This window comes from Rattus norvegicus, chromosome 2 (assembly GCF_021556685.1).
Source record: "Rattus norvegicus strain SHRSP/BbbUtx chromosome 2, alternate assembly SHRSP_T2T, whole genome shotgun sequence".
Classification (NCBI taxonomy): domain Eukaryota; kingdom Metazoa; phylum Chordata; class Mammalia; order Rodentia; family Muridae; genus Rattus; species Rattus norvegicus.
The window spans coordinates 139,547,734-139,772,267 of record NC_141535.1 but is presented as its reverse complement, the minus strand read 5'-3'; the positions used below and the strand labels follow the sequence as shown (position 1 = coordinate 139,772,267).

General features: G+C 40.8%; 1 protein-coding gene across 3 annotated transcripts; it reads right to left on the bottom strand.

Annotated features, from left to right (window-relative positions):
* Positions 1–46,006: 46,006 nt before the first annotated feature.
* Trpc4 (transient receptor potential cation channel, subfamily C, member 4) lies at positions 46,007–214,833 on the bottom strand. Of its 3 annotated transcripts, none has more exons than XM_087635812.1 (12): positions 214,640–214,833; positions 171,465–171,869; positions 140,140–140,658; positions 96,237–96,573; positions 82,803–82,942; positions 71,632–71,945; positions 64,509–64,704; positions 61,299–61,493; positions 48,973–49,014; positions 48,776–48,865; positions 46,906–47,044; positions 46,007–46,650 (listed from the first exon to the last, which is right to left on the bottom strand). In XM_087635812.1, the coding sequence occupies exons 2-12, from the start codon at positions 171,840–171,842 to the stop codon at positions 46,322–46,324; spliced, it is 2,679 nt and encodes an 892-aa protein (XP_087491938.1). In that variant the 5' UTR covers positions 171,843–171,869; positions 214,640–214,833; the 3' UTR covers positions 46,007–46,321.
* Positions 214,834–224,534: the final 9,701 nt, after the last annotated feature.

Genomic DNA, 224,534 nt, shown 5'->3' with positions numbered 1-224,534 from the left:
TGCTTAGCTATTCTGGACACCAGCAGGTTCTGTGAACGCTGTGCTAGCATTATAGATGTGTGCTACCATGCCAAGCTATTTACATTGTACTGGAGCTCAAAGTCAGGTTCTCACACTTAGAAGACAACTTACACTTTACCAACTGAACTTCTTTCCAGGCCCCACCTAGTGTTTTATTAAACAGACAATTCCGACATTGCTTGTTTCCCACTTTCACATTCCTTGCCCTCTTTGGCACTCTTGATATTGTCTACATCAAGCCTTCTGTATTCAAAGACAAGAGACTGATCATCTGCTCCCTTCCAGAGGCTTCTGGTATTTCTCCAGCCAGGTACTAAGATAGAGAAAGAAGGGTTGCTATAATAAAATGAAATTACTAGAACAGTGCTCTCTGGCACCCTTAGCCTGCTCAAATCTAGATCAGAATTAAGACAAACCCACAGTGGTTATCATTCCTCTTCCCTTGGGAGCTTTTTCTCTCACAAAGTTATGTTCTAGGGTCCCATCTCACACTTCTGTACACATGCTTTTTCTCTGTTTATCTGTTCAAAATTAATGCCAATCATATATTTGTGACACCTACCACACGTGTATATGTAACACATAGTTCCAAGATAGAAAAATGTGTGATTTTAAGCTGCCCGAATCTGGATTTTTGTGTTTAACACCACAATCTCCACTCCCATTCATTTTCCTATGAATTACATAATTTTGGTTTTCTTCATGCTTAAACTTTCACTTTTTATATTCCCAAGTCCCATGATTTATTTATCCGTCTTTATACTTATTTAAATACGATATCTCCTAGTACTAGGGACAATTTAACTTCTTTCTCTACCTCTTTTATTTCTTCCTCACAGACTATTGATCTAAGACAGAGCATTATATTGAGGCATGCTGTGATGAATGTAGATCTTGTTATAGATCTGTCAGAGGTCTCAGATCCATAGTTCATATTCTAAGCCTCTCCCCCTCCATATCCCCTCCATCTCCATCTCCATCTATCTCTATCTTTCTGATTAGTTCAGCTAGGGATTTGCTCACCCTGTTCTGTCTTTCACACACTCACCTTTGCCTCATTCCTCCTTCTGTTCCTCATTAGTTAGGCTGTAGTTCACTCATTTCTATCTTTTCTCTTGGAATCTTACCCTGTTGGCTGTTTCTGAGGTTGGTTTGCTCTGTTCTTCCTATGAATTTCAAGAGATATGTGAATTTAAATCATTTCACACCTTTTTGATTTTTTTTTTAACAAGCATTCAACACATATAGCTCGCAAGCTCAACACTGCCTTTGTTGGGTCCCAAGGGTTCGGGGAGGTTCCATTTATAGTCTCATTTGACTCCAAAACCATTTTTTCTCCTCCTTTGTTCCTTCAGTGACCCGCAGGTCAGTCAAGGGCACATTGTTCAGATCCATGGACTTATAGAGCATCTCATATTTCTTCAGTTATTTCTTTATGTTCATTCCACTTTCATCCGACAAACCGTAAGGTTTTTGTTTTGTTTTGCTTGTTACTAATGGCACAAAGTATTTTAGAGATGGCTCCATAGGTTTCCAAGAAGCCCATCTGTTTTTGGTGTTTGATGGGATACACTCTGGTCCAGTTTAACTCTGAAATTTCACTGTTGGTTTCTGTTGGGGGGATTTATATGCAGATGAGAGTGGATACTAAAGTCACACAAAACTATTATCGTCGACCTTTTTGCCCTTTTATGTCCTGTAGTAATTCTTTCGTGAAGCTGGGTGACCAATTTCAGAATGGGGAGGGATGTTCAGTGGGATCCTGTATCTTTTCTTTCTTGTCTTTTCAACTACTGTTGAAATAGAGCAGTGTACCATCAGGTCAAACGCAACCATCATTTCTGGGTCTTTCTTTCCTTTCATGCCAGCACCCTCTGCTGGCCACAATCGGCTCTGCAGTCTATGGGCTAGAATGGTTTCCTCCAGCTTCCCGAGACTTCCCATGTTTGAGAACCTTTTTTTCCCTTAAAAAAATTTATTTATTTATTTATTTATTTATTTATTTATTTATTTATTTATTTATTTAAGAAGCTTTACTAAAGCTCAAAATACACATTGAACCCCACACAAGTATAGTGGGAGACTTCAACACCCCACTCTCACCAATTGACAGGTCATTGAAACAGAAACTAAACAGACACAGTGGAACTAATAGAGGTTTATTTGAATTTAACAGATATCTACAGAACATTTTATCCTAAAACAAAAGAATACTTTTTTAGCATCTCATGGTACCTTCTCCAAAATCGACCATATAATTGATCACAAAACAACCCTCAACCAATACAAGAAGATTGAGATAATCCATGCATCCTATCAGACCGCCATGGCCTAAAGCTGGTGTTTGATAACAGCAAAAGCAACAGAAAACCCACTTAGACGTGGAAACTGAACAACTCTCTACCCAATGATAATCTGGTCAGGGATGAAATAAAGAAAGAAATTAAGGAGTTCCTGGAATTTAATGAAAATGTTGACACATCATACCCAGACTTAGGGGACACAATGAAAGCAGTGCTAAGAGGAAAGTACATGGCACTAAGTGCCCTGGTTAAAAAAAAACTTCTGGAGAGATCATACACTAGTAACTTAACACCACACCCGAGAGCTCTAGAAAAGAGGAAGCAAACTCACCCAAGAAGAGTAGGAGGCAGGAAACAGTCAGGGCTGAAATCAACCAAATAGAAACAAAGAGAACAACACAGAGAAGCAGCAAAACCAAAGGCTGGTTGTTTGAGAGAATCAACAAGATAGATAAACCCCTAGCCAAACTAATTGAAAGTCCCAGAGGAAGTATCCATATTAACAAAATCAGAAATGAAAAGGGAGACATAACAGAAATGGAGGAAATTTTAAAAAATCATCACCTCCTACTACAAAAGCCTATACTCAACACAACTGGAAAATCTTGATGAAATGGATGGTTTTCTCGACAGATGCCACATACCAAAGTTAAATCAAGAGCAGGTAAACTTTCTAAACAGGCCATAAGGAAAATAAGGAAATAGAAGAAGCCATTAAAAACCTCCCAACCGAAAACTGTCAAGGGCCAAATGGACTTAGTCAAGAATTCTACCAGACCTTCAAAGAAGACCTGATACCCCTATTCCTCAAACTATTCCATAAAATAGAAACAGAAGGAACACTACCTAATTCATTCTATGAAACCACAATTACTCTGATACCTAAACCACACAAAGACCCTACCAATAAAAGAGTATGTCAGACCGTTCTTGCTTATGAATATCGAAGGAAAAATACTCAACAAAATTCTTATAAACTGAATCCAAGAACACAGCAAACTACCATTCACCACAATCAGGGAGGCTTCATGTAAGGTTGGTTCAATATACAAAAAATCCTTTAAGGTAATCCACCATATAAACAAACTCAAAGAAAAAAAATGACATGATCATCTCCTTAGATGCAGAAAAAGCATTTGATAAAATACAACACCACTTCATGTTAAAAGTGTTGGAGAGATCATGAATTCAAGATCCATACCTAAACATAATAAAAGCAATTTACTGCAAACCAACAGCCAATATCAAGTTAAATGGAGAGATACTTGAAGCAATCCCACTAAAATTGGGGACAAGACAAGGATGCCCAGTCTCTCCATATCTATTCAATATAGTACTCAAAGTGCCAACTAGAACAACAATAAGACAACAAAAAGAGATCAAGGGGATACAAATTGGCAAAGAAGAATTAAAGTTATCACTATTTGCAGATGATATGATAGTCAACAGAAGCGACCCCAAAAATTCTACCAAAGAACTTCTCCAGCAGATAAACAACTTCAGCAAAGTGGCCAGATATAAAATTAACTCAAATAAATCAGTAGCCTTCCTTTATACAAATGATAAACAGGCAGAGAAAGAAATTAGGGAAGCAACTGCCTTCACAATATCCACAGATAATATAAAATATCTTGGGGTAACTATCCAAACATGTGAATGATCTTTATGATAAGAACTTCAAGTCTCTTAAGAAAGAAATCGAAGATCTCAGAAAATGGAGAGATCTCTCATGCTCATGGATTGGCAGAATTAACATAGCAAAAATGGCCATCCTACCAAAGGCAATCTACAGATTCAATGTTATCCCCATCAAAATCCCAACACAATTCTTCAAAGACATGTAAAAACAACTCTCAAAATCATCTGGAAAGTCAAAAAACCCAGAATAGCAAAAACAATTCTTAACAATAAAAGAACGGCTGGGGGAATCACCATCCCCGACCTCAAGCTCTACTACAGAGCAATAATGATAAAAACTGCTGGTATTGGTACAGAGACAGACAGGTTGGTCAATGGAATGGAAGTGAAGACCCAGAAATAAAACCAAACACTTAAGTATATTTGATCTTTGACAAAGAAGCCAAAAATATACAATGGAAAAAAGAAAGCATCTTTAATAAATGGTGCTGGTCTAACTGGCTGTCTGTATGTAGAAAAATGAAAATAGACCCATCTTTGTCACCATGTACAAAGCTCAAGTTCAAGTGGATCAAGAATCTAATTGTAAAACCAGATACACTGAATCTAAGAGAAGAGAAAGTGGGAAAGAACCTTATAATCATTGGCACAGGGGAAAATTTCCTAAACAGAATTCCAATGGCTCAGGATCTGAGGCCAAGGATTGATTAATGGGACCTCATGAAACTAGAAAACCTCTGTAAGGCAAAGGACATAGTCAATAAGACAAATCAGCATCCTTCAGATTGGGAAAATATCTTCACTAACCCCACATCCAATAGAGGGCTAATATCCAAAATATATAAAGAACTCAAGAAGCTAACCACCAAAAACAAAACAAAACAAAACAAAACAAAGTGGTATCCAGCTTAAGGGGAGACCCCAAGACATGACACCATTACTGAAGCTATGGGTCATACACAAAAAGGGACCTATCATGAGTGCCCTCCAAAAGACCCAACAAGCAGCTGAAAGTGTCAGATGCAGATATGTGCACCCAACCATGAATAGAAGCTGCTGACCCCTCTGGTTGAATTAGGGAAAAACTGGAGGAAGCTGAGGAGGAGGGTGACCCTGTAGGAGGACCAGCAGTCTCAATTAACCTGGACCCCTGAGATCTCTCAGACACTGGATCACCAACCAGGCAGCATCCACCAGCTGAGATGAGGCCTCCAACACATATACAGTGGAGGACTCCTGGGTCTGGGTTCAGTCAGAGAAGATGCACCTAACCCTCAAGAGACTGGGGGCCCCACAAAGTTTAGAGGTCAGGTGGGGTGGGTGGGGTAGTATTACCCTTGTGGACATGCGGTTAGGGGAGGAGGTATGGGATGTGGAACAGTCAGGTGGTGGACTGAGAGGGGAATAAAATCTGGAACATAAAAATAAATAAAAATTTAAAAAATATTTATTCACCTTACATCACAATATCAGCTTCCCCTCTTCTCCTAGTGCCCCTCCCCAGCCACACACACATATACAGGTTCTCCCTCCATTCTCCCTCCCCTTGCTGAGTATCACCCTACTCTAGCAATTCAAGTCACTCAAGGATTAGGCGCATCCTCTATCATTGAGGCCAGACAAGGTGACCCAGTTAGGGAAAAGAGATCCACAGGCAGGCAACAGACTCAGGGATAGCCCCTGCTCTCTGCTACATATGTGTGTGTAGGGGGTGCATCTTGTTCCAGCCCATGGTTGCTCTTTGGTTAGTGGTTCAATCTCTGTGAGTCCCCAAGGGTCCAGATTGGTTGGCTAAGTTGGTCTTCCTATGCATTTCCTATCCTCTTTGGGTCCCTCAATTTTGGAGAACATAATAAGGCAAACATTCTAGACAAAAGGTGTCTTAGGTAAGGTAAGCAAACAGAGAGTGCTGTGAAGTTAAGCTGTTTAGGATCACGTTACAAAGGCTGAGTTGATGAAAGGAACAAGGTAAAGGAGTAGAAAAGGAGGCAGAGTTAAAGACAAGGTCTGAACAGGAGGGACAGTCTCCCTGCTTTCAAATCATATGCAGCATTAAACTCCACTCTGTAGAGACAAGGCTGCAGGAGTCGCTTACTCCGCCAGGGTCCCAGGGTTCCTAGTCCCTGTGGCAATGATTCCTGTGTCTCCAGAGGTTGGGCTTCCTACTGATCTCAGGCTCGGGTTAGCAGACACCAGTTTTTCTTGGAGATAAACTCATTTTCCAGTCATAGAAGATAAGGAAATCAACTACCCACTGGCAATTGACCCAGTCATCCTGCCATCGGAACATCAGTGCCCATGCCTGTACCGATTCTTCTACATGGCTGCCTTTTTTACGTCCTCATTCTGGAGCAATGACAAATTACCCACACTCTCTGGCTTACGATTATTCTGCATTTCGGGTTTCCAGAATGGCTCAGTCTTCAATAATAGGCTTCTTATCAGGAAGGTATCTAACCATAGACATCCCTCCTCCAAACAGGGAGAATAGCAAATTGTAGCTTAAGTGATAATTGCTCATGACCTAAAATCAGCTAGAAGAAAGGTCTTAATAGAGGAATTGTCTAGATCAGCCTGGCCTGTATGTCTGTGGGAGATGGTCTTGATTGTTGGTGATGAGGGAATAGCAAACCCACCGTGGGAGGCACCATTCCCTGGGCAGGTAGCCCTGGAATGAATAAGGAAAGCTAGCTGAGTATATGCAGCCTTGAAACTTGAGTACATGTGTTTCTCTTGGGTCCTGTCTGTAGGCCTTATGTGAATAAGCTGTCTGAGTCCCGCCTTGACGTTGATGCACTGTAACCTGGGATTGTAAGCCAAGGAAGCCCTGCCCTCCTCCAAGTTGCTTTTGATTACAACAGCCCCTTCTGCACAGTTGACACACCACCTAGGAAAAGTAACCATCTTACTCACAACACCTCAGTATTTGAGCCTTCTGAAAATGTGGAATTATTCTATTTTGTGGAAATGGACTGTCAGTCTCTATTTATCAGGGTTATCTGTCAAACCTTTGGTTACCAACTTTTTGATGACTGGACTTCTATTATGTAGAGCAATGGACATTTCACAGAGTATAGATTGTTCCCCACTGGCTGTTGTAGCACTAATGAGACACCTGTGAGAATGGATCTGATGGGATGTCTTTGGCCTCTCTTGTCTTTGGTTCCTGGCCATCAGATGAGTTGTCTGCGAGCTCATGTTTCCCAATGGTGCCCTCCGGCATACCTACTGGAGGGTTCTTAGGTTCAAGCTTGCCTCACCATGGGATGACATCTCTTAATCACTGAGCCAAAAGCAAACTGTTATTTATCTCCTGGCTTTGTTATAGTTATGGGAAGCTGGTTTAACACACGTGACCTTCTGGACTATCATGGGTAACACTTGAAACTTTTCCCATAGATTTTTTTTCTGTTTTCTTCCATGCTGATGAAGATTAAATCCAGGGCTTTGTAGAATTTCAAGGTGATCTTTTTTTTTATCCAGATCAGAGTCTGCTAGCACAGCTAAGGGTAAATCCTAAGAAAATCTTATCACAAAAAGATTAGCACTCCCTCTTTCCCCAAACAAGGATCAATTCTTTCTATCTCCCTTCTTTCCTACATAAGCATCACTTTAAGACTGAAGGAACTTTCTGAATACTAAATGGAAACTAAATGCTTTAGAACAAACAAATTGAAACTAAGAGCTTAGGGCCAAGAAAGACAGCACTGTTTACTTGAAAGAATCTGTGATTCTGGACATTGGTGACCTGGATTGACCCCTCAATTTTCCAGCCATTAGCTGCAAGCTCATTAGGACAATAACTTGTCTCTCTGGCTCAACTTCCTAAGCTAAATAATCAGCTAATAATATCTGCTCTTTCAACGCTTTAAAGACGCTTTGAGTTGTTTCTGAAGTCGGAGGCAGGGTTTGAGTAAATTTACGAATAATTCTTGTGTGTTGTTGAATCTGACAGAAGAAGTCATCGTTCTCAAACTGTCAACCATGAATCCCAGCAGGTGAACACTCAGGGGCAGCTGGACAGTGTCTGCTTTTCAGCTTTCTCAGGCATCATGGTTGGCCTGAAGCAGCCATCGCTCAAAAGCACCAAAATAAAATAAAATAAAATAAAAAATAATAGTCAAAATGTCTCTCGTTCTTTCTTGTTAAAGATGGAGTGAACCGTGAATAAAATGTTGGTCTTAAAATGGGAAGCAGGTAGGTAAAAGCAGATGGACAACGATTTAGCTGTTGGGGTAGAACAGCTATGTGGAGAGGAAAGCAGAGAGGTGCTGCTAAAGCTCTCCAAGAGTGCAGTTCTAGAGCAGTTCTGAAAACCCAGAGCTGTGGGGGAGAAAAGGCAGGTTGAATGGGAGAGGAGACAAAATGCACACTGAGTAATTTTGCTCAAAAAAAGATTGACACTATTTTAATGTATCTGATTTAAGAGAAAAAGACCTTGATGCTGATATGATTATTATGAAAGTGCGTCAAGATGCTGAGCAGGGATTTTTCCCAGTTGGTTTATAAATACATGGAAATTAAAATTTAGGGGCTAGAGAGATAGCTCAGTGGTTAAGAGCACTGGTTATTTCTTGCAGAGAATCTGAATCTGGATCCCAGTACACATATGAGGTATCTCACAACTGCAGATGGGGAATCTAATCCCCTTTATAGCTTCTGTGGGCATTCACACACACACACACACACACACACACACACACACACACACACACACTGTACAATATTTAAAGTTCCTTTTTAGTATTTTCTCCATAAGGTATTAGAAATAGATGTTTTATTGCTTGTGTGTCTTTATTTAGCTAGTTAGTTTTGATATTTTTGTTTGACTGCCAAGGGAGTTAGATATATGCCTCTCACCTGAAAAGAAAAAGGACCCAACAGTCTGCTCTTCAGGGTGTCCCTAAAGCTAGCTGTTCCTTATCAGTGAATTGAACAGAGTCAAAGAGTAGAGTCATCTCTTTGCTTGGTGACTGTCCAGGTCAAGCTTCACGCAGCCTCATGATGCATTTGTGCTAAATTATAGTGAGGGTTTTTTTTTCTCTTAAAGTTTTTGCAGGTCTTGTCATATGCCATGTTGGCTTATCAAGAAAAAATCCTGGGTCAAAATCAGTGTTGCTATTTTGGCTGAGCATGTTGCCATAGTAATACATCCCTTGTGGTTTAGAAAAGCCTTCTTTTGCTCAAGTGCTATTTTTATTTATTTCAAAATGAAGCTGAGATTAAAAGTACAGTGTTTACAGATTCAATGACCGTGTCAGGCAGAAAGACTGAGGTAAGCAATGCATGTTGGCTTTTAGCCTTCCTTCTGTGCTCGGGCTCGTAGGGATCACAGTGTTGTTGGAATGGCCAAGGGAGCAAATGAGTATTTGTGTCTGTTTTTATTTCCCATCTGTGGTTATATGGGTGTGGGGGAGCAGAATAAACTCCACCCATCAATATTTGGTTTGATGTCAAATCATATGAAGCCACACATACACCTCAGGAAGGATAGACCTCTATGACAGACACACCATGGCTTCTTTGCGAAGCCAAGGAGGCTTCCAGGGAGCGTCAATAGAAGCTCAGGAGAGTGGGAAAATAAGGACTAACTAGGCTTTTATTGGAGAGTTCTGGGTCACAGCATATGCTCTCACAGGAGGTGTGAGTAGGCTTGGTTTGATGCCTATGAGCTTTCTGATTGGCAGGTCCAGATGTGAAGCAATAGGAGTCATGTAATGAGGCTTGCATCTGTTAGTGATATGTCAATGACAGGTCAAACTGTGTTAGTTGTGTTTTCTAATCATACTTTTCTCATGTAAGCAGAGACTATAAATATGTGAAATAAAATTATATCTAATTATTATTATTTGTGATAAATATGCTATATATGTATACCTCCATCAATCAAATATGACATTATTTTTGGCTGCTGATGACTGAATTACTGGGATGGTTACCATGCAGTGGCAGAACAATACTCTTCAGCCCACTGAAGAATAGAAAACCTGATTGAGAAGCATTTCCTCATTTTCTACCTTTTTTGTTTCCCTGTTCTGCTTTCCATTTTATATTTTCCCCCATGGGACTTGTGGACTAGAGGTAATGACACTCCTTAGCCTACAGGACAAGCAACAAAGGGAAGGTTAAAGTTCCTTCCTTGTCCTGTGCTGTTGTTAATTTCTATTACTAACACTCACCTAACATAACCATCCTCTTCTTCCCATGAAAACTCATTTGACTGTAAGTGGAATGTACGTAGCTGAAAGCATAGCATGCTTTCATGAGATTACACATGTAGCATTTTAGTATCAGTACACACACATGGTCAATATCAGTATTATCCAAGTAGCTATCAATCACTATCAATCACTTCTAAGCACTCATTATCAGTCAATTACAAGTGTACAGAATGTAAGAGGCTAGAGATTTCTTTTGGATCTACTTTCTTATCAGACATATTAGTCAGTGTTTTATAGAAGAGAATATCTATGATGAATATATCTTACTGGGGAGGTTAGATTGGCTTACAGCATAATATCTGGATAGTTCAACAATGACTGCCATCATAATGGAGAAGTTGAGAACCCAGTAACTGTTCAGTCCACAAGCCTGATTACTTGAGCAGAAGACCTGGAGGATTCCTGGTGAGACACTGGTCTTCAGTTCACAGTGGGAGGCTGAGGAAGCTGCAGTCTCACATCAATGGAGAATCTCTGGGATCAGCAGGATACCTAGGATGGAGAAGGCTCCCAGAAGTTTATGGGAGTGACCCTAGCTGAGACTCCTAGCAGCTGGAAATATGGAGACTAAAGTGGCCACTTCCTATAACCAGGAGGGACTTCCAGTGGAGGGAGGGGGACAATGTACTCACAAAACTTTCAACCCAAAAGTTATCCTGCATAAAAATTGATCAAGGATAAAGATGGGGTAATAGTTGAGGGAATGACCAACCAATGACTGTTCCAACTTGAGACCTATCCCATGGGAGAAAGCCAACCTTGGGGACTATTAATGATAGATACTCTGCTATACATGTCGACAAAAGCCTAGCATAACTGTCTCCTGAGAGCTTTCATCCAGCAGCTGATGAAAACAGATTTGGAGACCCACATCCAAACATTCAGTGTAGCTTGCAGAGTCTTATGGAAGGGTCAGGGGAAGGATTGAGGGAGCTGGAGCGGTCAAGGACACCACAAGAAGATCCACAGAGTTAACTAACTTGGACCCATAGTGGCTCACAGAGACTAAACCATGAACTGAAAAGCATGCAGGGGCTGGACCGAGGCCCCCTACACATTTGTAGCAAAGGTGCAGTTTGATCTTCATGTGAGTCCCTTAACAATTGGAGTGAGGGATTTCTCTGACTCTGTTGCCTCCCTTTGGATCCCCTTCCCCTAGGTGGACTGATGGCCTTGTCGGGTCTCAGTGGGAGAGGATGTACTACTGGGACTTGATGTGACAAGATGGTTTGGCACCCATGGGGGACTTCCCCTTCTCTGAGAAGAGGAGCGGTAATGGGGGAACGAGTTTGTGAGGGTGTTAGTGGAAAGAGAGGATGGAGGGTCTACAATCCAGATATAAAGTTTAATTAATTAATGGAGAAAAGGGAGATTGACAGTGATCATGGCAGCAGAAAGTAGGCAACTGCCTGGATGAGCTAGGCAGTGTTAGAGGAGGACAACACAAAGGCAATGAAGCAAACAGTGAAGTTCTCTCACTTGAGCCTGTGATTTGGTTGCCTCTAGAAGATTCAGTCCATAGCAAGGGCAGGATATCCCTCTATAAATAACTAGATTAAAAAAAAACACTTACTGGTACACCAGGGACTTATATGTTTGTTGATTTCAGATTCAAGTTGGCAATCAAGTTTGACCATCATAGATGTTCTGGGCTACCATTGTATTCCCAAATCCTTGAGTTAAGGTAAGGTGTTTCCTTTTCTGTATGTCTATGCCTACAACTATAAGTTAAAGACAGCTTATGGCATGTCTAGTCAACATATTATTTGCTTTTCAAAGTCCTTCTGAATACTAATTGCAGTCTAATCTCCCAATTCAGTGAGCCCAGATATGATTGCCTTCCTTATCTGACTTAGTGATTAAAATCTTGATAAAAGTACATTAGAATAAATCTCAACTAGTAGATTCTAGAATACTGGTTTTATGAATGTTTACACTAACCTGGATTAAAGTAAAGTTCTATCAAAAGTTGTGATAAATTAGCAAAGAACTGTGGCAGATTTAAGTGTAATTAGTGAAGCTTAGTACCCAGTGGCAGTTGGAGACAGAATCATCCATTGTTGCAGCGTAGACCTGAATTTGACTTGGTGCAAATACTGGCGCTGTCTGTCCACAAGTCTCCACATTTCAGTACAGCATGGATCAGGTCTGAGCAATCACAAGTAGATCACCTGTAAAATGATAGCAAATCTCAGAAATACAGCATTCATTATGATAGTTGCTTAAAACTGATCTAAGATGGGACTTGTGATGCCATGTAGAAATCAAGAAACTTCTATTCCTGTGTTCCTTCTGTTTTTAATTTGATGGATAACTTTACATATGTAACTTTATCTTACTAACTCAGAGTTGAATTTAAAGCATTGGAATAGATGATTTTGAGATTCCTTCCAATCTGAAATTCTCTAACTATAGCATGCTGGTAATTTGTATGGGATAATAACTTTCAAATAATTAAGATTTAAAATAGTCTGTATCTTCATTTGCATTGGTACAAGTCAGAAGTAGCAATGATTATTATCTATTTGGTACCTAATGCTTTGGTAAATAATGTTTATAAATATGCCTTTGTATTGATTTATAGCAATTAAGGTATCATTGTACAATCCGTATTAGCAATATGTATAGTACTAGGTAAGACTTCAGAGGTGATAGATTCCCTTCACCAGTTGAAACATTTTCCAGTGGTCGCTGAATGGCAAACACTGGTTAAGATGAGGAGAGTATGTGACATCAAATGTTCAACTTTTCGTGTGACTTCTTCATCATATCTGTTCCTCCCAAGGTTTGGGGATCATTGTGGAGGCGGGGTTGGAAAGACTAAGATCCAGGAGGGGTAGATGGAACTGTCCTTCAGACACAGCAGATCGCACATACTCATTTCGTACAGCATGAAAAGGCCGGTCAAATGCTCAGGCCACTTTCGATCCCAGCATGAAGACGCTCCCCAGCACAAAGGACCACCCCTAGGTGCTGGGAGAGGGAGAGTCAATTTCCTCTAACAGTATATACCCTGGTAAGCCAACCATACTCCAGTAGGAGACCGCACCTCTAAGAATATATGGGCAGCACAAGTAAACTTTGTGGTTTTTGTTTTAAGGACACAAAGTTGGGTGAAGAGGGAAGAGGGTTGGCTATGGAAGGAGCTGCGGGAAAGATGGACATGATCAAAACACAACATACAAAATTCTCAAAGAACTGATAAAAATTGCATGGGCAGTGACTATTTTGCATTATAAAAGACAGAATATAAGTAACTCTACTCCCTTATAAAAAAGTCTCCAGGGTAGAGAGGGTCGGGGATGATTAATACTGACTTTGCTGACAAATGTTGAGTGATATTCTTGAGTAAGTTTGAGGACCCAGGAAGGTCTCTTCTTACCGGCAAAGGAAGGGGAATCATGTACAAAGTCCTTTATGGATTGCAATTCATTGTGCTGGGATTATTGTCCTGTTTAAACTCAAGGTTCCTATGTGCAAACATGGAGAGCAGAGGGCAAGAATAAACATGAGAAAGCATGCAGTCTGGTAAGGAAGTGGCAGTGTTTATTATTCATGTATGAGGATGTGATGTTCCAGGTATTCAATAATCTATTTATTTTCTATGCTGTCCATTTTCTCATTATAACCAGCATGAGTTCCCTAAGGAAATCTCTGGTTGGGATAAACAGGAATCAGAGAAAATTCTTAATTCCACTATAATATCTTCACGTAATCAACTAAGTTTATCACCGTTAATGAGTTTTCTGCAGTGGGAAGAGCTACCTGGGAAGAATTAACGTGGACGTGACAGGTGTCTGTTTGAAGCAGACTGTGTTTTCTCCCAGCTCTGACATGCACATGCATGAACCTGTGCACAGACTCTGCGGAGAGACGTTTTCAAAGGTCAAAGTCAGTGTGAAGATGTCCCCAGGGCTCTCTGTTTCTGACTGAAGCTCATAACTGTCCCTCCCTTCCTCATAAGCAAAGGGCTTGAGAGGTTACTCTTGTCATATTTTCTTAAGGCTCCTGGTCTCATCTTAGGACAATTTCCACACAGATGCCAGTCGCCACTTCACAGAAAGTGAGAGATTGGAAGGCATGGCCAGGCACATAGTTTTTGCTGGAATTGTGAGTGTTGATGCAAGTTGCCATTATATTTCTGTTGGAGTTAAGTAATCAAACAGCCTTCTGGCAAGAAGAAAATGCTGCCATCACTTCATAGAACTGCTGACCTAAATGGGAAGGTAGGAAGAGGACATTAACAAAAGGGAAATTGTCAAAGAATTTGTGTGTCCTTCTTTTGTTTCTGCTCTGATTAACCAATTCTGTTCAATAACTGATATGACAAGAGCAAAACCATCAGTGTATATCAGACAGGGAAAAATTGTAGAGAAAAAAATTCACAACAGAAATTCTCTAAAATGTGATACTCTAAAAGGATTTATTCTCAGATTAAATATATTCAATTAACCTTTGTAAAATCTCAGGCTATAACAACAGAGAATGCCTTGGCTTTCTTCATTGCTGCAATCTTGCTCCCAACCCCCATGTTGTGTCCCTCTTTCTCACCTTCTCTCTCCAACTCTCTGTTTTCTCTCCTGCTCTCTCTGTCATTCTGCACAGAAAACTAACTTGGGCTGCTGTAGCTTTTGGCTTTTCATTTGCTCCAATTACATGCACCACTAACCCAATAATCAGATGATTGAAATCTTTATCCTTGTCTATAGTGATTACTGATGGTAGTGACAGGAATCAAGGGGGTCGCAGAACAGTTTCCATAGGCCCAGCCTGCTAAAATCATTTCTCTATAATTAAGTTAAAATACAAGAATTCAAATGAATCGCTAATGAAAACTGCATGCACTGTCATGCTGTACTTGTTTTCATGGCACACATTACTCTTGGGTTGTGCAGGGCGATTTTCTGTAGGGCTTAATGGTGATTCTACATTGAAGTGTTCCATGGAGATCAAAAAACAGAGGTCCAGAGAGTTCCTTTTAATTTGTGTTTATAGTGTGAACTTTTGACAGGCTCCCAGATGTGAGGGGAAATAGTTAACCGAAGTCGTATATTGTATGATGATAGCTTCATGCTCACAACTTCCTTACAATTGTATCTTATTGTGATAGCAGTATATAAATGAAAACAGCAACTCCTGCTTTCTTTTTCCTGCTGTTACCTTCCTCCCTTACCCCTTTGTCCCATTCTGCCCTTCCTTATGGTTCTTTGAAGTATGGTGCATGTTTTTTTTTTAATTTAGAGAATACTTTATTAGTTTTTTAATCAAACCCACGTATATAAGACCTTACATATTTAATACAGTGTGTTACCCCTGTACAAATGGAAAAAACTTAAGTTCAACATTTCTAGACCAATATGGCTGTTAATTTCTGTACAGTGCCAACTCAACACAGTAAACGGGGATACTTTTTTCGAAAGTTGACAGCACAGGTAAAGTTTCAAAAAATTCAAATTATATATCTGTATATATATATATTTATATTTATATAAAAAGACCAATAATAGCAGTGTGTTATGCATCAACAGCAGCAACAGCTTTTCCAGGTTCTGCAGTCATCTGATCAAAACTGTAGAGACATCCAGCACACTCCATTAAAAAAAAAAAGTAAAAAAACAAAACCCGAGAAAACAGCACAGTTCTGTTACTCTTGTGGTACCTGGCACCATTTTTTTTTAAATTAGCTTCTCAATCATCATCTGGAAAGAAAACATTCTGAGCAACATCATTAAAAACAGCTCTGATAAAGCACGGTCACTACTACGTATCATAAAGCAGGTACAAGCTATTTTACATCCACAGAGGTATGATACAGTACTGTCCTACATCTATAATACTAGAGGATACAATTTAAAAGGCATTATTTGAGACTTGATTCTACTTTTCCAGCAGAGGGCCCAAAGGATGGTGTGACACAGCTTTGTAAAGAAACATACTCTAGACAGGATTTCCTTTCACTAGTGGCACACTTCTAAGGATTCATTCTCTCCATGAATGTCAGCTAAAACCGTTATTAAAAAAATGAAATATCCCTAGAACAAAACCATATAACCACCGGATTCACATGAAGATGACCTAGTGGAGACAAGCTGGACCTCACCTTACCAACAAGGTATCAAATCTGTTATGTTTAAACAGTGAGACCTCCAAGGAAGGAGATGCCAAGTAGTGCTTCAAAGCTTCGGACCACAATCAAACACAGCATCCTTTTCAACAGAAGCAGAAGCTCATCTGAATATGCTCATGGGTGCTGACATCAACATTTAATCATCTCCTCACTCATCCAGGAAGAGGGGGAGATCAGTTACTACTGTACTTTATTGTGTTCAACCAAATCACCATGTTACAAAAATAGCAAGCTGCCATAATAAAAAATAAGGCTCCTCTATCCAGCACCAGATAGCATCATTTTACTTTCAAGCCTAGAAATTGCACACTTGTATATAAACCAATCGAAGATGAGGATTGAGAGTTCATCTTGGTGGATTTTTCCTTTGATGAATATGAAGTGTCCTTCCTTATCTTTTTTGATGACTTTTAATTGAAAATTGATTTTATTTGATATTAGAATGGCTACTCCAGCTTGCTTCTTCTGACCATTTGCTTGGAAAGTTGTTTTCCAGCCTTTCACTCTGAGGTAGTGTCTGTCTTTGTCTCTGAGGTGTGTTTCCTGTAGGCAGCAGAATGCAGGGTCCTCATTGTGTATCCAGTTTGTTAATCTATGTCTTTTTATTGGGGAGTTGAGGCCATTGATGTTGAGAGATATTAAGGAATAGTGATTATTGCTTCCTGTTATATTCATATTTGGATGTGAGGTTATGTTTGTGTGCTTTCATTCTCTTTGTTTTGTTGCCAAGACGATTAGTTTCTTGCTTCTTCTAGGGTATAGCTTGCCTCCTTATGTTGGGCTTTACCCTTTATTATCCTTTGTAGTGCTGGATTGGTAGAAAGATATTGTGTAAATTTGGTTTTGTCATGCAATATCTTGGTTTCTCCATCTATGTTAATTGAGAGTTTTGCAGGATACAGTAACCTGGGCTGGCATTTGTGTTCTCTTAGGGTCTGTATGACATCTGTCCAGGATCTTCTGGCCTTCATAGTTTCTGGCGAAAAGTCTGGTGTGATTCTGATAGGTCTGCCTTTATATGTTACTTGACCTTTTTCCCTTACTGCTTTTAATATTCTTTCTTTATTTTGTGCGTTTGGTGTTTTGACAATTATGTGACGGGAGGTGTTTCTTTTCTGGTCCAATCTATTTGGAGTTCTGTAGGCTTCTTGTATGCCTATGGGTATCTCTTTTTTTAGGTTAGGGAAGTTTTCTTCTATGATTTTGTTGAAGATATTTACTGGTCCTTTGAGCTGGGAGTCTTCACTCTCTTCTATACCTATTATCCTTAGGTTTGATCTTCTCATTGAGTCCTGGATTTCCTGTATGTTTTGGACCAGTAGCTTTTTCCGCTTTACATTATCTTTGACAGCTGAGTCAATGATTTCTATGGAATCTTCTGCTCCCGAGATTCTCTCTTCCATCTCTTGTATTCTGTTGGTGAAGCTTGTATCTACAGCTCCTTGTCTTTTCTTTTGATTTTCTATGTCCAGGGTTGTTTCCATGTGTTCTTTCTTGATTGCTTCTATTTCCATTTTTTAATTCCTTCAACTGTTTGATTGTGTTTTCCTGGAATTCTTTCAGGCATTTTTGCGATTCCTCTCTGTAGGCTTCTACTTGTTCTCTAAGGGAGTTCTTTATGTCTTTCTTGAAGTCCTCCAGCATCATGATCAAATATGATTTTGAAACTAGATCTTGCTTTTCTGGTTTGTTTGGATATTCCGTGTTTGCTTTGGTGGGAGAATTGGGCTCCGATGATGCCATGTAGTCTTGGTTTCTGTTGCTTGGGTTCCTGCGCTTGCCTCTCGCCATCAGATTATCTCTAGTGTTACTTTGTTCTGCTATTTCTGACCGTGGCTAGACTGTCCTATAAGCCTGTGTGTCAGGAGTGCTGTAGACCTGTTTTCCTGTTTTCTTTCAGCCAGTTATGGGGACAGAGTGTTCTGCTTTCGGGCGTGTAGTTTTTCCTCTCTACAGGTCTTCAGCTGTTCCTGTGGGCCTGTGTCTTGAGTTCACCAGGCAGGTTTCTTGCAGGGGAAAAGTTGGTCCTACCTGTGGTTCCAAGGCTCAAGTTTGCTCGTGGGGTACTGCCTAAGTCCTCTCCGCGGCGGCAGCAACTGGGAAGATCTGCGCCGCTCTTTCCGGGAGCCTCCGTGCACTAGAGTTCCAGATGACGTTTGGTGTTTTCCTCTGGCGTCTGGATGTGCGCAGAGTGCAGTCTCCTCTGGTTTCCCAGGCGTGTCCGCCTCTCTGAAGGTTTAGCTCTCCCTCCCACGGGATTTGGGTGCAGAGAACTGTTTATCCGGTCTGTTTCCTTCAGGTTCCGGCGGTGTCTCAGGCGCAGGGATCCTGCCGCTCCTGGGCCCTCCCCTACGGGAACCCAGAGGCCTTATACAGTTGCCTCTTGGGCCAGGGATGTGGGCAGGGGTGGGCAGTGTTGGTGGTCTCCTCCGCTCTGCAGCCTCAGGAGTGCCCACCTGATCAGGCGGTGAGGTCTCTCTCCCACGGGGTTTGGGAGCAGAGAGCTGCTGCGGGCCGGGATCCGAGGGTGTGGGACTTCCCTGGTGCATGTTTTAAAACATGCTTTATTCCATAAACACGCCAATGGACATTGAGTACACTGACACTTTCCTCAGCTCTGTCCCTCCCCACTGACCATGGATTACACTGAGTGAAATGCACGCGCTCTAGAAGCTGAGTCGTACTCATCCCACTGGTCCTGTTGTTTTGGTTTGTTTGAGGAGCTCTAATGAAGGCATGTGAGAGGTAGGATGAACATGCGTCTCCGGACAGTTATGATCTGTGGAAGCCATTCTAAAAATTGTGAGCTAATGAAATGAAATTAACTCATCCAAATGGCTATAAAAATTCAGCCTGGTCAGTTTTTCACTGCACATCATGAATTGTTGTGATGGCAGTGTTTATTCCTTTTGTTTTTAATTAAAAGTATTGTGTAATGGTGTCAGAGCCCAGTGCTTTGGCTGTGGCAGGCAAGGGGTCTGTTGCTATGTGATAACCCGAGCCTCTCTATCCCCTGATTAAACAAAATTGTAAGTATTTTAGTAATAAATGTTATTTATTCTCTCTTTCCTTATCCTCAGCAATAGTTCTCTAGAAACCATTGATTTCAGATTTCACTTCCATTTTAAAAGAAAAACTCCAATCTGCTGCAGTCTAGGGTGTCTCAGACTTAGAATGACACTCTGTAATTAACCTACACCATGCCTGCCCACCTGGGCAAGGATTCCCTCAGATACATGGTTAATTAAGAATGAGGCTGATTCTTTTTGTCAGACAGGAAAGTAAAACAAATGCTTCAGTGCCCAGAAAGGTCCACACGGAATTTGGGAAAGTAATTATCTTAGGAAGTCTTGTGCCATACCAGATCTAATCTGTTTTGTATCTTTGCTATATAACTACATCCAATGTTATTTTTGTAGTCATCTAGTGTGTGTGTGTGTGTGTGTGTGTGTGTGTGTGTGTGTGTATGTATGCATGTGGTGTGTGTGTGTATGTATGCATGTGGTGTGTGTGTGTATGTATGCATGTGGTGTGTGTGTGTATGTGTGTGTATGTATGCATGTGGTGTGTGTGTATGTATGCATGTGGTGTGTGTGTATGTATGCATGTGGTGTGTGTGTGTGTATGTGCGTGTGTATGTGTGTGTATATATGCATGTGGTGTGTGTGTATATGTGTATGTATGTGTGTACACATGCATGTGTGCTTACTCATAGGAATGCATGCCTGAGCAAGTACATGGAGAAGTCAAAGGATGGCCTAACGATGTCTTCCTTGATGACATCATCATCTTATTTTTTTGACCCAGGTTTGCAGTGAACCTGGAGGTTTTCAGATTTGGCTAAAGCAGCTGACTAGTGAGACCCTGACATCTGCCTGTCTCCATTTCCTACTCAGGTGGCCATGCTGGCATAGCAAGCACAGCCCTCAGCACCATCTCCCTACACCACAGTCCTGAGATTTTTTTCCCTGAGATTTCTTCCATAAATGCACTCATTTTGAAATCTCAGACAATTACTTTCTTGCTTTTTTTGGTAAACAATTCTTTTTTTGTTTAAAAAAACTAACCTTGGGTTCAGTCCTTAAGAGCATTGGCTGCTCTTTCAGAGGACCTGGGTTCAAGTCCCAGAGCTTGTATGATGGCTCCCAACCATCTGTAACTCCAGGGAATCTGGTGGCTTGGCTTCTCTAGGTACTGCATACATGTGCTATACATACATGTGGATAAAATGCTCATTCAGATAAGGTTAAAAAGGAAAACACTCTCCACTTCCAGAATAACACCAACAATTCTCCATTTTCATTTCTCTGTCCCTTGTTGTCTATTCTCCATGGGCACAGAACTCAAAAGCAGGGATTTCTAAAATTATTATTATTAAACATGGAACAGATGGTATTTTTATATCTCACTGTATTTTGTACTTTTCCCCCATTTTGTTGAAAATAGCCGTTTTTTACTCATATAACTTATCCTTATTACAGTTTCCTCTCTCTATACCTCCCAGTTCCTTCCCAGCTCTCAAGCCACCTAGATCCACACTCTTTCTGCCCCTCACTAGAAAACAAACAGGCTTCCAAGGGGTAGGAATCAAATAGGATAGAACAGAACAGAAAATAAGAGAATAAGATAAAAAAGAAACCTAGCACATTGGAATTGCCGAACAGAACGAAACATGCCCAGGAAAATGCACAAGTAACAAATGCAGATGCAGACACCCATCATTTGCACACTTGGGAGTCCTATAGAAAGCCTACGCTGGAAGCCATAATACCTATGCGGAGGGCCTGCTGTAGGCCTGTGCAGGCCCTGTGCATGCTGCCCAGTCTCTGAGAGTTTATATGAGCTTTGATCATGTTGGGCCTTGCTTGCTTGGTGTCCTCTATCCTCTCTGGCTCTTACACTTTTTCTCTGCCTCCTCTTCTTCAGAGTTCCCTGAACCTTGAGGGGAATGGTTTGAAGAAGACATCCTCTTTAGGGCAGAATGTTCCAAGGTCTCTCTCACTTTTTACATAATGTCTGCCTGTAGATCTCTGTGTTCATCCCCATCTGCTTCAGAAGGAAGCTTCTCTGATGATGGCTGAGCAGACCCCTGGTTTATGAGTATAGAAGAGAATCATTGGGAATTATTTTATTGCTACAGCATTTTTGTTTGTGTATTTTAGAACAGTAGATACCTGGTCACTCAAGGAGTGTCAGATATGGGTTTCCTCTCATGGAGACGGTGACAGTCAAATCAGAAGCTGATTGGTCACTCCCACAAGCTTTGTGCCCCCAATGCCCTAGCATAGTTTGCAGGGGGGACAACATTGTAGATCAAAGGATTTGTCCCTGGGTTGTCGTTTATGTTTCTCCTTTGGTGGTGTGCAGAGTACCTCCCTGTACCAAAAACACTAGTGAGGAAGGGTGAGGGTACTAGGTAGGCTCCAGCTCAACTTCTCTATATTCAATTAGTTCTGTATGTGTTGTTTTCATCCGTGGGGCCTTGCCATCAGTTTTCAGAGAGCTACCTATAATCTTGGTGAAAGCATGGGTTGGTTAGGGGTTTCTATGAGACCCTTGGCCAACAACTGGATTGGATGTAGCCCAATACTGATACAGGAAGCTTCATTTGGTGATAAGAGTTGTCCAGCTGGGGCTACGCCCCTCTGATTATTTGGTGATTTCATTTAGATGAACTTGGTGTGTGTGTATATATGTATGTATGTGTGCATGTGCATGTGTATGTGTGTGTAAGGAAATGTCTAATGTATTATGTTTTTATATTACCCTTCAAATGGACTGTAATTTTAGCTGTCCCTCCCTACATTCCTCTCTTCCCCTTGTCTTCCCTCTCCCTCTCTACTTAACCCTTCCATTCCAGTTGCCCTCCTATCCATTTATACTTATCTATATTCTATTTTCCTTTCCTAGGGAGATCTAGATGTCTCCACCTAATCCCTTACTCCATACCTATCTTCTGTGGTTCTTTGGATTGTAGTATGGGCATTGACTTAACAGTTAACATCCATAAATAAACAAATGCATATAATATTTGTCTTTCTGGGCCTGGATTACCTCACTTGAGATGATTTTTTTCAGTTCCATCTATTTACCTACAACTATCACAATTTTATTTTTTAAATGGCGGAGTAATCTTCCATTGTGTAGATGCATCACAATTTCTTTATTCATTCATCTTTTGGAGGAAATCTATGCTGTTTCCAGTTCCTGGCTATTATGAATAGAGCACCAATGAACAGGGTTCAAATGAGGCATCTTTGTGATGCACTCCCAAGAATAATCAAGTCAGATCTTGAGGTAGTTTGATTCCCTTCTTCCTGAGTAACCACCACTCTGATTTCCATAGAGGCTGTATGATTTACACCCCCACCAGCAATGGAGGAATTCTCCCCTTACTCCACATCCTTGCCTCTGGGAGCTACCACTTATTTTATTGATCTTAGCCATTCTGATTGGTATAAGACAAAATCTTAAAGTAGGTTTGACTTGCATTTCCTTAATGACCAAGGATGAAGGATGATGAACATTTTTAAGTGCTTTTCAGCCATTTGAGTTTCTTTTCTTTCTTTCTTTCTCTCTTTCTTTCTTTCTTTCTTTCTTTCTTTCTTTCTTTCTTTCTTTCTTTCTTTCTTTCTGTTTTTGAATTCTCTGTTTAGATCTGTAACTGATCTTGAAATTGAGTTATTTGTCTTTTTCTTGATATTCAGGTTTATTTTTTAGTTCTTTATATATTTTTGGATATTAGCCCTGGATCAGATCTGTATTTGATTTAAAAAAAATTCTCTTTTCCTATTTTTTAGGCTACCAAAGAGCAGGGATTTCTGAGGCGAATGTGTTCAATTTTCCTTGTAATTTTTGAAATACAGCTTTTCTACCCCACCTCCAGTGCACATATCCAGTCAGGATAGAGATCTAGGAATCCTTGAAGTCTCTTGTTATTCCCATCCACCTTCTTGAGTTGGTCTTTAACATTAACTTAAGTTTCACTAACATATATGCTGTTCTAATTCTCTAGATTTCAGGACTTAGCCTGAGACAAAGCAAATGGTATTTTGTGGCTTTTTTTGTGAGTTTAAGCAGGTGTGAGATTTGGTAGGGGCTGGAATTAACAGCCTTACTATTCTAGCAGAGGACACAAATGTGGCGTTCTGCACCCACACTGTGGCTCGAACTCCTGTACCAGGGTGTTCATTGTTCTCTTCTGACCACCAGGGGCGCTCCATTCATGTGGTGCACATAAACTTCACTCAGGCAAACACTGATTCACATGATCAAGAAAGAAATTATCTTTGAAAAATGTGGTTTGGCTACGACAACTGGCCTTTGGAAAGTAAAGATACTTGATGATGTGTGAGACCTTACGGGCTCCTTCTGCTGCCCTAAGGTGAATTACAGTTTCATTCTATTCAAGCTGTACACGAGAGGGCGCTCACATACCCCTTAGTCTTAATTCTTGGCTTTCTCTCATTCGTATCTTCAGTCTGGCCTTGCTTGGATAAATAAGTCTTAATGCAATGAAGATTCTGCGATGCAACCTTGTCTCCATGATCCTATCCTTGCACAGATCTCTTAGCCCAGTTTAAAAGTTTTGAATCCTCCATCAAGCTGCTTCCTTCCTCTTTTCACGCTCATGGCTGTCACACAAGCACCAGCCAGACTCAACACCCTGAGGACACCCCGGGCTTGATGAGTAAAATTGTGAGAGAAGTAACTAGACTTAGATAATGTTTAACACAGATGCACTTAGTTAATCTCCCTCCATTAGTTTATCCTCACAGGTAGGTCAGCTCCATCCATAGAAGCAAATGATCAAAAAGTCCAGGCAATAACAATTCTTCTTCCTCCAGGGAGAAAGAGAATGGTCTGTGTCAAAACCAGCCCTTTAAAGCCTTCCCTTTGTTCACTGACCTTTCTCCAGACTCTGGCTGTCACTTCACTCTGACAGACACCTTTTTTTCTCTCTAGATTAATACAGTATATCAGTTTGAGCCTGAGGCTCATTCTGTTTTCTTACGGTGAATTACAGTTTTTATTTGATTCAAGTTGTATGAGAGAGAACTTATTTAACACTTAATCCTTATTTCTGTCGGCTTTCTCATTTTTATCCTCAAATGACGGGAAAAAAGTGTCATGATACATGGTTCCTTACACTTGGGGAAAAAAATGCTCTGAATTGACTTTTCCACCTTTTTAGTCATGCTGACACTGAGTAACTTGGCCCAGAGTAGTGTAATAAATGAATCAGTAATGTACTAGTATATAACTATAAATTGAATTTTTTACTTCCAAGTCTGATAAAGAAGAAAGTTCTGACATAAATTTAAGTATGTAACCTTAGCTATTATCATCCATTAAACATGATTATCTCTGACTTTGTCTCTGTTTAGGAATCTCAAATTAGTAACATGAAATCAGGAATTCTGGTTTAGAGTGTGGCCATCACCACGGAAACAGGAAGTAAATATCTAGGCTAAGTACCAAGCTTCTGAACCTAGCTGGCTTGAGTCTTTGGTTGCAGAGGGACATGCTACAGAGACTGACAGAGTTAGGTTCCAGAATGTGTGTGCATCATTCATAATCAATTGGCCTGATGTCTCCAGTGACAATCGAAAACTGTTTTGTGTTGCAATAATTGTTATTTTGGGTGTTTTCACCCCACTATGACCATATAGTTTCCAGATAAAAGACACAAAGCTTGTAGATTTATAATTAGCCTTATAGCACTAGAGCTGGGCAGATATAACCCTCTGAACTATTCTGTTTGCTTCCCTGCCTTCATCCCAGCGGTCTTAACTACTCATCATATATTTTGCCTTGGTTGTTCCTGCCCCACCAGGCCAGTCCTCATGGCTATGTGTTCACGATCTACACGGTCCCATGGCAACCTCCACCTCCTTCCCCCTCCTGTCTGAAACCCCATCCCTGGAATCTCACTCTGCCCCTTCTCTTCTGCCCAGCCAGGCATCCTTATTAACAAGGGACAATTTGGGGAGGGGAGGAGAGGTTTTCACAACAAAGCCTGGTATATGTGAGGATCTCCTTGTCTCAAGCAGCACTGGACCAACCCTCTTCGATTTTTTTTCTTTGTTTGGATATAGCTCAGAAAAAGCAAATTAGTGAGACACTGTCAGTGGGCCTAATCCTTCTCCCTCTGAGAGATGTGTACAACTGCCTTGTTACTATTGCCCCCTTTAATGGTTTCTCTAATTTGTAGCATCTTTTTCATCTTCAGATGGCATGGACCTTGTGCTCTCATATGTTCCATGCCACCTTTCCATTTTAGTTTCACTTTTCAGCTCAAATAACCAATTAGTCTGATGATAACTTTTTCTAAAGAAGTAATTTGAACACTAATCCTCCAAAATGACAAGATTTATCCTCTTCTTGTCCAATATAATGAGCTGAAGTAATTTAATTCTAAAAGCTGGTAAATTCACAAATTACCCACAGGCATACTTTCCATATCAGTGAAAATCCCATTACTAAATAGAGTAGAATTTAAACTGTGAAAATCGCAATCACCATTTGAATCCACTTGTCTGTCCCTTGCTCCTCGCTAAGACTATAATTTGATGTGCATGTGAAGTACCATATGGAGGTTACATAATATATAATGACATTAAAAGGCTGTAGAGTATCCATAAAAAAGCACTAATTGAAAGTTTCTTCTTCAAAAGGAATCATGAGAGTTTCATGTTCAGAGATGGTGTGAGGTTGGTGGTGTTGGTTTTTCTTGTTAATGTCACTTTACAAACCACAGACTCAGAATCACAATTACAGATTGACAACATGCATAAAATACTATATATGTAAATTAACTTGAACCTATTAATTGGAAATCTAAAAGCGGGATGACTAGATGACTCAGGACATAAATCTGCTGTGGCCAACCCAGAGGTCTTCTCCAGAATTACACAGTGGAAGGAAACAACCAGCTCCTGATAATTGTTCTGCAGTGTTCACAAGTGCACATGACACATATGTGCCCACACATGCACACAATACACAATGGACTAATGTAAGATATCTAATCTTAACTGATACAATAATTCCATTGGTAAGTTGATCTATATGTATATATTTATATAATTTAGAATTTTGAGTGCTTTAAAAATATAATCAGTACTCTACTCACAATAGAATGTTAATACTAAAATTTACAAAGATCTATAAAACAGAAAATATCATGTTTGTAGATCAGAAGTTAGTGTACACTTTTTTAAAAAGGTTACTTTTTGTTTCATATGCATAAGTGTCTGCATGTATGCATGTGTACCGCATGGCAGTGCTCCTAGAGGCAGGAAGAGGGCATCATACCTCTTTGGAACTTCAGTTACAAATGATGGTGAGCTGTCATGTGGGTGCTGGGAAGAAAATTCCAGTCCTCTACAAGAGCATCCACATACATCCACCTATAATACATTTCCTTCTGGTCTGATGCTGTCTTCTGACCTCCATGGATACCTGCATATACATGTTACACATGATGTACTTGGGCATAAATACACAGAGACACCCAGAGACACAGACACATGCATACATGCACACAAACAAACACACACACACACACACAGATACACACACACACAGATACACACACACACACACACACACACTTAAAAACAAAGCCTTGTTCTTTTAAACGAATATATTCCCATTAAAATCATCATTCTGTTAGATTTCTTGAATTTATTCTTCCTGACTGATGCTTTGCACCATTTGACAGGATCCACTGAGTTTTGGGAAGCATGCCAAGACCATTCAATAGGTAAATAATAGTCTTTTATACAAATGGTTCTGAGTCAACTATAAAGCACACATAAAAGACTGAGCCTTATCCTTCCCATGCAGTGTACTGAAGGATTAACTGGCTACAGATGTAAATGTAAGAGCAAACAGTATAAAACCATAAAATGTTGAGAGGAAAATATTCAGTTAGATATGTTCATGACTTTTGTAGCACATGAGCAGCACTATTAAAATGGGAAAACTGGACACTGTTTTTAATGTTTCTGAGCTTCGCAGGTGTGGTGGCTTGAATGATGGGCCCTATAGGCTCCTTGGGAGTGGTACCATTAGCAGGTGTGACATTGTTAGAGGAAGTCTGTCACAGGAGATGGACTTCACAGAGTCAAATGCTCAAGTCATGCCAACTTCTCTCTTCCTGCTGCCTTCAGATCCAGATGTAGAATCTCATCTTCCTACCTAGCACCATGTCTGTCTGTGCGCTGCCATGCTTCCTATGATGACAACAATGGACTAAACTTCTGAACTGTAAGCCAAACCCAGTTAAATGTTTTGCTTTATAAGAGTTTTGCTGTGGTCATGATGTCTCTTCACAGCAATAACACATTGACTAAAACAACAGGACCTTTAAGAAACATCAAAGTCAGTATGTGTTCTACAGAATTCACCAATGATCTCTCAGAAGGTACTTGGCTCTGTAATATATAGGAAACTCTTAAAATTCAGTAATAAAAACAAAATAACTCATGATTAAGGTTATTTAACATAAGATCTGAAAATTTATTTTTATAGGAAAATTGTACAAGTGGCCACTGAAAAGATGATAGATTTTATTGACTATTACTAAAATGTCAATCAAAAGCAAATTAGCTGTCATTTCACACCCATTAGAACGGCTAGAGTCAAGTCTATGGGCAACCAGGAGCAATAGCAATAGCCTATATTGCTTTAGGAGGGAATCTGGGACATGCCTGATCAATATACTAATGGCAAGTTTGAAGGTTTAAGTAAGAATGACCCCCATAGGCTCATACATTTGAATGCATAGTAGCTAGGAAGTGGCACTATTTGAAAGGATTAGAAGGATTAAGAGGTATGACCTTGTTGGAAAAAGTATGTCATTGGAGGTGGGCTTTGAAGTTTCAAAAGCTCATGACAAGCTGGTGACATAGTCTCTCTTACCTATGGATGCAGCTCACAGCTGCTTCTTTAGCTACTATTCCAGTGTCACAACCACCACCACATTACTATTCATGATGAAAATAGACAAAACTTCTGAAACTGTAAGCTGCCAATTCAATGCTTTATTTTTATTTTATTTTTCATTTTTAATTGGATATTTTTCTTACCTACATTTCAAATAATATCCTTCTTCCCAGTTTCTCCTATGGAAAACAACTATCCCATCCCCCCGCCCCCCGACCCCCTGTCTCCATGAGGATGTTCCTCCAACCACCTACCCACTCCCTCTCACCTTCCTACCCTGTCATTACCCTACACTAGAGCATCAAGCCTTCTTTCATAGGACCAAGGGCCTCTCCTCCCATTGTTGCCCAACAAGGCCATCCTCTGATACATATGCAGCTGGAGACATCGGTCAATCCATGTGTACTCTTTGGTTGGTGGTTTAATCTCTGGGAGTTCTGGAGTGTCTGGTTGGTTGACATTGTTGTTCTTCCTTTGTGGTTGAAAACCTACTCAGCTACCTCAGTCCTTTCTTTAACTCCTCAATTGGAGACCCTGTTCTCAATTCAATGATTGGCTGTGAGCATCTGCCTCTGTATTTGTCATGCTCTGGCAGAGTCTCTCAGGAGACAGCTATATTAGGTTCCTGTCAGCATGCAATTTTTGGCATCAGCAATAGAGACTGGGTTTGGTGATTGCATGTGGGATGGATCCCCAAGTGGGGCAGTCTTTTAATGGCCTTTTCTTCAGCCTCTGCCCCACAATTTGTCTCTGTATTTCCTCCTGTGAGTATTTTATTTCCCCCTTCTAAGAAGTATTGAAGCATCGACACCTTGGTCTTTCTTCTTCTTGAGCTTCACGTGCTCTGTAAATTGTATTTTGGGTATTCTGATCTTTTGGACTAATATTGACTAATCAGTGCATGCATATCATGTGTGTTCTTTTGTGATGGGCTTACCTCACTCAGGATGGTATTTTCTAGTTCCATCCATTTGCCTATGAATTCCATGAAGTCATTGTTTTTAATAGCTGAGTAGTGTTCTGTTGTGTAACTGTATCACATTTTCTGTATCCATTCCTCTGTTGAAGGACATCTGGCTCCTTTACAGCATTTGGCTATTCTAGATAAGGCTGCTATGAACATAGTGGAGTATGTGTCCTTGTTATATATTGGAGCGTCGTTTGAGTATATGCCCAGGAGAGGTATAGCTGGGTCCTCAGGTAGTACAATGTCCAATTTTCTGAGGAACCTGAGACTGACTTTCAGAGTCGTTGTACGAGCTTGCAATCTCACCAACAATGGAGGAGTGTTCCTCTTTCTCCACATCCTCACCAGCATCTGCTGCCACCTGAGTTTTGATCTTAGCCATTCTGACTGGTGTGAGGTGGAATCTCAGAGTTGTTTTGATTTGCATTTCCCTGATGACTAAGGATGTTGAACATTTCTTTAGGTACTTCTTGGCCATTCAATATTTCTTAGTTGAGAATTCTTTGTTTAGCTCTGTACTCCACATTTGATAGGATTATTTGGTTCTATAGAGTCTTAACTTCTTGAGTTCTTTGTATATTTTGGATATTAGCCCTCTATCAGATGTAGTATTGGTAAAGATCTTTTCCCAAACTGTTGGTTGCTGTTTTGTCCTAATGACAGTGTCCTTTGCCATACAGAAGCTTTGTAATTTTCTGAGGTTCCATTTGTTGATTCTTGATCTTAGAGCATAAACCATTGGTTCTCTGTTCAGGAAACTTTTCCTTGTGCCCCTGTGTTCGAGGTTCTTACCCACTTTCTCTTCTATTAGTTTTAGTGTATCTGGTTTTGGACTTGAGCTTTGTATAAGGAGATAAGAATTGATCAATTTGCATTCTTCTCCATGCTGACCTCTAGTTGAACCAGCAGCATTTGTTGAAAATGCTGTTCTTTTACCACTGGAAGGTTTTAGCTCTTTTGTCAAAGATCAAGTAACCATAGCTGTGTGGGTTCATTTCTGGGTCTTCAATTCTATTCCATTGATCTACCTGCCTGTCTCTATACCAATACCATGCAGTTTTCATCACTATTTCTCTGTAATACAGCTTGAGGTTAGGGATGGTGATTCTCCCAGAATTTCTTTTATTGTTGAGAATAGTTTTCGATATCCTCGAATTTTTGTTACTACAAATGAATTTGCAAATTGCTCTTTCTAACTCTATGAAGAACTGAGTTGTAATTTTGATGGAGATTGCATTGAATCTGTAGATTGCTTCCAGCAATAATGCCATTTTTACAATATTAATCCTACCAATTCATGAGCATGGGAGATCTTTCCATCTTCTGAGATCTTCCTCAATTTCTTTCTTCAGAGACTTGAAGTTCTTGTGGTACAGATCTTTCACTTGCTTGGTTAGATTCACACCGAGGTATTTTATATTATTTGTGACTATTGTTAAGGGTGTCATTTCCCTAATTTCTTTCTCAGCCTGTTTATCCTTTGAGTAGAGGAAGGCCACTGATTTGATTGAGTTAATTTTATACCCAGCCACTTTGCTGAGTTATGTATCAGGTTTAGGAGTTCTCTGGTGAAAATTTTGAGGTCACTTAATTATGCTATCATATCATCTGCAAATAGTGATATTTTGACTTCTTCCTTTCCAATTTGTATCCCTTTCACCTCCTTTTGTTGTCTAATTGCTCTGGCGAGGAATTTGAGTACTATATTGAGTTGGTAGGGAGAGAGTGGATATACTTGTCTAGTCCCTGATTTTAGTGGGTTTGCTTCAAGCTTCTCTCCATTTAGTTTGATGTTGGCTATTGGTTTGCTGTGTATTGCTTTTACTATGATTAGGTATGGACCTTGAATTCTTTATTTTTCCAAGACTTTTATTGTGAAGGGGTGTTGAATTTTGTAAATGCGTTCTCAGCATCTAATGAGATGATCATGTGGTTCTTTTCTTCGAGTTTGTTTATATAATGATTACATTGATGGGTTTTTAATATCAAATAAAATTGACCTTCAACCAAAAGTTATAAAAAATATAAGGAAGATCACTTTATATTCATAAAAGGAAAAATCTACCAAGATGAACTCTCAATTTGGAACATCTATGCTCCAAAAGCAAGGGTGCCCACAGTCATAAAAGAAACTTTACTAATGCTCATAGCACACATTAAACCTTACACAATAATAGTGGGAGACTTCATATATCCCATTCTCATCAATGGACAGATCATGGAAGCAGAAACTAAAAAGAGACAGAGAAACCAACAGAAGTCATGAACCAAATGGTTTTAACAGATATCTCATTTCATCCTAAAACAAAAGAATATACCTTCTTTTCAGTACCTCATGGTACCTTCTCCAAAACTAACCATATAATTTTTCACAAAACAGGACCCAACATATACAAGAAGATTAAGATAATCCCATGCATCCTATCGGGTCACCACAGACTAAGGCTGGTCTTCAGTAACAAGAGAAAACAGAAAGCCCACATATACATGGAAGCTGAACCAATGCTCTACTTAATGATAACTTAGCCAAGGAAGAAATAAAGAAAATAGTTAAAGACATTTTAGAATTTAATGAAAATGAAGGCACAACATAGCAAAACTTATGGGACACAATGAAAGCAGCGCTAAGAGGAAAACTCATAGCTCTGAGTGCCTGCAGAAAGAAGCTGGAGAGAGTTTACACTAGCAGCTTGACAGCACACCTGAAAACTCTAGAACAAAAAGAAGCAAATACACCCCAGAGGAGTAGATGCAGGAAATAATCAAACTCAGGGCTGAAATCAACCAAATAGAAACAAAAAGAACTAGACAAAGAATCAACAAAACCAGGATCTGGTACTTTGAGAAAAACCAACAAAATAGATAAACCTTTAGCCAGACTAACCAGAGGGCACAGAGGCAGTATCTAAATTAACAAAAATCAGAAATGAAAAGGGAGACATAACAACAGAATCTGAGGAAATTAAAAAAATCATCAGATCCCATTACAAAAGGCTATTATAATCAACAGAACTTGGAAAATATGAATGAAATGGAATATTTTCTAGACAGATATCAGGTACAAAAGTTAAATTAGGATCAGATAAACCATCTAAACAACCCCATAATTCCTAAAGAAATGGAAGCAGTCATTAAAAGTCTCCTAATTAAAATTAAGCCCAGGACCAGATGTTTTTAGTGCAGAATTCTATCAGACCTTCAATGAAGACCTAATACCAACACTGTCCAAACTATTCCACAAAATAGAAACAGAAGAAACACTACACAATTCCTTCAATGAAGCCACAATTACTCTTATACCTAAACCACACAAAGACCCAACAAAGAAAGAGAACTTCAGACCATTTTCCCGTATGAATATCAATACAAAAATACTCAATAAAATTCTTCCAAACTGAATCCAAGAACACATCAAAATGGTCGTCCATCATGATCAAGTAGACTTCATCCTAGGGATGCAGGGATGATTGCATATATGGAAGTGCTTTCTTTTTAAAGAGTTGGCTTGGTCGTGGTGTCTCTTCATAGCAATAGAATAATGACTAAGACAGAGAGTGTCTTACAACTGACACTGGGCTTTTATTTGGCAACTTATTGGTTTAAGGTAGAGCATTATCTCCTGGATAGGATTACTATGATCCAGTGATACCAGTTGTTAATATATTCCCCGATGACTCTATTATACTGTAGATACACTTGCACATTTGTCTTCACTGCTGCTCTATAGGTGCCAAGTATCTCTCAACCAATAGATGGATAATAAAAACATGGTACTTACATACAATGGAATTTTATTGAACTCTTAAATAATAAAGTCATAAAAGTTGTAGGTAAATTGATGGAACTGGCAATATTATACCAGATGACATAGTGCAAATGCAGAAACAAAAGTGTCCATGTTTTCACGCATAAGGATGCTATACCTTTAGATTTGTGTGTTTAACTTGGAGCCTCTGTAGAAGCCAGGAAGTAGAAAGGGGCTATGGAAGTGAGAGAAAGAGAGAGGAGGGATATAGTGCAAAATGCTATGAAGGGGGATGAGGCAGTAATGATGATTGTGATATAGATTGAGAGGGGCAGATATAAATGGGAGGGCAGGAGAGGATAGGATTGCAGAGGGATAACTAACATCAAGGGTATTTGAAAAATAGAAGCTTACTTTATAAGCATCCTAAGCATTCATGCATCTGTGTATATGTTCATGTTAAATAATTATAGAATTGAAAGAATTTCTTTTTAATTTTATATACAAATGTGTTGACTGTTTCTCTGTCTCCTTTCTTCTGACCTTTAAGTGGGTTTCTCATGACAAACTCCTACATAAAATTCTTTAATGACATAGTTTATATGGGGGAATAGAGATCAACTACTGATTAACTGTTATGCATCATTAAAACTCACTAGGCAGGTCTTTAGCATCTCTTACCTAATCCTAGGCTATGTTGCCCTCATAATGTCTCCTCCCAGTGGACAACTTGCTCATGATGCATAAGTACAATTATTATGTCCAGCAGTCAGTAACCTCATCTTAGATCAATGACATTTTATTATTTAATTCTCAACTTTTATTACAATGCCTGTCAAAAATGCATGCAGGGGGTTGGTGAGGTGGCTAGGTGGTTAAGGCACTTGCCTGGAGGCTAGATCATCTGAGTCCCATCCATGGTGTTTATCTGGTGGGAAGAGAGAACTGACTCCACATAGCCTCTGAATTCTATACTTGTCCCTCCACAAACACAAAGTAAACAAATGTAATAAAAAATTGTAAGTACTTGCTTAATCAATGTTTGTGAATAAAACGTTGAGATAATGAAAAGGCAATACCCCATTTAACAAAATACCTTGTTTTTACAAAATTTAATACATAATGAAGAAAACAAAGGCATTCTTCATACTCTATTAAGCCCCGCCTGTATGAAGAATAATAGCACATCTATAATCTGCTACAGTACGCATGAGATTCTTTTCCCAGAGTTGACCTTGTGACCCCTCTTTAACTTTCTGTCTCTCCTGTCTACCTCACAGGTAATAGTTGAAGAGATGTTGCAGAACTTTCATTGGTGGCATGTGAAAAATGCCTGTTTGCCCCAGATAGTGGGACAAACGACCAAATCCGTTCTACACAAGTGGATTGGTGAGCCAATGAGTTTAGTGGACTGACGTACAGGGGCCTGTATCGCTGACTTACAGAATGGCTGTATCACTGGGAATCTTACTTCCGTGATGGATCATGATAATACAAAAGCTGCTCCGTGGGGTCCCACCTTCAGCCAACCTTCTGTCTGTTATCTACCATCTCACAAGAGCATGTGCGGCTCAGGGGAGGGTGACAGAAGAGTAGAAAAGCCTGGGATTTCAGGTGCCAGTCTTGTGACCCTTCCCTCCTTTCCTTCACATTGGATTTTTTTTAATAATCCCATAGCTCAAGCCATCACTATGGTGTTTCACTGTTTTGTTGCCATGACTACAGACCATAGTTATCTCCGCTCCAGGATGGCAAAGGGATTACATGGTCATGCTGTGCCCTGCAGAAAAGGTTATACTGCTACAGAGAAAGTACGGGGTGATACAAAGGGAAAGAAAAACTAAAGACGGAAAACAGTTTTACAGATTGACTTCTTACTTACAACTTTGAACTTTGTAACACTTAACACGTTTATTTTTAGAGAACGCATCCACATTCCTGGGGGTGATAAACTTTTGTAATACAATGCTTCTTAATGAACTGTCCCAAATTCTAGTCTATATTTTACAGATGTGAGATACAGTTCTCTAGTGACAGCTCAGAAATGGTCCAGACCAACACAAGAACTTTATACACTTTCATGGTGTGCTTATATTTTTACTCTGCATTGATGATTCTTGCATATTATGATTCTAATTTTATTATTCTCTTTTGAGCAAGGTTATACCAATGAACTATATTGTTTTTAATATTTTTTGTTATGTTTGTATACTGTCAAAGCCAAAGAGAAGTATTTTTTTCGATATTTTTTTTTATTAACTTGAGTATTTCTTATATACATTTCAAGTGTTATTCCCTTTCCTGGTATCCGGGCAAACATCCCCCTCCCCCCTCCCCTTCCTTATGGGTGTTCCCCTCCCAACCCTCCCCCCATTGCCGCCCTCCCCCCAACAATCTAGTTCACTGGGGGTTCAGTCTTAGCAGGACCCAGGGCTTCCCCTTCCACTGGTGCTCTTACTAGGATATTCATTGCTACCTATGGGGTCAGAGTCCAGGGTCAGTCCATGTATAGTCTTTGGGTAGGGGCTTAGTCCCTGGAAGCTCTGGTTGCTTGGCATTGTTGTACATATGGGGTCTCGAGCCCCTTCAAGCTCTTCCAGTTCTTTCTCTGATTCCTTCAACGGGGGTCCTATTCTCAGTTCAGTGGTTTGCTGCTGGCATTCGTCTCTGTATTGGTCACACACAAGCACCGGCTTCAAAGCCAGAATTTTTTTTGTGCTTAAAAATAGGCAGGGGCCTTGTAGTATTTCAGGAATTCTGGAACTTCTAAAATGCCAACTGTATTTTGTGGAGAGGGTTGCTGTCTTAGCTAGCTTCCCCTGGCTGTAACAAAATGCCTGAGACTGGCTTAGGAAAATGCCTTTCTGCGGTTGCTTTCAATCCATGTTGGTAGGGTTTGCTCTCTGTGGACCTTGGGGGAGCTAGAGTATAATGCAGTGGAATAGAGTTGAGGAGGCTGCTCACCTCACATGGCACAGAAAACAGAGACTTGGGTCCCACCCTCTCCTTCAGGAGCACGAACCAATTCTCCTCTAGCCCCTACTTTCTCAAGGTTCCAATCGCTACAAGTCAGCAAGCTATTCTGTAAGACCAGAGGCCTTTGGGTGACATGCAAAATTTATATTTTAAGAGTTGCATTTGGGGCCATAAATTTGTTTTAATCATTGGTTTTAAATCTCACAGAAGTGTTTTTTTTCCTCATCTTTATTTAGTTTCTGCTTTAGGAAGAAACAGAATGAAACCGACAAGCTCTTGAGGTTTTGCATTTCAAATTTTCAGGAAAATCTGACTCTGCTTGCTAATTGGTTTGGTTTTAGCTCATTAGAATGATTTCCCTTTTCTTCCCACTCAACATCACTACTGTCGTGTTTACCTGACAATACTCTTATTTCTCAGATGCCTGTGGTCCTTTCCCCGAAGCCAAGTTTTTGTCCATTAATCTGTTTATCTGCTACTTAAAGCAGTCAGAAGAAAAAAAAAAACCATAAAGCCCCAAAGTGAACCCTTACAGAAAATAACAACCACAGTGGAAACGCTTAAACTCGAGGCCCAGACAAAGAATTCTCAGGGTTTCCACACAAAGCATGATGGGAACCAGTGAGACAACCCAGCCGGTATAAGTGTTCGCTGCACAAGCCCCATGTCCTGAGTTTGACCTCCAGAAGTCACACAAAGGTGGAAGGAAAGAACCAGCTCCACAAAGTGTCCTTTGACGTCCACGAGCACACTGTGGTATGCACACACCATACCATACGAGCACACACAGAAGATAATGTTGCCCTGAAGAAATTGCTTAAAGACTTTTTTTGTGTGTGCTTGTGAGTGCAGGTGCTCTCAGGGGCCAGAGGAGGAAGTCAGATCCTCTGGAGCTGGACTCACACATGTTGTGAGTGGCCTGATGTGGCGACTGGGACCTTAACACTGGTTCTCGGACAGAGTAGCAAATGCTCTTAAGATAGTCATCTCTCCAGATCCAATAATAAATATTTGAAAGCAAGAGTAAAAAAAAACAAAACAAAACTAGACGTAAATAAAAATCAGCACTCTTATTTTGTGAAAGAGGGTGAAACGCCAAGTTATGAATTAGATGATGTCTGGAATCCACACACATAGCATGCTTGAATGATAACTCCCAAAAGTAGGTGTTATAAAGGAAATGCACCAGGATAGCTAAAGCTATCCTCAACAATAAAAGGACTTCAGGGGGAATCACTATCCCTGAACTCAAGCAGTATTACAGAGCAATAGTGATAAAAACTGCATGGTATTGGTACAGAGACAGACAGATAGACCAATGGAATAGAATTGAAGACCCAGAAATGAACCCACACACCTATGGTCACTTGATTTTTGACAAAGGAGCCAAAACCATCCAATGGAAAAAAGATAGCATTTTCAGCAAATGGTGCTGGTTCAACTGGAGGTCAACATGTAGAAGAATGCAGATCGATCCATGCTTATCACCCTGTACAAAGCTTAAGTCCAAGTGGATCAAGGACCTCCACATCAAAGCAGACACACTCAAACTAATAGAAGAAAAACTAGGGAAGCATCTGGAACACATGGGCACTGGAAAAAATTTCCTGAACAAAACACCAATGGCTTACGCCCTAAGATCAAGAATCGACAAATGGGATCTCATAAAACTGCAAAGCTTCTGTAAGGCAAAGGACACTGTGGTTAGGACAAAACGGCAACCAACAGATTGGGAAAAGATCTTTACCAATCCTACAACAGATAGAGGCCTTATTTCCAAAATATACAAAGAACTCAAGAAGTTAGACCACAGGGAAACAAATAACCCTATTAAAAAATGGGGTTCAGAGCTAAACAAAGAATTCACAGCTGAGGAATGCTGAATGGATGAGAAACACCTAAAGAAATGTTCAACATCTTTAGTCATAAGGGAAATGCAAATCAAAACAACCCTGAGATTTCACCTCACACCAGTGAGAATGGCTAAGATCAAAAACTCAGGTGACAGCAGATGCTGGCGAGGATGTGGAGAAAGAGGAACAGTCCTCCATTGTTGGTGGGATTGCAGACTGGTAAAACCATTCTGGAAATCAGTCTGGAGGTTCCTCAGAAAATTGGACATTGAACTGCCTGAGGATCCAGCTATACCTCTCTTGGGCATATACCCAAAAGATGCCTCAACATATAAAAGAGACACGTGCTCCACTATGTTCATCGCAGCCTTATTTATAATAGCCAGAAAATGGAAAGAACCCAGATGCCCTTCAACAGAGGAATGGATACAGAAAATGTGGTACATCTACACAATGGAATATTACTCAGCTATCAAAAACAACGAGTTTATGAAATTCGTAGGCAAATGGTTGGAACTGGAAAATATCATCCTGAGTGAGCTAATCCAATCACAGAAAAACACACATGGTATGCACTCATTGATAAGTGGCTATTAGCCCAAATGCTTGAATTACCCTAGATCCCTAGAACAAACGAAACTCAAGACGGATGATCAAAATGTGAATGCTTCACTCCTTCTTTAAATGAGGAAAAAGAATATCCTTGGCAGGGAAGGGAGAGGCAAAGATTAAAACAGAGACTGAAGGAACACCCATTCAGAGCCTGCCCCACATGTGGCCCATACATATACAGCCACCCAATTAGACAAGATGGATGAAGCAAAGAAGTGCAGACCGACAGGAGCCGGATGAGATCGCTCCTGAGAGACACAGCCAGAATACAGCAAATACAGAGGCGAATGCCAGCAGCAAACCACTGAACTGAGAATAGGTCCCCTGTTGAAGGAATCAGAGAAAGAACTGGAAGAGCTTGAAGGGGCTCGAGACCCCAAAAGTACAACAATGCCAAGCAACCAGAGCTTCCAGGGACTAAGCCACTACCTAAAGACTATACATGGACTGACCCTGGACTCTGACCCCATAGGTAGCAATGAATATCCTAGTAAGAGCACCAGTGGAAGGGGAAGCCCTGGGTCCTGCTAAGACTGAACCCCCAGTGAACTAGACTGGTGGGGGGAGGGCGGCAATGGGGGGAGGGTTGGGAGGGGAACACCCATAAGGAAGGGGAGGGGGGAGGGGGATGTTTGCCCGGAAACTGGGAAAGGGAATAACACTCGAAATGTATATAAGAAATACTCAAGTTAATAAAAAAAAAAAAAGGAAAAAAAAAATAAAGGAAATGCACAAGAAGCCTAAGGAAAATAACAGAAATACATTTCCTAGCACATAGATCACAGGCAACCTCAGTACTGGTGTTTAAGTCATTATCCACCAGAAACACACAAATTAGACCCACAGTAGGGTGTCATTGTGTAACTGTCATAGTGGCTAAAATAACACCACAGATGGACAAACGGCGGGGAAACTGAGTCACTCATGTGTCCTGTGTAAAGTGGTAGAGCAAACCAGGATACGTATTTTCCCATCCCCCACAAAATTAAAAACATGTGGGTGTTCAACTAACATGCTAGCTGTTCTAGTTCTTGGCGTTTACCTCAGAAAAACGAATTGGACACTCACAGAGGAATCTGCTCAGTGTGGCTCTGTTAGCCATTGGTGTAGCCTGAGAAAGAAACAGTCGTTGATTGAGCTGGGCGTGCGATGACTTGGCTGATTCTCCAGAGAGTTTCCTGAAGTGAAAAACACTTATCTATAAAGGCTGTACATCAGAATTCCACTGACTCAATGTTGTGAATTATTTTGTTTCAAAATGACCAAATTATACAAACATAGAACAGGTTAGTGGTTAAGTGGGGGAGGGTTTGGGGATTAATTTTTTTTAAAAGATGTGACTATTACCAGGAAATCTTTTTTTTAAAGATTTATTTATTTATTTTACGAATATGAGTACCCTGTAGCTGTCCTCAGACACACCAGAAGAGGGCATCAGATCCCATTTCTGATGGTTATGAGCCACCATGTAGTTGCCGGGAATTGAACTCAGGACCTCTAGAAGAGCAGCCAGTGCTCTTAACTGCTGAGTCATCCCTCCAGCCCAAAATGTGTAGCCCACGCTGGCTTCGAACTCATGATCCTCCTGCCTCTGCCTCCTTCAGCAAATCCTACTGACGTGCGCCACCACAACCAGCAGGAAATCTTGATGAGAGAAATTTTCTGCCGCTCGCCTGTAGTTCTGGATTCACATGCATACATTTTTACCTGATGTGCGGAACCAAGTACCTTCCACTCTACACCCCAGCCTGAACAAAGATGTGGGAACCAAATAAGGCAGGGTCACTGCGAGCCTCTATTAACAAGCTATATCCATAAGGAGAAGTCGGAAAGTGCTACATAAACACTTCCCATTTCTTTTTGTTGCACGCATAGTGACGTCAAGGTTTAAAATGTTTAATTAAAGGAGGAAACAGCAGAAATCCCTTATGTTGTTTTTACCTCACTTACCTAGCCAGCGGGTCTGCCAACTTCAGGCTGTGGATTTGCTCTGGCTCCATGTTGAGGAGGTGGGTGGGACAGTTTCAGCCAGAAAAGGTAAATATCAGCAATTTAGGTCTAAAGACTCCTAGGGCCACACTCGCAGCTGTGCAGAGCTTCCCAGCTCCCCTAGGTCCTTAGGGCAGACTCGGGCAGAGTGCATTCCCAATGCTAAGTCAGCCCAGCACGTTACTTCCTGGGAGGAAATGAAATCTCCCAGAGTATACTGGTGCCCTCGAAGCACCTCCGTGTAGCATGACCCTGATTCCCAGGAAGTAGAGGAACTTTCATTATTGACGGGGAAAAAAAAGAATGTTCAAAACAATTGGGCCTAAAGGAGAATAAGGTAAGTCCATTGCTTAAATTACTACATTAAAGAAAATTTAAGCGTAACATTGGGAAAGTGCTTTTACTCAAGACTAGAGGAGCAGTTTGAAGAAGATGGGGGAGGGAGCAATATACAACTTAAAATAGCAAAAAAGAACTTGAGAATTGCCAGAGCGAGAGTGTGGGAGAAGGATGTCCCTACCATAATCAGGCCATGGGGACCCCAGGCTAGAGACTGAATCACCAACCAAACACCTAGGCTTCCCTGCACACCTGTAGCAGATGTGCAGCTTGGTCTTCATGTGGGTCCTGAACAACTCAAGTAAAGGCTGTCCCAAAAACTGTTGTCTGTGTGTGGGATATGTTCTTCTAGCTGGGCTGCCTTGTCTGGCCTCAGTGGGAGAGGGTGAGCCTCGCCTCCCAGAGTGCCAGGGTCCGGGGATTCCTAGGGGAGCCTACCCACTGAGAGGTGAAGGAGAGGGGTGGGGGAAGAATTGTGGGAGGCGGTGACGTCTCCAGGTCTTCACAATGGGTACATCTCATTGACACCAGAGTACATATAGGTGTATTATGGAAATCTACATCAGAAGTGAAACAAACTAGGGGGCAATGTGTGGGATAAAGTGAATAAGTTAAAAAAAAGTCACTGAGAAGGTGGTGGCCCCAGTGGGCTGGAAACAGGTCAGAAATGAATACATTTGACTTTCAGAAGTGTCTGGCATCTGTCCTCTCCTCACCATGAGAAGCTCCCCCATGGTGGTGTTAAAAACTGCATGGGGATTATGTTGCAGAAGGAAAACAATGAAGAAATGTGTGTGGATTGCATTCAATTCTCTGCAGGGGCAGAGCACTACAGAAGGCGGCTCTGGCGATACTGTGAGATGAAGGAAAGCGACAGGGTTGTGAGCGTAGACGAAACCCATTCTTAAAGCAACAGACACCCCAGCTTACGTGCAACACTAGAGACGTGTGTGTACGTCCCTGTACTCCTGAAAGCCAGAACGGAGACTTGGGAAACTAGGAAAATCTCTAATCGGTCTTCCCATGAGATTAGAAGTGTATGAGATGCCACAGATTTCAATTGACCACATTGTGTTTTGTTTTGTCTTATCTCGCTTAGTTGGTTTTTTCTGAGTTGTTCAAATATATAAATTTTACCCATGTAATGCAGATGATGGACCTGAGGTGAGTCCAATAAACAAATACAAGCATGTCAGTACGAATGCTTGCCATATATGTTCTTTCGGCTTTGTAGCAGCCACACTGAAAAGTAAAAATGACATAAAACTTATTAAGCTAATACTACCTTAAGTCACTTCAAGCAAAGTATTTTTTAACACGTCGCCAATGGTAATTTAAATCATTATCTCATTGAGAGTCTCTAACCTGGGCGCGTTTTAACACTTACTGCCTACCTTGATTCACAGCAACTTCAGCTCCTCCTAAGTCCTTGAAGTCCCACGCAGACTGCTTTTTTCAAAAGTGCACCCTGCGAGATTAAAGGTTTGAGCTGGTTCCACTGTGACACCCTCAGTTCCAGTCTAGCAGAGCTGCATGGTTGCATCCTACCCTGGTATCACAGCCTCATTTTGGCTCGGCTTCTCATACCCAGCCTTATCTTTTCCAGCAGAGAGGTCTTCATACTGGGTACAGCTTACTGACACCAAAATGCATATAGATGTATCACAGAGATCTACATTAGAAGTGAAACAAACTAGGTGCTTTTAGACACATTCAGAAAGGGGCATTTGAAACATTTTTGTGCGTAGGTGAACTATAAGCTGATTTAGCTTTGCTTTTGGTTGTAAAAAGCTAGGACACCAGCAGGTGTCTTCCTTCTACTGAAGGAACCATAAAGAAGTAACAGAATTCTACCCGCCAGAGGCACAAAGCATCCCAAGTCTCCATCCAAACATTCGGGAGAGTTGAAGGCTGAGCTGCTGCTTAGATCTTGGTTTAAACTTCAACTCAACTTGGCCACTGAACATCAAGACAAATACAGAGAGGCTCCATAAATCTCACCAGCCTTTTCTTGTTCAGTTGTCTGTGGAAAATGTACCTGAGACCCTTTAAATATTTAAGGGTAGAATTCGAATAAATAGCAGGCGTCAAACTGCCTGAACTAAGTGCAGCACAAGACACCAAGAAAAAAAATTACTAGAATTTGTAGAATTGTAAGGGAAATGTCAGAGAAGTGCATCGCAATCTTAAACTTACTAGTGTCTCTCTACTTAAAACATAAGGAAAGAATAGAAGAAGAACTTATTTTTAGAATGATGACCTATATTCGGTGATGTGATCTTTTGAAATTTGGGCCGCTGTAAATGCATTTATGGAGATTTCTCAAGTGGTTTTTGTCAGGCTGGTTTGGAGGGTAGAGGGCAGCCGTCCACCTCACTGATTACACAAAGCGCGGTGCCTAGGAATGACGTGGATCATGGGAATGGACAGCTACTGACTGGCTGAATTCCATGTCTATCAGGGACGAGTCCATGTAGGAGAATGCATTCCATGCCATCATTGCCAGACTACCTCTACACATGCCAGAGAACCGACTCTGCTTTTTGCTACCCTTGAATTTTCATTTATATATTTTATTACTCCCCTAATATTACTCATAGAATGTGGTGGCTTGCCTTCAAGTACTTGAACACTGAAGTGTGTCAGGTTGCTATTCATGTCTTGGCAAGAAATGACCTTTTTTTTTTGTTTTTTTCGTTTGCACTGTTTTAATCACCAGCCAGTAAATAAAATATAATTTAAGAAAATTTGATATACACATAGGCAGCTCATGAAACATACATTTTTTTTCAGGATGATAAGCACTTTGAAAAATAATTCATCACCTTACAAAAAAAATCCACTACCATTTTTTAAATAGCCAGTTTTCTTATGAAAACTAATACAGGTGTATTTCTACAGAAAATGTCAGGACGTCACTGCTGTCACACAAGGAGGTGACTTTATACCCTTTATACCACGCTTAGTTATAAATGAGATTAGAATAAATAAATGTTATTCAGCCTCAAAACTGTTAATCTTCATTTGGATTTTCCATAAAATTCTTCCCCAAAGTGTATATTGTATATTTTCTTTTAATACCATGAGGGACTAAAACAAAGGAAAGGCTATTACCACAGATGGAAGGCAATTTTAAACTTCTCTTGAGTATCGGGGATTTCTAGGCATAGGAACAAGCATAATAACAAAAAACCCAAGTTGCTCCCTTAAAGTACTTAGGGCAGGTTCCTTTGTCTGAAAACCCCATGTTGTTTCCAGTTTCTCTTTCTGTACTGGCCGTTCCTCCTAGTTAATGCTGCCTTGTAATCAGCGTATAAGATATGTTAAGGAGATTTGACACTAATGATGTTACTCCATTCCTAGTCACAAAGGCACCTATCGGTGGCATCAGAGCCGTGAGGAAATCACTTCCAGAACACTGAGAGCAGGTGCTCTCCAATCCACATAAACGCCTGTCAGTCACCAGCAGTCCAGTAAAATGCCAGCACTCTCCCAGGCCAGAACAACAATGAGAGGAGAAGAAAGGAAAAGGGAAAGGTGTTGGTTTTATTAACTTTGGTGTTGTTTGAAGGGCAGAGAGGATTTGAAATCAATTCTGAAAAGACATGTAGAATGAGGATATAAAGGGTCATTATTAAAAAAAAAAAACCACCTAAGAGGCAGGATCTATTGATTTAAAAAATAACCCCCAACATTAAAAGTAAGCCTGCAGGGTTTCCATTACTGAGTAATTGGAATGTTTTTGGCAGAATTCTGTGTGCTAAGACACTGGAAGTGAAGGTGTACTTGAAGAATTCCCCATGCCCACTAGGCTAGTGTTTCTCTAGACGCCTCCAGCCTGCTCTTAAATTCTCAGATTTAGGGGTAGATGTTCAAAGTCTTGGCTGCTCTAATACTTCAAGTCCATAGCTGAAATCCCACGCTGCATACTGCTTTCTCTGCTAATGCCTGCGATGCGATTGGCTTTAAAGACTTTACTTTTGTGTGTGGTTCTCTCTTTACAAGAATGGGCACGCATTTATGGAACTTTACCTAACTCACTGTCAAAATAAGTAGCACTTTGTTTTTCTGGTGTTTGTTTGGGGAGCGGTGGTGAAGGGAATGGTCTCCAAGGATATGTCAAAGCTCCATCACAAACCTCCAGTTATAGATTGACTCGGTTTCCTCGTCTGTACCTGAGTTGAACTAGCAGCAGCTTTTTAAATCCTTCTATTTGTACTGCACACATAGATGGTCCACACCTTTCCTGCCGCCATCTCTTACTTCTGGTCATATTAGACAGTTCTGATCCATGCTAAATTACCTTGCTTCTGTAGTCCACAGAGACAAAGTCTAAGGGAAAATAGACTCAACAGCCTTCATTGATTTGACGTAATGCCATAGCCCATAGTGAGGAATCTTTCTAGGATGGCTCGAAAGAGTTGCACTTAGTTCATCTGAACTGCAAGAGACCTCCAGCGTCATTTTTAGAACACATGCAAATATTTTCCTTTCAAAAGTCTGGGAAGTGAATGAAATCAAAGGGAAAGTGTCGCTTAGATGACAAAACAAACGGGAATTGAAAACTTTCTCTAAGGAAATATATGCACTGTATCAATATCACTGGTGAAGTTTCTGATGTATCAGTTTTAAGAACTATATTTCCATCATTTAGGGAAGCGGGGGCTCCTTGTTCCTTTGCTAAGCGACAATGAGTGGTCAGAGCATCAGAAAAATCACTTCCTTGTATGTAGATTCTGGGTGTGCATGCTACCTAAGTACTTGGGCAATCGGAACTTGTTATCATTTTATTCCTGAGAGCTTTGCAACAAGACAGATTGCCAGAATGTGGACGAAGGGCCACATTTACCTTGGTAAGTAGTTGAATCTGAGGCTCGCAAAGGGTGTGAATTTGATGACAAAATGCCAACACGAATCATCAGTCATGGAGACAAAACTTTCACTACCGGGAGTATAGCCTAAAAGATCTCCAAACTGTTTCAGACTTTCTCTGTAGTAGAGGGTTGGAACGGAGTCCTATGGGTAGGTGTTTTCTTGCTTTAATAACTGTGTCTGATAGTTATTTACATGTTCAGAAGAAGTAACTTGGTAACAGTTGCTTATTAAATTATTACGTCAAGATGGATGGAAGTCTTCAGTGAGCAGTCAGCTCTAACAATCCCCCCCTGCCCCAAAGTTACGAAAATGTCTAATGTTTATTATTTCAACATACACTGTTTTGCATATAAAAATATCTATTGTAGGAGCCACTTACCACATGAAATCAATTGCATTGGTTTTAATTGAAAAAGATAGCTAAAAATTTTCTGTGGGTTATTGTAACAGTACAAGGGTAGAAGGTGCGTTTATTCAACAGAAACACTTGTAAAATAAACCATGATAGCAAAAGCAGGCTACAAAAGAGGAGGGTTCACGTTGCCTCTGCTTTGTTCAAACATAAATACAGGCTAATACGCCACGACAGATAAACGTTAGAAAGTGTAAATTAGCATTTGATAATGTAATTTCATACATTTTGCCTGCCCAGAGCACTATGGAAAATATGTATAGGTATGGTAAACACTCCTTCTCCAAGTTGTCACAATCTCGTGGTCACATAATCTTCATGGGCAACTGTGTCCGTGGGGCTTAAATCATAATCTATGCTTGAGTCCTCCTCCTGGGCGTGTTTCTCCTTTGGTATAATAGGGACGGTGTCTTCCACCACCACCTTCTCCGACTTGAAGGAGGAGCACACTCTCTTGCCTACCTGTAAACCCAAAGTGTCCGTATTCCTTTCTCTATGGTCTACTAGCACACACTGTTCATTGAGACCAGGAATGCTGCGGTCACCCCGTGAAGCTAATCCTTGGGATTCCAGTTGGATATTTCTCTCAAGTGCTCCTGCCGCCTGTTGACGAGTAATTTCTTCTGAAACAGAGAAGATTTGGTTTGCGTTTTGCTCAGCAGCATTTTGCTTTGACCGTCTATGAAATAACCCGAAGTTTTTGATATCAGCCACAAAATTCACTTTCCTCTGCTTCTCCCTGGGCGGCTCCTGCACCACCAGGGCAGAACCATTGCTTAGGTTATGTCTCTCGGAGGCAATGACTGCCGACCGCGGGTGGATCAGAGTGGTTAAATCAAAGAGGCTGAGATTCTTTCTCTTGTCCTTGCCATTACCTTCGCTGTGGCTCTTCTCATCGGAGTCCGCGGAGCTGGCTGAACTCGCTGCGTTGGCTGACTGTATTGTTGAGAGCTTGCTTCCCCGGAGCAATCCCAGAACTTCGAAGCGGAAGCTAGAAATGTCTTGCTTTAGTTCCTGAATGAAATCCAAATGACATGTTAGGTGCTGACTTACGGAAATGTCATTTTCTAACTTCGCAGATCAGCCTGAAATGGTCCTGCACCCTTTGAAGACCCGGGGCTCTGACTCCTGGGATTCTCCTTAGAATTTCAGGCTCTTTCTCTGATACCCGGTGTCACTCATTTCCCCATGGCATTTTATATCCTAGAATGATGGTTATTCCTCACAGCTAGCATGATGGAGCCGAGAGATCCCTAAAATATGCTTCTGGGTGCATCCATGATGCTAGATAAAGACCCAAGGCCCACTCAATGGGCTAATTTTATTATAGATTCATAATATCATGGCATTCACAGGAAGGTAGGATCTACGGGAGAATGGAAACAATAGTGAACCTGTCCATGGGCCCTTTCTATTCCTGGCAGCCATGACAGGAACTGTTCTACCTTGCACTCTCTGACATGATGGACAAATGCTTCTCAAACCGTGAGGCAAAAGAAATAGTCTCTCTTTTGAGTTGCTTCTCTTTAGTGTTTCGTGACAATGATGAGAAAAGCAGCTGGGACACATAAGGAAATCCTCTAAGGGTGACATAGAAACAAAAGGGACTGTACTTTCTGTCACTGTTCAGTGGGCTATCTACTTTCTTGGAGACAGTGGATTCAAATATTTCCTCTCTGGAGTCTACTTCTAACTGTCAAGCCTCTTCGTGGTCCTGGGGTCACACATTTTAATGCAGTAATGTTTTCTATGAAAGGGCATGTGCAAAGTAAAATAACACAAAACTTAGCCTTCTGAGAAACTCCCTCTGTTCTCAGTACCTTCGGGCTTGGACCAACCATTGGGTCCCAAAGTTCTGATTCTGATTCAGTGAGGCTCCTAGATCCACCCATCCTTCCTTCCTTCCTTCCTTCCTTCCTTCCTTCCTTCCTTTATTTATCTTGTTGGGAAACCTCTTTCTCAGCCTTCCTCCTACCCCTAACCAAACTGTCTTCCAGGAAAAAGGAAGCATTTAGTTTCATAATTGAGATTTATAGTTGCAGAAAAGTACTTTGGAGTTTATTTAACTGACAATCTGTGCTGTTTGTTTGGCAGTTACTCTCCTTGCTTACCTCACTGACTGTTTAGCTGTTGTTTCTATAAAGATCTTTTGCGCTTTTATTGTTTTGAGTTTATCTATAAATATCACATTAACCTTAAAGCATTCCTCCAAAATTTATAAACAGTCATGTAAAATAAAAGAATTGATTTACATTTAATTTAAAACATACCATTTCTTCTCACAAAACTTTAAAAATAGGAAATCAAGTTCAAAGACTAAACATATAAGTTGCAATTGATGAAAACCTTACATCCCTGCCCCCAGGAGCTACAGAGACCCAGGAAGCTTGTGCCATTGGTAGCAGGTTGGTCGGTAAATGCTTCAGAAATCAGGCTGACATACAAATGAGACTTCACTTGGCACAGCAGGGATTTTGGGCAGGGATCAGAATGCTACCATGAGATCTTCCTTGCCACTAAGTTAAGCCCTCATGACAGTGTGGGTTAAGTATGTTTCAAAGCAACTTGGGAAATTTCTCTACTTTGCTGTTGTTTTTCTGTTTGTCCGTCTGCCCTCTCACTTACTTCCATGGAAGTTTAATTTAAAACACAGGCGGCATGGCATGGATGTGTGCTAGAACACATAAGGCCAGGTTTGTAAATCTGGCCTTAAAGGCTGCCTCGGTGATGAAGGTGAAGCATTACCTTAACATTCTCCTCTGTCAAGCCTTCTTCAGTTTTTGCCTCTCTGATCATGGCTGCCACGTACCGCTTCACCAGATTCCTCATCACCTCCTGAAGGACAGGATTGACATTCAGTGCATGGGTTCAGTTTCTGTCCCGAGTCAGATCTGCATTTTGTTTGAACAGTCATTTCAGGAACAAACACAAGCACTACTTACTTGGTATTGGTGATGCCTTCTCAAGTTATCAGCAGCACGCCGCTGAAAGGGAAAGGACATTCCTGCGTGGTTACATAGATACATTATGATCCTCAAAGTCACTGCTTTTGCAGAGAAAGCTGCTCTTGTCTTCTATCACCAAAGTGGGGGCAATGAGCCATAGTCACAGAGAGGCTTCCCACACATCCAAAGAATCAATAGATAAAATGTAAAAGCACAGGGCTATAACATATGGGACTCTCAAAGCAGAGTAAATTAACCATGCTCGAGGCGGGGATCTGAGATAGGCTGCAGGGCTGTGGGAGAATGGGCTAATCATAACTTGATACACATCTGGCATCCCTGGAAATACTGCAAGGCAGAGACAGGAAATAACTGGGGAAGGGAATAGCAAGTGGAATTAATGTCTTCTCATGAATATCAACGCAGAAAAATATAGAAATCAGTCATCATAAGTAACAATGCATAATCTGATATCTTGGAGGAGAGGAACTTGCAACAGGTACAATGATATAGCCACTGAAGGGGCTTTCTTTTTTAGAGAAGATTTAATAAAATCAGTGAATAAAGAGCTAATCAGCTACAATACTAGCTAAACTAATTGTTTTTAAGTTAGCGAATGTGACTTTCAGCTACCTTTCACCTTGTGGTTCGAAGATGGAACCCAGAGAAGCCAGGGTGTAACTGAGTCTTCACATTGATTCCACCCACCAAGCTCCCCACCGTATTACTTCCTGGAAGAGACTGAGACATTTCAGGAGCAAAGGCGGGTCTGCACACTATATCAGCTTTTTACAACAGAATGGAGAGAAGATGGTTGATGGCAGAAAAAGTCCATTAAGAATTGAGTTAAAACAACAGATGAGATTAAATTTTTATATTTTCGCCTTTCACGAGAAGTTTAAAAGCATTAGTAAGAACCTGTCTATGTGACCCCCACATAATGCATTTTAATAAGCAGCAGCATCTATTCTTAAGAAAGAACACTCAAAGAAGTCAATCTAAGCAAAAACATTTCTGTAATAAAGGAATTAATTTGGTATATTTTGAGAAGCAAAGGGAAGAATAGTTCTTGGTTTCTAATAAGGCTTTTGATCTTGTTACCTAGTAAATATTTAACCATAGGATGATAAAATAGAATTTTAGAAAGAGCAGTGCATGAATATAAAATGATATTTTGAAAATATATTTTAAAAGTCAAAATTCTATTCTATTGGACCTAAGCAGTGTCTGTGTATCAAGACAAGAGGTGCTTTACAAAGAAAGGAAGGTGGAGCTTTGATTCCTGAAGCCACTAATTACCAAAAACAGCGTTCACTACATGAGAACTGAATTCTCTCTATGATTAAGGCATTTGCCAAAAAAAAAAAACAAAACAAAAAAACAAAAACAGGAAATTAGACTATCTTGAAGAGTGGAGCATGGGTGTTTTATGGTCAGGCCACCAGATGGGGGTAGTGTCTGCCTCCTCATGAAATAAAACCCAAGATAAACTCCAAGAACAAAAGCATTTCCAGGAAAAAACAGTGGCCTTATCAGATCCTGTGGTGGCATTGCTTAAAATAAAAAGAAGTACTAAATGAATTGTATGTATGTATGTATGTATGTATGTATGTATGTATGTATGCATGCATGTATCTTTAACACTCACTCAATATCAACAAATGACTTCCAAGATACTTTAAGTATACAGACCCTTAACTTAACATAGAACCAATTCAGTTGGTCCACCTTTCCTGGCTTTAGGATCTTCTTAAATTCAGAAAGATAATGTCAGAAGAAGTCTGAGGTCATGGCTGAGCTTTATTGAGCATTAAACTAAGATTAGGGTTGATGGACTCACAGCTATGAATGATGAACAAGGATATCATGGTGCATTTAAACATTAAAATGGGCACAGGTTTTTTCAAGTTCTAGAACCTTCCTTAACACCCATAGTCAACATTTTTTTAATTCAAATATGAAAGAGAATAAACAGCATGGTTTAAAGTAACCCATAATATATTTGGCTTGGGGAAAAAATTAACAAATATAAAAAACTTGTCAGAGAAAAGGCATAGGAAATGCTTACTTAGCTAACTGGGGGGTTACATTCCTCGGGTTAGGTTTAAGGCTTACTGAAGGCAGTTCACTTTGTGTCAACTGATTATGTTCTCCATCTCTTTGGTAATTACATAATACCTTTTAGTCTTGGGATGTTATATCAGCTGTTCAATGTTAATATCCCTGCTAGAAATGAGATAACCACTTCCCTATAAGAAGGGATGAATCTGGACCAACTTGCCTAGTGATAGGCATGAAGGCTGCACTACTCATCCCATCTATGCCCTTCCCTAGTGACTCGGCATAGATCCCTGTTTTAGTGTCTGCTTTTGCCAACCTGTCCCTATTGTCTGCATTTGAAGTGTGCAGTGCCGATGCAATAGTAAGAACAAGGAGATAAGGTTAAATGTGGATAAAGCTGATTATATCCCAGAGGGACATTAAAGTTGTGCAGTGAAAATAAACTCATTGGGTAGTTTGGGATATTAAGATATGATTCATAGCATCTGTCACTGGCATTAGCTTTCTTTATCTTTCCACTTCTTCACTTATTAATTAGTGATTGACACAAATTAAAAATATTCCTGAATCCTCAAACCTCATCAATTGACCGATCTCTGGATTACTTCCAAGGAAACATAATTTGAGTGCATTTGCCTCTCTTTGTGTGACTTTTATGTGATTCTTTGTGTGTGTGTGTGTGTGTGTGTGTGTGTGTGTGTGTGTGTGTGTACATGTGTGTATGTGCACTGGAGTACTTTGTTAAGCTAGATCATGAGATGCTGATACCCTGGAAGGGGAGAGAGGCTAGAATGGGAAATTGGCATTTAAGTGGTGCAGCTAGGGTCTGGCATCAGGCTGCATAGAGCTTTGCAGCTTCTGGTCATAGCCACAGATCCTTGGTCTGGAAGCTGAATTACTCTGTGTGCAGTTTTACATAGTGTGTCTACACATGGCTGGAATCTTAGAAAGCCCTTATGACCTCAGCCTACATACTATAGTAAGCTGCAGTTTTTTTGTTTCCTTAAAAATTCACGTATGTTATATGAATATGGTTTTTGTTTTAATCCCAGGTATGGAATAAGAGGTGGTTTCACAGCAGGTGATTATGATTTGCATCATGTACTAGGAAGGATGTGATTTTGCTAGCTGCAGATGGTTTAATTCTGAGGTCTCTGAAAAGGGAGAGCCCCTAGAGCCTGGGGGGGGCTGCTGCTCCTCCTGCTGCTCCTGATTGTTGTTGAGGTTTGACAATGCTCTTGAGCAAAACAAGAAGAGGAGGAGGAGGAGGAGGAGGAGGAGGAGGAGGAGGAGGAGGAGGAGGAGGTAGAAGAAGAGGAAGAGGAGGAAGAGGAGGAAGAGGAGGAAGAGGAGGAAGAGGAGGAGGAAGAGGAGGAGGAAGAGGAGGAGGAAGAGGAGGAGGAGGGGGGAGGAGGAAGAGGAGGAGGTAGAAGAAGAGGAAGAGGAGGAAGAGGAGGAAGAGGAGGAAGAGGAGGAAGAGGAGGAGGAAGAGGAGGAAGAGGAGGAGGAAGAGGAGGAGGAAGAGGAGGAGGAAGAGGAGGAGGAAGAGGAGGAGGAGGAGGAGGAGGAGGAGGTAGAAGAAGAGGAAGAGGAGGAAGAGGAGGAAGAGGAGGAAGAGGAGGAAGAGGAGGAAGAGGAGGAAGAGGAGGAGGAAGAGGAGGAGGAAGAGGAGGTAGAGGAGGAGGAAGAGGAGGAGGAGGAAGAGGAGGAGAAGGAGGGGGAGGAGGAGAAAGAGGAGGAAGAAGAGGAGGAGAAGGAGGAGGAGAAAAGGAGGAGGAGGAAGAGGAGGAGAGGGAGGAGGAGGAGGAAGAGGAGGAAGAGGAAGCAGCAGGAGATATTCTTAGAACAAATATTGGTCTGGCCCCAAGAAACACAACATCCTTAATCAGCAGGACGTAGTCCATTTTGTTGCAGAAAGAGGTACACCTCCTTTCCCCCTCTAACCTTCCTCTCGTGTTTAGTGTTGTGGGGTTGGAAGGGCTTTGGGTAGAATAGTTAGAAGGGAAGGAGAGGTATAAGAGCCCAATAAAATAGCTTTAAAAAGTAACACCACCAACAAGCTCACATTTCAAGGTACTAGGGGCTTGGGATTTCTAACTTAACCATTGGAAGTAAGGAGAGGAAGACAGGTAAACTCACGTATATCCTTTACAACACACATAATAAGTTGTTGCCAATTAGTGATATCTTTAAATGTCATCTATCAGACCTACCTCCATGATACTTAGGATATTTGTCACCTTGCTATAGGGTTAAGATCTGCTGACTTTCAGGAGTTTTCTACTATTGTTGGCGTAGAGACTGCATCATTATTGCCACTGGAACAACCCAAAACTTGTACTGACTGAGGTGTGTTTATAAGAATAATGTAATCGGGGTATTAAATTTAAAAGCACTAAGTGAATGGGGATAATCAGATATCTGTGAAGCTTTTGCAGTGTTGAGAGTTGCATTCTGCAGCTTTTATTTTTAATTAGATTGGTCATCAACTCTGCCTGACATTAAAATGGACTTAGATCAAAGACTTAATTTAGTGTGAGTCTAGGGAGAGTATTTGGTTAGTCTAGGGAGAGAACATGGTGGCATTGTTCTCTTTGTTATACACATGTCAACCATTCACATGCAGCTGGACTGCATATGGAATGTTCCCTGGTAGGATGGTGTTGGAGAAGGGGAGTAGGGAGGATTTCAAGGTATAGTCATATGTCACATAATCATAAGCAGGTTCCACCTGATGTATTAGGCTTAACCATGGCATTTGAATTGTAGAACTAATGGGAAGAAAATGAAGTAGTGAGAAGGCTCAACTTTGCAAGGGAAGCTGAGGTTTGACCAGCTGCACCAGCTCTCTCAAGCAGAGAGCCAGGTCTGCAACAGGACAGGGGCTCCAGGGAAGGCACTGTGACATTTTCTGGCTTTGTAGCTTCTATTCTTTCCATATCTACCATGTGGAATGTCAGGCTTTCTGCAAAAGCAGATTCCCTGCAGTCAATGTTCAGGGTCATTTTCTTTCATTTCCACTCTGGTTTCTGTCTGTCACTAAGTTCCTGGCCCATGAATTATGCCTTTTAGTCTTTCCTCTGCTCAGTGAATCCTATTAAGGATACAACCTGCTGTGTTCTCCTTCAGAGCTGTAAAAAACCGGCAAGGGGCCAATGCTGGATGGAATCTTTACTCCAGAAATTGCAGTTTGACTCTGTTTGAGATGAATTTACTTAGTGTCCTTTAGAAGACACTTTCCCATCACTGCAGCACGCAGTTGTAAATTCCTCTTCACAAGCCCATGTTCTAAATGTATAAAATAAAGGTGTGGAACTCCCAGTACCATCTCGTCAGACCAAGAGTGGTCAGGGCCTCATTCCTGAAGTTCCAAGAGTACCAAGCACACCCTATGCTACCTCCCATTTGAGCAAGCAAATTGAAATGTATAAAAATAAAATCTGTCAAAAATGATAACCAACTGCACTCTTTTACAGAGTCCTCTTGGTTAGAAGAAGGAAAGAAGGGATGTTTCAGTTTCCAAGCTGCCTCTAGAAAGTCACAATACTTCAAGGAAGCCATAGAATCTCTATCACAAGTGCTAAAATACAGAGGATGAATTCAGATTACTCAAAACTCCCACACTTCCTTACAGAAATTCCCACCACTACGTGTCATAATTTTAGACTCCTTTTGCAATATAAGTATATTCAGCTGACATATACATATACACATCTATATCACACTCATATTAATATATGTATATATTAAGTTGTATATATATATTCATAAACTACCCTCTTCTAAACATCAGAGTCAATGTTTTTATAGCATGTGCCCTTGATAGTGTATGACAAGAATGACATGTGCCATGTATTTCTATGATGGTCTTACCTTGATTCTGTCAGATAAAAAAAATATTCTTAGTGTGAGGTCTCAACTCACTACATGTACATAGCCATTTAAAAAAAGAAGCAAGTTGAATAAAACTGTTTCCAGAAAATCTTACAGCAGGAACTCAGGGGAAGCAGGGTTTTCATGGACGGCTGCTGTCCTTTCTGGAAGATCATAGTCAAGCCCACTGAGAGTGGTGAAGCTTGAGTTGTACATTTTTGACAAATTACCACTAAGGATGAAGAGCAGGCGGGGACTGCATCTTCTTTTACAACTGCTGGGGAGTTGAGGGGCAGCGAATTCACAGGTTCTAATTCTCTTGTCACTGACTTAATTAATTGTATTTCTGCGGCAACTGCTAAGCCTTTAATTGCTCGTCTGCATCCGGAGGCTGGCTGACACTGAACGACCCTGAGACCATGCTTCATGTTCTACTATGCACAAAAGAGAAGATCACACAGTGGTAAATATAAAACTCAAGAAATGCTATGGTTTTATCAAAGATCTGGTAGTTTGGGGAGTTAGTATGTTGCCCTATTAACTTAAGCATCCCAGTTACAAACCCACCGTGTCTGCAACATGAAGAATCTTTCACTTTAATGACATGCTTTGGGAGAGGCATGACCTCGGCATTCTCGGACTCTAATTGAATGTATTCCAACAATAAGCACAGAGGATGAGGTTTAGCTTGTAAAGCTGAGATAGATCATTATGCGTTCTTTGGATAGGGATTTCTCATTAAGCTTTCAATCTGAAAAAGAATTCTAGATGATTCTGGTATAAACTGGAGCCTCGGGACTCAAGCTTCAGTACCATGGAAAGCATTGACAAACATTTGGTAAGGGACTATAGAGATGGCTCAGTGGTTAAGGGCACTGGCTGCTCTCTCAGAGGACCCAGGTTTGGTTCCTAGCACTCACATGGTAACTCAAAACCATCTGCACCTCTATTTCAGGCAATTCAACACATTCTTCTGAACTCTGAAAGGTCATAGACATACAATAAAAATAAAAAATTTCTCAGACTTGTGATTTTTGATGCTATTATTTGATTAGTATACTCTCAGTAATTGGCCTTTCAGTGGGATTTTCAAGATTGCCTAGGGAAAGAACATCTGTCAATAATGGGTGTACTTCCTTCATAAATGTTTTCCTCAACAATAAAACATATCTTCATCATTTGTTTTCCTGCATAAAGTAATCACGTGAACGGCTGATTTACCTGAAAATATCTATTATCCATCAGAGGAAGTCTGAGGTTAAGACAAACATGAGTTAATGAGTTTCCAGGACTACTGAATGACTGTTGCCAGGAAGCTTGAACAACAAGATGAGAACAGGAATAATGGCTCCTGGAGAGTGACCAGGGCAGTCACCCCCAAGAAGAGCTGTGGTTCTAGGCTCTTTCTGAGAATGTGCATTGAATGACCAGCAATGTGAATTCACACAACTTATGGGTGACAAGACTCTTTAAGTGAACCGCAGCAGGAAGGTTAGAGAAAATGCATCGAAGACCATAATCATCTCTGGCTGAATTTTGAATTCTTAAAAAGCATGGCATAAATTTACACATGTTATGGGTCAAAGCAGAATTCAAATCCGGTCTTTGAGATATATTCTTCCGAGATCTCCAAAGGCCTTGTAGAAAAATCAAAAGCTGAGTGTGAAACACAGAGACCTGCTGTGCACTCCTCAGACTTTTCAAGGAATAAGAGAGGGTGATGGGAAGCCAAGAGCACTGAGAAACAAAAGGATCTATTTATCTCCCACCCCCACCCCCCATTGCTTCTGTCCTCAAGAAGCTTTGTCCCTAAGGGATCATGAGAAACTGGATAAAGTAAAGAAGTTGTTTTCTAAAGAAAATGGTAGAGCTGGCTGATCTCTAAGTTCCCTTTGGGGAATGATAACATATTTTAAGACTTGATTTGATTTTGCAAAGTGCATGTCACTGGTCTTCTGCTAAGGACCCTGACACACTCTCTCTCTCTCTCTCTCTCTCTCTCTCTCTCTCTCTCTCTCTCTCTCTCTCTCTCTGTGTGTGTGTGTGTGTGTGTGTGGGTGTGCATGTGTGTAAACCTTTATCATCAAGTGCCCATGCAGCAAACTGTCACAGAGATTAGCCAAATGTGAGTGATATCACAGCTGAGTGACCTCACAGCAGTAGCAATAACTTTGCACGCTTTTACGTCAATAACTCTTCCACAGTCTCAGAACCATCTTTTTTTTAAAGAATGAAACTACATACATTTATTTTGTGTGTGTGGATGTATATATGTGTGTGGACACACATGCCATAGCATGTGTACAGAGGTCAGATGCTAACTTTGAGGAGTTGGTCCCTCCTTCTACCATGAGAGTGCAGCTCTTCAGGCTTATCAGAGAGTCCCTTCAGTTCATGTTCTTTTTGTTTTGTAGATAAAAGCAAACTATACAAATAATATCACACACACACACACACACACACACACACAGAGAGAGAGAGAGAGAGAGAGAGAGAGAGAGAGAGAGAGAGAGAGGGAGAGAGAGAGAGAGAGACTCATACCATAACTAAGAGTTCACAAGCCAAACTATTACATCTTTAGAGTAGAAAAAGACCAAATTCTGAGTTTGGTTGGGGCAAAGCTTACCCAAGACCCTTAAGGGGAGAAAGAGTTGTTTGATGCTGCAAAGAAGGTGGGGGAGACAGGCATGACTCAGACTATTTGGTTTGACATAAATTCTCAAATCACTAAAGCATGTACAATAAATGGTTAGAAAAATGTATATTGCCAAGGAAAAATGAATAGTTTGTGGTCAATTAGCTTAAATTAGCCTGCTGTGCATCAGATTAGAGCCAACGATGTAATTTAAAAATAGAGACTCAGAAGGATTTTGTGTGTTTTGAGAACAGTAATCTATAGTCAAGAAAACTCTAGAACTCACATCTTTTAGATCTCATTCTGAAAAATGGGAATTGTTCCTTTAATAGAAAACTGAATGTCATCTATGGTCATGCATCTGTGACCATGCACCCTGAAAGAACAAAACATTTCTGACTTCAGAAGCAAATCAGGGTCTGTGCTCCTTGGTGCTTAGAAGGGAAGAAGTCCAAATGAATTTTAAGACCTTCCTTACATCTAAGAACAGGAGATTACATAGACTAAAGACTGACCACAAGGGACTTTGGAGACAGTTGAGAGGCAGTTATGAGAGTAGTTCTTCAGCCTTTGAGTGGGCAGAACAGGAGGATGTTGTATTAAGAGGAGAGTGTAGTAAATTGAAATAAGTTTCATGTGTTCATTAAAACCACAGGTTCTCCATGATTTGCCTAAAATTGAAATGTGAAAGACTCATTTCCATCAGTTGGCTTTCCTCTTTCAAAATCAAAAACTTGTATGTCAGGTAATGTATTGACTAAAGTGACATAATCATTGCTGTCTTTTTCCATTGAAGATCCATTTATAACAAGAAATGTAGTTAGGTGTGGTAGTACAACCTTTTAATCCCAGCACTGGGAATGCAAACTCAGGTGTATCTCTGAGAGTTCCAGGCTAACCTGGGCTACATAATTTGACCCTGCCTCAGAAAAAATTCTTACATTGAAATACAGTAAATAAAGTTTAATTCAGAAAGGAGTAAGTTGAATGTCCACACCCCAGAAACCATTTTGCCCATGTTTGATATACAATGCCAGTTAGTGCATGCATTTTGTATAGCATTTTGTATATTACCACATTAACACATTGATTAGTTTGTTAGCAACTATTGGTATAATGACTTGACTGCTGTGCTTTCCCCACAGATGCCTTCAGGAATGGGGTCCCACTTTTATACCTCATCTACTAGCTGAGTTACTGACCTGTGGAACACATGCTTTTTTTGCTTACTGATTCCTGAAAGACTTTTTATGTTCAATTCATTATTCTATAACATTTTAAAAATTACTTGAATTTGACACGGCTTAGTGGACAAATCAAACATTTAGAGTAAAAGAATTATATTCTTTCTTAAAATCACTGATAAAGACAGCAAATTAGAAACTAAGAGGTTTTCTCTGTTATTTTCCTAATCCAGCTGTGATTTGTAAGGCTGCATATATTATCCAGCCGTGATACCTCAAGTTCAGAGGTCATAGTATATAGAAGCAAAACCACCTCTCCTGAGCAGTGACTTTTCCATGTCAGTCAATTTCTCCTTGGTATTAGAACTGATACTGGGGGGCTGGAGAGATGGTTCAGCAGTTAAGAGCACTAACTGCTCTTCCAAAGGTACTGAGTTCAATTCCCACATAGTGGCTCACAACCATCTGTAATGGGATCTGATGCCCTCTTCTGGTGTGTCTGAAGACAGCGACAGTGTTCTCACATACGTAAAATAAATAGTAAAAAAAAAAAAAAAAAAAAAAAAAAAAAAGAACTGATACTGGGTTGAAGGAACAATCCACGGCACTCTTTGTAAAAGAAATCCTGTGAAAGCTAATCACTTGCCACACATGCAGTGTGGGTGGGTTTGTCAAGGACAAGAGGGAAGACCCTTACCTGCCAGTGCTGGTACCACAATCCATTCCCTACATCTAGTTTAACTACTTCTACACACTTTTCCGGGTGAGTTCCCTTTAGATTAATCCTACCCATGCCATCTCCACACTCCCAAGGCCACCTCAAGATAAGCAGTTGCCACACTGGGCCAACGTGACACAGGCAAGACTCTCAGACTAGCACATGCCTGCTCTCATAGCCAAACAAAAACAATAGGAAAGGTCAAGACATTATGTTCCAGCCACAAACCAAGCTTCTATAGAAATGGTCTCCAATGAGAATTACCTAGATGAACACCAGTACACAGATTTAAAATAGCACTCATAAACTTCAAAGAAATAAAGAAGTTTAAGATGACAAGAAGAAACACTCCAATGAACTTAAAGAGAATAGCAATAAATGCCTAAGTGATGTTCAAGAAAACATAGACTTACAGTTGAATGAAATGACAAAGTCAATTTAGTATTTGAAAACTGAATTCTGTAAATAGACAGAAATAGTAATAAGAACTCAAGCTGAAAGGAAGCTGGGACTGAAAAACCCAGCCCTAAGTCTTTACTAGTACAAGGGGCCAAATAGAAGCCACCAGGACCTATGGTGGTTTAAGTAATAATGGCCCCATACAGTCACATATTTGCATGTGTCGTCTTTAGGTATTAAGACAGAAATTAGTACCAGGAACTGGAGTACTGTTGTCACCATGCTTGCTGTTGGTGAAATGTGAACTTTGGGACTTTAGATTAGGAAAGCAGTTGAATGCTCTAAACAAGATTAATGTGCCATAGTAGTAGAAGCAGGGAAGACATTGGTGCTAAGAGCAGTGTAGACAATGATGGCCCTGTTCATGAGGTTTTTGAGAATATTAATAAATAGCCTAGAGATTGTTCTTGTGATATTTTGACAAAGAATGTAGCTCTATTTTGCCCCGTTTCAAATGTCTGCCTGAGGCTAAATTGAAGAGTTTTGGATTAATGGCCCTGCCAGAGGAAATTTCAAGACAGCCTAGTATGGACTGTGTCCCATGGTTATTAATGGGCAGTCTTATGGAAATCTATAATCTAACACCAGATAAGTAAGGCAGGTAGATAAAGACATAAGAAAGAAAATACAGACCAATGTCCTCAGTGAACACAGATGTAAAACATTTTCAAAAAAAACTTGTATACTAAATTTTGGCATCTATCTAAAAGATCACCCACCATGATAAAGTTGAATTTATCCTGGATAAATAGGGATAGCTGAGCATATGTAAGTCAATTAAAGAAAAAAATCAAGTAAATGTCTTAAAATTTTTCACATGATCATTCTAACAGATGCCAGATTGCCTTTGACAAAAGTCCTGGAGCCATAGGACTGAAGGGAGCAGACCTTTATAAAGACTTAATAAATGCTAGAGCTGATAAACCAACAGTCAACATCATCCTAAATAACAGATTCAGTGATAAGCACTAGGACTTGAAGACATTATAGCCTGTACCTTTCCTCATAGACTCTACAGTTCAGAGGGAGAAAGAGACAGGTGTTAGCTATGCCACAGAAAAATCACTGTTGTAATTGCAGAAAAGCTAGAAATCAGGGTGCAAAGAGAGAGGTTTGTGGCCCCAAGCCTAGGCTAACAGAATGGGGAGGCCTCTCTTTGAAGAGCGTGGATCCCACTGAGATGTGAGTGGTGTCTTTCATTCAGAAAGTGGGCTGGGGAAGAGTCCTAGCTCCTCTGTCAGGGAGTTGAACATGAGCTATGTACAGTTAAACATCACTGGGTAAAATAAATTAGGACAGAAAGTCATAAGATCTGCCTATATTCAGTCAAGAATCAACTCTATGTAAACACATGTTCGACGGTCTGTGTAACACTAATAGAACGTGTCCTTACCCCAATTGTCCCAAAGCTTTCTGGCTTTCTTCTCATCTTTTTCTTACATAAGTGCGTCCATATCCACTTGACCAGGTACCACAGGGACTTGGGGCTTGGGATGACATTGAAAGGTGTAGGCAGGGTACCCCCTTCTTCAAAGTAGCTCATCCAAAGCTTTGTTCGAGCAAATTTCCACTCTATATCTGCGTGGTCCTGAAGGAGAGAAAATGACAATGTCAGACAGACTTCATAATTCACAAGGTAATATAAACCTCACAGACAGAGCCTGAACCCGACACACAGTGGTTCTTGGAACATTAATTAGATGGCTTATAAAATCACTGCTAACACTCAGAGACAATGGTTTACCCAGTAGGGACATAAGTCACTGTCAGTCTATTCAACCTTCTTCAGGGAAACAGAGATCTACAGCTGTGTGTTAAAGAGACTGTGGTGATTAGTTATAACTGGGAGGCATTGCTCCAGTTCTAGCCCTGGAAATTGCTCGGTTCAGTCTCATTAGATACCAGCCAGAGGAGTGGCTTCATGTCTCAGCCCAGGCCTCGTACATGCTTATTCGAATGCCATGTGTGCAGATGCTCTCCGATGAGCATTTGGTGCTTCGGGGAATGTCTTAGCAGATATGTTTCCACATGGGTAACTCTCTCACCTTCTGACTACTGGTGCAAGTTTACAGAGAAATCCCACCCACACACAATGCAGCTTACTGTCTCCACCACAGCACTGAGTCTGGGTGCGATTATCAAGCTAGAGCTATTAATCAGGATATTTGTGTCCCAGGATGGTGGCCAATTATCATCTGCTAGTCCAGCACAATCACAAGACTATGTGCCTTCTACACCATTGCTCAGGTCAAGGTATGCACCCCAGGGAGACCTAGAACAGTGGAGCTGCATTCACAACAGGTTCTACTCTCTCCTCTCAACACTGAACTTATTTGCTAATTTCTTTTGTTCTGATTGTATGTTTTGAGACAAAGAACTTTTAAGAAACCAAGTATATGGGCTGGAGAGATGGCTCAGTGGTTAAGAGCACTGGCTGCTCTGAGTTCAATTCCCAGCAACCACATGGTGGCTCATGACCATCTCTTCTCATATACATAAAATAAATAATAATTAGTATTTAAAAAAGAAACCTAGTATATAACTGATATACAGTAGATGCATAAGAAATATATGATCAATGTAAAAGTAGAAGGCTTTTGTTATAGCTTGTCCTAGCCTCCCTACATTCTTCCATTTACCTTACGGCTCTGAAGTGTGGGTATCAGGAATGAAAAAGAGATCTCACAGAGTCTCTTGCTGTAATTCTGGGAGACCCAGACTTCAGTGCTTGACATGCAAACATCTCAAGGAGTTTCCCTCACATGACACTGAGGGCTCACTAACTCCATCCTGATGCTTGCCTGCCTGTCTTACAATAGTTTCAGAATTTGGGCTAAATAAAATGGAAGATTGAAGGATTGGTTTCCATCCATTGCCTAGAAAAACAAGATGCATTGAAAAAAAAAGGAGGCGGCAGTGTCACACTACTCTTCTGGACAAAGATGGAGCTTGTAATGTTCCATGGAACCCAAAATGTTGTCAGTGTCTATACCTAGTTTGGTAGTTGACGGGTTTCTGTTCTTTTCTGATGCTCTGGATATATGTGGTACCTATCTAAACAAAACAAAACAAATAAAAGAAACAAAAAAAAAAAAAACAAACCAACAACAAAACAAAACAAAACAAAACAAAAAACCAAAAACCCAAAAACAAAAACAAAAACAAAACTCCAGGCTCTGGGATGTTCCATGAGTTCTGTGTAGCCACAAATTCTGGTGTTCATCCCCAGGTTAGTAGAGCCAGAAGAATTTTGACATATAGCTTGTGAATCAAACACACAAATGTCTTCTCATGTTCTGCACATTTTTTCATCAGTGGGAGGTAGGAGAAAAATTTACTTCTGTGAAGAAAATTGAACTAAAATTCATAGTGCTGCTTAACAAAGATCATAGCAGCAGTTCAGACATTCTGCTCTAGATCCAAAGGCATACCATGACTGCTACTACTTGCTAAAAAAAAAAAAAAAAAGATAGCGTCTCGTTATGCTGTGCACGAAGGTGTGACTATGAAAGACTTCCGATGCATGTTTTGTGCCGTGGTGAGTTTTGGTTTGTAAATATAGCTGTTCTCTGTAGACTTAGACCCTGAGTTCGTAAGTTCAAAGTTTTACGTGGACAAAGTCTGCACCTCTGTCACTGTAGCATTTCCATAACAGTCTTTGGTAAAGAGCGTTTACACAGTCATGATCAGTCAGTTGGTAAGACATTTTTCTTATCGATTGTGTGCTTTGTGACATAGTAGCTCGTGTTTTAGCCTAAGCTGGTCTGGAACATACTATAGCTCAGGCTATCTTTGAATTCAAAATGGTCTATCCACCTCAGCCTTCCAACTTCTGGGAGTACAGACTTAAGCAACCTCGCCTAGGCAGAATTTGTAAGATTAAGAATAAATTACGCTATGTTTTTTGCAAGCCAGGGTTTTAAATAATACATTATCGTGTCACAAATTGGTCCAGAGAATTCGAGGTCATTTCTGTATCTGTTGTATGTACTAAGCTTTTAGAAATTTACTTTCATGGGTCCATGCACCACGTGTGTGCCTGGTGCCAGCTGAAGCCAGAAGAGGACACTGGATGCCCTGGTAGTGGAGTTACAAACTGTTGTACTGGGAATCGAACCTGGGACCTTTAAAGGGGCAGCTAGTGCTCTGAAATGCTAAGCCATCTCTCCAGCCTCTGCTTTTCCTAAGCTTTAAGGAAAAAGAATGTTCTATCTTTACCAGATTTATCTCCAGGATTTATTTTCATCTTTCCAACCTGGCATGGGTTTGTTTATGCTGAGTTAGCAGATCTCAGGAACAGAGATGATGTTGAACCTGGCGGGCTGCTGAGAGATGACTCACCTCATTCTAAATTGTTGGATGGTGGTGGCTCCCTGGCAATATAGGCTGATTTAATTTTCCCTGTTACTCTGTGTATAAAATAGATTAATACACAGCCATTTACACTGTACTATTACTGCTTATATACATCACCAATTAACCATTTACAATTCTGATCTCTCTCTCATCAATAGTAAATTAAGAGACTTTATTCTCCTGGTCATAAGGTGAGAATAACATTATGCAGAAAGGATATTGAGTTAAAAGCAAATTGTCAACTTACGGCAATTAGTTGGTAAGAATTATTCATCATAGCGATCAGCATGTTCAGGAGGACAACCAGAGAGATGACGTTATATGTGCCAAACATGGTGGCCCCAACAAATTCAGTGAACTCATGCTGGGCTTTGACATTGGTAACATAGAGATTGATGAGTCCAAATATTGACCAAAACAGGGACTGTAGAGTCTCAAATAACCTGGAATAAAATATGAAAGTAGTAATGCAATTTTATAATATCTATTATATGTGTAGGGGTGTGTGTGTGTGTGTGTGTGTGTGTGTGTGTGTGTGTGTATGCTATGAATTTAAAGCAAAAAGTACAAAACTAAGCTTAATAAAATAATTTAAAGTATTTTTATTAAACTGATACAAAAATTATTGTCTTTGTTCTATTCACTCTACTTTCCAAAAGGGCATTGGAACCTACATTTTGTTTGCTGAAGCAAATGGATAGAAGAGAATTCAGACCCTGGAATTATATGATTGCTGTGTTAATTTCTCGCATGATTGGAAGGAAAATACAGAGGTAATAGTATAATATTCATGACACGTGGATAAAGCTGTATCTTAACTTCTTTATGAACAGTCACCCTTGCTTATTTCTGTATTGCCTATGGTTTGCTTTGTGCTGGCCATGCTGGCAGAAATACACAACTGCATCCAAGAATAATTGACTCACGGTGTCCAAGATACTTTCTATTTGCTCCAATTTGTAGACAACTTGTTGAGTCTCATTCTCTGAAGGACAGTTAATGCTAACATCTACTATCTGATGAGAGCCAGTCATGCTTTTTCTGGATCATTCTTGGTTATGAAAAGATTAAAACAAATTACATTTGTTTTTCAGATATTTTTTACATTTATAATTGGACCTGCATGTAGTATCCTGCAGTGGACAACAGATAGTGTCAGAGTGCTTACACGTTATAATTTTTTTCTTTTAAATTTCAAGACATATTTTACTCACTCAGGTTAACAAGTGAATTCTGGTTGTTTTGTTAAAAGGGAAGTTTCCTTTATTTTAACATGAGAAAACATAATAATCTCAAAACCACTTGAACCCAGATTAAGAATTATTTGTCTTAATGTTTTGTATAACATATTAATACAGTGTAGTAAGACGATGGTAGAAAATTTAGACTCTTAGAAATATTTAAAATAAGACTATATTTACATTTTGTTAAGAAAATAAAGACAAAAACCTTGGGGTATCTGGAATGGAGAATGAGGGGGTGGAGTTTCAGTCTTTAGAAAAAACAGGCCTAGACTGGAATCCCATTCGGAGAACAAATCAACCACACTCAAGCTGCATAGTTCCCTCATCCCTTCCTGAGCTGCCCATCCAGTGAATACTAGGTTAGCTATGGTCAGGTGACCCAGGAAGACAGAATTCATGATGCTAATGACCTAAGGGGAGCATGACCAGACTTCCTCTCTGGAGGAAGATCATATAGTGCCCGAAGAGCCTGAGATCATTTGTGATTTGAGATCAGAGTTTACTACAATATGTACCAAGATGTGGACAACGAAGGATGCCTAAACCACAGGATAAGAGAGGAGACTACACAGGAGACACTGGTGCATACTGAGACTCATGAGGAGGGAACCGTCCCGGGCCAGCTGTGTTATCTCCCTCTTCCTAAAGCTGGGCTTATCCTCCTTGCTCAGAGGACCTGGGTACTCAGTGTCTTCTTAAAGCAGAATGCCTGTTCCTGACAAAATTCACTTCTGTCCCCCATGATCAACGAAGTTTAACTAAATATGTCTAAACTGCCACCTAGACCTTATTTCTACAAATCTATTGCTATTTTTTACAAATGAAAACTTCTTACTTCCTGTCAGTTGAAAGGCTGATTCTAGAAGATGAAATCTAATATTTCTTCACATTTGAGGAGCATTAAAGAGATAACTGCAAACGATAGCTGTAATAAAGATGCTGCTTTGGCTACATTTAGTCAGAAAGAAGGGTGCTGCATGAGAAGATGCTGTTCATACGGGAGAGCCCAGGTGGGTCCCCAAATTGTCATGGAGACTCAAGTGAACTCATTGACTCTAGAAAAGTTCATTGAAACAGCTTAATTTGGTGCAAGATTTTAATTCCTTAAGTTCCAGTAACTCTTAGGCATCCTTTGAATTTAATATGATTTACTGCATCCTTTGTTTCCCAATAGTGATGACTATTAATAGGAATATATAATGACAATTCAAACGCGCTTATCCGGAATGAGTGAGCATTTCAGGGAGCCTTACACGATGCGGCTGAGATTTGATTCAGTAGTGAAAGCCACTGCCTGGAGTGCAGATCGAGAACACCCACACAAAAGCTGGGCAGGTATGACTCCTGCCTATAAATCTCAGTCCTTAGGGACTGGAGACAGGGGATGCCTGGGGCTAGTGTCCAGGCTAGCTAAATCAGCACGCTTTGGGCTCAGTGAGAGACAGGCCTCCTCTGTGAAGCTGAGAATGATGAAGGGAGACACCAGTCTTCAACCTCTGTCCTCCAAATGCACACGCACACATGTGTGACCACATGTATACATACATACATACATGGACCACACAGGAAAGAAAAGACAAAGTGACACAGAAATCACATGATGAGTGCCTTTTCACTACGGCCGCCTCCTCAAGCACTCTCAGAAAAGCAACCACTCAGATTAAAGGGCCGTCATGGTTGAAAGTCCCCATTTGCTTCTGTTTAAAGGAACCAATGTTTTTCAGAGAATGTTCCTCAGTCATTTAGCAAATGTCTATGGGCGTTTAAAACATTAAGATTCAGCATGGGAAACACAAAAAGACATTTTGTGACCGACTATAGGATTTTCTTTTTTCCTTTCTCTTTGTTTGGTGCGCTGCAACAGTGGGGAGATTTATAGGATATTTTGCCTAGCTAGAATATATCTGCTTCTTGGGCGAGCTAAGCCCCTGGTATTAAGGTATCCCTGAATGAGTTGTTTCTTCGTTGGACTTTTATGTAGGTTAATATTTCAAAGCCACTGCTTCCAGGAATATTTTAATCATTACTGATTCTCAAGTCCACAGAGACCTACACCGTCCATAAATTCAGGAGTTGTTAGCCGAATCATGTCTCAGAGGGCCTTTATATGGTTGAGATTTTCCACGTTGTGTTAGTGAAAAGAAGTGATGTTTAGGAAATGCTCAGTAATTTCCCAAGGTAATGCCATAGCCTAATTAACTGACATGCCACAAAATCCATAGTGATCTCTAAACTCAAGACTATTTTATATGGGTCAGGGTTTTGTTTTTATCAAAATAGCATTTTATTTATTCCCCTTTGAAGGTTTTTTTTCAGCGGCTATTTTCTTTTTTTAAATGACTGTGTTCCTCTCGCCTGAACATTGACAGCTAGAGAAACAAAATACATAAAAACGTATGGTGTTCTGAGCTGACATTTCTCTTGTCCTAGGAGACTGAAATGCCGAGCGAACAAACTCGAGTTGAGACCTAACTCAACATTTAATTTCTGTTATCTACCCCCAACGAGGTCATAGTAAAATACACAAAGCATGATCTTAACTTGCCAGCCTAAGATACTGGGAATTTGGCTCCAACTCCAAAATATACAAATGAGCTTTGCTTAAACAGAAGTGTGCTAAGGCTCATGACCCCCTCTCCACAGGAGAGTCCCTTTGTAGGGGACGGTTGGCCAAACTTCTGCATAGAATTACTTCAGACATTAGTTGGTGTCCTTTAGTGGCATGCAGTTTCTTCCGAGTCAGTGAGAAAACTGCAAAACACAAGAGGATTTGGGAATTGCATCCATTTGCTGATGACAAATGCAGACTCAAGTCACAGTCCACACTCACAGACAGTGTGGGGTTCGTGCATCTGGGATGTGTATTAGAAAACACACAACTGAGAAGAATGAAAATTTGAGAAATGGGAAGGCAAAAGAGAGGTAGTGGGATGGAAAAGGAAATAATACAGTGGGAATTCAGAACCAATTTGCCAGGAAAGAGTAAAATAATGTTAGGACCCTGGAAACAAAACTTAAAAGGGAGGCAAAGGCGAGCTCACTGAAGGATTGAGATGGTCCAGCAAAGGCCAACAGTGAATCTGGTAAGAGGCACGAAATCATTTGGGTATTTTGAATGTTAGAGCCTCTAATCTTGGTTTAGAAATACCTTTCCTGAGAAGAAATTAGAGAGGCAGACAAAAGACAGACAGGACAGGACAGGACAGGACAGGACAGGACAGGACAGGACAGGACAGGACAGGACAAACTCAGTGGCCAGAGGATGTAGACTTAGGCCTGGACAGTGAACAAGGGAAGATATTGACAGGATAATGATGCATGTGGTTGGAGAGGGAGGGAGGCACCAGGCTAAACTCAGGTTTCTGGTTCACTTGCTCTCTGTGTGGGTGGATTTATGGGAACACCGACAAAGAGAACTGGGAATGCTGGGAATGAGGCAGGGACAGTTAGGAAAGAGATCAGTGAGCTGTCCCTGATTGGAATTTTTCTTCAGGAGTCACGGCGAGAATGAGGTAAGAAGGTAAACGTCCTAGAACCAGTGGTCAGAATGTCCTTCCTGTACTTTTGGTGAAGTCTTGGAAGCAGGAGCTAAATGAAGAATGACAGAGGTATAGAAACATGTTTATATGGAGTAACATGGATGAAAGGAAGGAGGAGGACAACTGTAGTCCGGGTGGGGGGAGGAGTAAGAAGTTAAGGAAACAAATGAGAAATGGCACTCTAACCAAGTAATACTGCTTCAGATTTGCTACTGTCTTTGGGGACCTCTGGTGATAGCACAGACATTGTGTTAGGCATTTTATATGAGCTAATTGTAATGCCATTTAGAATACAGGCTCTGAAACAATGGGTCATAAAAAGGTGAAAACTTTTCTTGTGGAAGAAAAACTGAATGTGAGAGGATGCAGAGATCAAGTGTGGACAGATGACAAGAGACACCAAGTATCACCATCTGTCACCATTACAGTGACAGACATCTGCTACAGAAAAGCAGAGTCGGCTAAGGATAGACTTAAGCCTAGCACAGCCTGTTTAATAATGTTTGGGGTTAGTTGCATTATTTAGCTTTTAATATCATTGAGAAAAACACAATTTTCATTTACAGGAAAAATAATGTAGGTGAAACATCTCTGGGGGAGGGTGTCAAATGATTTAGTCCAACCATGTCAGAGATATGCAATTACTGATTGCCTTTCAAGTCATGAAAGAAATCATGGGTACAAACAAACTAAAACCACACTTAGGTTAAAACAACCCAACATATTTATTTGGGGACAAAATTCATATCAGATAATTTACATTGGACACCTAAGCTTTAATGTTTTAGGTCTGATGTTCTATTCAATTATTTACTAATAAGACATATTTGGAACAAGAGGATGCCTTGAAATTTTAGGGGTCATGAAACAGGACAATGTTAGAGTAGCCCATCAGAGGAACCAGGCAAGTAAGAAGGGCTGAGCTGTGAATGAGGTCTTCCCCATTACATTACAATGGACGAGGGAGGGAGGTGACTCAGTTGTAGGTGCTGTGTAGAAGATTCTTCAGGAATACAGCATGTGGGAAGGATGCAGCAACCACACAGGAGGGCGGCTTAGCAAATAGCTTGTAATGGGATGTGCACTAAAAACCAGCAAAAGTTTTAAGAGAGGTGATGCTTGGGATAGTGCACTCTGTCAGAAAGCCACAGAGACAATCACCACAGACAATGTCCAGAAAGATTATGAAAGGCATAGAGAGAGGGTGGCGGTTCTGGTCCTCATGAACCTTCTTCTCTCATTGCCTTTGGCCAATTCACAAGAGAAAACAAAAAATAAAACACACACACCTCACATACATACACCATATACACACAAATACCACACACACACACACACACACCTCACATACACACACACCACACACACACACACACCCCTCACATACATATACCACATATACACACCACACACCGCACACAATCACACACACACGGTTGTGAAATAATTCTAGTCATCTGAGCCAAGCTGCCGTGTAAGGTCCTAGCAAACAGAGATGTCACTAAAGAAGGTACCACCACGTCCCTGCAGCCCAAGGTCGGAGAGAGCCGATGAGGGCCAAGGAGTCAACAATTGAGATGAGGCACGGGGAATCAGGATTTCATGGTCTCTCATGACTGTTAGTTTGTAGGAAATCTAAAAGGATGAGATTAACTGCACAAACAAACAGACGTTGGTTAATTAAAATGGAGTTTTAAATATCAGGATAGAAACAAACAGATGCAGGATTAAACCAACTAGAGCATTTTAGCTACTGGTGATTTAGATTATGTGAAATGCCTGCTTTCCTTTCAGTTAGAAAATTACTCTCTTGCACGGTGTATAATTCTATGAGGACCCAGGAGGAAGGTTATTAAGGTGACAAGACAAGCATGTGTTCAACTGTGACTGTGGTGTACGGAAAAGTCACCCAGCTTCTTAACCTACTAGCCTTCTATTTTTCACAGTGGGAAGGAAATGGACCCAGGCAGAAAGTCTCTGAGATGCTGGCGCAGACATTCTCATGAGTATGGGCCGCCATCAATCCTGCTTATGAAAGTCACCAGACTTTGACAGTGGCTGTTGATAACTGCTCATCCTCATGCAAGCTTACAGGAAACCTTACCTAGGCAATAATAATGGGTGGATTTGAGTATTCATTTTGGATAATTTTTTACATGCTCATGTTTTTCATACTGCACTAAAAATCAAAAGAAACATATGAAGGGCCATGTGGAAATATAGAAAAGCATTTGAATTTCCAACAAGATTGAGTATGTACGCATATGTATAAGATAATACATAGGCTTCCTTTTTGAATTCCCACATTTTCCCTTTGTATGAATTCTATGTATACCCTTCCTCTTCCTGAGGTCATTCCAAAGAAAAGACCATTTACTAAAACTTGAAATAAATGTACCAAGTATTTTTTCTTTGTGTCAGAAGTCTACGTTTCTATTCAGAACCGTGTTAATTCCATTTCCTGCGTTATTCATAGCATTAATTCTCTGTTTCCTTTGCAATCCTTGTGGTGAATTTTTCACATTTGTGACATCATATACTCTTAGGTTTGCCCAACTTTGCCAAGAGCAATGGCTCTCCGACTTACGTGGAGAACGCGTTGTTCTGTTTTTCGCACCGTATGCCTTTGCAGCTTAACCCCTTCGTTTCTTCATAGTAGAAGTACAGTTGATTTAGGCCATTTGCAAAAGCTAGCAGCACGAGGCAGTATATGAATAAGAACTTTAGGATGTCCAGGAGCATTCTTCCCAGAGATATCTGCAGAGGCCCCAGGTGAGAATTGGCAGTGAACAGAGAGATCAGGCGGAGGGAACTGAAGATGTTTGCAATTGCGAATAAAGCCTCTGCCACCAGAGTGGGGTGCCACATGTCCCATGATTCCCGTGGGTTCAGAGCACTGTACTGAAGAAACAGAAATGAAGGCAAAGTAAACACACATGCTGACAGAATCAAATTCAATTCTGCAGGGCTTTCTAGGGTCCACCTCAGCCACTGTTTGGAGGTCTATGCTTTAAGATGGCGGCAGTTAGAGTGAGCCATACAAGGATAGAAATCCATTAACTTATAACACCTGAGCTTTAATCCACGTGACTACACAGGCCCATCCTTATTTGGTTAATGCCAGTGTGTTCACATTTTCACATGGCATCAACCAGTGCTCATCCGCTAGTGTCTTTGTGTAAAGAACACACCTTGTCAGCTTATTCAACTGGTTGGGGTTTAACTTTTAGACTCTTCCTTGAGTGACATTTAAAATAATCGAGTCTGAACAAGAACAGGTGAATATTTTTTAAAATCCTAGTCAATGTGCTTGGCTAACCCACCATATTCAGTATGAAAGGAGAAGTGTACTGATAACAACGTAAGCACTAAACTTCTCAAAATGTTCAATATGACATATTGTGTACCATGAATGCTTAAGGGACATTCGTACCCATAACATACTCCTAGACCAGGACACAGATAGACACATCTAACTAGAACAGAAACATTTAGGGGGATTAACCCAAATATCATGCACAATATTTCCACCAATATGCAGGAATAGAAGGCAAGAGGTGAGAAATGGGTCGGGTCTCCATGCTGTCAAAACTTTTAGTCTAGAGGAAAGGCTATGCACCCGTTGAAGGTAACCTGATGCAGAAGCCATCAGAATATTATACCAGAGTCAAGCCATTCTTAGTGAGCGATCTTGGCTGTGGGTGAAAGAATTATAATGGATAATCTTTGAAAGGACGAGGTTTGACTTTTGCCCTACTATAAGAATACACGTTGGATTCAGAGTCCAATATATCTGGTGGCTGTGATGGAGTGGCAATGTACAGACATCATCATGATTGCATAGCTACACACAGTGAGGGCTTTTTGAGCAATGTTACTGGGATCCAGGCTTAATGGTATTGGAATGGCAAACTCCCATTAAAGTTACAACAGCTCCTGGGAGACTCACAGATATCTCCCCAGGCACCATCCGCTCCCATTCTCTGGATAATAAACCCAGGGACCTTTTTCTCCAGAGAATATTTATTTTCTTAAGAAACTTAAAGTCTTTCTCTCCCCAGAGGGAAGACAGGCAGCTAGCTCAGCTGCATCCTGTAAATTCTGAGAATCATAATTTCCGATTTCCTTTCCTGTGGTATAATCCCCTTGGGCACTGGGCGCATCTGGCTCTCATCACATCCCCCATTGGGGAATTGGGACATGGGGACTGAAGCTAAGCTTGCAATGTAAATCAATAATTTGTCTGTTTGCTGATCCAGACACCCTGCTTCCTGTCAGGGAAGAAACAAAGACATAAACTGTAAGCAATTAGCGCTTGGGCTCATTCTTTTACGTTTTGCTTTAAAATCTCCTCCTGCTACACACATACACATTTTCTTGGGCTTCTGAATAAGCATGACAGTGCACACCTGTAATTCATGCCCAAGACTCAGGGAGAGGGCTGTGGGTTGGAGGGAGGTTAGCATTAGCTCTTTGATGAGTTCAAGGTTAGCCTGGGCTACATAATGAGACTGTCTAAAAACAGAAAGCAAACAGATAAACTGGGTAAATAGAGTAAATAAGCAATTGTATCAAAGCAATTTAAAAAGCTTTGCTAACCACAATTTCTTTAAATCTATAGAGAATAAAGTATTCAGCCAATGGGCATATTTTTAAACCTATTGTTAGGTTAATTTGAAAATTTAATTTTGGTTCCAGTTCCTCCTTCTAGCCCACCCCATCCCCTTGAGCCTCAGCTTCCTGGTGGTGTGGATACAGTGTCCCCTAGTTCTTCCATGACACCCCCCTCAGACACTCCTCTGAGCCCACCTCCTTTGTTTTGTAACTCTATAACATGGTACAGAAACCCCTCAGCTGCCACCTTTGGTTAGAAACCAAGTAGGCCACCAACGTTCCTCCTTCCCTCACCCACTCTGTTCTTTCTAGGGAACTCTTACTCTAGGCTCTTCCTAACCACTTCCATCCCTTTCAGATTGGCTGCCATTCATAACCAGCCAGCCCCAGAGTGTCTCTGTTCTGCTTCTGCCTCCCTTTGTGGAGGATGATCTGTGGTGGTCTGGAAGAAAATGGCCTTCACAAGCTCATAAATGTTTGGTCCCCAGTGAGTGACAGTATTCAAAAGGATTAGGATGTGTGGCCTTATTGGAGGAAATGTGTCACTTGGGGTAGACTCTGGGGTTTCAAAAGCCCAAGAGAGGCCCAGAGTCTCTCTCAACTAGCCAGCAGATTAGAAAGTGGCTCTCAGCTCCTTCTCCAGCACTATGTCTGCCTGTGTACTGCCATGCTTCTCGCCATGATGGTAAAGGGCTAAACCTCTGAAACTCAAAGTAATGCCTCAATGAATTGTCTTCTGTTCTAAGAGTTTCTATGATCACAGTGTCTCCTTACAGTAATACAGCACTAAGACAGGACTAATGTCACTTAAGAGACCTCCAGAGTCAGCCCCTTTCCCAACTCTAGTCTACTGTACACCCTATCTATTGTTTACATTGGATCCATCAGTATTGCTTGGAATCTGAAACCAGAATTCTATCTAGAACTTCAGATCTTATAACAATCAGAGTCTGATCCCCAAGATCCAGAGTGGTCCTAAGACTAAAAAATAAGCCATCATTCTATTACCCAACAACCTGAGTTGGGTAATAGAAACCAAAGAATTAAACACACACCCAGCTAAGGGGAGACCAGATGTCTACAGTGAGAATGCTACAAATGTCAGAACTGCAGATGACTGGATCCCAGCACAAAGTACAAGCACCAACACCCAGGACAGTACGCTTCCACCGCAGCCAGCCCTATGTTAACATGTCCCAAGAAGACCAGTTCAGCTCAGTTGTAAGACAAGAACTTCTAAATAGCAATTATCAGTATGCTCAAGGATCTGGAAGAGGATGTGAATAAATGCTTCCATGAACACTGTGAAAATGCAAACACTTGAATAAAATAATGAAGACAATTCAAGATATGAGAAGAGTTTAACAAAGACACAGAATCACTAAAGAAAAGACAAACTGAAATCTGAAACATTGATTTTTTTCTTTTGCTCAATTATCAAAAAAATTTCTAATGTCATTTTTTTTCATCAAAGAAATCTACAACTGGTAAAAGGTAGAGACAGTGTCTTCTATACATGACAGAGAAGCTGCACCCATGATATCTCATCCCATGGTCACCTAAATAAGTCCTGTACAGTGAAAACACCAGCTGACCTACCCTACCAATGTAGATGGGGAAAATCTCTCAACATCCCACCCTAGAAGAAGATCTACAAGCAGCAAATGGTTGCTGAGACAGGGAGAACCAGTCTTCTCCAGGGAGAAGCCCTGACAGGTTATCCAATTCCGAGTGGCAGGTCCTATGTACATGTGAGTAGCACTAAAGACTCAGCAGGGTGTTTATGTGAGTGTGTGAGTATGTGAGTGTGTGGGTATGTATATGTGTATGGTGTGTGTGCTCTGTGAGTGTGAGTGTGAGTGTGTGTGTGTATATGTGTGTGTGTGTGTGTGTGTGAGAGAGAGAGAGAGAGAGAGAGAGAGAGAGAGAGAGAGACTAAAGAAGAGGTCATGAGTTTAAAAGACAGTATGGTGGATACAGGAGGAGTTGAATAAAGAAAAGGAGGGCAGAAATAATATAAATGCAGTACTAATGTATTAAGTAAATTTATAAATTAAAAATTAAAAATAAAAGCAGTTATATTGTATCTTTAAAACTCAACCCCTGTGCTGGGTCGCACTAATACCCCTGTCTCACCTGCTCTTTAGTGATAAGCTTGCTTTCCCAACCTCTTCTCATTCACCAGTTCTCCCCAGATATCTCCCAAGCTCCCACCTCTCAGGGCTAACCCCAACTCAGACTTCAGGACTAGCCCAGACTTCCTGCTCTCTCGTCCCATTTCACACTCCGCTGACAGGATGATTTTTCCTGTTTCGAGACCTCATATTTACAGACAAAACCTGCCTTTACCATCATCTGATCCCTTCATTTAGATTCGAGAGCATGGCACACTCAGTTTCCCGGCGTCATCCAAGACCAAGCACCCCCTTCTAGCTCTCAATCTCATAACAATTTCCTCTCTTTCTTCCATTATCACAGTGACATAATGACATGTCCTAACTGCTTTTCCTCATATTCTATCTCATTTATTCATCGCTACACTATCTTTTAGAGGGGAAATCGGCCATGCCAGGCATTAACATTCTCCAAGGCTGCATTTTCTGGAGGCGATGCTTTCAGTTCTTCACAGCTGACAGATGAAGCCTGCGTCTTGCATCCATTTGTCAGTAGTCCGGTACTTTGTGCCCTGGACAAACATGCAGTGCTTGTGATTCTCCCAGATTTTCAGTTTTGCTACATTCCCACCAAATGCCATTTTGTAAATGCTCAGCCCTTTCCTGAGAATTAATGTAAATTCCAGTAATTCTGACTTTCCATCTGTTATGCATCTATGAAGCCTGTGATGGATACGGAAAGATGGTTACGTACTGTCTTTGAGGTACTCATTAATGATGAAAAGAGAAACCACCAAGCCACAGAGTTAGGCGGTTATGAGACAGACATTGATCAATGTCTATTGTTTCCTTAAAAGGAAATACATGAACAGCAGGATCCCAAAGGCCCAAGATGATAGACCAGAGTTGGAGAATAAAGACCCCCATTCGTCTAAGACAATCATGCACATTTCCCCACCCTTTCAAGTAACTACCTTTCACTCTACTCCTACTGTGATATCATTTTCCCTACAGCCTTCCTTTCTGAGGAGTATAATTTTTCTGAGAACTCCTCCTTTTTGTAGACATAGAATCAGCCATGTGCCTCGGAAGGTGCAGAATGTGAATCCTCTGTAGAAATGCGGGCTCTGGATGTAGCTGAGTGTTTGGGAACAGGGAGAACATAGTCAGGCTGTTGAGAGCCCATGATGGATTGAATCATAAGACTCCTAAGTTCCTAGACTACAGAAAAATATGCTAGTTCATCTCCATGCCCTTCCCAAGTGCATATTCATAAAAGCCAAACTGTCAATCAACTTTCAGGTGGATGGATATAGTATGAAGATGGCTGCGGCCATAGTGTGATCCAGAATGACCCCCTAAGGCTCATTTGCTAGACCATGACCTCCAGCTTGGTGTCAATGGGAGATGACAAACCTTTCAGAGGTGGCTGTGTCATTTAGGGAGATGCCCTTGAGTGGGATGAGGAGATCGTGGTCTCTTCCTTGTCCCTTTCTTTCCACTTAGTTTGCTTGGATAGTTTTCTCTATCCTGAATTCCCCAACATATTACAGAAGTGTCAAGTGCGCCTCAAACTGTGAACCAAGATCTTTCCTTTTTATAAGTTGATGTAGTAATGAACTCTGACTAGCACATTTGTCATAAGAGGTTACAGGAAAAAATGTGTATTAATTTTAATGAGTATTTTACAAGATGAAAAAATTTCCCTTTGTATACATATGCTAATAAAGTAGGAAAAAGGACAAGAGAAAGGCCTAAGGATTTCTTTCCTAACAGGTAATTCCAGAATAAACAACTAGAATTCAGCTGCCTGTAGAGCTCTGCTGCAAAACCGAAGAATGTCACAGACAGCACTATGTGAGGGGCTGACATCCTTCACAAGGCAGAAGCAGCCATCCTTGTCCCCTGTTAACTGATAGGGAATGCAGTCATTCAGCCAAAACTGTTTATTAAACTGATGTCTATTAAAACTCTACCATGGCTGTAAAAAGAATTGTTTGTATTTATAATAATTTTGATTGTTGGAAAATGTTTAAGTTACACAGTCAAGAGTTAGAGATTTAATGACTGGCGCTAAACATGAGAGACAAGCTTTGCATATGGAGATGGAGAGGGTTTTTAACCCTATTTTCAAGTAGGAACAAACCAGTGCCAATGAAGTAGAAATAAGATTTAAAATTGTGTCCTGGAGATCATGAAAGGAAGCACCATCGAACCTCATCAGCAAAGAGGACAGTGACGGGTGTTTTGTAATACTGTTACTTTGTGTTTTGTAATGCCATTACTCTGTGTTATACACTGGTTAGTTTATGTCAACTTGACACGGTGAAAGTCATCAGCAAATAGACAAACATCAGTTGATGGATTTCCTTCATTAGATTGGCCTGGGGGCTAGCCTGTGAAGGCATATTTTTCCTTCATGACTGATATGGGATGATGCAGTCCACTGTGGGTGCTGCCACCTCTGTGCTGGTGGTCCTGGGTTGTGTAAGGAACAATCTGAGCAAGCTATGGCGAGCCAGCCAGTAAGCAGCCACCTGCATGGTTTCTGTGTCTGTTCTTGCCTCCAGGTACCTGCCTGAACTTCCGTCCGTGGTGGGCTATAAGCCAAAAGAGGAAATAAACCCTTTATTCCACAAGTTGCTTTTGTTTTTGTTGTTGTTGTTGTTGTTTTTGTTTTTGTTTATCACAGTGACAGGATCCAAACTAGGACATTAAATAAAGTCAAAGCAAGCATTTAATATTTCTATTAGCTCCTCACATCTTTAAAACATTCCATTAACTCTGATTATTATTACTGTTTTTCAGAAACCATATTAGAAATATTAAGTAGCTTGCTTCAAGCAGTACAAGTAGAAAGTAGCATATATACTAGCTGTAGTCATACTATGTGCAGGGCTGTACTGTCATCTGGATCTTCAATGTTCCTCAAAAGACCAACAGCTTATGGTAACTTTGGGGGTATACAAAAGTCTGTGTGAGATGAGGTTTACAAGGGATTATATTGGGAACATGTCCTCAAGGGGGATTAGTGTCCTCTCCTCCCTCCCTCTCTGTCTCCATCCCTCCCTCACCCCTCTCTTCTCATCCCTTTCTCCCATATAAAGTCTCAACTCATCTATATAAATGCACATAATAAATACTTGGGTTCTTACCTGCACTAGAAGTGGCAGCATAATAATGTGAGTGAAAATTATCTATCTTGCTTCAAGTACTTTTTATGGTAATTGTATTTTAAAACCTTTTGTTGGTTCAATTTTCAAAGTGTTTTCCTTCAAGTACAAAACTTAGCAACAAAAAAACAAGTAACTCAAAATTTCTAAAGTGGGCCAATGATCTGAATAGATACTTCTCAGAAAATGAAACCCACACGGCCAATGAGCACATGAAATGAAGTCCAGTGTCATGAGTTATCATGAAAATGTAAAAACCAAAACCGAAACAAGAAGTCATTTCTTCAAATCAGAAATAGGTCATTAAATAGATCAAATACAGCAATCTGTGATAAATATACAGACAAAAGGAGACTTTTCAGACTGCTGGTGGGAGTGTAAACCAGTACTTCCATTGGCTAGAACAACATCTAAGGATCCTCGCAAAACTCAAAACAGAGTACCATTGTTTTTTAGAATAGGAAAGGGTATCAAGATATCATACCAATATATTCGTTAAACTGGCTCCTAATAAATTTCCATTACACCCATTAATTAATGTATACCTCAATTCTCATGAGAGAAGTCCTCTTTTGCAGTAGATAGAAATTAACAGAGAGATTCAGAAGGTATAGAGAGTGACTGGAATTCTTGGCCTTAGATGGGAACTCCTATATCACCCACCCCCGCAAAGGATCAAGAGTCATTGTGGAAGAGGACCTGGAATGATTGTGTGAGCAAGGGTGGCTGCGAGGAAGCAGAGTCTTCCAGACGCAGCAGAATGGACCTGGGAACTCACAGTGCTTATGGCAACACGCAGAAGACAAGCTCAAGCCAGACAAATCCCATCGTGGAGAGAGGAGGTGGGCATAAAGTTCCATTCCTGACTGAGGAGCTACTGGCCATTGATAGTGGCTAGGAGAGGGAGAGCCAGATGTGTTAGAGGTTGTAGTCTCTGATTGGTCAGTGATGTTACTGTGAAAGGTCATTCACCTAAAAGTGTATAGCAGCACACATTAGGAAAAAGAGAGAACACAAAGTTGTGTTGGGAGAGAAACAGGATAGATCTGGAAAGCACTAGGGGAAGTTATGAATAGGGTCAAAATACATTGTACAAAATTCTCAAATAACTAATGAAAATGAAAACAATGATATCGAAGAGAAACCTGCTTTCTTGTGGCAGCACTGTCTGCGACAGGCAATGGCAGAGCCAGGTAACTGACTGACTTACTGGAGAAGGAATAGGTAGGTAAAATGCAGCACATGCAAAAGAGGATATTAATCACGAAGTGAAACCATCTCTTTAAAGAAGCACGATGGAATCAGAGATTTCTGCTAAGTGGAATAAGCCAGACACAGAGGCCTGCAACGCCCTATTCTCTCTTATGTGTAGAGGCCAAACATCAGCCTGGAAGGTCAAAGCAGGGGACCAGTGGTCATCAAAGGTGGCTAGAAAACAGTAGGGGGCAACGGATATATGTAACTATAGCAACTGAAGAAGAAGAAATCTGAATTTGCAAAGAGTGGGGAAGCACAGAACTATTGCAAGGAGAGAGAAGAGGCCGATATGACGTGAATACAGTAGGCATGCGTGAAATTCTAAAAGACAAACAAACAAACAAACAAACTCCCTTAAATTTAAAACTAAGAAAAGAGTGGAGGGAAGGAGACACCAACCCACCCATGAAACTTTCAACCCAACATCGGTCCTGCTTACAAGACGTGCAGGGATAAAGATGGAGCAGAGATTGAGGGGACAGCTAACCAATGGCTGGCCCAGCCTGAGACCCATCCCATGGGAGAGAGCCCACCCCTTACACTACTAATGATACTCTGCTATGCTTGTAGACAGAAGCCTAGCATAGCTGTCTCCTGAGAGGCTCCTACTAGCACCTGATGGAAACAGATGCAGAGACACACAGCCAAACATCAGGTGGAGCTCAGAGAGTCTTGTGGAAGAGTGGGGACAGGAGTGAGTGAGTGAGTGAAGGGTCAAGAATACCACAAGAAGACCCACAGAGTCAACTAACCTGAGCCCATGGGGGTTCACGAGACTGAAACACCAACCAAAGAGCATGCCAGGGCTGGACCTAGGCCCCCTACACATTTGTAGCAGATGTGCAGCCTGGTCTTCATGTGAGTAACCTAATAATTGGAGCGGGGATTGTCTTTCTGACTCTCTTGCCTGCCATTTTATCCCCTTCCCCTAGCTGGTCTGGCCTCAATGAGAAAGGATGCACTTAGTCCTGTTGTGACTTGATGTCCCAGTACAGGGTAGTACCCTAGGGGTGCTTCTCCTTCTCTGAGGAGAAGGGGAGAGGAAAACTGAGGGAGGGTTTGTGGGTGGGACTTGAAGGAAGAGGGCTGCAACCTGCACGTAAAATGGATAAATAAGTAAATTATTAAAAGGAGGAGGAGGAGGAAGAGGAGGAGGAGGAGGAGGAGGAGGAGGAGGAGGAGGAGGAGGAGGAGGAGGAGGAGGAGAAGAAAATAAAAGAGGAGCTTGGGGAGATCAATAATGGGCTCCAAAGTATACATCCTTTGATCATGTATTGAAAGCTCAACTCTTAGAACTACTAAAATACCAAATACACATGCACGGAAGCATGCATGCACACATGCATGCATGCACACATGCAGGGATTTGGAGGCTCTAAACAGAAAGAAATGATAAAGATGTAAATGGTAATTACCCTGAAATAATCAGTACGTATTCTAGACATATTTTAAAATAATAAAATATAATACTGCATTCCACAGTATGTATAATTATGAAGTTAATAAAGTTTTTTTTAACAATCCCAAGCAATAACAAAAAGATGCCAGGCTTGTTTTTCCTAAGACTGATATAAATTGTATTTCTTCAGTATCTGGTTGAATACTAGCAACATTTTAATTGAACAATAGCTGGAAACTGTAACTTCCCCAAATGTGGGCAGTTTTGTTTCTATGATAGGTGAATATTCACAGAGAACAAGAACTCGGTTTAGAGCTACTCTAAGTGCGTAAGAGCCCTCACGCATGCTCTTTATTTATAGTGTAGATGATAAATTGCATGCATTATTCATGTGGCACACAATCAGAATCTATTCTTTAGTTTTCCTAAACCAATTCACTAATCATTTTGCAACAAATTATGTTTTAAAGGAGACAAAAAGGAAAAGACAAAATAAAAGCCGGCAAAGGGAAAATATCCTACTTTAGTTTGAAACACGTCTCTCAAAGTATACAAACCTCAGCCCTCATTGCAGAACTAAAGGCTTTATGTAAATTATGGAGTTGTGCTGAGGCCTGGTGCTGACCCTGAGGGGTGTGTGGGATTTCAGGCAGACAGTATCACAGCGAACAGGACAAGGACAAAGAAATTCTATTCTATTCCAATCACACCAAACTGTTAGGTCAAATTAAAATAAGGTTTTGAAGGGTAATATTTTGATTTGCCCATGGAAATGTATATATTTGTTACATCTCGTAAAAAGTAGATTTGGGTTGTTTAAATTTAAGTGGAATTTGAAGAAGAATTTCTTTAGAATAAGGTAGAACTAGAGTTAAGGAGCTATTTCATTTTGAGACAGCATTAATTAGCAGACAGACAACATGGTGGCAGCTTTGAAGTGTTTATTACAACAATTCCAGGACATGCATTGCTTCTGTACTTCAGGCCTATAAATAAAAGAAGCTGATAAGCAGCACATATAAGATTCTATTAATAAGGGAAAGGGAATAACAATCAAAATGTAAATAAGAAATGCCCAAATTAATAAAGATGGAAAAAAAGGGAAAAAAAGATTCTCTTAATAAAAGTCAATAGCAACTGAAGATGTGCCTGCAAGAATTAGATGTGTGCATGCATTATCAACTGAGGAAAGAGCAATTACCTTTACAAATGCGACAATCTTCAAGGAGATTGTCGCCAGATACAAGGAGTTCATCACAAAGTCCATTAGATTCCACCAGTCGTGGATGTAATCCTGAAGTCCGCCATCCCACATCTGTTTAATCTCTCCCCATATAAAACCTGCAATTACAGAGAAATTCACCATAAGTGTGGCTTTCAACCTAGTGACTTTCACTAACAAAAGATATATGCAACAAAGTGATCTCAGACAGTGAAGCCATAAGCTGTAAAATTATGTTAGACACAGTAACTCTTTTATAGGTAATAATATTGAGTCTTAAACATCTTTTAAGACAGAGGACACTAAGCTAATTCTAGATTTTGTTAGCTCATTATTTATTAGTTTAACACATTAATTTTCAAAGTTATGATGTTCTGGGCTGTAGAAGTAGGTCAGCAAGAGGATTCTTGCAAGAGACTCCACCTGATGGCTCAAACAGTCCCCCTTTGCCCGCTGCCCTGTTTTTCTTCCCTATTTGAGATTGTAATACATTTACATAATTTATCCTTTCCCTTTTCTCTACCCAAACTCTTCTATATATCCTTCTTTGCTCTTTAAATTCATAATCTCTTTATTCATTAATTATTGTTATACAAAATGTTATGCACATTTTCCTGAGTACAACCTGCTCAGCCTGTATAATGCAACCTGTATGTGCGTTTTCAAGCAGACTCATTCCCAGCAGTTCTTAATCGCCTGTGGCTGTGTAGGGCCTCATGGACTTTCCCATCTGCTTTAGCAAGTCTACTGGTGTCATGATGGTTCATTTGCCCTTATACCCACAGGTAAGCATGGTCTTCACCCACCATCAAGGAGACTTCTCTTTGCAACACATGGAGCCCATTCCAGAAAGCCACAACCAGTCAAAATACAGAGTTATGGAGCCCAGTCCTAACGGATACAGCTACAAAACACCCAGCACCAAGGTTCAGGGAACACTGTAGAAGGGGGAGCAGAAAGATTCTAAGGTCCAAAGGATTAGGGGTTTTGCTGTGAGCCTTTGTCTGCTGGTGATGTCAGAAGCTACACCCCTAAATCCTCACATACATCTTTTCCTAGTTCCAGGGGATCCAACCTCCCGCTTCTGACTCAGAAGGCACCACAGGCACATGGCACAAGTGTAGACAAAATACACATCCAAATAAGATAAAATAATGATAAAGTCTTTAAGATGTTTAAGTTTTTAATTTCTGTATAAATATTTTTTCATGGAAAATGTCATGGAATGTTCTTATAAGCACGTTTTGGACTATATTTTTCTCTTAAGGCAAATGACTTTAAAATTGATGGAAAATAGTTTATTTGGAAAAAAGGAAAAACAAACCGAACACTTCCCTCTAGTCAAGTGATCAAAGAACCTTTGATTCTTTATGCAGTTGGTGCTTTGAGAGGTCGACTATCAATCTGTGAGAATGGATGCTTACGGCAATTCTGCCAATTAACTAAGTACCACAGACAGGACAATGACCTCAGTCCCACATCCAGGATCAATATAAATCCCTGTGTATATATAACCAGCTTTTAAATATATAATTTATTATTACTTTATGTCCATTGTTTTGCCTGCGTGTATATCTCTGTGGAGGGGGGGGTCAGAAGCTTTAGAGCTCGAGTTACAGACAGGTGTGGGCTGCCATGTGGGTCTCAGGAATTGAACCCTGGTCCTCTGGAAGAGCAGCCGGTGCTCTTAACCGCTGAGTCACCTTTCCAGCCCTTTCTCTTTCCTTTTCTAATAGAAAATATTACATTTTACAATTCTCTGGAATACTTATAAAGTATGTATATGGGTCATTATTTTATTCCCCTAATCTTATTAAAATAAGATTCTATTTTTAGAGCCTAATGAGAGCTTTCAAATGATCTAGCACTATGAAATATTAAAGAGATAAATTCATCTATTATAGCTGCATTCATCAAAATAAATGAGACTCATGGTAGCCTGAAATGCCACATGTAAAATACCACATTTGATAGCTGCTGAGAAACACAGGAAGTTGAAAAGATTATAATTTTTTTTACTAAATGCAAGAAAGAGTCAGATTAACTATAAATATCATAACTTGTCACATCCTCATGAGAAATGTAAGAAACGAAGAGCTGTCAGACTCATAGAGAAGCAAAACACCCTTCCAGTCTCCCGAGAGAACAAGAACACAGGGCCAGGGGGATGGCTCAGTGGGTAAAAGTGTTTGCCTCTCTAGGTAGGTGGTGAGCTCAATCCCTGTAATCTATGTAAATGCTGTGATGTGGTACAGGAGTCTGCAATCCCAGGGACCACAAGTCAAGCTCAGAGTCAGAGATCGGATTACTCGGAAGCTCGAAGGCCAGCTCATCTGAAGTGTGCAGCCCTGTGACAATAAAAAAGAGAGATTCTGCCTCAAAAATAAGGTGGAAGACAGGAACTGACACCCTCTGTGTTCTACTCCATGCCTCCCACTCATACTCAAGAGGGAGATTAGACTGGGAGCCTGGAACTGCAAGGGTTCTTTGTGTGGGCAAGGTATAGGGCCTGGTTCAGGTACCTCTCATATAAGGAGCAAACTGCTTACTTAACCCGAGGAAAGGCATTGTCCTGGGTGTCAGGTTTATAAGAACAGCCAGTGTCTTGGATTATGGCTGCAGGAGATCAGGAAACTAAATGTTCCGGCAAAGTTTGACTGCCATAGAGTGAGGGCAGCACCACAGACCTCAAACCATGAAGCTTATACAGAGGCCCCGTTGTGACCCTGGACTGGAATAACGATGCCCTCCTCCCCCAATGTTAGCATGCTAGCACTAACATCCTAACTAGACTACCCTCTGAGACTGTCTAAATAAAGTAATCCCTCGAACTTTCATGTCGGGGTGAGGCCATAGCTGACAGTTTCAAGAAAGGAAAACCACAGAACTGAATAAGATGAGCTGGATTTCATAGCTGGTAGGAAACTTAGAATTTACTTTGTATAATGAGGAAAACCCTTTGGTACACAGGACAACACTCTCCTCTTGCACACTGAAGGTATTTTTTTCCCTGGTACAATGAATGGCAGGATCTTGAAATCCAGTCCATGGGCACAGTTTACATGAAAAGACAGCATAAAGAAGCAGTGTGACATTCTGCTGTGTTGCTAGTTAATGGAGACACTAGGATTGGGTTTGAATCTCCAAATGTGATGGCCAGAACAACAATTTCTTACTGGGCGGGTCCTTCAATACCCACTATTTATTTCATTGTATGTAAAATTGTGCCAATCCCCAGAGCTCAGAAGATATGCAAACAAAACCATTGATTGGCTTATGTGTTTTCTGTTAGCTTTCAGTAGAACACAGAGAGATGAGAAATGCTTTGTAAGTCAGATGGGTACCAGGCAACACTGGGATTCTATGACTTTCAATTAAAAGATTCTATCACAGCTGTGAAAGACTTACAAGCATTGTTTCTTGCCACCAGTACAACTGCAATGTTTGATGGTTAAAATAGCTGACATTAGATTAAGATCTGTCATCTACAAGTAGACACAGACTTGATCCGGCCCTGCCTCAGAAAGGGTGAATCAGATCTTTGACAGGCAAAGCATGAAAAGATAGCTTCTGGCCAAATGCGAAGAGTTCTCTGGAAATTGTGTTGCTCTGAAATTGATGGAGACAGACATTCTACCCTCCAGTCTAGCATGGCTTTCAGTGTGCCCTCTCAGGAGAAATTTTGGCAGGTTATGGAAGCCTAGTCCATGTATCTCTCTAGAGGAGAGTTCAGTCTCTCTTCGTGCATTTGCGGTTCAGTCGTTTGAACTTCTATGTATCATCAGATGTAGCAGATCTTAAAGTACCTGCAAAGCCATCAGAACATTGATGTCAGAGGGCAGAGAAAGCCCCGTGGGGAGCAGTGAGAGAAGCAGTTGTAACCCCACTCCATGGTTAGATTTCAGTTTAAGAGGTCTTTAAAAGGTAGATCCAAGGAAATGAAACTTCACCTGGCCTATAGCCAAGGTTTCTTAAGGCTAACGATCCTGAAACCTGTAAGGCTTCTGTGGAGTCCCTAGGGATGGAGCTCATGTGACCCTCCTCATCACTCAGCATCTCACCTCACTACAGACACGAAACAAGGGGAAACAGATATGGATAAAACTGGTTTGTTTTTTTTCCGGAGCTGGGGACCGAACCCAGGGCCTTGCACTTGCTAGGCAAGCGCTCTACCACTGAGCTAAATCCCCAACTGGATAAAACTGTTAATTAGTGATGTGACTCTTCAAGAACTCATATCAAGACTCTAACTTTATAGATAGCATTATCAATTAATGCTTACTGATTAATGAGTGAAATAGTTTTAGAAGATTCATTCTTTAAAGAGGAATTTATTTGTTTATATTTGTATGAGTTTTTGAACTCTCTCTCTCTCTCTCTCTCTCTCTGTGTGTGTGTGTGTGTGTGTGTGTGTGTGTGTGTGTGTGTGTGTGTGTGTTTATATGTGTGTGAAGGACTTGGATCCCCTGGAACCAGAATTACAGTTGATTTTGAGTCTGTTCCGGGAACTGAACCTGTGACCTCTGCAAGACCACCTAGTGTTCCTAAGTGTTCCTAACTGCTGAGCATCTCTTCTGCCTTGAACGCTTTTTATTTTTCAAGCCCCAAGTTGGAGTATCATCTTATAAATGCCCTTCTTGCCATACACCTGCTTGATGGCTGTTGCCTTTTAGTCTGCTGTAATCACGTTAGTGAAATGCCAAGTTCTATCTGTTCTGGCAACAGCCACCACATTTTTGAACAAACAAGCCATTCAAAAACAAGAGGGTGCTAGTACAAACCAAGATGCATCCAAAGAGTTAACTATTCGTGGAAACGGAAAAAAAGTGGGAGAGAACAAAGCTTCAGGGAACTTCTGTCACAATGTGTTTGTCCTGTTCCCACAATGGAACATTTCAACATTGTGTTCTCTCTCTCTGTCTGTCTGTGTGTATTTATATACAGATGACACAATTTCTCAGTCCTGTGGTAGAAGTCTTGTTACAGGCCTTGAAGTCAAGAGTATGGACTCAGGATGGAAACAGCACAAGGAGAATGGGTCCTGGAAGTCCCATTCAGACATGCTCTGGGGGTTTGGATGTTTGTCCTTCTTGTTTGTTTCTTTTTAACCTCTCCAGCTGCTTGCTGTTCACACAGAAATACTTGAGGGGTTTATCCTGAACATGGTTGTGAGGATGCAAGGGAATAGGCCACCTCTGACTTCACACTCATCAGTCAGTTCAGATTTCAAGCTTTGGGGTATAACCATGTCACTGGGAGGGCTCTTTGGTCTTACCCTCTCTTGCTGTGGCTGTGTACACAGCCCTAAACAAACAGCAAGGCATCTTTTCACCAGAGTTATCCCCAAGGGCTTACTGTTCAAGGCCCAGAGCTGTTGAGGCTGACATCTATAGCCCCTTTCCTGAAGACAGAGGTGCACCGTGAGACTTCAAATCAGCAAAGATAGAAAGAACACAAAGAATTCCTCATGGCTGGAAGTTTCCTTTGCTTTTTGAATCAGGGAATTGAACTGTGTCTTTGGGCTCAGAAGGCTGTCTCTGTCCGAGATGATAATTGTATTACTAGAAGTTATTTTCCTTAATGGAGAGTGACATATACCAGATCCCCCAAGAGACATTAAGTTAAGGGCAGCTTCTAGGGTCCTGAAAACCTCGATGGAAGATGAAAGCCCACAAAACTCCCTTTCTGAAGGCAGCTCAAAGGAAGCTATAGATGACCTCCTGTTGGCAGGTTACTGTACTCTCTGAGGATACTTTCTGCTATCCCACACTTGCCCCCTCCCTTGTCATACCCCACAAAGAGAAAGCACTGGGAAGGGAGATAAGTAAGCCACATTGTTCTGACTGTGCATTCTTTGGTGGGGGAGTAAATATTAGAGACGTACGAGAGTGACTACCCCTTAACATTTCCTTAATTCAGTGAGGGGAATGCCAAGAAAACCCCCGAAGCCTGAGGATTATACAGCAAGAAGAAACGAATACTCCACACTCCCTGATGAACCATCTTCGTGACAATTAACTGGTATATTTCTTTCTTGGTCTGGTTCAACACGGGAAAGGGAAAACCAGGCAGTTTGTATAAGTGGGGCAGCTAGTGGCAGCCTGAACGCTAACTGTTCTGTGTGTCTGGGTTTGCAGTACTTTTTTTTTTTTTTTTTTTTTTTTTTTGCTAAGTCCATGTAGGATGCAGGAAAAGCTGTGTGTGGCTCTTCTTGCCAAACTCAAGAGAGACTTGTAAGGAGCACAGAAGACTACACAGACTAAGTAACTGCAGGGTATACAGTGGTTGAGGGACTATGAGGTGTCAGACAGAGTTGAATCTGATGCTGAGGCCCCTCCAGTACTCAGGCACAATAGGGCCATCTACAGAGTGCACATCCCTGGAATGTCGACATGTCCATTTCTGGCACAGGTATTCAGTGATTCCCAGAAAGCCGGACATCCAGGAAGAGCTATGGCCTGAGTGCTGGTTGGTTAGTAAAGACCTATCTCCTGCTGTCAGCTGTCTTGTCTAAGGCAGCAGGAATGGAGAAAAGCAGAGATCTGTGTACCGTGGGACTGGAGTCAAAGCATGGGATATATGTAGATGAACACATCCAGGTCCTTCAGGACATGGGCCAGTCTTTCATTAAGAAGATAAAATCTTTAAAGTATTTATAAGTTTAAAGCTTTTAGAATAGACCCAGTTCTTTGCTGGTTGGATTTAAGGCCTACTCTACAGGAGGAAACACTAACTGTACTGTAAAGCAGGCTTGGGAGTTCACAGGCCCTGAGAGTAGACTTACTATTGTTTTTCTGATAAATGGGCGCAATATCAAACTGACCTCCAAATCCATACCTCTGTACCCACACACTGGTGAAGCTCTCAGACCTCATCAGAGAAGCACCGTTGTGTAGTGGTTTACCCAGAAACTCACAGTTGCTCTAAGTGCAGAGAATACCAGTGGAGTTAGCCATAAATGGGGCATCTATACCACTCCTTTTCCTAGGGTTCAGGGGCCATTAATAGGAAGGGGGAGGAAAGACCTACGAACCAGAGAAACCGGTGTCTTCTGGGCATGGCAGGACTTCTGTGCTCACAAACTCATGGCAGCTGTGGTTGCCTGCACAAGACTCGCACAAGACCAATCCCGTCAGCATTCTAGAATAAGGAGGAAAGAGCAAGAGCTCTGTCCCCTAACTAGAGAGCTATAAATAGCTGATGGCTTTGGGGGAGGCAAAGTCATTTTTTATGAAGGTTGTGGCTCCTGATAGGTTGACCACGTCCTGGTGGAGAGACCCACGCCAGGAGGAGCACATGGCCCGCACAAATCAGACTTGAAGGGTGATTACAAGAAGAAGATACAAAGTTATAAGTTAGGGAGGTGAGGATGGACCTGGGGGGAAATGGGGGAGATTCTGGGAGGAGCTATGCAAGGAGTTGAAGAGAATCTGAAGAAAACACACTATGAGATTCTCAAACATTTAGGAAAATGTTAACAATAAAAGAAGCTGGTCTTACATCTTAATAACTCAATGTTTCAGGAAGTCTGTGTCTAAGAGGGATCTCATTCAAAAATAGAGACAGGCTCTGTAATTTAGGTGGGCCGAGTGGAGTGGCTGGAAAAACTAAGACTACTTTGCATCTAGATTCTGGGGAGTAGAGTGTTTCATAATTGTCATATGAGAACTAAGTCTGGAATGAAGTCTTTTTCCATAATTGTTTCTCGTCCTTGAGTGTGTTTAAGTACCTCTGCAATTTCTGAATCAACTAAGCAAGAGGACAGCTTAAAGTCTCAACTTACTGAAAATAATTCCCAGTGCTTCTGACTGTCGTCAGCAGACCGTCAAGAATGGCTGATGCGATACTAATGGGAATAATTAATCTGTGTTTGAAGACATCTGAAAACACTACGTCTCTGTGGTCTTGTCCACTATTTTAGCAGTGGAAATAAAAATTTAAGAAAACAAAATGAAGGAAGCCCATAGTTTCAGTTTAGTAAAAAGAGGTGCCATGACAGTCTCAGGCGGAAGTGAGAATATATGACTTGGTTCTGATAGTTAACACCTAAACGTAAGTGTTTAATAATTAATTAGGAAGTCTGGCTGATGTAATAGCATTTTCATAGTATCTTCTTTAATTTCAATGCTTCCATGAAAAAATCACAGCAGAATATTTAAATTGATGGGAAAACAACAATGTTTCTTTGCTCCGGTTGCCTTGTCAGTGATTAGCAGAAGCTGTATGAGGTACATCTTTAAAATGTGTGCATTTTCACTGTGAAGATTACCACATTCCACTTAAGATGAATTCTCTTTAAAAAACGATTAACCGAACAAGACACCTTTCACATGTGTGTATCTCTCAACCAAAGTTTAAATGTTAAGAATGTTCTTACAATCAAGGGAACTTAACTTTATGCTCCAGAAACTGAATCTTCGAAACTAGAAAGCAAACAGGTACACTTACAGTACTTCCGCTTCCTCTCTCCCTCTCCTCCTCCTCTCCTTGCCCTCCTTTTCTTTTCTCCCTTTCATCTCTCTTCCTCCTCAATCCCCCCTCCCTTCCCTTCCTCCAAGACATTGCTTATTTTGGCACTAGAGAGCCACAGTGTTTTAACCCAGTGGGAGCAATGAAGGAGAAGACAGCAGCAGAGCTATGGGGTGGCACAAAGGATTCAGTGTGCAAAATGTGATGCTTGCTACTGGAGTGGCCAGTGTGCCTCCTGGAGCGTTACACCTCTAATGAAGTGTATGCTCTACTCAGTCACATTGTACCTGTGTAAAGGCGCAAAGAGGCGGGGGATGGTGCACATGTGTGCAGAGTTGGTGTTCTAGAAAATTCCTGCTTCCTGTAATCCTGTCTCTCCCATTCCCAGCACAGTGTCTCACAGAGAGACAAGGTTCTTTCTTTGGAGGCCCTGGGATTTGTTGTATTAACAGGCACCTGCTGGCCCTTTGATTCTAGACAAGGAATGACTTTTGAAGCCTGTCTCCTCTCTGGAAAATCAGCTATTCCCATCATTTAATATAGCCAGATGGAGCAGAGTTGCTGTGACATGCACAGCAGAATGTGCATTCAAAATTTTCAGCATCAATGTGGTTGTGCAACTATACTCATTATTATAATTTCTAACTAAGGAAAACCAATTCAAGTGCCATCCAACCCTTTGACCTTTTTATTTTGGTATCTAGCTTGCTTTTCGTTATTTTGTCTTTTTTTTTTTTTTCAGAGCTGAGGACCGAACCCAGGGCCTTGCGCTTGCTAGGCAAGTGCTCTACCACTGAGCTAAATCCCCAACCCCTAGCTTGCTTTTCAATATGCATCCTTTTCCTATCTATACGAGGTACCAATATTCTCAGAAGCTCTGTAGGTTTCAGTTTTGGGGTGTTAAATTTGACACGTGCTGTCATAACCTGACAGAGGTCATTTTCTCCAGTTACTGTAAATCAGTAGGTGAACAGACAACAATTTAAATATTTCTAAATATTGTATATCTTGATAGTTTACTGCACATAACTGTATACAAGCAGTGCTGTCCCACCAGCACAGACAGATAAGCAGGAAGATAGGAAAAATGTGTCATGCTGTAATGGTTGACTGGGTTTTGTTTGTCTGTTTGCTTGTGTGATATTACAATAGTCCTTCAAAATACCAAGGGGCTGCTCTGCCATTGTGTTCGGATCTGTAGCTGACTGCAGCTCAAATGTTGAGCGTTGTGCCACGGGGGAGGAGTGGAAGAGATCTATGTGCTAGTTTCTTATAATTGTAACACCATTTTGAGCCGATTCAGAGGCTAGGTGCTTTAGAAGTAAGGCTGAAATTATGAGTCATTGAAGACATATGATCTTAGTGACAATTTGTAAAACAGGGATCACTGATGTATGACTCAGTGGCAGAATGCATGTTTAACATGCAGGAGACCCTGGGTTTACTCTGTAGCACCAAAAAAGGGGAGGAAACAAAAAATGATCACAAGATTAAAATTATACATATGTGTGTCACAATAAAAATTATACATACATACATATATGTATAATAATGTATATATGTATATAAAAGGGTCACAGAAAGATGATTGTTGGTTTTTACGAGTGTCAAGAGGAGAATAAGATCAACATTATTAAATCCATGTCACCTGTTTGGCAGACTTAGTTGAAAATTTTCAGACTTCTTAACTTCAATGTTTTAAGTTATATAATATACAGTAAATGAGGGAAATGAGAAGCCAATGTTGCTAAAGAAAAATTGCTAAAGCAGCCTGCGACCCAGGCAAGCTGGGTAATGTGGATATTATGGGCACGTCTTGCTTTGTGGCTAGCAATTCTCCAGGCCCTATTTTTAACAGAGCCAAGATTCTGTTCTCTGCTCCATCATCTCCTCACTTCACCCTTCTCGTTGTGCTCGCAGAGCACAGATTTGCATGCTGTCTGACTGTGGCATATTCTTAGGCATGACTTAACGCCAATCACTTCAGCAGCCATTTTACTTTCTGCTGGGAGCAAAGCATTATTTAATATATGACAACCCTCACCGAAGTGCTACTTTTATGGAAAAAATGCTATCAATTTTGCAAGTTTTTGCTAAGTTAATTATATAAGTGTATATATACGTATGTCTATGTGCATGTGGGTGTACATGTGCATGTGTGTGTGTATTTACTTTTGTGTTATACAGAAAACTATGGAACATTTTTTTACCTGTTACATTTAGTTATTATGGACCTTGAGTAAAAACTCAAACTGGTTTTTGGGAAGGTCTGAAAACTAGTATCACTAGTAGTAATTTTTTCTTTAATTTTATTTATGTGTATTAAGTGTTTTCCTACATGTGTTTATATACACTATATAGAACACACAGACACACACACAAATATAAGTGTCTTGCAGAAGAGCCAACCCTCCCTTGGAACTGGAGTTACAGATGGTTGTGAGCTGAGCTTCTAGGTTGGTGCTGGGAACAGAACCATGATCCTCTGCAAAAGTAGCCAGTGCTCCTAGTCATGGAGTCACCTCTCCAGCCCCAAGTTATTCTACTTTATTGTTATAAATTTAGAACCATACAGGAAATGAAACTAAAGATGTCTTACTTCATCAGCTATCAGCCTTGGGCAAAACGTATGGATGTTTCACTAATGCAGCCATCAAATCAGACTACATCTCTTTAATCTAGATCCCATGTTAGTAGAAAGACCTCAGTACTCCTGCCCCAGTGCCATCTTCTGCTCCCTTTTGAGAGCAGTAATTCCCTCTCCCTAATGACAGCAGCTCAGTAGACTTGGTGGGACATCAAATGCCATCCAATGAAAGTCCTTTCCCTTTCTTGATGAAGGTACCAAAAACCCCGAGGGCTTGTGACTTCTTATCATTTAAGTCCGCAGAGGCAGTATCTCCATAGCATCCCAGTAATGGCTCACAGCCCTTATAATTCTGGGTCCTCTAAAGCACTGTACACCCAGCCTTAGCAAGGAGGCTCTCAAGACTCAGCAGTATCTCTCTCTCTCTCTCTCTCTCTCTCTCTCTCTCTCTCTCTCTCTCTCTCTCTCTCTCTCTCTCGATCTTCCTGATCCATAAACACGTATCACAGGCCCTGCTGCTGAAGAGAGATAATCATTCACATACTTTTTAATTTTTTTTTAAAAAATTATCTTTTCACTCTAAAAGCTTTCAGATCAATTTGCTCCCCCTAGTCATATTATCCTGAAAAGGCTGCCTCTAGCAGATACTTCAGCTCTTTGGAGTGATAATACATGTAAGACTATACATTAATCACCGAGTGTCTCTGATAGCATTTCTTTCATCCACCTGCCGAGGAATACACTGCTACAGATTTAATACACAGCAGGAGATCAAAGGTGGTTTTAACTTCAAAGTTAGGTGTTTTTATTTTTTTATAATATTTATCATTTTCTGCAATTCTGATCATTAATTCCTTACTGATTCCCTCCAGTGAAATTTAAGCTCCATCAGGCCAAGTGCCTTTCGCTTGCTATGTAGCTGTCCCAGCCATTACACTCTTTTAGGTATCCAACGTATAGTCATTGATTTCATGAAGACTAGCAATGAGTAATACACACACACACACACACACACACACACACACACACACACATATATATATATATATATAATACTATATATGCTCACAACAGGCTGCACCTGTAAGGTTTTCCTCTAAAAGTTGTATATTCCATTTGGGGAGTCAGGATTTTTAGACATCTAGTGTGAGTTATGAATACATAAGATATGACCTCTTAAGTGCTTTAGTAAGAAGTACCCTAGAAAGTTTCTCTTTGAAGAAAATTAACATAAATTATGTCCCTTATGGGAGATAATTTGATTGACAGTGGTAATTTCGTCTTACTATCAACTTCATTGCTATAATGATGTTCTGAGGAATTACAGATCTAAACTTTTCTTTTACTTTAAATAAGCACATCAGATAAGTCAGGACTGACTCTAAAGCTCACTTGAGACGGTATTTACAAAGAAGTAGTAACATGTAAAACAATTTCACATCACATATTGATCTTCACTACCACTTATACTAAGGTTTAGGACTGAAGGTGGGTCACCTTCTTTCCCCCAGCTAGTCCTCATATTAGAGTCCTTGCAGTTTTGAGGTTAACCCAAGCAGATCTCCTGGTATTATGAATCATGAAATGTACCATGCTGGGTCTGAGACCAAGGGAAACTGAGAAAATATGCTTTCTCAGCAAACCACAGTAGGGTGCAGAAGAGGATAGTTAAAACGCAAATTCTAAGCATTGACTACAGTAATGGAAAGGAACCAAGCACAGTTTTTTAATAAGTAATTTACTCTGATTGTAGCAATTCTAAAATAATTAGCTATCTCTGGTACCGTGGAGATTTAATTTTTTTTCTATTGTTTAATTTCCTATTTCTCTAACTATAGAATTTACTGAGAAAAACAATAGATGAAATATATAACCACACATAGATTCAGTAGCTCTTTAGAGACACATACTTATCTAGTGGAAGGCATATAAGAAAACTAGGGGTTGCAGGTCTAGTTCAGTCAGTGGCAGGCCACCTGCTTGCCCCTGTAAAGGCCCTGGAATCAGATGACAGCACCGGAAAGAAGAGATTATGGTTGGCCAATGGGACACATCAAAAAGATGCGGGGGGGGGGGGGGGCAAGGCACAAACCCTGAGACACTTGTGTGATAAAGAGTCATCAACCCCTGTAATCCTGCAATCTAAGATCACCTTTCCTGCATTGCATCTGAGAGCCAGCACAACACTTGGCCAAACATTTGTTTGATTTGGGAGATGAGGTCTTAGAGCTCCCCTGGGCAGAACCTGTGCGAAATCTCTCCCTCCGCCCCAAACATTAGTGACTATTCTTTCTAAGCAACAAAATTCCATGGCAGAGACACGTTTGTTATGATATTTTCTATAGTAACACATTTACCCAGGACCCACGGTAATATCATCCACTCCACGATGGTTGGTGGTGGACCTTGCCTGTTCAAGTCTGACCTGTCGATGTGCTGAGAGGCTAGCAGCAGCAGAAACAAAAAGGTCAGATAGGAGGCTGTGTGGCAGATAAACTTGATAAATGGCTTTCTGATGAACAGTCCAAGTGGGCTTTTGGGAGCTATCAGGTAGCACACGGAGAAGACGGGGAAGAGTAGTCCTATTATGAAACATGTCACCATCTTCACCGCCCAGTGTCTTCTCCTCCAGCCTGGGAACTCATCGTACCAGCGGGAAGCAAGCAGCTGCTGGCAGTTGGGCTGAGCAACAAACTAGGAGGAAAGGAGAAGGAAAATTAGGTCCCCGTTGTATGTAATGACCTCAGTTCATCAGGAAGAACTCAGAGACGTCCTTACCCTTTACCAAGTAGTTTTAGTAAAAGATAATGATGTCCTCAAATATTTTCCCTAATTTCATTTTAAAATCAAATTTTAACAAACCATGTATTTTTTTTTTGGGTAAAGCAATAGTAGAATTTAAAGACACAAGCTGTGGTTCACCTGATCTTAGAGTAAAATAACCAAACATAACCAAACAAGTGAAGCCATTCTAACAAAGACCATGCAATGGGCATTTATTGAACTCACGGTACAGTGCTGTGTGCTAGGCTTAAATGAAGTCAAAATGGCGACCTTGTACTGGAAAGGGAGGCAGAAGGAAGGGATAGGAATGCACACAGTGTTCTAGTCTTATTCTCTGTTGTTGTGATCAAACACTCAAAAGCAATTTGGGGAGGAAATGATTTATTTAGCTTGCAGGTTACTGTCTATTATGCAAGAAGCAGAGGTAGGACTTGGGGTGGTAACTCAGGGAGAGACATGGGGGAATGCTGTTCATTGACTTCTCATCTGTCTTTCTTACAAAGCCCAAGCCCCCAGGCACAGAGTTCCTGTTCCTAGCAGGCTGGGCTGAATTAGCAATTTAGAAAATGCCCCACAGACATTCCTACAAACCGACATAATGGAGGCTGCACTTCATCTGACATTCCCCTTTCCTAGGTTTGCCTGTGTCCCTGTCAAGTTGACAAAAACTACTCAACACACAAAGGATATCCTACCTACAAAACACGGCCAAAATAGTTAAGAAAACTTACACATGGGATATGAAATAAAAGTGTTTGCGTCACAGTTTCCTGCTTTAGTTATTTATCATGACATTACATGCAATTTTCATTTCAGTTTTTCACTTAACATTATCTATCATATGCACACATGGATTTCGTTCTCATAGAAACAAATGTATTTTCAACTGGGCCTGGTTAATAGAAAAATAAGCATATAATAGTATGAACAAGCTAATGAACATTGTCACAGCTGAGTTTAGTAGAAAGATCACTGAGCATATTATCATATATACTAATCAATTATTATATACAAACTATTTTGCAAACATTTTACCCAGTAACACACTTAAGGTGTAATATATATATATATATATATATATATATATATATATATATATATATGCATCTTTTTCCTCTTAAATGAGGAGAGAAGAAGAGTTATAAGAAATCACTATTATTATTCAATATTTCAGATCAAAATGGAGTGTTTAAATATTCTGTCCAGATTTCTTACACACAAGTTTCTTCTTCACAGTAGCTGGCACCCTGGCATCATATGAACGGAGTTGCAAATGATCAGGGATGCCTTTCAGAGAGAAGAAAGCCATTCAAGACAAAACCCGGCAGGGGAGTACCAGCCTACACTGGTGGTGAAGTGTGCAGTGGGTGTGAGGAATGGTGGTGTAATTCTGCATGAGGCCAATACTTAATACGACCCTTGAGAAGAACTGTTGACATCAGAAAATAGCTTTCTCTGCATGCAAACTAGATGCCTGTCCTTTCACAGTTCTCTTTGCCTTTCTCCACATTCCCCACTCTTCCTCAGTCATATGGACCTGGTAAGACATGTCTCTGCCTCCTTTCAGATGGTGCACAAACAAAAAATCCCTGGGTGATGAGAAAGGATGCTTCCTAGGGAAGAAAGAGAGGCAATGGAATGAAGGACTGAGAAATCCAGTATCCGAGGTGTTCCGCCATGTTGGTTAGATGAATGGTAGTTGGTCTTCTTGTTCTGGACAATTACTAACCCAAGCATGTAAGAGTGTGCAGAGAGACATGAAATAAAGAGAAATTTTATGATACTGACTTAAGTAAATACTGATAAATCAAAGCATTTCCTCCAAGTAAGGGTCAGGAGGGCGATTTGCTTTTTTATTGTTACTATTTAAGTGTCTTTAAGACTCTGTAGAGAGGAAAGTTTGAATTTATATCAAAGAATCTAGACTCTCACTTGTTTTTTGGCCAAAGTCAGAAGTGAAAACAGAGTCCTGATGCATTGACAGAGTTCTCCCCAAATGCCCAACAGCCCCTAACAAGCTCTGTTGTTTCTAGAGCTCCACCTGCTACACAATAGTCTTATCAACAGCCCTTCCCATACAATCTAACATTTCATTTCCCATGACAAAATAGTCTTCAGGAATTCGAATGCAGCAGAGGTTAAAATTTTTTTTTGTTGAAAATTTTTTAAATATTCATTCATTTTATTTGTGTTTATGTTTGCCTGCATGAATGTCTGTATACCACGTCTGTGCTTGGTGGCCATGGAGGACAGAAGATGGGGTCTGATTCCCCAGAACTGGAGGAGTTACTGATGGCTTGGAACCACCATGCGGATGTTGGGCTCTCTGCAGGCTCAACAGTACTCTCCACCTCTGAGTCAACTCTACAGCACGGTTAAAAAATTCTTAATAGAATAGAACTGAAGCCACTGAAGATAGAAAAATATGACTGTAAAGGGCTATGATCTCATCAGATTTCATGCATAAACAGATCAATCAAGAGATTGCACAGAGAATAACACATTTCATATCCTCTGGGAAAATGGAAGAAAGGTTTAGAGGTGTGTCAGCATGGTCTAAATGAAGTTAGGCTCACAACTCTACCCCTCCTGAGCCAAGTTGTATCAGACAGGGAGAACCCACCTTTATTTTGGCTACAAATTTAGAGTTTTTAGGCCATTACCGACTGGCCACCTTCCCTTGGACTGACAGCAATGTCATATCTAATGGTGGAAGAGGGTGAATGTTTTGTCAGCTGCTTTGGTATCCAAGGTATCACAGACACCCGAGGATCCCTTTCCGACGGAAACAAGCTGAGGGCCAACCCTTAGACACATGTGCCCTTAGTCAAGCTACAAGGTTTACTTAAGATGTACTTTTTTAGTTCATGTGTATGCCTACATGTATGTAAGTGCACCACATGTCTACCTGATATGTACAGAGGCCAGAAGAGGGTGTTGGATCCCCTATAGATGGTGTCACAGACAGTTGTGAGCTGCCATGATGTGGGTGCTGGGATTAGATAAGATGTAACCCAAATCTGGCAGTGGAGGTTTTACTTGGCAGCCTATGATGTCTAGCTGGGGCCCTGTCTCTCCTATTTTGGGAGACTCTGCTTATATTCCTTCTGCATGTGTATATAATTCAGAAAGGTTCTGCAGTAGTAGGTTTCCACATGGCTTTTCAAAGGGCTTCCTGTACCCTGCTCTCATCCTTTTTATCCCTCCGAGTTTTATCCGTCAAGTTTTCTCTTCATCTTTCCATGGCACTCAATTGTATTTCTCCTTTCAGGGCGAACCTCTACTACCTCAACCCCTTGCTAAGTACCTAATGTCTGTGGTCATTTGGATTGTAGCACACAAATCAAAAGCCGGAAGTTGACATCCATACATAAGAGAAAACAAAATATTTGTCTTTTGGAGGTTCAGGGCTCTATGTCTTATCACAGAGAATTTGCTCATGTTTGCTCATTGCTGCTCTATTCGTAATGGGCAGAAGCACAGTTTCCATGGGCTTTCTGTTCTTTTTGTTGTTATTGAAGGCTAGCCTTAGTCGGTGGTGATCTGATTAGAATGCATGGGATTATTTCAATCTTCTTGTATCTGTTGAGACCTTTTTTGTGTCTGATTATATGGTCAGTTTTGGAGAAGGTTCCATGACGTACTGAGAAGATATACTCTCTAGTTTTGGGGTGAAATATTTTATAATCTGTTAAACCCATTTGGTTCATAACTTCTGTCAGTTTTACCATGCTTCTGTTTAGTTTCTGCTTCCATGACCTGTCCATTGGTGAGAGTTGGATGTTGAAGTCTCCCACTATTATTTTGTGAGGTTCAATGCAATTTTTGAAAGTTTCTTTTATAAATGTGGGTGCCCTTGCATTTGGGGCATAGATGTTCAGAAATGGGGCATTGATGACTATGAAGTGTCCTTCTCCATCTCTTTTGGTTGAAAGTCTATTTTATTGGATACTAGAATGGCTACTCAAGAAGTTAGACTCCCAGAGACCCAAAATAACCTAATTTTAAAATGGGGTTCAGAGCTAAACAGAGAATTTTTAACAGAGGAACTTTTGAATGACCGAGAAACACTTAAAGAAATGTTGAGTATCCTTAGTTGTCAGGGAAATGCAAATCAAAATGACTCTGGGATTCCACCTTACACCCATCAGAATAACTAAGATCAAAAACTAAAGTGGCAGCACTTGGTGGCGAAGTTGTGGAGAAAAGGGAACTCTCCTCCATTGCTGGTGGGATTGCAAACTTGTAGAATTACTCTGGAAATCTTCTGGTGATTTCTCAGAAAATTGAAGATAGTCCTACCTGAAGACCCATCTATATAACTAAAAGATGTTCCACCATACCAGAAGGACACATGTTCATAGCAGCCTTATTTTTAATAGCCAGAAACTGAAAACAACCCAGATGTCCCTCAACTGAAGAATGGATACAGAAAATATGGTTCATTTAAATGATGAAATAGTATTCAGCTACTAAGAATAAAGACATCATGAATTTTGCGGGCAAATGGACGGAACTGGAAAATATCATCCTAAGTGAGGTAACCCAGACCCAAAGGGACATGCATGGTTTGTACTCACTGATAAGTGGATATTAGCCAAGTTCAGAATATCCATGACACATCCCACAGACCCAAAGAGGTTAAACAAGAAGGAAGGCCCAGTGAGGATGCTTGAGTCCCACTTTAAAAAGGGAACAAAATAAACATGGGAAGCAGAGGGAAGGGGATGGAAATATGGGGGAAAGATCAGGCATAGGGCGAGACAGGAGAGAGCTCCAGAGGGCCAGGGGAATGAAGGGAAATATGCAGCTCCTGGGGTACAGGGTGGAGGTTGGGAGAATCTCTAAGAGGTCTGGAGAGACCTGGAATGAGGAAGGCTCCCAGCACTCAATGTAGGTGACTTTAGCCAGTGGGGATATGGAACTTGAAGAGATTACCTCCAGTAGCCAGACAGAACACTTGGTGGGGGGATGGGATGTCATCTTACCTATAAAACTTTTGACCCAAAATTGTTCCTGTCTAAAAGAAATTAAGGGACAAAAATGGAGCAGAGACTGAAAGAATAGCTGACCAGTTACCAGCCCAAGTTGGGATTCATCCTACAGGAGGGCACCAATCCCTAACACTGATGCTATGTTGTAACTGTGGACAGGAGTCTCACATGGCTGTCCTCTGAGAGGCTCTATCAGCAGCTGACTGAGACAGATGTAGATACTCACAGCCAAGCATGGGACAGAGGTCAGGGACCCCTATGGAAGAGTTCGGGCAAGGTTCACAGGAACTGAAGTGGATGGCAACTCCACAGGAAGACCAATGGTGTCAACTAACCTGGACCCCTGGTAGCTCTCAGAGACTAAGCCACCAACAAACGAGTGGGCTGGTCTGAGGCCCCTGGCACATATGTAGCAGAGGACTGCCTTGTCTGGCCTCAGTGAGAGAGGATGTGTCTAATCCTGTAGAGACTTGATGTACCAGGGTCGGGGGATACCCAGAAGAGGCACTGTCTCAGAGGCAAAGGGAAGGAGGGATGGGGGAACCAGGAGGTTGGGCAGCATGTGGGATGTAAATAAATAAAACAATTAATTAATAAAAATGCTTAAATCAACTTAATAAACTCCCACTGCATAGACAGGAACTGAAACATTAACTACAGATAGAGCAAACTGAACGGAACAGACAACAAACGCCACAACGGTTCTGTCCGGATGTGGTTGATTTAGAGTTTACTCTTCCTCCATATTTTCATCCAAACCTCATACCCCAAGTTTCCACTACAAAGTATGTATATTCTAGAGGCCACCATTCTGCCTGGTTTGGGAACTTCTACCCAAGTTTTTGTTTTGTTTGCTTTTTTCAAAAAATGTGCTTTTTAATGTTGATAACAAGGTTTCAGGGCTCTCTGAACACAGAGAGTTCCCCCAAATTATGTTAGCTCTAGATGAAAAAACTTTTCTGCTTTATCAGCCATTTATATCCCTTCAAAGCTGCTAGTGACCTTCAACTCTAGTTGTCTGTTTCCCAGAGAGAGCTACAGTCATGCCCATAACAAAGACAATTTCTCCTGCCTCCCTGCCTGTGTTCAGATCATGTGACTGATTATATCTCTTTACTTCATTAATCAAAGCAGCATTTCCCTGTGCTGTTTCCTAATTAAAGCCAGCACTGTCTGTCAGACCCTAGCTATGTAAAAGGGAGAAAGGGAAGGAGGGAGGGAGGAAGGGAGGGAGGAAGGGAGGAAGAGAGAGAGAGAGAGAGAGAGAGAGAGAGAGAGAGAGAGAGAGAGAGAGAGAGAAAGAGAGATCACAGTCTCTTGGAACTAGTAAGTCCATTTCTGGGAACTCAACCTGTATCGAAGATGGGCCATGTTAGAGATAACTTAATATGACCTTCTGAAACACAGAGGTCCAGAAAGCAGTGGGGACGACACTCAATGTAAAATGATCATCAGAAATTCAAGGCAGCGAGTTAAGCCTGAAGGCAGGCTTTTGACAGAAACACACTGACTCGTGCATGTTCCTTGGCTTCTGTTTAGGAAAGACCGTACTGATATTGAGGAGAAATCCCTGGACTAGTCTGTAATTTACTGTGGACTTAACAGAGATACAGAGGAAAGGAAGCTGTCACCATCTCTTAGCATCTAAGTGAAAAATTTCTTCAGGGAACTCCTGAGTCCATGTCCTTGCTATTTGCAGCCCTGGCTGAGGCCATTGACGTTGTCATTAACTAGAAGCTTGTTGTAACGATATAGCTTGTGAGGAACACTAAGGATTGTGTGACTCTTGTGAATGCTAACACTGACTTAATATAATTGATGCCTAATGAAGCTATTCATGGTTCTAGTTTATGGAATAAACATTTTAAGACTAGTTAGAATTTAATGTAAATATACATTCTAGTGATTATTTAAAAAAATCCAGTCTTAATCTTTGAGCAAGAGAGAGAATTTTATAATTCAGTTGTAATTAATATGTCATAAAAATAATTAGTAGAGAAAGATTTCCATGATAAATATCTCATCTATAACAATAGTAATAGCCCAAGAATAAGAACCATAGAATAACTAGTATGCATGTAACTAATTTGCAAATTGATTTTAGGAGCTTTCTTGAAATTAAAAAAAAGATCCTATGAATTCTTTATCATATCTGAGAAAACAATGCAAAAAGTCTTAAGAATGACCAGGAAAACTAACCGAGACCCTTGAGTGTCTCTACATGTGTTGAACAACTCAGGACAGCACTAGGTTGAAATAGAGTGAGGTGTAGTCCACAGTCAGGTGTTAAGGACTGACTCCAGTCCCCAGTCATGGGTGAGCAAACAGGAGTCGCACACAGAGGTGAGCCATATCCAGAAAGGGTGTTCCAATCTCCACAGACGTCACAGACTGAATTTTGCTTCTATGTGCTGTCAGGGTGAGGACCATGGGCAAATGGGCGTCCGTGCAGGCTAAGCATGTACTAATTCCTATTACATAAAGGGTCTAATCAGTGTTCTACTCATTCTGTTTCCTGTCCTGCATATTTCCACATAACAGTCGGGCTTCCTAATTCTTTACCAAAAAAAACCAAACAAAACCCTTTATTATGAAAAATGTGGAAATAGAAATAGCATATGCTAACATCAATCGGACCAAGGTCTATACATCTCAATGAACTTGTATGTAGTTAGAATGGCCAATCAGAATGGGAAGTATGTAGCTTCTCGTTATCTAATACATTTTTTGCATTTATCCACCTCCCAAAATGAGAAATACAGGACAGGGTTAGACACAGACAAACAATTAGCTTTCCATTCTTTTTTATAATTCATGTGCACCCCTCCATCCCATCCTTTCCTGCTACTTAGCCTTTCTTGCTCTCTTTCTACATAATATGCTGGACTCATGTCCCATTTGTTCTCATATATATATATATTATTGGCAGATTCTGCAGTGAGGGAGAATATGAAGGGTTCTTTCTTCCTGAGAATCTGTGACCACACTTAATATTATACATTCTAAGTCCATGTACTTTTTTGAAGACTGTGATCACATTTTTCTTTAGAATTAACAATATTCATATATATATATATATATCTGTGTGTGTGTGCTGTGTATAATATATATGTTTACATGTATACATATATACAACACACATAGGTGTGTATGTTCTGTGTATATGTACACACACACACACACACACAGATACACACACATCAGTTTCCTTATCCATTCATCTATTGATCGATGACTAGGTTGATTCCAATTCCTTATTATAGTGATGGAAACAGCAAAAAACATAGGGATTGCAAAAATGTCTATGTTAAGATATTGAGTTGTCTGGGTATATGTCCAGAGTGAAAAATCCAGGTTATATGGTACACTTCTGAGGCCTGCGAAGATCAAGTTATGTAAGTCTTCGGAATCAGAGTACCAACTCCACTCTTTTCTTCCCCAATTAAAGTCTAGTTCACAGGGTAGAAGTCATTTTCTGCCAATCTAAACATGTCAGTAAAGTATATAATGGGCTATGAGTATTTAAAATGTGTGGACATAAACTTACAAACAGACTTTTGAGATGGGGTGCCTCTATGTATCCCGAACTGGTTCAGATCTTGATATGTAGACCAGGATGGTCTCGAACTCACACATTATCTACCTGCCTCTATCTCCTAACTGCTAAGATTAAAGGCATGCACCACACTGTGCCTGGCCTAAACAGACACTAACTTTCATCTTAGCATCAAACTCCTGGTGACCTTTAGTTTTAACTTTTAGCTAAACAAAACCTAGAATCTCTTGCGAGCGAGCCTCAAAGAGCCTCTGTTTATATATCAGGTTGGCCCTGCAGGCAAAGCTCTGGGTGTATCTCAATTGTCTTATTCTATGTGGGAAGAACACCCCAAATATGGCCAGCATCTTTTACTAGGGGCCCATATCAAAGGACATAGCAAAAGGCACACTATTTGCTGATGCCCAGGCTTGGCTTTCACTCACACTAGAGAGTCTATTTCCTCTGTTGCTGTCAGTGCTGATTCCTTCCCAGATATTAGAAACAGCTTTTTCAGCCTAGCCCTGGTGGCAAACGCCATTAATCCCAGTGCTCAGAAGGAGCTCTGAATTCGTGGCCAGCCTGGTCTACAGAGTAAGTCTGAGTAACACTGAGAACCCTTCTCAAAACAACCAAAACTAACAAACCAACCAAACAAAAAACATAGACTTCTAACATAGACTGAAGACTAGGAATCTTCCAGGGTTTTTGATACCAAATTGGGTCTATCAAAGCACACCACCACCTGGATTGAGCAACTACTGAGCTCTTGGCCTCTTCAGTGTGAGACAGCTATCGTCGGACCACTTCGATTGGGTAAGGCTTTGAACATATACTCAGGGCCCCTCTTCTGTTCCTCTAGAGAACCCCCAGTGAACGTGATTGTTGGGGGGAGGGCGGCAATGGGGGGAGGATGGGGAGGGGAACACCCATAAAGAAGGGGAGGGGGAGAGGCTAGGGGGATGTTTGCCCGGAAACCGGGAAAGGGAATAACACTCGAAATGTAAATAAGAAATACTCAAGTTAATAAAAAAAAAATAAATAAAGAAGCAGAAAGACCTCAAAAAAACATACATTCTAGGATGTCTCTCCCTTCACTCAAGTTCTGTCTGTTGACAATGCAGAGCTTTGAAAACTACCTTGGCTATCCTGGGGAAAAGAGTCACTCATCAGTACACGACTCAGTTGTCTGCTCACTGAAGTTGGAATGAAGCCACCTCGTCTCCAACACACAAGAACTGACATGTTTTGGAGACAGCAGGGTTCAGGTAGTGACTGGCACCTAGAGAGGTCTGTCTGCTCTCACTAGAACAGACACAAAAGGGACACGTGAACAAAACTGTACATGGTGACCAGGACAGCCACTCTTGATATCACTTCCAGAAAGCAGAGAATGAAGGCAAGGTGCCTTTGAAGAGGATAAGGCTTTTTTGTCACTGCTCAGTCATTTCCTCCTAACTGTTCCCAGCGTCTGCAGTCTAAGCAGCCACAGTATACCTCGGTCCTGGTCAGCACATCTCTTCAGATCCCTGCTGGAGCTAGATGCCAGTTTCTCACTAGGATTATTGACTACAATCTCACCAATCTCTTTTATTCTTTTTTTATTTCTTTATGATGATCCGGATCGTATTCCTAAAATGACAGAGACATAATTTCCCCTCACTTAATCAGTTCAAGACCTCCATGTGTAAGGATGTTAGTTATTGGCAGCTTATGTCTGAGGCTGTCAGTAAAGCTTTGTCAAGGGCCCTGGACCAGAGGATTGCCAGTACAGAAAGGAACTTTACTGATAGCTCTCTGACGTCAGGTACTGGTAAATTCATTTTTTATAAAAATTTTCATAGTCTGCATCACTGTGTTCTCTGTGTTAGTTTGTTAACGTGTACTTTTTTCTTTTCTTAAATAAATAGAGAAATAAAGAAAATAACATGTTATTTTCTTAAATGCTGTCCTGTAAGTCCATTGAATGGGCAGCTGAAATGACTCCTAACTCTTTGCCCTGGCTCTAGAGGCTCACAGTCTGACATCAGATTCCAGTGATAGCGACCTTCCCCTTGCCTCCTCCTGCCGTCTGCTACATGGCTGTCTACTCTTGGCATTCCTTGGCATTCAGGGACCTCATTCCAGTCTCTGCCTGTGTCATCAACACACAGTCTCTCGGGTGCCTCACTTCGCACCAACTAACCTCTCAGGAGCGAGGAGCCCACTGACCTCACCTTCCAACGTCTCATGCACGCCAGTCCTATTTCCAAATAAGGACGTGTTCTTTAGCACTAGAGCCGAGCTGCTAAAATACCAAGCTGTAGCGTTCATAATTATACATTTTCTGATCGTTGCCTAATACACAGCTTTGACATTATAGTTTAGATCGCAGCTGCTATTTCATGTCCTCGCAATATATATCAACTCCATGAATCATTTTTGAAACCCCAATAACTCTAGAAAAACTGTGAATTAGCTGTGAATACTAACTTCAATCCATATTCTCTTAAAACAAGGATCTTCCTCCTCCTCCTTTTCCTCTTCCTCCTCCTCTTCTTCTTCGTGTTTGCATATGAATGTTTCACCTTTGTGCATGTGCATCACATGTGGGCAGTGCCAAGTAGATCAGAAGAGGGCATCAGAGCCCCAGGAATTGAAGTTACAGATGGCTGTGAGCCACGATGTGGGTTCTGGGAACTGTTTTTTATTTTAATTTTTTTCAAGAGCAGCCAGTGCTTTTAACCACTGGGCCATCTCTCCAGCTTCTAATCACTCATGTTTGATAACTGAGGTGTTTCCACAGATGCAAACTGTAGCGTCTGATCTTTCTCTTCTACTAAATGTTGAATTTTTTGTCTCCCCCTCCCTTGAATCCCCCTGCCCTGTCTTTCCTAGCTCTATTATTTTCTGTTTTATTATTCCACCACAATATACAATTATAAATGTTAAGGCTAAAAGAGTCACAAACCCAAAGCTACCTCATAACACTCAGCGGCTATAGTTAAATCATTTTAAGGACTTTTGGGAGATTTACCTATTATAGCTGGCATAAAATATTCCACTGCTTACACAGGTGAGATAGCTAGCAAAGAGTTCCCTGTTTTGCGGTAGAATTAGGGCTATCATAAAACTTAATTTTGGTGGTTTGCAGTGACAGGTGTGGAAGTTAATTTGGTCCAGAGCTGTACCTTTAAGCATATACTACTTATTTACATGTGCACGATATGTTGATTACTAGCAAAGTACAAAGATGAGCCATGAGCCATGAACTCACACTACGTCAACAAAGCACCGCTGTGAAGCTGAACTTCCCCTCAGCTATATACTACTCAACCGAAACACAATAGCAAGAGAGCAGGAAGCACCCAGATCGGAATCCATGTTGGCTTGGGTATTATCAGAAGACACATGGAGGACAAATGATGCTCAGTCTCAGGAGCCACCAGCAGCTTGCAAAGCTAAAGCACATGAAATGGACTGTAGTGGTGAGTGATAAATGTCACCATAGGCTCTGGTGTTGGGACACTAGGTCTCCAGTTGGTGGTGCTGTTCGCAGAGGCCCTTGCAGTGCTACTGGGGCAGGCACTGGAGTTTCAAAAACCTGGTGCCATTACATATCCCTCCCTCCCTCCCTCCCTCCCTCCCTCCCTCCCTCCCTCCCTCCCTCTCTTCTCACTCTGTTTCATGCTCCTGTTTGAGATGTGAGCTCCCAGCTGCCAGCTCCAGCTGCCGTGCCTATTGCTTGCTGCCTGCTGCGTGCTGCCATGCTGTTCCCATCATTGTGGACTCTAACCCTCTGGCACCATAAGCCAAGATATACTCTGGCAGAAGAGTTCATTATGGAAATAAGTTTCCCTGACCATTGGTGCTTTGTCATAGAAACCAAGAAGCACCTGATACACAGACCAACCTTATGAGGGAGATTTGATGGAAGCAGAGCTTTCACGTATTACTCACCAGACGGATGTGAACCGGTAACAACCTTGGAAAATAGTGGAGAGCCTTAATTTTTAATTAAATATATACTATAGATATTGAAGTCATTCTAACTTTCACTGCAGAGTCACAGAAAAATGAATCCTGTATCCATGCAAACATTGACTTAAAGATAAGGTGATTGTTTCGTTTATAAGAGCACCAAGTAAAACAATAGGGGCCCATTGATCCAAGAAAGCAAAATATGTTATGTCCACAAATGCTAATTACTCTTCAATAGAAGAAACAAGTGTTCTAATTGAATATATATGTAATATATATTATACATATATGCCAATTTTACTATTAAAAATAAGGCTGTCCTTATCTTCTGGGACCATATGTACCCTGCTAGTTAGGTTTTTGTTGGTTGAACACAAGCTAGTATTCTCGAAAGAGGTTAATTAATAGATAATTTTTACACACACACACACACACACACACAGACACACACACAGACACACAGACACACACAGACACACAGACACACACACACACACACACACACACACACACACACAATATGACTGGTTTTCAAATGTGGCTATGTTGGTTGTGTGTGCTGACCCAAATCTTTAATGTCAACACTAAGTTGGTAGGGGAAGGTGGAGCTCTGTGAGTTGAAGGGTAACTTGCTCTACATAGCAAGCTTTAGGTCACCGAGGACTACACAGTGAGACTGCTCAAAACAAAGTTATGCTGAATGAAAGAGTAAAGAGGATAAAAACAGCTCATGCTGTTACAATCCTATTTATAAAAGCTCTAGAAAATGCAAAGTAATCTGTAACAACAGAAACAGATCTGCAGGTGCCTGAGTGGTGGAGGGATTACTAAACACAAAGAAGATTCTGAGAATAGTGGGTATGCTCACATTTAACCCTGACGATGTTCTTGCGATCTATGCACACACTGAAAAACTTACCAAATGTTCAACTCAGGCATGTACAGTTCATCAATTTTACTATAATAATATGCTATTTAAAATAAGCATGTTATCTAGCATGTAATGCTGGCTAAGTTTTTGTCAATTGGACACAAGTGAGGGTCATCTGTAATGAGGTGACTTAATTGGTAAATGCCCCATAAGATTGGCCTGTGGGGCATTTTCTCGGCTAATGATTAATGTGAGAGGGCCCGGCCCACTGGGCAGGTGGCTCTAGGTTGTATAAAATGAAAGCCAAGCAAGCCAGGATGAGCAAGCCAGTAAGCAGCATTCTCTATGGCCTCTGCTTCATTTCCTGAGTCCAGGCCCATCTTCAGCTCCTCCCAGACTTATTTCAGCTCTAAGCTGAAATGAAACCCTTCCTCCCCATGTGCTTTTGGTCATTGGGTTTATCATGGCAACAGAAAGCAAACAAGGCACTCGGCAAAGCAACCTCCTGACTCTCTCCCATTCTCATCTCCTTGTTTCCTTTTGATGCACACTGGAGTTCATCTTATCTCGAGATAACATCATAATTTGACACCAGGATTACTTGAGATCTAAGCCCAGAAAATTGGTTATTTCGCATCTAAACCTATTAGCTTCTAAATTCTTCTTTAACCCTCCTGAAGTTGCTTTAGAAGATCATACTAATAGAATTCATTCCTCTCTCCTCTTGCTTTACGTACACAGAACTATGTGTAGATAATGAAAAATATAATTAGAAAGACAAACCAGAAATAAATAATCTTTTTCTTTTAATATAAAGGTATTAACTATGTTAATGCACTGTAAAGAAAGGAGCGATATTGGATTTTTATGCAAAACCACATTGGTATTTAATGCATATATAAGGCACGAAATTATTTTTATAATTTTTCATCTAGAGAGGTTGGGTAATTCTCATATAAAATCCAAACACTTTAAATATAGCAACAGTGTTTTGTCCTTTCGTGTTCTCATGATTAAGTACCACAGAATATATGCAGACAGCTTTAAGCATATTGCTTTCTATTTTATAGAGTAGTCAATATTCAGTACACAGGCATTCAAATTTAATCACTACTTCAGAAGAATGTAACACATTTATACTGGTTACCTTTAAATAACACACACACACACACACACACACACAAACAAACAAACAAACACAAACAACAACAAAAAAAACATGATGTGCTACTCTATAATCCTAGCCCTTGGGAGGCAGGAGAATCAAAAGCTCAAGGTTAGCTTAGGATATGTAGTGAGTTCATGTCTATCATGGGCTACATCTTGAGACCCTGGCTCATGAAACCAAGGGCAGGGCATAACACTAAGTGGTAGAGTGCTTATCTAGCACACATGGGCTCTTAGTTCAACTCTCAACACTACAATAAATTAAATAAACAAATATCACAAAAAATTAGGCAGAATGCATAGAAATTAGACATAAAACCTGATCCCAAAGCTCAAGCCAAATCTAAATCAAGACTAATGTCCAGAAAGTTTACTTTCTGCTGGTTTCCCCGAGTGAGGAGCCTGTCCGCTCTATCTCTTCTCTTCTCACCGGGGCCTCCCATCACCTGTTAATCAACATGGTGGGGAGCAGTCCAAAGGCTGTGCATCCCTCAGAGCTCAAAGCTACCACCCAAAAGCTGGTTAACCTAGCTTGGAGGGGCCTGGTTATTAGGTGAAAGAACTCATACGGATTACAGCTGATTCTTCGTAATTGCTAATTTGCTTATCAGAAATGATAAGAAGTCTGTTTCTTTCGATCCCATTGCTTGCCTGTATGCTTATTGTTGTTCTTTGTGTCTTATAGAGTGTGCAGAATTTTTTCCTACTCTGTGTTTTGCTTTCCTTCTTGGATGATGACATACCTTATATACACAAGGATTTTAGTTTCGTGAGGTCTCAATTGTTAATTGTTGATTTTAATGCCTGTGGCATTGAGGTCATATTCAGAGTGGGTTTTCCCCTCATCTATCAGGTTCAGGGTATCAGGTCCTATGCTGATGTCCTTGAACCTTTTGGAGCTGCGTTTTGTTCTTGGTGAGAGAAGAAGTTAGTTCATTTTCTACCTGCCATGGTTCAGCCTGGCCAGCACCAGTTGTTAGAGATGCTGTCTTTTCTCTTATGTGTATTTTGGCCTCTTGGTAAAGCAGAATCAGGCAGTTGTGTGTGTGTGTGTGTGTGTGTGTGTGTGTGTGTGTGTGTGTGTATGAGCTTATATGTAGAGTCTTAGTTCTAGTTCATCCATCAATGAGTCGTCTGTGAATACAAAAAAATTAAAAAGAAAAAGGAATCACACCCATGCATAAGTGTCTCTGAACTAGGTTTCAGAGTGGAAGAAATTGTGATTCTACAAGCTAAGCTTTCCTGGCTTGCTATCTCAGACTCCTGACCCCTGGATCTATTGCTAATGGGAAAGAGGAAGTGAGAGCAGATGTCCTGTCCTTATAATCTATGCCAGCATCCACTCCTCTCCAGCACACAACTCTGTTTCTTAAAACAATAAAAAAGAAAGAAAAAAGAAAAAGGGATTTTATATTGAGCAGTAAGTGTAATCTTAGCAGCATTGGAGGTGACTTCAACTGCACAGACGCCTTCTCTGGACATTCAGTGAAAGAAGAGGAAAATCCTGAGGGGGTTCAGAAATGCCCAACATTTCTTGTCACAGTCTCTGGCAGTGAAAAGTTCACTTGATAGCAAGCAGAACCTCCCTGCTTCCTATCACACAGACATAGTATTGCCAACTATTAGTGACTATCTCACCCCTCCAAACATTTACAACGTAGGTTTTGGTGTATCATACGTATGCAGTCAAAATATTTGCCTATGTTTCTGTTGGGATAAGTTTACTTTATCTCCTCCCCTCCCAAAGAAAACTGTTTAAAGCCGATGATAGAACATTCCCTTCTCCTCAATGCAGTAACACTATGACATAGAGCCCTGACATCTTGTGGGCACCTCATTACTTGATCCTAAGGTGATTCAAACATCAGGGCAACTATTTTTATACCTAGTTCTAGAAGTTAAGAATACTATATTACACACACCATTTAAATTAAAAGTCTGAACTCCCAGAAACCGTGTATTCATTAGTTGAAAGTGAAAATGACATCAATCCCTCAAGAGGCAAAAGAACTCTTCTTTTTCTTCTATACAAGTAAACAACAATTCAAGAACAGCTCCCTGAGCAGACTGAAGGAGGATCGTTTGCATAGCACACAGCACAAACATCCTTTGTGGCTTCCCGGTGGCTGACAGAGTCTCATTATTTTTACCACAGCAATCTCCTACCGTGTCTATGCAAGCTAATCTTCTTGAAGAATGGAGTGTCCTCTGGTACCTGGAGAAATGTTTCCAGTCTAGGGTGGTTTGAAGGCAACAAAACACCAGAGGAATGTGGTGGGAGGGGGATCACAGTTGAGGTGGTTCCTCACAGTGCAGGGCGGGATTGACCTCAAAAGGCTGGGTGTTAAGACAGAATCATTTTAGAGTTGAGGATTTGAAATACCCATCAGCTAAGAGGTGATGAGCTTCTGGTGCCATATCTTGTCAGAGTGTAGCCTGGTGCTCATAGTGATGTTAATCTCCCTAAAGGAACATACTGTAAGTATTAACTAGCAATAATATTGCCCTCTCAGGTGTATGGAATTAAGACTAAGTAATCAGATTATAGGCAACCAGTTTTGATGGTACAATTACTATTTAAATGGAGAAATGCAATTTTAGTATAGTAAATATAAAAGGATGGGAAATTATATGCCTTCACCATCTTTCCTCTTTCTTCATGCACACACTCAGAGCTCAGCTTGGGGAGGGGGTGGCTGGGAACTCAGTTCAGACAGGTACATGGGGCACAGGGTCCAAGCCTCAGCACCTTAAGAACACCAAGCATTTATGGTATTTGTCCCAATCCTTCCTCCTCCCCAGCCAGCCTCCTGATCATGCTTTCTTCTCTGGCCACCTTTCTTTCTTTGGAATACCCTCCCTCCTTCTGTTCTCACAGCAGTGGGTGCTCTTCTATCCATTAACTAAAATGCTCATGAGCCAGAGCTTTAAGTCTCATGTCATGTGATAGAGATGACCCTTCTATCTTTTTCTGTGTGGTTCAAGGTGTGAGTATCTCTGTTAAATGTGAAAACACATGCTTAAGAGACTAATGTCCTGCTTTTCTTTCCATGTATTTAAGCTTAAAATGTTAGCATTATTACTTTTCCTAATAAAATACTTATATTTGATTGCCTCGGCACAAATATATATTACCTATTGTGGACCATTTACATTATTCTTATTTTCAGACAGTTAATTACCTCACTAATTTACTGAGTTCAAGACTCAGGCTCACAATACAGCATAGGATGGCCTTGAACTCACAACCCTTCATCCTCTGCTTCTGGTGCTAGAATTATGAGACTATCAGCACTATAGCACATTTAAACACCAATATTTCAAAGGAAAACATGATTGATAGAATTAAACAGTGAATTTTATTTAATTAGGCATTTCCAAAATTTTATTTTAGGGTATAAATATTTGACCTTTCCCCCTTTTCTCTCTTCTCCTTTTTGTTCTGAGATTTTGACATTATGTGTGTATTTTATGAATTTAGAGCACTCCTCAGGATGGACAGACCGTCCATCAAGTACACAACCACAGGAACTAGTAGCTCCTTCATTTTACAGCACAATGCAAGTGACTAACAGTTCAGAGGACGACGACTGTCTTGTGGAATTTCAGAATGGGTGTGTGTTTAGGCAGCTTAGTTCTGAACACCGAGAAAGTTTAGTGTTGATTCCAAAAGATAGTGAGTGTGCCCATTTTCCTGGCTGGCCTTCCTTCCTTCTAAGGAAGGACAGAGTAGGCACTTTCTTTTAACAGCCCGTATATCTTTTCCTCCACCCCTAGGGCTGCATGCAGCATGAACCTAACTCCTTCTTTATTGATCTGTGAGATTGGGTGACTAGGTTCTCTAAATATAAGAATGGAGTGTCTGGTCACTGCCTTCTGTGTTAGGAAGCCCTTTAGAGACAGCTTACCCTAAGAAACAAAGCCAGCCCACACACATTTACATTGCCATTCATCCAATAAACACCCAGGCAACAGTTCCTGTTGTTAATGAGTGATTCTGTCTCTGTTGAAGGGCCGGGACTCAGTCTGTTTCCTTTGATGCAGCTGCTAGCTGTAGGAAGAAAGACTATCTGCTCTGTTTCAGTGCATGTGTCAATGGTTGAGTCTAAAAGAGGTTCTGCTAAATGGGTCTTGTATCTTGGAAGAGGCACCTCAAGATGAGTTAGAGCCTGAGTCAGGTGAGAAGCCAAAAGATGTGACCATATTAGCAAATATCCCCCCAAATCCAGGCTCTCAGATTTATAAACACCTCACAGATTCTTCATCCACTTTCATTTCCTGGAAGAGAAAGGAACCCATGAGGTCTGTTTCTAATCCTGAAGCTACCTGAGCTGGCTGTTCCAAGCACAGGGATGTCTTCAAATGAAAATCCAGGAGAGATTCACCAAATGTTCTCTTCCTGTTACTGTTTTTATATGTTCAGCCCAGAGAGTGGCACTATCAGAAGCTGTGGCCCTGTTGGGGTAGGCGTGGCCTTGCTGGATTAAGTTTGTCACTGTGAGTATTGGCTTTAAGACCCATCCTAGCTTCCTGAAAGCCAGTATTCAGATAGCAGCCTTCAGATGAAAATGTAGAACTCTCAGCTCATCCTGCAACATGTCTGCCTGGATGCTGCCATGTTCCTACCTTGAGGATAATGGACTGAACCTCTGAACCTGTTAGCCAGCCCCAATTAAATGTTGCCCTTATAAGTGTTGCCTTGGTCATAGTGTCTGTTCACAGTAGCAAAATCCTAACTAAGACACTTCCCTTAGAAGTTTCAGGTGGAAGGTACTTTAGAACTTGTCATGCCTTAGAATTTACAGCCAGGAAAATGATGCCCACTGAGCCTAGTTGGGCTTTCTACACAAAACTAAAGCATCAGACGTTGTATCCTTATGGGATGTACTGCTCATGAGGACGTCGTGATATGCTATAGGAAGTTAGAACTGAAGTTGACCCCCAAATGAGGTCAGAGTCACACAGACATAGTCTCAATTCAGCAAGAGTTAGCTGCCCGCGTCACATGACTCATAGATAATAAAAGGTCTAAGACAAATACTACTGATTTCACAAGCTCCGAGGAAGGAAATAAAAGCTAGGTATTCAGTTGCAAAACACGGGCATTTTACCAACAGCATTTTTCTTTTATTTCTCTTATTTTATGAGTCTCTGAAATCACTGTCAAACACCTCGTGTTCTCATCAGCCAGCACAGTTCCTCCAAAGAAAGAAAAGAACATGTTTTATTTGCCACCAGCCCTCTGAGGTTTATGTGATATTTTGTAAAGAAAATGAAAGTAATGTATGAACCAGGTCCAGTGACTCCTAGCCATTTGCAATGCTGAGGGATCTCAAGTTCAAGGTCTGTCTGGGCATAGAATGAGTTCAGAGCCAGCATGGGCAACTTGGTGAGACCCTGTCTTCAAATAAAATGTGAAAGGCATTCCATGCAGTGTCCCTGGGTCTCCCTTTCTCCCACACTGCCAGGTAAGCCTGTTCCCTCCTTCCAACCACATAGGTCCCAGTTCAGTAAAAGCCAATGAGAAATTTTTAAAAAAGGAACAGAACCGAAAGAGCTTTGGGATGCTGAAAAGAAGACCTAATTTTTTAAATTTTGAACATGGAAGGATAAAATGTCATAGTGGAGGTACAGAGAATATTGATTTCTCTGTGAAATGTGATTTCATAGAAGAAAACTTCTTAAACGTGGAGATACCTGTATAGATAAATGGACAGGACCAGAGAAGAAAGTCCCCGCAATATATGACGGTTAAAGCACCGAATGGAGAAAGTGTTCTGAAAAACTTCAGGAGAGAAAGCTCATGTCCCTTATGAAGTTACTTCTCAGGATAATACCTGGTTATGTGACAGAAACTCAAAGCCAGTAAGACCTGGGAAAAGATCAAGAAGAAACATTTAACACAGCTAGGACTGAATAAAAAAGGAAACACAGTATAGCCAACTCCATGGGACTTGGTGAAGGCAGTCCTATGAGGGAAGCTTACATGAGAACAGAAGACCCAGGACAATCAAACAACCATGGACTATAAAATCACTGCCAGAAGTAGCACCGTCCCTGACTGCAAGTTCTACAACAGGGCTCTTGTAATAAAAACGGTGTGGTCCTGGCATGGATATAAACATTCTAATTAATATAATAGAACAGAGTACATAGAGAAAAGCCCACACTACTACAGACACCTAATTTTTGACAGAGGTCAAAGTACCCATTAGAGAAGATAGCATCTCTCGCCCTGCATTAAATCACTTCCAAGTCTATCAGGGACCTCGGTATAAAGCCTGATGCCCCTAACCTATTAGAGGAGAAAGTAGGGATAACCTCCAGCTTAAAGGCACAGGAAAGGACTTTCTGAAGAGGGCTCCAGGTAGCACAGGCATTAAGATCAACGAATAACAAACGGAGCCTCCTGAAATTAAAAAACCTTCTGTAGAGTGAAGGACACCACCATTCAAGGAAAGAGGCAGCCAGCAGAATTGGAAACTAAGCTTTACCAGTTGCATATCTGACAGATGCTTGGGGTCTAAAATAAAAAAAAATCCCTCATAGGAATATCATAAACAAAACAACCCAATTAAAAATAAGCCCAGGAACTGAACAGAAAGGTCTCAAAAGAATAAATACAAATGGCTGAGAAATACTTTTTAGAAATGCTCAACACCTGTAGCTATCAGGAAATAAAAACTAAAACTACTTTGAGAATTCATCTTACCCAAGTGAACATGGCTAAGACCACACACCCCTCAAAAAGAAAACACATGCTAGTGTGGGTTTAAGGAAGGGAATAGTTATTCACTACTGGTGGGTGTGCAAACTGCTGCAGCCACTGGGAAATTCAAGTATAAGCTCCTAGAAGAGCTAGAAATAAATTTACCACAGGATCCAGCTATACTACAACTGGGCATTCGCCCAAAAGCCTACATCTCTAACAGAGATGTTTGCTCATTCCTGCTCATGTCTGCTTGATCCTCAACAGCCAGGAGACAGAGTAGATGCCCATCACTGATGAATGGGCAACAAAAATGTCACACACATGTAGACTATTCAGTTGTAAAAGCAAATGAGATGACAGATAAATGGATGGGGGCAGACATAGTCGTCCTGAGTGACGTCATCCAGACCCAAAAAAGAAAGGTTACACGATGTCTCTCATGTGAGGATGCTGTTTGTGAATCTTTATCCAAACTGACGTTCCTGTAGGAGCCAGGACGCTAATAAGGTTCAATGGGAATGGATTACCAGGGAAGGGGAGAGTACAAAAATGGTATAAGGAGGGTGTTAGAATAATGGAACAGGAAGTATTAGGTTGTATAAGGGTCAAGGTGGAAGAAGGGAGCAGGGGGAGGGATAAGTAATACTACAGACCTTTGAAAAGAACATATGGGAACCTATAATTGTGAAAGAAGATATATATATATATAATATCATATATGTATATTCATACATAAAAAGACTGTACATACAAGTACCCTACAATGTGGGGATAATACTTACTTCAGGCAACATAGGCTATTAAATGAAAATCTTACTGGCAGGTATGGAGTCCCTATTTTGGTAAATTAGTAAGTAGGGTCCATTAGATAACCTCAAACTTTACAGGCTATTGAGATTGCTCTTGGTACCCTTTATGACTTGATAATAAAACCCCATTATTGAAGACACCACATACTTAGTCATAGGATGTGAAAAACAACAACAACAACACGCTGGTTTAGGCCTAGAAGCTTCCTCTTTTTAGTTAGCTGTCATGTTGGAAGTTTCTAAGCACGCTACTTAGGAAGAAGTGTAATTAACAGTCTTACTCAACTGTGCGCCATGAAGGATAAAATAACCAGTATCCAACAAGGCACAGATGCCTCTGGTGAAATAGTGGCACAGGTGCTTTGGCAGTAACCAACCACTTCATGATTGAAGTTAGAACCCACTTCATGGAATGGAAAACCCACTTCATGACTGAGCCCAAACCTCATTGTTGACCAGGTCATAGGGGAGAACCTGGTGCCACTGTCCTCTAAATAGACATGGTGATTGTCTAACTGCCCCTAATGCCTCATCTTCATACAGTAGATTAGTGGACCATCAGGGATCATTACAGACTCTTCTTTCTGCAAGAGATGGCTATTAGAACAAGGGCCCAGAACGGTCCACAGCGCACAGAATAAGAGACTCAGCTCTCTGTGGTTCATCTGTATTGTCTCCTTTACCCCAAGGTTTGGCAGTCATCATGGAAGAGTGCTAGAAGGACTGTAAGAACCAGAAGTAATAAATGTTTTCAGTAAACCAGGGTTTGCTTGATAAGGCCATTACACACAGGAGATTACAGTAGCTGTGGCTGTGTATACAAGGACAGACACAATTACAGCATGAAGGGGAGGGATTTTGAAGCTCCACCCTTGGCTGAAGAGCTATTGCCACCTGATGGTTGCTAGGGAAGAGGAGACAGTTTTCTTCAGAGATGTGGCAATCTTAAGCATCTTTAGGACTCATTTAGATAAGGTTCTGCACTCTAAACCAGTAAAATGGTGAATCTGGGAAGGGAGCTATGCTAGGAGAGCATAGAAGATTGTCCCAATTTGACTTCCAGCCTATGGGGAAAGAGAGCAGGGATTTCTTATAACTAGGGACTATAACACCAATACGCATGCCAAATACACCACATCAGCCATTTTGCCTTTGCTCCAGGCTGGTGTCCCTTTCTGAAAGACAGTGTATTAATGTTCTCTCTTGAATATGACTGTGAATGCAGGTCTTGTTTCTTACACTTATTTCTATTTCAGTTTCCCCTCACCCCATACACAACTTTTCTTCTGTTCAGATGATCAAACACATGCAACATTTCATGCAGTATGGCTTTCCCTAGAGTTTGCATCCCTTTGCTTTCCTGTTTCTCAGCTTCTACACCACATTTAGCATCCTCACTCTTCTAAACAAAGCATCAAAACTAATCTTTCAAGACACACACTGCAGCCTGAAATTCCCTCTGTTGAACATTTTCGTGCCTTGTGTAGGGGGTGGAGCGATGTCTCAGCAATTAAGAGCACTGGCTGCTCTTGCAGATGTCCCGGGTTCAGTTTCCAGACTCACAACTGTCTGTAACTCTAGTTACAAGGGATCCAGCGACCTCTTCTGGCATTTGCAGGCACTGCACACATGTGGTGTGCAGACACATGCAGGCAAATACTCATACACCTACATTAAAATATATAAAACTTTAAAAAGTTAAAACGTGCTTTATTGCTTCTAGAGTGAAGGCTGAAACACTCTAGAAGGCCATTGCCTGACCTAGCCCTGCCTGTTGCTCTCCAGTGCCAGTGTTTACACTGGTCCTGGAGCCTGAGCTTCATAGCCCCTGGTTTACTCACTCCACATGACGACGCTATTACCACAAATGCTTCTCTAGCCCCTAGCTCTTCCTTCCTTCTCTAGCTCGATTTCCTTGGTTGGCCATCAGTTACGCTGATGTGCTCTGGCACTGTTATATAGCTCCCTATTTTTATCTCATAATGCAATTTTTAAAATTGATTCTCCCTGCTGGATTTGGGCACAAAACCAGAAACTCTTTAGTGTATCAATGTCTAATATTAACTGGAGTAAATGGCCACAAATAGTATTTTTTTTCAGGGAGAGATAAACAAGTAAAGACATGTAAAATGAATAAATGAATACCTGTGGTATGAGTCTTGGTTTTCTTCTCCAAAAATACATCAGTTCTTAGGATAGTTAATATCCATGGTCAACTTGACAGTATCTAGAATCAAAGTTTCTGGGCATGGAGATTTTAATTGGGTTAATTGGTTGGAGTGAGGTGGTCAATCTGAATGTGGTAGCATCATTCTGTGGTAGCAAGTTGAGTACCAACTTTCGACTTCCTCTGCTTCCTGATTAAAGAGGCAGAGGGGCTAGCAGATTCCTACTCCTGCAATCCGCCTTCCCCAAGAAGACAGATTACAAACTCAAACGGTGAGCCAAAGCAAAACCATCCTTTCTTAAATTGTTCTCCTCATGCATTCTGTCATAGCAGAGAGGAGTGAGGAAGACAAGTCCTGAAAGAATCTGAAAATGTTTTGTGGTGTAGGCCGGAAGTACTTGTCTAGGCTTAACCCTGGGGCATGTTGACTTTTTTTTTTCCGGGCACCTTAGCCTGTATATAACAGTCCAGTATGAGCCCACAGCGCCAACGCTGTGACTAACACTTTATCTCCAGTTAGACAGGTAACATCTCTTGTCAACATGCAGACCTATAAGAAAACTCGTAAGGTAACACGTATTAATTTGGGCTGTAACCCCCAGCACTTCCTTCTCTAGCTCCATTTTCTCAGTTGTCCATCCGATGCTAGAAAATAAGTTAGCGTCACTGATTTACAGCAAAAATAACGAGGTGCCATGCTGAAGAATGCAGGCTCCGGAACTGGAAAGGCTGCTCTTTGAAATGCACATTTCAAATCTAGCTTACTTTAATTTTTTATTAATCAAATAACATTCTAAGCACTTATCAAAGTACTAGACGCAAAGTGACCACCTCCTTCCCTCTGTCATCAGGCCGCGCATGCCCACCGGGACATTACATTTGCAGAACAACTGGCAAATTGTTTTGTATTAGCTCACGACCTTGTAGAAAAGTTGGCTCACTAAGTTCAGTCAGATATTGCTTCCTCTTGGCACTGTCTAGACTGCTAGGACATTGCTAGACACTGGATTGTGACAACACAGGCCGCTTGTCAGCTCAGATAAAGAGAACTCTGCCTGTTGCAAAATCATCTAGTTTTCACACAGACTGGCATCTCCTAGAAGCTGTCCTCTTCTCCTCACCTGTAAATGTGTATGAAAGTTTGAGTTCCTGGCTAGGAAGAAAGAAACCTTCCCACCTGTATCATATAGAAAAGTTTGACAAACCAAGGGCATGTGTTAGGAATCCTAATACAAGAGCCCATGTCATGTTTAGGGTCATTTATGAATAGTATAAAATTTGCAAATGATGGTACTTTGACTTCTTCCCTTCTAAGCTATACCCCTTGATTTCCTTTAGCTGTCTGTATTTCATTTGCTTATTTACTAGTCCTCTTTCTCCTTCTCCCTCTCCCTCTCCCTCTCACTCCCTCTCTCCCCCTCTTCCTTACCCCTGTCTGTCTCTATCTGTCTCTGTCTCTGTCTGTCTCTCTCTGTCTCTCTCTCTCTCTCTCTCTCTCTCTCTCTCTCTCTGTGTGTGTGTGTGTGTGTGTGTGTGTGTGTGTGTGTGTGTGTTTCAAATTTTCTTGTAGCTATATATTAAAGGGAGAGTTTAGTGGTTGCCCTGATTTCTGCACAGTCTTACATAGATTAATGCTTGGGCTACACTTCAGCCTCCAAGGACATGAAGGGTTCTAAAGACCCAAGCATAGGAGGATTCCAAGTGTGAAAATGAACTTATTCATTCAAGATCAGCCACCTTAGGAGTGAGGAAGAAAAGAAAGTGCCCAGGGTGCATTAAAGAGATACTAGAAAGCTTTCGTGGTCTTGTCCATTGCACTACTAAAATTTCAAGTCTTGTTATTTATAGAAGTTAATTATAACTGTAACTTTGGGTGTGATCTTATTCATGCATCAACTTTAGAAGCACCCATTTGCATTTCCCCTTGTTTCGTACCAGAGCAGCACAGGAAAGACCAGGGGCGACTCCACGTCATGAAAAGATTTTAAGTATTTGAGTTATTGCATTTCAAAATGAAATACCTCTTGAGTCACATAATAGTCTTCAGGAAATGGGTGACACACAGGGAGGAGGGTCACTCTGAGGGTGGTTGAGACATGGCTGCTGAAGTATGAATGCGGATTCTTAAAGATTTTTGACATAAAATGTCTGATAAACAGATCTTAGGAAAACACAACCTCTCTCCTTATGGGCTATTTTTAATCATTACAAGTCTCAACAAGGGTGGTATTTTTAAACTAGGAAGCTGGAAAAAACATCTTTATTTTTAAATTGCCCTTTGTGAGTTTATTTTCCTCTCAGCTGCTTCTCTTGGGTACATCTAAGTTTTGTATATATTTATTTTTTTTCTAGGTTGATACAGAAGACTTAGTCTCAGGTCGGAGAACAAAGAAAGGTCGGACTGAATAAGAGCCCATACATAGTCCTGGAGACACCGAGATGGTATGATACTGTCTCTAGACAACAAACTTGGGGTTTAATATCTGGGACTATGTGACTTGTTTCCTTGTAATCTTGCATATTCGTAAGACAGAGAAATAGACTCAAAACTATTTTCAGAAGTCAATAGTAACTTATCAGAAAGTTACCTGAGTTTAGGAATTTAAAAGGTTCGAGGTTTTTACCCAGAAAAGTGAACACCACTAAATGGAGATGTCATAAAATACTCTAAGGTTAAACAGGACATGTACATTAGATGCAAAGTTAATGGCTGTTTTATAAGCTCATGGTATCCCAATATGCATCTCAAATACCATTCCTCCCCTAATGCTAAAGTATATCGAAGATTTCCAAATAGTTTTAGTCTAAAATCTTGTTTGTCACAACAAAACCCAAATGGCATCATTAATATAAAGAACTGTATGTGTTTGAAAAGATATCTCTATGCACACAATTTGCTATCTGTGAAAGAATGAGTCCTGCCTTGGTGTTTGTTGAGATATATTTCTGAGTTCTTCCTTTTTAACAAAATTGTTTTATTCCAGGAAGGACAAGAAGAGAATCCTGGTCACTTGCTTTGATTAATTCAACAAATATGTGTTACTCATCTACCAGATCCAGCTATGTGCTAGACACAGCTTGTAATGAACAAAACGGGAAAAATATCTCAGGGTACTTGGCATTGTAATGGGCAGCAAAACAAAACAGCAGGTAACATGTCGGTATGTTAGATGTGTAGGGAATGAAAGCTATGGAGACATTGGGAAGGGTATGGCTATTCTCAGAGTGAAACCGAGAGCCAGTAAACCCTGGCAGGGACCCCAGTGCATGACAGGCCCCAGAGATGAAACAAAGATAAACACAGCAGAAGCAGTCAGCAGTCATTGAGGATAAAGCAGGTATTTCCAAAGAGATGCCCATATTTGTGGGGTTGGTATTTTCTTTCAAGGTAGAAGGCCCATGGGGAGTATGGAATTAGCATTGCAACTGATACTGCAGGTGTGATAGTTCAGTGGGGTGGGAACACACTTGTCTTACATGCTAATGTGAATTCATTAGCAATGGGGGCCCAGAATATATAGTGAACAGGACCCCTAGAGACTCATCTGGAAGCAGAGGAAAATTTCATTCTGGCCAAGGTCTTTGTTTGTAGTGATATCCTAAAGAACCACCTTGTGGGTCCTCCTGGCTTCAGAAGTGTGAGTTCTGAATTCCTGAAACTCAAGGTAGTCAGACGGGGCCTCTATAGAAGCAACGATGTGAAAAGAAGCATAGTGCTAAGAGTGGGAACCTCAGGGGAGGGACTGCCTGTCAGCAACGAAGAGCATCTCAGGGGGAATAAAAGACAAATAAGAAACAAAAATACCTACACTGTGATCTCGCACTTCTGACTTCTCTTCAAGAAAATAATTATTGTCCTTTAAAACACCCAGTATGCATTACCATGTCACGGAAACCCCAGCACTAGAATATGAGAAGGTCTTTTGCTCCTGAAAAGTGAGAACTGAACTTCTGTACAAAATAAAATAAAAAAAAATCACAACTTTGCAAATTAATAAAAATAAGTTAGCAAAATGACTAGAACAACGTGTTTCCTTTCTTCAGTTCATTTTGTCATTGATGATGACATTTGAAATGGCTGTCAGCCTGAGAACAGGCCATGGGTGTTCTACAGCATAGAGGAAGAAAGTCTGAAGTCCAGAATAATTCTGATCCATAGAAATAGAGGCCAGGATCCAGGCAGATGAATGTGCTAGGAAATGAGAGAAGAAGCGAGAGCCTTGTTTGTACAGGATCCTGAACTGCATGTGTGCAGAGCAGAATCTGCAAACACAGAGGCTAAGTGGGCCTGCAGAACTGAACTGAGGTTTTTAAGAACTGCCTTTGAAATTGAGAAGCAAAACCCATATTTCTTCAGATGGTTGTAAAAGGCCAAGAGAAAGTTCAAGAGCAATCTGAGTGACCAGGTCCTGGGGACCTCTAGGAATGAACTTACCAAATGAGGATTCTAAATAAATGGAATAATAGTGTCTTAACAAGGCTCAAGAAAGCAAGGTGTAAAAATTATCATAATCAATAAAGTTCATCAGACAAAAGAGACATGAAGGAGCTTTGGAACTGAAAACTAAAATATCTAACTTTTAAGAACATTACTGGGTGAGCTTAACAGCACAATGGGTGTTCCAGGGAAGAATAAATCAATGTGAACACAGGTGAACTGATAGTATCCAATCCAAGAAGAGAGAAAAAGTACTAGACAAACGGTAGACCCTCTGCTGTGTGCGGACAATGTCAGAAGACTCAGACAAAGAAAGAGCTGGGTATGATGGGGCACAGCTGTGATCCCATCATTCCCGGTAGAGGCAGGAGGTTAGTGAATTCCAGGACAGTTTTGGCTAGATCACAAAACCTTTGCTCAAAACCAAAATCAATGGCAAAGAACAAAAGGAGAGAGAGAGAGAGAGAGAGAGAGAGAGAGGTGTCAGGAGAAGAAAGGAAAGGAGAGAGGTGGGAAGGAGGGAGAAGGGGAGGGGAGAGAAATAAGAAAAATAATACTTGAATAATGTCTTAAATTCTTCCAAAATGGTGCTACATACAAAATTAACATTTTTTCATCTTTATTAACTTGGGTATTTCTTATTTACATTTCGATTGTTATTCCCTTTCCTGGTTTCCGGGCCAACATCCCCCAACCCCTCCCCCTCCCCTTCTATATGGGTGTTCCCCTCCCCATTCTCCCCCCCCATTACCGCCCTCCCTCCAACAATCACGTTCACTGGGGGTTCAGTCTTGGCAGGACCAAGGGCTTCCCCTTCCACTGGTACTTTTTTGTTCTTTTTTTTTTCCGGAGCTGGGGACCGTACCCAGGGCCTTGTGCTTCCTAGGCAAGCGCTCTACCACTGAGCTAAATCCCCAACCCTCCACTGGTACTCTTACTAGGCTATTCATTGGTACCTATGAGGTTGGAGCCCAAAATTAACATTTTAGGAAAATCAAAAGATCCTTAAAACAGAATGAAGTTGAAGAAAATCACACCAGGCTACTTGACAGTCAAATTTCTGAAGACCGAAGAATGAGGAGAAAACATTGACACTAGCCTGAGAGGAATGACTTTTCAGAATGGTTTCTCTCTATTCATCAGACTACTGCGGCCAGAAGGGAATGTCTCCAAATATCTACAGAAGTCTAAAAATTTAACAAATGCAATTGATCCTATCTTTCTGTGCCCTTCACACAAATAAATACTTCCACTCATTCCGCAACCTCGGGCATATGTCACGTGGTAAACGAGAATGGCACTTGCCAGACATCTGACCTGAAAATGGGATTGTCCTGGGTTCTTTGTAAGTTCAGTGTTGTCAAGAGGGAGGGAGAAAGAAGAGGAGGCCTTGTGGTGCTGCTGGTCACCCAGCCTTTCAGCATTGTTTACAGATGGAGAAGAGGGGGCATGGACATGGGAGGATGGGAAACATGAAAGCCAATGGCCAAACCAAGGACGGAAGTTCCCTAACCATCTCTATTTTCGCTTAGTGAAACCATGTCAGATTTTGGTGCTTAAACATAAATTAAAGAACCACTTGGTGTTGATTCACTGTGTAAGATAAATGTCGTGACTTCCCCCCAGCGCGGGGAGCAAACCACACCGTGGTTTGTGCTATCACATCGAGCTTCACTCCCATCCCCACGTGCTGGAATTCTCACACTGGAGCCATCCACCAGAGCAAGTTGCTCTGTGGGGAGCGGGTGTAGGGGCAATCCCAAGAGGGCGCCTGGGACTGCTGCCTAGTCTTATGACTAACACCTGAAAGTAAGCCACGCCCCATCGTGAGAGCTGCACAGGCGCACCATGATGATAGATCAGGCCATGTGACATGGACCTATGAACGGAGGTTACGCAGACTGGATAGTTGAGGCGGAGCTGGGGGCTGGAGAGAGATTGTTGCTGCTTACATGCTAAAAGGTTCCTGAATAAACTGCTTTGAGAAGAACATCATGGTGTCGCTCCTTTCCTGCTGGTCCGGGTTGGAAGCGACAATGCTCAAAGGTAAGCTGCATCACGCAGGAAGACTTATACGAAGGAAGAGAAAGCAAACACCTTCTCCTCCATGGTCAGAATCTACAACTGCTCTCTAGCAGCTGGGGAACTTTCTCCCATAGAAGTGCAGTTTTTTTCTGTACAGAAATAACTTTCTGAGGCGTTTAGTGAGCACTTACATAAATGCTGTTGTCTATGAAACGGCTTTGTAAGAAATCTTGCCTGAGTAGTCTAAAGTTTGAAAAATTTTAAAATAAGAATAGCTGGTATTTAAGAAATTGTGCTATTAAATGTCATTATGTCAACACCCCAGATAGTATAAGACTTGTTGGACTATTGAAATTAATGCTGGGTTAACACATTTAATCCAGATGTGGATTTCTTCCCAAATTTTATTTGAATGCACATACCAAATTACTGAAGAAAGTTTTACTCAGGGCAATTCTTAATATATTTTGTTTTCAATCTGTTAGTGTTAGGGTTTTTGTTGTTGTTGTTGTTGTTGTTGTTGTTGTTTTGTTAGATTTATTTTATCTGCACGTGAGTTTTTGCCTGCATTCCTGTATGTGCCCCAGGTGAGTATCTGATGTCTGTGTGCGTCAGAAAAGGGCATCTGATCCCCAAGAAGTGGAGTTACAGATGGTTGTAAACTACTATGTGGGTGCTGGGAATCAAACCTAGGTCCTCTGTAAGACCAGAAAGTACTTTTAACCCATGAGCCATCTCTCCAGCCCTCAGGATTAGGTATTTCACACTAAACCCAGACAGGAATCAGCTCAATCATTGATGGAGCCTAATCTTTTAAACACATGGTCTTGTCGGTGATTTACACAGATACACAGGATAGTTTAAAAAAAACCTGCTGGCCACTGCCTGGCAAAATATTTATTGTAAGTATGTGGGAGATTTTGAAGAATAGCCCATTAGAAGAGTCTTCCAAACAAAGGACCGTCTTTCTACACTTGACAGACTAAACATGACGCTTGCCAAGAGCCAGAGGAAGAATAGACTCACACGACTGAAAACACAGACTACATATTCCTCGTCTTCACCATGCCAATATGATGAGACAATTTCTTATGGCCGAAGAAGACTGGAGGCCATCTCCAAGATTGCCACATTTGTTACCACTGTGCTACTCTGTCCACTGTGGCAAAATAACAAGAAATGAAGGCCGGCTTACTTGAGACAATTATTTCATTATTCCACAGTCAGTCTCTGCTGCCTTGGGGCCTGAAATGAGGTGGGACGTTCTAGTGGCCTTCTAAAAGTGAAGGACATGCCTCCGTGTTCCCTTAAAGGCACACTCCAAGGCACCTCCAAATCTCTCCACAGACCGTCCCTGCGAAAATTCCCAGAAACACAATAACGACACAGGTTAGTGACCAAACCTTTGGGGGACCATTTATAGTCTAAACTACAGTGTTCTCTGAAACCTTAAAAAGGTTTGAATTGCAAATGCTGTAGGGCTCACATTTTTAATGTTCAAAGAAATGTAACCGGCTGTTAAATCGCATGTCTCTGGTCGGTGCTGGAGAGTGGCATTCGAAGCCCTCCCCAGTACTTTTTTCTGAAAGCAAGGGATGTCATAGACAAATGTTTAGTGTTCGAACTATATTTTTTTTTATACCCACTTATATACTTATTTTGTGTGGTTAACTCTTCAAGCATAAGTGTGGCAGTCTGTGCTGATTTTGACTATCAGATGTGGAAGTAAATGCTCAGATTGTTCAATTTTATTATCCACACAGTAATCTGTAAGTAACTCGGAATGAAGAGTTTTCCAATTAATTTCATTTGAGCATATTTAATTCTATCATTCCTTACTTCCATCTCCCTGTGTGATATAGTTTGCAGGCATTCTAATAAAGCATTCTAATTTATAATCAGAAGTCCTTTGAAAACAAAGGACTTTTTTTTTTCCTTTCTTAAGTACGCACTGCATATGGTGATGTGTGGTCACCTTACTGAGCACAGCTGTATGTTACAAGTGTTCTTTTGCTATGTGTCAGTTATCACGGAGTGCTGCCTTGTTAAAGGTCTGAATAAAGCCTCTTACTCAATTTTATTTATAATTGTTATCTTCCAAACTTTGACCACAGACTTCCCATTCATTACTTTGCTGATAACTTCCAGTTAAATAAATGATTGTTTACATTAACAAACATTACTAAAAATTTCTTTTAAAGTCTTCAGAAGAATCCATATTGTTCAGTTTTTAAAAATATGTACTTATATTATATGGGTGCTTCACCTGCATGTATATCCGTGCACCATGCATATGCAGTGACGGTGGAGACCAGAGGAGGCCATCGGATCCTCTGGAACTGGATATACAGGAAGCTCTTAGTTGCCATGGAGGCACTGGGAACCAAACTGGGTCCTCTGGGAGAGCAGCCAGTGGTCTTAATCACTGAGCCTTCTCTCCATCCCCTGTTGTTTAGATTGACAAGAAGCTAACCCTTTCTCTTACATGGTACTTTAACCACTGCTACACACAGAGATCCACTTTAAATAAAGGTAATATATCTGTGAACTTAATTATTTCTAATGCCAAAGAAAGGCATGTCTAAGATGTTAAAATACATTGTTCTCATAAATGAGTCTTCAGGTTCTAGAGGGTTTATTTATTTATTTATTTTAGTTTCCCATCCTTCGGTCTGCAGTAATTATTGAACACTTTAATCCAAACCCGATGAGAAAAAGCACATGGCTACAAAGGCAGACAGACATACCTATGGCAACTGGCACCTGGGCAAGCAAGATCAAGGATCTGGCATTTTTCAGGTCAGATTTTACCAACACTTTGTCATTTTGATAAACCAAATCAATATAAATGTGACAGTAGAAGGAATTGTGGAGGGCAAAGGTTTCTGTCCATTTTAAAATCTGGAGTTAGCAAAGAAAGGTTATCAATGCTATAAACATTTTTTATACAGTATTATAGTACATTCTGACTATATTCAAACTCATTGAGATGTACAGACTTGGAGTCTGAACAGGTATGTGCTTGTTTGAGAGGTTAATTTAACTGCAAATTATTTGCAAAAAAATTTGATTTTTACTTCAAAAGTATTTTCCTCACTTTGTCTTAAGTGAAAGAAAACTATTTGAGGGTTAAAAGGCAGTAATATACATTTTAAGACTTTCAGACCCAAATGAATATCCTTTAAAATATTACATTATAAACACTCAAGTCAGCATGCAGAATTCAGTTATTTGGAGAATGGTTGGTGGCTGTCTTCCATCGCCTCCTTCTCCGGGGGCTATGGACAACAGGCCTATTTCTCATCATATCCACTCTACATGCTCCAAAGTAGCCGGCCCTCAGTCCACAGAGCCGTACACTGAAGCTAGGAAAGTGGTCTTGCTTCAAAGGCTGATGCTCTAAACAATCTTCATTATCAGAAGAAGCAATGGAGATGAGAATGCTGCCAAGAGTGTCTCAGTGTAAGGCAGCGATATACAGTCCAAAGAGAGTAAGTAAAATCCAAATCGTAAAGCTAGGCAAGGCATAGGCGGGTACAACCGATGAGGCTTATTCTAACATCTGTTATATTTAAATAGTTCTCAAAGATGTCTAACTCCTAAATTTTAATTACAGTATGGATGCTCCAACAATAACACCCTCAACTGTATTTGTCTAAACAGACAAGAGCCAAACTATCTCATGAATAAAGCTAGGTGCCAACCAATATGGTTTAAAGTACTTTGCTAAACTTTATATCCAGTAACTACTTGATTTGTTCATTAAAAACATTTACACTAACATATAAAATAACATTTTCATATACCAGCCTAATCAGTGTTTAAATATTGCTTGACCCCAATCCCAGGGAACAACTCTTGTGGCCTATCCAGAGATTTACTAGTGTTGAAGACAGGGAACAGTCAAGAAAATGATACATAAAACTTTGTTGTTTTCTCCTAAGTGGTCTAGTGATAAAATACCCACATTGAGTGTCATCAGGCATTATAAAAATAGATCTTTTTTAAAAAGATTTTTATTTATTTTATGTATGTGAATACACTGTAGAGTGAGTACACTGTAGCTGTCTTCAGACCCAACAGAAGAAGGTTTCGGATATCATTACAGATGGTTGTGAGCCACCATGTGATTGCTGGGAATTGAACTCAGGACCTCTGGAAGAGCAGTTAGAGCTCATAACCACTGAGCTATCTCTAATAGATCTTGAAGCATAGTGGCTATGAATCCCAGGAGACTAAGGCAAGGAGATCTATGAGTTCAAGGTCCTCTGAGACAAAGCAAGTCCCAGATCAGGCGTGGTGGTACACACCTTTAATCTGGGACACCCCTTTTGCTGGAGACCTACATAAAGACATTGGAAGAAGGAAGATTCTCTCTTCTTTACCTGTTTGCCTTGTGGGACCGAGCAAATTCTAGATCCTTTGACTTCCATTCACAGCTGCAGGTGACCATTGTTGGGGAACTGGACTAGAGACTGTAAGTCATCAACAAATTCCCTTAATATATAAAGACTATCCAAAAGATCTGTGACTCTAGAGAACCCTGACTAATGCAGATGTCACCTATATAAAATAAGTTCCTTCAACAATTTTCAGTCAACCAATTGTACAAGGAGGATGTAGAGATGAAGCATCGAGAAGATGGTAGAAGTCTTGAAGACCATCACAGCACACATGCTCTTAGCATATCAAAGAAAATCCTGAAGACCATAACAGCATTAGAGTGTCAAAAAACCCTTAAAGACCATCACAGACTGTTTCTGCTCCCAGGGACTTTCACAGAAATGATTAAGTAACAACCCCAAAGTAAAGGCACAGGGCATATGGGGCTGCGGAGAGCTGGGAAGAAGGGTGGAGAGATGGGTGATGTCACATAGACGCTCTGACTTTCAGCTGGGGCAAAAGAGCAAGCCCAAGAGATGGATGCTGGAGAATGGATCCGCAACCTTGGGAATGGACTGGATCAAAGGACAGTCCACTGAGGAGTTGTTGAGAAGTCATGAGGTGAAAGTGAGAATGGATTGGATAATCTTGAAGGTGTCCCTACACAGCTTAAATGTGCTTCCTCTTCACAGTCTTCCTTTCAAATGTCTTTTCCACTGAACTGTGATACAGGCTTCTTCTGGAAGCATCCCATAAAAGCCATAGGCAAAGTTAGGAACTATTTTCCTGGGCTCCAAGGAGGTATCTTCAGGAGACTTCATCACACTATATATTTAGTGAAAATAAGGCTCAAGAGTCTAAGAAAGTTCTGGAAGAAATTCAAATTTGGTCCCATGCTTACTGTCTTGTTTTCCTGCTCCTGGACTTTGGCATAGGACAGATACTTCAAACATCATGAAAACACACAGAAAAGAGGAACCATTCCTCGACTATCCATCAGTTCCGTGCTCAGAGTTCTGGCTGCTTCCTGTGCTCTTTGTCTTAGCAGCTACCAGCAAGCTTCCCAGCTTCACTCCAGGGGGACCTGGAAGAGGAGGGTAAAGGAGGATCCATGCTAGGTGCCCCCTGGAGCTAACTGGAAAAGTCACTTTGAGAAAGCCATGGAGAATGACAATGGTCTTCAGCACTTAACAGGGCACTGAGGCTGCAGACATGAACAGCAGGCTTTCCTCAGCACACAGGAGCTGCCACCTGAGCTGAGGCGGAAGATAGAGCGGATGGGAGAGTGTAATACCAACAAGGAAAGCCTGTCACCCAGCTGTGTCCCCTGGGGCCACCTGTGGGTAGCAGGTTTGGCTGTAATGTCAGAATGACAAGTCACTAAACTATCATAAGGGCATTGTCAGTCCTAGGGCCGTTTACTGAGGAGATGTGCTCCGATAACTAAAAGATGAAATACCTCTATTTAGGGTGAACTCTCCTAGTGTGGTCAAAGCAACCCAAGGAGGAGGAGGAATAAGTTGGAAACATTCTTGCTTGCAGGATCTGGGAAGACACTCAGTGTTCAAACCACAGAGGATTTATTGGGAACTATATTTGTGTTTTATAATTTTCCAGAGGTAACTCCTATTTTCTTCTTTTCCCAGGGACACAGAATGGGGTAAATTCACTGTGAAAAAAGGCAAGTCCTTAATTTCCCTTAGTGATGAGAGATAATGAAAATACAGGTCACTAAACATGGACTGTAGAGAAAATAAAACTGAAATTCCAGTGTGCACGCATGTGCAGAAGGAAGAGACACCATGGTTTGCCTTCGCTGACAGATGAAGCAACTGTATCTGGACAATGGAAACCACCTGCTAGCCCTTGCTTGTCAGTCATCGAGAAGTCAGAAGTACCAGGCCACACAGAAAAGCAATTCATCCTAGGCTCAAAAAAAGAAAAAGGCATCTGGTACACAGTTTTCAGTGTCATTGTCGTCATCCTAGTGTTATTGGCCATGGAAAACTTTTTCTTCTGCACGTATACCTCTTTGGAAACAAACTCCTTAATTATTTTTCTACTTATTTAAAACAAAATTAAATACAAATTAACTACTGTGTCTAAGTTACAGATAGTAATTGCTACTTTATTTTTCTTTAGGATGTGGAACTGTGATTTCTTAATCAGTGCCCTTGAAAAGGCTAACTAAACATTCATGTAATATAGAGATACACAATCACACATTTAACCGTGGAAGGGATAAAAAAATGCAATTACATTCAGATAAGAATTAGGAGAAAGTAGTTATGTGTCATTTAATTAGCTGCAAAGAATCCCACAGGGACTGAGTTCCAAGCTCTTAAAACCTAGTGTTAAATTAAATGCCTAATGACCTGTCACAGTTCTGTCGGCTGACTGACAAGTCCCGAACGGGCATTCGAGTCCTCCATTACTCAGTGGCAGGCACAGAAATGCGAGAATGTTGCTCAGAAAGAAACTGAGGAGATGCATCTGGGGATTTGAGATTCGTAGCAACAGCAGGAGTGTGCGAGCATATGGAGCACAGAAGCAGGCCCGAGCATTCAGTTTGTGAGTGTCTACTACAGAGCAGCAGCAGAGAGCAAGCATCTACAGGAAGGCTGATCCCTCCCATAAATTTTATGTCACTTGGTGTGGTTTCACCAACTGACATCCTAGCACCTGCCTGGCTTGTTTGTTCACTCTCACAGGGAAGAAGGTCATGGTTCAGCAAGCCACCAACAGTTCTTATAAAACTGCTGGGAAGTGAGGTGATCATCAGTTCGTCTGTGATTTTATTTTAGAGGTGACTTTAGGTAAAAACACATCCTTAAAGCAAAATATATAGTAGATAGATAGATAGATAGATAGATAGATAGATAGATAGATACATACATACATACATACATACATACATACATACATACATACATAGATGATAGATAGGAAGAGAGAAACACAGACAGACTGAGAGGTGGTAACATCCCCCACTGCCTATTAAAAGCACATGGCCTTCCAGGGACTCCAGTAAGGCCAATCTTTGTTACAGAACACTAGTGGCATTTGGGAGTTTATTTTTATTCAGTTCATTTATTTCCATTATAGGAAGCTTGGGTTGAGCTATCATTAGCTGTAGATAGCTTATAAACGAATCGACGGCCTTGCGTTTAACTTGGGGTGTTTTAGGCATGTGTGTGCTTGTCACCTACCTGCCTGCTGACACATTCCTCTTGGGAGGTCTTAGAGCTATGGCCTTTGTGTCCCCAGTCCCTTGTGCCTCTTTTGATACCAATATTGTTTCTTGACCATTAAAGTTTGGAAAAATTCAGAAATATAAAACTGTAACTCTTGGATGGTGCTGAGGTGCTCTAGAGAGCCGGAATCAGTTCAGTTCCCATACAGTGGGAGGGCCAAACTGACAGGGACCTTGCCGTTTTCTCATTCCGTTCAATCAAGGCCAGATTAAAGGGAAATAAGAAGGGCTTATCAGGGGGCTGATCTAATGTTGACTCTCTCCTCCCTTTACTAACTCTATTAACTCACAAGACCAGAACCCAGATTAGCGACAAAGGTTCTCTCAACCCCACAATGCTGCTGACCAACTTCTGTTAAAGGAAGAGGTAAATTAAGAATAGGCATTTTCCAGCTGATTTGCAAAGTCATGAAGAGGTGGATTGGCAATGTTTCACTGGACAGGATGTATTAATCTGTTTTTTTGTTATACAATATCTAGGCTACTCTGCTGCTGGATTAGTTTTTCACAATGTTCTCAGTGATGTGTGACTGAACCTAGGTAAGATTTTGGCTATACAAATACTTAGGGAATCTGTCAAGCTCTCCACACATATCCAGTGGTGCTACAAATATGAGGAATGACAGCATGGAAATAATTTTGACCTTTACAAATTCTACATCCTCGACGATTATGCCAGAGACCAAGTGACAAACTTCCTAAGACATGTCCCCAGCCATACCTCTCTCCTACCTAATGCAAGGAGTTCCAGCCTAGCTAGGGGGCACATGGTTCTGACATTTCCCCAGTATTTCATGACTGTTCATTCTGAATGGCTCTGAGTTTCTATCACAGCTCTGAGTGAGACCAAAAGGATTATTGACACAACAATAAGTAAAAAGAAGAAATATGTTTTGCCATTAGGATTTAAACTTGCACTCTGAGCTCAACATTTAATAGGATAACATTTAGCACCTTTTAGTTCTCTGTGACTGGGGATCCATACAGTAAACAAAACAGAAACCGATAGTATATAGAGCATGTCTGTTTCCAAGATTTTGTGCACAGCAACCACAGAATTTAACACAGTCGTTGTTCGGCACTGCTTGGATTGGTGCATGGTAACATGTGCTTTACAAAAGCATGGTTCCTGTAACTATGGCATCTTTAGTTTAATTCATAGAAATGGGTAGATTCCTGGCAGGTGAGATGCTGGCATTTCTTTTGGGAAAAACATTTGAACAAATCTTCAGTCCGGTTCTAGTATGAGGGCTATTAATGTATATGTTGGTTGTTTTTGTCAAGCTGACACTGGCTGGAGTCATCAGGGAAGAGAGACTCTTGAAAAAGCAAAAGGAAAAATGGAAAGAAAATACCTCCATGGGTGGCCTACAGCCATGTCTGATTCAACTTTTCTTGAATAATGATTGGCATGGGAGATCCAAGACCACTGTGAGAGGTGCCCCCACAGGGCAGTGGACGTGGGTGGCATGTATATATGTGTATATGTGAATGTGTGTATACATACACATACACTAAAAACAAAACAAACAAAAGAATATGGAGCTGGGGGATCAAGCCAGTAAGCAGCAGGGTTCCTCTACATTATGTTCCTCAGTCCAGCCACCAGCTCCTACCTTGAGCTCCTACCCTGACTTCCTGCAGTGATGGAGTGAGACTTGGTAGTGTGAGAAGAACATTAGTTCTCATCTATGGTACTTTTGGTCAATGTTTTACCAGAGCAATAGTAAGTAAACCAAGACAGTGCATAGATTCATGGAGTAACTATTTTTGAGATTTCTGTAAATACTGCCATTTAATAAGGAAAACCAAGCAAACAAAAACATGCACAGAACTGAGGGGTTCTCCACTCCACTCAGATGTACGCATGACTGAGCAGCTACTGACACAGTAAGACTGGCGAGCAAGATGGGAACGCTCCTAGCACAGCATAGTGTAGGATGTATATAATGAGGGACTTCTTAGGGAAGCGAGATCCTTTTTAATAGTAATATATTCCCTACACAGTCAATGGCACATTAGCTCCCTGAAAGGCTTTAAGCTGATATTAGGTTAATGGTCAATGTGATGACTATTGTAACCAAACTCATGACTTTGTATACAATTAGGATCTTATTTCCAACAGGGATGAGTTGCAGGGCAAGTGGGCTGTGAGGTGAGCACTCAAGAATAAGAAAGGAGTTAGCTCACCTCAAGGTGAATGGGAAGGAAAGAGAGACAGACCTGAGGCAAACCTCAAACCTGTTTAGACTAAACTAAGGAAAACCTGTAATAAAACCTTGGAAGGCAAGGCATTCCACTAAAGCAGAGTTCTATTTAATACATGTGGTCTTGCTCAAAGTTTTAGAATCAAATATATTTGAGGTCAATACTTTTTGGATAATCTAGAAATATGTTTCATAAAACCCAATTTCCGATTTTAAAGGGTATGCACAGGAGTAAAATTTTATTATGGATATTTTTATGCTGCTATCAGTCAAAAGTTTCATGTTGCCTCATGAAAACTGTCAGCCCCAGAAAAAAAAAAACTGCTCTTTGATACCAAATGAAGAATTTCATGAGCAACCATAGGAGAATTATTGTCATTTTTCTTCTCCACTGACACCTCTAAGACTGAAAGGAGAAAATGCAAATTGTGTTTGCATTTGAAGGTGAGCTCACTTTGTAAATAGACAAAGAACGGAGATAAAGAAACAGGTATTAAAGGGATAAATATTTTTAATAGTTTGATGTGTTCACTGTCTAGTTGACGAGTTCTAATTGACTAGAAGGTGTAAAGAGGGCTAGGCTGGGTCATCAAGCAGGAACAGGTGCCCTGAGCTCTGCCTGGAGTTTGTCACGTGACATAGTCAAAAGCCTTAATGATGGAGAAATGAAAGAATGATTCAGCTGCATGAAGCTCTTTTGTAAGCCAACACGCACGGGCATATGTGTATGTAAGAGAGTCACACTAAAATAATTGTGTTTGATTTAAAGCAAAACGAAACAAAATAAAAATTCAGTAGCTTGGAGGATTTAGTCTCACTAAAGGCATTCTGTCATGAGGATACTAACAGTGATTATCAGAAGCTTGTGGGGGGCGTTCAAAAAGTTTCTGTGACTGAAAGTGAAGTTAAAACTGAAAGAGCAAGAACAGTGTAAAATATAATAATAAATAAAAAAAAATAAAGCCACTTGATTCCTGGCTGCTATGATGAACACTTGAACCTGGCATCCTGCCTCTTTGTTTTTTTTGTTTTGTGGTTTGAACATCTGGGTGATTTTATTACAATCACGGTATAAAGGAAAAATACCAACACTGCACAGGCGACCTGGACAGTCATTAGCCAGTTCTGTAAATGCCCCAACCCTGAAGAGAACAAAAGAAAGACAGTCTTGATGCCGTGCTAACAAGAGATCTTTTAAACCCGCCCCCAAATCTAAGTCCTACCTATTAGCAATCAGGCACTTCCACGGCCAGCCCAAGGGGCCTGGCGACAGCAGGACAAACCATCACTAGCTGCAGAGAGGGGACACATTCCTACTGCTGTTGGTGTTGCATGTCCTGCTCCTGCGCATGCGCTACCAATAAGAGGTCCCATTCCTCCCCTCTTTTTTTTTTTTTTTAATTTCTTCACCCAGAGGCAGCCTCTGTATCCCCTCCTCCTTTTCTGAATAAACCTCCCATGTGAGACCTGTAGCATGGTGTGACTTCTTAGATCCCACTGCCTAGATCCAACACTGTCTGTCTCCTGAAGTCCCATCATGCCATAAGCTACAATGTTCACAGTGGATTTTTCACTCTGGTCTTTAGAACTTTCAAAATCATGTTCATTCTTCATCACTTCATCTGTCTGCTGCATATTAAAATGGTTTTAGTTTCTTTTTGACAATAGGTCCTTGGTTCTTAAACATGAAGACCCCAAGGCCCAAGTCAGCGCAAACTCAGTAGCTCCGGAGTCGGAGGGCGTGAACAGAACCCTTGTTCCCATCCCCCTCCGGGGGAGACTTCAGTCAGTCTCAGCTGCCATGAGAACCACACAATAGTCAAAAGCGAAGAAAGCGAGTTCAGGTATTCAGAACCTGAAACATTTAGTAAATATCAATAGGAAAGCAGCAGGGCTGATACGGAACAGGCGATGCCCAGTATAAAACCAGTGGGACATTTTAAAACAGAGTCTAGGGAGATTGCTCAGCAGTAAAGAGCACTGGCTCTGTAGAGCCCTCGGTTCTCAGCGTCTGCATGGCCACTCACAACCATCTGAGACTCCAGCCCTGAGGGACCGCGTTTCCCCTTCTGGATTCTGCAGGCTCTGCATGTATGTGGCACACATACGTTCAGGCAAACACGTCAAATAAAAATAAATTTTCATAAAGACAAAGTACAATTGATTAGTCTCTTCTCTATACCCATCCTTTCCGTATCATGTAGTTTTCTTCATAATACGGAAAAGGTTATGAATAGGTAATTATTTTGTGAGGGGCCTAGGTACAGACGTGAGGGGACTAGGTACAGACGTGAGGGGCCTAGGTTTCTTCACTGAAAACATCAAAATCCACCCAAATTTCATTGAAAAGCTATTTCACACAGCTAATTCTTTAGCCCCTATTCCTGACAGATCAAGAAGGCGAGCAAACATAAGAAAAGCTCTAATAGATTCATTACTCTTGAACAGAAGACTCTTCTTATGTTGGTTCTTAATAATGCATTCAAGGATAATAGTTTATAATTAATTAATAGTCCTTATGCCCACCCACATGTGTTACTCTTCCTATGAATTTGTAAGGAATATGTACATTATAAAATCAGTTTTATTAAGTAAATGAGAAAACGCAGCAAGCTCTGTATGGGACCCTCTAGAATTTAGCGCCTACACTGACAAGGGTTATAAATGGTAGAGTCAAAATTCTCCACCTAGTCTAGGGAATCCAAATTTATTGGTCTTCCATTTCATGACAAATTGAATGTATGTGCTTTCACGCAGATGCCAAAAGGAACTTCAAATTATTGAGCCACTTATCACTATTCAGTGCAGAGATAATTATGAATCCAGCCAGCATTAAATGCCACCTCCTTACAAGAGAATAAAAGTGCTGTTAAATGTAACACTAATTCTGAGTAGCACCGGCTTGTCAGTGATGCGATTCTATCTCATTGATGGATTGTGTCTGGCAGCACTCACCTCTTTTTGACGGTACTTAATGGCTAATTTTAGCCTCGCAAGATCATTTCCACTCTGTTCTTCGATCAGGCTATTGTCATCACGGTAATTAAGAATGATTTCCAGCTCTCTGGAACTCCGTGTCTGATCTAGGAGGTCCTTAGCAAACTGTTTGCACTGTCTAGACAGCTCCTCATACTCCGACTTGAATTCATTCTCCACCTTACTCAGTTCTTGCAGCTCCCAGCTTAACTGAAAGGCGGTGAGGAAAGGGTCTTCACTTGACAGCGCAATGAGCGAGGGGCTGGCCAAAGCCTTGTAGATGTTGAGCCTGGACCGTGAGTGCCTGAGGCTGTCCACGTCTGAGCTGGAGACACACTCAACACAGTTACAGCGGACCTCGTGGGGTCTGGGCACCGAGACACCCTTCTGGACCAAGAGTTTGATTATCTCATAATTATTTGTATGTGCAGCCAAGATGATAGGCGTGATGTCTGGGGTGAATTCAGAGAACTGTTTGTCAAGGAGGATGGGAGGCACCTGCAAAGGGAAGAAAGCAGAAGCGTGGGTGCACATTCATTTCTTGAAGCCTTTGAATTACAAATGCACAGGGCAGCGGTGCTGAGCGAGGATCATAAATCATTTGTCATGGTTCCTTGCAGGAGAGACTCCTCCCCCTAAAAAAAATGACAAAAAAATTTCAAGGAAATTCAACTCCAATATAATAAAATATCCTCCTTGAAAAATGAATTGTGACTTTTTCCCTGACATTTTAAAATGGATGGTCATGTGTACTAGATGAAGAGCCTTCCTTACGCCTCCTTCCTTACTTCTCAACAGATAATCATTTCTTTTCCACAGATACCAGCTTGATAATCAAGGAACAAGCTTCTTACAAAAGTGTTTAAAACCAAGATCCTGGAGCTAGAAAGGTTGCCCAGTAGTTAGAGCACTGGCTGATCTTGCAGAGGACTTGGCTTCAGTTTCCAACACCCACATGGTGGCTCACAGCTGTCTATAACTCCAGTTCCAGGGCACCGTGAACATGAAACACACATGGTACACATTCATACCTGCAGGCAAACGCTCATGATGACTTTGAGTGTTTTCCTAAGTCTTACTGTAAAGATAACGAGGTTCCTAATGGAGTCATTTTAACATCAGATCACCCTGTAGTTATCTGCACACACAGAGACTCTGTTTCCTCATGTCACTGCCATTTTCAGACGACATCTGTGTACTTCACGGTGAAGCCACTTGGCTCCAATCTGAGGCACACAATGTTAAAAGTCCACGGTGTGATACTTTGCCCAAATTTAGAAATGTCTGTTATTAGAATATGTATTTTTTATATGAACAATGAAATAAACAATTTTAGGAGTGAAATTTATCATAGCCTGACAGCTATCTAATCTAAGAGTCTTTGTTCCTTTCTATTCAGAATTGCTTAGAATATATTACACTGACAGAAAAAATGTGCACATAGTATTATTTTGTGTATTGGAGCTGTTTAAAATAGTATACATTTTATTCATTTCTTTGTTTGTTTTCAAGACATGATCTCACTATTTAGCTCTGGCTGTCCTTTAATTAACTGTGTAAAACAGGCTGGCCTGTTCACCTGCCTCAGCCTCCAGAGTGCTGGGATTAATGGCATGTACTACTAAGCCCAACTAGCGTTCATATTCTAGTATGGTTGTTTTCTTAGTTGGGCACTGAACGGATTTCTAACTCTCTTTCATGTAGACTAGTTTGCCTAATTACAGAATGTTTCCATGACTCAGGGATCTTCTGCATGCTCAGAATACCATACAAAGAACAGAAACCATATAAAACAGACACTTTTTCCAAGTAGCTTAATCAAAACTGGCTAAGTTGCTATTTCATTTGTTTGAGGGTGTAAAGTTTCAGTGTATTGTAATAACAGAGTTTAAACTTGGTTTATAAATATCTTTCTCCCTCATACATCATTTAAAGATTATTTTAAAATCCAATTAATGGAAGCTATTTAGAATTTGAAAACTCATAATGCACACCATCACGCAAAGGTATATTTCTATATGAGCTACTTAATCAAGAACAAGCGGCATTTATATGAACAGATAGATGGATGAATGGTGGATGGATGGAAAGAGGGATCGTTTAGGTTGCACTCTAATCCAATCAAATTCCACTATACCATCTCAGGGCTAACTCACTGCTCCAAAGGAATAAGTAGTATGTGGATGGCCAACATTCCGCAGCACAGCTCTCTGGTTTCAGGGTAAGGTGAAGGATTTACCAGCATGCCCATGGTTAGCCCATGAAGCAAAGATGGTCGGGCCTTCTACTGTGGTTGCATGGCTGCAACCTTACATGTGCTACTGGTTTGTTCTGACATGATGGAGCAGCTGAGAGTGAACGGACCGCCTTTACCTGCCTACAGCTCTAAAGGCGCAGATCTTTGACCTCTGTATGGCAGGAACTCACAAAATCTTAGGCTGCCTGTGAAGCCTAAGGCAGAGAACACTACTCTGGAGAAGGCATGTTGCACTTGTAGGGAACGTATTTAAATATATTTACAACATGTCATATGTGCATGCATACACAGGTACATACACTTCTCCATGAATGTTCACAGTGGACATAATGAGAGGTAATTAAACTGATTGTGGATTAGTGATCAGCCTATGAGAAACATGGTATAATAATGATATGATCAAAAACTTGATATTTTTTAACCTATAGGTATAATTTAAAGGAACCACATATGTCATTTAGGAGTTAGAAAAATTAAATATATCTCCTCTTAGTTCATACATGCATATTATTTTTTATCTATCATATCCTAAGTTAAACTATTTACACATGGCTAGCAAGCACTCAGTGGGTTTAAAGCAGAACACATGAAATTGGGAGATACAAGCACTTGGGGTGGGAGTAATTAGGTGGGGAGAGCGGGAGTGGACGTGGATTTCATCAAAACAAAAAAAAATGCTATTGAAAAGTCCCATTGAATTGAATCAGAAGCATCAATAGAATGTTTTTATTGCAATGTACTGATCAAAGAGTAAATGATCATTGGTCATTTAGAGAAGAAACTAAGAAATTGGACCTTCAGGAAAGGCACGTATCATATTTAAGTTTTGAAACCATGAGGTTATAACTAGTGAAAGAGAGAATGGTTTACCTTTGTCATTACTAGAGATTACCAAGTGTAAAAAGGAGACTGTAACATATACGACACACATGTACAGAGTGCATACACGGAGACCATAGCATATATGACACACGTGCACAGGGTGCAAACACGCATGCCCGTTTTCTTCATGAAGGGAACTATCTGGCAAGTGTATCACATAAGTAAAAGAAACGTAAAGAGAAATCAAAGTTAAATAAAACATAAATAGCAAGGAAGGTCTCTGTTCTAAGAAATGATTGGTCTACGGACAATGGCCCAGACCTCTGGTGTGCAAGAACCATCACACCAGCTTAGGTGCCTGCTAAGATCCAAGGCATAAAAACCAGTGCATCACAGTCACCAGTGTTGCAAGAAACATGAGGAAAGAAGGGACAATTCTGAGTATTCTCACTACAAGGAAATCACAAATGACCCAGGCGTGGGACCTGCTTAATACGTTAACTGAAGCTTTGCTCAGTGTGCACTGCTCCCAAAACTTGAATAATTATATATGCCCAAACTACATTTTAAGGAGGAAATGAGAAAATCTGCCTTGGACAGCTTACATGATGGCACTGTGCTTGGAAAAGTTACCATAAACTGTATTAGACATGCAAGGTTCCACGCAACATTCATATGTCAAAAGTCAGTATGTAAAACAACATATTACACAAAGACCTTTTAAAATGGAAATGACACTAATGATAAAATATTTAACAATGATGAATGAGCTAAAGAAAATTAAAAACCCAGTAGAAAAAGTATAATCGTACTATCTGGAATAGCATCCAAATATGGGGAAAATCTATTGTCAGTAGATTTTGGCTAAACAGAGAAATCAATGACTCGCCATTGCAGAAAAAACCAGACAGAGCAGAATGCTCAGCCTTAAATGGGACATATATATTGCATCACCTCCCGCCCAGGGTCAGGGATCACTGAGGAAGAGGAGGTAGAGAGACTGAAGAGGCAAAGTCGGCACGTGAATCCATGAACCAGTGTCTGCATGTCCCAGCGAGGCAGCTGCACAAATGATCTCAAGGCGACCGTGACAGCATACACGTGTCATGCAAGCCCAAACCAAACCAGATCTCAGCGTGAAGTGGGAACCAACTCCCACCCCTAGCTAAGGAGCTATTAGCAGTTGTTAAGTGTTGGAAGGAGACTTGGTTGTCTTAGGAGTCCGCCTCTGGTAAGCAGACCACAACCCAGCGGAAGGCTCCGTGCATACAGACAGGAACACCTGGGCAGCACAAGTTTATCTGGTTAGGTTTTAAGGCACAGAGCTGTATGGATGGCAAAGTAGGAGTGGGGAAAGCCAGGAGAGAGGGTTAAATAGGATCAAAGCACATTGCAAAAAATCCTCAAAAAGTAATGAAAAATTAATGAGTGTGATGGTTTGTGTATGCTTGGCCCAGGGAGTGGCAGTATTAGGAGGTGTGGCCCTGTTGGAGTAGGTGTTGCTTTGTTGGAGGTGTGTCACTATGGGTGTGATTGGAGTAGGTGTGGTCTTGTTGGAGGAGGTGTGTCACTGTGGGTGTGGGCTTTACAAGCCCCATCCTAGCTGCCTGGAAGCGAGTCTTCTGCTAGTAGCCTTCAGATGAAGATGTAGACCTCTCAGCTCCTCCTGCACCATGCCTGTCTAGCTGCTGCCATGCTCCCACCTTGATGATAGTGGACTGAACCTCTGAACCTGTGAGCCAGCCCCAATTAAATGTCCTTATAAGAGTTGCCTTGGTCACGTGGTCTGTTCACAGCAGTAAAACCCTAACTAGCACAATGAGTTTAAACAATAGAACTGAAGAAATTATAAACATTGCTAACCTATAAAATATGGGGGAAATCATAAAATCATCATTATGTCAAGTTCTATTTATATATATATATTTCTAGCATTTTGTTGGAATCTTTTAATATTGAGGTTGATGAAATAATAATCATTAATTAATATGGAAGAATTATATAAGAGTAACTATAAATTATTGTACAGACTGTGCTTCAAGAATATAGCAAAAATATCAATTGTCTGAACAGCTATTTTTCCTAAATGATCCCTGAGGATTATATGTTACACCTCTGCATGTGAGTGGTGGAGTCTGTAATCCTGTGGACAAGCAGAACATTTATTAAATGACACTTAAGCAATTTTCCACCCAAACAAAATTATTCCTCTCACTCAGTTTATAACAGTAAATTTAATATGAAGTAAATATTTAAATATTAAAAACAAAAGGCAACATTATTATAGAGAAAAATAAATAGTTATGTGGCCCTGGGGTTAAGGAGAACTCTCTCAGCAAAAATGTAAACACGGAATTGAAACCTGAATATTTTATTATTCAGTCCTTGCATGCAATGTTGAAAAATACCAAGTATGAAGTCAGAGAAAGAACTAATAAACCACAGTAAGGGACACATGGATCATAGGGAAGACTCTTACTGTTCCCACTACTCAGAACAGCAAGGATTTGAAGAGAAATTTCTGTGCCAGGGAAGAGACACATCAACGCCTCTAAACATCTTCCTTACAGGAGAAAAATCAAAGCATTAAAAACAAAATGCCAGGATATTTCTCATTGACAGTCACACAAAGGAAAATTAAAACAATAGCAAAATGTACCATGCTCCTACCGTGTTGCCCAATTTGAAACACCACAGAGACAAGTTACAACAGTGATGGAATGGTAGTTCCTGTAGCCTTGTAGGAGGGAGGGTACCTGCTGCTTTTGTGAATTCTGAGACCCATACTTTTTACTTCCAAAAACACTTCACACAAGCAGGCATGGCGACAATATGTCTCCATACTTCTCCACACAATGACCTGACTTAACTCCAGGTTCTACATCCACATTCAACAAAGCACACATCAAAAGTTCTTTAAATAATGTTTCTACTGGGAATAAAGAGATGACTCAGAGGTTAAGAGTACTTACTGTTCTTGCAGAGGACCCAGGGTTTGACTCTCCACATCCACGTAGTAGCCCAAAGCCATCTGTAACCCCAGTCCTAGGGATCCTGACACCCTCTTCTAGCCTGTGTGTGCCCTGAATGTACATGAGTGCAGGCATATACAGACAAAACATTTATACACATAAAAATTGTAAATAAAATGTATCTGCACTAGGTATGTATAAAATTTTATTTGTTATCCTTCCTCCCTATGTAAAAAAAACTAATTATGGACAAAACCATCTCGGTTAGTTGACTGACATCATGTAGATGTGCCTGGAGCCTGGTGATAGTGCTATAATAGCTAACATTATGAAACACCATGCTCTATAGCCTGTGCTGAGAACTTGGGATTAATTAACCTTGGCCAAGTTTCAGGATTATTACTATTTCTTAGGTAAGTGTTCTGTTTTATATGAATGAGAATGGCAAGTCTTAGTGAAATTATTTAGGTACCATGTCCATGGTCATAAATCCATTCACCCTGACTTTAGATTATTCAATAGACTATACACTTATGTTTGAACCTTTATTATTTTACTAAAGGGTGAAACACACACACACACACACACACACACACACACACACACACACACCTGTGCTAGGCATTGATGCTGAGAACCAAACTCAGATCTCTTGGAAACACTCTTAACCTGTGAGCCATCTCTCTAGCCTTGAGAGTATGTTATCTTCTGGCTAAGGCAACCATGTTGGTCTGAGAATTGCTCAGGCACCAAGATAGGATGATCCCCATTAAATTCTGCCTCAATCACTTTTAGCTACATGAAAATGGCAAGGCCAATTAATACCTTTCTATTTCTGCTCTCCCATTCTCTAATGTATTTCAGATCTTTCTCACTATAGATCAAGATTCAGAGAAACACGTATCAAAGTTTATTCCCACAGGATTGTGGAAGAGTTGAAAGGTGAAACTCAGTTGATCTCTATAAATCACCAAACAGAGGGCGGTGTGTATGACAACCCTGGGGCTGTTTGGAGAAAGAGCAGAGAACTGTCTTGTTCAGTTTCCTCCAGATTCATTTGCTTCTCCTCACATAAACACAGTCCCAATTATAGTACTTGATTCATCTGCAAGGTAGAGCAGCCATTTCCTGGCGGGCAGTTTCATAAGCACGCGTGTCAGGGTTTAGAAGGATTTCTGTTACTAGAACTTTAAGCTATTGACCCAGTGAGTGAAGATCTTTGCTGTGAACTGCTATGTACATGTTCCAATTGGGGATCACTGAATATTCTCTATATTTGTAGATACTCTAAGTTACAGTGAAGAAAAACCTATTAAATCACCTTTAGAAGATGTTAACCAGCAGAGTTTAAATATAATTTCCTAGGAATTATATCAGTCATACGCTAACTCTGGCACATTATTTGAGTTTCCATTTATCTTGACCATGTTTTGCCATCTCCCTTTTGGAACTCCCTGGTACTTGGGCATTCATGACAGTTTTCTTGGGATACCCAGGTGTGAGCATAGGTATTGTTCCTGTAATTGCAGTATTCAGGATGCTACTGAAGGATACAACCTATTCTTCAGTTTTTCTCACCAGAAAAATAAAGATGAATATAATCTTGACTTGAGATTCTCTTAAGGAGTCAATCAAAGTTAGACATAAAGGCATTCTATATGTGACATGTCACAAAGCATAATCTGGTATAATAACTGTGATTGATATCTTCCCCACCACTGTCATCTATTTGGTAGCCCTCTCTTAGTCTCCCCAGGTGGCATGCATCCATTCCACTCTTTAGCTGTGTTCCTGCTGAGAATCAATAAACTCAATGTCCCCTCTGTTCTCTGCACAGTGCTAGCTGTTCTGCTGGCATGAATTGTGGGTAGTAAACATGAAAATCTATGTTTCCAGCATTCAATAGCTTCTTGGTGCAGCTGGAGCTCCTGCCACTCATCCTGCCAACTTCCAGGAATACAGCAGTGTGCACAGCAGATAATGTCTTTGTCTTCATTCAGAGAAATAATAAAGACACGGTCCCTGAGTAAACAAGATAATGGATACATTAAAAATGGAAGAACTATAGAGTTCTCCAAGAAAACCACAGTGGAGTAAGAAGAAAGGAAGCACGGAGCAGAGATTGGATTAAAGCTCTCTGTGGGCAAAGGAAAATGAGGCTAGAACAGTGAATTTTGTGAGGGTTGAGTGACACCTGTGTGACTCATGGGCATAAAGACTACACTGGGCATGCCTGGAGCTAAGGGCAATTGACGAGCAGGACAGTTGGTTGTGGAAGAGTGTAGATGGCAATATAGATAAAAGTAGGAGATGATACCAATGCAATTTGATTCATTTTCACTGTGGCTGTTATGTTATAGAGAAATGAAGGATATTGGGACATTTTGAGTGGAGGGACAACATGTGGAACCACACTGGCACGTGCATTGAGGACGAACTAATTGGACGAAGGCTATACTAAGGAGAAAATGGCAGTCATCCAGGTAGATAATACTGGGTAGGTATTGAAGCCATTGGGATTTGTTAGTGGAATATTATAGACCTAGGATGAAATCCTACACAGAGAGGTCAAAGGTGACTGAACACTGAGACCTGAGCAGAGCAAGGGGCAACTTCTTGAGAACATGCTCAGACACGAGAGGGTTCAAGATATACTCTTTTAAGGTTGAACTTGAAATAACATTAGGAACGTGGACCTCAATATTTGACAGTTATCAGCATACAAGCAGTATTTAAAGCCATGAGCCTGAATGTCATTTTATAAGTGAGAAGTGAGTGCAGGAAGAAAATAGTAGTTAGAGATTTGAACTCTCTGACATTTCAAATTTTAGAGTTTGAGAAGATGAGCCAGAAGCTATAAAGGGTACAGGGAACACAGACAGTGAAGAGGGTGAATGCACAGTGTGGAATGCAGGATCCTGAGAGAGGTACTGCAGGATGAACCTGTGGACTTTCCCTTATGATCAAATCTATTAGTACAAGAAAAAAAGGTACTACTTCAGGGATTGGGAAACATGTCCTGTGGACATGTCTGGGGAAAGAAGGAAGAGTTAAGCATGAAGAGTGGGAGTCACATGTCGAAATGAATCAGCATACCTTCAAAACGAAACTAGTCCAGATGGCTGCATGCCTTTCTTCAGCCTCTCTGGATTTCTGGTTATAAGACAGAGGAGGCAGAGACTGGAACTTTTCCAGATAATATTACAAAGGAGTGTTAGTCAACCATCCGTTACTGTATCAAGTACTTGTGATAAGCAGCTTAAAAAGACAAACGGTTGATTTGGGCTCAAGACGAGAGGATTTGGTCCGAGGCAGATTTCCTGGATGATTGGCTCTGTGGGGCACATCATGGTGGTCATGGAGGCTTGTTAATCTTATGATGTACTACCCATGACATGGCACCTTGCACTGGCCCCACCTGCTAAGGGCCTACCATTCCTTTTAGCACCATGAAAAAGGTGACATACAACTACAGCAAGGCATGATGGGGATATCCATTAGAGGCATCTTTCTTAAACTGACTAGGAATTCAAGGGAAGCACATGACCACAAAACATCATGCTGAAAAGACTTGAATATAATACACAGAGGATAGTAAAAGAGTGCCAATCACAAGAGCACAGGAAAGAAAAATCTAGAACAAATGAGAGGAGAACAAAGAAGTGATCCATAGCTCTAACAAGCCAAGTCTCGTAGTAACAGGAAAGAAAGGGAAGAACGGTAGTCTAAGCCACACCCCCAAAACCAACAAGAATTGATAAATATGTGTCAATAATGAACTTAAGTGCCTCAACCTGCAAGAAATGTACCCACTGGTAAAGACATTCTTAGATTGAAAGTCAAAGAACAGATGCCAGTCTTTGAAATGAACAGAAACCAAATGTATTCCACTCCAGCTAGTCTAATAGTTGGTTCTGTAAACTTAAAGCCAAAGTTACTCTCAGGAGACAGCAGAGGCCACTATGTAGTAGTAAGAGGAGTACTTCACCAGGAAGATATAGCAATTGTAAAAATATAAGCACCAAGCATCAATCTTTCAGATTTCATAAAACAAACAAAAACGGACATAAAATTTTGAATACATCCTCATACAAGAGGAATGCATGATTTCAGTACTCTGCCCTCTTCTTTCAATAGACAATCTAAAAGAAAACATAAACCAACAAATGTCAGAGTTACACAACACTATAGATCAAATGAATTCAACAGATATCTATAGAATATCGTATCCAACCAAAAGAAGATATATTCTTCTCTGGAGTCAGTGGAAAATTTAGGCAATAGGGCGGTACTTTCACAGACACATGTGAGCTAAGAACATTAAATCAGGAAATACAAATGACATAAACAGTGAGGAAGACTAAAGCAGTGGTAAATGTCTTTCCTATGAAGAAACACTTGAGACCAGACAGATTCGATATTGAATTATTTCACACATGTAAAGAGCTAACAACAGTGCTCCTCATGCTGTCCCATAAAACAGAAAGTGTCCCAAGTCCACTCTACAAAGCTGGCATCACCCTGAGGCCACGAATGGAAAATGCCAAACAAAGAAAACTACAGGTGAATTTTCTTGGTGAATATAGATGTAAATTTTCACAACAGAATTTTTCAAAACTTGAACACATTGAGGAGATCACACACCATCACCAACCTTAACTAACTTGTATTCAGGAACACAAAATTCGCTCACTGTAGCCAAATCAACAAGTCTAATTCAAGACAAAAAACAGAGTTAAGGACAGCAGTCAACAATCATTTTTATCAGTCCAGAAAAGACACAACAAAATTCAATGCCCCTAAATGATAAAAATTCCAAAAAAAAACAAGAAAAAAAAAACTAGGAATAGAAAACAAAAACAAAAATCTAAACATAATAAAAGCTATTGATGCCAAAACTACTGCCAATCATTATTCTAAACTGTTAAAAAATGAAAAGTGTGGCCTCTAGATCCTGGTATGAGAAAAGAGCAGCAACTCTCTACATTCTTATTCAGTACAGTGTCCACATCCTTAGCTATGGCAACAATAGAATAGAACAAAGTGAATTAGACAGGGGAAAGGAGGAAGTCAATTTCTTATTTGTAGATGACATGACTCTGTACACTCATGAACCTAAAGATTCTACCAGAACACTCTCACACCCAATCAACCGCTCGATAGAGTAGGAGGATGCAAGATCAGCTTATAAAATCAGTGGCTTTTCCATGTGGGAATAATAAATTCAAATAATAAAAATAATGAAATAAATGAAAAGGAAACTTCCATTCAGAGTTTTTTTTAAAAGAACCCAGGAATAGACATATAAGACAAAAAAAATTAAAGAAGGTACTAGAATATATGAAGGACAATCAAAGTCATGGATTGACCGAGTAGATACTGTGAAAATGGCTCTATTCAGGAAGTTAATCTACAGACAATATAACGGTCATCAAAATCCTGATTTTATTCCTCACAGAACAGAATCAACAATTACAGTTACTATGAAAGCAGCACAAACACCAGATAGTGGAAGCGACATCTGCATGAGTGCAATGCTGGGGATATCACAGTACTCAGTAGGAACTTACATCACAGTGCCAGGGAAACAGCACAATATGGCACAAAACACACACAGGCCAAGCAGGGAGCACACAGAAATCAAGCTAGATGGTTAGACCTCCCTAATTTTTGACAAATTTGTCAAAAGCATAAATGGTTCTGGAGTCAAGAACCTCAGCATGAGATCTGAAACTAAGAAACTTCTAAGGGGAAGCAATGTGAGATACAAGCGCACGCCAGGGTGTTGGATGCAGACGCCAACAGCACAGACCATAATCCCATCCCAAGAACTGACTTCTTTCTTTCTCTTTTTTTTCTTTTTTTTCTTTTTTCTTTTTTTTCGGAGCTGGGGACCGAACCCAGGGCCTTGCGCTTGCTAGGCAAGTGGTCTACCGCTGAGCTAAATCCCCAACCCCAACTGACTTTCTCTCTCTCTCTCTCTCTCTCTCTCTCTCTCTCTCTCTCTCTCTCTCTCTCTCTCTCTCTCCCCCTCCCTCCCTCTCTCTCCCTCCCTCCTCCCCTCCCTCCCTTCCTTCCTTCCTTCCTTCCTCTTAATCTCTCTCTCTTCCTTTCTTTCTTTTTAGTAAACAATGGTTTCAGTTGTTTCTATGTTCCATTAATATCTTTATTTTGCTGTTCCTTGAGGCTGCATGCAAGTCTATAATATATGATAATATATATGTATTTATAATCTATAACTTATGTATGTCATAATGTGCTCACAACAAATTAAAAATCTTGTCAGCAAAGGACACAATTATTTCAGTGGAAAGTGAATGCAGAACTACAAAAATCATCTTTATCAACTACATATCAGACAGGGGATTCATACCTAGGGTATACAAAGAACTGTAAAAGTTAAATGGAAAAAATCAAATCATCCAGTCAACTAATGCACCAATGAATGTACTGGCAGTTTTCGAGTACAAGAAATATAAATGGGCAATAAATAAATAAACGAACAAACAAATACTTGAAGATGTGCTCAACACACTTAGCCATTGGGTAAATTCAAAGACTGCTCTGAGCTTCAGTCTCATCAATGAAAAAAATGATTAAAAATGCTGATGAAGGCGTTAGGAATGAGGAACACGAATTACCTACTGGTGGAAATAAAAATATGCAGCAACTAAGGAATTCAGTGTGTAAGTTCATACAATGATTAAAAACTCCCATATGACTCACTATACCATTCTTGGTTATATACGAGAAGACCACAAGTCAACACACTATAAAAAATATCTCTGTGTGCACATGCATAAAGGATGTTTCTTTCCCCGTGTTCATGGAGTGTTTTCTGATGAAAAGTGTGTAATTAGCCAATGTATTCTGATACTTGCCACTCGGTGCTAAACAAGATCACTTTAGTCAATTTTGTCAAATGCTCTGTAAATTTTCTGTTTCAAATATTTTCTATCTTATGATTTTATTCTAAATAAGTCAAGATGTTCATCTCATGGAACTCTAGAAACAGAGTAACGATAAAGGGTTAGTGTATCTGTAGTAATGTAACCTCCTTCCAACTCCCTAAGGATTGCATCAGCTGTCAACACAGCCATGGGCTGAGGACCAAGCTGTCCACACGTTGCCCCTGGAGTTTGCTTATGAGCCAAACCACAGCCTCACTCAGAACATTCAGCACCTTTCCTGATTACTGCTCCGCCTTTAACTGTTTCCTGCCCTGTTGGTCAGCTGTGGCTTAGACTAAGGGGCAAATGGGGAAAATCTGGAGTCACATACACACCGCATCAACTCGTAGGATCTTTTGCCAACCCCTAAACCATCTGCGGTCTTCAGGGAAGTATGGTCGTTCCTGTTTGTATTATGAAGGTGCATGTGAGGACTATGGGAAATCGACACAGTGGCTCATGCTTTTATCAACACGCTTGAAGTACATACAGAAAAGGACAGTGAGAAAGGGAGGGCAGGTTCCTTTAACTCCATCTCAAACACAAATGAGGAGAAAGTCCTGTGTAGGACGTAGAGTAATCTCCTGCAGCAAGATGGCAGTGCCCATCCCTGCAGAGTCAGAGCTTCATGGATCAGCTCAGAACAAACTCCTGGCAGATCCCACCTACCACCGGATTGCTGATGTATGCTTGGCCTGACATTCATCTCCCACACTCCTGCTAATGTGCTGTTCTCACCTCCCTCTTCCCAGAAATTTCTCAATGTGCCAGCAGCGTCTCCCTTATTACCGCCAATCTCTTCCTGAAACCATCCAGGAGGAAATCAGGCAAGTTCTGTGCACCCAGTGTGTTATTAGGACCAGGAGCCTCTGGCTGAACAGACTTCAGGACAGTTCTTCAGAGCCACAGGCTACAGATTTTATTTCCAGACTGTGGCCTGCTCTTGATTGCTGGTGCAGCTTCTAAGATGACCAAAGAAGGAGTTTAGTAAAACCCATGAAAGCAATCAATGCTGCATCTGGCTCTTCAGGATAGCTAGTCACTCTGTGAGCTTCAAGGTATGTATCCCTAACCTTAAATACTGACCTCCAGCCCAGAGTTCCTCCCTTAAGTCCCATTACACCTGCATTTGTCCCTAGTTGGTTCAACTCTATTACTGAATAGGGACTACCCATAGATAAATGTTCCATGAAATCTGCAAGGCTCCCAGAAAAGCCGGTAAAATGAACCTTTAATTCAATGCTGCCATTAAGGAAGTTGGAAAGGGGGCCAGTTAAATTCCGCTGGCCTCTGCGTCAGTAGATTTAGCGAACTGCCGTGGATTGAAAACAGTTACAAAAATTAAAAATGACCTCTGAACTAATATAGCTTTTTCCTTGATTTTCTCCAGACAATACAAGAATGTATTAGACATTACCATTAGAGTAAGCATTGTGTTGGCTTTCAGTTACTGTAATACTTACTTGCCTGACATATCAAACTGTAAAGAAATGCGTTTCTTTCGGCTTGTCAGTTGGAAGTGGCAGTGGCTGCAGTCATTTGGATCTGTGAGGTGGCACATCATGGCATCATGCTAGGAATGTGCATGTGACTGGAGTTAGCCATTCATCTCCCATTGAGCTGGAGAGAGTGGGGAAGGGGAAGGGCATGTTCCTAAAAATCTGAAGACCTCTTACTGGGCTTCAACTCTCACAGTTCCCACCACATCCTGATAGTTCTACAGGCAGAAGACCAAATCTTTAACATATGGGCCTTTGGGAAATCACAATAGGCATTGTGATTCCCTTCATAGAGTTTCCATGTAAATACAAACCTATGTCTACAAGGAACTTGAATACCCACAATAATCCCCATTCACATAACTGTAGCTAACTATTCCAGTTAGTCTCTCTTTAGCAAATGGCAGAAACAAAACTGTCCACACAACTTGCTCTGAGATTTTCATAAGGTAACAAGCTCACAGGGTCACATATCTGCTATGAGGCTTCAGTATAATTTTAAAACGTGTTATAAGCTCAAGGGATGCATAACAGTTGAAAGTACATCTTGTTTCTGAAGAGGATCCGAGTTCAATTCCTAGCACCCACATGGGGGCTCACAATCATCCAGAATTCCAGTTCTAGGGGAATCTGACACCCTCTTCTGACCTCCACGGACACCAGGTACACATGGATATATATGAGAAGAAAAATCATACACAGAAAGTAAAATTCAGAATTTAAAGTCTAAATACAGTTTCTTCTATTTTATTTCCTTATTCTTGATGCCACTATGCTCAACTATGGTTTACTAGTGCATTGTGTAAGTTGCCTATGGATAAAAATCACCCATCAAATAAGTCCATCGTACATTACCTCAGAGATTCCAGAAACCAAGAAAAAATGTTGGTACTTGGTTATACATGAGACAGGATGAGGATGGGCAAAGGAAAAGCTACTCAACCGCCTTCACCTCATTAAGTGAGAAAAGACTGCACATCAAGCAATATGTTTGCTACCCCCAACCTTTCTCAGCCTCCAGGATCCGTGTCCTCCTCTTGTGAGGATGAACCTTAAGCTCTTCCATGCTCAGAGCTTGTGATCAGATATATTTGTCCAGCCTTTCTAATAAATGATTCAAATAATATTGGTGTGGGATGCAAACATCAAGACATTAACTGATGTATAAATTGAATCCACAAAAGACAAATGGCAACGAATCTGAGGACAGTTCCTGCAATCTTAGGAAAGTGAGCCCAAGTCTAATTCCTCTCTGCCCATGGTTCTAATATGAAAGCAGTAACATACATTTTGCCCATGAAGAGGGAAGGGCCTCGAGGCAAGTTGGAAGGGACTGTTCAAGTGAGCGGCTGCTCATTCTGGACACAGTATAGACTTTTCTCCTTCCTACCTCTGCTTGTGTTGAATGTACTCAGTTACATCCAATGGCTCATTTTCAATGCTATAATTAGTGAAGAAATTCAAGGAGCAAATTCTCACAGAAATACATTTGTATATTTTAATTATGACTTTTAGAATGATTTTATTTTTGTGCATTCCTATGTGTATCTGCATGCATGCTTGTCCATGTACATGCTGATGCCTGGGACAGCTAGAAGACTGTGTTGGAACACATGAGCTAGAGGGGTCAGCCACCAGGTATGCTTGTTGGGAGTGGAACTTGAGTGCTGATAAGAGTAGCCAGCTCTCGGGCTGGAGAGATGGCTCAGCAGTTAAGAGCACCCGACTGCTCTTCCAGAGGTCATGAGTTCAATTCCCAGCAACCACATGGTGGCTCACAACCATCTGTAAAGAGAGCCGATGCCCTCTTCTGGTGTATCTGAAGACAGCTACAGTGTACTCACATATAATAAATAAATCTTTTAAAAAAAAAAAAGAGTAGCCAGCTCTCTTAATCACTGGGTCATCACTTCAGCCCCAATCACAACACTTGTAATAGGTTGGAGAACTTTAATAATACATGACCTCACCCAAAGCCATTCATCAGAGGCCGTGTTTGATACACTATGTTCTGAGGAACAATTAGCATCTTTTGATGGACATTTTAATTAAATTAAGTATAGTGAGTCTAAAGTGCTTTGAGTGTGAGTAAATGGCAAATGGCATCTAAGTGAAGGGGCTCCCATTGTCTGCGTGCATTCTTGTAAAGCACTGCACACATTCACGTTCAAATCTCCTCAGTGATTTGATCAGTAGGACTGTCAAGCTCTTCGTTGTTGTGAGAAAGTTAAGGCTCAAATAACTATGTGATTTTTCTGACACTGAAGACAGGAATTCTATCCAGGCTTTTCTTCCCTTCTAAATGCTTAGACATGCTTGTTTGTTCGTTTTGCTCTTCTGCACTTCTAATGGAACAAGGAACACAACACACATACCAGTTTTCTAGAAAGAAATATGCCAATGCCAAGAACATCCAGGCAATGACCATGGTAAAACCCAAATAATTATTTGGGAGTGAACAAATTCTATTGAATACTCATTGATGCGTGAATAAATGAACCAACAGAGAAAGTGCTTTCGAAAGGTTCAAACACAGTTTAATGTTTCTAGAAATGAGCATCTGTCAATGCAACGTAAACTATACTCTGTGAACAAAGTGGAATCCAGGACTGAAGGAATACAGTATGCAAGGTAACAGATATAAGCTGGGTCCTCATCACAGAACTTGAAACGTGGGATGCAGGAAGTGATGGATCTGGGATAGCCTGCCTGCTCCATCACCGAAGCCCTGTGTGCTGTGACTCTGGTTTACATGCACAGTTAGGCATGGTCATCAGTGTCGCAGTAACCCACACCTAACCCAGCAGCTTACTACATAGGATACTTTCTATCTCAAAAGGTTTCTTATATTTAGCAACCCATGTATGTTGGGACATGGTCTTAACGCCCTCCATCGGAAGGATAACTTGGTTTCTGTGTCAAGAAATGGACACTGTGTCCCTAGGAGATCCCCTAGGGAAGAGGAGTGCCTCTCCACTTGTAGAGTTTTTCTTTCTGGAACACGTATTTGCTTTTCACCTGATGTTTTTCAAAAGGGGGTCAAATGCTTCACTCTGTGGGCTCCTGACATATCTGATGCGTTTTGCTTTAGTGCCAGTTGGATCTCGGTGTGCTAGCAGGATGGGGCAAGAAAGCATATCCCTGAGGGATCACGTGCAACTGCTGGCCTTCACATGACCACGTACCCACATGGGAGTAAGAACAGCTAGCAGGCTAAAGCAACCTTGTCATATTAACAGTGTTTCAAGGGGCCATGCTTTCATACGATTTCACCTGAGGCTGCTCACGTCTCTCATGGGTGCCACCTACCAGCTGACTAAACAATCTGTGCCTGTGCGGTGACAGCTCTAAAATTCCCTGCTGTGGAATAATAAAATTCAATTTCTCTTCAGATCTTTACAGTACTTGCTAATATTGACTGCATTGCACTATAAAACAAAAAAAAATCAAATTTGGAGAAGAGTATTAGCTATTTAACTCTAGAGGCACATTAAGAAAATATTGTTCAGCATTTTTATTGATCACTTTAAATCAGAGTTTAAATAAAGTAGAATCGTTGACTGTTGTTACCACTAGATCTCAAAGTGAGAGAAACATTTTGAAGTGGCAAGAAAGGGCACTGTCTTGTATATTTTTCGATACAGGGTCTCTCTTGCTCTATAGCCCAGGCTAGCCCCGAACCCACAGTGATCCTCCTGCCTTGGCATCTCAAGTGCCAGGATTATCTCCGCACGCCACTACAATGCCTGGCTTGGGAAATGATATCTGTACTCCTCATAACCTATTTTTCTTGTTTCTCTATTCTCTTACCCACTGTGAACTTTAATGGTAGCTGATGATGGTTTCATGGGCCTTTGGGCTCATTTACTTTACTGATAGCAGGCAGATTCACACTGTGTGTGTACTGTTGATATCCCAGACTTGACCTAGGGCAGAATTTCAAGAGAACAAACAGGGGAAGCCACCATCATCAGGTGAACAATGGAGGACAGCCACAGAGTTTTCATTATACCAATGAATCTGTGCTCTAACTAAACTGCTAGACTGGTTATATCGTGGTCTACTTATTACTTAATAATCCCTGCATTAAAATCATGACCGTGGAAGGCAAATGGCTGTTGCTAAAGCCTGGTCAAGGAAACCCAGTTAAAACTTTTCAGAGCTTCTGATTCTTGAAACAGAAAGCAAATGGAGGCAACATAAAATATTGTATCAGTTTAAAGATCAGGTCTACATCCAGTACCCAAGGATATATTTATTAAATATCCACAGACAGTGAAAAGGGTTATATAGTTCTAGTTATTGGTATTTTTTTCTGAGACATCATATTTTTGAATTAACATGCTAATGCCAGAATTCCATTTCACGCTCTTTGATTTTTCTGATTCCATAATAGTTAATGTTTCTAAAGCCACAGAATTGCATTATAAAGACTACTGACCCGCGGATCCCGGCCCGCAGCAGCTCTCTGCTCCCAGACCCGGTGAGAGAGAGACCCAACCGCCTGGTCAGGTGGGCACTCCTGAGGCTGCAGAGCGGAAGAGACCACCAACACTGCTCACCCCTGCCCACATCCCTGGCCCAAGAGGAAACTGTATAAGGCCTCTGGGCTCCCGTGGGGGAGGGCCCAGGAGCGGCAGGACCCCTGCCACAGACACCGCCGGACCCTGAAGGAAACAGACCGGATAAACAGTTCTCTGCACCCAAATCCCGTGGGAGGGAGAGCTAAACCTTCAGAGAGGCAGACAAGCCTGGGAAACCAGAAGAGACTGCTCCCTGCACACACATCTCGGACGCCAGAGGAAAAAGCCAAAGACCATCTGGAACCCTGGTGCACTGAAGCTCCCGGAAGGGGCGGCACAGGTCTTCCTGGTTGCTGCCGCTGCAGAGAGCCCCTGGGCAGCACCCCACGAGCGAACTTGAGCCTCGGGACCACAGGTAAGACCAAATTTTCTGCTGCAAGAAAGCTGCCTGGTGAGCTTGGGACACACGGAAACAGAATTTCTCTAGAACCGGGCACGTTCTGTGTTTACCGGAAGTCCCACACCCGCGGATCCCGGCCCGCAGCAGCTCTCTGCTCCCAGACCCGGTGAGAGAGAGACCCAACCGCCTGGTCAGGTGGGCACTCCTGAGGCTGCAGAGCGGAAGAGACCACCAACACTGCTCACCCCTGCCCACATCCCTGGCCCAAGAGGAAACTGTATAAGGCCTCTGGGCTCCCGTGGGGGAGGGCCCAGGAGCGGCAGGACCCCAGCCAGAGACACCGCCGGACCCTGAAGGAAACAGACCGGATAAACAGTTCTCTGCACCCAAATCCCGTGGGAGGGAGAGCTAAACCTTCAGAGAGGCAGACAGGCCTGGGAAACCAGAAGAGACTGCTCCCTGCACACACATCTCGGACGCCAGAGGAAAAAGCCAAAGACCATCTGGAACCCTGGTGCACTGAAGCTCCCGGAAGGGGCGGCACAGGTCTTCCTGGTTGCTGCCGCTGCAGAGAGCCCCTGGACAGCACCCCACGAGCAAACCTGAGCCTCGGGACCACAGGTAAGACCAAATTTTCTGCTGCAAGAAAGCTGCCTGGTGAACTCAAGACACAGGCCCACAGGAACAGCTGAAGACCTGTAGAGAGGAAAAACTACACGCCCGAAAGCAGAACACTCTGTCCCCATAACTGACTGAAAGAGAGGAAAACAGGTCTACAGCACTCCTGACACACAGGCTTATAGGACAGTCTAGCCACTGTCAGAAATAGCAGAACAAAGTAACACTAGAGATAATCTGATGGCGAGAGGCAAGCGCAGGAACCCAAGCAACAGAAACCAAGACTACATGCCATCATCGGAGCCCAATTCTCCCACCAAAACAAACATGGAATATCCAAACACACCAGAAAAGCAAGATCTAGTTTCAAAATCATATTTGATCATGATGCTGGAGGACTTCAGGAAAGACCTGAACACACTTAGGGAAGCACAGGAAAACATTAATAAACAAGTAAAAGCCTACAGAGAGGAATCGCAAAAATCCCTGAAAGAATTCCAGGAAAACACAATCAAACAGTTGAAGGAATTAAAAATGGAAATAGAAGCAATCAAGAAAGAACACATGGAAACAACCCTGGATATAGAAAACCAAAAGAAGAGACAAGGAGCTGTAGATACAAGCTTCACCAACAGAATACAAGAGATGGAAGAGAGAATCTCAGGAGCAGAAGATTCCATAGAAATCATTGACTCAACTGTCAAAGATAATGTAAAGCGGAAAAAGCTACTGGTCCAAAACATACAGGAAATCCAGGACTCAATGAGAAGATCAAACCTAAGGATAATAGGTATAGAAGAGAGTGAAGACTCCCAGCTCAAAGGACCAGTAAATATCTTCAACAAAATCATAGAAGAAAACTTCCCTAACCTAAAAAAAGAGATACCCATAGACATACAGGAAGCCTACAGAACTCCAAATAGATTGGACCAGAAAAGAAACACCTCCCGTCACATAATTGTCAAAACACCAAACGCACAAAATAAAGAAAGAATATTAAAAGCAGTAAGGGAAAAAGGTCAAGTAACATATAAAGGGAGACCTATCAGAATCACACCAGACTTCTCGCCAGAAACTATGAAGGCCAGAAGATCCTGGACTGATGTTATACAGACCCTAAGAGAACACAAATGCCAGCCCAGATTACTGTATCCAGCAAAACTCTCAATTAACATCGATGGAGAAACCAAGATATTCCATGACAAAACCAAATTTACACAATATCTTTCTACAAATCCAGCACTACAAAGGATAATAAATGGTAAAGCCCAACATAAGGAGGCAAGCTATACCCTAGAAGAAGCAAGAAACTAATCGTCTTGGCAACAAAACAAAGAGAATGAAAGCACACAAACATAACCTCACATCAAATATGAATATAACGGGAAGCAATAATCACTATTCCTTAATATCTCTCAATATCAATGGCCTCAACTCCCCAATAAAAAGACATAGATTAACAAACTGGATACGCAACGAGGACCCTGCATTCTGCTGCCTACAGGAAACACACCTCAGAGACAAAGACAGACACTATCTCAGAGTGAAAGGCTGGAAAACAACTTTCCAAGCAAATGGTCAGAAGAAGCAAGCTGGAGTAGCCATTCTAATATCAAATAAAATCAATTTCCAACTAAAAGTCATCAAAAAAGATAAGGAAGGACACTTCATATTCATCAAAGGAAAAATCCACCAAGATGAACTCTCAATCCTAAATATCTATGCCCCAAATACAAGGGCACCTACATATGTAAAAGAAACCTTACTAAAGCTCAAAACACACATTGCACCTCACACAATAATAGTGGGAGATTTCAACACCCCACTCTCATCAATGGACAGATCATGGAAACAGAAATTAAACAGTGATGTAGACAGACTAAGAGAAGTCATGAGCCAAATGGACTTAACGGATATTTATAGAACATTCTATCCTAAAGCAAAAGGATATACCTTCTTCTCAGCTCCTCATGGTACTTTCTCCAAAATTGACCATATAATTGGTCAAAAAACGGGCCTCAACAGGTACAGAAAGATAGAAATAATCCCATGCGTGCTATCGGACCACCAGGGCCTAAAACTGGTCTTCAATAACAATAAGGGAAGAATGCCCACATATACGTGGAAATTGAACAATGCTCTACTCAATGATAACCTGGTCAAGGAAGAAATAAAGAAAGAAATTAAAAACTTTTTAGAATTTAATGAAAATGAAGATACAACATACTCAAACTTATGGGACACAATGAAAGCTGTGCTAAGAGGAAAACTCATAGCGCTGAGTGCCTGCAGAAAGAAACAGGAAAGAGCATATGTCAGCAGCTTGACAGCACACCTAAAAGCTCTAGAACAAAAAGAAGCAAATACACCCAGGAGGAGTAGAAGGCAGGAAATAATCAAACTCAGAGCTGAAATCAACCAAGTAGAAACAAAAAGGACCATAGAAAGAATCAACAGAACCAAAAGTTGGTTCTTTGAGAAAATCAACAAGATAGATAAACCCTTAGCCAGACTAACGAGAGGACACAGAGAGTGTGTCCAAATTAACAAAATCAGAAATGAAAAGGGAGACATAACTACAGATTCGGAGGAAATTCAAAAAATCATCAGATCTTACTATAAAAACCTATATTCAACAAAATTTGAAAATCTTCAGGAAATGGACAATTTCCTAGACAGATACCAGGTATCGAAGTTAAATCAGGAACAGATAAACCAGTTAAACAACCCCATAACTCCTAAGGAAATAGAAGCAGTCATTAAAGGTCTCCCAACCAAAAAGAGCCCAGGTCCAGACGGGTTTAGTGCAGAATTCTATCAAACCTTCATAGAAGACCTCATACCAATATTATCCAAACTATTCCACAAAATTGAAACAGATGGAGCCCTACCGAATTCCTTCTATGAAGCCACAATTACTCTTATACCTAAACCACACAAAGACACAACAAAGAAAGAGAACTTCAGACCAATTTCCCTTATGAATATCGACGCAAAAATACTCAATAAAATTCTGGCAAACCGAATTCAAGAGCACATCAAAACAATCATCCACCATGATCAAGTAGGCTTCATCCCAGGCATGCAGGGATGGTTTAATATACAGAAAACCATCAACGTGATCCATTATATAAACAAACTGAAAGAACAGAACCACATGATCATTTCATTAGATGCTGAGAAAGCATTTGACAAAATTCAACACTCCTTCATGATAAAAGTCCTGGAAAGAATAGGAATTCAAGGCCCATACCTGAACATAGTAAAAGCCATATACAGCAAACCAGTTGCTAACATTAAACTAAATGGAGAGAAACTTGAAGCAATCCCACCAAAATCAGGGACTAGACAAGGCTGCCCACTCTCTCCCTACTTATTCAATATAGTTCTTGAAGTTCTAGCCAGAGCAATCAGACAACAAAAGGAGATCAAGGGGATACAGATCGGAAAAGAAGAGGTCAAAATATCACTATTTGCAGATGACATGATAGTATATTTAAGTGATCCCAAAAGTTCCACCAGAGAACTACTAAAGCTGATAAACAACTTCAGCAAAGTGGCTGGGTATAAAATTAACTCAAATAAATCAGTTGCCTTCCTCTATACAAAAGAGAAACAAGCCGAGAAAGAAATTAGGGAAACGACACCCTTCATAATAGACCCAAATAATATAAAGTACCTCGGTGTGACTTTAACCAAGCAAGTAAAAGATCTGTACAATAAGAACTTCAAGACACTGAGGAAAGAAATTGAAGAAGACCTCAGAAGATGGAAAGATCTCCCATGCTCATGGATTGGCAGGATTAATATGGTAAAAATGGCCATTTTACCAAAAGCAATCTACAGATTCAATGCAATCCCCATCAAAATACCAATCCAATTCTTCAAAGAGTTAGACAGAACAATTTGCAAATTCATCTGGAATAACAAAAAACCCAGGATAGCTAAAGCTATCCTCACCAATAAAAGGACTTCAGGGGGAATCACTATCCCTGAACTCAAGCAGTATTACAGAGCAATAGTGATAAAAACTGCATGGTATTGGTACAGAGACAGACAGATAGACCAATGGAATAGAATTGAAGACCCAGAAATGAACCCACACACCTATGGTCACTTGATTTTTGACAAAGGAGCCAAAACCATCCAATGGAAAAAAGATAGCATTTTCAGCAAATGGTGCTGGTTCAACTGGAGGGCAACATGTAGAAGAATGCAGATCGATCCATGCTTATCACCCTGTACAAAGCTTAAGTCCAAGTGGATCAAGGACCTCCACATCAAACCAGACACACTCAAACTAATAGAAGAAAAACTAGGGAAGCATCTGGAACACATGGGCACTGGAAAAAATTTCCTGAACAAAACACCAATGGCTTATGCTCTAAGATCAAGAATCGACAAATGGGATCTCATAAAACTGCAAAGCTTCTGTAAGGCAAAGGACACTGTGGTTAGGACAAAACGGCAACCAACAGATTGGGAAAAGATCTTTACCAATCCTACAACAGATAGAGGCCTTATTTCCAAAATATACAAAGAACTCAAGAAGTTAGACCGCAGGGAAACAAATAACCCTATTAAAAAATGGGGTTCAGAGCTAAACAAAGAATTCACAGCTGAGGAATACCGAATGGCTGAGAAACACCTAAAGAAATGTTCAACATCTTTAGTCATAAGGGAAATGCAAATCAAAACAACCCTGAGATTTCACCTCACACCAGTGAGAATGGCTAAGATCAAAAACTCAGGTGACAGCAGATGCTGGCGAGGATGTGGAGAAAGAGGAACACTCCTCCATTGTTGGTGGGATTGCAGACTGGTAAAACCATTCTGGAAATCAGTCTGGAGGTTCCTCAGAAAATTGGACATTGAACTGCCTGAGGATCCAGCTATACCTCTCTTGGGCATATACCCAAAAGATGCCTCAACATATAAAAGAGACACGTGCTCCACTATGTTCATCGCAGCCTTATTTATAATAGCCAGAAAATGGAAAGAACCCAGATGCCCTTCAACAGAGGAATGGATACAGAAAATGTGGTACATCTACACAATGGAATATTACTCAGCTATCAAAAACAACGAGTTTATGAAATTCGTAGGCAAATGGTTGGAACTGGAAAATATCATCCTGAGTGAGCTAACCCAATCACAGAAAGACATACATGGTATGCACTCATTGATAAGTGGCTATTAGCCCAAATGCTTGAATTACCCTAGATCCCTAGAACAAACGAAACTCAAGACGGATGATCAAAATGTGAATGCTTCACTCCTTCTTTAAATGAGGAAAAAGAATACCCTTGGCAGGGAAGGGAGAGGCAAAGATTAAAACAGAGACTGAAGGAACACCCATTCAGAGCCTGCCCCACATGTGGCCCATACATATACAGCCACCCAATTAGACAAGATGGATGAAGCAAAGAAGTGCAGACCGACAGGAGCCGGATGTAGATCGCTCCTGAGAGACACAGCCAGAATACAGCAAATATAGAGGCGAATGCCAGCAGCAAACCACTGAACTGAGAATAGGTCCCCTGTTGAAGGAATCAGAGAAAGAACTGGAAGAGCTTGAAGGGGCTCGAGACCCCAAAAGTACAACAATGCCAAGCAACCAGAGCTTCCAGGGACTAAGCCACTACCTAAAGACTATACATGGACTGACCCTGGACTCTGACCCCATAGGTAGCAATGAATATCCTAGTAAGAGCACCAGTGGAAGGGGAAGCCCTGGGTCCTGCTAAGACTGAACCCCCAGTGAACTAGTCTATGGGGGGAGGGCGGCAATGGGGGGAGGGTTGGGAGGGGAACACCCATAAGGAAGGGGAGGGGGGAGGGGTATGTTTGCCCGGAAACCGGGAAAGGGAATAACACCCGAAATGTATATAAGAAATACTCAAGTAAATAAAAAAAAAAAAAAAAAGACTACTGAGACTGTAAACCCATCCCCATATGCGCTGGCATGGAAAGAAAAGAGAAAACTTTGCTCACCCTGAGCTGGTTCCCTATTTTCAAATATGAACAGAGAAGTCATATGTATTCGGGGGTGCACTGTAAGACAGCCTGGGCTATGGATCTATATGCATCTGCAAGAAGGCAGAGATAATGGTCTGGTATGGCGATGTTAGCATTATTCTGTTGGTATCACGTGTAAATTTATAAAAATGAAAAATCTAAGTACCACTGGACTTCAAAAAGCTGATGGGGTTAAGATAACATGGTTGCAGAACCACAGCTCAGAGAGATGCAGAATTCTCAATTCAAAAGCAGAGAAGACAGCCAGAGGACAATCCTCTGTCAGTCCCTTCTTGCCCTTTCCCAGAACTCCACAGCCTCTAGTGACCATTGTCCAGATGCTATGGCTGTGGCAAGGAGTACAGAGGCCATGGTTAATATTTACTGAGCAACCAGACATACAATGGGACTGTAATGTTTAGGACAAATACACAGAATACATAGGATCAGAACATTTTTTAAAATATACCTCTGTTCTGTACTATAAATTAGGACCATTAACAGTTCTGATGACTCCTATCCAAATTAAGTTTTGGATAACTAGAGCCAGGCCAGCTAGGTGAGCAGTTGATATCAAGGAGTCAGAAGTTTCAAGACTGATGATTCCTGGCTTTGTTACTGAAGATGAAGATTTTCATTTCCTCACCTATTGGGAGGAACACAAGTGTCCACCTTCACAGAATGGAGTAGTATTCCCAAGAGGTAACAAATAAACTCCTTAACCACTGTAGCTAATACCAGCGACAGCATCGTCCTTGTCAGCACTGTGACTACATCAAAGTTGGTAGGTAGCTCTGCACTACAAATGCTTCAGTCGGGCCAAATCCAAGGCACTGTATGAACCCCCTTCTCTCTTCTTCTTTTTGAAGTAAAGTACTGGATTAGATGCCTTCATGATCTGCCATAAGTCCTTGAACTGTTTGTAGTTAAGTTTTAGAATCAATGTGTCTTCAACCAAAATACTCTAGGATCTCACTGCTGAACTAATTAATAAGAGCGTTCTGAGGATTTTATGGGATTAATGGGAATCTCCTAAAAACCAGGTTAGCACCGTATACTTTAACACCTGACACAGACAAATGCATGTATTCTATGAATTTTAGCCTCCCCTAAGTCACAGCTTCTCAGTTGTTGTGTCCAGACCAACACCAGCCTCTTCTGGGAACTTGCTTATTTCTATAAAAATTGCAGGGTGTCATTTCAAAGCTGCTGTGTCAGGAGCCGCAGGTAGAGACTGGCAGCCTGTCAGGTCCATCCTGAGTCTGAGGAGGCCAGAAGTGCAGCAGCATCGGTGCAAATGAAGACCTGGAAAGCCTGTTCTGCCCCTGGAGAAACACTTAGTGGGGCAAATGCAGCTGTAATCGATCTGGCCTCTAAAGACATCTAGGAGGCATGTCATCTAGAAATAGCTCAAATTCAAGTAACCAATCAACTGACTAAAAAGTGAGCCTGAGAACTCATCCTTGGCTACTGTCTCTAGGGAGGAGAGATACCATGAAGCCTAGAGAGAGTTTAGGAAAAACAAACATAACAGAGGATACCAGTGTAGGAGCCATCCCTGTGAGGATACGTAATACCTCACCTTCATACAAGTGTCAAGGATCATGGGTTGTCTGTGTCCTCTTTACACCAAAGACATGACCTATTGCTCTTTTCATCATTATAGAAATATTTTCAGAAACATTGACATGATGAAACCTGATTTATGAAGACCTACATTAAATACAGAAGGAGTTTTATGATATTTTACTTAACTAGAGAAGAGTCACTTGATGTGCTAAAAACCCATAAATACTTCAAGACGATGAAGGCCTAGCTATGAGAAGCTGTTAGGAACTATCTGGGTGCTTGCTTCCTTTGATTTCCTTACTTTCATGTATCTACTCATCCTGACCCCATTAGACCTACATTTCTAATTAACTCTGAAGTATCAATAGCCATTCTCAACTAAATATAGCCAATCTGGTCCCTTAGGCCTTCTCTCAGAGTCTATTTTAGCCAGTGCTCTTGTAATTTCCCAAGGTATTAAACCAAGAATCACTATCTGTTCCTTTTACACGTCTCCTGCTCTCTTATGTCCTTTACTCTGTAACAGAGTGTGTTGTATGAAACACAATTATTTTAACTTTATAAAGATAACAATATGTTTTTCCTTTCGTCTTTTCTATTGTGACCATGGTGGATTTTTTTTTCCATTCTTTCTTCATAACTAGAGCTTAACACCTTTGAGAATAGGAATTGCTGTCTCTCTTCAGGCTCCAGCACAAGGCCTACCAGGCTAAACCAGCAGAAATTACTCCCTGGTGAGTGTAATTAAGAAGTACACCAATTCATTTCAAGTCTCTCAGTGCTCATAATTGGAGTATGTCACCAAACACTGGATCTTTTCCAGAGGAAAAAAATATGTAGCCTGCGACAAATTTGCAAAACAACAATATGTCAATAATACACATATCTCAGGATCTTAGTAATTTGATAATAGTTTTTAATAGTTTTATACCGGAACCTCTTGCTTGGTCTTCATTTTACATTATATTTATCAAACCTAGTAGATTATTACTGTTTGCATACCTTGCTCCAATGACCTCAGCATTTGTATTGATGTGTTTTACAGTATTTGGGGATAAATATGTATCTGTACATCTGTAATTCTGTTATGCCAGAACACAAAATTATTTCGATAATTGCCAAATATTGCCTAAAAACTTATACTTTATTTGAGGAGGATAAAAGGTCCAGTTAAAAGTATAATTGTTCCCAGCATGTATGAAAAGTGACATTCCAACTGATAGTATCTGCATCTAAAAGATGTGCTGCCTAATGAAATCACACAGAGAGAGCCAAACTCGAATGGGGTTTAACACAGCTCTCAACACATCCTTTATAGACTTTTATGGACGGAACTGTATGTGTTCATGCTATCAAAGCCTCATTTTTATTCTGCAGCAGACCAGGAACTCTAAGATAGCCCAGATTGTTCTTTAAAAATGATCAAGTTCGAATCAAAGAGAACAGTTTTCCCTTAATACCCTTCGCCAAAGTAGAATTCTAAAATGCACAAATAGAAAGGGGATTCTTGGCCAGCAGCCTCATGCGAGAGACATCTTCCAGAAGCACATGGCCTGGGAAATTTCAGAGTCTTGGCAGACCGCAAACCTTTACTACTTTCTATTAATAATCAGGGTCCAAGTGCCTGTAAGGAGCCAGGACCTACTTGTGAGATGAGGATTTAGCTCAGAAGTTGAACATTTTTCAACAAACACTCTCATAATAACAGGTACCTTCTCCAGACACCAGATTTCTGCAGTTTGGGAAGTGTCTGAAGAGACAATGAAGAACTCTCTAGAAGGCCAAACCGATGAGTCTCTTTAGTAATACATGAAAAATTCATTAAATGCCAATTTTGTCCTATAGACTTTTGGACAACTGTGGTGATCTACCTGGAAGACTTAACACCTGACCTATGGCCACTTAAGCAAAACTATGAGAGAGCATACAATATAGTGTGTTGGTAGTAAAACATGTAAATGCTTTTGGGCTAAAATAACTGGCACAAAGGTGTATAAGGGTAGCTTGTTGGGTCTTCAGTTTTCTCTAGAAGCTCTGGTCATGAAGCATTGGCCCCAGGGTATCAGTGTTCGAAGGTCAGTCTTTTGGGGACCTGGTTTTCTCCACATGAATGCATTATTTTAGTTTTGGATGCCTGGATTTGTGCCTACAAGGAAATGACAAAAATTCTTGCAAGTAGGGCCCAGTTGGAGGAAGAATACTGGAGAAACCATCTCTTGACGGGTCCTTTCTCTTTGCTTCTTTGCCCTTGTGTGTTGGTGAGCATTCTCTCTGTCTTATCTTCCCCACGGTGCTGCTCTGCTCACCACAGGCCCCATGACAGAAAGCCAAACAGCCACAGGCTGTAATCTCTGAACCTCGAGAATCTACCTTTACTCCCCTAAGCTAATTACTCTTCAAGGCTATGACATAGTGACGGAACTCAACCACTAAGAAAGCAAGAACCTCAGATTGCACCCATTAATCCAGACTCTTCCTTTCTCCATTGGGGTGATGGAAGCCTCTTAGTGGTGGAACATTGGGGTTAAACAGTTAAGTGTCTTTAGGTGCTACTATAACTTTATGCCCCAGTCTAGGTTTTCTCAAGTTTCCAAGTGTCAATGTAAACTTGATCCTACCAGCGAAGTTTAGCAATGTAAGAAGATAGTCCACAACTGTATATGAAGCACAACGAAGCTGGAAAAGCAATCAGCAGAGAAGTACAGTTGTTTCAGAGCTTTAGTTTATCAACGTTTTGATTCAGGGAAGAAGGAGTGAGTGAGGTTGAGATTTGAGAATGAATCACCAGATACAGCATCTCAGAACTGGAAGAGATACTCAGCCACGGTGTTCAACCTACTAACTGTGAAGACCTTGATAAAAGTTCTTCAGAGAAACCAAGGCAATGGGGTGTCCATATCACAATGTGGATATGTGATTCCTCATATGTTGTCATTTTTAGACACAGAAAACTGTCTATTACAAAACAGGCAGAATTTGCTAGAAGCGGAATGGACAAACCTTCCATAATTCCAGTTTGAAAGATGGATTTTGGAGCCACGGTAGCATCTGCAGCGTCTTTGTCATTAATCTGCCATTACTCTTGATGCAAGAAAGGAAAGGGGCCAATGTCTGGGAAACAGGATCAAGCAGGCTATTCCAACATAGGGAAGGTCAGTGTCAAAGCAAAAGATCCAGACAGACGAAAGGATGCCTTGCTTCTTCCCACTGAAAGTTGCTCCATTGCTGTGGAGGTAAACACGCAGAGAGAAAGCAAGACACACTGCCCTGAACTTCTATTTTTTCATAGCAATCAAGTGTTGCCACACTTCTACCATTGGTAATTAAGTTGCAGTCCTGCTAAGGGAAGAGTTGAGCTTCTTTCTAGCAGACATTTATGCTTCTTTAAGTATGAATTTGCAAGAAGCCCTGAGAGTGTGTTAACAGACAATATCAAAATTAGATGGTGGCGTTTGCTCTTATGGGAAGATGGAGCAACACACAATGTGCAAGAAGGATAAATCGAAAAATAATCCAACAAAGTATAGTTTGACAGTTCAGAATATTGAAATGAAATGAAAAATCGAAGGAGAATCACACACACACACACACACACACACACACACACACACACACACACACTCTCAGGGTGTTTACAACTAGGCAAAATAAACCAAAACAACACACTCGCACCCACCTGCTTCTCTCCGCTGGGCTTTTTGTGGTTCAGCAGTAGCTCCACGGCTCCAACCACCTCTTTCCTGATGGCGTGAAGTAGCGCATCGCCAACATAGACATTGAAACTCAACAACAGTTCAATCAGCTCCAGGTTCTCATTTTCAATGGCAATGAGAAGAGCAGTCCTCCCAAGGGGGTCAATGCAGTTAATGTTGATTTTAAAATAAATCTCGGCTTCCTCCAGAGATTTCTTGACGCTTGCATAGTCCCCCTTTTCCACGGCATTCAAGTAGGCTTTCTCTGATGGTGAGAGTTCAGATTCTGCCCTGACGATCCTCAGTGGGATGCGGTCTCGGTAGGGGGCGTTGACATTTCGTTTGTAATAGAACTGAGCCATGCTTCAGGCCATGCTAGTCCATCATCTCTAGAAGCACACACAGAGAGGGCAAAGTGTGAGCACCAGCATGCCTACTAAATTAGGCATCGCACATGCTAGCAAACGCACAATCATCATTGACAACCATAGTGTCTGTATTGATGAGTAAAAGATGCTTTTCCTTAGGTGGCAAAAGTAAATATCTACTCAGCTGCTTAGAAAACAGAAGTTAATATTTCTTTTTTAAAATATTTATTATATGCATGTATGTGTGCACCTGGGACAGTTTGTGTACACCACACATGCGCAGGTACTCACAGAGATCAGAAGAGAGCATTGGATTCACTGGAACTGGAGTTACGCACTGTTCTGAGGTACCAAGTGGGTGCTGGGAACTAAACTCAGGCTCTTTGCAAGAGCGGTCAATGCTCTTAGCCACTGAGCCATCTATCTCTCCAGACCCAACAACATCTAATCTAAGAGTAGAAAATTATCTTAAAATTTTAAAGTAACATTTAGCTGAGACTTCAGCTGGAGACTTTGAGAAATTATTTGCAAAATACATATTTATACACATGTACAAATATATTTGTATATATAAATGCATTCATACACATATGTGTGTATACACACACACACATGTGGAAAGCATGTTAAAAACTAGAAGTCATGCCTTTACAGTCCCATCAGGAATGTTCAAATACACCATTCACTGTAAGTTTTGCTGATTATGAAGCTGATGCTACAGTTGTAGAGTCCTGTCATGCTAGAAAAAATATCTTCTCATTTGTATATAGTCTGTCCTTAATATTAACAAGTATTCACATTAAAATTAGTGTCAATTAATGGAACTACTGTCAATGAAATAACAAATTGAGTTTAATGAATATAACTTTAGTTTTTCTGTTTGTAAGTGAGCTCAATGAGGGAGAAATACTGTATACTAATGGTATTAATTATCATGAGAATATACAACTCAACCTAGAAAAAATAAAACAGAAACAATGTTCTATGAAAATATATTTCCCACTTCTTCCAACTCTATGAGATGACCATCCTACAATGTAGGGAAGGTTTCCTTGGAAAATTTATTTTAATTTGGAAGTCACGGTAAAGATTAGCTGAAGCTGAAAAAATAAATTTAAAATAATCCCACATGAAATAAGTCACTGCAAGCAGTAAAGTTTCAGCAAAAATATTAGTGTGGTAAAGTCTCAGGAAAACTAATATTTCACATAAAAATTCTGTACTGAGATTTCCTGCAGCTCATGCCTGTTATTTCAACGGTTCTCTGAAAACATGTGAGTCAATGTCTATAGATTAAATCAAAATAAATAGGTCATATAAACCACTTAAATATTTCTGTTAATTGGTATTTGTAAGCCTAATGGACGTATGCATAAATTAGCGTGATATGTATAGTGCTTTAACTGTAGATTAAACAGACTTTGCACTAACAAATATGACCATATTTTAAAAGATTTATATTTTAGTTTTTAATTTTATGTATATGTGCATGTCTCTATGTGGTTATGCTCACAAGAGTATATATGCCTACAGAGTCAAAAGAGGACATTGGATCCCTTGGAACTAGAGTTATGGGTGTTTGTGTCACACACATGGGCCCTGGGAACTGAATTCAGGTCCTCTGGAAGAGTAGGAAGCGATTGTAGCTGCTGAGCCATCTCTCCACTCCCAAATACAACCATGTTCTCCAGCTTCTAGTTTGAGAAACTGAATTGTTCATCTATAGCTTCTTTCTATTGGTGAGTTCAATGATCATATAATTAAGTTTCAACCTTTTGCCTCCAGATTATTCATCATGAATTCTCCAATGTCTAGGTAAATGAGTTAATAATTAAGACCATTATTTCACAACCTGTCACTGTTCAGTATGTCATCATTGAAATTTTCTTCGGGTATATTCATAGACTAGTTAGACTTGATTATGTCACATCTATTAATATTAGTCCCACAAATTAGTTAGGTAAAGTCTGAGTATAATTTAAGTATTCTGAGGATGATTTGACTCATTCTGGAATAAGATATGCTACGTAATGGCAAGGATGCTTCAATATTCTTTGAGTATAATGAAAACATTGACAAATCAAAGTTCTTATGACACTATCTTTTAAGGATCTGACCTTGAATCCTTATTTAAGGACTATTACTACAAGTTACTATCAGTAACTATGAGCATGAGTTAATATGAAAATCATTATCTTTAAAGGGGGAGGTGAGCCATGCGTGCAGGGCTTGAAGTTAGCATCCGAAACACCTGGGATCGATGCCACAGACCTCACATGCTAATTCCGCATGGACCACAGCATACATGTTTCCTACTGGTGACACCCAGAAATTCTGCTCTATTTACAGTATATAAATTTCTGTTATCTCATTTTGTCCTTATATACAATATTTAGGAAAATATACATTTTCTTTATGTTCTAGAGTTTAATGTTTCTTACCAAATCATTCATATATATTTTTATTTCTGAGAAAGTAAACACAGGTAAAACTAAGATATCCATAAATTACACACATATATTATATAAAGATTTTATAGAAATAATAATTCATCCAGATTTGGAATTAGTAAAAAAAATAGAAAATAATTTCATACCATTTCTTTTTCTTAATAATACTAACAATGCCAACAAGTAAAGAATTAGGTTCTACATTTAATTCTCATTTACAAAATATAAATGAGATGACAAATGGAAAGGGAATTAGGTGTTAGTGAACTGGGAAGAGACAGAGGAAGGAAAATTTGTCTTGATTAAAATTTATTTCTTTGGATCCAGTTAACACCCATAAACAGAATGCATTCAGGTGCATTTTAAAGTGATCCTATCCTGAATGATACTGTATTTCAGAGCTAGAGTGAGTGCTGGATTCCTAAGAAAATCTATTTGCATATCCATAGAAGGAGGAAATCAACCCAGATCGAAGAATGAGTGAGAAGATGAGACTCAAACTGAGGGCTTAGAAAGGTCTTTCCTCTTTCAAGCTCTTGGGTTTAAAAGAAAGAGATAAAATACATGAAAAAATGCTGGGCATGCTTGAAATACAATTAAACTTTGTATAGACTTGATAAAGTTCAAATACTGCAAGTGGGACTCTGACACGCTGAAACACACGCAGAAGTGGAGCACAGTTCTGTTGCTAAAGCCTTAAAGAACAAGGGGATTGCGTAAGTTTGCAGCCCAGAAGTGTGGCCTTGTTGTTACTTGAGATGCAGTGTGTGGAGATGGGAGCAGTGGAAGAAGCAGATAAGGCTGATGGGGCTCCTAGGCAGACACACTTATCAGCAACTGCAGACCTGCCACTCAACGATGGGAAGTTGCTCAAAGAACAGAGCATTGAGAGCAGCAAATACCTTAACCAAAAACGTTGAATAAAAGCCCGGTACAGAATCGCATCTCCAACGTGAGGTTTTTGGAGCAAAAGAAAATTCTCTCCACCAAGAGTACAGAAATTCGAGTCCCCCAATCCTCCCAACCCCTCTCTCTCTCCCTCCCTCCTTCCCTCCTTCCCTCTCTCCCTTTCTTTCTGATTCTTTTTAAATGAAACAATTCAGTACATCAGGTTTCAAAGAATTAGCAGATGAAGACTAGTAGTTAAAAACCTAAATCTTGCAATATGATTTTTGACATTCATTTTTCTTAAGTTTGTTGGGAGAGTTAAGAAGAAAACAGAGTTGTGGTTGGACATCAACCTTTATAGTCATAGGTAAGCAGCAGCTTCTAGCTATTTATGGTTCTGAATTCATATTCCCTGAAGGATCTGCTTTGCTCTACAGTAGAATTATCAGTGAATGTGAGTTTCAAATAAGACTAAGGAAATGAATAGATCTCTTCATTTTCAGTAAGTTCCGCGAACGGTACCATGAACATTCACCGTTGACATGCATGTTTACATATGCGATCCCGTGTTTCAGGGAGAAAGCCAGCCCCTCGAGTCCGCAGGCATGGGACGCTACCTCACATACTTGGGAATTTGTTATGAAATAGCAGCAGCAATAAAAAAAATACACTTTACTAACTAAAATATTATGACATCTGGGGATTTTAAAGAGAGAAATAAAGATTATACTTATTTTCAAACTTGAAGACTCTTAGGGTTTAATAGGGACCAAACCTGAAGCCAAAAATTGAATGCAATTTTATTCCATGCGTGGAAGAATACAGTGGGGAAGTTATAGTTACTTAGCTGCCTTTTCACCTCAGCAGTCCTAGGAATACATCCCTAATTGGAAATAGATGTAGCAAAGGCTAGAATCCACCCTGAGAGTCAAAGCATATCCATCAGCTTCCTTTTCCCTCAAGCTGCAAAGAGTTTGTCTACTGTCTTGCTCCAGTTATAAATCCCACTGTTTCCATCCATTTTTGTTTTCCTAAATCCTTACCGTCATCTCACTCTGCTGCACTGGCTTCTAGCGCAAGCTTCTCTAATGCTTCTCCTTCCTCCTCATCAACATGACCTCTTCCACTGGGCCCTCCTTTGTATAATGTTTGAATGTTGACATGGCCACCACTATTCTTCCCTCTCTTGATACCCTTATTCTTGTCCCATATTATTCATTTCAAAATTCCCATTAGATGCAACTTATACTATAAAATACACCATAAAATCAACATAGATAGATGATACTGTCCACTAATTTCAGGATCTGTGTCGTGCAGTGGGTAGCAAGTAGTCAACTATGTATAACCATCTGCTTATAAATTCCTTCCAGTAGTGCTTCCTCTCTGTAACATCAGCTTACTTCATTAGTTTATCTCTTTGCCTCCTACTTTTTAGATAGACGTTGCTAATAATGCCACTGATACCCAGGATACCATGGGCATGTCCTGTCTATAAAATGCCTGCCTGGTTACATCACTGTGCCACTGATAATCCCTGGACAGTCAAGTTCATTAGCAGAAAACTCTTCATTTATTAAGGTCTCCCCCTCGAACCAGTTTTGAAAATTGCCCATAGCAAACCCTGTTGTTGCACTGATAGGAATGCCACATTACGTGGCTACCCTGGCCCATGCTTCTTTTCCCTACATGACTACCATTCTTCCCTTTGAGCCCACTGCAACTCCTGCCAAGTTAGCAAACATTAACCCGAATACCTCAACCTCTGAGAATTCTCCTTCTTTGTCTCTTACAGCAGGGCAATATGCCCCTTTCTCTGAATATGTGCTGCACAAACTGTGGATTCCTGAGATTTAGGATTGTCTAAAATGGGTATACAGATCACCACCCGTAGCCCTGCATCAGGGCCCTGCATTTGTTGAATCAAAGAATGGCCCTGTAGGTCTTTAAAGCTATACCTCTGCCATTTTAATAGTGAAATGCAATTAAGTGGTCAAATGCCTTTAACCATTGGCTTAGTACTGTCAGTCAGCAACTAGGAAGCAGTCTGCACAATGTACTTCCTTTTCAATTGTTCCTCTCTGCATGGTTTCTCCTCGAGCTCTTGTTAGGTGCATTCAGAAGCATAATCGTGATACATAAGTGCAGATGTATGTAATTCCTAACTCTGGAAGATGCCTCTTATCTCCATGGCCTAAACATATAACTGTGTAGGGAATATGATTTTTCGCCACTTGTTGGTCCTTGGAGAGGAATATGGGGACAGAAAGAGAAAGATAAAATACTATAGGAAGCAATGTGAATATTGTATTGAAAAGTAGAATTAATGCAGCAAATAACAGAAAACTAGGATGTGTGAGTTCATCTCTAAAAAAGAAAAATACAAGAGGAGGAAAACTTTGAGAATAATAAATTGTTAAGGAAGGATTAATTGTACCCTGGAGAGAGAAGACTCGAGCAAAGCAGTGATTGGGTTTCAGAAGTTTGGAAGTCTTATCTTCAGCTAAGAGATGGACGTTAACAGGGAGTGAGATTAGAGATCAAGTGACAGTGCGTACAGAAGGGGATGCAGAAAGGAGAGCTGAAGTAATGGAGACCAACACTTTCATAGTTATTACAGAAGTTAGCCCTGTCCAGACAAGACCTCAGCAGGCCAGAATCTATACACGGTCCTTACAGACAGCTTCCTGTAGATGGAGCAGTTAAAAGGGGAGCCGGGTCTCTGTGAGATCTACAGCAACCTGCTTGATGAGGAACAGACATGTTCATACTAATTAGCTCTTTGTTCAGAGAAACACTGCCCAGGAAATGAAGACTATAAAATAATAAATAATATCAGCGTTTCATTCCTCATGCAAATAAATTCTTGCATATCTGTGTATCTGAGATAGAATTGTCCTTACCCACACAAACAGCTTCCCTGCTAAATAACTATTGGCTTTCATTTTTTTCAACATTTTCCCCTTGTTAAATTCTCAACCCTAAATCATTACGCCACAAAACTTCGCAAAAATTCGCTTGTCCTTGGTCAATTTTTGGTTTTGTTTGCTTATTTTTAATCAATTTGACATAAATTGGAGTTAACTGAGAAGAACAAACACAGTTGAGAAAAATACCTCAATAAAACTAGCCTGTAGGCAAGATTGTAGGGCATTTTCTTGATTAATGATCGATGTGAGAGAGCTCAGGGATGGTACCAGCCCTGGGAAGGTGGCCCTCAGTTGTTTAAGAAAGCAGATTGAGGGTTGGGGATTTAGCTCAGTGGTTGAGCGCTTGCCTAGGAAGCGCAAGGCCCTGGGTTCGGTCCCCAGCTCTGAAAAAAAAGAACCAAAAAAAAAAAAAAAAGAAAGAAAGAAAGCAGATTAAGCAAGCCCTGAAGAGCACACAGTGTTCTTCCACAGTCTCTGCTTCTGTGCCTGCCACCAGGTTCCTGCTTTGGCTTCCCTCAATCAACCATGACCCATAATACAAAATAAACCAAATAAATCCTTTCTTCTTCATGTTGCTTTAGACCAGTGTTTTCTCACAATAATATAAACCCTAACTAAAGGCATTTCCCCCATATTTTCAAAGTTCTACCTTACACAGTCAGCACCCAGACAAGAACTGTTGTACATACTTTGTTCTGACAACTGCCTTGGTTATTATAAATTTTCAAGTCACACTCTTCCTTACTTCCCTGAGTTCTAATTAGGAGTTTCGTTTTATTTGGAGATTAGATGTCAGTGTTCTGTGGAATCCCAAGCATGAAATGACTGAACATTCAGCTTGATATTCGAACTCTTAACAGCAACTTTTGGAAGCAAAGCTATAATTTGATTTTCTATAAAAATGAAGAGGAAAAAGCTGGTTCTTTTAAAATACAATTTTCCATTTTATTAAAATGTGGGAAGATAAAATTATTCTCATGCATATGGAGATTGGTCAACTCTTCTCTTGAAGACCACAGAATGGAGCTCATTTCAAGGGAAGGGTGGATGAGGAAGGTAGGATATTTTCCTATCATTTAAACAGTCAGGACATTTTTTGTGTAATTTAATGACAGATACTATCATAATGGTAAGAAAATAATGTCTGCTGTGAGATAGCATCTTCTATATATGTCAGGGAAGATGCGTCTACAAAATCACAGTAGTTTGGTCAACTCCACAAGACCTGCACGATGACAATAGCATTCAACATGCCAACATGGATTGGAGAACATCTCACAAGGCCCCACCTCTAGATACAGAGCTCCAGACAAACCATGGCTTCTGAGGCAGGGAATCAGTCTCTCTGGGATGAGTGCCTAAAAGGTTATCCAGCCCCAAGTGCTGAGCCCTCAATGCACACAAACAACTCTAAATGGGCTTAGTGGGCTCTCTCTCTCTCTCTCTCTCTCTCTCTCTCTCTCTCTCTCTCTTTCTCTCTCTCTCTGTAACTAGAAGATGGTCATCAATTTGGAAGTGGGAGGGCACAGAAGGGGGGGCATGTAAATGATATCCATGTAGTACTCATGTGTGAAATTCTCAAGAAAATAAAAATTAAATAAAAAACACTGTTCAATAAATACTTGCTGAAAGGGTGAAATATATATTGACTATCTATATCTAAAGATTTGTACTTTAGACAGTGACAGTCTGCAGTGAACCAGAGCAAACTTACATTCCTAGGGTTTATGACTCTTGGGAGGAGCTCACAGAAAGGCTAAGCACAGACATTATAAACTTTGGCATGCGTTTTAGTGGAAACAAATGGTGAGATGACATAGAAAACTATGGTAGAAAGACAGCATCAGAGAGCTGTGATAGGTGAGGCAGGTGGGGGTAGCCTGTGTGAAGAAGGCATAGCAGGCATAAGCCATGTAAACAGACCATAGACAACCATTACACTGAAGGGCATGCTAGCAAGGAAACTGAGGCAGAAGGAAGATAGGAAGTTCTAAGATATGGCCAGGGTACAGATGAGAATGAAACTAGACAGTGGTCTGAGGCTCAGGGGGATGATAGAACTTATTCCAAGCCTCATGAGAAGCTCAGTCTTCAGATGGAGGAAGGATATGGTCCAAAGTCTGATTCTGAAGATCACTCGCATCACTGATTGGTCAAGAATTGTGCAGAATGGAGGCGTATCCACCATGCCCCTACTGTGTGCTGCTATGGGTCTCAGGAATGTGGAAACATGTGCCCCTAAGTGCAGAATGCAAAGCTCACAGACCTCAGTACGACAGTCATAGGAATGTGAAAGCCTGCGTCTGCTTTATGAGTTTATTGGTGTTTTGTCAGTGCTCTCACTATGAATATTTATGAATTTTTATGGCTTCAACTTTTTTCCCTATCTCCAAGTTTTCATAATTTTGAAGAATACAAAAAATTTCAGGAATTTATCTATATAGTTTTAAAAAACAAAACATATAATTACTTACATTTCATAAAAATTTTAGTGTTCTAGAAAGTGATTCATAGCCTCGTAAGTGGCCACCTGCTAGCTGCTAGTGATTTTTTTTCTTAAAGACCTCCTTACTTATAGTTACAAAGCACAGAAAACTTTAGGAAAACATTCTGAGTGCAGGCAGTAGCACATTCTGTAAGTACAAGATCATCAAACAAACATAAAATAACCTCTCCCAGGAATAACATGTGATGACACAATATATCCAAAGTGAATCACTTCACTCAGATCTGTAGACAAGAGCTGACCCCCCTCCCTCCCTTCCTCTCTCCCTCTCTCCCTCTCCCTCCTCCCTCCCTGCCTCCCTCCCTTCCTCTGTCGTGTGTGTGTGTGTGTGTGTGTGTGTGTGTGTGTGTGTGTGTTTTCATGGCTATAACTCCTGATGACTCTTTTGTTCAAAATAGAAAAAAAATCTTTATAGCAAGAGAAAAGTAACCTAAAATGCTTGAATTTGGAGGCACACATGCACGATTTGTATGAATATATATTTCTAAAAAAACTGCAACACTTGTGCCAGTTCGGATACTCTTTGAGAGGTGAGGTGAAGATGCCATGCAGCTTAACTCTCACAGGCAGCAGCAGTGGTGTGCAACTAAGTAAAAGTCCGACACAAGGAGAGGAAAGCATCAGTCCAACAATGGAAACCCAAAAATGATGTTGGAGTCACTGGTTAGCAGCTCCACATAAATTGTGTTCTAAGTCAGCTTGAAGCTAAATGCTAGAAGAAACCAAGCAATAGGCTAGGCAAAGGGCAGTCTCTCCTATTGATATGGGAGGGCGTTCTACAGAACAACAGAAATGTCTCCTATTGATATGGAAGGGCATTCTTGAGAAACTCATGACAGGCATACATGCCACTAAAAAATTCTTAATTTTATATTATAGTTGAACATGTAAAGTTAAATTTTAAAAATAAGGAATGATTCAAAGTGCATTTGACAGACAATTCTAATCAATAGAAAAGAAAAATTACCAAGACTCAAATAGCAAACTTAACAACTCCCTCCAAGAAAAGGTAATGCAAATAGCAAATATCATTTCAAAAGTCTTTCGGCTTCACTGATCTCCCACATCTGAGATGTTTATCAATAAGATAAAATGCACTGCACTAGAAGTATGCTCAGATTATAGACAAAAGAACACCAAGTGCCAGAAAGAATATAGAAGCCACACTCCTCTTGTAAGCTGCTGGCAGGACTTGATACTGAAAAGGAATTAGAAATATGTGTATTGGTCTTTTGAAAGGTTCACGTTGTTTACCAAGAGTACTTCTCTTCTACAAACCTGCTTTAGAGTTACATTTTACAAGGCAAGCAGTAGATGCACTAAAATAAATAGGAATGTTATTCACTGTTGGAAAAAAACAGAGACTCAAAAGTACTAAATCACCAGCTAGTCAAACCATGTAGTGAATACACATTTAATGAAATGTCTTCAACTAGGGTCTGGAGAGACACTCGGTTGTTAAAGAATGTGTACTGTTCTTGCAGAGGACCCAGGTTAAATTCTGAGCACCCAGATCTGATGGTTCATAACTGCCAGTCCTCAAGAGAACGGATGCTCTTTGACAAAGGCACCTGTATGTGTGTGCGTATACCTGAAGACACATGCCCATGCAAGCAGTTAAACATAAATAAATATTGGAAAAATACCTTCAGATATTAAAATAATGTAGTATATATTTACTGTCACTGGAAAACAGCTCTACCATGTTAAATTGTAATTGTGGATCAAATTTTAAACACATCAATGACAACAGAAAACCCCATGTTAAGAAGGCTGTACCTGTGGTTGAATAAGGGAAAAGCTAGGAGAAACTGAGGAGGAGGGTGACCCCATAGGAAAACCATCAGTCTGGACCCCTGGGATCTCTCAGACACTGAGCCACCAACCAGGCAGCATACACCAGTTGCTATGAGGTCGCCAATGCATATACAGCAGAGGATTGCCAGGTCTTAACTCAGTCGAAGAAGATGCACCTAACTCTGGAGAGATTGGAGGCCCAGAGAGTGGGGAGGTCTGGTGAGGTGGGGGCTGGGGACATCCTCTTGGAGATGGGGAAGAGGGGATATGGGAGGTGAAACAGTCGGAGGGTGAACCAGGAGAGGGATAAAGTCTGGATTATAAAAAATGATTAAAGAATAAATTTTTTAAAAGAAGGTTGAAACTACATTAATAATTAAAAATGATAACTCATCTGTGGGTAGTAAGTGATATTGGTTTTCATATTTAAATATTATAATAAGAATACAATAAATTTCAGTGAAAACAAACACTGTTTAGCCCACCAAAGTCTGCTCGTTAAACGAAACTCTCATCTTTGCTTCATATTTAGTAGCAAGCTTGGGTTGAGATGAGATTTTGACTTGTTTTTCATGATATTAAAAGCTACAAACCAGACAAATCCATCACAATTGTACAACCTTTCCAACAAAACAGAGTGATGCAGCAAAAGATGAGAAAAGGAGAAACAGCTCGCTTAAAAGGAAAGCCCATCAGAATTACAGCTGGCTATCCTACCGAAACATATAACACATTAAGGAAAGCATAACACATTAACAAAAAATTAGAAATGACTGAATGATATTTACCAAACTATGAAATACCATAACTGTCTATCCACACTATGATACTCAGCAAAACTATCTATTAAAATTGAAGTAGAAATAATTTTTTCCAAGTTATCAACAGCAATGGAAACCACAGAGAGTGCAAAAACTCATGGAGGCTAAACAACACCCCACCGAGTGGACAAAAGAAGCAATCAAGGAGGAGATTAAACACTCCTAGAATTGAGTAAAAATAGAAACTCAGCATACGCAAGTCAATGTGGCACAACGAAGGCATTCTGAACAAGAACGCTTACAGCCATAAGTGCCTACACTGGAAATTAGGAGAGACTGAAAGGCATAATCAGAATCAGTGCTGGAACCAATGGATCAGAAATAAAAAAATTTCAAGAATTTATGAACTAAATACTAGGTTCTTTGAAAAGATGATTGACAAACTTTTACCCAAATTAGTCAAAAGAAAGAAAGAACACTCTAATAAAATTAGAATTGAAAAAGTAGAGATGACCACAGATAACAATGAAATTCGGAACATTTTAAGAATACATTTTTAAAACTTCTATTTGGCTAACCTGGGAAATCTTACAGAAACTAATTTCTAAATGCCTAAATTACACAGAAGGTACTCCTAGATAAATTAATATTTTAAACAGATCAAAAACCAGCAATATGATTGAAGTTGTACTAAATGTTACTCAGCCTGAAAAAGCCCAGGACCAGATGTATTCACTGCAGAATTATACCAAAGCGTCAAAGAATTCGCACTATTTAAGTTATTCTAAAAAATTAAAAAGGCTTTCAGTTATTTTTATGAAGCCAACATTACTCTGACTCTCGATCCAGAGAAAGACTCAACAGAAAAAAAGAAATTACATATTACATTACACATTACATTCATCATGGCCAAATTGTCTTCATTCTAGAGATCTGGGGTAGTTCAGCATAAATAAATCAGTAAATGTTATCCACCTCATAAACTGGCTCGATGACACAAATTACATGATGATATCATTACATGTAAAAAGGAAAATAATCCTTGGACAAAAAACCCTGGAGAGGCAAAGGATGAGGAATGTAATCCAACGTAGTAAAGCTGTAGCTACATTGCCACATGTGACAAGCCTACAGCCAACAAAGGGCCAGAGGAAGAAAATTTCAAAGGCTTCCTACTAAGACTGGGAAGAAGTCAAGGGTGTCCAGTCCTACTCAACGTAACCTCTTAAAGTCTTAGCCAAGTCAAAAACAGGAAATGGAAATCGGAAAAGAAGTCAAAGTATTTATAGATGATGTCATTCTACATGTAAGAGACACTAAAGACTCCACCAAAAAAACAAAAACAAAAACAAACAAAAAAAACCCCACTTCTCTTAAAGCCAAAAAATAATTTCAGCAAAGTCTCCATACAAAATAATATATCCAAAGAATAATTGTCTTATGTGTCAACAATAAACAGACTGAAAAAGAAACCAGAGGAAACAATTCCATTTACCATAGCCCCTTCCAATGTGGAAGAATGAAACTGAGGAAGACCACAGATAGCACTTCCATGTTTGTGGATCAGCGGAATCAATAACGTGAAACAGTAAAAAAGAGTCAATACAATCCCAATCAAGATACCAGAACCTTTCTTCATAGGCATAGAAAAAAAATCCAAAAATAAAGATGAAACACAGAAGTCCAAAGCAGTAAACTTAATTTGAAAAAAAGGAACACCGTAAACACTATCACTATACTTAAATTACTATTCTACCACAGAGCAACAGTAATTAACACAGCATGTAGATTAAATGGAGCATACAGAACCCAGATATATTTCATTCAATCGCATCTCTCTGATCTTTGACCGAGGTACCCAAAAGACACGTTGGATAAAAGGTAGTATCTTCCACAAATGGTGCAGGGAAACCTGGATTTCAACATGCAGAAAATTAAAGCAGAGTTTTATCTCCCACCATACAACAAACTTGACTCCAGGTGGATTTAGGACACCAGCATAAGGCCTGAAACACTGAAACTTCTAGAGAGAAAATTAGGGAGAAAATTTCAATCTGTAAGCACGGGTGAGTGCTCGATGAATGAGACTTTGGTGCTCACGAAAGAAGATCAACAATTCACAAACAAGAACTCGGGAAATAAAACAACTTCTGTACAGTGAAGGACACCATCAATGGAATGAAATGCAGGCTGTGGAAGGCAGCCATACATCTGACAAAGGATGTACGTCGAGAAGCATACAGGGGCGCGCGCACACACACACACACACACACACACACACACACACACACACACACACACAGAGAGAGAGAGAGAGAGAGAGAGAGAGAGATCAAAAACGCATACAAATGCCCACACCCGCGGATCCCGGCCCGCAGCAGCTCTCTGCTCCCAGACCCGGTGAGAGAGAGACCCAACCGCCTGGTCAGGTGGGCACTCCTGAGGCTGCAGAGCGGAAGAGACCACCAACACTGCTCACCCCTGCCCACATCCCTGGCCCAAGAGGAAACTGTATAAGGCCTCTGGGCTCCCGTGGGGGAGGGCCCAGGAGCGGCAGGACTTCTGCGCCTGAGACACCGCCGGAACCTGAAAGAAACAGACCGGATAAACAGTTCTCTGCACCCAAATCACGTGGGAGGGAGAGCTAAACCTTCAGAGAGGCAGACAAGCCTGGGAAACCAGAAGAGACTGCTCCCTGCACACACATCTCGGACGCCAGAGGAAAAAGCCAAAGACCATCTGGAACCCTGGTGCACTGAAGCTCCCGGAAGGGGCGGCACAGGTCTTCCTGGTTGCTGCCGCTGCAGAGAGCCCCTGGGCAGCACCCCACGAGCGAACCTGAGCCTCGGGACCACAGGTAAGACCAAATTTTCTGCTGCAAGAAAGCTGCCTGGTGAACTCAAGACACAGGCCCACAGGAACAGCTGAAGACCTGTAGAGAGGAAAAACTACACGCCCGAAAGCAGAACACTCTGTCCCCATAACTGACTGAAAGAGAGGAAAACAGGTCTACAGCACTCCTGACACACAGGCTTATAGGTCAGTCTAGCCACTGTCAGAAATAGCAGAACAAAGTAACACTAGAGATAATCTGATGGCGAGAGGCAAGCGCAGGAACCCAAGCAACAGAAACCAAGACTGCATGCCATCATCGGAGCCCAATTCTCCCACCAAAACAAACATGGAATATCCAAACACACCAGAAAAGCAAGATCTAGTTTCAAAATCATATTTGATCATGATGCTGGAGGACTTCAAGAAAGACATGAACACACTTAGGGAAACACAGGAAATCATTAATAAACAAGTAGAAGCCTACAGAGAGGAATGGCAAAAATCCCTGAAAGAATTCCAGGAAAACACAATCAAACAGATGAAGGAATTAAAAATGGAAATAGAAGCAATCAAGAAAGAACACATGGAAACAACCCTGGATATAGAAAACCAAAAGAAGAGACAAGGAGCTGTAGATACAAGCTTCACCAACAGAATACAAGAGATGGAAGAGAGAATCTCAGGAGCAGAAGATTCCATAGAAATCATTGACTCAACTGTCAAAGATAATGTAAAGCGGAAAAAGCTACTGGTCCAAAACATACAGGAAATCCAGGACTCAATGAGAAGATCAAACCTAAGGATAATAGGTATAGAAGAGAGTGAAGACTCCCAGCTCAAAGGACCAGTAAATATCTTCAACAAAATCATAGAAGAAAACTTCCCTAACCTAAAAAAAGAGATACCCATAGGCATACAAGAAGCCTACAGAACTCCAAATAGATTGGACCAGAAAAGAAACACCTCCCGTCACATAATTGTCAAAACACCAAACGCACAAAATAAAGAAAGAATATTAAAAGCAGTAAGGGAAAAAGGTCAAGTAACATATAAAGGGAGACCTATCAGAATCACACCAGACTTCTCGCCAGAAACTATGAAGGCCAGAAGATCCTGGACTGATGTCATACAGACCCTAAGAGAACACAAATGCCAGCCCAGGTTACTGTATCCAGCAAAACTCTCAATTAACATTGATGGAGAAACCAAGATATTCCATGACAAAACCAAATTTACACAATATCTTTCTACAAATCCAGCACTACAAAGGATAATAAATGGTAAAGCCCAACATAAGGAGGCAAGCTATACCCTAGAAGAAGCAAGAAACTAATCGTCTTGGCAACAAAACAAAGAGAATGAAAGCACACAAACATAACCTCACATCCAAATATGAATATAAAGGGAAACAATAATCACTATTCCTTAATATCTCTCAATATCAATGGCCTCAACTCCCCAATAAAAAGACATAGATTAACAAACTGGATACGCAACGAGGACCCTGCATTCTGCTGCCTACAGGAAACACACCTCAGAGACAAAGACAGACACTACCTCAGAGTGAAAGGCTGGAAAACAACTTTCCAAGCAAATGGTCAGAAGAAGCAAGCTGGAGTAGCCATTCTAATATCAAATAAAATCAATTTCCAACTAAAAGTCATCAAAAAAGATAAGGAAGGACACTTCATATTCATCAAAGGAAAAATCCACCAAGATGAACTCTCAATCCTAAATATCTATGCCCCAAATACAAGGGCACCTACATACGTAAAAGAAACCTTACTAAAGCTCAAAACACACATTGCACCTCACACAATAATAGTGGGAGATTTCAACACCCCACTCTCATCAATGGACAGATCATGGAAACAGAAATTAAACAGTGATGTCGACAGACTAAGAGAAGTCATGAGCCAAATGGACTTAACGGATATTTATAGAACATTCTATCCTAAAGCAAAAGGATATACCTTCTTCTCAGCTCCTCATGGTACTTTCTCCAAAATTGACCATATAATTGGTCAAAAAACGGGCCTCAACAGGTACAGAAAGATAGAAATAATCCCATGCGTGCTATCGGACCACCACGGCCTAAAACTGGTCTTCAATAACAATAAGGGAAGAATGCCCACATATACGTGGAAATTGAACAATGCTCTACTCAATGATAACCTGGTCAAGGAAGAAATAAAGAAAGAAATTAAAAACTTTTTAGAATTTAATGAAAATGAAGATACAACATACTCAAACTTATGGGACACAATGAAAGCTGTGCTAAGAGGAAAACTCATAGCACTGAGTGCCTGCAGAAAGAAACAGGAAAGAGCATATGTCAGCAGCTTGACAGCACACCTAAAAGCTCTAGAACAAAAAGAAGCAAATACACCCAGGAGGAGTAGAAGGCAGGAAATAATCAAACTCAGAGCTGAAATCAACCAAGTAGAAACAAAAAGGACCATAGAAAGAATCAACAGGACCAAAAGTTGGTTCTTTGAGAAAATCAACAAGATAGATAAACCCTTAGCCAGACTAACGAGAGGACACAGAGAGTGTGTCCAAATTAACAAAATCAGAAATGAAAAGGGAGACATAACTACAGATTCAGAGGAAATTCAAAAAATCATCAGATCTTACTATAAAAACCTATATTCAACAAAATTTGAAAATCTTCAGGAAATGGACAATTTCCTAGACAGATACCAGGTATCAAAGTTAAATCAGGAACAGATAAACCAGTTAAACAACCCCATAACTCCTAAGGAAATAGAAGCAGTCATTAAAGGTCTCCCAATCAAAAAGAGCCCAGGTCCAGATGGGTTTAGTGCAGAATTCTATCAAACCTTCATAGAAGACCTCATACCAATATTATCCAAACTATTCCACAAAATTGAAACAGATGGAGCCCTACCGAATTCCTTCTAAGAATCTACAATTACTCTTATACCTAAACCACACAAAGACACAACAAAGAAAGAGAACTTCAGACCAATTTCCCTTATGAATATCGATGCAAAAATACTCAATAAAATTCTGGCAAACCGAATTCAAGAGCACATCAAAACAATCATCCACCATGATCAAGTAGGCTTCATCCCAGGCATGCAGGGATGGTTTAATATACGGAAAACCATCAACGTGATCCATTATATAAACAAACTGAAAGAACAGAACCACATGATCATTTCATTAGATGCTGAGAAAGCATTTGACAAAATTCAACACCCCTTCATGATAAAAGTCCTGGAAAGAATAGGAATTCAAGGCCCATACCTAAACATAGTAAAAGCCATATACAGCAAACCAGTTGCTAACATTAAACTAAATGGAGAGAAACTTGAAGCAATCCCACTAAAATCAGGGACTAGACAAGGCTGCCCACTCTCTCCCTACTTATTCAATATAGTTCTTGAAGTTCTAGCCAGAGCAATCAGACAACAAAAGGAGATCAAAGGGATACAGATCGGAAAAGAAGAGGTCAAAATATCACTATTTGCAGATGATATGATAGTATATTTAAGTGATCCCAAAAGTTCCACCAGAGAACTACTAAAGCTGATAAACAACTTCAGCAAAGTGGCTGGGTATAAAATTAACTCAAATAAATCAGTTGCCTTCCTCTATACAAAAGAGAAACAAGCCGAGAAAGAAATTAGGGAAACGACACCCTTCATAATAGACCCAAATAATATAAAGTACCTCGGTGTGACTTTAACCAAGCAAGTAAAAGATCTGTACAATAAGAACTTCAAGACACTGAAGAAAGAAATTGAAGAAGACCTCAGAAGATGGAAAGATCTCCCATGCTCATGGATTGGCAGGATTAATATAGTAAAAATGGCCATTTTACCAAAAGCAATCTACAGATTCAATGCAATCCCCATCAAAATACCAATCCAATTCTTCAAAGAGTTAGACAGAACAATTTGCAAATTCATCTGGAATAACAAAAAACCCAGGATAGCTAAAGCTATCCTCAACAATAAAAGGACTTCAGGGGGAATCACTATCCCTGAACTCAAGCAGTATTACAGAGCAATAGTGATAAAAACTGCATGGTATTGGTACAGAGACAGACAGATAGACCAATGGAATAGAATTGAAGACCCAGAAATGAACCCACACACCTATGGTCACTTGATTTTTGACAAAGGAGCCAAAACCATCCAATGGAAAAAAGATAGCATTTTCAGCAAATGGTGCTGGTTCAACTGGAGGGCAACATGTAGAAGAATGCAGATCGATCCATGCTTATCACCCTGTACAAAGCTTAAGTCCAAGTGGATCAAGGACCTCCACATCAAACCAGACACACTCAAACTAATAGAAGAAAAACTAGGGAAGCATCTGGAACACATGGGCACTGGAAAAAATTTCCTGAACAAAACACCAATGGCTTATGCTCTAAGATCAAGAATCGACAAATGGGATCTCATAAAACTGCAAAGCTTCTGTAAGGCAAAGGACACTGTGGTTAGGACAAAACGGCAACCAACAGATTGGGAAAAGATCTTTACCAACCCTACAACAGATAGAGGCCTTATTTCCAAAATATACAAAGAACTCAAGAAGTTAGACCGCAGGGAAACAAATAACCCTATTAAAAAATGGGGTTCAGAGCTAAACAAAGAATTCACAGCTGAGGAATACCGAATGGCTGAGAAACACCTAAAGAAATGTTCAACATCTTTAGTCATAAGGGAAATGCAAATCAAAACAACCCTGAGATTTCACCTCACACCAGTGAGAATGGCTAAGATCAAAAACTCAGGTGACAGCAGATGCTGGCGAGGATGTGGAGAAAGAGGAACACTCCTCCATTGTTGGTGGGATTGCAGACTGGTAAAACCATTCTGGAAATCAGTCTGGAGGTTCCTCAGAAAATTGGACATTGAACTGCCTGAGGATCCAGCTATACCTCTCTTGGGCATATACCCAAAAGATGCCTCAACATATAAAAGAGACACGTGCTCCACTATGTTCATCGCAGCCTTATTTATAATAGCCAGAAAATGGAAAGAACCCAGATGCCCTTCAACAGAGGAATGGATACAGAAAATGTGGTACATCTACACAATGGAATACTACTCAGCTATCAAAAACAACGAGTTTATGAAATTCGTAGGCAAATGGTTGGAACTGGAAAATATCATCCTGAGTGAGCTAACCCAATCACAGAAAGACATACATGGTATGCACTCATTGATAAGTGGCTATTAGCCCAAATGCTTGAATTACCCTAGATCCCTAGAACAAACGAAACTCAAGACGGATGATCAAAATGTGAATGCTTCACTCCTTCTTTAAATGAGGAAAAAGAATACCCTTGGCAGGGAAGGGAGAGGCAAAGATTAAAACAGAGACTGAAGGAACACCCATTCAGAGCCTGCCCCACATGTGGCCCATACATATACAGCCACCCAATTAGACAAGATGGATGAAGCAAAGAAGTGCAGACCGACAGGAGCCGGATGTAGATCGCTCCTGAGAGACACAGCCAGAATACAGCAAATACAGAGGCGAATGCCAGCAGCAAACCACTGAACTGAGAATAGGTCCCCTGTTGAAGGAATCAGAGAAAGAACTGGAAGAGCTTGAAGGGGCTCGAGACCCCAAAAGTACAACAATGCCAAGCAACCAGAGCTTCCAGGGACTAAGCCACTACCTAAAGACTATACATGGACTGACCCTGGACTCTGACCCCATAGGTAGCAATGAATATCCTAGTAAGAGCACCAGTGGAAGGGGAAGCCCTGGGTCCTGCTAAGACTGAACCCCCAGTGAACTAGTCTATGGGGGGAGGGCGGCAATGGGGGGAGGGTTGGGAGGGGAACACCCATAAGGAAGGGGAGGGGGGAGGGGTATGTTTGCCCGGAAACCGGGAAAGGGAATAACACTCGAAATGTATATAAGAAATACTCAAGTTAATAAAAAATAAATAAATAAATAAAAAAAACGCATACAAATAAAAAAATGAAATGAATAAATTCCTCTTTAAGGAATGAGTCTTCTAAAAATATTTCACTTATCAATCAATAAGCATTAATTGATAATGTTATTTTTAAAGTTAAGTTAGAGTTATGATGTGCATTTTTGAAACGTCACATCAAAAGCATTCTAGTAAGAAAGACTGCCATAGTGAATTTAAATGACAACAAATGCTGTCATGGATGTGGAGAAAAAGGAACACTTACGCACTGTTGTTGGATATCATTCTGGACTTTTCATTAAAAACCAGAAGTGTACTATGTAACCCAGCTAACCACTCCTGTGGAGTAACACACACTCTCCACCCTGACTAGCTTTCCTAGTGTTGACAAATGCTATCTAGATTGTCAAAAGGCATAGTCTTCTCTAGCCCTGGGCCCCTTCATGCTACAATACCAACCTGCCAAGGCAAGACGTGTCACATAATAGAATGTTATCATCACTAATAATAGGAAGATCGCTTAAGGTAGTAATCAATTAATCCTTTGGTTGGATTCGAGAGCTGCTCCACAAGAGAGAATCCCTGCTTGGTACTTTAAACATGGTCAAAAACTATGACCAATAGTCCTAAACATTGACACCAGACCCCCAGTGTGCAGGCAGCACCGATAGGACACAGCTGGTTGAAGATAAATACATTAAAATCGAGGACATGAAGTTTGGAGGAGGAGGAGGAGATGGGGGCATCCTGAGGGAAGTTGAAGGAAGAGAATGAGAGGTAGGTATGATCAAGATACATTGTATACACTATTGATATTCAAGTGATAAACAAAAATAAAATATTAAAGGTATAAAATGACTTAATAAAATAAAGCATTTTTCCTTTTTTTCTTGATCTTTCAATCTAGTAGTCATTTTTATGCCATAAGAATTACTGAACTTACATTTCAAAGGTTAATAATCTTTGAAATGTAAGTAAAGAAATATATAATAAAAATTTTAAAAAGAAATATATACTACAAAAAAGAATTACTGAACTTAAAGAACAATTATGAAATCAAATGTAATTTTTAAACCAGAATGTTCTAAAAATATACATATTTTAGATAGTGTGTCACATATCCCAGGCTGGACTCAAAGTCACTATGTAGGCCAGGTTGTCCTTGAATTTCTAACCCTCCATCTTCTCCTCAAAGTGCTAGGATTACAGGTATATGCCACCATACCTCGTCTCTGCCATGCTGGAACCCAGGGCTTCATGTACTTTATCAACCAAATTCCATTCCCAGCAGGAGAAATTCTCTTATAATGTTTTATTGTGCACAAGGAATATACTATTTCCTAAAACTGCAAAAGCTTACATTCCCTTAGCTAAGTGGATTTCACATGCTACTGTGAAGTTTAGAAGCAGATGCTGGGTTTGATGTTCAATGGGTGTGTTGTGCTATAGTCATTGACCCTGCGTGATCACTTTACATGACAAGAAGTTGTCAAATGATTCTCGGATACAAGCTCCTAGTTTATTTCTTTAGTCGGTTAAGCTAATCAAGACTGAAAGGAAAACATTTCTTATCAGTCTGTGTGATGTCGTTCACGTTTAAATATAAGAGCTCTGATGCCCTGGGTCTTAAAGATAGGATTGTCCACTCAAGTACATGTTTTATTTTCTGTCAAATCCTCATTTACATTTTAACCAAATCAAAGGAATTGCCAAAAATCCAAGGTCCCCTACATTTCTATAAGTAGACACATTGTTCAGGTGTTAAATCACGGTGTAAGGAAGTTCCAAGTCCTACGTTATGATCAGGCCCCCCAACGTCAGCTGTCCAGGAGTGTCTAACTTAAACTATTTCATGATCCTTCTTGAGGACTAAGTAGGAAAAACTGAAGCATTAAACCACCAAAATCTACTAAAATAAATAAATAAGGTACCACACCATTCACCACAGCTGGTGGAGACTGGTTTGTGCCGCTTGCATTAAAGACGTCCAAACAAGGAGGTGACCATTCCAAGCAGACTGCACGAGATAATATAATGAATGAAAAATCTTTGATAAATAGATTCTCAAAAAGAGAACCCAGAATTTCTCAGAAGTTCTGCCTTGCCATCCTTACTTGATAAAGACCTTTGTGAGAAAACCACACCTTGCAGGAGTGTGGAAGAGAAACCACTTTTTCCCATAAGGTTGAGTAACTGCCAAGTAGGAAAAGGTGAAAGCTATAAATACATAGATGGCATTCAACCTTTTATTAGAAGTTATTCAGTCAGCGAATGCACGCCTGAGTAGTCAGCAGGTGTCTGGCCTTATAAAATTCTGACACACCACATTAAGAGATTAAACAGACATGTCAACTGCTTTGAGGAAACCTGTGCCTAAGGGGGGGTCAGTAACAAGAAGCCTAACACGGGACCCCAGTGAATCCCACTGCTATGTAGCAGTGGGGAAGAACTAACGGGACTGTCATATAGAAATATAAGTTGAGCCTTCAAAGGATCACAGCTCATGCATGGCAGCAAGTGAAACTAAAGCTCCAGGGCCAACAGGTGGCAGAAGCACCTTGAAATGTGAGCAAAGGATTCCAACATCCTCTGGCCTAGTGTCCCTCCCAAGGATGAAAGCTAAAACCCAAAACTGTCACAACTATGTGGAAAGGTAAATCCAGACAGAGACATTGTGATGGTTCTGGTGTTTTAGATATGCTTGACACATTTTGGTATACGACAGTCTTTTATTTTTTTCTTTTACGTGTGTGAGTTTTTTGCCTGCAAAAAACATATGTTCATCCCACATATGTGGTACCATCAGATTCTCTTGGAGTTACAGATGGTTGTGAGCCACCAGGTGGGTTCTGGGCAATGAACCCAGGACCTATGGAAGAGCAACCAGTGCTCTGAACCATTGAGCTATCTTTCTAGTGTCTAACAGGATTAGTTCTTGGTGGAGTGTATGAGAAACGCAGTGGTGAGTGTGAATACTCTGAGCATGTGCTGGGCACACTGACAGGTGCTTCACATAGATCATGTCCTGGAACTCACGCCACACATGGCAGAAGTGTTTAAGTACCATGCAGATGTAGATGCACACACTGTTAAATCCAAGTGTTTCCATGAAGCCATGCAAATGGTAAGACAGAACTGGCTTGGAACCAAGGTAGTGAGGCTCCATCCAGACCCTGTGTGCTCCATTCCTGCTCTCTCTGCAGTGTTTGAGAGAGCTTGCGGCTGCCATAGGGAATATACTTCATACAGTGTGATTCTCAACTGGTCACTTCAAGGTCAGTAATAAACCACAAAATAGCTTCTGACATTAAACAAGGTAGCCGCTGCATCGCAGATAAAGGAAAAGATGTATGTTTTGTTGTTTGTTACTGTTTCCCAGAGGTCCTTCCAGGCTTCAAGTCATCATCATCAATAAGTCAAATAAGCTGGATGAGGCAGCTCAGGGCTTTAACCCAAGTGGTCAGGAGGAACAAGAAGGTGGGTCTCTGTAAGTTCAAGGCCAGTCTGATCTACACAGCAAGTTCTAACCTAGTCACGGATTCTCAGTGAGAGCCCACCTGAAAAGTAACAGAAAGGGTAAAGAGAAAAACTCAAATATATACAACGGCAAACAAACAGTAATTATTAACTCCCTGGATAACTGTATGACACTGAATTATCTGTGCGAGGTTTCAGCACTGTTGAAAAATACACAGGGGTGGGGGAAGACTGAGGAATGAAATGTTTATCTAACTCTTGATTTCATAGCTTTTGGACCACAGTAGATGGGCTCAGCTGCTCTGGGCTGTCTAGAGAGATACAGGGCCATGAAGGCAGAGGGCAGAGAAACCATATCACCTAGGGCAGCCAGGGAAAGAGCCAGAGATGGAAAGTGAGACTGAAGGTCCACATATACATCCCAAAGGCACACTTCAAGTCACCTCAAATTGCCACCCATGGCCAAACCTCCTAAAAGTTCTGTTTCATTAACAATTCTGTGTGTGGATGTGCAAAGCAGTCAGTTTTGGATAGCTGTCTTCAAATCGGTGGTGAAAGGAGACTTGTAATCACTGTTTTCCTCAACACAACCTGAAGAATGAAGAGAGAGAACTCTTCCTGAGTACCAAGTATAAGAGGGTCCTGCCTCTCTTCTCCACACACTGCTCTAGGGGTTCTGCCCCTTCTCTGTTACCTTCTTGGGCTCTGAGGCACTGGGTGTGACAAATTAACACCCCATTCTTTAAAAGGGGCTGAGATTTAAAGCTCTAGTCTTAGAGAATCATCCAAGAAATACTTAAAATAATATCCATTAAAACTACAGCAGACTGCTTCAAGAACAGCACAGAAAATGACTTCCGGGGCACTGACCTACTTTGCTTCTCTGTTGCTGTGATAAGACACTGAGCAAACATGACTTTTCGAGGGAAGGGTTTCCTTGGCTTACAAGACACATCCATCACCAAATTAGCAAAGCTGAGGCAGGAGCTGAAGACAGGAAGCTGGAGGCAGGAATTGAAGCTGAGACCCTGGCGAAATGCTGCTTATTGACTTGTTCACCAGGACTTTCACAGAGTGCTTTCTTATAGCACCCACAGCCACCTGTCTGCCATTTACTGCCGCATCTCCACAGCTGATGAAAACTTCGTAATCTAAACCCCCATCTTGCCCTTCCCCTCAGCCAAGCTAATAGGATACGTAATTCTGCTTGGGCTTCAAGATCCTTTCAGAGCGCCGACGACACTCAGAACTAAAGATATATCTATAGAGGAATTACTGACTACTACTCAAACTTCCCAGATTTCTTTCAAATAAAAATTTTTGGAACACTAAAGTACAGAAGTTTAAAAGTATCACATCTGGGACAACAGAGACGGCTCCATGGTTAAGAGCACTTCTTTCACAGATATGAGGATCTGAGGTTGGATGCCAACACCCACCTGGTCCCCTATGCCTATTCCTTAGCATTATGGAGAGTATGGTGGAGGCAGGAGGATTGCTGGGTTTGATGGCTAGCAATCTAGCTATACACATCAAACTCCAAGTTCAGGGACTGAACTTGCCTCAAAGAAATAAGGTAGAGAGAATAGTAGTTAGGATACACAATGCCCTTATCTGGTTTACACACACATGCAGATGTTCACATACTCAAATACATACATACATACACACATGCAGATGTATACACACATGTGGATGTACATTCACATATACACACTCAAATATACAATACATACACACATACATACACACACACAAACACACACACACATACTCCAACACACTGTCACACTCATTTTTCAGCATCAATAAAATAATAACAATGAGCCAGATTAGGTCATTGAGAACTCAGATTGCTATCATACCCAAATCATAATCATAAACTTTAATACCCTGTTTAGCAAAAATATCAGCACTATGAACCCTAACAAACCACCTTGTTCTCCCTCTGCCACCAACATTTCACTATGGCAAGGGCTCTGGTTCTAATGCACAAAGGGAGTTGGTTCCCTTGAGCATGCTCGGTGCACTGCCGTGTCAAGAGGGAAATGAGTGGATGTCAGCCTTTTTCTTCCATCCTGGAGAGACCACAAGTCCCCATCACTTTTGTTTGTGTAAACTATGTCTCTGAAATAAATGGGAGATTGTTTTACAGGAGAAAAAGTGCCCAGCCCAAGGTGGTTAATGAAAAGTTTTCAAAGCTCAAACATTATAGAAGAGAGGCAAGCATTAACAGATGTGTCTCAGAAACACACAGGTAGATGCTGTGTGAATGGTTAGGAATGGGAAGTATGGGTCTATTGCAGTCGTCAATGCCCAAAGGTGTTCAGTGTGTTAACAAAGCGATATGTATGCTGAGCTCAGGATAACATTAGTTGAGGGTTTGGGGAAGACATCTTGGTGGGCCTCTGATGCACATAGATCTTGTTCAACGAGAGCTTTGCTGCTTTATTTTTAGGAGTGTGGCTAGAGACGGCCATTAGCTGTCAGCTCCTTCAGCTGATGCCTCTGCTACATGGAACCATATAAAACAGTGACCCCATAGCATGGAGGCCAGTTATCATGTTCTGAGTCAAGAGAACTTGATGGCTTACACTGAAATCAGTTCCAAGGCTCATCTATTTCTTTCTGCCAATCTGCTTCCAGACTTCCTTCTCTTCACAGGTAGACATCAGAGGCACCCCCCTAAACAATACCTCCCTCTAGCCACCTTCTCCGTCCCTCACAGAGAACTCTGCCTTCAAGCACCATCCTGGTGATGTAAGACTCAGAGTTCCACGTGGACATTTTTAACCAGTTGACTTACATTTTGCAATTTATATAATTTCCTGTTACCACAAAATAGGTTTGGGGAAAACCTAAGCATCTGTACTCTTGCCAGAATGAAAAGCCATAATAATCCATTGGGTTGGAAGATCCTGGTGTGGGAGTAGCATGTAGTTGGCCGGCTCCTAAGTGATATGTCAGTTTCATCAAATCAATCAAGATGCACTGAGAGCTAGTTTGTTCCTTATAATTTAACTCTGTTGAAGAACAAAATTCGAAATCAATTGCAAGGGCATAAGGACATAAGGACGTGGAGCATCTGACAAAATAAAATTTACAATGATTATCATCTAATCAAATTACAATAACAAAGAGATATCAAAATTGTTCCAGCTCTATCCCAGACAATGCGAATGAATGGGCAGGTGAGGAGAATCCTAGAAGAACTCAGAAAGGACTAGGCTGAAATCCTGGGAATAGAAACTACATATGTGAGAAGCAACACACATGTATGATGTCCCATCCCCAGATGGGATTTCTAGCACATGGATGATGAATTTATGCCAATCAAGGAGTGGGAGAGATCACTCTGCATTTAGAGCACACACTGACTTAACAGAAGACTCAAGTTCATCACCCACATCAGGCCCATAAACGTCTGCAACTCCAGTTTCAGGAGGTCCAATGCCTCTGGCCTCTAGGGCCTGACTCCCCCTTACCCCCACCACACACAATTACACAAGTGTACTTAAAAGAAATTACATAAATTGGCAGAGAGAAACATAATTTTAAAATAAAGAAAAACAGTAATGAATAAGGGGACACATCCAATTATCCAGAATATTCAGAGGCTTAAGGGAAGCCTCTGAAAAGGGAAGATGGACGGAAACATTTTTTAAAAAGAAATGTTGTCTTATTTGATGGGATATTTTCTGAGGGAGTGGGGTTCAGCTACACCACGACAATTTCATAGGTGTGTATAATGCACTCTGAATACTTTCCCTATACTCTTCTGTCCCTCCCTAAATTTTTAGACTCAATATTTAATTGTAGTGTATGTATGTGTAGGAGTGTTTTGTCTGCATGTATATCTGTATGCCACATACCTGGGGTGCTTCCAGGGCCCAGCTGAGGACATTGGACTGGAGCTATGGTCCATCATGAGGGGAGGCACGGCAGAGATCAAAGTGAAGGCGCATACAGCTGCATCTTCTCACATCTCAAAGAGCCAGTAGACAGAGAGCTAGCATTCCCCGGCTCTCTCCTTTAAATGTAATCTGGAATCCCAGCCCATGGACCAATACCAACTACACTCAAAATGGATCTTACTTCCTCAGGTAACCCTGATGGAATCTTTCTCACAGTCATACCTAGAAGTGTGTTAACCAGGTAGTTCTAAGTTCAGTCAAGTTAACCGTGAAGAGCAACCCCCAAGATATATGGTGTCACTACCACATCTCTCAGACGTTTTTAACCATCAAATTCTGCCAATCAGGCTCAAATTCTTTCGTGAAATTTTACTACAAACCAGTCATATTTGAGCCTGGAAAATGGCGATCTTATTTGTTAGGTCTAAAGGATGACTTTTTAGACAGACATTTTACCTGACACAGAATTTCTGCAACCAGAAAATGAAATTCACCTTCCTGTGTTTTGATGTTTGTGTTTTCTTTTGCAACTCTGCTGATGGGGTATGTCAGTAGAAACACCGGAATGATAAAAAATTGAATAAAATGCAGGCTGTTTCTAGAAGAAATCCATCAATTATTAAATCCTGCTTCTTCATCATTACCGTCAGGTACCTGGTGTGTGTGTGCGTGCTTGTATGTGTATGTAAATTGTATGTATATATAGTAAATATATATAATACTTAACACTAGAAGAATATAGGTATACATATATATTAGAAATATATTGTAAAATAAAGTATGGATGTGTATTATTTTATGACAAATATTATTATATCAACAGCAGTAAATCTGACTAAGAGGTGAGGTGCTTGCTTCATCTAGTGAATTGAAGTTCAATCCCAAGCACTGCCAAAAAGGAAGAATGGGGATAGGAAATAAAAAGAAAAGATGATATCGGTGGGAAAAATGGCAAACTGGATTTCACCAAAACTAACACATTTCCTAAGATCAATATGAAAATTCTACATAATCAAACATATTTGCCAACCAATGACTGGCAAACATCCAGTCCATGGGATATATGAAGAGCTCGGAGAATGGACAAAAGACAAAAGGAGACCCTGCGCTGAACATGGAATCCATATAGCAAGGGGTATGGAGGAAAGTGTTTAGGACCGCTAGACACTGGGGAAATTCAAATTAATACCATTTGGATCGCTAATACCATGTTTCAAGTAAAAAACAATTTATAAGTTGGTAAGAGGTGAGAGTCCCAGATCCTTCGGGCACAGCTGGTGGAACTCCACAGAAGAGAGACACTCCGAGAAACAGCTCTTTATTAAAGACATAAACAGGATGAATCAACATTTACACACTGGGCAGGTAGCCCAGATAAATGAAGATATCCCCCACACAGATGGTTACACCAACTTTATTGGCGACAGGAAAAAAAAAACCACCTGGAGGTTAGCCAATGTCCTCCAGTGGTTGAGTGGTTAAATATAAGCTGGTGCATCAGTACTGAATACAAAACAGACACAAACCTTTGATACCCATCACGCCCTGAGATGTCTCTCAGAGGCACTGTGTGGAGGGAGGGAAATAGGCCTCAAAAGATCACAGATATATGATTTCCTTCGTATGATAGTCACTGACAACATATAAAACATGAAGAACTGATTTTTTTCACTGTTAGGCAGGGTGCCCAGGCAAAATTTAAACCAGGAAGCAAACTTTATATGAATCAAGTTTAAAACAGCTGAAAATAAAAGGAGAGAATGATTTGATGATTGCTCTCACAAAAGTAGATGATGGTAAGCAACAGAAATGTGGTCCTTTTGTTTCTTATGTGTACTTAGTAGGGTCTGGGAAAGCTCTGAAGGCTGAGGTGAAGGTGTCTGCTAATTTTTGTGCATAGTGAAGAATAGCTTCCTAGATCCTAGGAGGCACTCCACCACCTGTGGGGAAGTGTGTTTATCTTCCTCTAAATATACCAGGAAGCTGGCTAAGACGTTACCATAGACCATCTCCAGAACCTAGATGAAACATGTGAAGTCCCTGGATGATGTGCTTTTAGCCATGGAGGCTTGGGGTGCTAATAGGAGAGAAACTTGGGAGTAAAATGAAATTATGAGTTAATGTGGCTTCCACCTAGCCCGTGTTGCTATCCCAACTGATCTGGAAACTATGGTTTTCTCACACCATGGAATGCATACTACTGAATAATAATAATCTGTTGGAGACCAGACTGAACCCAGGCTCCCTCAAAGGTACTGATGAAAGGACAAGGAGAATGTTAGTTTTGTGTCCTTGCCCAGGAGCAGACTTGCCAGGGTCCAGTCTGAAGCTGGGGCCACAGACTCAAAGGAGTTCAGCTCATGGCAACCTGATTTCCCCTTCACCCCTTCAGAAGAGACTGGAGTTATCAGTCCAAGGCCACTGAATTTAGATCTTTAAGGCACTTGAGATATCCTGTGCTCCTCTGGTATTGTTTGACTATCTCAGTTCTGACTTTGTCCCATCATAGTATAGCTTTCTGCTGATTCTGACCCATTTTCCCTTGCAAACTGCATATAAGATGCCATTGCCCTTAGTATATTTGTTTGTGTTAACCATCAGCTTGACTTTATGATCCCAAACTTTCCTATCTTCTTTATTTTCTCACTTTTCTTTGCAGGTCCAGGTCAATAAGCAATGGCTGCACACAGCTCAGATGAATCTCAGAGCTGATAGCCAGGATGTCCCTCTGGAAAGAAAGCTGCATCTGTCTTGGGTTATGTGAGCTTTGTGCTGTTGCCCATGCAAGGAACTCCTTTGTGTGGTGATACACATGGTTTCAAATGGTTAAGGACTATCTTTAGTCAAGACATCAACTGTGGGCTGATGATAAGAACATTATAGACATGACCAACCAGCAGAGTCTAATCTGTAGTTCTACATTGTCTTCTGGGAAGACCATCTAGAGGCGTTTCATTGAGTTTGACATATACTAAATTAGAAGGAGCATGGATGAAGATCACTTAGTGTACTCAGGTCAAGAATATTGGAACTCCCACACTCACTACAGCTATACAGAGCTGAAGCCATGCAGTATAAACCTTAATACATCAGCACTGAGCTGAGGCCGTGCACTGTAAACCTTAGTTCATCAGGATTGAGCTGAGTCCATGCAATATAAGATGCAGTTGTGGCCAAGGGTGGTTTAGGAAGACAGTATCCCCTTTGAATGATATTACATTCCTTGGTCACAGATCACAACTATAGTTTATATTTAAAACCAATCAGCCAAGGAACAAACATGTCAATGACAATCCACATTTCACATGGCATAAACAGGATCTGATTCATTCAGTTCACATTAAATATCCAGAGGACATATAGTGATCAAATGTTTTAATAGTGACAGTGTTGATAGAAATGATGAATGGGTGGTAGACAGGTCTGCAAAGTCTCTTTTAATTGGCACTCAATATAGTGTTGGGTCTATCTGTGGAAACTCAGCAAATACATTGCATCAACTTATCACAAAGACGAGTGATTCCTAGCACTTTCCCATTATTTTTTTGTTTATTTCAAAAGAAGTTTACTCATAGCAACAGGCCTTATATTTCAACTCAACAAGAGGTCAAATTACTACTGCTTTTATATTGCTTCTACTTTCTGCATAGTTAATGATGTGCCTGTTTTCCACAAGAGAGCTACTTACTCAGAACTTACAACTTATTTGTGATAGGTGGACCTATCACATGGAACTTATTTCACACACATAGAACTTATTTAATGCAAAGTAGTTTCCAAGGGTTTTAAGTTCTGTGTCAAAAGGTTGGTGACTTTTTAAACAGGGCATTATTTTTGGTAGCAATTACAAAAGAAATAGTAGATTAATGACCTTAAGCGTATCTATATTGTTGCTGTAGTCATCTCTATGGGTTGAATTATGAATTATTATTTTATCATATGAATATTTTTCTTGTAAACATCTTAGCTTAACATTTTGAAATAAGTATCAAATTTTGTGAAAATACCACCCTTTTGACTGTGCTGTGGTGATGGAATAATTTCTTCTGAAAACATTAGGAAAAGCAACAGAACTGAAAACATGGATGGTTTCCGATTTACCTGGATCTTGAAGGTCTAACATCTTAGATGGAGAAACCCTCACAAAGAGAAGGACCATCTACAGAAGTCCTCCATGTCTTGGTGAGATGCTAGACAAACAGGAGTGAGTGTTACACTCTGTGGGGTTTTGCTTAAAATACTTATTAAAAATTTGAGGCTTCTCAGTGAAGGAAAGAAGAAATAAAATTGCAAAAGCTTAGTTTTTGACCGATTTCAGAATGAGGATACCAAATTTATCATTCAGTTCTCTCGAAGGGGCCCAAGTGTTAAAAGCTTGGTCCTCCATCTCAGGTATTATTGGTTAGGAGTAAAATCTTTAAGAGATGACACCTAAGGAGAGCCCTTTAAGTAATTGGGGACATACCCTTGAGGTCTGTGAGGAGCTGGTCTCCTCCTGTTTCTCTTTGTTTCTCTTTTGGGACATGAGTTAAACAGTTGACACTGCCACCTGACTCTGCTGTGGTACTGTGACACAGTCCAAAAGGCTATGACAATCAATGGATTGGAACCACTAAAACTGTGGCCTGGATAAAGATTTGTTTATTTTATATAAATGAGTACACTGTCGCTGTCTTCAGACACACCAGAAGAGGGCATCATAGCCCATTAAAGATGGTTGTGAGTCACCGTGTGGTTGCTGGGAATTGAACTCAGGACCTCAGGAAGAGCAGTCAGTGCTCTTAACCACTAGGCCATCTCTCCAGCTTTACTTCTGCATTTATTTCCCCCATTTGCTACACTAAGAGAAAGCCACTTACACAAACCTGCACTGAAGAACTGGCTTCATTAAACTATCCCAAATGCTCAGAAAACCTACATTCTAGAGAATGGAGTCAAATCAGGATGCAAAGTCCAAACATATGCCTCTAGTCACCCAAATTCATGGGCTACAATGACTCGCTCTCACGGAAGGTTCATTGTAGAAGACGAACCGCCCTCCCTGGAGGAAGGTGGCAAAGCTTTGCAATTTTTCTGATACTCAGTGTCTTGCTTATTGTTTCTATTGCTGAGATGAAACGCCATGACCAACAGTAACATGGAGAGGAAAGGGTTTGTCTCATCTTAAGGCTCACAGCCTATCATCCAAGGAAGTCAGGACAGGAACTCAAGGCAGGAACTAAGGCAGAGGCCATAGAGGAATTCCGCTTATTGGCTTGTTCCCATGGCTTTCTTAATCTGGTTTCTTGTAACACCTAGGCCCACTAACCCAGGGATGGCATCACCTACACTGAACTAGGCCTCTTATATCTATGGGCAATCAAGAAAACACACCATAGGCTTGTACACAAGCTAAGCTAGTGGGTTCATTCAGCTGAGGTTCCCACTTTCAAAATGACTATAGTTTGTATCAAGTTGACATAAAACTAGCCAGCACAGTACGTCTATGTTCCATGTACATGGAATGCTCATGGAGGCCAAAAGAAATCATTAGATACCCTGGAACTAGAATTATAGATGGTGTGAATCTCTATGTGCATTCTGGGAACTGAACCCAAGTCCTCTACCAAGTGCTTGTGAGCACTGAATCATCTCTCCAGCCTCCTACCATATCCATTCTACCTTCAAATAAAAAAGAAACATTCCATGACAATATACCTATATAAAACTTTCTTACTGGAGTTATCAATGTCCATTTTAAAAAGCACTTAAGACTCAAGAATGGTCATAAGATAAGGAGAAATTTAAGAAGGCTGCAAAAATATGAGTACCAGTAATAAAATACCCAAGAAACTAGTTGAACAGAAGGTAGAACAGAATGTGAGGGAAATGTCATTTGGGAAAACGGAATGATAAAAAATGCCCAGATAAAAATGCAAAGACCATAACATTAGAAGAAGAATTGAAGGATGTTGATAACGTGCTGTGGAGTATAATATCTAGACATGAGCATTTGTGACTGTAATGGAGAAATAAAAGGCTAGAGGCTGGAGAGAATGCTTAGCAATTACAAACATTAGCTATTTTCTCAAGGACCTGGGTTCAGTTCTAGCCCCCACATGATGCATTGCTCACAGTTATCTGTAACTCTAGTTCCAGAAGAACTTGATGCTCCTTTCTGGCCTCCTGGTCTACACAGTAAGTTCCTAAACAGCCAGAGGCATAGAGAGAGGACCTGCTTCAGAAAAACAGACAGACAAAAACACTAAATAAAATATTAAGAGAACATTTATAACAATTAAGTAAAAGATAAATACAACGAAAAATAAATAATTCAAGATTACAGCTGTCTTCTCAACAGAGACGATTGGATCACGTATGAATTGAAATCCACAAAAGTGTAGAAAGAAAATGAGTTTCCAGAATAGGACACTCTGACCAATTAAAATAACTTTTAACATGACAGGAAAAAATGTTTTAAAAGACCAGAAAATTCACTGTCAGCATATACTAGTAGATACACAAAATAGAACTCAACCCCTGAGCAAGGCCAGACAAGCACAAAGAATGGTAGAGAGAGGGAATGTCTGGAAGGAATGTAGGAAGAGATTAAAGCAACCATAAAAGTAGAAGGAGAAACAAATATATTAATAGTTGCTTTTCCTTTCAACTGTGTTGAGAGAGAGAGAGAGAGAGAGAGAGAGAGAGAGAGAGAGAGAGAGAGAATGCTTGCATTTCTATCTATACAAAACATGCATCCACAGAGATCAGAAGAGGGCAGCAGAGCCCCTGAATCTGGAGTTACTGGCAATTTTCAGCTGCCTAGATGGGTGCTGGGAACTGAACCTGGGTCTACTGTAAGAGCACCCAGCAATTTTAACCACCAAGCCATCTCTTCAGCTCCAATAATCATTTTTCAAGAACCAAAACTAATCTATGCAGCCCAGACTTCTTTCACCATACAAAATGCACGTGGATGTATTTTTTCAAAAGCTAAGCATTTATTTTACGATAAAGAGAAAAGAGCTCACTAAGCAGATATATATTCTATGTTGGTTAATTGTGTATATACATTTCAAATAATTGTCAATGCTCAAAGTATTGCCGAGGGTATCAAGGAAATAAATTGAATGTACTTATTGTGTAAGTAGGAATTACATTTTTAGACTTGTAAAAGACTGTATCAATAACATCAATCTCAGTAATATATCAACATCAGTGGTCTATCAGGATGATCGTCCAATGGTTTCCTAAGGGTTCATAAATATAAAGCTTATCCCATCCCTATATAGGGAGAGGCCTGGCCTGGCTGAGGTAGCAGAGAATCTGCAGTTTTGCTTGGCGACTCTGTGGTTTTCTCTAAGCATAATGAGTCCCAGGACTAACTAGAAAATAAAAACAAAACTCCCATCATGCAATAGACGCTATCCAGTGTTTGAGATGAGCCAAAAGTACATGTGACCCTGGGGTCGGACGCTGCCTCAGGTTCAGTCGTTTACTTACTTCGCTCTGATTAAAGTGATCCAGCTAAGTTCTGCAAGTCCCAGAGCACTTTCAAAAGGAGCAGAATGCAATCTGAGTTGTGAATGAAAGAACTCGTTTATCAGTTTCAGTATTTGACTCATGATCCTATCGTGTCCATAAGGTGGGAGGATCTTAGTTCACTTCTATGTCACCCAAACACAAGATTTGTTTAGATTTTTCTCAGTGGGCTGCATGTTTTCTTTGCAGATATTATTATTTTATCAGACTGTTAATTTGAAATAGGCCTTTTTGTGTTTTGTGAATAATTATGATCATTATGCTAAAAGGGAGTGACTTTTGGCACACAATTGTACACAATTTTCAAGGACGGCAATGGAAAACCCTGAAGGAAGGTAGTTGGGTATTTATTTCGTCCAGTTCGTGTTTAAGTTCTGGTTTAGCGATTCACTGCGAAATATAGACAGATTCAAGGCAGCTCTTGCTTCTCAGGTCGAAGCTATTGATGTTTTCAGTTGATGGAAAGATGTTTATTGTAAGTACCGTTATAATGAAATACTTTTTCATTAAAGCATCTTTTATTCATGAAGGGAGAAAATCATCTTTGGCTCTCTTTGTTCCAGGAACATTCTGGAGAGCTACACGAAAACGCAGCTCAGCTCTCCAAGCGCCCGTGCAGTACAAATCAAAACATTGAGCCTCGAGGTTAAAATGAACCAGACAGACAAGTAAGCCCATCCCCTCTGCCAGCATTTCCAATTTACATGGAACATACAGAGAGGTCTAACTGTAAACGTGCCTTCTCCTTAATTTTGAAGGCCATTGGAGCCGTCCTTACAGGTGGGCCCTCTGAAGTCTCAGGGAGGAAAAATTCTGTCAAGGTATACACAGGATCCTATTCTTCACTCCATTAAAAAACCCCGTTCACTATAGGATTTTAATGTTTTTTTAGTTAAATTTATTTAGTGTGTGTGTGTGTGTGTGTGTGTGTGTGTGTGTGTTAGCTCACACTACAACATGTATGCAGAGAACAACTATGGGAGTCAACTCTCTCTTGTTACATATAGGTCCTAGGGAAACCATACAGGTCATCAGGCTTGGTAGCAAGTGCCTTTATTTGCTGAGCCTATCTCCCAGCATTACTTAATGTGTGTGTGTGTGTGTGTGTGTGTGTGTGTGTGTGTGTGTGTGTGTGTGTGTGTTTGTGTGTGTGTGTTCAAATATATAAACATATGGATGTGTATATGTATACGCATTCCTGTGTATATCGGGTCTTGTATGTAGGAGGAGTTCAGCATGAGCAGAATGCTTGCCCAACTACTGCAGCTACAGAAGAACACTGGTTCTGTGGCTTTCAGTGTGGTCACCAAGGAATCGTCTTCCCTTCCTTTCAGCATGAACTAATAAGTTCATGCCTTTGCCTAACCAGATGCCCAGAGGTATGACAGGATGAGTTCTCCAGCCTGTGACAAACGTGCACACACTAAGCCTCTGTGCTCACCATTCCATCGTATTTTGAGGATTCATACTGGTAGGTGACCCGTTACTAAAGTCAAATATATTAGAAGGATACATTTTCATATTTAATTCAAATATTAAAATTTAATCTTCGTATTAAATAATTAATAGAAATACGTTTAACACTCTTAACCTGTTGCATAAAGCATCAGAGAAAGGGCAAAAATCAGTCCTTACACAGTGATTTATTTGACTCATTCAAAAACCATGAATATTGAGTAGACCAACCCGCTGGTTCTGAAGGGAATAAATGTTGGTTTGTAACGTCCAAAGCTCAGTGATACACATGCAAAAGACCAAAAATAAAACAAAACTCACACCACCTACAATGGTTCTTCATGTTCTGGCGAATTGAGGACATGAACTTTCAACTTAATTTGCTAAATATACTCACGGACAGAGGCTATGACTTCTTTTGGTTCAAGCATGCATTCCTGAGAAATAGCTGTGTCTGGGCTCTTTCATTTCTAACTTCCCCCTCATAGCCCAGTGGAGTGGAAAACTTCAGGAATTCTGGCACAGCGACATGCAAATTAAAGCACATTGGTGATCAGTTGTAGGAATCCTGTGATGAGCTCACCCAGAGCAACTCGGTGACTGAAAGCTTTACCCGTTGAATGATGACTGGAAGATCATGTTTTTAATGTAAGAAACTGTGTGGCATCCATCACACACATACATAAGGGAAATATTATTATTGTAGGTAGGCTTCATTAAATAGCTATGCTAAAAGTCATCTGTCACAAGTACGACGTTATGAAAATATGACAAAAAAGAGAGTCCTGCTCACTTAATTACAAAAGCGAAACACCTGTAGAAATCCCTGTTGCAAATTCACATACTTTCAAACGTCATCTTCGTTTCTTCCAGGTGTTTATTGTCTAGTTCTGAAGCAGGACTTGACACACCCGTGAGGACTTTGCCTGTGTGTATACTTGAGCCATCAGGACAAAACTTCCAGAGTCATAATACAGGCTCTGGGCATGAACAAGAGGAAAGTTATTCCAAACATCAAAAACTCTACCAGAAAACTCACGATCCTACATGCTACCCGCCTGCCTATCCAATTATTTGTTTATTAATAGGCACGTAATATGTAAGGGGCAGTAGTTCCATATTAATATTGCATACATTCAAAGGCGTTATCTTTTAGTGCATGTCAATAGATTTCGTATATAATCTTTCCATCCCAAAAGCATGAAACACCACTTAGAAACACCACATCAAAGTACTAAGAATGTCTTACCAACTTTTAAGTATCTTCTAGAGTATCAAATACCAAAGGTCATGAAGTAATTAGTTAAAATTTCAGAAGAAGATAATGACGACAAAGCCACTTGTCTTGACACTCTATACAGCATTGGTAAATGGCATATGTCTCTAGTATGTTTTAACCTGACTGTGTTTTCCATGAAGGTTTTATAAGGTGAACAGTTAAGACATGCTGAGGATTGAGAGAAAACTCATCTCAGAGCTCTCTTCTCCCTGACATTTCATAAAACAGTGTAATCTTGGACTTTATTCACAGAAATAAACTCTCTTTCCATGTGTATTATATTGAAGAACAAGAATGGAAATGGGGTGCCTGGGTGAGGTCTGGGGTCCTGCTGGAGTGTGTGTACAGCACCTGCAAAGCCCTGGGTTCAATTCCCAGCCCAAGGAAAACAGACAGGGCAGCCTGAAAGAGCTGAGCAGTTCAGCTCCTGTTCGGCTTCAGGGATGTTGTTCTAATGCTACCCTGGTAAAAGGAACAGGGGTTTTATTCCCATGTTATAGTATTTGAAAAAGCAAAGAAATAAATTGTTGGAAAATATAATTAGTTTTGAGGAAAGAATTAAAAATGTAATTGTTATTTTTAAGGGTTTTTTGCTGTTGTTGTTCTTGTTCTTTGTTTATTTGGTTTTTGGTTTCTTTGGTTTGTTTTAATTTTTGTTCTGTTGTTGTTTGGGGCGTGTATGCATGTGTATGTGTGTATATAGGCTCTTGTGTATATGTATGTGTGTATGTGTATGTTATATGTGTATATGCATGTGTATGTGTGTGAGTGTGTGTGTGTATTTGTGTGTGTATATGCATATGTGTGTATAGATGGCTATATTGTGCATGCGTGTGTGTATGTGTTGTTGTTTTGTCACAAGTTATCACACTCTATAGCCTCTGCTTCTTTTGAACTCAAGATCCTTCTGCCTCAGTCTCCCGAGTGCTTAGACTACAGGTTTGCACAGGATAGTTTTGTAAAATCATTGATTCACCATAGAGTTAAACTATGATGTCTGGGAAGTTCTTGTTTTCTACATTGCTAAGAAATGATCACAGTCCAAAAATCAAAGCAGAAAGGAAGATAATGAACTTCTGGCATAAGTGTCAGAAATAAAGGCCCCCTTTCGTCTCTGCTGTCCTCTGTCTTACATACACTACAACTCTCTCTGTTACTGGCTCAAAGCATAACTTAGGGTAACTTCTTCAAAATACTTTAGAGGGGTAAGAGCAGGTTTCAGGCAGCACTTAATTAATGCCTATCGTTAATTTTACTTCAGGTACTACTTCTCAGAGAGAATGCTTTGTTCTAGATAAAGGCATACTTTTATATTTGTTTCTAAATTAACTTTAAGTGTATTTTAGCTTGGGGCATAAAGCTGTGCCCATATATATTCTGTTGTATCTTAGGAAGCCATCCAGTGACACCAGTGCGCTATGTAGAAGCTAATGTTGGAAGGAATACTGTGTAACGCTTGACTACAATAATAGACTGACTGCCATCCTTCCTACCCTACTTAAACTGACCTTTCAGAACTATCACAGAGCTATTCAAAAGGTATAATACTTACCAAATAATTCCTGGAAGAAGATAATTTTAAATCAATATATTTTTCAATGAAAGTATCTTTACCTTTGTGTTTTCTAGATGTCATGGCTGTTATATGAAAATTCTCCACGATCAGCTCTAAATTTGTGCTCATTTTGAAAACACAGTTGTGTCTGTCTGCGGTTTAAAAAATATATACTCTCAACTCTCTTAAAACGGTGAAGCTGTGCATAGGAAAGGGTAAGAAATGGAAAACTTGGGGAGAATAAAGCGAACCCTAAAGCCAATCATGCCATACGAGATGGGAATAAATGCCCAAGTGCAATTGGGTTAAACTGAAGGTTTATGGGGACGAGGAAGGACAGAGCACAGCCACAGGTTTCACCGTGTGTCCCCTCCACTTCAGTTTTAGTAAAAGTTATCAGAATGAAAGCTCATGGTACTTGATGGGTATTAAATAAGTCAGTGAGGCCAGTTTCTAATTAGCCCAGACAACAGAATTTAGGAAGTCAAGATGCACATTGTAATCTGATTTCATCACTGTCTGGCACTGATGATTTTAGAAGAAAATGTAACACAGCCTGCTACTCTCGGTTCATCCAGCTTGTTTAAAAAAAAAAAGAAAATCAAACAATGACTTTTTTTTTTATAAAGAAAATATTCAGCCCTGTTTTGTGGTCCTGGTGATTGCTTTGTCATTATCGTATGTCCATTTTCATATGTGAAACCTCTGATTTCTCTGTTGTTCATGAGCTTTCTTATTGGACACATGCACACTTATCTTTGTCGTTGCCAAGGTACAGTTACTATGTAGAAAAGGGACCTCACTTTAATCTTCCATTGATAAATAGAATGTTAGTTGATTGAACTGACATGTTATTCTGGAGATTAAGCATGTAGGAATATAAGCAGAGTATACCCAAAAGCATACTTCGAGGTTTTTCCTCTAACGCAGAGAGATAACAAACAGAGACTCCTATGGAGACTGCAGCTCTTCATTGGCTGGGGTTTAAAATACAGCAAGGTGATGCTGGGGTGATCAGAAAGGCTTCTTAATTATTATTTTGTATCATAAAAATAATGACTGTATTAAATACAATGTGTATATAGTTTCTGCTTATCATCTTCGGTTCAGAACCAGCGATGTTTAAGGCTGATTACTGCAACTAAAATTTTAATGCCATGTATTTTGTGCAAATACCAGTAGATAGGACCACTGAGCAACGAAAAACCAACCCATCAGCCTTATCTATCCACTATAGCCCGAAATGACACAATAGTTTATAAACCGTGTTGTGTTTCTGTTCTCTGGATGTGGGTGCTGGACCAGGCAGGGTTTTAGCTCTTTAGATGGCTGCAGTTCTTCAGGTTTGAAGTATATACACTAAACAAGAATGACCTTCAGAGGTCCACTAAACAAAGGACAAGCCGACAGCTTCCATGGATCCAAGTCTATAAACTAGGAACTGGTTCAGCTGCTACTCTGTGAAAAGCTATCTGGCCTGTGACTATTTCTTCATTGAAACAGCCACTTCATACATTCCATCGGCCGTTTTGATCTTGGCTGACTAGAGGTAAATGCAACACAAATACAAATAAAAGATTTTTTTTTTAAAAATTGAAGCTTGTAAATCTAGTCCCTCTCAAATCTCCGAGAATGACTGTAAAGAGGAAAACTAAAACGTACTTCATTTCTTAAGATCCGAGGTTCTCGTAAAGGCCATCCGGGCTTGGCAGGTTTAGCTAAGGCAGGTTTGTCTCCCGTCCAGCTTTGATAATACATGCTTCGCTTGAATGTGCACGCTCCTTCCAGATTAAACGGATTAACTTCTCTAAGTTCACACTTGCAAATCTTGTCATCATATATCCGTTCAAAGGACTATGAGGCAACTCTGATCATACCCCTTTCACCAACCTGTTAGGTTTTGGTCTCTTTGCCTTTCTTGGCATGTCTATCTCTCCTCCTCCCACCGATCCATGTAAAGATTCAGATCGGAAGTTCAGGCAGGGCAAAGCTGCTCACTACAGTCTTACTCAGAAACCATGCCGGCGCACTCTCCCTCTCTCTCTGTGCTACCCCTTAATCCAAGATACTCACGTATCATTTGATGCCCATTTGCCTTGCCCTGGTGGACTGATTTTTCCCCATAAACCACTGCATCGATTCGCAGAGACTGTAAAGACTCATTCACTATAACCATGTTAAACCCAATTTTGATACTAATTCTGAATTTCGGACAGAATTATCCCGATATCTTACTACTTTGTTTCTCTTAAGAACTTGATGTTTCCTGGTTTACTGTCCAGATGAACAGAAGTAGGCGTTACAAATATAACTTTAAATAGCAAATCGTAGCACCGTTAACATAACCGCCAACTCCCACTCTCAGTGTCTGAGTCTTTAAAAAAAATCCTCTGCTAAATCTTTTATTCTTCTTAAGGAATATTTAAGTACTTTGCATTGTGATAACCACGGTAGAAAAGCCAGCAAGCCTATGAGTCTCGGTGGTTTATTTTATCACAGTTTTACAAATCTGTTAGAAGATTTCATTTTAAAGGCACAGTGAAAGCTTTTTCTCTCTCTCTTCCCACTCCTTTGGCTTGGTAGCTTACTCCCTTCCCTCCGTAAGGAACTTGATAACATTTTATAGCAGCCAGCGGTATTTAACGATAATGCTCCCCTGGGGAAAATCCCTGTCAACAGGGACACACCACAGTGGCTGGAGAACACTGGACACAGCGACAAGGTCTTTGGTCCCTCTGCCCACTCACCCCTGCCCGCCCCCATCTCTCTATCTCTCTCTCTGTCTCTCTCTGGAGTCACAAAAGGCAGTTCGCAGCTGGAAACAACAAGTTGCGCCACGGATCCAAGCGATCTACTCAAGTAGCAAGCAGAGTCCCTGGCTCAGCAGGAATCTCGGTTGCCAGGAGAGTTAGGAACCTCCAAACCTGGTCCAACAACACGCTTAAAAGTGCTTTTGCTGCTTGACAGAAGGAAAATGACGCAGAGGGGAATGGACCCACTGAACAGCGGTCCCTTTCCTCCCTTGGTGCCCTCAGTCTGTTGGAGAGTCTTGGGCTCACTGTATGTGCCCAAGGACCGTCTCGTTTCCATCCTCTCCAAACGCAAGGGAGGTTGGACACAAGCACCGAGCTCCCCAGCACCGCGGGCATAAAGGGCTGATCCTTTGTTTACCATGTAAATCACACCGGGGGTTCGCTCTTAGCCCTCACTCCTGTCTCACAACGCGATGCGGAGAGAGCCTGGGAGGACCCCCCCAACTCCCCCCCATCCCAGGTCATCTAAAGAAAGCTTCGAGAACACCTTTCCCCGTACCTTAAAAAAGCAACCTTAAAAAAAGAACATTAAAAAGGTGCTGCACCCCGGTGACTCGCGTAACCCCCCAGGGATACCCGCCTCCTAGGAGGGGGCCTGTTTCCTAGTCGGCTTTGGAAACTTAATCAGTATCTCAGATGTGAGGCCAGCGTCTGGAGCGCGGAGACTGCACCCTCTCTTACCCGCAAAGTTGCAATCTGGTGGCTGAAGTGACCGCGGTGGGCTCGGCGGGCGCGTGGCACCAGTGCTGTGCCTGGTGCTAGCGCAGCTGGTCAGTTCCGATGGGGTTTCCGTAGTCACTGCCGAGTTTTTTGGAGCATTCCAAGGGGGAAAAAAACCCGCACGAAACCAGAGCCCACGCAGCTGGCACAGAACTGGGCGGAGTGAGGATGCTGGAGAGCCAGAGCAGGGGCGCGGGGGAGGGGCGGCCCAGGAGGGGGCGGGGTGCCCAGGACGACAGCCTCTCCCACCCAGCACTGATGCTCTCCCCACCCACACCCCCGGAAAAGTTGCGTTCCCAAGGTGGCCAAAGAGCAGTCTGGAGGACCGCCCCCACCCATCCTGGGTCTGCGCATCCCACGCATCTCCCCAAGAGCGGGTATAAAGGACCACAAGCACCTCAGTGCGCCACCCGGGGAGCATCTCTGCAGGTCAGTCAGCAAGCAGGGTGGCTCGCCACATGTCCGCTTGTCACTCAGCTAAGTCGGTGGTCAGGACAGACCCCGAGGTCTTGGATGCTTGGCATACACAGATCCAGGCTTTGGTAGAGCACAGTAGGGGTGCAAAACTTCACTTGTCAACCGGACCCAACCCTGGAAAGCCCTGCTTCTACCGTAGTAAGGGAACACCGGTGCAGCTGGTCAAGGAATTGGGACAAATTGTCTCTCCCCCTACCCAGCCTTGGCAACTCCTGTAGCCAGCCGCCCTGGACTCCTGGCACCCCCTCTCCTGTCCTCAAGGTGTCACACTTCCCTTACTAGTGCAGGGATGTGCTTGCCACTACTGTCAACAATTCAGACAGTGGCAATAAATAAATGATAAGCCCAACATCCCATCCATCCTATTCGGCTCCCTCTAAACAACTGGCACTGGAAATCAAGTTCCCCGCACATTTAATCCCAAATCATGGGCCAGTCTAGGAGCTGGAGGTCCTGGTCACTGCAGGTGGGCGTGCTGGTGAGCCAGTGTCTGCCACCAGACTCAGCATATCTAACTCTGATCTTGAGATTCCAGATACAACTTATCTCTTGGTCAGTCCCTGGAGTATTCATACACAAAAATAAGATCAAAGTACAGAGGAGGAAAATTATATGTAGCTTGCCACACTCGTCGGGAACCCTTTATCGGTCATGATCTCAAGACCAAGGAAAAAATTTGGCAGTGTGTTTGCCAAAAGGCTTCAGCCCCCTACTGCTGTCACTTCTCAGGTTTCTTTCTTCTCAAAGCACAGGCCGGCAGCGGTGGTGAGAGCCCCCTTTCCTGTAGCATCCCAGGCACCAGATTTAGTTGACTCCCCCTCTGCTCCATGTTTCTGAACATCTTCAGATGAGTCAAGGTGGTTTTTTTTTTTTGTTTTGTTTCGGTTTTGTTTTTTTTTTTGTTTGTTTTTTTTTTTTTTTTTTGTTTCTTAAGAGTAATTGCAGAGTGAGGAGGATTTGTTGACTTTGAAGTGTACTCTTTGGAGTGAAGGGCTGGGTGTTTTGTTGTTCTTTTCAAAATACTGTTTGTAATTGTCAAGTTTTCTTTCTCCCTAGCTAACTGTTCCTCTCATAGGTCAGCACGACCCCCGTTAGGATTTTGAGGGAACACAGCCCACAGTCCATCACACAAAATACTCAGGCCTTTACAGCACACCAAACAAACCTGTACCAGAAAACCAGATAAACAACAGAATAACTCCCTTCCTTCCCTGAATCCCTTTTACAGATCTCCACGAACGTGTGTCAACATTTTTCAAAAGTGGTTTTCTTGCCTTAACATTAAACACTGGGTTTTATAAAATATGCAAAACAAGTCTCTCTATAGACATGGCAATGAACTTTACAATAAGTCTAAAGCTACTTTTTACTGAATAAGAAAAGAGGAAAAACACACATAGACATCTGTTCGACATGGTGCAACTGAAACTACTGTGGTTTTTTTTTTCCCATAAAACCTGTTTTTCTTAATGATCAGAAAATGTATAAAAACCAAACCTGGGGCTGACATTGATTGGAGGAATGTTTCAGCTAAAACACAGGCTGCCATGAGTGTGGGTCCTTAGGACACCTTTAAGGATGCTTGAAAACAAATGCCAACACTTGAGATCATCCAGACACCCCTCTTAGAACCCTTTCCTCTTCATAACAGATACAATTTTTATCATGATGCCAGAGACAGATGTATTTCTAGTCCTCTCCAATTTGTTATTTTTCCCGGAAAAAAAGGTGGTTGTAAGTCCACAATAAAAAAAATTAGAAAAAAAAAAAGAAGAAAGAAAGCAAACGCCTTGAGGACCACAAAACGCACACTGGCATCAGTGCTTGCTCTTATCAGACTGTTCCCTTGGAGGGAAGAGCTGTGCACCGCTAACCTCAGCGGCAGCACGTGTGATTATGGACTGGGAGAGCTGTGCTTGTGGTACTCGGAATGAGCAGAGAAAATGATCAGTGATCATACAAAAAAGAAAAGGTGAAGTCTGTTTAAACAGTCTAGTGAGATGAGTATCAGTAGCGGTCCAAAGACTCTTTCAGTTGCAAACAGGGTAACATTGTTTAAGAAACCTATTAGTCCTTTACCACACAGGTCGGTGAGGCTGAGGCAATCTACACCCAACAGGATTTGTTTATTTGGAGTTGGGGTTTAGTGCCTGATTCAAGGAAAGAAGAAAGTACTACTGCTTTGAAATTAGCCACAGAAAATAAACCAAGGGATAATAGCGTTAAGACAGTCATGTCTAGTGCCTATTCACAGTTAAAATAGATCATGAAATTGGGATCACCCATTGTTGGCGGAAAGAAATTTTTAACCTCTAAAACTTCTGTTCTCTCTTTAAGAGCTACAGTGGGAGCTGTCGTTTCTTTCAAAACTGTGGAAGAAAGAGGCAAAGTTACAGGCACGGAGTTTCAGAAAATTTACTTCTGCCGAGGACCCCTGTCATGATTTTCTGTGGTAGTGAGGCATCCATGAAGAATGCCATTATCATACATGTATAGTCGACTTCTCTCTCTCCATATATATATATATATATGTATATATATGTATATGTGTGTACATATATATGTATACCATTATCATACATGTATAGTTGACTTCTCTCTTTCTCTCTCATATATATATGTATATGAGTGTATATATATATGTATACCATTATCATACATGTATAGTTGACTTCTATATATAAATACCATTGTCATGCATGTTTAGTTGTCTTCTCTCTATATATGTGTATAATATATATGTATATATATGTGTATAATATATATGTAAATATGTGTATATATATGTATATATGTGTATATATGTATATATATACATTCCAAAACTGGTTTTCTAAATCATTACACAATTCTATGAAGTAATTTTTTAAAGTCATGGAAATGCAAATTGTTCTGATATTTTATTCCTTATGAGAAAACACTGTTAAAATATTTGACAATACACTTATTTAAATTTATTAACTTTAAATTGATGTTTGCCTGTGTATATGTATGTACAACCTCGTGAGTCTCAAGAACTTCCTGAGAAGGTCGCAGGAGAGCGTGGATTATCCTGGAACTGGAATTACAAAGAGTTGTGAGCCACCACATAGGTGCTGGGAACAAACCCTGGATCCTCTGGAAGAGCAGCCAGTGATCTTAGCCATTGCCTCATCTTTGCAGCTCTGACAATGCATGTGCACGTGCGGGCGTGCCTGTGTATGAGTGTGTGTGTGTGTGTGTGTGTGTGTGTGTGTGTGTGTGTGTGCATCTGAGTGTGTTCTTCAGGTGCATTTCTACTAAGGGAACCATGGGTCAATATGCAGGAATATCATACAGAATGCTTGTCTGGGGGAACTTAAGGAACCGACACCATAGAACATGTACTTACTGTTGGGCTCCCTGTTGATTTTTTTTTTATTTATTTCATAGACTTCTTATTGGGGGGGGATGCATTTCTATTTGGTGTATTGATTATCAAAAAGGGAGAGTTATATCTTAATATTTTATTCTTTGTTTATGTTGTGAATTTATACTCATTTTAAACACTTAATGAGGTTCTGTGCTCTTCCTCTGCTCCATGCGATAGCTCTTAAGGCGATAACATATTAATGCTTTCTATATGTATTTATTTGAACGAGGCTCTGGAGACCTTCTATGGAAACAGTTGTTTACCATCCCACCCCAGCCTATGGCTCCTCCCCTGTGGTATAAGCACCAGTCTCCACTCCACCCTGGAGATACTTGGTGACCTACCGTTCACATTTATATCTCTTCTTCCCACATCTATGCTCATCTACGGGCTAGAGATTATAATATCTGCCAAGACATAGAATGGCAGTGTGTGATAGACTACAGAAGGACCAGAGGGAGATATTTCTGAGGATGTTGGGTGTATACCAATGGAGATAGATGCACTGTTTTTAATAAGGAATCTGGACTTTTCCACTAAGGGCAGGATCACTCACCTCCACAGTCTGTAGAGATGCACTGGTCTGGGTTAGCTTTGTTGTGGAAACTGTCTTGCAACACTGACATCTGCAGATGCTAATTAATTAAATAAATGGTAATATTTAAGAAACCCTTCTCTGAGGTTGATTTGTAGAAATTGAAGAGAAACTTTAAAAATGCTATTAAGATATAATTTAGGTTGGGACACTTTACCTGAATTAATTATGAAACCATAATTGAATTTTTTAGAGAACAAATATTATCATTTAAAGAAAATTATTTCCCTTATCGACTGCATGCCACAGTTTAATTGATCTGTACTCAAGTCTTTATTGGTAAAGTATCAGGAATAAAAATCATGGTTTCTTGCACACTAGCTAACCATGTAACAACCAAGTTTATATCCCTATCGATTAGTTTAAATGTTTTAAATAAGATGAGAGTTAATTGTTTTGGGGGGTGAAAAGTTAATTTTAGTTCATGATATAAGAGCGCACTTCACCATGGAGGAGAGCATGGTATCAGGGTTAGCTTTCTGACGTGAGGTGGATGGTCACAGTGTGCCCGTTATCAGAAAGCAGAGAGAATAATTCCGGCATACAGCTCCCATTCTTCCCACTTAAAAATTGATTCATTCTTTGATTTTTTTCATCTGTGTATGGATTTCAGCTTGTCTTCTATAGCAATAAACTGGTGTGATAGACACAGCAACTAAAAGAAACTTGGGAAACAAAGAGACTGTTTGGCCTACTCATTCTGACTAAGGTCTGTCACTGAGGGAGGACAGAGCAGGAACTCAGGGCAGGAACCTGGAGGCAGGGACTGAAGCAGAAGCCATGGAAGAGTTCTGCTTACTAGATTGCTCTCCATGGCTTCCTTGGGCTCTTTTCTTATAAAAGCTAGAACCACCTGCCCAGAGGTTATACACACTACACACACACACACACACACACACACACACACACACACACACACACAAAATGAGTTGAGCCTTCCAAGATTAATCATTCATCAAGAAAATGCACACACACACATGCCTACATGCAAATCTGATAAAGTTTCTCCACTGGGATTGCTGCTCCCAGACACCAGCCAGGGTGGTCTGTAATATTTAATACATACAGATCATATTCTCCCCATTACCCTCTCTTATCCCTCCTCTCACTTCGGATCAATCTTACCATAATCTCCATGTTGTTCCTTTATGATCTATCAAGTTTCATGAGGGTCGCTTACATGAGCATGGGTGAGAGGTTATTTATTAGAACATTGGCAGCAAACCAGTAGCTACTGGTTAAATAAAATTATCCTCTCTGCCCTTGCAACCATTGACCATCAATCACTTTCCAGAGGGTGCTAGGACAATCTGGGCAACTCCCATCCTTATAGAAGATATATAATGGATCCAATCCACAGGTCATTTGCAGATAACCACAACTACTGGGGGCTCATTGTACAATAGCTGTGTCAGGTCCAGAAGGCAGCATTCCATAGCTCTCCTCTACATTGCCTGGCTCTTATATGCATTTTGCCCCCTCTTATCTGATGTTCCCTGAGGCCAAGTGGTGGTGCTGGTGGTGCTGGTGCTGGTGCTGATGATGATATCATTGCTGTAATTTCCAACCCCAATGAGCCAACATAAAAACATGCAATCCCATTATTATAATTATAAGGTATATGCCTAGATTTGGCAGATCTAACACTATACTAACTTATTTGCCAGCTATAAGACCCCTTGCTACTTGAAGTTTCTCCTGGCCATGTAGTTCTGGACCATCTTGGCTTTGTTCTCCTCTTCCTCTGTCCACATTTCTCTTCTCTTCTCTTCTCACCGTTTTCTCCTCTCAACCTGCCCCAGTCTCAAACCTTTAGTCCCAACTTTCCCCTCCACTGCTCAATTACAGGCTCTAGCCTTTATTGACCAGTTAAAATGGGAGAAAGTACACATGAGATGGCCTGAGTCCGTGATGGACTGCAATCCCTCCTGAGGAAGCAGAATTAACATCAGAATACAGACAGCATCAGGCCAACCCACAACCTGATAAGGACGTTTTGGGGTGGAGCTCTCAACAGTCAACAGTTACTAATTTTCAGCACTGACCAGTCATGAGCTTCTGCATTAACCACTGCATAGAGAAGCTTCTCTGGCCCAGGTTGGGAGCACGACATACCTGTGGGTATAAACATATTTAGGCTGAATCCCGACATTGTTCTAAAGCCTCTGAGCTCCACAATCATGCAGGATATACGTTTCCGAGGAAATAGATTACTGATAATAGACATGGTACTTTGTGTTAAACAGTACTAACAAGCTGATATTTCAAGCCATAAAAACAGTAGGTTGATAAGTAACACGTAACAGACTTTCAAGTAATGCTGAGTGGTGACTGTTTCATTTTTAATGTTTTCAACATTTTTTTTATTATTTTTAAGTACAAGTATCTGTTTGTGGGTATGTGCACATACATGTAGCTTCCAGAAGAGGCCCTTAGAGTCCAGATGGGCCTAAGAGGCCTGGAGTTGGCATTATGAGCTACCTGTGCGTGCTGAGAATCAAACTTGGGTCCTCCGGAAGAGCAGTGTGAGCTTTTGTCTATTGAGCCATCTCTCTAACCCACCGCAAATGACTTTTAAAGTTGGTGAATAGGCTGTTGAGTACATTGGTCTGTAGGTGAGCTGTCCTGGAATTATATCCTTGCAACTGGCTGGGGTATAAGTGTTTGGATGTAATACATAAGCATTCTACTTCAGTATGTTCATTTCTGATTCTAAAATGTGAGAACATCTCTTTGATGCTATAGGATGACACCAATAATTACGAGTTGGTGAGTGTACCTTGCTGTACTCGCTGCCAGCCGGAGTATTGCATGTGCCTTTTGAAGCTTTCACATCAGTATCTATCTAGTTTCTGGTTTTTCAGAGGGTGAAGATGTTTCCTAAGAAAATGTTACCACAAGATGTGGCCTCTTCAAAAAAAAAGTAAGACTTATTTTGATTGAGCCTTTGCAAAGTGTCAGCACAGGACAGTAGAGTGGGGGTTTCCATTTTCTCCTATGAATTTAAGCTGAGAGATGTTGCGGTAAAAATAAAAAAAAGTGGTGGAACCGGTTCCCACGCTTTCTCACTCCGTGTATGCTCTGGCTGTTTCTCTGCCAGCTGCTTTCATACACTGTCCCCTTGGCAGGTCGTTACCACGCCTGACACACACATCGAGTTTTGCTGGCCATTCTAGTGTGGCAGCACACCACGCTAGCCCCAGAACTGAGACAGGTTGTCTCTGCCCTCGGGGAAATTGGCTCACACCCCCTGTAGCCGAGTAAACTCAAAGCTCTAGAAACTTGTAGTTTAACAATTAGATTTATATGTTAAATTCTCAATCTACAATACGTCCATAGAATAAATTCACTGTCAATGAATAAAGATGGAGACCATCCACCGAGACAAGATAAAACTGACCTAGTCCACCTGGATCTGGATCATCTTACTCCTGTGTCTCCATCTTGTTTCTCCCACTTCTCCTCCTCCTCCTCCCTCCCTCATAGAATTTTCCCCTGCTTACCCTTCCTTCTCATCCAATGATGGACCTGCCTTGCTGCATAATGACATCATCCTACAGAGAGATGAACAAATTCAAAGAGCAGTCCAGCCCTGCACCTCATCTCTCCTGTGTGGAAAGCATGGCTCCTGAGGTACTGCGCGTCAGCAGTGTGAAATCAGGGGAGGTCCTGGAAAGATAGAGGATAAATTCCTAATTCTTAATTCACTTGAAAGTAGCACTGGTGTTTCAACATTCACACACAATTCGTCCCGAGAATAAAGAAGCCTGGGTCTTGTCTTTCCTGAGTTCTCAGTCCTGTAAGGATTTTTCCTCTTCCTTTTGGGCCTTCTGATATACCTCAGTGTCCCCGGGCACATGCTATAGAATTAGAAGGTCCAAAGTTTGACTTTACTCCCTTCTATGGAAGGGACCCTGGACTGTTAACTGTTCCGTGACTTGGAGGTTTCATTTTTTTGCAAATAGCAATGTAAACTTGTCTGGAAAAATCCAGGAGAAGAGCACGACATTGGCCATCGTCATTGATACACCCAGACGCTACAGTTTGCATGGGAGTAGAGTTAATCTTCTATTGACAAAGACAATGAAAACTAATCTATTTACAAAAGGTGGTGTGTGTACATATGTTTGCATGGTTTAAGGTGAATATACAGAGAGATCTGTTGATGGTGTCACTGAAATCCCGCCTGGTGAAACATGTGCCTGAAAGTGTGGGGCAAACCTGTTCACCATAGTGGAAGCCATTTATTTCTGATCCAAAAGCAGTACAACTTCTCCTTGACAATTAGGCATGCTTTCAAAGGAGGGCTTCTTCCCAATACCCTGAGTATGCCCACACCTCTGGGCATTTTACCTCAAAAGAACTTCAGCTCCAGGGCATGCAACACCTTCTCTAGGCCTTTGCAAGCATTCACACAGGAAACTCCTTGGTCCTGAGCAAATGTGGATAGCTGAGCTCCTTGCTTCTTTGTTAAGAACCCTATCCTAAATGTTCCCTTTTAGCTTCTTTTTCATTTCTTTTAAGATACCTTTAATAGCAGAAGCTTGAGAATCTCTAAACTTCCAGTTGCAAAAGGACAGAATACCAGGTGCAATTCTCACTCTACAACTCCCAATTAAGAATATTTCATGGCAAAAATACTATAATTTTAAAAACAAATACACATGGCAACTCTACCTACAATATAAAAACCCAACTTTTCTTCATATTAAATCGGAAAAAAAAATCCTGCATTGATCAACTAGAATATGAAACATGTAACATGTAGATTTGGCAGGCAAGATGGATCAGTGGGTAAAAGTACTTCTTGCTCAAACTTGACAACTTGGGTTCGATCCCAGAATCCCATGGTAAAGAAAAGAACAGATTCAATAATGTTTCCCCTTGCCTTGCATATGTGAGCCATGGACCTTGTGCGTGCGCTCTCTCTCTCTCTCTCTCTCTCTCTCTCTCTCTCTCTCTCTCTCTCTCTCTCTCCCCCCCCCTCCCGCTCTCTCTGTGTGTGTGTATGTATGTGTGTGTACATACACTATACACACAGTAATATTTTTAAAGTCAAAAATAAGTTTTGTGTTATTTCAGACTTATTTAAAAGCTATCTTCTTGAAATATTTAACTTATGCGCTTCCCTAGCAGCAATATGTTTATAAATAATATAATGTATTTAGAAATATGGGCTTTCTGCTCTCTTATCTCATGGAGCAATTTAACTCATGTTCCTCATCTACAATTTCAAAATCCATTCCTTACCATCATTAGAATTCTTACTTGAGTCACATAACCAAGCTTTGACTTACAAAGAAACTTATTTTCATTCCCGATAATATGAAGTTATCCCATAATGCTATGGCACACTTATTTCGGGAGTGCATTATTAATGATAACTACTCATT

Excerpts from the sequence above, each read along its gene's own strand:
- Trpc4 (XM_087635812.1), bottom strand. The coding sequence starts at position 171,842 with ATGGCTCAGTTCTATTACAAACGAAATGTCAACGCCCCCTACCGAGAC. Across the intron at positions 140,659-171,464 it reads AGCCCAGCGGAGAGAAGCAG|GTGCCTCCCATCCTCCTTGA; the intron begins GTGGGTGCGAGT and ends TTCCCTTTGCAG. Across the intron at positions 49,015-61,298 it reads AAAGCTTTGGGACAATTGGG|CGGCGTGCTGCTGATAACTT; the intron begins GTAAGGACACGT and ends TTTCCCTTTCAG.